The sequence below is a fragment of the Xenopus laevis genome, chromosome 7L (genome assembly GCF_017654675.1).
Source record: "Xenopus laevis strain J_2021 chromosome 7L, Xenopus_laevis_v10.1, whole genome shotgun sequence".
Classification (NCBI taxonomy): domain Eukaryota; kingdom Metazoa; phylum Chordata; class Amphibia; order Anura; family Pipidae; genus Xenopus; species Xenopus laevis.
Window position 1 is genome coordinate 76,079,107 of NC_054383.1, and position 288,358 is coordinate 76,367,464.

A 288,358-nucleotide genomic window follows, 5' to 3' on the forward strand; every position below is an offset into this window, starting at 1 on the left:
ATTTCTTAGCAATAGCAACTTAATCTTGTATTGAGTAATAATGTCTTGAACTGTAACATCTGCTAAGGGCTGTACAGATAAGGAAATATTGAGCATATCTCAGCTTGCTGCTCAACATTTCTTTCTCCCCAACGAAGACAATGAAAAGTTTGGCAGGTTTTATTTTTTTAAAAACCTGCTTAGGGGGGAAAATTATCAGAAGCAAGCCAAGGTATGCAAATGCAGAAACCAAGCTAAGTTTTATTCCCAAAAGATTGAGCCCGGAGGCTCCAGAATTAGTAAACGGACCCCTTAGTGTGACTTTGGCCTTAGGACCGAAGAAGCTGCTGTTGAGAAATACAGAAATACAAACAGCTTATATAACTGTTAAAATAAAATGTTGTTATAATGATACTCTTTAATGGATTTAAAGGATTCCAACTGCCCAACACAAAAGGACCCAAACACATTTCCCCTAACGTTACTGTGCCTCCATAACTGCAGAACTGCGTAGTGGTGCTGGAGCCTGAGTCATTTTTAAAGGACCAGTAACACTAAAAAATTAAAGTGCCTCAAAGGAATGACAATATAGTGTACTGTTGCTTCGCACTGGTAAAACTGGTGAATTTGCTTCAGAAACACAACTATAGTTGCTAAATTATCTTACACTTAACACCAGTTGGCCCTTTGTGTCTATTACTTTGAATAAGGCTCTAGACACAAGACACTAACACAATATCCTAGAGAGGGCACTTTTTTGTTTTTATTGCTTTATTTTTAAAAACACAGTAGTCTTAAAATCCTAAACCATGACACTAACAAGCACTTTAGGAAATTAAGATGACAGATTTCAAAGTGGCATCACCTCCTAAAATATCGGGCTTTCAAAAAAAGGAGCACCATCCCTAGGGGATGGCATATCAGAAGTTTCAAAATAGTGTCAGTATCCCTTTAAAAGTAAATTATTATGATAATGCATACTGGATACATAATGTAACATAACGCTACAAGATTTTACTGCCCTGTCATAACTACGAAAATGTTATGTACAACTTTCTTTAATAAAAATTAAGTTTAAAAAAAAAAGTAAATTAAGTAAATTTTGTTTTGTGAAACTTCCCATTTAACTTGTATAAACATGATGTAAATTTTAGTCAAATCATATCAGACAAAGATAGGACTGGCATGCTGACATCACCTCTGGGGTTCCCTAGGAAATCCCAAGTGTCTTTTGGGCCTGTGCTAGTCTTTTCCAGACTGAAAAAGTGACATCATTGCCAGAAATGATTATTGTTTGGTAACAGGGAATAAAAAAAGGAGTGTATCACTAATAGTTATGTTAATGACCGTATGACAATATTTTCTACACATTATTGGTAGGAGAGTAGTTTGCTATGTCAGATGGAGTGCTTTATTATTGTTACATTTCCAGTATTGACTCTAAATTTTGAAGGTTTAATTCTCTATGGGGGGGAATGTAATATGCTTCGTTATCGCAAACTCCATTTGTAAACTGTAAAAGGTTCGCAATGCGCAATTAAGATTTGCAATTCATTAAAAGCCTAACTAAGAATGTTACATTGCATCACGAGAGTTTCGCAAAGTTTTGCCCCCCTTTGGACGGAATGTAATATTGGTCGCTAACACAAAAATGTTCCCAATTCCTTCACAATGCAAATAAATGTTTGTAAGGTGAAACATTTTGCCTTTGCGAACACTTTGCCCCTCATGCAACAGTAGGATGGTGATTGCGAATTTTATAGTATGCAATATAGTGAGCAGTGTATGCAATAAAATTTCGCAATTGCAAACCATTTTTTGCGACAAAATATTTATGAAACTATAGAGACGGGATTATTCTCTACAATGCATTAGTTTGCTTTTTTATGTGATAATCATTTGGCTTAGGCAACATGTGCTACTTTCTGCTGTAGTCAGTGTAAAGCTATTTCTGGCCTTTTATCAGCACTACCATACCTGAAAAAAATAGCTGTGGTGGTGCACTTTGTATGTCATAGCGCCAGTGCACTGCCATTCAACACATCTTTGATTAGGTTACTAAAACATCAGCTCTTATGTCATTATCTATTCATTTAGTTTCTCTGTACCTTCACAAATCTTCCTGGTCCACTGATATTATCACATTCTAAAATATCCTTATCAAGCGCTGTTTCTGCACAGTTACAGACCCCAAAGGGAATGATGTCAGTTTATTTATTGGAATCAGACCTGTCAACTGCTTTTCATTATCTGAGTCTGTCCTAGGGACTAAGATGCCGTTTCTCTTTTAGAGCCCACACACAGTCTTTGTGCTTTTCTGCTTTTAATTATTCCCCTTTACTAACTTGACTGTAGGGCAATGCGTATTAGTACAGCTAACTTAAATGCGTAGAATTGTTTTCATATTCTAATTTAAAATATCGAATGTAATTAAGCGTCTACATTTTTAACATAACATAGGATATTATATGGCAGCCATTGGCTGAGCTGAATTCTTTTAGGTTTTGTGTAAAGCTGAGCAAAGTAGGGAACTACTACAATGATTTATATTAGATATTTTAGATTACGTGGCAAGTAGGCATCTTAGTTTTGCTAATTAGCTAAGGGGCCGATTCACTAACTTCGAGTGAAGGATTCGAAGGTAAAAAACTTTGAATTTTGAAGTTTTTTTTGGGCTACTTCGACCATCGAATGGGCTACTTCGACCTTCGACTACGACTACGACTTCGAATCGAAGGATTCTAAGTAAAAATCATTCGACTATTCGACCATTCGATAGTCGAAGTACTGTCTCTTTAAAAAAAACTTCGACCCCCTAGTTCGCCATCTAAAAGCTACCGAAGTCAATGTTAGCCTATGGGGAAGGTCCCCATAGGCTTGGCTAACTTTTTTTGATCAAAGGATATTCCTTTGATCGTTGGATTAAAATCCTTCGAATCGTTTGATTCAAAGGATTTTATCGTTCTATCGAACTATCTGCTCTAAATCCTTCGACTTCGATATTCGAAGTCGAAGGATTTTAATTCCTAGTCGAATATCGAGGGTTAATTAACCCTCGATATTCGACCCCTAAGAGTATGGTCTATAAAGCATATACATATATAATATATAAGCCATTATATACCCCTATTGTAACATTAAACCTTAGAGCCAAAAATTAAAAACAAAAATTGCTTACATTTTGCCAAGGACAGCTCCCATAAACTTCTATATGAACTCATAAGCTTTTGCCAAAGTATTACATTTGAGTTTTTATATTTTTTTGCACTTAATAAATACTGAACATTCAAGTTTTAGAAACTTGAATTCTAATTTGTGAGATTTAAATGAGAAAAATGACATAGCCTGATGGGGTGCAGCTGGGGCATAGGACATAAATAATTAATTAATTTCCTTCAATCATTACAAGTTGCATTTCTTTATACCTTAACAAGGAACTTCAGAACACACTCTATTCAAATACTGTGTGTGCTCAGGAGAGTAGAAACACTACATCTGCATACCTTGAATGTCAATATTGCAAATGATATGTTAAATGGGAGGTGGAAAAGGATCCACTTAAAGGGGCGGTTCACCTTTCTGTTACTTTTTAGTATGTTATAGAATGGTCAGTTCTAAGCAACTTTCCAATTGTTCTTCAGTATTAATTTCATAGTTTTTTTAATTATTTGCCTTTTCTTCTGACTCTTTCCAACTTTCAAATGGGGGTCACTGACTCCATCTAAAAAACAAATACTCTGTAAAGCTACAAATGTATTGCTATTTTTTGTATTACTCATCTTTCTATCCAGGCCCTCTCCTATTCAAATGCCAGTCTCTTATTCAAATCAGTGCATGATTGCTATGGTGATTTGGACCCTTGGAGAACTGGTAAAAAAAAGCTAAATAACTCAGTAACTACAAATAATAAAATAAAAAAACAATTGCAAATTGTATCTGAATATCACTGTCTATTTCAAACTAAAAGTTTACTCAAAGGTGAACAACCCCTTTAAGAATTGCAACCATTAAGATTAACTGACTTTGCTCAGCTGCTTAGTGGACTGGTACTGCTCCTTGCAGGAAACCTGCTGTTGCTAGACAAGCCAAACCAGAACATTTAGTAAAAGTGAACTCCAACATACAGCAACAATGTTTTTCTAAAGGGTTTAGCCAATCACAAAACTGCATTCACACAAGCAAAGACAGGCTTCTGTTCCCTATCAAGCCAGCCTAGCTGCTGATTGTTTCCTATCCTACAGTGCAGAGTGTTGAGTGGTGCTCCTCTGCACAGCCTGGGAAATGAGGCAACAGGAAGTGGAACACTTGTTGGGACTAATGGGATTCTTGCAGAAATTTTTAATAAATCAGCCTGAAACACTACTTTTTTTTAGCACATTCCTTAAAAATTGAATGCACTGGCACTTTCTTGTATTTCACACAGTGTGTCTCCTTTAATGCCAATACATTAAGGTTCTTCACTTGGAGCAACAGATGGTGTTGTATCCCTGGTTTGCCAGCCAAATTCTCGGTCACATCCTGTAGTCAATGTGCTTAGATCCATAAATTCTGTGATGTATGTGATTCATTCCTTTAACTCTACCCAATGAATCATTGGTCGGGCCTGCACATTAATATCTGGACTTAATATTAACTGGACTGTCCTGCATCTTAGTGTACATGACTAACAGGTTCCAAGGTGTGGCTAACAGGCCAATTCCTTTCCTTTGGACATTTAGAAAGTGAGTCATTGTATTTAATAACCTCTGGCACCAGCAAATTAAATAGTAAGCCAGAACAAGATCTCAATAGTTATTTGGTTCAGTCAGTGTACATGCTTGGTTTGTAGGGGCTGGTGTGGTATAACTGGCCTCAACAACTACCTTTTCTTGCTTTAACAACTCAACATAATCTTTATTGCTATTCTTTGCATCGTATTTTAGAATTTGTATTAATATAAATACAGATATAAACAGAAAAAACAGAAATTAAATTCAAAATGATGTCTCTAGATGGTTGTGCTTTAGTTTTCAGCATCTGCCCAAGCATTTTGAATGAAACACAGAAAGAGAGAACGAGGGAATTCTGCATTGCTTGATTATTGCTTGCAAACTTGCTAAAAGACTTAGAAAGGCAAAATATTTCAGCCCACAATTAAGATTCTAATGTTTCATTTTCCTAATTTGCCTCGTTTGTTTGGAAGTGATTTTGCTGAGGATGAATTTCCATTTTTGTGCAGTGCAGATGAAAGGTAAAACTATTGTGCGTGACGGTCATTAATAAATGAACCAACGAAACGTCTCATCTTCCCTTTCTCGTGTTTCCAAACCAGCCTGGATTATTTCAAGCCATAAACAAAAAGTATTTTCACAGAGCCAGTTCAAAATATGTTTTTCGTTTTAAAGTTAGGAAATCCTAAATGATTAAGGACTAAAATTAGATGAATGGGTTTTATATTTGCAATGTCTTTTGTAAAGTCTAAGTTATGAAGTGTTCCTCATGTTTTAATTTGCAATAGAATTAGTTAAAATTCTTAATAGAGATGGAATAGAAATTAAGATATATGCAAGCTAATTTATAAGTAATTGGTTAAATGTGTGCCTGTATGTTAGCCTCCCAATTAGACTTAGATTGTAAACTCTACGGGGCAGGGACCTACTATGTCTCTTACTACATAGCGCTTAAGCTCTTTGTCCTGATATGATTCTGTATATATTTATTATGTGATTTGTCTTCACTGTGTATACATTTATATATATATTGTACTTTTATGCACTGTACAGTGCTGCGGCTCCTTAACAGCGCTTTATAAATAAGGTTATACATACATATCCCCAACCGGGGGGCCTGCTCTATTAGCCTGCACCTCTTGTGGGATAAAAAAAAAAAGGAGTGACCGGTGCCCTTTAATAGTCCTATTTGAGGATACTTTAGAAGTTGTATTCCATACTAGGTTCCATTCATTATGTGAAAGCACTTGCCCTGTTTCTTTTTCCCAGTTCACCATATATTTCAAGGGTGCGTCAAATTTTTGAGATTGCTTATAAAACAAAGACAGGCTCCTCTTATGTTTGCCTGCTTGTTGGCAACAGGTTTCAAGCAGCATAGGTGGTTGGTATTTAAAGGAGGGTTAGGAGCCTTTAAAAAATGACTGGGAATGGCTGGGAATATCTGAAAATTTCCTTTTTTTGCATGTTTCAAGTAAATGACATGTACTGGAGTGATTTGACCAGTGGAGTGGAGTAGTTACCTCCTGTTCCTGGAGAATTTGGTTGGATTTCCACCAGCTAAAAATTTGGGTGGTGTAACTCTGAAAAAAGAGTGGGTCATCATGTAAGGGAATAAGCATGATGTGGGCAGGTTAGGCGGGTGGGGGGGGGGGGTTATGTGGGGTAAGTGCTATTGCATGGTCTGGGAAACATATGCTGCTTGATAGCAGACATTTACATTTTGAAGACCTAGTTTATGGTAAAAAACAGAAATGTCAGCCTGAGCAGATATGAGGTTAAAAGAAATGTGGAGAGAAAAAACAATAAGAGGCAAAATGTGGAGAAGAGAGACAATAGTTGATGATGGTCAATGGTGGACAATTTTGTTCATGAATTGGTATGTGTGAATAGTTGACATGCATGTTTTTGGAGGTTACTTCTGATTGGTTGCCATTGCAAGTGCACCAGTGGAATTTAAGACCTATGTTAGCAAATCAGACCCACATCTTTGGTGCAGCTGTAGGTCAGCGGACTAAGCATACCCCTACAGGGTATTTTTACAAATCCCTTGCCTTTTGGCTATGCAGTGCTTTCCAACCAGCATTACTTTGCCTGCCATACTCTGCCTGCCCTATGTTCCCTGTGTGTGCCATACTTTGCCTACCCAACTCTGCCTGCATGTGCTGCACTCTGACTGCCCTATTCTCCCTGGGTGTGCCATACTATGCCTCTCCTATGCTCCCTATGTGTGCCATGCTCTGACTTCCCTATGCTCCCTGTATGTGCCATACTCTGACTTCCCTCTGCTCCCTGTGTGTGCCATACTCTGACTTCCCTATGCTCTCTGTGTGTGCCATACTATGCCTGTGTATGCGCTGCTCTGCCTGTGGAACATAAGCCTGGCAGGGGTTTGTTCTGGGGGGTTGTTAGCATTTGAAATTTGTTGTTAGGGGCCCCTAACATGTTTAATCATGCTGGAAGGGGTTCTGTGTTATCCACAGGGGAGGAGTAGGTATATGGATTTAAGGGTATGTCTTAATATGACTTTTTTCACATATGAGTGATGCAGTGAGCGCCAACTATTTGTTTTTTTTGGTGTGCTACCACCATTAATGTGGACATGGTGTGGTTTAAAAACATGGAGTGGTTAACACTGGCTTCCATTATCGGCTCTCCACCACGTAGGCCAGAAAAAAAAAAAAGTCCCTCGGTACCACAGAAGTTGGACATCATTCTTTTTATATAGTCCAGCCTACGAACATATAGTATCAGCCAGCTGCATTACTACATGGAAAGAATTGAACACAGATTGAACAAAGAGGAACCACTTTAATTACTTTGCAAGTCTCTTTTGTATGAACTGTATATTCTTGAAATGAATGAATCTTTAAAACTGTAACAATATTTCTTAAAGGAATTTTTCAGTATAAAACTAGGTAACTAGATAGGCTATGCAAAATAAAAAAAAATATTTCTAATATAATTATTTATCCAAAAATATAATGTATAATGGCTGGAGTGACTGGATGTCTAACATAATAGCCAGAACACTACTTCCTACTTTGCAGCTCTCTTGTATTCCACAGGGTCATAACTTATGCATTTGAATCTGAGCTGTATACTAAGCATCAATTGCAAACTCACTGAAGAGTTATGTCCCATGTGCCCCCCCTTTCAAGTCGCTGACTAACTCAGGGTTAGAGTGCTGCAAAGCAGAAAGTTGTGTTCTGTTAGACATCTGCTCAATCCAAACTATATACATTAAAATTTTAGAAATTTTTTTTTTATTTTGCAGAGCCTATTTATCCAGTTTTTATTTCTACACTGAACTGTTCCTTTAAGAACATGCTTAATACATATTAAAAACACTATAAAGATAAAACATCTGAAACATCTTGTTTCGTTTATTCTTGTGACTTTTTCTATAACTTCTCCTTTAGGCATAACCGATCACACACCATGTTAAAAAGTTTCATTTGTCAAGACCTGAACTGAGTGGGGTTTTGTGTCCATATGGATCTATTTTAGATTTGTAAACAAGAATACTTAAGATTTAGACATCTTTTCCGATATTGTGCTTTCATAAATGTGGGACCTTTTCCAGTCACTTACTTATGTTTCATCTCAGTGTAATTAGATGACGTTGTGCATTTCGTTTTTGTCATTGACATGGTCAAATAAAAGATGGTAGGCTGATAATTCAACATTCGGAAACTCATTTTTAAAAGCTAATAGCTGTTACAGCAAAAATAACACCAGACTGTGTTACTGTTCCAAAATTAGTAAGGGTCTGTTCATATTAGGGCAACAGTTTTTATTGAAACTTTTGCTTGGGTTGGTTTACAGAAGAAAAAAAGGGTGTGGGGGGGGGGAGGACCGGTTCCAACATATGCAATGCTATGGCAAATAATCAAATTAGCAGTTCAATTTCAAAGTATCCTTGCTTTGTTTCACTATAGGTACTGGTGGGTACTACACATACTGTATTATATGCATTTCTACCTCTGTCTCAGGAGCATGCCTCATTCCATTTTGTTGTATTTATCTGGGCAGCCCCATGCTAGATAAGTTAGTTGAGTGGTAGGTTTTTGTTTATGAGGCTGAGCCATCTCTTTTTGTAGGGGGGGGTTGCACTCATCCATGTCATTATCAATGTTTTCCTCGCATAGTAGAGTAAGGATCTCCAGAGATCCGTTTGGCATTAGTCCGTGTGTGAGTTCGTCTATTATACCTAGTAGGCAAACTTGTGGGGATAGAATTTTTGGAATTGTCATTTTGTCCTGTATATAACTGTTGACTTTATCCCAGAATTGAACTATTTTGGGGCAGGACCAAACCATATGTATGAAGGAGGCCCTACAGTATGTTCTTTGCATTTAGGACAATATGCCTTATCTATTTCACCCATTTGGCTTAGCTTTAGTTGTGTGATATATAGTTTATGAAGAGTCTTGAACTGAATCAATCTATCCCTTGTTGCAATTAGGAACTGGTATGCTTTTTCTGTTCACTCCACTCAGTCCTCGGTTGTGAGCTATGGTATATCTTGTTGCCAGTTTCAGTAAAATTGTGCAAAAGGCGAGGGAACTGTAGAGATGAGCTTGTTGTATAGTTTAGTGATCATTTTGGTTGGTGTGGGGGTCCATAGGATTGTTTCTAGAGCTGTTAATGATGCTCCGAATTGCTATAGGAAGGCTTGTTGCAGTTGTAAGTATATCAGGTGTGTAAGTGGGGACCCTGGGTTGTTCTAGATAAGTTGGTCCCTGGGGGGGGGGGCAATGAAAAAAACATATAACACAAATGACTTGTATCCATATTTCGGTTTCCACACAAACCTAACAACATCTTTTCTATAAATATATAAAGTAGTAACTGTTGCACATGTATAGCATTGCCATTCTATTAGTGACACTAACTGCTTGTTTGCCAGGACAGCACTTGCTCTTTTCTACTTTATTAGCACAATTACTAGCCCGCAGTTTGTAGAATGTTATTCCCTCTAAAGTACTAATTACAGCTGGATACATACAATGAAGCCTCCATTTTACATACCCTCATTTTATGTTTTTCCATATGTTATACCAGTTTTGTGGTCCCACCAATATATAATGCATAATGCATTTCCCTGACTTTACACAATATTTTTGTGGTCCCCTGAAAAATATAAAATGGGGTTCTACTGTACATAAAGTAGAGTAACAAAAGCAGGAAGAGGATGTGCAAAATAAAATGTCACTAGTATAGAATCTATGTTTATACATTCTCTTTCAGTCTAGGGGAAAGCTGCTTTGTTCCCAGAGTGGCAGAAGGGTTAAAAAATAAGAGTCATCCAAAAAGAAACAATGAGGGGGATACAGGACAGGAGCAGGAGGCGGGGGAGAGGTGCAAAAATGTATATTTTAATATTATAGATATTTCTATCTATACAGATATATAGAGTGAGACAGAGGGTTATTATAGACAGAGAGGTGAGTGTGGGGGTAACTCAGCAGAATGAGAAGAGAAAGGGTAAAAGAGGAGAGTGTATAGAGTGAGGCAATGGATAGGTGGGGGATTCAATGGAGCAGCCGGGCAAGGAGCTGTAGGGGTTAAAGTGCTTTATGGCAAATGCACTGAGAGAATGGTTATAGGCAAACCCATACTGTACACACTGATTGAATAATGAATGCAGTTACACAGCTATACACATGTTCATTATAGTCTCTATAACTCTCACACACAAAGAAAGAATCAAGAACTCAGCAGAAGTAACAAGGGAACAGTCAGGGACAAAGCAGGACAGCTAAATGGCCAAGCCTGCATGAGGCATGCTTATATAGGCTCTTACTAGAGCCTTACACGTAATGTAAAAAAAGTGATTTTCTATTTTTTACATTTAAAGTATGTAGCTCTTGACCTAGCACCTCCAAATAAACTATTTATTGAAAACAAATGTTTTATAAGCTATGTTATATGATAAAAGTTTATCTATAGTTTTGTTGAGAGCCAGGTATATGACATCTGTTTATCTTCCAGTGTAAGAACTAGGCCCATTATTATCTGTTATCTGCTGTGTAACCTTGGTTGGTTTTGTTCTTTTCAGTTTCAATGGCTGCCCCATGGCTACAAATTGTAGTAGTGTTTCTGCAGCAAACGTACACTGTTTTCTAGTGCAAGGTAATGGTACATTATATTTAAGAGTTCCCGTTCCTTTGAACAGCTTCCAACAGATAGCCTAAACATGGAGGTGTATATTAAAAGAATTAGAGCTGATCACAAGGGAAATGTCAAGATCCAGGTGTCTTAATAGGTAAATCCAATGATCAATAACCACAGAAACCATGGTTTGAATACAGAAAAGACATGTGACTATAATTTCTGATCAATTTACAATATTTTTAGCTTGGTGAGTAAAAGTGTGCATTTCTATGAAAAGCATGAACTTTTCTGGTTTATTTTAAATTTTTGAACACCAGTGTACATACAGTAGCATTGGGTTTTAAATCCTTACACACAAGATAATATATATATATATATATATATATATATATATATATATATATATATATATATATATATATATATATAAATATATATATATATATACTATTTTTTCTTTAAATAATCTAGTTATTATAGTAATTCATTCCTCATTCTATAATTTTATTAGATTTATTAGATTTAGGGAGAGACTTTGCTAAAAAAGGGCACAGAAATCTTAAGGTCACTCAGATCTTGAAAGATTTACACTAGTCACAACTTTTTTCCTTTAGAAAAATGATTTGCCATTTCCAACATCAAATGGAAAAAATAGCTAAGCCTAATGCCCCAAACATTATCTCCATAATTAATTCTATAATTTCAGAATAAGCAAACACAGGAAAATTGTAGATATTTTGTGGCGATAGTCCAGAATTTACAAATTGCAAACATATGTGCAGTGCAAGTGATTCATGAGAAAGATACTTTTTATAGCATCTGAAATACTGCTGCCAGCAAGTCTTGATCTGGCACATAGTTACAGCATCAGGAACAACCAGGTTTCTTTTTTTTTTCTTTATGTGCTGTTCTCCTCATTGTTAATTGCTTACATTATTATCAATCCTCTTATCTGTGTTATTTTCTGTGCATTGTTGTACTGCTGCTTTCTGCTGGACAAAATGTGCATGCTGCACACCTCTGTTCTTGTTAGTAAAGTTTTTCCTCTCAGGGGCGTGGTTTTCTGCAGCTCAGTCCTTCTCACTTCCGGCAGCCATTTTCAGTGCCTCATTACTGTGTGACTGGACATTCAGACATTTTGGGCTTGTGAAGGCATCAGTTTTTGACCAGCAGTTAGCCTCAGGAAAGTCATATACAGGACAGTATTGATACCACTACTACAGAACAGTATTGTATCACCGTTTATTGCTGTATTCTGGATCAAATAAACCCAGGCTGATTTCATCCCTGTGTCTACGTTTGAATCCATCCAACCTGAGCGTCTGCCGGTCCGGTCTGCCCCACTGCTTGGATACGAAGGTAGGAAGTCACACAGCTATTGTTAGTTATACCTTCATTCGCCTTCATGTGGGAACAGAACAGTCAAAAACTGCCTTAATGCCCATACCCCAAGCCACAGATTACCTCACAGTTCAGTACCATACTCAGAAATCTCCCTGGCAACAGGCCCATCTGCAGCAAATCTGCCCAGATACAGTGCATGTCACAGAAGCCAAAGAGCAAGCACCACGTGTCTGCGGTATCTATACTCTCACCTGAAAGTCCTCCACAACCCATCAAGCCATTTTCTACATCCTGTATTAACCTTTGCTCGCTTAGTACAAGAACTGTTAATGCACGTGGGGTCCCCCTCCATCCAAACCCCACAATTCACTGAAAACACCTTAGGAACCTTATCAGGGTGCCTCAGTGGAGCCGCACTGCTATTTTCAGCCCCCAATTCAAAAGTTTATTTTCTTAAAGAGACAGCGCACCTTAAATCAAAATGGCCGAAAAGGACCTCGCACAGTTCCCCAGTGATGAAACAATGCTCATGCAACCTGATACTGATCATTATGAAGAACAGGAAGCAGATTCCACACTTCCAGCAGACCAAGTCGTGCGACCAAGACGCTCTCTCAAACCGACAATAAAGGTCAGAGAAAACTATCAAAGCAAGAAAGATGAGCTATGCGATAGCCTGGAAGAGCTATGGGAACGAGTCTCCTCCATCATGTCAGGACTTAAATCCTCAGGTGATGCCACAAGCTTACAAGTTGCTATAGGGCGGCTAAATACAGCTCATGAAAGATATAAGAGACTGTCCACAAGGTATATAACCTTTCTAAAAGATGTTAATAATGATGAAGCCCCATCAGAACTGAGCAAGGCAGAATTAATAGACGGACAAAGAGACGCCATGGTGCAGCGTGCTAAAGATAAAGCGGAACTCCGTATCTCCCATCTGCAAGAAACTAGATCCCACAGATCAAATTCATCTAAACATTCCTCTCGGTCATACAGATCATCGTGCTCAAGAAGCTCAGCCCTAAGCGACCGACTACTAGAGGCCCGCATAAATGCAGAGCAATCCAAGGTGAGACGCTCCTTCACTGAAAAGGAAGCAGATGCAGAGGCTAAGAGGACAGAAGCAGAGGCTCGAATAAAGATTCTTGAATCAGAGATGGAAGAGGAAATTGCATTAGCTAAAGTAAGACTACTTGAGCAAGCATTGAGCCAAGGCCTTGACCCAGTCTGCTTGCCACCACAGGAGATAGACGATCCAGCTGATCGCACCAGTGACTATGTACTGAAACAGTTACCTGCACCACCCCCAGTTTGCAGTACTGTCCAAGCCGACAACACTGAAACCCTCAAGTCAACTCTACCTACAGTGCCAGTGCCACCCACAGCACCTGAGCAACCTGATGATGTTCACCCAGATGTGCCCTCTCAAGGACAGGTGTTACAGCAAAAAGGCTACCCGGCATTTCCCGGCCTACCGCCACAGCTCAAGCAGCAGTCATCACAATCTACAGAGACTAGACCACAGCTCAACCCTGCAGCAACATCATTCTACCCGGAAGCATCTCACCCTTTCACGCCACGCAGCCCACACGCCCAGGGGGCATCACAAGTTGTCATGGCAACAAGCAGTGAGAAATCGGATATGTCCGAGTTTGCCAGGTTTATGGTGAGCAGAGAGCTAATTAACACAAGTCTCTCAAAATTTGATGACCGTGCAGAGAGCTACAGAGCCTGGAAAGCAACCTTCAAAGCCGCCATTGCCAACCTCAACCTGACCGCAGAGCAGGAGCTCGACCTCTTGATCAAATGGCTGGGCCCAGGCTCCACAAGTCGTATTAAGAGCCTCAGAACTGTCTATGTGGGACAAGCAGAAGCAGGTCTCGCTGCCGCCTGGCAGAGACTCGAACGTACATTCGGCAGTGCAGAAGCAATAGAGAAAGCCCTATTCAAGAGACTGCAGAACGTCCCAAAGATCAATCTCAAGGATGTCCATAAGCTTCAGGATTTGAGTGATCTCCTCATGGAATTAGAGCTTGCCAAAAGAGACCCTCGCTTGACCGGCCTGTGCTACCTGGATACAGCCCATGGAGTGAACCCAATCGTCGTGAAGTTACCCTACAGTCTGCAAGAAAAGTGGGCAGCATCAGTCTCAAGGTACAAAAGAGTGCATGACGTCACCTTTCCCCCATTTATTCATTTCTGCAGATTCATCGATGAACAGTCCCAGATGAGGAATGACCCCAGCCTCGACTTCCTGGAGTTCAACACTGCAGCTTCAGCGACACCATCTTCAAGGTATGAAAGTGTCTTGCATAAAAACAGAGACTTTAAGAGCAGCGTGAGTGTCAGAAAGACTAACCTGCCATCACCTGCAGCACCCACGGGTAAACAGTACAATACCTCATCAGGAGACAAGTCCTTCAATCGTGAATGTCCCATTCATAAAAAACCACACTCACTGAACAAATGCAGAGGGTTTAGATCTAAAACCATACAGGAGCGGAAGAAAGTCCTCAGCGAGCTTGGGGTATGTTTCAGATGCTGCGCTTCATTGGAGCACATGGCTAAGGACTGTAAATCCATCATCAAGTGTGAGGAGTGTCATAGTGAAAGACATGCCTCAGCTATGCACCCAATTCCACTCACCAGAGACTCACCAGCTGTCTTCACCACCAGTCCTGCTCCAAGTCATGGCGGGGAGCCTCAGAATCACGCTAACTCAGCCACCGCCGTTTCCTGCTCATGTTTGGAAGTATGTGGCGACAGCCAGAGTGAGAAATGTTGTGCCCGAATATGCCTAATCAAGGTCTATCCAGAGGGACTACCAGAAAAGGCAGTAAAAATGTATGCTATCATTGACGACCAAAGCAACCGGTCCCTAGCAGGACCTAAATTCTTCGATGCCTTTGGAATAGAGGGACCATCAGAACCCTACATCTTAAACACCTGCTCGGGCCGCATAGAGACTAGCGGAAGGAGGGCACAAGGATTCATTGCTTCTCCCATCAATGGGAATACAGAAATACCCCTACCAACACTGATCGAATGCGATCAAATACCTAACCATAGGGATGAGATCCCTACCCCAGAAGCTGCATTTCACCAGCCACACCTAAGGCACCTTGCCAACGTTATCCCACCTATGGACAACAACGCAGAGATTCTACTCCTGCTCGGCAGAGACAATCTAAGAGTGCACAAGGTGCGCCAACAATGTAATGGTCCCGACTACGCGCCATATGCCCAGAGACTGGACTTGGGATGGGTAGTCATAGGAAATGTATGCTTGGATCAACCAAGAATTAACTCCTTCAAAACGTACGTGCGTGGAGATGGACGCACAACTTGCATTAAGCCGTGTCCTCATCACTATGAAGTGAAAGAGAAGTCTCCAGACCTCATACAACCACCTGACATCATTTCTCCCCTCTTTGCTGACAACTTGGGGAGATCGGTCTTTCGCACAACCAAAGATGACGATAAAGTAGCCTTGTCAGTAGAGGACAGAGAGTTTGTCAAGATAATGGACAGTGAGTTCTTTAAAGACAAAACCAATCACTGGGTCTCTCCATTACCCTTCCGAGCCACCAGGGTAAGACTCCCGAACAATCGAGAGCAAGCGCTATCCAGATTTAACTCTCTTCAGCGTACCATGAACAGCAAGCCTGAAATGAGAGAACATATCGTTGCCTTCATGGATAAAATATTCCGTAATAACCACGCAGAACCAGCTCCATCCCTAGGAAAGAACAACGAGTCCTGGTACTTGCCTTCATTTGGAGTGTATCATCCACGGAAACCTAATCAAATTAGGGTTGTTTTCGATTCAAGTGCCAAACACCAAGTTCAATCCCTTAACGATGTCCTTCTTACAGGTCCCAATCTGACAAATAACCTGGTCGGAGTGCTGATGAGGTTCAGGAAAGAGCTTATCGCCATCACTGCTGATATCGAACAGATGTTCCACTGTTTTGTAGTCAGAGAGGACTACCGGGATTTCCTCAGGTTTCTGTGGTATAAGAACAATGACACCAACGCAGAGACGGTGGAGTACCGAATGAGGGTACACGTATTTGGAAATAGCCCTTCACCTGCCGTAGCGACGTACGGCCTTCGGAGAACTGCGTTAGAAGGAGAATCGGAGTACTGCACAGATGCCAGAGACTTTGTGGAAAAAGACTTTTATGTAGATGATGGACTCAAATCACTACCAACTGAGGAAGCGGCTATCGATCTGCTGAAAAGGACCCAAGGCATGTTGTACCAAGCTAAACTTAGACTGCACAAAATAGCTTCAAACAGCCTGGCCGTGATGAGGGCCTTCGAGTCGGGTGATCATGCACCTGGATTCAAGGATATTAACCTGGGACAGGATAGTCCACCCGTGCAAAGGAGCTTGGGCCTCAGATGGGATCTCTCAGCCGACTCCTTCGGTTTTCAAATAAGTTGTGCAGACAAGCCATTCACAAAACGCGGTGTCCTATCCGTGGTGAACAGCCTATTCGATCCACTGGGATTTGTAGCACCCATCACTATACAGGGTAAATCCCTACTGAGACAGCTTTCTGAAACCATCAAGGATTGGGATACCCCTCTTCCTTCTGATAAAGAGCAAAAATGGGAAGCCTGGAAGCAATCATTGTGTGCTTTAGATGAGATCCGCATCCCAAGATGCTATATTAAAACCTCACTTACCTCTAGCGTAAAGAAGGAACTCCATGTGTTCTCGGATGCCTCCACTGAGGCCATAGCAGCGGTGGCCTATCTGAAGGTGACAGACCCCAACAATCAAAATCACGTTGGATTTGTCTTTGGTAAGGCTAAGTTAGCCCCCAAGCCTGATCATACTATTCCTAGACTTGAACTCTGTGGGACCGTGTTAGCAGTGGAAATTGCGGATTTCATACAACAAGAATTGGATGGCGACATAGATGAAGTCCAGTATTACACTGACAGTAAGGTCGTTCTGGGTTACATATACAATCAGAAAAAACGATTTTATGTGTATGTCAGTAACCGCATAGAGAGAATCAGGAGGTCCTCCAAACCTGAACAATGGCACTATGTACCATCCGAACTCAATCCAGCAGATCATGCCACTAGGCCTATGTCTATAGGTTCTTTTACTAACTCTTCTTGGCTTACAGGTCCAGAATTTCTGCTAGGAGAGGCGGATGAACGTGTACAGGAAGATTTCAGCATCCAGGATCCGGATAATGATCCAGAAATCCGCGCTGAAGTTAGTGCATTAGTCACTGAAGCAAGCAAGCCTCCAGCCTCCATTGTCATCGCTTTGAACGTTTCTCCAGTTGGATGAGACTCATCAGAACTATTGCAAGGTTAGTGCACATCGCTAGATGTTATCGCAATGCTCAGGAAGATAAAGATTGTCATGGTTGGCACGTCTGCCATAAACCCTTCTCTGCTGGGGACATTTCTCATAGCGAGTCTCTCATAATACGTCACGTCCAGCAGGGAGAATTTAACGTAGAATGGAAGTGCTTGTACACCAGACAGCAGATTCCTATAAAAAGTCCTCTCGCCAACCTAAATCCATTTATAGACAGTTTTGGCCTGCTCAGAGTTGGTGGTCGCTTGAATCAAGCCCACCTAGGAGTTGCAGAACAAAATCCTCTAATTATTCCCAGCAAACATCATATCACCGTGTTGCTGATCCGACACTACCACAAAAAGGCTGAACACCAGGGCAGACAAATCACCGAAGGCAAGTTAAGGTCTGCAGGTCTTTGGATTATAGGTATGAAAAAACTTGTAGCCCGAATACTGCATGACTGTGTGCACTGTCGCAAAGCAAGAGGGAAACTGCTACACCAACAAATGGCTGATTTGCCGGCAGATAGACTATGTTCAGAACCGCCCTTCACCTATACTGGCCTGGACGTCTTTGGGCCATGGATGGTGTCCGCACGCAGAACCCGAGGCGGTCACGCAAACAGTAAACGTTGGGCTGTGCTATTTACTTGCATGAGTGTGCGAGCCGTTCACATAGAGGTGATAGAATCTATGGACACATCCAGTCTCATTAATGCCTTAAGACGGTTCTTCGCAATCAGAGGACCAGTGAAACAGTTGAGGTCAGACCGAGGAAGTAACTTCATTGGAGCCTGTAGAGAACTGAACATCGACACCAAGCCCATTCAAGATCTGTTGGCGGAGAAAGGTTGCACCTGGATCTTCAATCCTCCTCATAGTTCCCATATGGGGGGTTCCTGGGAGAGAATGATCGGGATCTCACGCAACATCTTAAATTCTATGTTGATGGATGTCAACTCTTCAAGACTCACACATGAGACTCTTGTCACCCTTCTTGCTGAAGTTTCGGCTATTATCAATTCAAGACCCCTTGTGCCAGTGTCTATGGATCCTGAAACACCAGCCATACTGACTCCAGCTACTCTACTTACCCAAAAAACCGAGAATATACTAATGCCTAGTGAAGAATTTACTCACGCGAATATCTACCAAAAACACTGGAAACGTGTACAATACCTGGCGGATTATTTCTGGAACAGATGGCGAAAGGAGTATCTCAATATTCTTCAAGGAAGAAGAAAATGGCAACACCAAAAACCAAACTTGAAAGAAGGAGACCTTGTATTGATGAAGGAGCAACAAACTGAAAGGATTGCCTGGCCTATGGGACTAATTACAAAGGTTTTCCCTAGCAAGGATGGCAAAGTCCGAAAAGTGGAGTTGAAGATCTTCAGGAAGGGCGAGCTTAAAACGTTCGCAAGGCCAATTAACGAACTCACTTTGATATTACCAATCGAGAACGTTCCTGCAGGATGAACAGGACTGAAGTTGAACTATAGACATCTTCTCTATTACAAGCCAAGAAAGCCAACTATATTGTTATGTTTATTGCATTCTAACATGTTTTGTTGCAGGTTTGTGTTATATTTCATGAACATTCGTCATAGTGAAATCTCCAAAGTAAATTTCAGACGGGGAGTGTGCTGTTCTCCTCATTGTTAATTGCTTACATTATTATCAATCCTCTTATCTGTGTTATTTTCTGTGCATTGTTGTACTGCTGCTTTCTGCTGGACAAAATGTGCATGCTGCACACCTCTGTTCTTGTTAGTAAAGTTTTTCCTCTCAGGGGCGTGGTTTTCTGCAGCTCAGTCCTTCTCACTTCCGGCAGCCATTTTCAGTGCCTCATTACTGTGTGACTGGACATTCAGACATTTTGGGCTTGTGAAGGCATCAGTTTTTGACCAGCAGTTAGCCTCAGGAAAGTCATATACAGGACAGTATTGATACCACTACTACAGAACAGTATTGTATCACCGTTTATTGCTGTATTCTGGATCAAATAAACCCAGGCTGATTTCATCCCTGTGTCTACGTTTGAATCCATCCAACCTGAGCGTCTGCCGGTCCGGTCTGCCCCACTGCTTGGATACGAAGGTAGGAAGTCACACAGCTATTGTTAGTTATACCTTCATTCGCCTTCATGTGGGAACAGAACACTTTAGTTACTGTATCATCATTGTTTTCAAGATTCTATAATATAAGGCGTAAAAGGCGTTTATTAAAATCTTATATGAAAACTATAGAGCTATGTAAACTAGTTTACACCAGGAAAAAGGCGATAGAATAGAAACAGAAAATGTGAAAAACAAGTCTTAATACCTGCAGTAAGGTAGAAATAAAAAAGTTAGTGATTCCAAGGTGAATCAAAGCCTCAATTGGACTCCACAACCATCGATCCCCTCTGGTCTCTTCAGGGATAATAGTTCATATAAAAATAAAAACATACAAGGAACCAATCAGACCAAAAATAAATTACAAATGTTCCTGACCCCTTATGCCAGATGTATACCTAGGTACTTCCGATTTGTTAATGACATCTTAATATTATGGCAAGGCCCTTAAAGCATCTTAATAAAATGATTCATTCAACCAACACACTACATTGCACAGTCAAATTCACTATGGATCATTCCACTTCTACCATTAACTATCTAGATGTTAGGATTTCAGTACAACATGGAGGTATTGAAACAGACCTATTTTGTAAACCCATGTATAGGAACAACCTTTTAAAAATAGATAGGTTGTGCTAGAGCAGTGATCCCCTACCAGTGGCTTGTGGTAAGGTGTACGTGGGAGAGACCATTCATCTGGTCAAACACCAAATTAAAGAGCACAAAAACTCCATCAGAACTAGACATTTTGTTGCAGTGGAGTAACTATAGAGGTAGCACATTGGCTTCCTCCTAAGCATAGAGAGCACCCCTCCCCAGACTTTGGTTTGTTGAAAATAAACATTCAATATCACAGCTAAGGTACTTGGATGTAGTGGACCAGGCCATTGGGGGGGAAACAGATAATGGAATTGGAAAAAAAATAAGCCCTTTGGATTAAACATCTAGTTAGTCTACACCCAAATGTTATTTATGAAACATGGAGTATCAAATCTTCTTTTGAAATATTAATAGATATCCTATAGATATGAAATATTGAATTGAACTGACCTGCTGCTGTAAGTTTCCTCTTTTACTATGAAAATGTCAATATAAGAGCCTTAGATAGTTACCTACTGTTTGCACACTTAGTGGCAGAATTATTAAGGATCGAATTGAAAATTTTAATACACATTTTTTTATAGTCAAAACTTTCGAATTCGACTAGGGAGTTATCCAAACTCGAGTTTTTTTAAAAAGTGTCAATTCTATTTTTGAGATTAATCACACTCTGGCCCTTTAAGAATTTGAATTCAACCTAAAAATATTTAAGTTTAAGCTTTTTAAGACAATGGGAGAGGTCCAGGGATCATTTTGGAGATCTTTGCAGCCTTCCTGACATTTGAGTTTTTTTCTGAGAAAAAACTCAAATCGAGTTTGATCGAATTGTATTTGCGTTTTTGGGTTGTTTCAATTTGTCCTAGTTGGAAAAATTTGATTTTTTTAATAAACTTTCGATTTGCCGAATTTCGAATTTATGGGAGTTTTAAAAAACTTGCATTAATTACAAATTTGACCCTTGATAAATGTGCCTCCCCATGCTATACTAACATATTTTAAAAGATTGTAAACAATATAATATGGGACCCTAGATAGGCTCCCTGTGAGCAGTTCTCTTTTGTGATATTTTTGAACTTTTATTGCTTGAACAATTTTTGAATTATTCTATTGGGACCCTAACACTAACTATTAGTGTTAATATTGGTCGCTAACACAAAAAAACATTTGCAATTCGTTCACAATGCGAATAAATGTTAGCAAAATGAATAATTTTGCCTTTGTGAAAACTTTGCCCCTCACGTGAGAGTAGTATAACGATTGTGAATCTTATAGTTTGTATGTAATAAAATGTCTTCATGAAAAAGTTGTTACGTTTGCACCAAAAATTTATGCCACCTTCATGCAGGTGTTAAAGGTTCACAATGTGCAATTAAGATTCCCAATGCAATAAAAGTCTAATGAAGACTATTACATTTTGACATGCAAATTTTTATTCATAAATTTGTTCTCTTTGCAATTTTTATTACATTACCCTCTATATGTCCACACTGGATGGAGGATGTTACACACTTTTGGATGGATTTTTATACCCTGGACTATCATGTCTTTTTTTGTTTTGTCTTTGAACAGTATGTTCCAGTATGGATTGAGGGAAACTGTAGTTCACCAACTTGTATGGCCCTTCATTATGATGTGACTAAAGGGTGGCTTAGGGTATTTAACCCTAAAGTTGTTAAAGGGGTTTGGCTCTGAAACATGTTGTGTAGAAAAATTAAATACATAGATACAAGGGATATATTCACGTGGCTGAGCCTACAAACTTTGTTTCTACAAACTTTATCTGTTTTGCTGTGATAAAGTGCCTTCTGACACAAATTGCATAAGGCAATGTTTTATAAGATTTATTGAATGAACCTTTTTGCTGTGCTTTGATACCCTGTTATTCCATCGCGGACAATGGAATAAACTGCCCTTTGTACACAAATACACAAACAATTAGCTTGTTAGTGGCCAACCTTAAGATTATGTCAGCTTCCACAAATAAGATGTTCAGTGAGCAGAGTAACCTGTTCCTATAATGTCCATTTAAACACACTTTTTTTAGCATCAAGTTCCCGCAAACGCAACTTGTAAATATCTGTTCCCTAATGTTATTACCAGAATTCTAGTTTTATAGCTCATTTACACACATGCATGCTTATGTACAGTACTAAACAAACATACAACAATTAGGTAGTTGGAGTTTCCATTATTGTTACATAAACCACATCACATGAGCAATGATGCTTTCAAGTTGAATGGGTGGACTCATGGCTGGATATTGTATTTCTACAGCCCTGGTTCCTGCATAATAGATTAAGATGAGACAACAGTGTGTAACAGGAACAAAGATTAAAGTAGAAGAGTGAATAATTTACTCTCAGGAATGGTCCTTGTTCTGTAATACGAGCCAAATGAGATACACTTATGTAGATAGGATACTGACAAACCGAATGGTATAGTCTTACATTCCATCAGTAGTGATTGCACAGCACTTGGAGGGATCTGACAGGGAACCTAGATAATTAAGCAATCAGAAAAGTAGTCAAGTCTGGTAACTCTGAAGGCTTCATCTTCCTGCGACATGGAGAAATGGATCATGGATTAATAAGGAGCTATTATTTTAAAACATTTTTAGCACTTCTTTATTTTCTCCCATCAGTTTCTTGGGGTAAGCAACAACTTCAAGCAATGTGTAACATTAAGACTAAGCAGATATTTCTTGTGTCTTTGTGTATCTCTAATATCCTTTGTATATTACACAGCATAGTTTTTAAACATCTTCCCTACCTACAGTAAATAATGATTGGTTAAAAAAAGTTAAAAGGTTGAACTTGAGGGACATGTGTCTTTTTTTTAACCTAACTTACTATGTTACTATGTATAAGTGTTGTCTTTGAAAAATGATGTGCCGGGAAAGAAACTTAGCCCTTGAATATAAAAAGGTTAACATAAAATATCTGTTCACACAGTGTTTAGAAGGGTGTTCTTATTTTGAACATTCAATGTGCAGGTATACGATCGTTTCACAGTATTTCTTTTCCGTTGTGTTTCCTCCACCTCCAAATCAATCTATTTTTATTAGGTATTTATTTTTAGGATTTTCAGCTATAAAAACTATTGTAATAATCTTCTACTGCCTTGACAAGTAATAATGCCGGAAATTGTATTTCAAAGATGTGTTTAAGGTGTATGCTACATACGTAACTACTGTATTTCCACAGTTAAAGCATCCTAGTGATTTTAACCTTAATTATCATGCCAAAAGGGACAAAAAGAACATTAACATCAAAAAATTAAATTCTTGAAGTGCATTTTGGTGTATGTAATTTTGATTTGAATGGCTAAAGAAAGCATCTTTTGCCCTTATATTTTAATATGTTAGAGTGTTAAAGAGTGGAATATCAAGTCAGACAATGGCTTCAGATGTTGCAACCCTGAAGCTGAGATGGAAACAACAGTACTTTTCATTCATATATGGCCACTCAGCTCTGTTCCTGGCTGAACTGATACCTGTAACAGCTATACATTGCAATTTGTACAGTATATACATACTGTGAGATTCAGGTTAGCAGGAATCAAGAGCACAGCACGGTTTAAGCACACAAACATAATTCAAAGGCCAACTTTACAAGTTTTATGCAGCTTGGCTGGCTTTTATTATAAACAAAAAAAATAAAACCGGCTCAGCACACTTGCTTCAATATAGGAATAGCAGTCCCGCTTAAACACCGATGTTGGTGTTTATAGAAACAACAATGTCCAGCACTTACAGCTCTAGCTGTATTTAGTCCCAAAGTCCTCTGTTAAACTTCAATCCACAGTCTCATAGGAGGGTTTTTCCAGTTCTTTCTTTCAGTCACTTGGTGATCCTCCATATACTGTAGTTGCAGCTTATCATGGGAAACCCAGTCTATTTCTCAGCTCCTCACACACACAGTCCCACACTGGGAAAGCTGTTTAAATTAGCCCACCTGACTCCAAGAAAACCTGGACCGGCTGCATGGCCCGGAACCATTCTAACAGAAACCTGGGAAAAATATAAACTTCGTCCAGGACTTTCCCAGGGATTCTGTTAGCCATTCTATTACAATACAGATAATAACACAGTTCTGCTAATAGAAACTGTCAGCTATAAAAACTGTAGTTATCATTAGAAGATATTTTGATTGACTGGCTGCATGATGTGATAAAATTCTGCCTTCTACCTGTAGAGAAATGGATGTGTTTTCATAATTTGATTCCATAAAAAGTGTACTTCACAGTAGTTAAAACATCTCTTACCTTGTTTTTAACCTTTTAACTTTTATGCAGAGAAAAATACTTTACATGAACAACGCCATAATGCACACGGCATAATTTATACAATATTAAAAATAGCATACAATATCAACCACCCTTTAATTATACATGGCAAGCAAGATATCAACAAGGAGCGGATACACCTACCAGTAAAATGAGAATGGCCCCAACGTTTCGGCACCAAGGCCTTTGTCAAGGGGATTCCCCTTGATATAGGTTACCTTTGGTAGGGGTAACATTTGTTCTTGCACCTCTAATTACTTTTTGAAAGTTTTGGTGTGCCCTCCATTCGCTATTAATTTTAACCTTTTAACTGCCAGGAACTTAGGCCCTATACTTCTGGGTTCTATACATTTGAATGTACAAAACATATTGCACCCCAGCAATTAAAGGGTTATGAAGATATATCTTGGAAAAAAAGTTTTGTTTGTATGCCACTACCAATATGGCTTATTAATATTTTCCACTTCTGCCACTTTATTCCAGGTCAGGTAACAAAAGAGTTGACTATAAATGGAGTGGTCATACAATCTGTGGAACTCAAGTGTAACGATGATGATACTCCTTCCATTTACTTCTGGTATTTCATAAAGTATGGAACAGACAAACCTGTATCAATTGCCACTAGTTTTCATGGAGTGCAGAGTGTTGCTGTCCTACTGGGAGATGTCAGTCTGAATGGAAGTAACTTGGTTATAGACAATCTACAGATGGTAGCCGAAGGACGTTACATGTGCCATACAGAAGAAGTCACTACATACATCGACCTCGCAGTATTAGGTAATAATAACTACTGTGCTATTCTTGTTCCATTTCTGTTGTTTTTGTTAGCAAATGCCGTGGGGCTGAGCAAATACTAAATTTGCCATAATGTCAAATCAAGAATCACTACTGGGTTAAGTCTGTAAAATGAATAACAACGTTTGTATATATACATATGCTTACAAGAAAATAAGTTTGTAAGAACATAAGTACTGGGGTTACAAAAAAGTACAGAAGCACAACAATCACAAACAGGATATGTATCATTTCAAGTACATCGGCTTCTGATATGGGTACAGGTTTGGTAGGTAATGTCCTGACTTGTGTAGCACATTAGGTTACATGCAGGCCTGATATACAAGTTGAGCCATACATTAATGCCTCTAGCAATCTGCCATGAACAGTTCAGCATGCCACGCAATCCATAACACTAGTAAGCAGCTTATCTGACACATTGGGTTAATTTCAATTCAATGAGAAAAAGTTTTATCTCATGGATGAGATTCAATTTGAGATGCAATTAAATTCAGAAAAACTTATGCCACTGTTTATCATGTGAACACTCTATTAAAGTCTATGGGAAAAAACTGAATTTGGATAAAAAAAAATTCTCATCGAATTGAATCTTTTCCATGAGTTTTCACATGATAAACTATGAGACAACTTTTTATCACTGAATTGAATCTGGTCCATTGTGTAAAGAAGGAAAGTGCAGAAATAATGTTCATGTCATTTTATAAAGAAAGGAAATAGACGAAATGGTTGATTTACTAATGAAAGGGGCAAGGTTTTCACAAACCAGCATATCTAATAGATTGTGTGAAGAAGGAAAGTGTAGTATATAACATTGTTATATACAATATTGTTACTTTTTATTAAAAGGAAAAGAGACAAAAGGGTTGATTTACTAATGAAAGGCTCAAGGTTTGCACATACACAGAGCAGGTGGACTCTGCATCGTTATGCCAGCTGGGCCTAAAATGACCCGATCCGGTGTAAGGGGCAGAACACATTATAAAGAAGTATGTAATTTAACTCCGCCCTATGGCTTAATAGACTTTGGAGTGTTTTGTGTCTCTTAGCATATCATAGCTTCCTTAGAATATTCCAGGGGAGAGCCACGTCTTATATGTAAATGCTATATGAACAGATTAGTAACAGTTGCCTTTTGGCTTGAGGTTAGAGTCATCCCAAGTACCAGGGCCAGAGCCAAGGGTAGACAGAAGAGGCACCTGCCTGGGGTGCAACTGGGGGGAATTAGTGCTAGGCAGGTACCTCTTGAGGAATCTTCTGCTTCCATGACACCTGGAGATATCTGGAAAAAAAAAGAGTGCGCTCTCATTGAGCAAAAGAAGCCTGTAAGTGCTAATAGTAACTCTTATATCTAGCACCTCTGCAGGCACATTTCTAATTGCATAAAAAGTACAACAAATAGAACTCGATACTGACACGTGAACATATTGATCTTGTTTTGTAGATTGCAGATTAATTGGATTTATTTATCTATAATACATTGAATTATATCCTTACAAAGAGAGCTTGATGATGTCATCAGTTATAATCAGTGCTTAGTGATATCATTTCTGCCACATGAAACTTGTGTATCCGAATAAATGATTACCGATATGAAGATATTAGACGTCACCTCATAGTTCCATGACTTGCATAATGGACTTGGAACTACTTGGTAACTTATAATAGCCTCATATTTTACAATAGGGAGAACATTATTTGCTATATATACAAAAGAACATTGAATATCCTGTAAAATATATCTTTGTAAATGGTGCATAGGTATGTCATCAGTTATTAGCAATTCTTAGTGATGTGCTTTCTGTTACATGCCATGCTGAAACTTGAAATGTAATAAATAATGTAACCCCTTGTTAAATATGAGATTATTAAAACTCACCTTGGAAACTTCTTAGTAGCTTATAATAACCTTTTATTTTACAATAGGGGTTCATTATTCACTATATAATAGGGTGCACCTATGTTCTCTTCTGCAGGCCCCACAAGAAGCCGTTGTCTCAAAACATTGTTATTGTCTTGCAGTGCCTGTTTTGACCCCCACCTTACAAATTAATGTATCAGTACCCCAGGAAGGATCTCCAGTCATGCTAAGCTGCGATGTTAAAAATGGTACAGGTCCAATTGAATATATCTGGCAGAGAACTGTCATCCAGGAGGGAACATTTCCTGTGGAGGGTTCAGGAAGTGTCATTGTCCTGGCAGCAGTGAACAGATCCCACACAGGCTGGTATACCTGCACTGTCAAAAATGCAGTGAATCAGCAGGTTAGCATCAGACATTATCTGGAAGTCATTTGTAAGTAACATTGTCTTTTCTCTTTTTTCCATGTTTGCCATTGCTTATCAATAAAATTATTTAGCCCAACTCATTTATTTCAAAGAGGAAACAAGTTTTCTGCAGATAATAATTAATAATAATAATTTAGCCCTGAGGTGTTTGCGTAACAGAATTTGACAATAAAACATCTATAGCAACTGAATTCTCAGCATGTATGAAAACTACTGAAATATGGAACATTTTATTTATTGCCCAATTATTGTCTCTATAAAAATATATTGCATATGCTCATATGTAAAACCCTGCCGCATGTAAATAAACCATTTTCATAATAGTTTACTTTTTAGTAGTATGTCCGATTGGGTTAAATAGAAATCTGTTCTCCCATCATCTGATCAACAGGTGTTGAGTGCTAGGGAGCACAGAATCAGTGGTTAATATTGTTTAGTTTAGGGTGATACCAGATCATAGTTGTGAGATTAACTAGTGGAAATTTGAAAATCTTCCTCAAATTAGGTATTTTTGAAATAATAAATGGCTTGAAATGTACTTAGCCTGATTTATTTCCCTGCAGAAAACACTTGTTGTTTAGTATTTCAGTCAAATTATGTAACCAGTGCTGTATTCTGTTGTTATCGTTTGACCAAGTGGCTCCCTTAACAGAGCAGTTTTCTCCTGCTACAAGTGATTACTCCAGTGAGTCTGTGACATACAGCATAAGTAAATTGTTTGCAAATGAAAAATAGAAATGTTTAGCTGCAACATTGTTAACCCCATAAAACGAAATAACGACTAAAGCGTATTTATGAAATAATTTGAACCATTTAGCCCCTCTCTGCAGCATTTGCCACTATGGGTTGCCTTTTAGTCCTTAGTGCTGCATGGCACAATCCGTAACCCAGAAACATTATGGGGCAGATTTATCAAGGGTCGAATTTCGAAGTGCAAAAAACGTAGAAATTTGACCATCGAATAGGCTAGTTCGACATTCAAAGTCGAATTTGTAGGATTTTTATGATCGAACGATCGTACTACGATCGTACTACTATCGCACTTTGATCGTACTTCGAATCGAACGATTCAAACTAATTAATCGTATGATTTGACTTTGACTTCTCAAAACTTAGCCAACTGTTGGCTATAGGTTCTAGGAGGTTACCATAGGCTAACATCGCAATTCGGCAGGTTTCAGGTGGCGAAGTGTCGAAGTTGAAGTTTTTTAAAGAGACAGTTTGATAATTGTTTTCTTTTTAACTACAGCCCTCTGTCCTTAATACAGAATGGGTTCATTTTTAAGGGGCAGATTTATAAAAGTTTGAGTTGTGTTTTCTGTGACAAATTTTATTTTATTTTTTTTATTTTTTTTTTAAAAATTGGATTTTTAGAGATTTATTATACCCCTTCCCTGAAAATAGCTCGAAACCGATACACCATCAAAAACCTGTCGAGGACATGTAGAAGTCAATGGCAGAGGTCCCGTGAACTATTTGAAGATGTAAATAGCCTAAATGATTTTCGAGTTTTTTCTGTGGGTTTCATCTGAAAACTCGTTCAATTCAAACTATGTGAGGTTTTTTATTGCCAAAAACTCGATCAATTCGAATTTTTCGGTTGTTAACCCTAAACTCACTGATTTAAGTTTTTTCTAAAGGAAAGGTATTTTTACTTGGGGTGCCAAAAGTTAGGCACCCCAAATGATTGCATGTACTTACCTGAAACCCCGTGCCGGTGCACCTATTAGGAGAAAAATGCACTGGCCCGGGATTCTTCCAGAGTCCCCCACAGATCGCTAGTCTTCTGCTTCATCTTTTCTCTTGCGGCTGTGCATGCACAGTAGTGTAAAAGCCAAACTTTAACGAAAAAGCCAGCTATTTCATTCAACTGCACTAGCGTCTGCCCCGGGAAATTTGAAGATAGAAGAAGCTGATAGACTATCTCTCTGTGATGCTCGCTGTAAGAATCCTGGGCCGGTGTAGTTTTCTCCTAATAGGTGCACCGACCCAGGGTTTCAGATAAGTAAATGCGATCACTTGGAGGTGCCTAACTTTTGGCACCCCCAAGTAAAAAGACCTTTCCTTCTCCTTTAAATTAGAAACCATTCTACTTATGAGTTCATTTGAGGTATAAGAAACTGCCGAGTTCATTTACAAGTCAATGGCAGAGGTCCGTTGAGCCATTTGGAGATAGCCTTCGTGACATTGAAGTTTTTTTCGGGAGAAAAACTTGATTCGGATGAATCGAATACGATTAGAATTTTCGGGTCTAAACCATTCGATCGAATATTGGACATTCAATTTTTTTCTCAAACAATCTCACAGTTGAATTGTGAGTATATTTGAATTAAACAAAATACAAGTGAATTCAAAATTCGACCTTTGATAAATGGGCTTCCCAATGTCTATGTTTGTGTAAGCTGCTCATATTGCTGCTTAATATAATCAATAGTGGTATTTGCTTAAAGAGGTTGTTCACCTTTAAAGTAAATCTTAGTATAGAATGGCTAATTCTAATCAACTTTTAAATAAATAATGGTTTATTTTTCTTTCAGATGGCCCAGATGAACCAGTCATCAGTATCCAGCCATATGCCATTAGTGAGAATGGATTTGCAGCCAATGAGCAGGAAGAGGTCATTCTGAACTGCATAGCCTCTTCCAATCCTCCCTGCCAATATGTCTGGCTTTATAACAATTCTCAGGTCTATGATGGCCAGATGTATATCATTCGAAAGATCTCCCGAAGTCACACTGGCATGTACACTTGCTTGGCAAAGAATGGTCACCTGGACACACACACAACACTTACTGTCAGTCTCACCGTGTACTGTAAGTGAGCCACATGCTTTATATGAACTAATTAGTGTCTATTTATAATCTACCAGATATAAGTACCTATGAAAAAAAGCCCATATAGTGATTAAATGCTGAACTCTTCTCTTATTTCATGTTTTGTTCATCATACTGGCTACAGCACCTCTAAATATTTTATACGCTCATTGTGTAAATTAATTTTATCGAGATGTTGAAATCAGATTTTTTTGCCCACCCCCCATTTTCTCATCAAAAGACCAATATAAGCACCAGTGTGGGCCTGTTCAGGAGCAGAATAGTGAAATCATATGTAATATTCCACTATGGCATTTTAACTGCTATCCGAATCAGGTGGAATTTTAAATACCATTAAAAAAATATTGTAGGACATGGACTGAAAATTAGAATTAGGTGACAAATATTGGAAACTGTTGTTGATTGTTGACACAATTCCAAAAATATCTAGTACAGCTGAGCTTTCAGATGTATTTAGAAGAGCAAACATTATCCTCAAACCTTACTGTAACTGGCATTCAGGCTGAGCCTCCCCTGCTTCAAGCCCTTCCAAGTAAACCAGTTTGGGAACCACTAGCATAGATTATGGAGACACCATGACATCATGCTTTATTTTTCCTATTCCAATGGAAATTTTTCACAAATATATATATATATATATATATATATATATATATATATATATATATATATATATATATATATATATATATATATATATATATATCTTGTATGGCATGAGCACATCTACCACATGCCTTTTGTTATTTCTATACACCATTTTCTTTCATGAAATGTGTCTTAAAGGAGAAGGAAAACTACTGAGGCATTTTATTGCCATTAGATTAGCTGCAATAGTGCAAGCTAGAATGCTATATCTTTTCTGTAGAATGTTTAACCATCCCCCTCTCCACTTGCTAACGCGGGCATGTGTGTCGCTGCGAAAAGTTTGCAGCTGGCACTTGATATTACCTGGAGCAGAGTGACTTTAGAGGAAGCAGACCCCACGGTCCAGGCCCCTTGTTCCTCGGGGGGTCTGCTTCCTCGAAAGTTACACCACTGACCCCTCTTGCAGCAGTTAGGATATGATTTATCTGTTGTTGATTTGGATTCTCAAGTTTAGGGACCCAGTCCCCCACCACAGATATCTCTGGGTCCAGTCTAAACTTTTCAAAGGTCACTCTCTCCACCTATTTTTTTTACTTATGTCAAAAGGGAATACCTTTCGTACCCCAAAATTTATGGATTAAAGAACCCTCTAGTTTCCCACATTTTTAGCATGTAGACTATCTATGTTGGAGATGCGGGGAAAGCTATCCAATCTAAAGCCACTGGCATAAAAGTCACCATACCATCATGAGATATACATACAGTAGATACCTAAGATTTCTTGAACCAAGGGTTTTTTTCAGCTCCCAGTGTGTTGAGTATTGTATTTCTTATTTTTTAAACAGTGTAGATGTGCATGAGTGTGTAGCTTTTCTTTTGATACTTTGCTCTTTACCAACAAAACGTTGACTGTTTTTTCCCATAGAGACATGATTCACTTACTGCACTTAATTTATATCACAGAGTTATGGTTTTCATACATTTTAAAGTGGTTTTGTTTGCTTTTTTTTGCTTTGTTTATGTTAATTTCTGGCCTTTCCATCCTGTGGTGCTGTAAATGAGCCTTTCATCAAAATGATTGTTATTATCTTGATTCTTTTGACATTTACAGGTTGATATTGATGCTTAATTTAGAATTAGAGCCATAAAACAAGACAGGGCCACTGCAATTTTTGTTAGAAAGGAAATACAAAATAGTTATTATAACTTTTAGGTACACACAAACTATTTTGAGATTGGCAGCTCTTAAATGTTGGTGGTGATGGAGGCAACAATGACTTCAGACTACTGCTTGCATTAGCTTACAAGACATCTGTATACACTGCAAATACACTAAAAACTATGCATTAAAATCAACTCTACTACAAATATGTGAAAATTCATTACTATACTCATTCTTTATTTGATCTATTATCAATTTATTCTTGTAACATTCTTTCACATAGTCATATGTAGGGAATGGTTTTACTGGGAGCCTGTTTGCATATCTAAAAAATACATCCTTTGGAAAAGTAGTAGTGCAAAGAGAATAAAGAGTATGTAGGGAATCAAAGATTTTTTTTGTGACCCTGAAAGCCACTGCAGTATTCCATATAAAACATAGACATGGAACAAACCTTGGAATCTATACAGAGTGTGACATGAGAAGTTGTTCCCTGTCTGTCTGTGTCTTACTGATTCATATCACACTTTACAGCACCTTTTTTTAAAAAAAACAAAAAAAAAACAACATTTTCAGACATACACATGCTGATATGCAGGCTTTTATTGCACTTCCTCACACGTCTATCCAATTAATAATTGTGTTGCGTTTCACATTAATTAATGACCTTTGAATGTCTCTGTATTTGTTGTTGTGCTGTGTAATTTGTGCATTTTAAATAAATCACATAATCATATTGCATGTTTCCCAGATTTGGGTTCTTATTTCATTTTGGCTTATGCATAATATTAAATGATTCTAAATTGAAGTGGATATGGTGCATAGTGTAGAATTGTTCTGGCATAGGGAGAACTCAATCTCGCTTTACACTCCTCATAAGTTAATGGTAAATTAAAAAATGATAGAAGTTGAAAACTTGCAGGACCAAAAGTTGACTGTTTGTTGCATTTATTCTTCCCGCTTTGACTAATGGCAGACCTGTGCTTGATAATGCTGTACAAAACTAGCATATATAAGCTCTTTTATACTGTGGACATACCTAAAAATAAACATCCTTATTCCTTGTAGGTATGGGCAAGGGCTGATTTTGCTGGTATCACATAATTCCCATTCAGGACTTTATACTTAAAAGCAGATGTGTCTGTGTTTAATAATCGATGTTGGATTCCTTTATTATGGAATTCCATTCAGAAACCACATTTAAGTGGATCTCCACCCAGTGTATTTTTGGAAGAATGAAAGAAAATATTATTCTAAATGATTTTCCATTATACCTCAATTAAAATGTTTTTTAGAGTAATTTGTACATTGTATTACTATTGAAAGCACACAAGGAATTGTGGGAATTACATGCTTGACTGGAGAAGACCCTAGCATCTGCTACATTGTTTTGAGAGTCAGCAGTGAGGAAAGGGACAAACAAGTACCGCTTTCAAGTACAATATATTTACCTGTACAAACATTATTAAAACGATTGAACATTTTTCATTAACGTATATTGGAAAGTTGCTTAGAAGCTTAGCAATCTATAATATATATGTGCGCACACACTGGGAGGAGGGCAAATCAATTGTATAATCATGTTTCTGGCATGTTGAATTAAATAAAAAACATTATTTGCTATTTTCTGTTGTCTATGAAGGTTTTCATTAATCAAGGTCATGATATACGGCAACTAGTAGTGACCAGTGTAAAGCAACTGCTTAGAAATTTTAACAAAAATCACCACTTATCCAGATTCCACAACAAATTCAAATATATCATGCTACTTTTAACCTTTCATTTTTCTTAAGTGTTCTGTCTGGAAACTGGAGGTTATGTGTTAGCTTTGAGTTAGTTGTTCACAATAAGCCCAGTTTATAGTGTTATATTTTACAGTGATCTTTTTGCATCTGGTAGTTTTTTTCTGTTTGTAGTAAACAGTAAACAATGAGCATGGACTGTTTTGACTATCCCTTGCAACTATATTCAGTAGATATTTTATTTAGAATCACTGTGCCTGACTTACAATTCTCCTCTGTGAGCACCTTCTTGAGTGTTGGGAGGGGGATCTTTCAGTTTCAGAAGCAGAATCACACCCACCCTGGAGCAGAAAATACTGGAGCAGTATAATGTTTTTATCACAGCTGAAAATAAGAATGCTTGCTAAGGGCAGATTTTTGCCCTAGGTAGATGGGTTGTTACCTGTCCGGTATTTTGTTGGCCTGGCCAGTACAATGATGCTTGATGCCAATGCCATTAATAACGCCAAAGTTTGCAACCCTCTTCATAATTACATCAATAGGAAACCATAGAAAAGAGCTTATATTCCCATTTTAGCCTTTACTAAATCGCTTGAAATGGGATTGTGTGCACCAAATAAAACAGAGAATGGATGTGTTGTGAATGCCTTGGATGTTAAAGATGCTGATTTAAAATTAGTATTTCCAATAATTTTGCTTGTATGTAAAGCCACTATTGCTGTTGTGATATATCTTTGCTTTGAGTGACTGTTATACGAATTGAAATTTGTTATTTTATGGATATTTTTTCAACTATTAACCATGTTGATACAGGCAATACTCACAAGCAATACACGTAAGTACCATGCACATTAGGGTGAAAAATATATACAGAATGGACATAGTACAGCTCTGTTTCTCTGCACCTTGGCTTGGACAGCAAATACAGTGCAAGGTGCAGTGTGCAGTATTTTATATGCAAGAAAGTCCTAAACCAGGTGTTAAGTACAGGGCTCTGGATGCTCTTTGCATTCACATGCACTCCAATGGATCTTCTTTCGAATTCACCGAAGGTAAGTTTTGCAATGGGTGCAAAAATAAAAGGAGGGTAAAGTATATAAAAATCATGACAGTATTTTGCATTTGAAGCTGCCTCCCATTTCTAAATGAGCTCTGTCATGGTTTTTGCAGTAAACATTCATTGTTTTTTTTCTTTAGAAAACAAATGTTCTTGTTTTAATATTATTTCTTTATTATAATGTGAATACCCAAATCTCTTTAAGAAATTCAATATATATAAAAGGCTACATGTTCATAGGATAAATTCCGTGCCCTACAATGTGTTATTCCTTGGACCTTTGTGTTAAATATACACATGCTACTCTGCCATTTCAAAGGCTTAATGTGAAATTAAAAAAACAAAAGAATCTTAACAGGAGTAGCTGTTACAATCCAGTTTTAATCTTAGTAAATAGAGTGCTATGGAAAAACAACTGCAAGAAATACGAACTTATAGTACTTTACTATATTATAGTTTGAAAATGGGCTTAAAATGATTTTAACGAGGGAACCCTGTACACCATAGTTTTATAGTTTTATAACAACTATCTATTTTGGATTTCTCAAATTTGAATCTCCATACTTTTAGTCTACTAAAACACATATTAAATTAACTTGATAGAAATGTACTGCCATCAATATCTTTGTTATTACAGAGAAGATATTTCTTAACTTTCTTAACTCTGGACTTTCTGCCACAATTCATTTTAACAGGGAACTAATGTTATCCTTGCTTGTTATATTGTTTGTGGAAGTCTTCTATCTCTTGTGCACAGATTTACCTGAAGGATCCCCCTTATGCACTGCAATGTCACATAACAACTACAAAGAGGTGGCTCTTTGGTGTTCATGGACTGGTGGACTTCCTCTCATGAAGCTTCAGTGGCTGAAAATAAGTGAAGATGATAAAGTCACTGTGTCATACTCAAATGCAACAAAAATAATAAAAGGGGAAGACATAATAAATGGGAGCAGATACACATGCAAGATCTCTCATCCAGCCCTCAAACAAGATATCCTTTGCAGTACAACTGTTTGTAAGTACTTATTCCATTATTTTCCTCCTTTCTTGTAGCTGATACAGCAATATATTACTTGTCCATATTCGCAGCAATTCGCAGCAATAATATGTGTTCATTTTGTTAAAAAAAAGCTTTTCTGCATTTTAAATAATTAAGAAAGAAGGAGTGAAGAGAGAAGTTGTCTTACATTATTCAAGAACAGCAAAATATAGTGCATTTACCATGGGTGATACTAAAAGGCTTTGAACTGATTTTGTAGTCTATCAGGGCAAATGGGCAAGCTCACTTGAGGTCTGCTGCTGTCTCAGGCAGATCTAGCCATGGACCCCATGTTGTCGAGAATGTACCTGGACTCCCTCTAGCTATGTACACTGCATACTACAGGTGAGGAATCTCACTGATGGATTTTTTCAAAACTGTTGGTGGCTCAGTAGCCTTTCAGGTTACGGTAAAGATATAGGCTTAGGCATAGTACAGCATTTGTAAACAGAACATTCTCTGATATGACTTGAGGGTAAGCGGGTCCAAATGACCCATTAGGCACAGCTCCAGACATAGTATATTTGGAAAATCAAATTAGATATGTATAAAGTCCAGGATCTTGATGCAAAAATACTGGATGTAGGAACAGTTCCAGAACACAAGTTATAGGGTCCTCACCTCCACTCCACACACACACAAGTATTGGGGTACCCTGGTATCTTTTAGCCAGTCTGTAGGGGGTCAAATAAGTTCTGTGGAGGAACTTTATTTTGATCACCCTGTCCCTGTTTGATATTGTAAGTTCAGGAACTTGATCAATTATCCAGGTTTCCTCATCTACTGGATATTAGCAGCCCAATTAAGACAAATCCTGTTCAGGTTGAGTTTCTGAGGGTTAGAATTTATCAGGGTGGTAGCCTTCAACAACCAAGGCTGTGTAAGGTAGAACTCAAGTGTACTCTGGGAAATATCTGAGGGCCTAATTGGAAACTGGACCTGGGAAGCATGCAGCTGGATATATCTGTACAGCATACGGGATGGAAGCTCTTGGAATGATTTAAGCTGTCCCTCTTCCACCACTTGCCCTAGATATTTATCTGCCTCCAGGACCAACTCTAGTTGTCGGTAATGATGCATTGAATCCACTATTTTGGATTCAGCCGAACCCCCGAGGCATGAAGTTTGGCATGGCTAAGCCTTTTTGTTGTTGGAGATTGCACAGTGGTAAAGCTGATTTTGGGTGTCTGTCCAGCCCATATAAATGATGTAGTTATTTTATCAGTATGTTTAAACTATTTATGTGGTAGGTACACCAGGCATTATGGAACTTATCTTAAAACTTTGGAAAAAAGATTATTTTAGCTAAATTGGCTTTTCCAACTACAGATAAAAGTAGATTAGCCCAGGTAGCTGTCTTTATTATAAAAAGCCCTGTAGCACAGGGTCTAGCTTATCTGTCATGTAACTGGTTAAGTCTTTTTGCACTATTATCTCTAAATATTAAAAGGAACAGATCCATTGCAGTGAAAGGGAATCTTAGGTGCGTGGAAGGGCCATTCATCAATGGGGAAGATGGAGGACTTTTCCCAGTTCTCCCTAAGAACCAAAAAGCTTCCATAGAGGCCTCTGGGTCCACTAAATAGACTAAAGTGTCGCTGGCATATAAAGATACATTTTTTCCAGTTTTCCCAGCCTCAGACCTATTATATTAGGGTCTCTTCGAATCTTGATGACTACTGGCTCCATTTACTGTTCTCTTTTTCATTTCATAATAGATAACACATTTTTCTTTAGAAGTGCATTTCATTTTACTATTATTTCATTATTTTTCATCTTTATGTTAACAAACTGCTTTTTATATTCTCACATTTTAACAGGAGAGATACCAGGTCAGATGTTTATATAATTAAAGTTGTACTGAAATATCTTGCCTTATTTTAATTAGAAAAAAGTTATAGTAACATATTCTAGCAACATAAGGGAAGACTTTATGTGACTAATTCCTTCTAGCTACTAGATGCATAGCAAAAATAAGTCATGATCAGAAGTCCTCATCTACATCTACCAACCTTAGTTTTTCATTAATTTCAATTAATCTTGCATATACAGTTAAATATCGCTGTGTAATTTTATTTTTTGTCAAATAGATGAAATACTGAAACATTTAGTCTTTAAAGTGCTTATTGTTGCTTTTGTATCCATACATCAGCTATTCCTGAAGAAGGCCCAAATTGCTCAGCAGTAGCAACAAAACTAGATGAGTTTATCATGCTGACATGTGAATGGCAGGGAGGTCTCCCCCTCGTCATGCTCGATTGGAACAATAAACAAATTGGAGACTCCAAGGAATCCTCAAATATATATGTTTTCAAATCCAATACATCATATAATGGGAAATTATTTACCTGCAGAGCTCGTCACCCTCTGAGTAAAGAAACAAAGGAGTGCAATATCAGACTTGGTAAGAAATTACAACATTCAACAGGAAATGTAGAGCACCAATCATAATTCTGCATTCAGAGGTGACATTTATCCTGTGGCATTGAAGTTACACATAAAGGCTCACAAGTCAGTAGAGGCCTTTGACTTAACATGCTAGGGTGACCCATGCATTACTGCCACCTCTAGGCTGGTGGAAATTCCATGGTTCCCTAGTGTATACTTGTACACAGTTTATCAGCGCAGACTGTGCACATGCATTGCAGTTCTAACAACTGATAACTTGTGTAGATTTTAGAGAATCACAAATGAGGCTTATATTGTTCTGATGCTTTAATTGTGTGTGTTAATAGTTTCAAACATTGCAATAATGGTAGGTATTTACCAAGCCAAGTGAACTTTTTAAACATACAAATAAACACCTTTGTAGAACACTGACACATGCCTTTAACCAGGTATCTGTACCATGTGTAACCACTTGTATACTCTTGCTCCATTTGGCCCATGAATTGATGTGTTTGGTACATTGCTTGGACATATAAAAATGTAACAGCTTAAAAGAAAAAACTTTAAATCTGTAACTGCATGTGAGTGTTCATTATTGGAACTATATCCAGACTATCTAAATTGTCCTAAAGCATTGCATACCGGCAGTGTTTATTAAAACATCATTGGTGATCTTGCCCATAGAAACCGATCTGATTGGTTGTTATGGGCAACATCACCGGTGATGTTTGTCTCCACTGTAAATAAATATGTCCCTTTGCTCATGCTTTTTACAAAACTATGTCTGCAATCTGCAGGGCAGTTGGTGGTGCAAGCAAATACATGTATGCATAAAAAATGTTATCTTGGACACTACAATAATTGGTGTGTGCAATAGAATGCTTAGAGGGAACATTGCATACTGGTATAGTAATGTTAGTATTATCATACCCTGATGCAATATGGTGTTTAGTGGTACAAAGTACTGTGTATATGTATGTATGTGTGCATGTACATATATATTGTGATAGACCAAAACCAAAGGAATATGGGGAAAAGTCACCTTTAACTTAACATTTAGTATGATATATAATGGCCAATAATAAGCATCTTGGTATCTACAATTGGTCTTCATTATTTCTGTTTTTACAGTTTTTTTTAATTATTTGTATTTTTCTTCTGACTCTTTCCAGGTTTCAAATGGGGGGGGGTGATTGACCCATATAAAAAAAACAAACGGTCTTTTAATTTACCATTGGTGCTACTTTTAATTACTCATCTTTCTATTCAGACCATCTACTATTCATATTCCAGTCTCTTCTTCAAATCAATGCATGGTTGCTAGCACCCTAGCAACCAGATTGCTGAAGCTGCAAAGTGAAGAGGTGCTGAATAAAAAGCAAAATAACTCAAAAAACACAAATAATAAAAAATTAAAACCAATTGCAAATTGTCGCAGAATATCACTCTCTACATCATACTAAAAGTTAACTCCAAGGTGAACAAGCCCTTTAAATTGTGATTTCAAAAAGCTCTAATACCACTAAATTGCAACCATTAATAAATGAGCCCCCCTGTGTCTAAAAAAACTGGAGGAAAAGCCAGGAGGCTGAGCAATCCCCCAATTAAATATTGTGTATACAGGGGTGGCCCAACTTATGTGTTTTGTTACTGGTAGTCTATAATGGTTCCCATTATAGTGTAAGACTTCACCAAATGTTTAAAGGTAGCGTCAGAGAGCAGGGGTTACTGTTATGATTTGTGTTTTCTATACCGAATTGGGAATCCCCTTTTCAATAAATTGCTTAGTGTGAAGAAAATGTCTGTGGTGGGTCCTGCAAGATTACAATAAATATAAAAAGAATCTTAAAAAAAACTTTAAAGAACACAGATTTTAATAAACACAAAAGTCCAGGATCTTAAGGATGTCACAAAAAATTACAGATCATGCAAAGTTTCAAGGCTTATTCCTCCTTTCAAGAATAAATCAAATATCTGTTATAACAGAATTTAAAGCCCATATGGCTATACATAACCACACTCATAAGGATCAAACGCCTACAAGGTACAATTACACATGTTCCTTATTAACGTATGCATATAGCAGAGGGAAACACTAAAAAGCTTTGGCATACAGGACATTTCATATGTGACACTAAATAGGTAAATTACATGCTCAAATGTCTGTGGTCGATAGGGGGAAATCACTTGCCACATCCACAATAAGAGTAGTCAAAATAAATTGACATTGGCAAAGAAAGCGAGGAGTACCAGCACACTTCCAGGTGACTAGATGTAGCTATTTCCCTGGTGTCTCTTATGTATGCCAGTCTTTATGGACATTTGAGCATTTAAATGACATACTTAGTGTCACATGTGCAATGTAAAGAGGCATATATAGAGGAAGTTGTCATAAGCAATATAGCCATTAACAGGAAGTCATATTCCATAATGACAGGAAGTTCCCGGGTGCTTGCACCAAATATAATCACAAACAGAAATTGTAAATAACAGCCGCCTAAGAAACCAAAACATAGCAGATAGTTCTCAACTCATAGGTAAAAGACCACAAGCAAGTATGATTAACCACCCTTACTGCAACTGGGTGGTTAATTGCAATCGGAGTCATCATGACCTGATTTGTACCCCCCCCTCTATCATATTGAAATTTCAAGCAAAAATACAAATGTGCACAACATCTAAAGAAGACCTAAAGTAAGGTTAAAACATTATGTGGTCATGATACAATGTACATATAAATATATTTACACGTGTATCATGTATACAGCAAAGTAGTCCCCACCAAATTTTTTTTTTGTTCCAACAGGAGTCTATGAGAAAATTCAGTGACATATTACAACGGGTTTTTGAATAATATTGAAGATCCCATAAAGTTTTATCGGTCCTCTAGTTTCTTGTGCAACTGCATCAACATTTTCTTCATTCAGCATGTTTAGCAAAAAAAAAAAAAAATTCCAAACATGAACTTATTAGATGGGTTAGGTTAAATAAACATTTACATTTACAGCCCATGTAAAAATATTCAGACATTGTGTGGCTTTAATTGTAGAGACATTAGAGAAAATAGTAATTTCCAAAAATGGTGTCATATGCAAAAATGTAAAACTGAAAAATAAATGTCACACAAAAGAATCCCTAAACATTTCGTATTTAATAGCAACATACAGTACTTTTGTTTTCTGTTGTAATAACGTTCTTAAAATATGATTATCTGCTTTATACAGAGGCTCCAACACTGGATTCTTCTGAGGACAATACATCCATACTTGAAGGAAATGAAGTCCATCTAATGTGCTATCTGCAACCATCTAGCCTAACATCAGAAATAATTTGGTACAATAACAAGAACATAGAAATAACGTCTGATATGCAGAAGTATGGCATGGTGAAGGATAATGGGTGGTACAATTTAACCATCCATGAAACAGTTTATAAAGTAGACAGTGGGCAGTATCGCTGTTCAGCTTTTAATGCAGTTGGAAACTCCTCAATTGTCATAAAACTTCAAGTAAAACGTAAGTGGACCTATTTAACAATGTTTACATCTCCAATGTAGTGGGTAATGGAAATCTTGCTAAACATGGAAATTTCTAGAAATCGAAGGGTACAATGTATAGCATATGTTCCTCCACTCGTTTCTGTAACACTGAAATATAAAAGAGCATTACAAAAAGTTACTACTATTACTGCAGCCACCCAATCACATATGTAGAAGTTATTTTGAGTAAATGAGTAAACATGGCTTTGTATACAATGAACTCCCTACAATCTCTCCCATATGATCTAACACAGAAAGAGAAAACAAAATGAACAAAATGGTATGGCTTTTCCGAATGTTTTGCTACACATATGTATATGTAAAACTTTACTATCAAAATTGGCACTTTGTTGCATCTTACATTCCACGTGTTCTTTGATATTTTTTTATCTTAAATATTAATACTGGTCTTCTAAATAGTTTTATTCAATTATGATTAGGGAATGATTAAGGAATTTTGTCACTGTTCATTTTTCAAAATGAATGCGTTAATAGTGCTGCTCCAGCAGAATTCTGCACTGAAATCTGTTTTTCAAACAATAAAACTGCTTCTTTTATATTTTTAAATTTTTGTTTTCAAATTTATTTTCATAAAATATTGGTAGCAGGACCCTGCTGCCAACCACAAGGTTTTTTGCATTTTTTACTCATTTACAAATAAATAGACAGACAGATCGATAGATAGATCTCCTCCATAGGTTTAGATAAGATTTATAGTACTCTAAATAAAAAAATAAATAAAAACTCAATAAATGAATAATAATTTGCTGTTTTATTAACAGAATATCCTGCCCCACCCAATGTGACAATCAACAAATTATTGTACACCCGACAGAGGACAGAGGTGGACTTGGAATGGATGACCAAAGGGCTTGGTCAACTAACAAGCTTCATGGTTCAGAGGCAGACCAGCATTCGATCCTTCCCTGGCCCTAAGAGGTTAGCGCAGAGTGCATCCTGGGAAACTGTGGCTAAAGATATAGAACCTGATATTCGTGGACACAAACTAGGAGGATTAGACCCAACTAATGTTTATGCCTTCAGGATACTGGCATTGAACCATAAGACTACAGGATTTCCTTCTGAGGTGAAAACACCAGGTAATTAATTATTAGTAATAACTTTTTTCCTAAATCTTAGATTATATTTCATGAGTCATGTTTAGAAAAGAATGAAGTGTGTTTGAGTCTGATCAATGAGAAAATGAGTGGTGGAAGTTTAATCATGGACCTGAGGAAAGAACTGTCAATTGGATCAATGTATATTGGGAAACCATGCTTGGGATGATACCTGTAACAAAGAGAACTTCATTGTTGCATTCATAATTAGCCTCAGGATGGCCACAATAATACCGATCAAGTAATGCAACCCTACCAATGCTATAAACCATTGTTTATAGCAACTTTTACATACAAACAGGTTAATGCAATTACCTTCAGGTGATTCGATTTTTTAAATTGAAGTAGATATTTTAATTGTGGAACTACTGTACATCATTGGCATACACAAACTGCTGTAGGCTTGAGCCAATCAATTCATTATGTAGGAGAGCAAAGGATTATGTTTCTGTTCTGCCTGCATTCCTTTCAGGCCAAGCAGCTCCTGTGCCTTAGTTTTCTCTGCCTATGACATCAGGCAGAGGAGAGATCCGATTGGCTGGGAAGCAGGACAAGTGCCTGGAATTTGTTGGGAGCACCTGGTACATCTGGGAAAGCAGGAGGGCCCAAAGAAAGCCTGATTGTGGTGCCCAGGCTACTGAGTGGGCCACTAGAGGTTAAGGATTCCCTGATGCAACTCCCAGCCAGAAAGGACTGTCCAGGAGATTAGACCTACATCTGTTGAATTTGGCCAGGAAGTAATTATGGGACTATTAGATTTAAAGGACTAATTTGTATTTCTGCTAGTGAGTCGATTGACCCGACATATACCCATTGTACGGGTGTTTTATTGTAGTAGATGCCTATTGCTTTTTTCTTTTTCTTAAAAGAGATTAAGTATATTATCGCTACAAATCTCTGTTTATTATATTTAGTGATGGGAGAATCTTACCCATTTCGCTTTGACAAAAATTTGTAAAAATGGTGAAAAATTTGCCAAAATGCATTAAAGTCTATGGGCATCAAATTTGTTTGTTGCGCAATGCAATTTTTTTCACCCAATGAAGTCTATGGGCATCATTTTTAAAGAGAAACTCTGTAAACAATTTCGCTCAAGACTAATTATATTTCCTAAATAGAGTTGTGCCCATTAGGTGGATGCACTATGCTTTAAAATCTCAGTTTCCCAGTCTATCCATGTTTGCCAGCATGTTAAAGTGTCAGGTCTATGGGAGTGTGCCAAGAAAGGGTTACATTTTTGGAGGCACTGCTGAGATGTTGATATGGAAGCTATACTGCACTGGAATGTTGCTGTTGGGTCCATGGTCCCCAGAGTGATATGTTGGTGCTTCTGTTTTCTAAAAACTGCACTGGCCTGGGGGATTACTGTAAAGGTCTGTTATCATCATCCTCTCTGGCTTCTTCCATCTTCATTTTGGTCCAGGAAGCACATGTACAGTAGTGTGAAAGCTGAATCTGGACTCTAGTGCAGTTTTCTGCTAACAGGAGGGAGGGTGCCTAACATTTGGCAGATGAGCTAATCTAAGTTCTGGAGGTGGCGATTCACCCTGTAGAGAGTACTAAAGATTTGTCTGCTTATCTTGTGAGATTTGAGCACGGTCTGAGGCTGTTAGTGTGCCATGGTAATTGAGAAGAGGAACTTTGTAGTGACCCTGTTGCAGTGATAAACAGAATACCAGAAAAATATACCTCCTGAACATGTTGCTTTAATGGAGAGAGTTGGGGGAGAAGAGCTTGATGCCTATTTTAGAGTGAGAAGAGTTCCATCCAATGACAGCTAAGGAGTTGGAAAAGAATAAGAAACTTTGGAAAGAGTTGGAGGAATTGAATGCTTAAATGTTTCAAACAGCCAGCACCCCAACTGAAACCAAGTCAGACTTTCCTGCTAATAACGAGGCCAAGACCAGTCTGCACTGGGTAAGGTTTCTCCCAGGCACAGAAAATTCCATAGAACATATTGCAAGTGCCAAGTGGTGGGTCATGGGGCCTGGAGTTATTGAGTCAAGAGAAGACAACTGTGGAAAACCTTGCTGACATGACAGTGTTTGCTGGGACCTCTGGCATTCCTGATACATATAAGAGACTGGGTCTGGACAAGTGCAGGCTCCAGGTAAAGATAATACAGGATATGGGATCCGTTATCCAGAAACCTGTTATCCAGAAAGCTGCAGATTACAGAAAGGCTGTCTGCCATACACTCCCTTTTATCCAAATAACCAGACTCCAACGAGAAGGCAGTGGCCTAGAAGCAGTGGCTATGCCAGAGATAGAGTGGATGTGATAGTTGTAGAGCCTGTGGGTATATCCTAAAGCAGGGACAAGAAAATCTCTATCCAGGCAGAGGGTCTTAGGGGTATATTTATCAAAGAGTGAAGTTAGAGATCACCACAGTCCACTAGAATGAAATTCCGCCACTCTCCATTCGTTTCTATGGGATTTTTAAAGGCGTATTTATAAAAGGGTGAAAGTGAAACTTCGCCATTTAATAAATACGCCTTAAAAATCCCATAGAAATGAATGGGGAGAGGCGGAATTACACTCTAGAGGACTGTGATGATCTCTAACTTCACACTTTGATAAATATCAACCTGGAGGTGGCACATATTGAAATTCCAATCCAGAGTAGGGCAGAGGGGCATAGAGCATACGCCGGACTGCTAGGACTGGAAGGTGGTGCAAGGTCCTGGAAAGGGATGTGTGTCCATGGCAACTGGGGTAGTGGAATGTCAGTAAATGTACTGTACATAACACTGTATGTGACAACCTGAATGTGAGTATCTTGCTGTTGAAGAATAAAGTTATTTGTTTTCCTGTTGCTAGATGTCATGTACCTTTAAGGGTGTTCCACTCCGGGACTGGACTTATGAGGGCACTTACCAGCACCAAAGAATTTGGCAATTTCTCGTTAGGGGGAACCTACTTGCACATTACTCTTTTCCAAAGTATTCAAAAGCACAAATCATGCTGACTATTACAAATATAACAATGTAATGCATATATATTTACACTGAAAACATTATTAATTCTTATTGTACGTGAAACAAGAAAAAGCATGTGACAACTAAAGAACAATTGTTTGTTTTTCAAGGAGGCAGCCATGCCTGGAGTGAAATGTCGTTTAGTCAACTGATCTGTTCATGGGATTGGATAATATCAAAAGTTTCCTTAATTGCAACTCGGTATAACCGACATTTGCCTGCTCAGTTAATGACTTGGGCATACAGTATATGGAAGGGAGATGTGACCTCTGATCATTTTTCAGTGTTGCATCAGGGATTGTCTTTTCACCTGCTTAAAAAATTACAAGCAAAGAAATTAATTTTGATGTATTAAATTAATGTTAAAATACATTCTACTTTCCTAGGTTTACAATTATTTACACTATAACACAAGGGGGTCATTTATAAAGTCCGTGCAGCGCATATTTATTCGCAAATGGTTGTATTGCCCATGCTTTTTCCTGAACACTAATATATTGCACTGCTCTGCCCGTCATTCCGGTTTTTGTGAATTCGCATTGTGAATACATTTTCGCAAATGGCTCGCAAATGAGGTGTGTGTTTGCGTGAGTGTGCCCACTGTGTGAGATTGTTGTGTGTGAAAATAGCATTGACAATAACATAAATTGCCAATTTGCAAAACTGTTTTTCAAATATTTTCTCCGCCACCAAAGCGTGCAGATAAATTTTTACAATTTGCGATTTTTGACATATTTAAAAAGCTCTTAGACATTCGCAATGCGATTTTTTTTTTTATTTAGCTTTAAATTGTAACTATGCTTATGGCAAGTATATTCACTGTGCGAACCAATCTGCCCTGTGCAAAGTTTATAAATGAGCCCCAAGGTATTTAGCCTGTAAATTACCTATAGAACTCAAACTTTATATATGGTATAGTCTTCCTTTCCAACTAACATTTATCTTACATATTCAATATATTCTCTAGTTGGTGCACCTACTCCTTTCCACTACTTTGCTCTTCTAGTGCTCACCCACCCTGTATAGTTTTCCTGGCATAGTTTCCCATGCCATACATCCCTAGATTCCATAACCCCATGATTCATTATCTACAGTTCCCCAGCTAGCTACTGTTCTTATATGTAATCTATATTGCCAGTCAGAGCACAAGTTCAGACTACTTCACTTAAAGCTGCCAGCTTTGCTGCCTGTTGGGCATTCCTGAGGAAGGGAGATGTTTTACCTCTGAAATACTGAATCTATTTTGTCACACCCATGGCTATCAATAAAAATATAAGAGCCATTTTTCAGTATTGGTGTGTGTCCTTCCTATTTTATTCTATTATGGGGCTGTGGGACACCCTCCCAGTCCAGAACCTGTCAGCATACATGGCCTATATTCCCAATTTGTCCGTGTTGAATTTTCTACCATTTAATTATCTTTGCTGTCTCTCAGCACATTACCTCTCTTTAATTAATTCTTTAATTGTTTGTGTTGAACTACCTAAACATTTATGGATCCTATGTGAATGAGATATTCATGTATTCTCTGGAGAAAATAGACACTGATAAGGAGTATATAAGGGTCATTTATGATGGTTTCCTAAAAGTGAGTGCAATTGCTGATGCAATGTTCCATGACTTTACCCAGAATGCTGTGTTTATTTCCCATAATTCCAGTGTAATTGTGACCACAAGGTAGAGATGCTTCTAATGACGTTATGGGCGCTTTCACACAAATCTAATGTAATTGTGCTGCAAAAGTTTAGCAGTCAGAATTGTGTACTTTCCATTGCTCTGTGTCAAAATGACTACTGCACACAATTCTTTAGGCACAAGTAGCCTATGCCCATTTATGCTGGCCACTGGGGGAACCCTGGGGCTACTGCCATGTTCTGGTTATTGTTTGCTATCAGTTACCCCATAAACTGTAGAATGGCAGTTCTCTTAGTTCACCCGTGTCTAGTAACTATTTGGTTGCATGCAGATACCCCAATAATACCCTAACCCTGATAGGTGATAAGTACCTGGTCTTTTTTCCCTTTAAAGCATAATGCTATGCTTTTAACAGCCACACTGTGGAGATTAATATTTCACACTGACATTTGTCCCTATTATTTAACTATTTTTCAGTGGAGTATAATGTTAGAAGGTTGGGTATAGTTCTGTGTGTTTTGTTCTATGAACAAGTTTTTTTTGGTGGGGAGAATGCTGTTGGATATTAAAAACAAGGCTAAACTGTGGTTATATTGTTCATGGGGTTATATAATGTAATAAAAACAGTATTAACATTTCAAATACAGATCTAAGAAATGTGTGCTTCTCCACTGGCACTATTTCCAGTATCTCCCATTTAATGTGCTTTATATTTCATCTCTTGTGAGGGCTGAATCAAGCAGTGTGCTGCATTTACCAATTAACTGATGCCAATTAACACTACAGTGTTGTTAAAATGACACAATATGCTAATGTAAGCTTTCTTCGTGTATGGCATGTGGCTAATCCAGTATGCAGACATTCAGATCTCAGTGGGTTCCAAATCTATAAAAGAGCAAAATACAAAGAAAGGAACATGCCAAGCTCCAAGTATTTTTATTATTCAGAACTGAGAACCAAAGACACTGAGCAAGTTCATGTTTGTAGATGAATGAAGTCTTTGTCATCTAGAGAAGGAGAATGGCAATGCCCTTACTGTGGCAGCTGCTTGGGCAACAGTTCATGGATTCTTAGCTTTGTGTTAACTGGAACAGAAAAAAATTGTATTTGATAGATGCAAACTCATGGTAAATACGTGTCATACCCTTTAAAAACACATTTAGACTTGTCTTTTAAAAAAACAAATATTTACATAAAACAATATGAGAAAATAGTAGTTAAATGCTTACATTACCATGAGCAGTAACAGTATATGCTGCATGCTGATTGGTGAAGTGGAGTAAATATTGAGCCAGTTATTACAAGCAATCCATGCGAGTTCTGAATGTTATGTCTCAAAGGGTGGTCAAATATTATATTTCAAATGCATTTGCAGTGTATTACACTTTTGATCTCATTTTCAAGTTATACTACTAAGGGGTAACTAAAGACCAAGGCACATAGGCCTGAAAGGATTGCTAGATACAAATCTTAATGACTCATGGGTCAGAAATGACTCCTTTACTTCCAGTTTGATTTCTTTATATAGCCTCTTCCTAGAGCAACTGGCCCTGCACAAGCTTATTGAATCAAGGCTGCTTAAGACGTCTGGTGTCTTTATTTCGTCTAAAAAAGCATGGCTCTTGGCCATTGTTAGAACCACTACTATTATTGATTAAGTTTTAGAACAAGCAGGTGAAAACCTTTCCTTTCACTAATAGCTACAGTAATAGAAAATGGTACAACAACCATGACAACAGCCCAGGAGCAGTCTGTTATCCTTACTACTCTGACTAAACAGCAGTGAAACATGTAATTCCATGCTCATAGGCATGTCAGCAATATAAGGTCCACAGTGGCCCTTTAAGGGGTGGTTCACCTTTAAGTTAATCTTTAGGATGTTATAGAATGGCTAATTCTAAGCAACATTTCAAATGACCTTAATTTTTTTTTTATAGTTTTTGAATTATTTGTCTTCTTTTTCTGACTTTTTAGACCTTTTAAATGGGGGTAACTGACACCATCTAAAAACAAATGCCCTGGAAGGCTCCAAATGTGCTGTTATTGCTACATTTTATTACTCATCTTTCTTTTCAAGACCTCTCAAATTCATATTCCAGTCTCTTATTCAAATCAGTGCATGGTTGCTATGGTAATGGAGACCCTTGCAAAACGATTGCTGAAATTGCAAACTGGAGAACTGCTGAATAAAAATCATTAAAAATTAAAATCACTCTCTACATCATACTAAAAGTAAATTTAAAAGGTGAACAACCCGTTTAAAGGAGAACTAAACCCCCCAATAGCCTAGATAGTCCCTGCTCCCTGCTTCCCCCCACATAGTTGATTGCCCCTGAAAGTGCTCCTAACACAGTATGGGTGCAGAGTAAGAGCAACGGAGCTCATGGGCACATCTTCCGGCTCTTCTGTATTCTTCGTGTCCCCTTCCTTCCCTTTAGCTTCAGCAATTACCGCCACTTTTGGCGCATGCTACAAACAGGAAAACTGCACATGTGCCAATACAGCATTCACTTAAAGGAGAAATAAACCTCCCCTATAACAACATCTCCTACTTACTAACCTAAATAGTCCCCCTCCCTGCTTCCACCACCCCGCATATTTTACCCTTGAAAGTGCCCCTAACACAGTACTCACGTATCAGTGCAGCGCAAGGGCAGCGGAGCTCATGGTATTTTTCTTTAAAGGACATGTAAGCCCCCTCCACAGAAATTTAAATAGTGAACAGCCTCTATGAAATATTTAGATAACTGCCACTCTGGTTGTTAAAAGTTTAACAGTAAGGCTGCAGCATCCCCTTAATCACTTAGAAATCCTTCTACTACTCTAACCAACTCTGCCCTCTCCCTCAGGAATTTGCTTTGGCTGTTGGCTTATGAGCATGCTCAGTTTTTCTCAGCTCAGATTACTAAACACACTCTCCAGTCTAACAGCCAATGAATAGATAGCATTGCTGGTTTCCATAGAAACTCTACCTGTCTGATCCTATTTTTTTTCTCCTAACCACCTCTCCTGAGCTCAGCTTAACTGTTACAGTGCTCAAACCCAGCAGAACTTTTCATCAAAGTATCTTGTACCTGTGTAAACCTGCATTCTGAATTACATGAAATTTATAGCATACATGTCTCAATGTTGCTGATGATGTGTCAGAGGGACAATGGCTGACAGGTGAAAGCTGCAATTTATTTTAGGAAAATGTGATGGTGCTGGCTAACGAAGGGGGTATATACAGTACAAATGATGTGACTTGGGTTGGGAAGATATGCCCAACTTATATACAAGGTAGGAAAATCTAGGCTTTACATGTCCTTTAAAAGCCTAGTGGGTTCTGATGGTAACCCTGGTAAAGTTTTATATCTATTTTTAACGATGCACCAAATCCACTATTTTGGATTCGGCCAAACCAACGAATAACGAACCAAATCCTGATTTGCATATGCAAATTAGGGGTGGGAAAGGGAAAACATTGTTTTGTGACAATAAGTCACACAATTTCCCTCCCCGCCCCTAGTTTGCATATGCAAATAAGGATTCGGTTCAGCCTGGCAGAAGGATTTGGCCGAATCCTAATCTTGCTGAAAAAGGCCGACTCCTGGTTGAATCCCGAACCGATCCTGGATCTATTATCTTTAGCAGATCTGATGCAGGTGCATAGAAAAAAGACTGATCATACTTTCCAAAAGAAACATAAATGTACTAAGGCAGAGTTGTGACAAATGGAACATTTTTTTTTATCATTTTCCGTTATACTTAAAATAAAAGATTTATCTTGAACAGGCATGTCAAAATGGTGTCTTGGTACCCTCTGTCCCCAATTGTACACCCATACCACTTCTCTAAAAATTAGTGCGATTTGGCTTTCTTGAACTCTTTCTATTGTGAGGGGTTATATTATTTAGCAGTTAAGTTATCAGTTCTGAGGGTCTTTATATAAACAGGGTTGAATGCAACACTCAGTCACATATGCAGTTATTAATATTCATTTAGTATATACTACAGGATTATAAACCTTAGAAAGCGTATTGCCCTAGCTCAAGAAAATTGAGAAGAGGTGTGTTTACTACTTGAGTATAAGAGTTCATATTTCCCAGTATGCAACTCCCTTAGCATTGATATGATCCTCATTTGTTTCATCATCCTCATTCGTTTCATGCACGTGAAATAAATAGCAGGAAACACAATGGAGGCTTGACAATGCCTGACTTTGAATTATACCATCATGCAGCAATTCTTTCAAACGTATTAGAGTACTGTAAAATAAACTCACAAATCCAAAGGAGAGATTTAGAAAATGTATGGATAGGAAACTCATTAAATACTGTACCATGGAATTGTAAAGATGATATTCCTTTATCCTCCAAATCTCACTTTTTAATGAATAACTGTTTAAATATCTGGCAGAATATTAATAATAAATAAATACTAGCTACATACCATTCTCCTCTAATACCACTTTACAACAATGCAGAATTTATACCAGGAAAGCTAGACAAAGGATATGCTACAGCATTATATATCAGAAACCCTCTGGTTAAACATTTGATACCATCAGACACTAATTCTGCTTCAGCCATAGGACATACTAGACATAATTGGGTTATTAAATGGAGATTCTATCAAACATAAATTTTGATTTTACAATTATTACAATTAAAATGGACCTTAAATAGGCCTCTTACTTACTTTGAACAACTATGTGCAATACAAACACTTATAAGACATAAGATCTCATTATTATATAAAACTCTTATTGAGAAAAAATACCCAACGTTTCCATCTTACACAAAAGCTTGAGAAAAATAACTATTTCATTGAATTAAGAAGAATGGATAAACGTAGTTAAAATTACAAATAAATGCTCTATTAGTAATACAGTAGATTTCAGGAATACTCTTAAAAAATGTAGGATGGTACAGAACTACAGAACTTAAAAAAATGGGACTAATAGACAATGAGTTATGATGGAGATGTGAACAATATTTAGGCACATTGGCACATATATGGAATAAAGTATTTAAGATAAGCTCAAATAAGTGGTTAGAAATTCCCCTGCCATATTATTATTTTATAAATATGAACCAGAAAATCATACTAAAAGGGATCTTTAATTACAACTTTTAATTGTGGCTAAAACACAGATTCCTATGTTATGGAAAAACAGGTCACCTCCAAATAAAGAGAAATGGTTTCATATCATAAATGAGATTTGCCTTAAAGAAGAACTTACTGCATCTTTACATAATAATTATACAAACTTTTTGGCCACTTGGTTACCCTGAAAATAATATATCGCCAATATTACCTAAAAGGTTTTTCAAGGAGTCCAATATGAATTCTCTAATCAAACATCTAATTATTAGAGTAATCAATGAAGACGTTTCACTAATCATCCGAGCAGCTTGGTGTGGGAAGTTCTCTTGTTACTCAACAAGTCCAGTTGTTTTTAGATTGACCTATACTAGATATACCATGACCTGGATGAATGAAAATCTTCATAGTCATATCTAATTATTAGATGATAATTAAATTAACCAATTTATTATCCAAAGTATCATCAAAATTCTCTTTGCACCTAAAAATTAAAAAAGAAAGAAATTCATCACTATTTATCACATTACAAAACAAGAAAAAGAGACAGACCTATTGTTATAGAAAATTCACCTTTAAGAGAGAGGGAGGTATAATTTACTGCTATTGGTTAATTTATTATGAGAAAAAAGTGGTAAAACCCCCCACTTTCATGAATACAATATAAAAAATTTGTAACTTGTAAACACAATTAGTATAAAGTTGATTTGTAATTAGTGAGTTGGTGTACTGAAATGTATTAGTCAGTTAAAGTGCCAGTGCTGAAATAGTACAATTAATACCCGTGACTGTAAAATGAATTACTTGTTTTTAAAAATGAATCAATTAATTTATTTAAAAACTGTACCCTTAATTGTAATATAATGAATTAAATTGGATTAATAAACTTGCTTGAGTGTACCCGCTAGATAATTAGCAATTATATTACCATTATAAACTTGAATTCATTAAACTAAAGTGCTAGTGCAATTATAATAAACTGAAGGTGAATTAATTAAGTATAAAGGTTAAGAAATGTGTCCAAATGATGGTCTTGGACACAAATTTAGTTTTCTAATATTATATTTAGAAAGCATAAGACTTTTCGTAATTACAATTATATGTGTATAACCCACCCCAGCAGCAATGCTGATCCATAGTAACCAATTAAAATGTTGTTTTCATTTTTCTATTTGTAGCCTTAAAGAGCATTTATTTTTAGCTATGGTCAGTGAACCCCATTTGAAATCAAGAAAGAGTCAGAAGAAGAAGGCCATTCATTTGAAAACTATTAAAAAAAATTAAGGCCAATCAAAAAGTTGCTTTGAAGTAGCCATACTATAACATACTAAGGGGCACATTTACTTAGGGTCGAATATAGAGGGTCGAAGTAATTTAAATTTACCGCATTTCCTTCGTTCATACGATCGAAGGAAAAATCATTGAATCAAATGATTAAATCCTTCGAATGGAACGATTCGAAGGATTTTAATCCATCGATCGAAAGATTTTCCTTCGATCAAAAAAAGCTAGGAAAGCCTATGGGGACCTTCCCCATAGGCTAACATTGATGCTCGGTAGGTTTTAGGTGGCGAAGTTGGTGGTCGAAGTTTTTTTTAAAGATCCAGTACTTCGACTATCGAATGGTCGAATAGTCGAACGATTTTTAGTTCGAATCGTTTGATTCAAAGTCGTAGTCGAAGGTTGAAGTAGCCAATTCGATGGTCGAAGTAGCCAAAAAAATACATTGAAATTCGAAAGTATTTTTTATTCTATTCCTTCACTCGAGCTAAGTAAATGTGACCCTAAAAGTTAACTTAAAGGTGAACAACCCCTTTAAGGAAAGGTAGTAAATGTTAATAAAATGAACAACCCCTTTAAGGAAAGGTAGTAAATGTTAATAAAAATTAGAAGAATAAGGTCCATTGTGGTTAGCCATAGTTATAGGGTAAAATACTGCAACATCATTTGTTAAAAAAAAATCTAACCATATCCAAAAATATCAAGTGCAAAGCATTTAAGAAGTATATTATAGAAGAATAATAACAAGTGACATCATAATCACTACTTAATCGCATGGATTTATGGTTCTGTAGCATAAATATCTATTTGGTTTATAGATGCAGCAACTTAGTGGTGATGACTTAATGCCTAAATTGCTGCATCTAGAAACCAAATGGATATTTATGCTACAGACCCATAAACACTTGGGATTAAATAGTGATTATTACATTACTTATTCTCCTAATTGCCTAGCCTCTATATATGCATCTGCTGCTATTTATATGTAATAATGTTCTTGCAATAAATAATTATTGGAGGCAATTAACCTTGTTTTACATATATATATATATATATATATATATATATATATATATTTTTTTTTTTTTTTTTTTATATTATATACTAACTTGTGTTACAGCCAGTCACATTTTGTATATTATATTTTTTTATATTTTTAATTGATTGGTCATAGCACCTTTAAAAGCAAGTGAGCAAGTGAGTTTGCTAGCCTGTGAGCGGGTGCTATATTTTTACTTTTATAATCACTGGCTTACAATATTTTATGAGGTGTCCATATTTCGTATAGTACAGGTATGTGATCCATATGATCTAAAGGATTTGGTAAACGCAGCACTGATTGCCAGTACAGTAACAAAGTATCTTTAGGTGACTGCCTCCAATGCCACAAATATTGCTTTTTGAGCCATGGCAATATGTAGTTTAATATATCGTAATTAAAACACTCACCAGAAATAAACCTGCTATGGCCTAGATCAGGGATCCCCAACCTTTAGAACCCGTGAGCAACATTCAGAAGTAAAATGAGTTGAGGAGCAACACTAGCATGAAAAATGTTACTGGGGTGCCAAATAAGGGATGTGATTGGCCATTTAGTAACCCCTATGTGGATTGTCAACCTACACTGAGACTCTGTTTGGCAGTGCAGTTGGTTTTTATACAACCAAAACTTGCCTCCAAGCCTGGAATTCAAAAATAAGCTCCTGCTTTGAGGCCACTGGGAGCAACATCCAAGGGGTTGGAGAGCAACATGTTGCTCGCGAGCTACTGGTTGGGGATCACTGGCCTAGATATTTCACCACAGTTTAATTTACAGCAGTGCCTTGACATCCATACAGAAGCACAGGTACATCATTCAGTAACAGAATTCAGTAACATCATCTTACCAATCTACTAGAACCACCTCACAAATGCCAGCACCACAGGAACGTGGCAATGGAGTGGGATTTTAGACATGTTGGACATACATGTTTGGGCAAGTAAAGAACATAGTTAGCAAAATGCCCGAATATCTCCCCTTATATTGCTCAGATATTAAATATTTGTATAAACATTGCTCTCTTTTAAAATCAGTGTCAGCTACCATAGGGTTAAATGACTATGCAGGTTGTATATCGTCAGTTAGAGTCATAGAGACCCATTGATCCAAAAGCCTGCTATTAGCTGTTTAAAACTGCTAATATCTCAAAAAGCACCATAAATAAAAAAAATGTATATAACTTGCAAAGAGCTGTAAGGTTACATCAATTCTTTTTTTATCGTTTAGATCCCCTTTACAGTAATGTTCATCCTTAAATTAGGTTATTTTATTCTTTCTTGAAAACATTTTCAATTGGTAAATGTACAGTATAAAAAACACTTCCTTTCATATATAGTGAATAAAGTACACCCTCTTGTAAAATCTAAGGATATTATAAGTTACCGAGGAGTTTCATGACCATATAAAAACACGAGGCCGAAGGCCGAGTGTTTTTATACAGGTCATGGAACTCCGAGGTAACTTCTAATATCCTCATATTTTGCAACTGGGGGTACTTTATTTATTATAATACACAAATTTCAGTGAGTCAAGTGACAGAAATGACATCAGAACTCACCGTTTATAACTGATGACATCAGAACTCACCGTTTATAAGGATATAATTTACAAGATATTCATGGCTTTTGTGTATTATATATATATATATATATATATATATATATATATATATATATATATACACACTGTACATTTAAAATATATTAATGTCTCGCATTTTTTTTCCAGCTGATCCTCCATTCAATTCTTATCCTGCTGTTATAGGGGCTGGTGTAGCTGGCATGATCGTTGCAGGTGTAGCCAGCCTTTTGGTGTTTCAGTACATTGTGAGGAACCGGGAGAATAACCCACGTGAGTACAGAAGCTTTTGATTTGATGCCTGTGCAGCAGAGATCACTTAAAATGTTTACTTATTTATTAAAAGATCCAAATATAAAAAAACCACCAACGAATAAAAACACAAAACAAAGCAATAGTACACAAAGCATGCTTGGTATTAAATTCCACTTTGCACTAGTACTTTGATTAATCATTGTTCAACTTACCCAGACCCTGCACTCTCTATCACAGGCTGCCTCTGGAGTGTAATGCATATAGCAGCACAAGCCATCAACAGTCATTTCTTTGTTCAGCAATGGCCAGCATGCCACACATTTGTGCCCCCGCCGTTTTAGCTATTTCCTCATGTATTTGCCAGTAGTGTTCTGTAGGGAAAATTAGCAAGATTTGTTGGCCTACTTCTATTTTTATGTACTGTGAGCCTAATGCATAGCTGACTCTAGAACTTGCCTGTTCAGTTACTATAAAATGCCAAGCACACTTGCATAATGTCACAAAAGTTGGCAGTCAGACATGACCAGATGTGGCACCTTGTGTGGTCTGCATAAAATGACATTAGCATTAAAAAAAAATATTGAATTAAATTGTGTTCTAGAGATTACAAAAATTGGCTCTTTATATAATAAAATGAGCTGCCAGTTTTTGCTCAGATCGTTACCTCTTGTATGTATCTTTTTATTTTTCTGTTTGGTGACAGGGTTCAGAATGTCTCTTCACATGATTTTGTAGGCCATTAAAATCCTGCAGAGAACCATTAACTTCCAAAGATGAACAAACACACCATATGCATTTGTACATACTGTGCAGATAGTCTGCAGAAACAGCGTTTCTTTACATTAAAAATACAGTTCCTTGCTCTTTATATGGTTCCTTTTCTTCAAGTCAGAATGCTTATGTAAAGCTTCACTGAAAACAAGGAGGAATTATGGTTTTGTGTATACGAAATATTATGAATGGAGTTTGGCCAGAATTAAGTGTGGCAGGAATAAACCTGACAATAAAACAAAATAACTTAGGAGTAATCTAATAAAATGTGCAAAGTTTACTACTGGTTATTCGTGGAGATCAATTAGCAGGGAGTATTACTGATCAAATGCTTGAAAGTTAACAGCTAATTGGTTGCTATAAGTTACTAGACCTAAGAACATTTTGCCATTATTAAGACACATGTATAAGGTCCAACATATTAGACAATGCTGTACAATAAATGAATACACACACACATTGAACAAACATATTTACATACAAAGCAATAAATAACTTATAGAAGAGATAAAGAGGGCCCTGTGGTGTGTTTTACCTCCAGCCACTAGAGGGTTTCAGTAGATATTAACTGTTTCTTAAGAGCTCACATTTTTATTACATTATCCCTAAAACTACTACCTAGAAAGTTCCTTTCATTTTGCACTGGAATGAAGAGCTGAACTTTGATCTTCCATAGTTACATAGTTAGTTAGTTACATAGTTAGTTAGTTACATAGTTAAATTGGGTTGAAAAAAGACAAAGTCCATCAAGTTCAACCCCTCATCCATACATTCACCCCTCCCTACTTTTACATAAATTCTATATACCCATACCTATACTAACTATAGAGCTTAGTATCACAATAGCCTTTGATATTATGTCTGTCCAAAAAATCATCCATAAAGGCATTAACTGAATCAGCCATCACAACATCACCTGGCAGTACATTCCACAACCTCACTGTCCTGACTGTGAAGAACCCCCTATGTTGCTTCAAATGAAAGTTCTTTTCTTCTAGTCTAAAGGGGTGGCCTCTGGTACGGTGATCCACATTATGGGTAAAAAGGTCCCCTGCTATTTGTCTATAATGTCCTCTAATGTACTTGTAAAGTGTAATCATGTCCCCTCTCAAGCGCCTTTTTTCCAGAGAAAACAACCCCTACCTTGACAGTCTACCCTCATAATTTAAGTCTTCCATCCCTCTAACCAATTTAGTTGCACGTCTCTGCACTCTCTCCAGCTCATTTATATCCCTTTTAAGGACTAGAGTCCAAAACTGCACTGCATACTCCAGATGAGGCCTCATCAGGGACCTATAAAGAGGCATAATTATGTTTTCATCCCTTGAGTTGATGCCCTTTTTTATGTTTTTTTTATATTATTTTTGCCAATGTGCATAACCTTGCATTTATCAACATCGAACCTCATTTTCCAGTTTGCTGCCCAGTTTTCCAACTTAGACAAATCACTCTGCAAAGTGGCAGCATCCTGCATGGAACCTATAGTTCTGCACAATTTAGTATCATCTGCAAAAATAGAAACAGTACTTTCAATGCCCACCTCCAGGTCATTAATAAACAAGTTTGAAAGCAAAGGACCTAGTACAGAGCCCTGCGGTACTCCACTAACAACACTGGTCCAATTAGAAAATGTTCCATTTACCTATCTTTTAGCCAGTTCTCTATCCAGGTACAAATTCTATGTTCCAGGCCAACATTCCTTAATTTAACCAGTAAACTTTTGTGTGGCATTGTATCAAATGCTTTAGCAAAGTCTAAGGAAATCACATCCACTGCCATCCCAGAATCGAGGTCTCTACTTACCTTCTCATAAAAAGAAATTAAGTAAGTCTGGCAAGATCTATTACACATAAAACCATGCTGGCACAAACTCATAGTATTATGATTTTCTATGAAGTCCAGTATCTTATCCTATATTAACCCTTCAAAAAGCTTTCCTACCACTGACGTCAGACTAACCGGCCTATAGTTTTGAGGCTGAGAACGGGAACTCAACTTTTGAGAACTTTTTTGAATAGAGGCACCACATTAGCAATTCGCCAGTCTCTCGGCACTATGCCAGATCTCAATGAATTCTGAAAAATTAAGTAATGGGGTTTGGCAATCACAGAGCTAAGCTCGCTAAGTACCCTCGGATGAATACCATCTGGCCCTGGACCTTTGTTAATCTTAACATGTTCCAGTCTCTTTTGAATTTCCTCATGTGTGAACCATGCATCATTAGTTATATTACTAGAATTGGGACTATTAAGAAGGAAACCTTCACTTACTGGTTCCTCATTTGTGTAGACAGAAAAAAAATATGAGTTCAGAATCTGCACTTTTATTTTGTTATCATCAACCAGCTGACCCCCCTCTGATAGTAAGGGTCCCACTCCTTCCTGCTTAATTTTTTTACTATTAAGATATTTAAAAAATAATTTTTGGATTTGGATTTTTTTTACTACTTGCTGCAATATCCTTTTCTATACCAATTTTAGCTTGCCTTATAGCTTTTTTGCATGATTTATTGGCCTCCTTGTACCTTATAAATGATTTGGCTGTCCCAGCTAACTTGAAAGCCTTAAAAGCACGTCTTTTATTACCCACCTCAACACCAACGCTTCTATTGAAATAAAAAGGTTTTGCTTTGCAACGACGTTCCTTGCTTACAAGTGGAATATACTGACAAGTATATTTATTAAGCAGCATTTTAAAGACTTCCCATTTTTGTTCTGTGTTTAACCCTGTGAAAAGCATTTCCCACTTAATATGTTGCAGACATGCCCTTATACTGTCAAAGTTTGCACGTCTGAAATTTAGTGTTTTAGTTACTCCCTTATAGAATTGCTTCTGCTACAGAATCTCAAAGGAGACCATGTTATGATCACTATTCCCTAAATGCTCACCCACACAAATGTTAGAGATGAGTTCAGTATTATTAGTTATTACAAGGTCCAAAAGAGAGTTATTCCTAGTAGGTTCTTGAACGAGCTGGAATAAAAAGTTGTCATTCAGCATATTTACAAACCTACTAGCTTTTTCTGTCTTAGCAACGCCATTACCCCAGTCAATGTCTGGATAATTGAAGTCACCCATAGCAACAACTTGACCCACCCATCCCCAACAAGTCTAAGCCGCTTCTCCTTGAATGTAAACTATTTGGTCATAATGTCGAACAAGTAAGGGCAGCCAAACAACTATAGGGCTAATTTAACAACTGAGGTGCAAGGTGCAAAAAATAGGCACACACGCTGCACCTTTATGGAGTAAGGCAATGTAATTTTAAGTTTAAAGGAGACTGAAAGCTCCAATTTATGGGGTGTGCCAAATGTGTGCCCCCAGGGATTGTAATGTTTTTCCTGATACCCTGGGCTGGTTAGCAGAAAACTGACCTGGCCTGGGGCACTAGCGAGTGAGCAATCCTCTTCCTTCCTCCTTTATTCCCGCGGGTGTGCATGCACAGTAGATTTAAAAGATAGATTTTAACAAAAAAGACAGATTACTGTGCACGCGTCAACCACTGCATTCTGAAGAAAGAAGAAGGGAGGAAGAGAGTCGCTTGCTTACAAGTGCCCCAGGCCGGTGCAGTTTTCTTCTAACAGGAGTACCGACCCAAGGTATCAGGAAAGTCATTACAATCCTCTGAGGGTGCCCTAATATTTGGCACCCCCCATTGATTGGAGTTTTACTTCTCCTTTAGTTGTGATGCAAACAATCATGATTTGCCAGATTCTTTCATACTAATTCCTTTCTCTTTTCTTCATTACACAGGACTTCATGACCTGTTTTTCAGACCGTAAGTAAAGTTTTCTTTATGCCTATCTCTGTGCTTAGATGGAGCATCATTTACTGCAAACACCCATACGATACCATGAGCCTCCCTGCCCGCTCTATCCATAAGAATGGTACAATGCATCCATAGGACACTAGAAATCTAGATTTACACCAGAAGCAGACAGTACATCTGTGGCTGAAATAAAAAGTTTGTGCTACATGAATTGCAAACCTCTTTTTCTGCTGGAAAATTGCTTAGAAATAAAATGACACTTCAATAATCTCACTTTAGCAGAGGCCAGGCTGAAGCTATTGAGAATATCCGAAATCCAGAAGATGCAGAGGCTGCAGCAAATGCTGAAGAAGGATCAGACGGGGCAGGAGTCTCAAATACAGCTGCTGATGTACCAGGAGCCTCTGGTAATATTTTTGTCAAAATCTATAAACTAATGAAACCTATTTGTGGTCAACTCTATGTTTATATTATACATATAGAAAATGGTTTCGAACATGGGATTAGACCTTCTATACTATTTTGTTAATAGTGCAATAGTTGCTATTAGCTAATAGTAACTCCAATACTATTTGCTGAATAGGATTTAAAAGTATGTTCTTTCTGAAATCTTGCCTAGTTAAAGAATGAAACGTGTTAGGCTAAGCTAATGCCTGTGTTTCAATAATAAAATCTTCAATTAGCGTGTTCCCTTTGGAACAATTATTATTTTCCTAGGATATTACTCACAGGATAAGTATGAACTTATATATGGGGTGGGGTAGTTAGACTTTGTAAAGCTTTATTTGTGCTTTTGGTTTTAGAAGTTAAACAGTCAAAATTACCAAATTGGGCAATTTAGTGTATATATTCGGCTTATAAGATCACATGCTCGATACATCCAGAATGTTACACTGAGAGCCATATATGCAGTCAACGTGGTCCTCTGTTGATGGGATTTTCCAGCCCTAATTATATGTAAGTTTGGGTAAGGATCAATAAGGACCCACAGAGAAGACAATAGGCTGCCAGCTTGAATACGAGTGACTACTTTCAAACATTAGCTTTTGATAAATCTATACTTAAATAAAATATCTGATGTCTTTACATCAACTAATCATAAAACCAATTCAGGATATTCTTCATTTTTGAATGCAATGGAAACTTTCAATAACTGATATTTAAAAAATTGTTGTTGCAGCCAGGAAAGGAAATGTGACTCTGAAGTAGCTTATTAAAGGGATCCTGTCATCGGAAAACATGTTTTTTTCAAAATGCATCAGTTAATAGTGCTACTCCAGCAGAATTCTGCACTGAAATCCATTTCTCAAAAGAGCAAACAGATTTTTTTATATTCAATTTTGAAATCTGACATGGGGCTAGACATTTTGTCAATTTCCCAGCTGCCCCTGGTCATGTGACTTGTGCCTGCACTTTAGGAGAGAAATGCTTTCTAGCAGGCTGCTGATTTTCCTTCTCAATGTAACTGAATGTGTCTCAGTGAGACATGGGCTTTTACTATTGAGTGTTGTTCTTAGATCTACCAGGCAGCTGTTATCTTGTGTTAGGGAATTTTATTTAAAATATTCAAAGAATACAATGATAACAAATCAAATTACAACACAGATATTTACAATTCAAATCAAATATCAAACATTAAATTTCAACAAAAAGAAAAATGAATACCATCCCAAATTCTTTTGTTTATATTAGTAAAAGCAATTTCTTTGGTTTTGATATATACAATGTCCTGACAGATTGCATTTGTTACATTTGCTACTGACAGGTGGAGTTGACTGATGGTCAGTCGGCATCTCATGTGCCACAGATGGTACCTCAATAATGCAATTATAATGTACAATGTGAACCTGTCTTTCCCTGCCGCCCTGTTTCTCTCCACCACTCCATACGAAAACTCAAGACTTTTTAATACAGTCAGATCCAAACACCTCGCCACACTTTCCCTCAAAGAGAATGATGTTGGGCATTCTATGAGAAAGTGTCTCCTCCACCCCACACCCCCACGGGCATTCTCTATCAACAATACTGAAATATCTGAGATTACCTCTCACAAAGAGTTTGCCTTGTAGGGACAGCTAAGAAATGTCCCAGAACTTTCTGGGTAACCTTTAAGCGAATACTTTCCTCTAGTATTTTCTCTGGGCAGTCTTTGACACAAATAGGTAAAATAAAATGATAAAAAGATCCAGCACTTTCCAATAAATGATTTTTCTGTGAAGGGACTGCATGTCTCCTGCACTAATATTCCATTTCTTAAAGATTTTAACAGCTTGCCGTAGATAAGATGGGGTGCAGCCTCCTCTTATCCGGACATCTTTCACCCTGCCACCGAGTAGCCAATCTCTAATAAGCCCAGTCTCTAATACTGATTTTCCACAGAGACTCTCTCCTCTGCGTCACCCCTCCAAAGTTAAACTTCAGAAAGATGGTGCAGAAGAAAACCACTGGACATGGCATGTCCAAGCCTCCCTTTTTCTTCTGCAGGAAAGTGATCCCCCTTTTTACCGGATTGAGCCTATTTCCCCAAAGCATTCGGAAGAACAAGCTCTGGATCCGGGCATAGAGAGATTCTGGCAACAAAAAGACATAAGAAAAAGAGGAACTAGAAAAATCTTAATAATGTCAATCCTTTCTCTATAGGTCAGCTTCCATGATTTCCACCGCTGCTTTTTGCTAGACCAGCATTCAGTTTGTCTTCCCAATTTGCCTTAGCGAGGTCTCCCTTACCAAATTTAATGCCCAGAATTCTAACTAAACCTGGGGCCACTGGGAATTTCTCAAGCCTAAAGCTTGGTTCACGATCTAGAGTCGAAAAAGCTTCCGACTTTTCCTGGTTGATCTGAGACCCTGAGGCCTCAGAGTAACTTCCAATGCACTCAAAACCTTTCCCTCCTCCTCAGGTTTTGATATTACCAGAGTGACATTGTCTGCATAGGCTATGGACTGAAAGGATCGACCCAACAAAAGCGAAAACCCCCCCAAGCCCACAATCCTGCAGTCTACTCAAGAATGGGTCTAACGAGAAAACATACAGAAGTGGACTCAGAGGACATCCCTGCCTCACGCCAGCTCTCACCAATAAGTCGTCACCTTTCCAACCATTAATCAATGGGAAGCTCTTTGCCCTGCTGTACAAAATTCTAAGCCATCTAATGAATTCTTCCGGAATGCAGAATCTTTGCAAAGCAGGCCATAGATACTCGTGATTGACTTTATTAAAGGCTTTCGCTTGGTCTAAAGAGAGAAAGTATTTGCCCCACTGCCAAGCCTTGCACCTCTCCATTGCTTCCCTGAGAGAAAGAACAGCACCAAAAATGTCTCTTCCCTCCAGTGAACAGAACTGAGAACTAGAGAGAAGAGACCCAGCCACCTCACCCAGCCTTTGTGAGAGAATCCTAGCCAGAATCTTCCTATCACAATTGAGAAGGGCAATCGGCCTCCAATTCTCAATGTGCCTTGAATCCTTCCCCTTTGATATCAGAAACAGAGAGGATGACTGCATAGATGTAGGAAGGCACCCCTTTGCCAGACAGTCATTAAAGACTTCAGTAAGAACCGGAACCAACTCCTCCTTAAATGTGCTGTAAAACTCTGCAGTGAAACCATCTGGCCCAGGGGCCCTCCTTTTCTGCTGTTTCTCAATCGCTTGCAGGACTTCCTCCTCTGTTATCTTGGACACCATAGGGGAAAAGTCCAAATTGTCAGAGTTTGAAACTGGGGTTGCCTCCAAACCCTTTCTTTGTAAAGGTCAGTGTAGTAGGACCCCACAACCTCCAGTATACCCTCCCTAGAAACTTCCAATTCACCCTGAAGGTTGTAAAGGCCCCCGACCTGCTTCCTCTTAACCGTCTCCTTACAGTTCTGGTAAGGGTCCGGGGAACATGAAGTTCCATAGTCCCTCTCCAGAACAAGGGACTTAAGCCGGTTATACTGACACCGCCTCAACAAGTACTTAAGCCGGTTAACTTTTTCTCCCGTCTCCCCATGCGAAATACAGATTTCAAGTTTCCTTCTTAGAGACCAGCTCTCTTTCTCTTTAGCCCTCTCTTTCTTAAAAGAAGCAGTTCTGAAAAGGGTCCGGAAAGTATCCTTAGCTGCATCCCACCAATCTACAACAGAATCATAAAACTCTATCTTAGATATTTGTATCCTCAAAAAGTCCCTAAAACCTGTCTTCGCATCATCCTCTTCCAACAACTCTTTCCCTAGTCTCCAAAGCCCCTTAACAGAGCTTGTGCTTCCCACTGCACCATAGTGAAAGGATAAACCTAAATGGTCTGAAAATTCTACCTTTCCCTTGTCTGAAAATTCTACCACCACCTCCTTAAAATTGGAAAAAGTCTAATTTTTTTTAACAAGAATTAAGTCAATCCTACTACCTCTGGGACCACATCTATAGGTGTACTGACTCTTCCTCCCACCAAATGTGGCCAAATCCACCAACCCTGCCTCTTCTATGAAGTTCTTAAAAAAAAAAGGCACTCATATTTATTGATTGTCCCTGTTTTGTCCTTATCACATAATACCTGGTTGAAATCACCAGCAAAAATGACTGGCATTGACATGAATAGGAACTGTTTGACATCTAACAAGAGGGACTTCCTTTCTGCGATTGTATGAGGCCCATATATATTAATGAGCTGTAGCATCTGTCCCTCATATAAAACATCTAGTACTATGCATCTACCAAACAGGACATCAACTACTTTCTTTATTGCAAAATGCCTGTTACCCTTGAATAGAACCCTAATACCCCCCACTGGCTCTGTACCCATGGACCAGAAAGAAAGCCCTTCCCTCCATTCCCTTTTTGCCTCTCTAATATCCTGTAAGGATGAGAGCCTTGTCTCCTGGATAAAGATTATATCTGCATCACATTGCTTAAAGTATTCATACGCCAAAAAACGGCACTTTCTACTTTTGATACTACAGGTGTAAACTGTAAGGAAATCAAGGGACAGATCCATTTTTTAGTTTTTTTTCCAGGACAACATGACTCTTATCACCTGTTCTCTTGACCTGCACCCTGGGGCCCAGATTCAAATCCTCCCCTGTTTCCATGGACTCCCCCTCATCTAAAGACTCCCACTCTAAGTCTAAAGATAAGTCATCCACATCTTTTTTACTCTTTTTTCTACTGGTATCTTGTACCTTGCTTTTTCTCTTTTCCCTTTCCTCCTCTATCCTATTCAGATCCTCTGTCTCTTCAACCATCTCACCCCACGATCCACCTCCCAGCACCTTAAATCTATTTTGGTCTTTGAAAACCATTTTGCCCACAATGTTCTTTCTTTTTACAGTTTTCTTCCTGCTCCCCTCTTTCACAGTTTTCCATCCCTCTTCTTACTCTGAGCCACCACCTTCACCTGAAACAGAAGTTTCTTGGGGGGGGGGGTGTCTGTCACTTTCCACCTGAGCACCCCCCTTTTCCTGAATAACTGGCACACTTTCTGTCATCTCTTCCCTCATTTGCTCCTACAAATTAGGACAAGATTTCTTAACATTACACCAGGCTTCGGGGCAATTCCTGTAGGCATGACCTGTTTTTAAACACAAATTGCACCTTATCTGATTGACGCAATCTTTGCTAATATGCCCAGTTTCACCACAAAATGCACATTTCTTCATGCTGCATTTTCCTACTAGGTGAGTTCTGGCTCCACATTTGAAACACAGCCTGGGCTGCCCAATATAGTAGCACACACCCTTATCTTTACCAATAAAGAAAGAGGTTGGCAGGTGTTTCTGTGAGTAGCTCTCTGTGTTTAACTTCACCTGCACCTTATACCCCCCACCCAAAAATCCTCTTCATCGTATATTTTACAAGGGGGGATAACACAGTGCACTGCCTGTGTAACCAGATCAGAATGCGTGCTGGAGGGCTGCTCATTAGTATGCATACCTGAGGGCTGCACAGCAGTACTGGCATGATTAACCTGCTCAGAGAAAGGAGCAGCATTTACACATAAACCTTTTCTTTCTGTAACAGAATGTTCTGATTCTGACCCAACAGAAATATCAGTAGTATTAGGAGCAATAGGAGACCCATCAGACCCCACAGGTGCATTTTCTTTTAGCAGTTGAGAAACTTTAGTGGATCTCAGCACAGCCACATCCCCTCCTCCCCTCTTAATGTCATCAAACTGTTTTTTGTTATCATACAGTTCTTTCCATGGCTCCAACACAGTCAGAACAGATTTAATATGAGCCTCAGTCTCCTTCAATTCCTTATTCAGGTAGGCCAGTTCCCTAATAGTGTCAGTCCTTCTCTGTCCTTTCAGAAGTTTCAGGTCCCTAATGAGCAAATCAATGCCCTCAGCCAGAGTGCAATGCTTAGTCTCTAAACATTTCAGTTCATTTAAAACTTTAATGATGGTATCATATTCAATAGTCAGACTGCCACTGGCCACATCACAGTCTTTAGCTCCAGTCTCTCCAGATACAGGCTTAGCTGAAAGCACAGTCTCTGTATCCACAATCCCTTTATCAGAGGAGGGAAAATCAGATTTAAACATAGCAGGTTTCCCCGCAGTCACATCCTCCCCTAGAGGTACGTCCCCAACATCCCCCTCAGCTGCAAACAAGTCCTCACTCACCACCATGCTGGGCCCCAGCTTTGCATTGGGAGTCTTTGGATCATCACAGCCTTGTAGGGCACATTCAGCCACCCTGCGTGCTACAGCACCTGCAGCACTCTCTGCACCAGCAGCCATTTCCAGGTCACATGACTCCCTGTGACCACTCTCAGCCAGACTCGCTTTCCCTTCCAACTCCATAGCCTCCACAGTAGTGCCACAGCTCCCCGTAGCTCCTCCTGTATCAGCACCTGGATCCGGTCGGCCATCACAGTTCTCCTCTGCTAGAGGAAGCACCACTTACTTTCCTCAAGCGGCTTTTTCCTGCCTTAGACTTGCAGGTTCTCCTTGCTGCACGCTCCTCAGATACTGCCATGCTGGCTTCAGCTGCCCTTCTCCCATAACCCAGCTGGGTTCTCAGCCCACTTGCAGGGGCCACAGCTCCCTTCTTTCTCATCATGAGAAAAGGAGGGAAAAAACAAGGTGGAAAGAAAATAAAATAAAAAAAAGGAGTCAAAAATCAATGAGGGGGATGTGGTAAAAAAAAAAAAAGATAAAGAGGAAAATCTATAGAAAGTAACCCCCCAGACCAGCAAGGGCCTGGGGATAAGCACACTTCACAGACCTCACACAACCTCCGTCCTCACAGTATGAGGGAGGGGGTGATATCACTCCAACTTGCAGTAAAGAGTGATTGAAGTTTATCAGAGCACAAGTCCCATGACTTGGGGCAGCTGGAAAATTGACAATATGTCTAGCCCCATGTCAGATTTCAAAATTGAATATAAAAAAATCTTTTTGCTCTTTTGAGAAATGGATTTCAGTGCAGAATTCTGCTGGAGTAGCACTATTAACTGATTAATTTTGAAAAAACTTTTTTTCCCATGACAGTATCCCTTTAAGAAGAGTCTCTGATTTTTTTTTAACATGATCTGGTTACATTATATCATCTATTAATATAGATCAGCAGCATTACCCAGAGCTTTACAGAGAATGTTCATCATTCATATTAGTCCCTTCCCCAGAGGCGCTTACAATCTAAGGTCCATATCACATTCTCACACATTATGTTCAATTTAATCAAAAGCCAAATAACCTGCCTGTATATTTTTGGAGTGTGGGACAATACCCACACCGACATGGGGAGAGCATACAAATTCTTTGCAGACAGTGCAAAGTGGAATCAATCTGAAGACCCCAGCCCTGCAAGATAAAAGTGCTATCCACTTCCTATGATATTGTTATGATATTGTTAGACTTTAGTGAACTGGCATCTAGCGAGCAAATTATTTTAATAATTCTTTAGTGGGTTTGTGAAGACCCAGTTTTAAACTGGCAAGGTTAATAAAAATCATAAAAGAGGATTGCTCATTCAAATGAAGAAAAAAAATGATTATACAAAAAAAGAACATAGTACAAAAAAGTCCCTACGCGTTTCAACCACTAGGTGGTCTTCATACCAGGTGGTCTCGAGATGTTATCTTTCATGATACTACCGCTCCATGTGTAAAACGGGAAGTGGATATGACACGACAACCCACCGATTTACTGAGCACCCGGACCAGGATTTGTACTATGTTCTGTAATAAATAGAACTCACCCTGGTGGTCCAGTGGTGCGGCAGGGGCGCCCGCCGCTCCGTGTCCGGCGCCATCTTGTTTCCTTAATGCGCGCCTCCGTGTTCTTTAAAGGCGTTGGCGCCAAATTTGAAAGTATAAATGGCCAGTTTAAACCACAGGACCTTGCCCGTGATAGGATTTGTTTCCTGGTGCTGTTAGCTGTTGCTATTCTGTTTGAACCTGATTCTGATTACCTGTTTTGACCCCTGCCTGGTGTTTGACTACTCTGATCTCTGGAATCTGACACTTGCCTGAAACCGACCTTGATTCTGCTTAACCCTCCTGTTTGACGTTCTGGTTTGACCTCTGCCTGTTATTTGACTCCGATTCTGCCTCTACCCATCTGATTGATTACCCGGTTTTGACCCTTTGCCTTCCTGACGATCCTAGTTATCCACCTGCCTCGACCCTGCCTGCCTGACTACGATTCTGCCTTATCCTGTTGTACCGCGACCTTCGGCCTAACTGACTTTAATAACTGTCGTACCCCTTTGCTTGCCAGAACTCCTCGCCTTGCTCCTCTCGAAAAGTCCAGGTGGCATCTGAGTACGCTGAGCGCTCCTCCCGAAGCCAAAGGCGGTCACACTACTGGTGAAGCCGAGCCAAGACCAGGGAGCTTGGCACTAGTTCAGGTTTAGGGTGCCGACCGTGACATGTTCTTTTTTTGTATAATACATTTTTTCCCTCATTTGAGCGTGCAGTCCTCTTTTGTGATTTCCTGACAGGTTTATTGGGTGGTCTTTGCTGGATTTGCACCTCATAATTAATATGGGTGTGTCCTATCTATTACCAATGCTGCACTGGCAAGGTGACATAGTAGCATGAGATGCCCTATGTCATAAGTGACAGCATAGCATATCTCATATAACTGAAAACTGAGTTTATCAGGTTTAGCAGGAATAAATGCTAACTTTGCTGTGTATACAGCCTGTACAAAGAGATGTCATAAGACTGCATCAGCATTGGTATCCCCCTTTTTAAGCACAATTCTTCATGCATTTATATAAAGGCATAGTTCTTATGTCTTTTTTTCCCAATATCCTCAATTATGTCTGTTTTGACAGAAAATCCTGCACATTTACATGTTCCATATATGTGTTATTTTCCAAGTACCTAATCTATGATATATATATATATATATATATATATATATATATATATATATATGTGTGTTTCCAGCTCCATTTATTTTGTTGTACTTGTTTCAGATGCAGCTGTTCCTACTGCTCCAGTCAATGAAGATGTTCCTTTATCCCAACTTTCAGTAGCAGACCTGCCAGCAGATGCCCCAGTCAATGTAACCATCACAGTTACAGCAACACCCTAATTGCCACATGGGGTGATAGCAGAAAATCTGGACAGATTTTAAATGTTTTAGAATAGATGTTAAAGTCTCTATATGACTGCCAAGCACAACTATCCAAAAGAGCTTTAGATGCAGGTTCCTTTAATGAATTACATTTTTTCGAGCAAAACTGTGGCAAGCTTTGCATGGCCACAGCTGCAGGAGAACTACATAGATGATCCGTATGATAAATGTATTCATAATTTATTGTCTGGATTTATTAATATTAACATTACCTGGTCAAAATGATGCACTTACCTGCCTATCCAACATCTCATTTCAAATCTAATTATATGAAGTTGTTCTTCTCTTTGCTGATAATTCAGTCTTTACCCTCTATTCTTCTGGGAACTAGATGTTGAATAATTGTTGGTGGGACTTGCTTCTTATTATGTGATCTTATTACAGGTATGGGATCCATTATCCAGGAACCCATTATCCAGAAAGTTCTGTATTACCGAAAGGCCATCTCCCATAGACTTTATTATAATAAAATAATTCCAATTTTTAAAAATAATTTCCTTTTTCTCTGTAATAATAAAACAGTCGCTTGTACTTGATCCCAACTAAGATATAATGAATCCTTATTGGAAGCAAAACCAGCCTATTGGGCTTATTTAATATTTACATGATTTTCTAGTAGACTTAAGGTATGAAGATCCAAATTATGGAAAGATCCATCATCCAGAAACCCCCAGGTCCCGAGCATTCTGGATAACAGGTCCCATAACTGTATTAGGCTCTGTGCAGGTCAGTCAAGTTCTTCCATTCCCATTTTTGCAAACCAATTATATATGAACCTCACTTTGTAAATATGTCACTGTACGATGCAGTGGCTCCATGATGGGTGTGGGTTAAATAGCCATTTCCAATAGGGACAAACACATATTTTTGGCCATATAGTGTATTCCCTGTCCTTGTACTTTATCTTTACAAACTATAAAGTCTAAATTGAGAACTGACAATTTTACTTCAATGTATTGCTAGTAGTTTTGCTCACTAGTGTCTTATATTAACATATGATAAAACCGTTATCTTTAGAAATATGTAAATACATAAATATACTGTATATATATATATATATATATATATATATATATATAAATATATTTCTGCAGGGCATGCTATGCTTTAAGTTATATAGCCTTTCAGCACTTCAATAAACCAAATATTGATAAGGCACATTCAAAGATGGGTTTATTAGTGCAAATTCAGAATCTTTCAATTCTGTTCTGGAGATGACTGAAATACTGATTACTGTGTTATAAAGCTAAGCAAGCACAGCACTGAGACCAGACATAGTCAATATGTGCAATATGGTCAATATGTGCAATATGGTCAATATGTGCAATATGAAACAACAAGTTGTTGGAGGGTGCACAAAGCCCAAAACCTGTAGCTTCAGGGAGCAGGAAAAATATATGGCAAACCAACGTTTGCACACCAGTCCTATGTGCATGAAATATGTCAGGTGTATTGTTTTTAAATAGATGAATAAAGACTCATATTAAATTGATTTTCCAACTGGTGTGCAGAAGCAGGTTTGCCATATATAATTCCATACTTAATCACAATGAGCCTTTGTCTTTGGGTGTGAGCATCCAAACCTCTCCTTTAACAGAGATAGTCATGCTAATAGTGAATGGACAATACATTTGCTAAATTCTAAATAGCCTGTAGTTGGTACTTGGTACTTTTTCCAGTATCATTTGCTACATAGTGGAACTTTGAGGACTAGGTAGTTGTATTGGCCATTTCTGAAAAAAAAACCACAAAAAAACCTGCACCTAAATGTCACAAGGCATGATCGATCACAATCCAGACCGTTTGGGGGAGGGTAAGAGATTTGTACAATAAAAGGGAAAATTGTAGTCAAAGCATAGTTTGTTATTAACTATAATACTTATAATACAATTTGAATCTCTGAAATCGACTGTGAAATATCATAGAATTATGATTACAGAATATGAACTAATCAATGCAGTCCTGCCAAGCATTATTACTTCAAGAATATTTGTGGTAAAACATTGAATTGCAGAGACTTTATGACAAATTAATCACCTAGTGAGTTCAGATAACAGATTTTTTCTTATTTGCTTCATAGTGTTACGTGAGCACTATAATGGGATTGGGATTGTAATGGGGATTTCCTCTGCCCATAGCAACCAATTTGCAGCCAGTTTAAGATTTAAGGTTTTTGGCAACAGAAAGTTTGAAGGGCAATGTTGCATCATTTTATACCAGAGACCACATAAGCCTCTGACATGCTTTCATGATCTGACATAAAGTATTAAATATAGTGTGATTCTAGGAATACACATCATTTTTGAATTTGGCCCAATACTGTATCCTCAACAAAAGATATGTCCGTACGAACCTTAAACCTCATTTCCTTATTCATATTTGAAAAAAAAATCAGTTGAACAGAAAATATGTTTAGTTTTCCTGATCTTTAAATTTATATAACTTCAAGAAGGACTAAAGCTCGAGAAAGAGCTTGTTGTGTGTCACTGACACTCCTAATAAAATCCAAGATGGGCAGCTCCTGTGACAACTTTGAAGGTCCAGATTATTACTATTAGAGAGATGCTGAATCTTTAGGTCTTTAGGGCTTAGTTTTTCCTTTAAGGGTTTTAAGGATGCAGCCAAATTTGTATCCTACAAACCCTGAATCAAATGCTGCATCCCTATGTTATCCTAATCAGAACAACACTGGAATGGTTACAGCATTCCATAAATGCAATTTATACTTTCAAAAAACCACAGTGTAGATAAGTTTGCTCTGTCATTGTTCCTTGGGACAAAAACACACAATAAAGGAATATCTTTCTCTTTATCATTCTCTCAATGCAAACGCATTCGGAAGGTGTTTAGCCTGAACAATCACTAATATTACAGAAACAAATTAAGTTAAATTAAGGAAAGAAGCTATTTTTTTTTAAATTCCAAGTTGTGGTTTATGTGGCATCTAGTTCCCTCCATCCCTCCTTAAGGAATGCTTGCTCCTCCTTCATATTGGTTACAAGCTCAATTTATTTCTAGACAAGCTGAAACTCTCTATTTAATACATTTTTCTTTATTTGAGATACAAATTACATTCAAATTCTTCTGACTCTTGATTCTTTTGGGGTATTTCTTGTGGGGGCAAAAAAACGAAGTGTGTATATAGTCACAACAATACAATATACACATAATCTTAAACTTCCAGTAATGGAGTTCAAAATGGCCGAGGCCTGGGCATTAACTATAATAAGCCTGTGAGGAGGTGGTAAAGAGTTATCACTGTGCTCCTTAATGAACAAAGGTCTCAACACAGCAATGTAAATGATGGGGTTATTGTTTTCAATACTTTGGGAAACACATTACAAATAGTCCATAGAAATCAATTATTGCACACATTTTTTTCATAAAACAATTTCCTCATTACATTTTAATGACTGAAATCAGTGATGTATGCAACCTACTCTTTCTTTTTTTAATAAATGAATGAACTATACCATCTATGTACTACATTCTATTAAGTCATATGTTGTCAGTTATACAGTATGTGGTGTACAGTAAATGACTAATATGAACCTTTTTAATTTTTTTAAATTCCCTGTTGATATGTACTTTCTGTTTGGAAATATATTTGTAGCTGAAATAAAATTCATGTTAAAGACATAGTCTAATAATAATTTCTTATTTTTATAATGTATTTTAATCAAAATGATCTTGAGGACAGTGTACATTTTAACAAAAAACATAATATTAGAAATTGTATGTGCATATGGGTCAAAAAAAAGAATGGGTCAAAGGCACATTAGCCCGATAGCACTAAGGGCGCAAGATATTATCTTATATTAAAGGGGGTATAGATTCACAATCTTCTATATTACTCACTAGAGCAACATCAGAACACTCCTCTGTGTATCTCTCTGACTGTACAGTCAGAAGAACTTATAAGCAGGCAGCGCTCTTCTTACAAAATTACATAATTGTATTAGCAATTTATAAAAACGTAAGCTCTGAAATGGAAAAAAAATAATGTAAATTGCAAAAGTGCTTAAAAAAGCATGCTGAGGTTTACTTACTGTAACTTTTAACTGTACAGCAATTTATATTCAATATATAATATATAAGCTTATTAATATAAGCTTCATCATACTGAACCAAGAAGCTTTCTAAATACAATTACACATTCTGTACTGTTTCTGAAAAATTACAAATCGACTAATCTCCCTGAAAAACCTTCCCATCGTCTAGAATCTTAATCGCAGGTGGGATGGCACTTGGATCCCTTTGTTTTCCGAAAGGCAACTTCAGACGACTTAGAAAAATGAAGCACTCCGAGTGTCATCTTGCCAGTGATTTAGATACTAGCTGGCGGGAAGGCTTTTCGGGGAGATCAGTCGTCCAAAGAAGAGTCAATTTGTTGCCGGGCGGATAAATCTCCCCGAATCTTAGCGTGTGCCCTTACCCTTAGAACAGGACCAGAAACAATGAAATAGGTTAACATAAGTTTTTTCACATTTAGGGCAATAAAAATGTGATTTAGAGTATTTATCTCTAATAAACATTTTCCCATAACCCAAGTGAACAAGTTTAAATTGTTGAACCCTCCAACTTTCAGAAAGAATCATCTTATTATAAGTTTGAATAGAGCTGAGGGAGACATTTTGTTGTAAATAATCCGACCATTTAAACGATACTCATACTAATGGATGGTTATCTTGTCGAGAAACATCCCACAATTTTCAAGAAAATATAGCAATTTTTATATTATGAGGTTGATCAGCAAATTCTAGAATAGCCTTAGCCAAACAGCGTTGTTACCACAAGGTAGAGATTTGAGGTAGAGATTTTTCTCAATCAATGAAAGATCACAAAGACATGCTAAATAATAATATTTATCAGATTTAAGCATTTTGAGTTTCCCTTAAACTTTGACCATGGAATTGAGGATTTAACAGTAGGATCAAATACATATTTCATTACTATAACTTCTTTATCATCATGGGACAAAAAAAGAGAAGTGGACTTTTGTAAGTATGAGGTTTTCAGTAAAAGTTTTACTAGCTTAAAAGGAATTTGTGAATAATTAAATCCATGACTAGAAAATAAATATTTCCAAAAAAAATAGAATCTCTATTTAAAATCACAGGGAACATTCTCCCATTTACTATGTAATATCAATAGGATATCAGAATTAGGTTAAGTTAATTTCTGGATTTGTAAATGTATAACCTTGAATAATCCATTCAATCAGATACCTAGTTAAAGCAGACAAATGAAATGTTCTGAAACTAGGTACTTTTAATCCTCCTAAATTAAGTGGTGCTCTGTTTGGGGCCCATTTACTAAAGGGCTAATTGTGAATGTTTAGAGAAAATTCGACAAAAAGACAATTCGCCATGACATTACTTATTTACTAAATTGCAAAGAGGACAATTTGCGGAAAAGTTCTCTTCGCCATCTAGTAGGCAATAGGCAATGTCTTTTTGGTGAATTTTTGGTGAATTTTCTCTAAACATCCACAATTTTCCCTTTAGTAAATGTGCCCCCATGTTGAAAGCACCAATTAATTTAGGAGGATTAAAAGTACGTAGTTTCAGAACTTTTAATTTGTCTACTTTAAAGGGAAACTAAACTCTAAAAATAGAATAATGCTAGAAATGCTGTATTTTGTAAACTAAACATAAACATGAATTTACTGCACCACAAGCCTAATTAAACAAATGATTTATGCTTTCAAAGTTGGCCACAGGGGTCACCATCTTGTAACTTTGTTAAACATCTTTGCAAGACCAAGACCATGCACATGCTCAGTGTGATCTGGGCTGCTTACAGATCGTCATAAATTATCAAAACAGCACAAGTCAAATAATATCTGCCAGAAGCCGATACAGCAAGACTGATTAATAATCAGAATAGGCAGACTGCACTGGGTCCTGTGTTGTCATGTAATCTAATGTGGATTTTATAATTTTTGTATTAATACAAACTTTCTCCAACTCTCCAGAACCAGTGGCTGCAGCAAAAAAAAATCCTCCAAACAGAATCCCAGTTTATCTGTTTAAATCTGGTTCCATGATCTTTGTCCCTGCAGCTGGGGTTGGAAACATTACAGGGATCCTGTCATCAGAAAACATGTTTTTTTCGCATCAGTTAATAGTGCTACTCCAGCAGAATTCTGCACTGAAATCCATTTCTCAAAAGAGCAAACAGATTTTTTTATATTCAATTTTGAAGTCTGACATGGGGCTAGACATATTGTCAATTTCCCAGCTGCCCCTGACAATGTGACTTGTGCCTGCACTTTAGGAGAGAAATGCTTTCTGGCAGGCTGCTGTTTTTCCTTCTCAATGTGGGGTGATATCACTCCAACTTGCAGTACAGCAGTAAAGAGTGATTGAAGTTTATCAGAGCACAAGTCACATGACTTGGGGCAGCTGGCTTATGTCTAGCCCCATGTCAGATTTCAAAATTGAATATAAAAAAATCTGTTTGCTTTTTTGAGAAATGGATTTCAGTGCAGAATTCTGCTGGAGCAGCACTATTAACTGTTTCATTTTGAATTTTTTTTCCCATTACAGTATCCCTTTAAAGAGGATGTAAAGGTAAAAATAAAATACAATTTTTACGTTATTAACTGAAAAAGAAACCTATCTCCAGTATACTGTACATACTGACTGTACATATGCAGTGAAATTCCTCTTTCATTTACTTGCTCTGACTGCTGCAGATATGAATCTCTACATGGTCGGCCACTGTTCTACAGGGAAATAAACAAAGCTGCTAGCTGATAGTTTCTCTGCAGAGCAGTTAGGGGCCGTCTTCAGCAGTCAGAGCAAGTAAAATGAAGGGAGAATTTCACTGAATACAGCCAGGTTTCTTATAAAAACGGTACACATTTTTTAATTAAAGTATATTGGAGATAGGTTTCTTTTTCATTAAAGAAAGTAAAATGGGATTTTATTTTTTTGCCTTTACATCCCCTTTAACAAGCAAAAAAGTGAAAAACCTCAGCGCTAGAGAACTTTCTCTAGCGAAAATCCGGTAATTCATCAAAGTGTGAATACTTTCAGCTAACGTATATTTCACCAAGTTTGAGCTGGCGAACTCCCATTATAAAGATAGTGCAGCCACGTTTAAATCCCAATCAACATTGCCCTTTCCATTCTACTTCCATTCCAGTCTCCATGGCAAAATTCTCCAGAATATATTCTGTAAAGAATTTTCCCTACTACTATTGTATGGGGAAATATACTAGACAATTTTCGCCAGGAGAAAATTCACCACAATTCTCTTGAAAAAGTGAACTTACGATTCTTAGTAAATATGGAGACATGTTGTGAAAATACTGTGAGGCGAACTGTGGTGAAGAAAATATTCACTCAAAAATTCATTCAAAAAATGTGCCCCATAGAGTCCCTTCAAGAACTTTTCACACGCCAAATGAACAATGCAAACACAAAGATTTTTTTATATTAGGTATATTTCTCTTTAATAACATTATTTTACAAAATAGCCAACAATGAAATCTTAAAAAAATACTACATCATTTAATGTTATGTACAATAAAAGAATATTACAACTTTTTTATTTTCTTAGGAAAATAAAGTACACTTTTCTATGATGACAGCTGAAAACATGCACTAGTTATTAATGCTTTACCCTGGGAAATGTCACAAGTAATATATGATAAAATACACGCTGGTTTCTGACAGGTTAATGGGTTACGGTTCATAGAGAGTAAGTATATACATATTTAAGTGAGGATTATTACAGTGAAACAATGATAAAGCCAGAGCAAACTAATGCACGTTACAGGCAGCAAGAGTCCTCGGGACCTGACTCACAAGATAGAATTCATGGGAAACACAAAGGATGAATGTACAGTACTCGTGTATCTCATGGTAACCACACAGATACTCTACATACAGGGGATATGATGTCCATGCTGCCATAGCTCAGATCACTGGGAACTGGTGGGGTGAAATGAGAAAGACTAGGGTGTGATGCTGGAATAAGTGAAAATAAATGGAATATAGTGATATTATTCCTACATTATTATTTTAGTAATTGAATTCACAAACCTTCAGTAGTGTCACACTACAGGAATGATTATTCAGACTTAAATAAATCCAAATTCATTTCCATTTTGTTCTGTATGCAGGGTCATGTGACTGTAAATTAGCACCTCTGTATAAAGATAATGGCAGGTAATCTACAGAGCTGCCTTACTACGTGTGGTCCTAAGGCCAAGGCTTAGCAGTGCCAGAATAAGGGGTCACATTAACCATATAAGTGCAAGAGTATTATTTAAAAGCAATGCACATCATAATGTCTGGAAATCTCACTGTTCAGTCTTTGAGTTAAAACGCATTGGTCCAAACCTAAATATTCTCATTACCAAGTAATGATTATCTTCCATCTTTCAGCAAATGGACAGTAAAGCCTAAGCACACTGCATGTTGTATACACATATCACTGTTTCTCCATATATTCATTTATACTGAAAGCACGGAAGAGTGCTGCCATATTGGTTGCTCTGGTCAAAGCAATAACTGAAGTCCCCTGCTTATAAAAGCTGGATTTATGCTCTGCTGCAAAATATGGCAGTTCTCATTGAAACTGTAGATTTGAAAGGAAACAAAAAAAGAAGAAATTTGCAGTGGCCCATACTTTACTCTCTACTCAACAAGATAGAAAATAAATGCTTGTATATTAGGGGGTTATTTATCAAGGTCTGAATTTATCTCAATATCGGCTGCTACAAACTCTCGGGTTTTTAACGCTTATTTATTATTACATTTTCCTGAAAATTTGTTTTGGGGGAAAAGCTCAGATTTTCACGATTTTTTTCGTGAATTTCCCCTAAATTCACCCGAAAGCTCCGAAAACATTGTGAAATTGCCCGAAACCCCCGACACAACCAAAAATCAATGGGACTGTTCCCATTGACTTTTATGCAACTTCGACAGTTTTGAGATGCAAAGTTTTTATATTCAGGCTTTTTTAGCTCTCAGGGTTTAATAAATTCCGAAAAATTTGTGATTTTTTTAAAAGTCTGATTTTATAAAAAAAATCAAAACATTTTTGGATTTCGGGGAAATTCGGGTATTCGGATCTTAGTAAATAACCCCCTTAGAGTATATTTTCCTTTTAAAAAATACTGCAATTTATCCTTCAGGCACTCAGAGATGTAACTTCTCAGAGCTGTACCCTCTTGCTGTCAAGAATTACAATGACATGTTCTCAGAATGAATTAACATGTGGAGTTATATTAGTCTAGAATTTTTTGCACACTTGAACATCCCTTTTAAATGTTTTAGTTTAACAGATATTTGCTATTTTCATCTGCATAACAGCTCCCAGTAATTAATTTCATGTAATGGCTATAGCCTAAAAATCTACCTGGCGGCTTCTAAACATCAAAACTGATGAGCCTGCCGGGCTAATAGAAATTTCTCATATAAATAATAATAGAATAAGAAAACGCAACACTTATAACAGTGCCAATAATATAAAATTACAGAGAGAACCAGACTACATACAACAGGCTGCAGACACCAATCTGTAATGTAATAAATGATCGCGATCCATTGGGGGGGTGTTTAACATAAAGAATACGCCTTCATTTTTGTTTCCTACTTCTCCAGAGCTGGAAATCAATGTATCTCTTTCATATAATGACCAGATCAGTGAAGCAAAGCTAATTTAAAGGAAGAATATTGTTTATAAGTAAAGGTTTATCTTCAAGTACATGAAATAGACTGCTATGTCTGACAGGTTGCAGTGTCCATTGAACATTCTTTCTCAGGATATATACAAATAAGTGGTAGCAATAAAAAGCCAAATCTTACTGATTTGATCATTTGTCCACTATGCCAATAATTGGATCATAATAGGGGAATATGAAGACCCACTGGGAGAGGGCCCCATTAATGACTAAAGTAGTCCTCATCCAATGGGATTTCCTAAACTACATGCTAGTTTATTTTCGTTCAGATATAGGTTGGACAGGCTGTTGTTTTGGCCACTTAGGGCAGTGGCTGCCGGGGAGATTTGCTCCTCCAGAGGCAACTTTGGGTGACATGTTGGTCTTACCGCCAGTTATTTCACTTATTTTCAATGGAGATGCATTATCAGGAGATCAGTCACGCATTAATATTTGCAGGCAACAAATCTGCCCACTACCCTTACACAGGCCAATAAACGATGTACTTAGGGGCAAATTCACTAAGTGCCGAAGCGCAGAACGCTAGTGTTACTTCGCTAGCGTTTGGCATTTTCGTTACTGCGCAAGTTCACTAACGAACGCTGGCGTAGTTTCACTAGTGTTACTTCGCACCCTTATGCCTGGCGAAGTTTCGCTAGCGACGTAACTACGCAAATTCACTAACTTGCGCAGTGTACTGAACGCTACCTTTTACGCTAGACTTCCTTCGCCACCTCAGACCAGGCGAAGCGCAATAGAGTAGATAGGGATTGCTTCAAAAAAAGTCAAAATTTTTTCTAAGTCCCAAAAAATGCTGCCGTGTTTTCTACATTATGGGTGATAGGCTGAAAAAGATCAAAAATTTTTTTGGGGCTCCCCTCCTTCCCCCCTACATTTCCTGACTCATGGCAACTTACCTAGACAGTGGGCACATGTGTAGGGCAAAATAAAATTTTTATTTGATGTTTTGAAACTTTTCTAGCCATTTGTAGTGCTGATACGTATTCCTCCATTGAAATTTGAATTTGGCGCCGTATGCAAATTAGCCTTCGCTAGCGTAACTTCGCTTTACTTAGCGAATCAACGCTAGCGCAACTTCGCAACCTTACGCTACCCGAGCGCAACTTCGGATTTTAGTGAATTTGCGAAGCGCTGGCGAAACTACGCCTGGCGAAGTACGCCTGGCGCAACTACGAATCTTAGTGAATTTGCCCCTACTTAGTCGGAAGGAGCCAGGTAGGCAGTTAATATATGTGTGTGGCCGGCTTTATTTCAGAGAGACAAACAATATAGCAGCTGTGCTGATAATGAGCAATGCGCTCATACTGCCTAGTCAATAGAAAAAACAAGGTTAGATAAACCCTAATTATAAAGAAAATAGCTTTCCCTTTAACATCAAAAAATGTCTGCAAGGTACACATACAAACACATTCATTTCAGCTTACGTTGTGCCCTCTGGGACGTATGTTTTTCCACCATCGATTTTTCAAATGCTCATTTCAGTCAGCAGCATGAAAGCTGGCACCACATTATCCACACATGGGATTCAAATTAATTCCACGGAACCAGAATGAAATGTTGAAACCATTAAACACAGGTGAAAGCCATTTGAGACTGCATTGCTGAGGTGCTAATGAAAGAAGTCCATTTTAGTCTTGGCAGAAGCATCCAGTCTCACTGGCTAATATTATCATCATCATCATTCATTTATTCATATTGTGCCAGCCAGTTAGGCAGCACTTTTGCAGTGATTTTAGAATGGCTGAAATGGTACATAGTGGGCAAAGGATATGGGACAGCATGAGAAGTAGAATTTGCATCTGAATAATAGTCATTGCTACACAGTAATCTACAGCCCAAACCATTTCACAATCAACATGAACTGAAATGAAACCGATAAGGACTGCAAATCAGATGCACAAGTTACAGTATGGATGATCTATGTGTCTACTAGTTGGAAACTGTCCCAGGTCTAGTAAACCAACCAATCAAAATGTAGCTTTTTCTGGTCTGCTGTTTCAAAGCAAAGATGTGATTGGTTACGAAGGACTCCCACACCTAAAGCACATCACCCACTACTGGCTACAAAACTTTGTGTTTGTACATTAAAAAGATGAACATTTTCACGTAATACCTACAAATCTGATTCCAGATGAGCTGCGAAGAATGTGAAGCGTAAGATAATTAACACTTTCCGGTAGAGAGAAAATAAAAAATCCCCTTTTAATAAAAGAAATTATACATCTTTCTGAAAATATATTCCTGCACGATCCCATCCATGAAAACAGAGAAAAAAGTATAAATAATATAAAACGAAAACACGTCTGAATTTTAGTGGAACAGCTTCCTATAATTTTAAGCTATTTAAAAAATAAATAATGGCTTCAGTCCACTGCTTCCTACTCTATTTTTGCTTATATTACCTATTTGAATTGTCTGCTAACAAGTAACACACCCTTACAGGGCGGCAGTGTTATCTAATAACAAAGCCCATGATGAATAGTGCTGTACAATCCATTCTATGAAGTTCTTCAATACATTGTATAGACTCCAAGTTAGAAACCCTTCAGTAGTTTAAGGGACTTTTCTGCAGAGCAATACATGTATTAGCCACACAACTTGTGGCAAATGAAGAAAACAGAGAAGGGCTCTGGTTCTGTGAAAGATCATGGAAACAAGGCTGGAAAAAATCCAACATCTTGAACTCCATTGTCCCAAGTCCAGTCTTTCTCTATGCCTCTTGTGTTTGAAGCTGGGGGTGGTCAACATTAGATTTGTCTAATGTAATGTCTGTAGAAGTCCAAACATGTTTTTCATCACAATCCTTTGAGATGGCAGGTAGTATAAGTGGGGTCCATGTAAGAATGGAGCTATCGTCCTCGGTTTTGGCGCAGTCTTCCCCTACAAAAGAAATATATGTATGAGATATTACTGAAGTCCAACACTAGGGGGGTTATTAATCAACGTCCGATTTTATCCCAACATTTTCTGATGCAAAATCCGATCAAATGTGCTAGTTTTTTTTAAGCTTATTTATTATAAAATTTTCCCGGCAATTTGCTTTGCGGGGAAAAAACCCCAGATTTTCCGGATTTTTCACCCAAAAACTCAAAATTCTTTTGTTTTTTTGCCACAATACTCCGAAAACTTCGGGGTATTGCAAGAAACCCAGCGCACATAAAAAAAAAAAAATCATTGGGACTTGACTTATATGCAACCTCGACAGGTCTGAGATGCTGGATTTTCTGATTCAGACTTTTCCATCCTCAGGGTTCAATAAATTCTAAAAAATACGTGATTTATTTAAAAGTCCAATTCTATAAAAAAAAAACATTTTTTCAAGATTTTTGCATTCAGAGTTTAGTAAATAACCCCCTAGATATAAACAAAAAAACATATTTTTTTATACTGGTCTCAAAAAACAGAAGAAAGCTGCCTGGGGACGCTGGGAATTGGAGTTTAAACAGCTGGATGTCTGCAGGCTGGACAACCTAAAATTAATATGTAGGGAAACTGAAGCCTACAAAGAAAAACTTGAGATGATCACTGTAGAGTGGGCAAGGATAACAGGAAGGTTATAACCGACAATGAAAGACACTGGAACAGGAAAGCCGAGTGTACTTCATGGTAATTATAATTCTGTGTTAATTACATTGCAGTTACACAATGCCTGTGTAATACACAAATTTTTCAGGCAGAACAAGTAAACCACATCCCATCCCATTCTTTCATATTAAAGACAGCTTGCCAAAGATGCACTGAGACATGCCTGAACTCATGTTGCTTCTTCCTTGTAACACGAGCAGTGTTATGTTCTTAGGCAATGGTACATTTATTCATAGCCTTCTAACTAATGATTTTTGTCATTCTCTATTTGTTAATCTTTAGCAACGACAATAAAGGGCATTTCGATTTCATAAGGAACCTGTAGATGAAAACTCTAATATTTGTTAATATAAAGGTCCACTGGCAAGTTAATGTCTATCATTGCTGCTTTCTTAATGTTTTGACTTTGTGGACTTTCTAACTTTCTGATGTCTCCGGTGCCCCTTAGACTTTAAAGTGCATAATGTTTGACGATTGTAAAAAAGGAAAATAAAATGGCGGTATGGTGCTGTACTACATTTTTCCCCAGTGTGGCACATTCATTTCCTAAAATGTAATAACTATACTATTTTTCTATTAAAGCAACATCATTTTTGAGGAGAACGTCCTTCATTGTAAGGCAGCAAAAAAAGGGGTTTATGTAATAAAAGTTGCAAAGGAAAACTTTGTGCCTTTTGTTACGAGGATATGTTTTTAAGGTCTTACCTTCATGTTGCTCTGTGCCAGTCTGTGTGGCTTCCTCTGGGCATACAGAATTTGCTGAAAGTTGTGTCTCTTTTTCATTTTGGTCTTCCTCAATTTCTTCACTACAGTTCTGATCAGGAGATGTTAAACACATAGGAACCATTACATGGTTTAGTGGTTTTGTTTCTCCTTCCTCCTGCTGAGGGGAAAATCCCACTGGCATCACAGCCACACCATTACCACAATAAGATCCATTGGGTTTGGTAAAACACCTGTTTTAAAGAAGATAAACAGTTACCAACTAGGATATATAGTGAATAAAGTACCCCCTCTTGTAAAATATAAGGATATTATAAGGTACTGAGGAGTTTCATGACCATATAAAAACAAGAGGACGCAGGTAACTTCTAATATCCTCATATTTTACAACTGGGGGTACTTTATTTATTATAATACACAAATTTCAGTGAGTCATGTGACAGAAATGACATCAGAACTCACCGTTTATAACTGATGACATCAGAACTCACCATTTATATAAGGATATAATTTACAAGATATTCATGGCTTTTGTGTATTATATAGTGAATAAAGTACCCCCTTTTGTAAAATATAAGGATATTATAAGTAACCGAGGAGTTTCATGACCATATAAAAACACGAGGCCGAAGGCCGAGTGTTTTTATACGGGTCATGGAACTCCGAGGTAACTTCTAATATCCTCATATTTTACAACTGGGGGTACTTTATTTATTATAATACACAAATTTCAGAGTCATGTGACAGAAATGACATCAGAACTCACCGTTTATAACTGATGACATCAGAAGTCACCGTTTATAAGGATATACTTTACAAGATATTCATAGCTTTTGCGTATTATATACACTTAATAGACCGGTAATACATTGGGTCTGTAACCATGCAAATGTTATAGCATAAGCAAAACACCACTTAATACATACATTTTACATCCTGAACCCAAACACTGCAAGTTTTAAATACCTGAATATGAATAATTAAATATTTTGTGCACATAGGAAGTGATGCTGTATATAGTAGAATTGCTAACACAATTATCAATCACAGTTATCAATGTCATTCTTCTCTTTGTGTTTTTGGTTAGATTAGGAACTAACTCAATAGATTATGAGAATTTTTTGTCAGGGCTGATAGAGTACCTTGTTGTAAAGGTGGGGCGGGATAGGAAACTGCTTAATGGCAGCATATACAATTTTTCTTAGGGGAAAGCATGCCACTGGAGACAACTGAATTGCTGCTGAAATCTGTCACTTGTAACTAACTTGTGGTAAATAGATTCTATATATCACTATAGTAATAAATACTCTTGGTCTGCAATTAAAATAATGATTTGTGTTTTTTGGTTAATAGCTGTAGAAGAAAGAAAACAGACTTGGCAAGATAATGGTTGTCTTTTAAGCTTGTTTCAGTTTTTCTGTTGTGTATCCACCTGCATGATGAAATGCATTCTGCAAAATATTACAAGAACCCTGCCAAAGAAACCATTTTAAAGAAATAATGGATGCAACATACCTTACAAATGTAGCTCCCATTTAATATACTATAGCAGAGGTTTGTCTAATGGGATTGTTTTATTTGTGCTTTGTAAACTGACCTGTTATTGTTGCAGCAGTTCCTGCAGTTGATGCACTCAGTAGGATCAGCTTGTGGCAATGCTGTGTACATAACTCTGCCCTGCAGGAGAAAACACGTCATAAGTAACTCAGCAGATATATAAAAAACTTTATCTAAAAAATATTAGAAATGTTTAAACAGTTATAGATTTGACAACTGGATCAAGAAGAACTACTACTTGAGTAGAAGTGAGCACTACTGAGAACCTTGGGCTAATGTATCATCTGAAGTCTTCATAGTAAGCTGGCGTTACCAAGCTCCTGAAGAGGGGTCCAAAGGTATAAACATTCCATCCCAACAAATAAATCAAGAAAAATGTATATTAGATGTTATATTGCACTGAGCAATAATTGAATGTAACAAATATAAGAGATATTTGATTCTTATATATTTAAAAGCTCAATATCCGTAAAAAAAACATAAGCAAGGAAGCTTTTTTTGAAATAGAGAAATCCAGGGCGTACTCCCAAAGAAAGGCACACATGGTTTAAAATATAGGACGAATATAAACCCACCTCTGTGTGCCAGGTGCTGAGAGCACTGCCAGAGCCTTGTAAAGAACAGCAGGAGAGAGCCTAGAATTTTGGAAGAAATAGCTATCGTCTAAGGTGCAATTCAAATGTTCACTTTGGAGCTGATGGCTTTTGAGAACTTATTACATAAGGCATCTGGTTTTACAGACAATAATGGAGCCATTATTTTCCACTGGAAATGGGACAAATATAAAAAAAATATATTTTTCCAGTATGTTTGGTGTTTTACAATCAAAAGTTACAGCTTTAACCCTACAATGAAAGAGCACTAAACCGTTAAACAAACACTTTAACATCGAGCACTAAACATGCTTCTTTTAGTAAAACTGTAAGGTAGATAGCCTATGATCTAGCCAACTCCCTGTTCCTTCACGTCACTGAAAATATGTTGAGACATAAATGGGACTTAAGTTTGTGTGACTTACATCTACACTGTCATCTAGGGATATGTAAATTATTCTATTTTTCTAGCTCTGTTATCTACTGCTACTGCATCCCTAGTCTGAGAATCATCATGAAATGAAACAACAACCAACACAATGGAAGCAAAAAATGTCTTTCCTGGCAAAATGCCTCCGCCTAAGGTATACTTGCGATTACAACAATAAATATAGAAACAAAGAGGCTGAACCTATAGATATAGCAGCTTACAGTGTTTATTGAGAGAGAGTATTTATTGCAATACTACAGTGGTTATTTACTAAAATCCAAATTGATCTCATGATTAAAATAAAAATCTTGGCCAAACTTCCATGCCCGATTTTGCCTTATTTACTAATAAAATAACTAGAATAAATCAGATGGGACACAAAACCTGATAAAATCGAGCGAAAATCCAAATCATGCGTTTTTTCAGACTTTTTCCCAGAATTGTTAATTTTTTTCAGCTTTTTGTCCAAAAAACCCCAGATTTATCAGAATATCTGACCTTGACGGGTCTGAGATGGCGGATTTTCAATTCTGAATTTTGCAGCATTGGGGTATAAAAAATCTCGAAAAATGTTTGGTTTTTTTCATGAAAAATTCGAGTTTTTGTCCCAAAAAGCCTAACCAGATAAATCTCTGAGGTTTATTAAATACATGTTTCAAACCCTTAATTGCCCTTTAGGGCCATTTCAGGCTCAAAATATGAAATTTCGGACACTTTGCTTTTATATTTATTGTAGATTGAGAGTTCACATGTATAAAATTAAACTATCAGATCCTGTAGCATGTGTAATTCTAAATTAAAGAGATTCTGACAAATTTTTAGAATTATTGCAAGGGAGAATGTCTGCAAAAATACATCTAACATGCTGTTCTAAGAATGAGAAAGGCTGAAAAATAAAGGTGCTATTGTGGCACCTTGTAAAAGTAGTCATATTATTATTTTATTCAAAAGCTTATAAACACTGCACATGAATAAAGGGATAGTCTTGGTTATCATAAACAATTACATCTAACAATAAACTTACATTTGAAAGATGGTGTGGAAGACGATCATAGTCAACATATGTTTCCTTCAAAGAGCTATTACATCCGGGATACAGTTCTCCATTCCCTACTTCACTGGCTCTGTTATGAACTTTATGGTGAAGGTGAGGGCAACCATTATTAATATTTCCGTTCCCCATGAAACCTGTATGGACACTGCCATTGATACGGCTTGTTCCTGGTAATGTGGTATATTCAATAATTTGTCCATTTAGGTCTGCTCCCTGGTAGAGGTAACCAGGAGGTTCAAACTCTGGATGAAAAAAACACTTATTTCAGTATACAAGCACATTCTTGTACAAATATATGTAATAAAAATATTAATATGTAGTTTCTTACAGTACATTAAGTTTTAAAAATAAATAAATTCAAGGTGCAACCTTTCCCCATAACTATACAGATGCCGCTTTTTTTCCAGTACATTCCAACTGCTGCCCAACTACTATCTGCCCATTCACCAACGGGTCTCTAAAAATGGCCACACAAGGGCAGAAAAAAAGTGACAAATTTGGCAGCGTATTGCTGGGACCCCCCTGGCAGGCTTCCGTGATCGATATCTTGCCAAAAATTAGCAGATGTCAATCAGGCAAGCTTAAAAGTCCCGTCAGATGGAAGACTGCATTGATTCATAAATGTGGCCCTCTTTCTGACCTCTTGTATTACCAGTATTGTGGGCATATCGGGGAGAGACCTTAAGATGTAGTTAAACTAAAAGACCGTTTTTTTAATCAATCAATGCTAATGAGATAAAAACACAGCTCACCTTCATGTAAACAGACCTATCCTTTATTAGAGTTTAGTTAGTTAGAGAACAGTTGAGTACTACTTACTCTGCATTAGAGTCTGCTGGCGATTCTTCAAGAGACACATAGCAATGAATGCCAGAAGAATGAGTACCATTCCCCCAAGCACACAACCAACTATGACATACAAAAAGTCTCCATTTCTAGTTGGGGAATGTGACGGACTTGAGCTGCGATCAGGGACAGATGGAGTGCTAAGATCCAGCACAGGATACTCCGAGGCCCCTGGGCTTCTCCTTGCTGTTAATAAATACAAAGAGGCATTAGTTCTGCATAAGGGGTAGAAGAATTTCTAAAAACTTTTTTGGGGGAATGTAATAAAAGTCGCAAAGACAAAAAAATTTGCACCAATAAGAATAAAAATTTACATCTCGCAATGTAATATTCTTCCTTAAACTTTTATTGCATTGCAAATTTTAATTGCGCAATCTTAAGAAGTGCTTGAAGGTGTTGTAATCTTTTGGAACAAACATAACTTTTTCAGTAAGAAGTTTTATTACATTGACTGCGCATTGGCGCAAATTATAAAATTCACAAACTTTCTTCCACTGTCGGAAGAGGTCGCTAAACAGTTTCCGGGTTCGCAAAAGCTATATTAAATTTGCGCAAAGGAAAATATTTTAGAGCAAAGGCATAACTTTTCACATTGCGAATAGTTTTTCCATTACCAACTTTTATTACATTCCCCCTTTTATGTATTACATCAGGGGAATTCTGTGGCACTTATTATATATATTTTATAGCAAGAGGGTAACAACTTTTATTCTATTTCCTTTTATTTTTTAAGAAGCCTGGCTATGGAATATATGTAGATAATATAAATCTACTGTTCTACAGGTAACCATGTGTGATATTGCTTGAATGGTTCACATAAATTCGACTCAGACTACATTCCGGAGAAGGGAGTTACTTCACCATAACTTTCTTGACTCAGATTCAGATTCCTTACAGTCTGTAATGCCAGCAACAAATCTACAGGCTTTCAGGACTGAATATTAAGCAATGAATCTGCTCTGCTGGACTCCAGACTCACTAAATGTGGAGCAACCTCGCCCAGTAAGTAGGATTTAGAAAATAAGTTCTGCTTTGAAACAGAGAATTAGAAATATCATTCTGCCAGCCAGCGGATGTGCTGGCTCAGTCAGTAAGAACAGTCAAGTCTGGAAAAATATGTTTTGCAAATATTTTATAATATTTAATAACCAAATCACCCTATCAGGAAAAGTGAAATTAAAACATGGAAGTATGTATCAAGTACTTTCATTCTATATAATGCTAGCAATACTAAAAATAATTCAAACCTTAATACACATATGCAAATTGGCTTAAGGAATTGGGAAAACTAATCCACATTTAGCATTTTCCTTAAAATTCACAACATGATTTTAAGGGTTCAGATTTGGCCTAACCAGACACTTAGGGCAGATTTACTAAGCTTGAGTGAAGGATTCTATGAAAAAGTAGAATAGAATAGAGTAGAATTTCAAAGTATTTTTTTGGGTACTTCGACCATCGAATGGGTCAAATTCGATCGAATCGAATGATTCGAGCGATTTGAACTAAAAATCGTTCAACTATTCGACCATTCGATAGTCAAAGTACTGTCTCTTTAAAAAATACTTGGACTACATACTTCGCCACTTTAAACCTACAGAGGTTCAATGTTAGCCTATGGGGACCTTCCCCAGCACTTTTCTAAGTTTTTTGTGTTCGATCAAAGTATTTGTGGTAAATCCTTCGAATTCGATATTCAAAGGATTTTACTTCGAGGGTCGAATTCGAGGGTTTTTTAACCCTTGAAATTCGACCCTTAGTAAATATGCGCCTTAAGGTGGCCATAGACGTAGAGAGCTCGTTTGGCGATGTGGCCAGAGGAGAGGATCTCTGCCCGATATGCATACATTTAATTATTCAATATCCAGCTGATCCGATCATGGGCCCTAGGGCCCAACAATCGGATCATAATGCAAGAGAACAGGCGGTCGGTTCGCGGGACTGCATACAAGCAGAGACTTTCGGCCAGATATCAATCGTGAAAGTCCATCAGATGGCCCCACACACGGGCCAATAAACTGCCGTCTCGGTCTGTTGGCAGCTTTTATCAGCCCGTGTATGGGGGCCATAGAGTTCATCGAATTTGAATATTGCTGAAAAAGGCTCAGATTTCGCCAAATCTGAAACTGATAAAGAGGTAATCTTCTTCTTTATCACAGCTGCGCCCACATCACAAAGACAGTTATTTTGGCTAACATTAGTTATTTTATAGGTAGGGTAAAGTAGCACTACTACAGGCAAGACAGCACTTGATATAGTGCTGGTTGGACTTACCTAGAACAAACATTTTACCTGAACTCAAGGATATTCCTGTTTTCTCACAGCTTTACCTAAGCATTATAAAAAGCAATAAGTTTGTTTTATTATTACCTTTAGTCTCACACATCATAACATTGCTGTAATCACTGGCCCCGCGTTCATTGAAGCACTGCATTTTGATGTCATAAGATGTTTCAGGCTGCAGATGACTGATTAAATGGCGAAGCTTTGTTCCTAATGAGAAACATTTAAAATCTCAGTTTATCTGTTTTTATTTCAAATGAAATAAGTGAGGTAATAACATTTTCAAATAATAAAAAAAACATCAAACAGAAACATTTTTATATAGAATTTAAGTTGATTGAATATCACAAATACAACCCCGGAATAACCCCGCGGGCCAGTTTTCTGCTGATAGGAGCACCGGGGTTATTCCAGTGATACTCTTCCGACTTCTTTTTCTTTGTGCGGCTGCGCATGCACATTAGAGTGAAAAGCCAAACTTTGATGAAAAAGTTAGCTTTTTCATTCTCCTGCGCATGCGTCTGCCCCGGGAAATTTAAAAAGAGATGAAGCCCGAAGAGGAGCGATCCACGGTGCTCGCTGGAATTATCCCGGGCCGGTGCAGTTTTTTGCTGATAGAAGCACCGGCCTGGGGTTTCAGGTAAGTAAATACATTCACTTGGGGGTGCCTAACATTCGGCACCCCCGAGTGCTAAACGACTTTCCTTCTTCTTTAAAGTACAGTGTATATTTAAATCCACGTTATAAATGCCTGTAATTCCACAGCTCACCTTCAACCATGTCCCTCTTATAATCACTATCATTGTCACTGTCTGTGGGTCGGTAGTAGATGTAAAATCCCTGGATAGGCGTATTGTTGTTGTTTTCAGGGATGTACTAAAAAAAGAGAAACAGAATTTAAGCATCTAACTATATAATGACTTTGATACAATCTTCCAAAACCAAAGAATAAAATAATTATAAAACTATATAAAATAGCAAAAGACGTATTTAATATACTATATATATATATATATATATATATATATATATATATATATATATATATATATGTATATATATATATATATATATATATATATATATATATATATATATATATATATATATATATATATATATATATATATACACATACATACATATATATAGAACAATGCATGCCGGCATTGATCCTATAGTCGGTATATCGTGCCTGGGTGCAAGAATGTAGACAGAGGATCGCACTCACAGGACTAAATGCAAAAATTCTAGTGTTTATTACAGCAGAAAGCTAACGTTTCAGCTACCACTCTTAGCCTTTATCAAAGTGATTAGCTTGTCTATATGTTTTGGAGGAATATATATATATATATATATATATATATATATATATATATATATATATATATATATATATATATATATATTCCTCCAAAACATTCACACAGATTAATTGTTTCCTGATGAAAAAGATCCTAGTATGGAATCTTATGGGGTACTTTATAAAAAAAAAAAAAAAGTCTTAAGCTTGCCCACATCTAGTAACCCATAGCGATAAATAAGATGTTTATAAATCAAACTGTTGAACAATAAGTGCTAATGTTCATTGGTTGTTATGGATAACTCCACTTGAGCAGTGTCTGAAGTGTAAGATAAACAAAGTGTAACCATGTCTGCATTGTATAAAGAATAACAACTAATAATGTAACAGTTAGTAACCATGAAGCAGACTGAAGGCAGTTTATAGGAATGAGTACCCTTATCCTAGATGACAAATAATTGAAAAGACTTACTGTCCACTTTAACAGAATCTGTGTGTCCGTCACGGCCTCAGTCTGGTCAATACGAGGACCGACAATCAAGGGATTTGGTAGACGGATGCTATAACCAGCCACTTGATACGGCCGGGATACTGTGCTACGGCGGCTCTCTCCATAATTGTTTATTGCGATGACTCGAAATTTGTACAATCCACCTGAATGAAAACAACAGTACGGTCAGTGGAATTCTGGGTTGAATTAAGCTAATATGCAGGTATAGAGCGTAATATAAATAGAAACCTACAGAATCAAATCAACTCGTAGACTTTACGAGTAGGCTGAAAGCAGATCAGACAGATCTCAAGCTATGTGTCTGATATTAACATTCAACCTTGTACTTTTTAATAACTGTATCTTCTACTACTACTGTATAATATGCAAAAAAATAAAATGATTCTCTATAAAATAAATAAATATGGTTGCACTCTTACCTACTGTTTTACAAACAAGAAATGTCCTATATAAAGTTATTCTTCAAAATAGACACTTTGGTTATTAAGTGAAGTACCTGAGTATAATATGCATTAGTGTGGGTGCACATGCATTACTTAATACCTGCTTAATCCTATCTTCTAAAAATTAAAGGGAATTTTTTTTTATAAAGGTTATACCTGGCTCTAGGTTGGAAACTTCCACAGAAAGCTTAGAGGGGGGTATATTTTCAGCTGCAGCATTCCAATGTCCTCCTGTACGCTTGTACTCTACTTTAAAAGAGGTAATAGGTGATCCTCCATTGGCCCTTGGGATCCAGGTGACATACACTGATGTCTCAGAAGCAGTGGAAATAGTAGGGCGGTCAGGAGCTTCAGGAACTTAAATGAATGAAAATGAAAAACTTAAATGAATGAAAAATGAGCAAAATAACCTCTCAAATGTAACAACATTTGTACAGTATCTTATAATATACACACCTCTTTATATAAAGCAGAAATAGCTGTATGTTTATTACCATCAAGTCGTAACAAATATGTGTTTTACTAATATCTTTGTTTCTGTAACTGCCTAAAAGCAGGGCAAGTGCAAGGGAAGAGGTTTTTACGTGGCATGCCTGGGAGTTTCTGGACCCTGCTCTATATGTGTAATAAATTGTACTATGTCACATATAAAATATATAAATACATAACATCTCAAACGCTAATGTTACATTGAATATCAAAGCAGTATCAAAGAGTTTAACTTAACTGAATTATAAGAAAAGTTGATTAAAGAGGAACCTGGTGCCCTAGATTCTAAGCAGATAGTTCTAAAAGGGTTTAATATGCCTTAACTCCCTAAGGCAAAATATTGTAATGGATATGCATTTTTTCAGAACCTTAAAAAATACTTACATTATATCACTTAGGAAAGAAAGCAGAGAAATAGAGAGAACAAAGAGAAAAGGTTTAGTATGATTATCAAATTAGTAGATGAATTATGGTTTCATCCTGGCACTGCCTTGAGCTGTGCCATTGGATTAGGTGTTACTGGAAGGAAGTCAGTGTTTCAGATTTTTTCAGTACAGTCATAAAGGGAAGGAAGTTAAGTAAGAAATAGACAAACAACATAAGATGCACTTTATATCCAGTATGTTTTATAAGAAAGATGGCAATTTCAGTTCAAAATATCTAATAATGCAGTATAAAACTGCAAGGCATTATGAAATATCTTATCACAGAAATATACTAATAATATCTAAGTATATAATAAATAATTAAATAATATTAAGTACCCAAAGTTCCTGGCTTGTTTGTGAATTTGATGTGACTTGTTGGTGAATTTGTGAAGTCTGTGCCAATAAGAAAAGAACAAAGTCTTACCTCCACTATGTCGAGATGGATCCACTGGTACTAAGCCATTATTGGTGTTGGAGACTCCATGAATAATTGTTTGTTTGGGGACCCCAATAGGAGGGAATGGAGCTTGTGTGTTTTTCGAAGATGAAGTTCTCTCTGTGTAATAGAATAGGGCGACAAATAAAAATGACATACTTCTGCAGTACCGGGCCTATTCATATCATTGGACTAGCTGCACTAGCATATGGTTAACACCCACTACATGTATGTCTATAATCTGATTGACACCATTTGTGCAGCATAGTACAGATTTTGGAAGAAGAAATAGTGCTTGCTCCCTCACCATCCCTAGATATCTCCGGATATTAGATATCACATAATGACATCTCCCAGGGGGAAAGGGAAAGGTCACATTTGGACTGGTAAAGCAAAACTGAACTCTGAAAGAAAGTTCACGCTGTAGGAAAAAATTATCTTCTTAAATTATAAAATAACAGAGGTTAGGTTTTGATTTAGCTGAAGTGATAGAATGTTTGTTCAAGGAGGCCTATTCATTTGCATAGTGTTTTCTCTTGGGGATAATTTGATTAAACGTATGTTATAAAGATTATTCTGGAAACAAAAACAACACCTTGTAAGAGGTTATTGCACAATGCTGCAAGACCATCCTGCATCCTATAGCAATCAGCTCTCTAACTAATGATCACAGGCATAGTGCTTTTGCCAGGGATATTTCCAAAAATTGCCTCAGTAGAGGCAAGTAATATGGGCAGGCCTGGAAATGCGTATGTTTGTGTATGCATTTACCCAGTGTTATATTTCCCTGCCTTCTTTTCTAAAGGAAATGCAGTGTTGAAGTTGAAAATGTTTTTTTTATTTAATAAACAGAAGGGCAAACATCAATTCAATCCACTTCCTGAGCACAAAGAGCTCACCTTTGCTAGTTCTGAAGGTAAGCATGGCTGGCTGGCCTTCCCCAGCTGCATTTCTTGCCACCATGAGAACTTCATAGAGGCTAGATGGCTCCAGTTCAGTGAGTGGGAATTCATTTTCACTTGCCGGCACTCGGATAGAGTTCCAGTTGCCAACCATGTTGCCATCGTCATCCAACTATAAAACATTTAAAACAATACATATAGATGCTGATCAGTGAATCTTACAAATACAAGTAACAGATCTTCTCATTTGTTCTGTTTTAGAGAAAAACTCACCTTGCGATAACGCACAAAATATGCATTGATGGGAAGCCCACCATCCTTTCCGGATCTCCACATCAAGTTATACATGTCTGGTTTAGTGGTCTGTGGTGGGCTGAGAATGATGGGGGCTTCAGGCAATGAGGCCCCACTATAAGGCTTTTCTGTAACTCGAGGTTCCGGTTTATGCTCATTTATCTGGGAATGATCCGGCACCCTGGTTTCCGAGTCATAGTCTCCCTCATCACTCTGAGTCAGGTCTAGTGGAGTGATGTCTTCAGGTTTGGTGCTCATTTCATAAGGAACTGTGGGATTAGTTAAGACAAAAAAAGAAATCACATATTGCTTTTGTATTGTGTGTGTGTCACTGTGCTGTTAACAAATGGCTGTTCACTTCACCAATCAGAGCAGTATCTAGTATAGGTAAATCTAAAAAAAAATCTTGGCATATAAACTCTTCCACTAATCCAATCACAATGGCACATTGTAACTCTTCAAAGAGTTTATATGCCGAGAACTTCGAACACCAGTCAGTTGAACTGAAGTAGCTGCTCGGATGAGTAGTGAAACGTCTTCATTGATTACTCAGCAAGTCCAATTGTTATAAGATTTACCTATACTAGATATACCATGACCTGGATGAGAAAATCTTCATAGTCAATCAGAGCAGTGTTTTCCAAAGTGCAGGGTTGGAAACTGAGGGATATAACCTAAGGGCTAGTTAAAGCAGCCATACATTGGCCGATCTGGTATGCTCCCGAATTGGCTTACAGGCCCAATAGATAGAGGATGTAGTGTGAGCCACACATTAGATGGCTGCTTTTTAATTTAAATACAAATGACTGCAACAGACGTTGTTCACCTCTTGACCACATTCTATGAACCACGTTCTGTCCTACATGATGCATCAGAAAATTTTCAAACCTGCCCAATTCCCAAATTGACCAATATTAATAGTATATGGATACTGGTTGTGACCACCATTCATGTTCATGGCCAGCTTTTGAATGAAATTTGGCACCTATTTTTGGCCTGGATACTGAGCAGGTTACTATGAGATTTAGGGGTGAATATTGTTGTGAGATAAGGGATATGCCGAGTAAATTTTAGAACTCAAAGCAGGGCTACCCCAAGTTTGGTACTTTTTAAATTCCATTGTGTTCAAAAATTTTAAACAAGTATGGGACCTGTTATCCAGAATGCTTGGGACCTGGGGTTTTCTGGATAACAGATCTTTCCGTAATTTGGGTCTTCATGCCTTAAGTCTACTAGAAAATCATTTAAACATTAAATAAACCCAATAGGCTGGTTTTGCTTCCAATAAGTATTAATTAGATCTTAGTTTGGATCAAGTACAAGCTACTGTTTTATTATTACGGAGAAAAAGGAAAAGGAGTCTATGTGAGACAGCCATTCCGTAATCCGGAGATTTCTGGATATCGGGTTTCCGGATAAGGGATCCTATACCTGTACTTCTAGTATCTAGCAGTTGATAAAAATCCCATGACACGGTATAAATGCAATTGCTCTTGTGCGACTTTCTAAATCAATATAATATAAGGACCATTTACAAAAGCAAATAAACATTGGCCTTACTTCCTCTTTAAAAAAGCAACTGATGATGCAAGTGGATAGTGTTCTTTTGCTGCTGTCAAAAAGCTAACCTCTCTGAATGCACCATTTAAGCCCACAATGTGATTTAGTGAAACTCAACTCTTACATGGAGCCTCACATAATTAATATGAGTACAGAAGGCTCTGCTATCCAAATATCTGGCACCAAATCAACAAGCTGCTCATTCCTATATACCACAGAAGCAAATACAAGTTTTAAGTTACAAAACAGAAGACGCCCCCCCTATTTATTTACATTTCTTTTGGACTGTTAAATGTATTGTGATTACTTTTATTCTATATTAATTTTATATTAATGTTTGGGTGTATTTTAGTTACCAGAACCACCCATATAATTTACAAAAGTAAGAGAAACTTGCTGTTATTTAACCTTTTTTTATATAGTCTACTTTACATGATCAACAAACAAAATAGCTATTTTAAAAAACTTTATGAAAATAGCTTCAGAGAGCGAATAATTAAAGTTTTCCATGGGGGAATGAACTAAAAGCTACAATTGTAAGAGCTGCATGCTACAAATAAATTGATATTTAAAAGCTAAAGTTGTTCACACTCATTTTAGACCTGTAAAAAACAAGTTTGAAAACTATATATTTATACTGTATAAGCAAAAGGAGTTGGGAATGCAGTGAGCTTTAGATGCAAAAATAGCTAATTCCTACAGAACAAAGGTGAAAAGGGGTTAGAGTATTTTTACTTTCTAGTTAAGATAAGAACCAAATATAGAAATAAATGGGTTTTTCTACAATGCTCCTATGTGAAGCCCAGTAGCCCACTAAAGATGACTCTATATGATCCCAAATAATCTGACAATGCATAAACACACCCCCAACATGCACATTACTGAATTTTACAAAAAAAGTTTGACTTTTGTTTTATCTATTATATTTAACATTTATACAATACCAACAGTTTTAAAATTTTCTCTTTATATTTTGGAAATATTAAGAGGTTGATTTATGGTATTGGTCGCAAGATTTCCTTATTTTTAACCATAGATGTGTTATTTCTCATAGCCTTTACAATTCTGTCATTGAAGCTACATCTGCGATAGGTGTCTGCTCATTCAGTTTGGCTTATAAGGAAAAAAATGCATTTTATACACAATACATTTAGAATCATATAACAAAGGGTTCCTTGTATTCATTAATATACACCTGTCTGACTTTGTATGCTGCAGAGATATTTTATATATGGTTTAGTACAAGTGAGAGTACAACAGAGAGTTTCTCTGTGTGTGCTTCAGAGTTTAGCTTTTTCATCATTTATTTAAAAAAAAAAAATATTTATTATTTAATTTTTAAAAAAACCTAATATTTATTTTGAGGCATTTTCCAATATGCTGTAACTGAATATTTTCTGAATCTCTTGTTCAAACACAGTTTGATTAAATATCTGTGAAGGCATGTCATTAATACAAATTGCTCCTAACAAACAAGAGTACATTATTCTGAGATTAACTGTTCTTTTAACAAATGAAACTGCATTTATATTTCTGTTATATTTCTGTTTCTCCGAGGGTTAAGTGTCACAATTGCTAGAAAAACATATCCACCCTTTTGCAACATCCTCACTGGATTTTTGTGAAGCAGTTTGAGGCCAAATTATTCTTCTCTTGAGCGCTGGAAATCTTCCCCTTTGCTAAACTGCAGGAAACTTCTAATGGAGCGTTACAACTCTCGCTGCAGAGATTATGAGAACCAAGCAATCCAAACCAAGAAGTACAACGGAATAGCATCCAAGACTGCAATGAACAAAACTGACCTTTTCGCGGGTACTAAAGTATAGCCAAAATCGACTGGCAAACTGCAGACTTCATGGGAAATATACAGCAAAATGTCACAAATAAAGACTGGAAGAAAGTCTTGTTTACATTCAAAATTGTAATTTCTAGCTAAAGCAACAACGCATAATTAATAGGCTTATATTGGAGAAGAATTCTGCATTTGAAAACATACACTTGTATGAGTTATGATAAATAAATGTCTTGGTAGCTCAGTTGTTAATATCCAAAATAATCGCTTATTGAAAAGGAACACTATATTTTTCAAAAAGCATCTTAAAATTAAATAAATATATGAAAATGGGAGTCTGCTTAATTGTTTGTCTTGGTACCTACCAACTGTCAGGTAAGCATCGGCATGTGCTGAGCCAAATTCATTTGTTGCTTCACATTTATATGTCCCAGCATGCTGCACAGTAATGGCTCTGATGTACAAAGAGCTGGAACCAGCTTGGGACATGGTATAATGTACAGGATCCTGACCCGGGGTTCCAATCTTTGACAATAATGCTTTCCGGGATTTGGAGCGCAGGACCTGGGAAGGGTGACTGCTGATAGGTCCATGGCTGTCATACCAGCGGATGGTTGGTGTAGGAATCCCAGTGGCATTGCAAGTCAGTGTAACTAAGTCGCCATTTGCCACTCTGATGCTAGTGGGTGGTGACACGATTACTGGTTTGGACCAAATTTCTGCAAATTACACAGGCTTTGTTAGATGCTGCCAGCGATCCACGTTATAATAGCAATGGTATTCAAGCATTACACATGGATACAGCAAGCGACTTGGCCAAAATGTAGTAATAATAACAAAATCACCCCCCAGTGATTATACGCCTCTAAAAATTTAATAGGAAAGAATAGAGAATATTAATGTGGTGAGTTCTAATTTCACACTTTGATAAATCTGCCCTTTAGTTTCAGTAACATGCTACATGTGTTGAAAGGCGTTTCCATTGGCAGAAAGTGAGTGCTGAATGGATTTTCTGTGCTTATGTTGACCAATAACATAAAAGATCATTTGGGTGTCACATAGGCAATTTTCTGCTTCTACATTGTATGATGCTTTTCTGAAAGTTAGCAAAATTCAATATCAGTATAAAAATATCTTTGTTAAGGTGTGACCTCAACTGAAAAGTTTTGTGGTTCCAGGAAAAAACACACATGTGGAAAGCAACATAGTTCCTTAAAGGAACAGTTCAGTTTAAAAATCAAAACTGGTTATATAGATAGGCTGTGCAAAATAAAAAAATGTTTTTAATATAGTTAGTTACCCTATAATGTAATGTATAAAGGCTGGAGTGAGCGGATGTCTAACATACAGTAACATAACAGAACACAACTTCCTAGACAACAAATTTAAGGGGACCGCATGGGACATAACTGTTTAGTGAGTTTGCAATTGATCCTTAGCATGTAGGTCAGATTCAAAAGCAACAGTTATGACCCATCTGCCCCCCCCCCACAAATCACTGATTGGTTTCAGACTGGTAACCAATCAGTGGAAACCAAGGGGTATATTTATCAAAGAGTGAAGTTAATAGTGAAGTTCTGCCACTAGAGTGAAATTCTGCCACTCTCTATTCATTTCTATGGGATTTTTATAAGCATATTTATCAAAGGGTGAACTTTCACTTTCACCCATTGATAAATACGCCTTTCAAAATCCCATAGAAATGAATTGAGAGCTGTGGAATTTCACTCTGGTGGTGGAACTTCACTCTTTGATAAATTTACCCCCAAGAGAGCTGCAAAGCAGGAAGGAAGTAGTGTTCTGGCTATTATGTTAGATATCTCCTCACTCCAGCCTTTATAGATGACTTACTTACTATATTGAAAATACTTTTTATTTTGCACAGCCTATCTATTTACCAGTTTTTATTTTTATACTGAACAATTCCTTTATGTACATATGCATACACTACAATACACAGATAGCCATTAGCTGCTCTTACCAGATGTTACAGTTAGCCTTTGTGAGACTTGTGCTGAGCCCGCTTCATTGTTTACAAAACACTGATAAATCCCAGAATCCTGAGCAAAAAGACTGGTGATGCGTATTTTGTTTCCCGATATTTGGTGACGTGTTGATGCATGAATTTGAACAGCGTTGTGAAACCAAGTTATATTTGGAGTAGGGTTACCTCGTGATTCACAGCTAAATCTCACATTGCTGCCTGCTGTTAATGACTGATCCTCAGTTTTTTGGGAAACTGAAGGTGGCTCTGAAAAGTAAATGTGCACAAAGATAGTAAGTAAACTTTGAAATAACAATGTTGAATTTCTGCCAAATACAAATAAAGATTTACAATATAATTACAATTATAATATAATATATCAAATGTTGAGTTCTTTTTTACCCAGAAAATAATGTATTTTATCCCGAAGCTGGAAATAGCTTGAATCAGAAAATACATCATCTAAAACCTGTCGAGGTCACGTATAAGTCAATGGCAGAGGTCCCGTGAACCATTTGAACATGTTAATAGCCTTCGGGTTTAGTTCTGTTTTTTTCGGTGGGTTGCGCTAGAAAACTACATTAATTCAAGCGACGAGTTTTTTTCAGCGGAAAAAAACGATACGTTTTTTTCAATTTGAATTTTTTCTTAAATTAGAAAACATTCGAGTTGTGAGTTTATTCGAGGTATAAAAAAACATCACAAAGCTCTAAAATTTGACCATTGATAAATAACAACTAAATGTTAACTGGAAAGATTCTGTAAAACCTGGTCTCACTCAGGCAAATAAATACTGTAGTTCCCTATCAGGTCAACCTAGATAGAATGAGGATCTGCTATTCTATACTGCAAGGTGCTGAGTGCAGTAAATAATGCACATTATTGCAAAACAGAAATCTCAGCACAATAGTGGCCAAACCCATAAATGCACTGATAAAATACAAATTTTTGCTTATGTTCTTTTTATCAATCAGAATATAGTATATAATCAGAATATAGTGACACAACAGAAACCTACATAAACTAAAATCCCTGAATACTGCAACCTTGTATGCCCTCTATTAAAAATAAATCATAGGGAAGTGTTTAGAGTATACCTCCCCTCAAAGCTAGAAATAAAAGCAGTATGAAAGCTTGTTGATGAAAATGGAGCACCGTGGAAGTAATCACTGGTGCCTCACCAAGTCTACACTGTAAGAAAGCACTGGAGCTGCAGAACCACATCACTAAATCCCATTTTCTTGAAAGAAAGAATAAGGCTTTGCTGATTTATGTGAAACAATCAAACTGTATAGACTTGGCTGCTTTCCATGTAGCCAGATAATAAATCTTTGACTGATTACTAAGGAACAAAAAAGACCTAGCAAATTGAAGCCAAGAGATACATTTGAGGTGACTTATTTAAGCATCCACAATTAAATTCACTTTCATGATAAATAGCTCCATACTCCTCAGAAATCCACAAATCAACTAAAATGTATAGGGAACGAGCGCATGTACCATAAAACACAGTTATTGGCCGGTCCATTTTCCACAAGCAGCGAGATTATACTCTTCCTTATTAATTATCACCAGCACTGGCTTTCCATCAAGCATATCTGATGGCCCATGACAGAAAGAGAGTGATTGATGAAGTAAGGAAATAACATATATAACCACTATGAGTAACTGTCCCCTCATTACTGTTGGACTCAGTTCCAGTACATATGCTGCCAACAGGTCTTTGCTTACTTGATATAAATCAGATATATACATGAAACTGTTATGCTGGAACAAAATCATGCCAGCAGGCATATTTTCTTTTTAGGCTGTCAACTGTTTTGTTATTAAAGGAAATAGTAGGGGCTGCTAACTGTAACATACAGCAATCACTGTATGTTACCATTTTATTACGTGCAGATAAAATAGTAAAGTAAATCGTTAGCCGATTACTTGTTAGTTTAATAAGTCTATGTATGTTGCTAATTATAGGTCTTATAATTATAAGCTTTTTTTTTTTCTGCATGCCCTTGCACATCCTTATACTCTTTCCATATAATGCACAATATATTTTTTCCTGTAAATTCACTCCTGTCACTAGGTTTACACAAGAAACCAGAAAAAGGAAATCCCTTAAAGGGGACCCGTCACCCAAAAAAAAATTCCAAATCCTATTTTATCACATTAGTCAAGCAAAATGAACTTACATTATACTATATAAATTATATGAATCTTGTTTCCTTCAGTCTGGGGATTCATAATTACAGCAAGCAGGAAGCAGCCATTTTGTGGACACTGTTATTAAGACAAGTCTTGTATCAGCTCAGAATCTTGTTTGTGCACCAGAATGGGGGACCTGATGTCCATTTCCTTGCCCTGGCTACACAATTAAACGGTAAAGAGAATGGGGGAATGTGTGGAGAGCAGTGATATCTAGGAAGTGCTGAATGGAAAGTGAAAGTAATTGTCTGCCCCGCCTCTATGCCACTGGCATAGAGGAGGGACAGACAATATTTGATTGACAGCTGAGATTTTTAAATGAGCTTACAACAGCTATGAATGCTTTAATAAAAAATAGAAATTGGATTTCATGTTTAATTTGAAAAGGACTTTTATTATACAGATTTTTGTGTCTGGATGACAGGTCCACTTTAAAACTATATTTCTAGCTGTCATTCTTAATGAAAAAATTTCCTTTTTATGCCACAAAGTGTGGATTTTAATATTAATAAATGGTGTTATAAAAAAGATGTAAGTTACATGCAGTCAGCAATAACAGTATATGAGGGCCTACCACTGAAATATACAAAGTAGGGAACACCTTGGGACATGTAGTTCTGAAAATGCTGGTGGGGGGGTAGTTGCAATTTTATGCTCTCTATAGTACCTGACACTAGAGGGTGGTGTTTACTAACCTCTAGATGCAAGATAACAGGGCAGTGCAAAGGGTAGTGCCCTGTTAGGCTACATTTTTGTGCAAGATTTGCTGTAAAAAAAACACTAATGAAGGAAGAAAAGTACATACTGCCACATCTATACTGAAGATTCTCTAACTACAGGTATCATAAAACTGAATTGAAACTTTACACTATACTATCAAACTAGTTTTTTTCCTGTTGGGAAGAGGAAATTGTCATACTTGTATAGTTTTTTGGCTATTTTCCCAAGGGAAGGAATGCACATATATATTAATAATAATTATAAATTTAACTTTATAATATTCTTTATACAAAAAAAGGATTAGTTAATTGCTCTCGGTTTATCCCTAAAACCAATAATAGTGGTCTTTAATTTCTGAATGGAAGTGTTAAAAATAACTAATATACAGTCCCATTACAACTACCTATCTCTCTTAAAAAATATGAAGCGGTTTGCAACTGTGCAACAAATTCTGTTTTGCTTTGATTACATTTATAAAGTCATCTCACATACATAAAGCTAAGACGCAAAAGGAAATTGAGTAATGTTGAAATTACATTGGTAATTCTTACCCAAAACAATGACTGTGTAATAAACACGTTGGGATATTCCAGATCCATTGCCTAAAACACAGGAATAGTTGCCAGCATCTGATCGTTGAACCTGCTCTATTACTAGGTGAGTATGTAACAGTTTTCTTCTTCCATAAGCCGCAGCCTCTTGCCCACCTTTGTACCAATAGACAGGTGGATGGCTTGGCCCTCCTCCAACCACACATTCAAGAGTTAAAGGGTCATGAATCTGTACCAAAACAGCCTGTGAAGTAACAGGGTGTAGAATGCGAGAGTCAACTCGAGGCGAACCTGCAGAGAAACAGTAACACAATTGTTTATAACCAGTTAAACATCTCAAGCTCATTTGCAAAGTAACATCACAGTAGTTGAGCTATAGAAGCTATAATTGTATAGGTCACTCTATGTATACGTCTATACACAGCTTTTGATTACAACAGATTAGTGAAACATATTGATTTGCAGTGAATAGTGTAGATTCAAATATTCACTGAAATGTGATATACAGTAGACTTCATATGATGTACGAACCTTTCCATTTTAGACTAGATTCACAATGTTTTGATCCATAATTCTTGTTTCATTGAATGCAGTTCTGCAGCAAAAATGTCTGAAGAAACTATAATGGGCTAGAAGGTGAATTGCTTTCATACAAATTGAAATTTTCCTGGAATTTCTCCACATTTTGCTTAGGACATGTGGTGGAAGCGGGGCACATGGCCACTTGTCCGATAGAACAATATGCACATCTGACATCTACATATGATAAATGTTTCTTTAGTTTCTTTAATGTTTCTAAAGTGTTCCTTTTTCTTTAACATAAATAATGTAAATATTCCATATCAAGCTCTGGGTGGAATGGCTTTTTATATGTCAATATAAATTGTGACACTCACAGTTCAGGAATCAATTTTCTTTGGCAACAGACCTGGATGCAGGGCATTCACCTTCCTGCCCAGAGAGAATCTCTTGAAGACTCAAGAGTTTTGTGTAAGGCCCTGGGGTTTTATTAGGCTGCTTACCTCTGATCTAGGTAAGTTCCGTTTGACATGCCATTACTCTTGTGGTGAATGGTTCTAATTAAAGTTTAATATGAAATTTAAATATGATTCATTCAGTCAATGAAATCCAGATTTGAAAAAGGATAGATGTGTCAAACTAAGAAAAATCATTTGTGCAGTGTGGTTCAATTATTTTCTCTGAAAAGGTAAAAAAGGGTGAGGAGCTGCATAGTTCTTTCCAGAAGGGAAGTCTGCCATAAAACATTCTTTTCTCCCCTTATTGCTTATGACTTACTTTTCCTGCCTCTATGGTAACCAGTGCATGATGTCAAATCTTTTTTTTAGCACATACATGTTTAATATTGTATCCATTCATTCTCTAAACAAAGTTCATTGACAAAAATCTTAGTTTATAATTTAAAATCTATATAGGAATGTTATATAAACATATATTAACATATGTCCTTCCAAAGAAGACTATAACAAACAAGGGAAAGTCGTGGTCACCACTTATTTTTAAAACCATTAGGCGGGGGTGCAATGAGGCTGTGACCACAAAATACATATAGTCAAATACAAGAGTCCTCTGAACTCAACCCTTTATCAATATATTGATATATATATCTGTCTTATATATATTGATAATGGGTTGAGTGCAGAGGACTCTTGTATTTGTCTATATGTATTTTGTGGTCACAGCCTCATTGCACCCCTGCCTGGTTTTAAAAATTAGTGGTGAGCACAACGTTCCCTTGTTTGTTATAGTTATACAGGAGCAGTGACCAGCTCCATGTTGTAGCTCCCACCCTTCCCAGCTATAGTCAGGTGATCCCACTGGTGTCTAATAAAAGGGCAGCCAAGTTTGGGAGTTTTACTTTGAAAGCAGCTAGTAAGTTGCAGGTAAAACTTAGTCCCTTTGTAAAATGTATAATGAATCAATAGAATTCTTAATGAATCGGATGAAAATTGAGCGTAGGACTGGCCAGTTTTGGGATGACTTTGATGTAGTTGGCCAGCTTAAATATATTGCAATATATGGACAAACAATCCCTGTTTTGTTTAAAGGGTAAGGCATTTTTCAGTAGCAGTATGCACAAAATGTCTCTGTCTTAAATATATTGATAATGGGTTGAGTGCAGAGGACTCTTGTATTTGTCTTCCAAAGAAGACAACATTAAAAAGAGGTACAGCAGAGGTTTGCAAGCAAAGAGGAGCTCAGAGAGGACATTTCTTTGCTATTAGGGGTGGTAATGTGTGCCCTGTCACATGCATGCTACACCAAGAGCAATGCAAAGGGACTGGTGACTGACATTCCAAGGAAAGAATTGTAGCAAATACCATTAACACACTAATGCTAATGGACAGTTTAAAATCCCCTCTGTTTTGTGGTGTTGACAAATCATTTTAAAGAAAACACACATGCACCAATATAATATAGACTGTACAATACAACCTAATTAGGACAAATTACAAATAAAACCAAAAGTCTAAAACAGGGTACAAGAACTCACGGTTAACAGAGAGTTTGAGCGTGCTGGTACTGAGTTTGAGGTCATGAGTAACTGGGTTGTAGGCAGCACATCTATAGGTCCCTCGATCCTCCACTGACACATTGAGAATATGCAAGTTGCCCGAAGGAAGAATCAAGTACTTGTCTACTTCAACAAAAACAAAAATGGTAACATAATTAAGCCAAAATAGTATTTATAATCTTTCCCTAATGCTGAAAAGCAAGTATGTCTCTACAGGCACTGTTCTAATATTATATGTATACTATATTTCTAATATGTGTATTTATAATACATATAGATAAATTGTATGCAATATATATAAAAAGTACACAAAACACAACATGATCATTTTACTGAAATGGAAGAATCTTTAGAAAAAAATACTAACAGTTTTGTTCCCAGCAGCAACAGCAGAATTTTATATGTTACTAGCTGAATGCATCAAAAGGTGGAGCTGAAATTGGCATACAGAATGTGTTCTGAAGATAATCGGTAAGGAAGTTTGTTTTAAAAAAAATGACATAGAACATTTAAATATAGGTGGTCAAGAACTGTTTAGTTTTATAACTGTTTCAGGCGCCGTAAAAATGTAGTTTTATCACTGGTGTGTGTTAAATTTTAATATTCCCTTTATTATATTTTTAATATACATTTTGCAAGCCTCTGTTCATGAACAGTGTCCTTAACAGATCTGTACACAGTCCTGCTTCCTTACCATAGGTAATTTTCCAACTAATGGAACATAAATATATGTACAGATAAAGGTAATAATAATATTTGGTTTAAATTCCAGGGGTTAATGATTTAAAACACAGCTTGCACAGAAATGCTTTTTATCTCTTTAAGGATCCTTAGATGGCTGAGCCCCGCCACTGGCACATAAATGTTTCCACGCCTGACATTCACTGGATTATGCTCAGCTGCCACATCACAACTAATATTCAGCTGCACTAGTTTTGATGTACAGATTTCCATTACAAAAATAAAAAATAAAATGATGCTGGGAATATAAATGTAAAATAATACGTGGTCACAGGAAATACGTAGTATTTTATAATGTCACATTTTAACATTGGGCATATTTATTAACATTGAAGATAAACATCACCAGTTACAGCATGTCACTTATAGCAACCAATTAGATCTGACTGCTGAAATCTAACAGTTGGTTGCTATGGGCACTATCTCCGGTGATGTTTGTCTCCAGTATTAATAAATACGTCCTAAAATGTATACTTTATACATTTTTCAAAGTTAACGCCAGTGACAGTCACAGATTTTTCTAGCAGTACTGCAAACATGGGGAAGCATACAGCTTAAAGCATCAGGTTTCCCATGGCCAGAGCACTGTACAGTGTTTCCATACTTGGCTTATCAGCTAACTGACACATACCTGAAGATTCTTTCAGCCACTTTCCTCTCACTTTGTACCGAACATGAGCTTTAGGGTTACTCTCTGGTATTTTACACCCAATAAATGCACTGCTTCCTTCTTCTGCTGTCACGCTGTGCCCAGTTGTAGTTTCAAAGTCATTTAGATCTGCGAAAGCAATTCTTTCTTGTTAATATAACATACATGCAAGTGCAAAATACATTTCATAAGTAGCCATAATATAAAATACAAAGTTAGTTAATATGAAGGGTCGTCATGTAACTGATAATAGCAGTTGCAAAAGTGTTTCTAACTAGATTTAGAATACAGAATAAGTGTTGTTTTAATTAAGTGGGGGAAACAGGAAAAGAAGTGGGAAAATGACTGGCTCTGAGAAAAGCTGCAGAATTATCTAGTTAATAGAGGAACAGTTTCTACATAATGAAATCAAAAGGATTTCAGCAAGTATGACACTAGCTTCTAAACACCCATCCAAAATGAATGTAACATCCCTTAACATCATTCTGTGCAATGTGAAGCCTGCTGGGAGCATAGGTTTAACAAGCAGGCAGGAAATACTATTTCAGGCATTGCTATTTACACATGACCCTGACAGAGCAAGAGAGAGGGCAGCCTGTGTATTTTTTGTTCCAGGGTAAAAGACCTTCAAAGGTGATACACCATTTGAAATGGAAAACAGTACGGCTGAATATGTCTGTTTTGTATTTATTATTAAATAGAAATAGTCTGTTCATAGTATAGAAGGTATATACAATATGAATATGAGATAAGGCACTTGACAATAGGCCCATGGGAAGAAAGGTTGTTATGAGAAAGGTTAGTTGATACTTACATGCCACAGATACTGATACAGACTTGCTGAGAATAGCTCCCACAGAGGTGCTGGCAATACACTGATATTGTCCAACGTGGGCAGGGCCCAGGGATGGGATGACTAGGTGCCCTGACTGAATATCAACACCTTGGGATGAAATTCTTTCAAACTGTTCACCATTGAAGAGCCATGATATATGAGCCCAGGGTGGCTCTGCAGAACATAGAAGTGTAACAGGGCCTCCTGGTTTCTGGACAGTAGAGAGCGGCTTAGATGTAAAGCGAGGAGTCACATCTAAATGTAGAATATATAGGAGATTTAATAAGTGTGTAGAAAGGTCTATATGGAACCCACCAAACTTCTATGTTGGGTTTCCTGTATTTATTTCCGCTAAATAAACATAAATAATCTCTGAGAGCAGTATATTCATTTCGAAAGTTTTTGTTTTCATACAGCTTGCTGTGGAAGAAACTCAGACTCAATAAAAGTCTCAAAAAGGTTGGAGAACAAGGCCGATACTAGATGCCAACTTAGCTAGTTACAGACTTCTGACTGACCATTATCTGACCAGGAGACTACCACATATTACCTTTGAAAATCAAGATGGTTTCTTTCCCAACAAGAATGCATAAGCACCTGTTCTAAACTGATAACTGCCATACGAAACAAAGGTTTTCAGACCGTGTGGATTGACATTTTTCGTACCATGGCAAACAGTCGTTTAGTGGATCAGACAGGTTAGATTTCTGTTGGCTAACAATAATCTCTCTTCATGTATTGACTATCTGACGATATCAATGGGTGACTGTTACTATTTGTTGGACATGATTTTTGCGCGATTGCTGTCTGTCAATTAATGGCCTGAGCATTGTGTGATTTGTTATTTTTCCTACTTTATTTAATCTGAATTAGTTGTAGATTGTTACATGGAAATTGCATCATCCTAACTTAGCAAAGATCAGGCATTTCAAACTGGAGGTTTTCATTTAAATAAATACATTAATACAGTTGTGCATCTGGCAATATCCCAAATGTGGCCTAAATGTTTATATAAGTCACTTTCTATGTAAAGGATAATATGTGCAGTAGTGTAAAAATGATGCATTACACAGACAAAGAAAGGTAAATAAAAGCAGCATACATGGCGATGTACCTGAATTAGCAGATGTGGAAAGAGCCAACACCAAGAAGCAAAGCAGTGGATGCCAGGGCCCTGGGTCAGAATGCATAGCTCTGGTTAGACCAGTATGGCACCTTTGTATCCAGGGGAATAGCACGCAGTTGATAAACTCTGAAATATAGCAGAGAGAGAGCAGAAATGTTAAGATATCACTCCCAAAAATTCTAAACACAAAATACTAGGATTTATTTGAAATATTACTAGGCCCTTTCAGAGTCTATATTGCTGGCAGGACAAACAGCATTCCTCTAGAACAGAACAACTAATAAAACTCTTCAATTTGAACTGGTTCATGATGGCTAATGTATATTGTTAGTTTGGGATGTTGCCTGACCCTGTGCACTCAACTGGTAGGGTTTGCAAAGGTTTCATTAACTGTGCTGGGCTGAAAGGATGCTGTTTTTATCCACAGAACTCCTGGCTATATATATATTTATATATATATTTTGGATTAAAGTTTACTGACCTAGTAAAACATATGTACAAAGTTTTCCATAAAGTGTGTCTCATTACTATTGTTCTTTAATTAATATGTTGTATATAATACACAGGAGCTATAACTAGCCTTTACAGCACACCACAATATACAATGTTTAGTGATATCATCAGTTTAATCAATGCTTAGTGATGTCACTTGTGTCACATGTCTAATTGATATTTGGGTATTATATAAAGAATGTGGCTTGCATGTTGTGCGATTAACAGACGTTAAGAACGTGAATCACAGATTTGTGCACGGCATAGTGGGAAATAGAGTCTTGGCTAGAAGGGAGATATATACTGCAACATTGTATCAATGGTACATGTAGCCAGAACCAGCAGTGCAAAAAATGGCAAAAGCCCAGACAGAAACTGCTTGTGTAAAAACACAATATGTTTCAAATCATTACAAATTTGGATTGAATGTATACCTTACAGCTGAATAAAATGATTTGCTTTCAAAATTAGTTTTATACTCATACCCCATAGCACAACTTCATTTTATAGATATCAATGCAAGTATGTAGAGAATTGAAGTTTTGTTTTAAGACTGTCTAAAACCTCCCATTTTTTATAAGCCATTTAAGGGAAAAAAGCATGCTACTAATTCAAACCAATTAAAACAATTATATATATTTTCAAACAGTATTTAAAACTCATTAAAAACTCTTTTGTGCAGTCGGTTTGCATACAAAGTAGTGCTAGTCAACACACTATAGGTTTGTATCATTCCTTGCTTTGATTTTCACTTCCAGGATGTAGCAGTAGTGCGGCCATGACAGACATTCTTTGCCGCAGCCTATTTCTGGGTACCAGCTGCCAGGAGACACCAGCTGTGAAGAGCAGGTTTATTTTAAATTCTATCGGTTCAAGGGCAGCAGCAGCAACAGGCAGCCACCGAGTGTACAGAACAAAATAAACACTCAGAACTTGTTAACACAAAGCACTTCATCAGAGAGGCTGAGGAAAGCACTAGAGCACTGGGAAGGGGGATCGCTTGTGTTACACATTTTTTGCCAAGCTGTTCCACAACTATTTATTTAAAATAAAGAGAGATGAACACCCAATTTCCACGCTAACCTCAACATTTTCAAACTACTGTGCTACACATCAGCTGTCTTAACAAACTTTAAATAAAAAATCCCTTTCTTTTTCTTAGCCACCTCATTCCTTTTGTTTCATGTGATAGCTTCGAAAGAGAAGGTTTTAGTTTTAAATATACTTTTAAAACAATGATCGACAGGAGCTATTCATATGTGAAAGTCACACGCATGGAGAAGAAGCAAGGATTAGCACACATAAATTCAATAAATTCAAATTATAATTGAATTATTAAAATATACCACAGGCAATAGGATTTACTATGGTGCTACGGAAGGACTAAAATGCAAATGTGCATATGATTTTCAGTGTGCATTGCTCTCTTTATAAGTGAAGTTGATGGCTGCTATGGAAAATGGTATTGATCTTTCTTCTGCTTGTTTGTTTTTGTTGTTTTAATCTGCCTAATTCGTTTCACTTGTGTGGTCTTCATGGGAAGCTTGCGCAAACAAAAACACAATCAGCTAATGACTTCACGGCACACATGGAAAAAGCAAGCTTGACACCAGATTACTCTGTTTTTACATGATTTGTACTGAAGCCAGCTCAACATACAGGCTTTTCTACTGTACGTGTATCTGTTTGGCTTCTGTGAATTGCTTAGGGACAATAACAAATGTGTTTGGATTGCCTACTTGTAAAGAAATAACTATTCAACTGACATACAGGATGTGTGTGTATATAATTTAAATGTGATAAAAAAAGAAATAATAATTATATTTGTCATGATGCATAAACAGGGTTGGGATTAATTTCAAATTGCCTTCCCAGCAATAACAACATGGGAGAAAGGCTGGATTCACCGCGCAGAAGTCAGTTTGGAAGCTTCATGCGAGTGCTATTTCTAATACTTTATCAGGAGTGACAGTAGTGATGTGTGCCTTTTCCTCAACCAGCACCCGCCCCCTCCCAACCTGAACCTGGCCCGGTCCATCCCCTCTATACATAGACCCCCACTCGGCAGAAGCTAGTCTATAAATTGACTGGGCAGCAGCATGAGGTTTGCGGGCAAGGAAAGGCTCAACCTGAACCCACAGATTTTTTGCGGTAGCCAGCCTGAACCCGCAAGTTTCAGTCCAGCCCACACATCACTAACATAGAGTGATGTTAAACCAGACATCCAGGTCACTAAGGTACCACTAAAAGGTGGATATCAAGGAATGCAGGTTGCAATCTTATACAGATATGGGATCTGTTATCCAGAATCCGATTATCCAGTAAGCTACAAATTTCAGAATCATTTTCAAAAAGATTTCCTTTTTTTCCTGAAATAATAAAAGAGTACCTTGTACTTAAACCAAACTAAGATATAATTAATCCTTATTGGAAGCAAAACCAGCCTATTGGCTTTATGTAATGTTTACATGATTTCTAGTAGACTTAAAGCATGGAGATCCAAATAATGAAAAGATCCATTATCCAGAAAACCCCAGGTTTAACAGGTCCCATACCAGTATACACTTTACAAAAATATGCCCTTCAGATATCCAGTATATTGCTCTATGGGAAAAGTATTTTGTTCAGATAGAGACAAGGAGAACAACATGCCTGCCTGTATACAGGCCATATTAATTTGTATTTCTTTTCAGAACGGTGTTGTATTTCCCTGTATTGTAACTGTATAATAGATACCATGTGCAACAAGAGTAACTGCATCATCTTGTTTTGTTTCTTCTTAAGAAACACTTAAAGTTGTTTTTTTACAAGAAAATGTGTTTGTGAGTCTTAATTTGTACAAGGATTTCCACTCTTAAATTGTGACTCAGAGGGGTGCAAATGGTAATTACATTCCAGAATTTAGGATCCGCCATAAACAAATAAACAAGAGGAGAGCGCTTACCAATTAATACAGTCATAAAACGGAGAGGAACCTAAACGGAAGTTATAAATGGGAAAGTTAACAACATGATTTTTTTTTTTGTGTAAAAAGAATGAAAGTCAACAAAGACTTTCTTTTTTTGTACCAAACCAGTTTAATGTGAGCAGATTTTTCCTCTAATAATTCTAAAGTATACTGCGACAGGCAGCCTTTGTTCCTTCCTGAGTGAAGCCAGTCCAGCTCCCACAGAGGTACCTTTGAAAAGGTAGTGGAGCTGACAGGTTTCCTATAGAGAGAGTAAACTGACACATTCCTTTGGCCATAGGCTCCTTGGTGATTGAGAAAAACTTTTATCACAAACAGTCTTCATGCTGTTTTCTTGGCTCTCGTTCCCAGATCTACACACCATGAATCCCACAAAGGCCTCGCTGCAATGCTACATGATTTCAGAAGTGACACTTCCCCTCATACCAAAGTGTAAGCAGAGCTGAAGTCCCACTTCCAAGGCACAAGTAGGCTGTTACAATCCAATCCAATCCATTGTAATAAGAATTTGTCCAGAAATGCAGTCACTTACTCTGTAGAATATGGAGTCCAGAGCCATTTCAGAGAAGCAACCTTTACTTAATTTAATAGATGTAAGTTGTGTATTAATGTTGAGCAAAAATTGTCCTGGTCCAATACCCATAGCAACTAACCATCAGTTATCTGCAGAAAACCAAAGCAACCAATAAGATGTTTATTTTTAAACATGTAACTGCTTTCTGTTAACTTGGTATCAGACTTGTGATAAGACCGGTAGCAAGTTTTACAACTTTTATCAGATAACCCTGTAGTGTATTTTGAATAATGCAAGCAAGCATTTAATTGGGTTGCTGAACCAGGGCAAACACTCACCTTTGTTTAAGATAACAGAATAAATGTTGCATAATGTTGACACTGTGGAAATTGCAGAAAATTATTTTACACTATAAAAACCCTCTGGACAAATACATAACATTAAACTTCTCAAACAATTATTTCATTATTATGGCTAATGTCACACATGGCATTGTCTCCACCAGAGAAAATGCCAATACTTATCTGCCGCCTGTTACTGTGCAAATGCAGTGAATTTGGCTTGTTCACCTTCCCAATAATTTTTTTCAGGTCAGTTGTTTTCAGATAGTTCACCAAAAATAAAGACTTTTTTTCAATTAATTTCTATTTTCCGTTTGGGATGATTTTTCTAATATTACAGTTATAACTTTTTTCAATTACTTTCCATCTTTTATGTTTTCATCATTTTTCCAAAAGTTTAAAGTTTTATATTTGTGTCTCTGGTGTTTGAATCTGGCAGCTCAGAGATCCAGGTGCAGATTCTGATCTGTTAAAATTTGCAAAATTAGTTGATACATTTCTCAGCAGCATCTGTGGAATATTAGCAACTACTGTATCAATTCTAACAGCTGCCTTAATGAAACCCCTGCTCAGCAGGGCCAAAGATAAGAAATGTATCAACTAAATGTATCAATTTAGGCCAGTTACAGAGTCGCCGACCCAACTCCCAGAGCTGCTTTAGAAAGACAACGAGTGAAAAACATTAAACTTCAATATTAAAAAAAAGTCTTTATTTCTGGTGAACTATCTGAAAAAAACTGGAAAAGTAAAAATGCACACAAGCATTTTCAGACCAAAAGGCACAGTGGCAGGTAGATGCTATTTAAGTGAAAGGTAAGAGAAAAGATTCTGACAGTGTGACATTAGCCTAAAGATGGCCATTCATGATCTAATAATATCAAACAAATCAAAGTTCATTGGTATGTGTATGGTGCCCTGCCAATCCCAAACATGTGCAATGGATATCAGCTGTTTCTGGAATCAGGCAGAATAGACATGTTCATCTGCCAATGTGCCAGTCGGACAGTTTATGGTGCATCTGAAGATGAGGAAGTGAAGAGCAACCTCTTCTGAACACGAACGAGGGGAGCAGGAAGAGTTAACTTTACTCATTGTTTAATCATGAACTCCTGTGTGACACTACTTTGAGGGTCCCTACAAAGAAGTGACTATTTAATATCTCCAAAATGCTTTTCTGAAGCCATCAAATTAAAGTTAAGTTAGCCTAGCCTACAGCTCAACAAACACTTTGCTGCACTTTTTTACTTTTCTTTAATTGCAGTCAGTTATTTACTATACAAAGCATGCAGAGAAACCCTTAACATTCAGCACTTTTTTGGGAACACTTAACAACGGCAAACTGCATATGATGGTTTAATAAATGGTTTTCATTAAATAAAGTTTTATCTGTATACTTCGCTAATGTGCTAGGGTACTATAGATTCAAGTTTCATTTCAGCACATGCAGAAAGACAGAGAAAAAAACGTTCAGACTTTTCTGAGAAAAAAAAAAAAAAAAAGACATGTCCAGAACATAGAATGAAAATGACAAGTTACGATACCAAGCAACTAACTGGCTAACGTGCCTGGGAAGTAATCAGCGCAGCAGGAGCCCTTTTTGATAAGGGCACAATGTAAGAGCTCACGGCTAAACCCAGGAGAGGTCACAGGGTGCAGAGGGCCAAAGGAAAGAAAGACGGGAGCAACAGTTTAAAAAAAAAAAAGCAACCCAAATCCTGCCAACTGCAATAAGGATCATCAGGCTCCTAATTACACGCAGAAAGTGGGGAGGTGGAAGCGAGACAAGAGAAATGCCGAAGTAAAACAATTAGGATAATTGCCACATTCTTTGCATTAACTCAGCTTTGTCGCCTGGAGGGTGTTTAAATTTAGTGCAGATATAGGAAACATACATCTGATATTATGTAAGAAAATACAGTTTTAGCTTTTTGTGTGTCTGTGTATGTGTGTTTTTTTAATCCCACGGAAACACTGCAGTTATACGGTAAATGACAAGTGTGCAGGCTGCTCACAACCAGTATGTACTATATTTCACATTTGTGGAATTCTTGGTAAAAGTGATATGAATAATAGCTGACATTGCAGACAAATAGGGTTGAAATCATGCTTTTATACCAAAACAATGCACTTAATCATTTCTGCAAGTTAGAGTAAGGAAAAAAAACAAAAGGACAAGTATAATGAATTAGCGTGCAAATATGAGAGCCAGTTTTCCCTATGGAAATGCAAGATTCACAGCGCCCGGTGATTAACCCATACAACTCCCTGTGCAATGCTGTTGTCTATGCCCTCATTACTCTATGCCATTAACTATTCCCTCTGATTACTCTATGCCATTAACTATTCCCTCTGATTACTCTATGCCATTAATTATGCCCTCTGATTAATCTAAGCCACTGTGTCTGTATCATACCCTCTCTTGTGGTCAAATCATTTTTTTCTTATGTACAAATGAACAAATGAAAGACAACAGACACTTTCATCCTTCTGGTTTTGTGGACATATCCTGTAGAATTCCTCTTCTGAAGAAGCAACTGTACTTAACGCTATGTCACGCTACTATTGCAGCAGCTCCAATGCAGAACACTTGCATTTTTTTCAGTCAAAAACCTGGTTCGGTCTAAATGTACTTTTAATGTGACTTCAATTATTTGCCTTCTTCTTCTGACTTTTTCCAGCTTTCAAATTGGGGTCACTAAAAAACAAATGATCTGTAAGGCTACAAATTTATTTTTATTTATATTTTTATTACTCATCTTTCTATTCAGGCACTCTCCCATGAATATTCCAGTCTCTTATTCTAGCATAGTTTCTAGGGTTATTTGGACTCTAGCAACCAGACTGCTAAAATTGCAAACTGGAGAGCTGCTGAATAAAAAGCTAAATAACACAAAAACCACAAATAATTAAAAAATGAAACCCAATTGCAAATTGTCTCATAATATCACTCTCTACATCATACTAAAAGTTAATTTAAAGTTGAACAACCCCTTTAAATATTATAACAAAATTTGGAGTCAAGGGCATTAGTAAATCTGCTGATGGAAAAATACAACTGCTGTTGAGAGTCTAAACTGTGCTTTATTTTTTCACACAGGAAATGACTGCCACAAAATTGCACAAAATGTCAAACCACTTGCAACTTTAAAGGGGTTGTTCACCTTTGCGTTACCTTTTAGTATGATATAGAAAGTGATATTTTGAGACAATAAGCTGTGGATTTTCATTTTATATTATTTGTGGTTTTTGAGTTATTTCACTTTTAAATCAGCACTTCTGTTTGCAATTTTTCAGCAATCTGGTTGCTAGGGTTCAAATTGAATAAGAGACTGGAAAATGAATAGGAGAGTGTCTGAATAAAGAGATGAGTAATACGAAGTAGCAATAACAAGAAATGTGTAGCCTTACAGAGCATTTGTTTTTTAGATGGGGGTCAGTGACCCCCATTCGAAAGCTGGAAAGAGTAAGAAGAAAAAAAGGCAAAAAATTTAAAAAAATTAAGACCTATTAAAAAGTTACTTAGAATCAGCCATTCTATAACATATTAAAAGTTAACTTAAAGGTGAACCACCCCTTTAACACTGTAAGCTGTCCCAGTGACAATAATGTTAACTATCTATAGTAAGCATATGTAATAATTATTGAGATGCAGAAAGATCACAGGTATAAAGCAACCTAATGTTGATACATCACCAGCAACTTATAATTTTAACCTATGGAATTTTCTCTTAACAGAACTGTAAAACATCATAATAAACACATGGTTACTAGGGAACCAGCCTCTGGTGACTATGGGAAATCATCATGATAGCTTTTTACCCCCTCTATAAAGATTCATCTGGACTGGCAAGATTAGACATTAAGGGGCCTATCTATCATGCTGTGTAAATAGTGGAGTGAAGCATTACTGTTGATGTTGCTTAAAGCAACCAATCAGCAATTAGATTTCAACAAAAAACAAAAGCAAAGATCTGATTGGTTGCTACGCATAACATCATCAGTAATGTTTCACTCCCCTTTTTACACAGCATGATAAATAGACTCTTAAATATTGTTTTATCTTGTTCTTTCTCTAACACTATTTGCCTATAACAAGCATAATAGTGGATTAAAGGGATCATTTTACAAAATTAATATTTTAAATATATACATAACAATTTATTATTACATAATAACTTTCCCTGAGTGTATTATTTTTCCATATTATGAACTAAATGAGTAAGATACTACAGTTATAAAGGCAATGGCATATCTCATTGGGAGGTTCTCACTAATACATACAATATACAAGCTGTTTTCAGGGAGACAATGTAAAGATTCAAATTGAAATAAAGATGTTAGATATTAGGTACGCTTTCTTCCTTAACATAACTACAAACAGCCAAATGTTACTCAGTTTGCCAAACAAAAGAATGAATTATACTTGCATATACAGTGATATAGTTTTAAATCGGTCTCCTTTTTCCCAGCAGTTTCCTGCTCTCTGGATTTCCTCACAGTTTGGGTATCATATAACATCAATTACACATTCCTTGGCTGGGACAGTAAGCAGCATGTGGCGAGATGGATAGGCTGCATAAAGAAGCAGTCCCTTGAGTATGCAGGGCATATGTTTGAAGAAAGAAGTGGAGTGATTCTGGGGTAAAACATCTGCACAGTGTATGCATCATAAAAAATGCAGAACTTCAATGGGATTATTATGTTTAAAGCATGGTAAAAACTGTTTTCCCCCCAAATAGCCTCACTTTATCATGAAAGGAAGAAGAACTGACCAGTAACCAGTCTGCATAAACAGTATTATGAGTAGCACATTTATAATGTTCCAACAAATGTACAATGTTCCTATCAAATTTACAAAGGCTGAGCAATAGAGGTCCAAAGAGGACCCTGCCCTTTTGAGTTTATAATCTAAAAGTACTGGCAATGAGATGTATGGTATATATATATATATATATATATATATATATATATATATATATATATATATATATATATATATATATATATATATATATATATATATATATATATATATATATATGGGATATGTTATTTACCCAGATGAACATCTTCCTTAGCAGTGGAAGGATACTTCAACTTCTGTAGTTTAGGCAATTGGCTGTTTGAGTGTTTCTAGCTAACAGACCCCCTTTCTGATTATTTTTTTTCTCAGTCTATTGACATAACCTTGTCTAAGTAGCATTTTGGGCAAGGGCACACAAAACCATCCGCTGTTATGTGCACCTTCCTGTAGCTCCATTACCAGGCATGGTGTCGGTCTGTGTAGCCATCATCAGCTGCTATTTCATTGGAGACTATGGATGACTTTGCTCTATACATAACTATAGAGAACAAGCCGTGTTGCACAAAATATTTATAGAAAAATACAGTTTATTTTAAGCCTACATAGAGACCATATATCATCCCTTAAATAATGTTTTTAACCATCCTCCAGGCATCTTTTAACCACCCTTTGACCTGTTTCTAGCACTTTGTCTCTATGAGTGAAGGCTCTTTCAGCTTGATTTGTCCCACCACCTAGGGGAACGCACAAGACAAAGATCTGCTTGTTTGGTGACTTTGCCAAAGGAGCTGATATAAGCATTGCTAACAGCAATCTTTGCTCCCTACCCATGAATTTCTTTGAATCACAGTAGGAGAAGGTAAATGAGCAACCACCACTCTACCTCCCAGTGTAAGAATTGATCTATATATATTAAGTTGCCTCCTTCCCAGTGCTGTCAGCTCTGTCCAATATAAAAAATAAGGGAGCTGGGGGATGAACTATGAAGAGGACTACTCTCTTTTTATGCAGAGTTTCTTGAGAGAAAAGCAGGAAGATGTTGGATTGCAGATGACTGCAGCATAAATACTGCCCATAAAAATAAAAATGGCCAACACACAAACAAACTCATCCAAAATATATTTTAATTTCACTAAATTAGACCAAAAAAAGGCCAAAACATGTATAAAACATTAGCAGAAGTTCACCACTGCCATGTTTAAAGCCATTGAAGAGCACTATTGTGACAATTGTGGTTAGACTGACTTTGTTTCTGGCTGCCTGTGTGGCTCTGTGTCTTCATATTCCACTTTGGGAAATTTTTGAAAACATCAATAAAGCATTCCTGTGTTACAGCAGGGGATTCACAGTCAGCTCTCATAAACTTGCACCAGACTCTGAATGGTGTTATGTTTTCCATATCCGTAACCACAGTTATTTCAGGCTCATGAAATTGAATGTGCTTTATTCTGCTCATCTACTGACCTTCTTGCTCTTTGCAGAAGGAAACCATAAGATTGTGGTTTTCTAGCCGTGGCGTCATAAATCCTTTTAAAGACGTGCTGGTTATAACTCATTGTCAAAATACATTTTCAAATAGGTGCTAAATATCAACCTCTGGTGCCTAATTGTCACACAAACAGAGGATCTTAGAAATGAAACAAACCACATAATGGTGGTAGCAAAAGAAAGGTAGACATGCAAAGGGAGCACCATAGAAATAGAATAATTAAAGTGTCTGCTACTAGTGTCTACTGTGTAGCCCTTAATCTATAGATTAAGAACAAGCATACTCAGAGTGTATTGTAGTTTAACTGCAGAAGAGTAACATTTGGCCATTTTTGGGCAGGGCGCACCCTTGTCAAGGAACAAAAATAGCACAGGGTGAGAATATTAGGCAGGAAGAGCCTAACTGCAATGCAAATCATTAAAATATGTACAAGTAAGCTAAACATTTCATCCACTATATAAATGAAGAATATTTTAATAAATAAGTGGGCAAAAAGAAATATGATTCTACATGCTGTCTTTAAGCACTGCTATTTCTTTTAATAGTACCTCTATTCCCAAGAGCAGCTTTTATGGTTTTGTCTCAAAGGGTATTTTTAGCTTCTGTGTGTATCTAGCTACAATTAGTCATCATTTTTTTGTAGGTGGTACTCAGAGACTAACTTTGTTTTCTCACTCCTCTTGTGCTGGTACTGTATTCAAATTTATGTGGCCAAGAGGGTGGATAGAAGGTTCTCCCTATTGGGTGGCCAGTGGAAGGCTTCCTGTCTTCAGCACGTGGGGGAAAAAACATCCAACCCTATAGATGAAAACGGAGGAATAGTCCCTGTGTATGACTGTTAGTGCCACGAAGTTAGATGAATTAACAACAAACAGTGTTCTTAAAATAATTTAACAAACAAGAGTTACACAATCACAAAAGGATTAGAAGGCCCTGTTTAGGGTGGTGGCACACGTGCAGATTAGGGGAGATTAGTCGCCCAGCGACAAATCTCCTCTTCTTCGGGCAACTAATCTCCCCAAAATACCTTCCCGCCGGCAAGAATGTAAATCGCCTTCGGGATGACATACAGATCGCTTCGCCCAAAGTTTCCTTGTAAGGCAACAAGCAATCCGAATGCCGTCCCGCTGGCAATTCACATTCTTGCCAGCGGGAAGGCATTTAGGGAGATTAGTCGCCCGAATAAGAGAAGATTTGTTGCTGGGCAACTATTATGCCAATGAATCTTCATGTGTGCCCCCACCCTAACAAAAGTGTACAACCCTTCGCAATCAACAAATAGATTTTCAAACAAATCAAAATATTCTGAATCCCAGATCTGCAGCAGCAATTAAAATCAGTGCAAAGAAACCAAAGTGGCTGACCAAAAAGTACCGTGCATGGTTTTTGGAATGATTTATTACAAACCAGCAAATGCTGCTTTGTCTACACAGAGAAATGTACAGCTACCTACAGCAAACTATGGTTAAATACAATTACTGGGATTTATAGTTATTTAAACTTTGCATGGGCAGGACACAACTGTTACTCATCTGTCAACAAGTACTATGCAGACAACCATGCAAAATACTACCTCATGCAATGGTAATGGTTGCTCAGTAGTGCTATGTTTTGCAATTACATTTCTTCAGGGTAGAAATAGCTCTTGTTTAATAACAATAATGCATTGCTGTTTTTTCCTTAAAATGCTAATTATGAAATCATGTATCCACTTTTTTAAAGGGGTACTTTTACCCAAAGCAATCAATTAAATCAATGCATTTATTTTCAAATGTATTAAACTGATCAAAACAATTGCCCCTTAGTGAGTTGCTGGTGCAGTTTACAACCTTTATTTGAAAATCAGTTCCTGTTTTTATTTCTTTAAAGGAATTATTCAGGGTAAAAATAAAAACTGGGCAAATAGATATGCTGTTCAAAATAAAAAAATGTTTTTAATATATAAAGGCTGGAGTGACTGAATGTGTAACATAATAGCCAGAACACTACTTCCTGCTTTGAAGCTCTCTTGGTTTCCACTGATTGATTACCAGGCATTAACCAATCAATGACTTGAGGGGGGGGGGGGGCACATGGGTCATAACTGTTTGCTTTTGAATCTGAACTGCATGCTGAGGATCAATTGCAAACTAACTGAACAGTTATGTCCCATGTGACCCCCCTTCAAGTTGCTGACTAACTCAGAGTTAGAGAACTGCAAAGCAGGAAGTAGTGTTCTGTTCTGTTATGTTAGATATCCAGTCACTACAGCTTTTATAGATTACATTTTTGGCTAACTAACTATATTATAAACATTTTTTATTTTGTACATACTATCTATTTAGCCAGGTTATTAAAAAAACCTATTGCAGTACAGAGGCAATCAATTCACAATACTAAAAGTTAACATTATTATGCTCACATGACTATTGCTAGACTAATGGAAAGTATTACCTGCTCAGTAGCCTCTGTGATGCTTCTGACTCCCCTAGAAAATCTATCCTAAAGTAAGCAGCAAGAGCAATTAAGCCTGCTAAAGGTACTTCTATGAGTTGCTCCAGTAAACACCTGTGCAAGGTATTCTATTTTCTCTTTAGGGCTTTTTACTCATCTGGCCTATCTTATATCTCATCTCTGATTTCTCAGTATGTTCCTGCATGCCCCTTCGTTTATTTATGATTTCACTCCAACCTTTCCATATCCCTAGCTTAAAGGCAAAGAAATCTCTTGATTCCTAAAAACAAACATAATAACTCATTCAATATTCTTCTATACACATATGCAATAAAGTTAGGGAACTCAGTAACAGGATATTCCCTCCCTCAGCCATATAGATTCATGAGAAATGCTGAGTGCTTTACAAATAAATCAAAACAATAAAAATGATAAAAGTGGAACTAAAATTCCATTTGGTTACTTTCCAAATATCCCTGATGAAGTCAGACAACACTGGAATCTTGTTGGGTTTCAGCAATCATGATTAGTGACCACTGTGTATGTGTCTATTCCCTATTCAAAAAAAAGAATACTTTTTAATAAACTTAAATGGAAAAGAACATCAAAAATCAGAAAGTGCTTTATATTCATTTAAACACAATAAGTGTTACTCTGCAGTGGTAAAAAGTGTGACTTTGCTTCAGAAACAATACAGTTATATATAATTAAAGGGATACTATACACAGAGCATTTTTTTCAGAGCTCATTATCTTCCTTTAAACAAACAACCCTCTCCCTTGTCAGCCTTTGGACATCATATTATCGGGGACTTCTCAGAGGACCGGTAATTTGTTTTATTAGCTCCTCTGAATTTCTTTGGTACCAGAAGTGACAGAAAGTACTAAAGTGAAATTGGCTTCATATTCTTGTTTAATGTCAGAAATAACAGAAGCCATAGATATTCCTTAATTTAACCAACAGGCAAAATGTATGGTGAGCAAAATGTTCGATAGGGGTGTATACTGTCCCTTTAAGCTGCTATGTAGCCATGGGGGCAGCCATTCAAGCTGAATAGGACAAAAAGTCACAGGTTACACAGAGACCAGATAAGTTGTATAGAATACAATGTGTTCAGTTCTAACACAGGAAGATAAAGAGAAGTTGAATGCCATGCATGGTTCTCTGCAGAACTACAGAATAAAACCTCTCTTATAAAAAGTAGGATGTTTGTTGCCAAGTTATAGTTTATATGTAGGTGCTGGGTCAACAAATGCACATTTTAAATTTTATAAATATTGGAACTTTTTGACATTACTGTTCCTTTAATGCAGTTTTACACTATGAGAGCACTCCCCTTCTGTTCTGCTCATTATGAGACGTAATCAGCCCCCCTACATGTAAAAAGTGCTGCTATAGAGAAACAGAAGGTGATACTCTACTGGCTGAACTATTTCACAAGTACCAACAAAACTATACACAACAGCATGCAACTGGAAAACCATTTACAAAAGGAAGGATATGAAGCGTGTCTACGTTTATATTTAAACATCTTTAGGCACAAATATTTTCTGCAGACTGAACAAGGCTAAATACAACATTTGTGTTTCAAACGTCTAAAAAAAGGCACAGTTTACTACTGTCCAAATTTTCAAGGCAAATGAATAACAGATGATGAGCATTACAGGAAGGAGGGAGAAGGAGTAAGAATGGAAAGAGCAATGTTTGCTTATGTACACAGATGAAAAACACTTCACTGTATTTCACATAAACAAAGCAAGGCCTCCCAATCCACAGCTACCAGAAGTGAAGTACTGAAAGCAATATTAAATATACACTATATAAATCACTGTTTCTGATTGTTTACTTTGCAGGACAAATGTTTACTTTTTAAGAGTCGGTCTGACAGTTTTCTTGTTTGCATATTGACACCTCCTGACAAGGGTCACAACCTGGCTGTTATGGCTAATATTCTACTAGTTTGGCCAGTAGAAATTGCACTTGATAAAAAAATATTATTGGCATATAAAATAACAGATATGGGAAAGTAATTATTTTTGCATAAACTATGGGGTATATTTATCATAGAGTGAAATTCCACCACTCTCCTTTCAATTCTATGGGATTTTTAAAAGAGTATTCATCAATGAGTGAAAGTGAAAGTTCACCCTTTGATAAATATGCCTTACAAAATCCCATAGAAATGAATGTAGAGTGGCAGAATTTCACTCTAGAGGTCTGTGGCGATCTCTAACGTCACTCTTTGATGAATATGCCCCCAAATGTCAACCCAACTTAGCCTTGACAGTTTTGGGACCAAATTCTTCATTTCCATGGTACATTGTTTGCATAAATTGCCAACTGACTGCATCAGATTGAAGTAATATTACTATAAATGGGGTAAATTTGCCTCTTAATGATTTTTTGGTATAATCTAGAAAGTGATATTCTAAGACATTTCGTAATTGGCCTACATTTTTATTTTTTGTAGTTTATGAATAACATATTTTCAACGGCTCCCCACTTTGGCATTTCAGTAGCTACCTGGTAGCTAGAGTTTAATTTACCATAGCTACCAGGCACTAGTTTGAATGAGACATTGCAAAACAAAATAGAAGGCCTAAAGATTAAGCTGAGTAATATAAAGTAACTAGTGATGTGCGGGTCGAGTAAAACCTGATCCGCCCTCCCTCCACCGGCGCCCCACTTCCGGGTTCCTTTTATAGACCCGTGCTGACCCGCCCAGCCAATGACGTCACAAAAGGGGCAGGGTGAGCAGGCGCACGGCTATAAAACCGGAAGCTGGTAGTGTAAAGTGGCAAATGGGGTTGAGATGTAGGGCCCGACCGACCGGCAGGTCCCGGGCCAGCCCGCACATCACTAATAATAATATTTCAGTCTTACAGAGCTATAGTTTTTTGGCTGCCAGGGTCAATTAACCAAATTTGAAAGCTGTAAAGCTGCTCACTGGGCAGGCACACGTACAGCATAGTACTTTTGGCAAGATATCAATACTGCATATGCAACTGCTTTTGGTCGCAGAGGATGCAGGTGGTGCTCTCAGGAAAGTATCAAGGTGCAAATATGGAAGGAACGCCCTGGACAAAGCCACAAGATTAGCAATTTCACTAAATAAGGGGTGCCCAACATATTGCCATCTTAAGTTTTACTTCTCCTTTAAGCTTGGGTAGGTCCAAATTAGGATTCATAATAGGCCCTGGCATTCTAAGTACACAGAGTACAAAGCAGCCTCCACAAGCCCAATAAATAGTCACTGTCTATGGCAACTTACAGCAGCCCCTCTGGCATTAGCCCATTAGTAATGAGTGATGAGTGAATCTGAATCTGACTTGAATGCATTTACGAGAATCTCACTGTTTCGTGAACTTTCGGCGAAATGAAACGTGGAAAATTCTCGCAAATGCATTGAATCAATGGGTGACAATTTTTTTTTTGACTTGCAACAATTGTTTTCACCCATTGGAATCTATGGCCGTCATTTTCGCAGCGAAACTTGGTGAAAAAATGTGCTCATCACTAGTGCTTGTATTATGCAAACCTTATACTCCCAGCATGCCCTTGTCTCTTTACTAAATGGAAGATGCTGCTGGAGACTGCAGTCCAGCAAAAGCTGCGGAACCAAGGTTTATTAACCAGGTTTTATTGAAACATATAGAGCATAGTTTATCTTTCACTGACACACATTTTTGGCTAGCCATTTCCTCATGTTAATTAAAACATTGTTATAATTGGATCATTACACTACAAGGGGTCTACGGGAGTGAAAGGGTGGCTCTATTGTTGTCTGGAAACAAAATAATGCAAAGAGGAAAAAAGTTTGTTTTCTACTTCCACCAAACAAGTACAAAGGGAAAATAAATGCTAACTTAATCTAAAATACTGAATCTTTAATGTATAGCTTTGAATTTTACATATGTATTGTCACACATAGGCAAATGTAAGCACATTGCAAAATGAGCAGGCTGTTCTAAAACTATCCCCAAAAGATTAACAGATTAGAATTGGCTGGGGGAGCCACTTTTCACTGCAGTTCTAATGTATTCTGCCTGAAAGGACTGCACCTGAATAACATCTGAGCAAGCTGAGAGCGTGCTTGGGTTTTGTTACTCACAGAAACTAACATGTTGCCGACAGCTGTCCCAACACGTTCAAATAGGAATTAAGGAAAGGGAGAGAGGTCCTTGAAAAGTCGGCTTGCTGTTGCATTGAATTTCACATGATAACAGCTTTACACTTGAGCAGGCTCCACTTCCTGGTCCTCAGTGACATTTAAAAGAAAATACCAAATAGGTTTTGCTGCCACCTATAAATATTGGATGTACACCACAAAACACTGATATCTTCGACTACAGTAATTATAACCATGTTAGGCCACTGTCTGAAAGGAGTTTGCATGTTCCCTATGTGTCTTTGTGGATGCCTGGGTACTCCAGTTTCCTCCCAGACTCCAAAAGAGTAAAAAAACGGATCAATTATGTTTTTTTTGTATCTGTAAAATATCAGCTGTAGCAGAAGGGCCTGAGGCCAAAAATGTTCACTGGATCATGAAAGTGAATTGCAGATGGGACTGGCGTTTTTGGGCCCTTCTCCGTCAGCTAAAATATGCTGGTGTCGAATAGCCACAATAAGATGAGTGGATTGTGATTCGGGTATATGAGACTGTTTTCTTTGAATTGATTTATAATGGAAGCACAGATTAAAGATGGCAAAACACAGGATGATATTTGGCTGTTTACTTGGCCACTCTTTATTATGTCAGCAGCTTATTAGCCTGTGTTTGGTGTCAAAACAATGGGCACCTTAACTGATATATGCTTAACTATGAGATATTTTTTATGAAGTCAGAATAATTTTGTTGGGTGAACCATGTTGGGGTCTACAATTATCACTGGCACAGGGGCTGAATAACCAGACTGTGCACCTACAATAATTTTTTTAAAAAAAGCTCTTCCATTTCAGACATTAGTTATTTTATATGTAGCACAAATTATGTCCAGCAAAAATAAAAAGCCGAAAAGAAGTACTAAAAGTGACATAAAGTGCCTTGAACTAGACTTGAATAGTACAGTAACTGTTTTAGGTGATGGGGCACATGATGCTTTGTCATCTGTGGAGAAAATGGTGCCCCCCATCTGAAAATACCTTTTCACTGGGGGGAATTGTGGATAAAACGTTTGATTCACAAACTGTAATTGTGTGAAAATACATTTTTGCCCATGTTGTCATAAGTAGGGAGCAGAATTTCTAGTGAGCAACAAAGCGCCCCATATAACATTATGTTCAAGGCACCATTGAAACTGGACATATCTCCCTAATCTTAGCCAACAGAATGATTCTACTGTATTTACTGGTAAATCAGAATTGTCATTCCTCCCATCCCAAATGTGTAACTATATGTCAATGAATTATAGGTCTTGGTTCCCCTCTACTGACTGAACAAACTGATGCATGGCTCACTACCCACTCAGGCCACAAGCATCAGTGTGTTCATACCTTGATCTATTCTTTTGCAGTCATTCCAATTGTGTGTGTATACTTCCCTCTACTACCATAAACCAATGAACATGTTTACTAAGCTGTCCAAGATACAGTTCTCCTTTTAGCAAGAGGCACAGCAATTTTTTAAAAGGGCAGTATTTGCCCCTCTTTACCACAAGTTCAATCAATAGGGCTTGGGCTGAACATATTTTATGCCGATTTTATTAATCACAAAAAGATATTGTTTGATATTTCTGAAATGCAAAACACTCACAACAATGGAGAAAGGTTGAATGGAGAAAGGTTGATTATACATAACCCCTTTAAAGGTCCCACCAACTGCACCCTGCAACCACATTACTGAAATATATAACATGAATGTTGTGTCAACAATACTTTTTGAAAAGTAAAAAAAAATCTACACTGTTAAAGTTCAAAGCACAGTTAATGGAAAGAAGTTATGCTTTGTGGATAGTGGCATCTAGTATATGTGTAGGCATCCTAGGAATGTTATGGATCTTTGGGACACACAGCTGTAGTGCATTATTTTATTTGCATTTAAGTTACAGCTTGGTTAAACATCATTAGGGAGTATCATGAATAGTGTGAGGATGATAAAATGTCTCCATGGGATTTTAGACACTGTTTAAAGTACATATAGGTCACCAGAATATGTGCATTCAACCAACTATCAAAACAATCAGGGTCAACCCTTCCAGTTTATTTCACTTTATTGATGAGTGACCTTCAGGAACAAGCAAGCATTTATGAAATATCATTACCTTTTACCCATCATTTAATAAAATGTACTTATATATCACAAGGGATGTTAGAAAATTGCATGAAATTATTGAACTCTCCATAGAAGCTGATACGCATGAGAAAAATACATTCTGTATCTCAGGATCGTCCAACTACCACTGCTATGCTAATCACAGTGAAGGTCTAAATGTGCGTCATGCAATTGTAACTGCAAGAAATCTCGGCACTACAGGACTAAAAAACACAATTATAAAAGGAAATGAGATAATAAAGAAAACTTTAAAAGAGCAGATTTTAGTTTATACGAGTACTAACAACTACTTTCGATTACTTTATGTTTTCTTTAAATGAGAGAAACAAGCAATAAAGTGCCAAAACATTCTTGTGTGGAATAAGCAAGTGAACAGAACTGTGCTTATTACAGGTGTTCTTACCCCTCTATGCTACTGATACTGCACATGTCTAGTTCAGCAGGTGCTTTCCATACTGCAAAGCAGCTCTATAAATAGGCATATTAACAAATAATAATCTGTGACAATATAAAAACCAAGCTAGGTCTTTCTGCTTAAGCAAACATAAAATAGGAACACCAATTCCCATTGAAAATAATGCAATCTGCCAGTGTAGAGTTGTCATTGGGGGTATTGTGTCTAGTATAATACTAAAGATATTAATAATAATACAATAAATATTATAAAGGTAACATAATAAGCTGAATAAATAGGCATAAGTATAATTTTTGTACTTTTGTTTGAGTGACTATGAAACACACTTTAATAAAGCAACCCTGACTCTCAAAGGGAAAAAGAAGGAAGAGTTGAAGACACAGCTTCATCTATAGAGTCTGCAGTTGTTACTTTCCTTTTAGAATCCTGCCCCTTGCTTTGCCCTGATAAGAAGCAGAAATACTTGCCCTGGGGACACAAACAGCAGATGCAGGTGGGGGGATGATGTTTGTTAGTTTTAAACCTTATATGGGTATAAGGAAAGAGGTTTAGCATGGGATGGTTTGTGAGCTGAAATAACACAGTCATCTGACATTCTCCAGATCTGGACATTAATCGAAAAATGTGAAAGCCTACTTTATACACTTGTACCAAATAGCCACTATGTTAGTGTCGTCCTGGATCCATTGCAAGAGGCTCACTTGCATATTTTCACCTAAAGCTGCTCAGAAATGATAGAATATCTCCTGTGGAATTTTTTGTAGCTCCGATGTTCTGCTCCAGTTGTTGATAAACTACAGTGCACTGTGTGCTCCAACAGCTGTTTATTGTTGAAGAATGCTGGGAGTTGTAGTTTATAGGCAGCTGTAGGATAATATGCCACAAATCTCAACCCCTGTACACAGATAAGTCTGTTCTGTTTAAAAATGTGAAAGACGTCGCTGGGCTGCAACAGCCTAATGATGCATTTCTAAGCATCACAATCGACCCTTTCTGCATACTTCTCCCTCCCATCCACCCCAAACCATGTAGGTGTTTAAGTGCTGAAAAAGTACTTTATGGGCAATTAACTGTCACAGCCCAGGCAAAAGTCAAGTTTCAAAGTATGCAGTCGTTTTACTTGTTAAGGTTCAAATGAGGACTAAAATACAGATTCCCCACTTAGCACAGGAACGTTTTTCCGTACAGTGTATATGCAGGCATAATATATCACATACAACAAAGGCTTCAGGGCAGCATGTTCCAACTAAAAGCAGCCTGGGCAGCAGCAGGATCCCAAGAAGGGCAAGGGCTGAATTGCAAATGTGTAATGCATTTTTCTTTTTGCATTTGTCTGCCAGTGCCCTGCAGAGATACAGTCTAGACCTGAAAGACTGCAAACAATACATAAATGGCTAGTGGGAGGGAAGAGGCTAGGTCCATGTTGTGCTTCATTTGAATCCCTTCGGCCTTTCGGATACAATGGTCATTGACATTGATGAACTAAGGTATGCCCTCAGCCAAGGATAAATGTTATTGTAACCACCAACACATACAGGCAAATTTTGGAAATACTTCTTTAAAATAACAGCAACTTCAATCAATATAAAATTGTGTTCCTTGAATTATTACATTACTGCTGTCATACTGATAAATAGAATAAAGTATTCTGCACTGTTCTCATCAGTGTTGTCAATAGCCATTCTAGATTTAGTTAAATCTGTCAATGTTCATATTAATATCCACTAATATTCTTCCCTATAGGGACATCAATCCACTAGTTATATAATAACTGCAATGACAACAGTGCTGTGTTAATCATTGAGTTTAATACAGGGGTTGGGTCCCTAGACATGAAGTTTTTCTATTGTTACTTTGGCATGTCGGTTTGATAAGGTGTAATCATGGGGAGGTGCTAGAGGGAAGATGCAGGAGGCAGAGGGATGAACAGAATAAGGCGCAGGGTACAGGGTTGGGGGCAGCGAGGTACAATACACCTACAATACCTGTGATACGGCCACTCTCTGCCCATGGGACCCGGAGCAAATCCCCGCGTACATTCCTCGCTTACAGCTCAAGAGTGTCAAGAGTTTGGTCAGTCACCAAATCCAGCTGCAGGGGAAATCCTCACGCCTCGTCCTCTTCAGAAAGATCCAAAGGAACACAGGGAAATGTCACACAGGGTTGAACCGGGCAGCAAGTCCAACAGGTGGCAGATGCCCCACTACTGCCTCTACTGTGGCCCCATCAGCCGCCGGGTATAAGAGGGGTCTCCGGCTGTAGCAGACACACGGACCTCCTGCACATACAGCCCAAAAGTTTTCCCCCAAGGTCCCCCCGTCCTTCAGTTGAATCAGTTCCCTTCTCCCAGTGGCTCAGGTGCCCCCAGCGGACGCTACACAGCCGAGAGCTTATGTCCCTTTCTTCCTCCTCTGCTGCTTTCTCTGTCCGATTTCTCTTAGATCTCCTTTCCGCACACTCCGATCCCCTTTCAGGCACGATTGCTGCACTCAGATCCCCCTCCCGTGTGTTTTTTTCGGATCCCAGTTCAGTTCCAGGGTATAAAGTCCGATCGCAGACACCTGGTCGGCTCCACGTGTCCCCCCGGTAAGTGCTCCCTTCCTCCTGTCTCCCCTCAGTCGTGAATGTTCCCAGCTCCCGGGAAGAGAGGCGCAGGCAGTGCGAGCCCAGAAGGTGGCCGAGGAGGGGGAGGAAGAGAACACAGGGGAGGGGAGATGGCGGGGAGGAGGAATGAATGAGGGCTGGATCTGTGGGTGAGAAAGACCCTCACACAGGACACCAGTCTTTAGTAACGTCCTCCCCTTCGCTCAAGGCCCCTTCAATAAGAGAAGCAGTTTGCTGGCGAAATGGTCAAGCAAAGCCCTGTGTGCTGCACTTCCCAATTCCCTCCCATGATCCCTACCAGGCTGCCTCCCCTTATCCCAGTCCCTCCCCGCTGTTCCGCATTCCTCCTAGGTAAAGGGTCGCCCTGGATTGACCTTATGCTTTGCAACATGACAGCTCCAGGCACAAGTGACATTATTATTCTCAGGATTCACATTCCAAGATCAGCAGCAGGAGAATACCTAGCCCCCGGCATAGTCTCACCACTCTACCTTGCACCTTCCCTTCCTCCCCAAACCTTCCACATTCCTACACCAAGTGTTACACCTACTGCCCTGCTTTCTGCAGACAATCTTTCTAACCCATGCTCCCCTTTTTCTGACAAACACAAGTACATAGCCCAGATATAACAATCATGCTAAAACAGCTTGCTAAATAAACAAAATATATACAGTATGTGTGTATAATGTACACTTTGTATTCCCAATCCTGCTATTGCAGAAAACTTTACACCCAACCACTCTCCAAGTTTATAACCTTCCATGAGACAAAGAAAATGTGTGGGATAAATAATTGTGGCCTGTCAGATGATGCTGGGAACTGTGGTTCACTTATGGCCAATATAATTGAATACATTCCTATTAGATTTTGAATTAGGGTAAGGCCACACGAGGAGATTCGGGGAGATTTTGTCGCCTGGCGACTAATCGCCTCATCTTTTGCGTGACTATCTCCCCGAACTGCCTCAGCGTTTTTCCCCATAGGCTAGAATGAAAAATCGCCTGCGCTAATGCACACGCGGCGATGCGTTTTCAATAGTCGCCCAAAGTTGCCTCATTGTGAGAAAATCTCCCCGAATCTCCTCGTGTGGCCTTACCCTTAACCTTTTTAGCACCCAGTTTGGAATTTTAGAAAATAACTGGCTGTCAGGCCCCAATGTCAGTGGTCCTCCAACAATCAGATAGAAAGCACGGAAATCATAGAAAAACTATAAACAAATAAGAAATGAAAGCAAACTGAAAAGCGGCACATTTTTCATTCTTTAATAATATATTAAAGGTTAACTTAAATGTGAACAACCCTTTAATGAAAAAGTCAAATGATGTGAATAATTTTACTTCTAAGAATTGCAGTAATATTAAACAGTGTGCATTATGGCCTGTGCATGCCACAGAAATGAACTTAAAGTCTCTGATTCAGTCAATTTGAATCAGTATGGTAATAAAAATCATTAATGTACGAGGCCTGGGAATCCAGGGTTAAGCATTATCACTTAGTTGTTTTATACAACTCAGAACACTGTGTATTATACAATGTGGATTATATATGGACTAAATTGTACTTTAAAAGGGTGGTTCACCTTGCTTTTACAATGATGTATACTTTCATTTCTATGTTTATTTGCAATTGGTTTTTCCTTTTTGCACTTTTTGAATTTTTTTTTGTTCAGCAGCTCCCCAAGTGTGGACATTCAGCAGCTAGCTGGTTGCTAGTATACAATTTACTAAAGCAACCAGGCAGTGGTTTGAACTAGAGATTGATTATGAATAGGAGGTGGCCTGAAGACAAAGATAAGTAATAAAAAGTAACAATAATAATAACACTGTAGCTGCACAGAGGAATAATTCCTTAGCTGCTGGGGTCATCTGACAGCTGAAAAGAGGCAGAAGTGGATTTTATATCTAAAAATATAAAAAATATAAAAACAAATAATAAAATTGAAGACAAATTAAACATTGGCTACAAATAGAGCATTCTATAACAGTGAGCAACCCCTTTTACAAAAGCCTCGTCACATTCAAATGCCTAATTTTTGTTAAAAAAAAATATGCAAAATAATAATATGGACCAATTACAAAAGGAACCCTTTCAACCATTCCATTCTTAGTTTATGTTATTTCAATAACTCTGAAAAAAATAGTTTTAATTAGCTGCTTTTAGAGCTAGGAGTTTTTCTATGTCATATTCAGGCACTAGTCTGAGTTACTGTATGTCTGTGCTACTTCTGTATGTTTTGAAGCATGTTTCCCCTTCAAAATGTATCCACTCCCAGATTCCACAATCATCTGCTCACTGTAGCATAAACCAAGTCTTTGTGGGGGGAACACAAGCATTTACTGAATTCTCATGGGCGACTCTAACAAAACAACCCCCCCAAAACTGCAATAAGGATCATGAACCCTGTGGAAACCATGACATTTGTTACTTTTTATAAATTGCTCATACAGTAGTCCAGTCACATTGGACTGCGCAGTCTAGCCTATAATCACTCACTTTACGTGGCATACTGCACTGGTGTCTAGGGACACATCTACATTTATTTATATAGGGTCATTGGTTATACAGTGGTTTACACAGTAACTGGAATTCAACCCAGGTAATAGATATACTATACAGGCAAAACAAGTATTCAAGATTCAAGTAGAAGAGTAAGAAAACACAAGGAGCTTCTATTTACCTGAGAATTAGTGTAAAGTAAACATTCTTTGAGTGTGGTTACCACAACAATATTTTATATAACCTATTTTACTCTATAACAGTTTAAATTTGGGATCCAGGATTCAGTTCGGGATGCAGCCAAACCCCATACGTTTTTGCCAGATTTGGCTAAATCCAAGCCCTAAAGAAAATCATTTAACATTTGTGTTGCTGTGCGGTGGAACACATAAAATTGCATTACAGGGCAAACATTTTTAACTCGTTTAATGCCAGCTTGTCCACATGTTGCAAGTAAACATGGTAGATAGAGCAAAATAAAACCATGAAACATGGAATCAACAGTGTTGCTACTATGGTACTTTTATGTCAACCTACAATATTCTACACAGGCTTCACCAAAAGGGTGAAAGAGGCACCCATATTCAACATGTAAACTTACATTTTTGTTATGCTAAATAGTGCAAAAAGGGAGACTGAAGCTATTCCATGTTTGTAGATAGTTGAAAATACCCCCTATAGATCATAGTCATAGTAATTGTGCTGACCCGGCCAGGGCAATAGTGGGTCAGGGCAGGGCATTGGTGCTCAAAAATGAGGCAGTGAGCATAAAACCCCTGACCCCCCGTCTACTCTGGAAGGGTCAGTGTGAATGCCATGATAATTTATGGAAGGGTATATGCTGTTTCGTCTTGTACTACTAAGTGTATACCCGTGGAAAAGTGGCCACTGGATAACTTGCACCACAAGAAAGAAAAAGCCAGGAGGCTGTGCTGACTACCTTGTATATACCATTGGTTTCCACGTAAGTCGTGCATAGCTGGCAAAATGACTTTTGTTTATTCAGATGCGGACATTACTCGTATTACTGGCATGATCAAACAGACTGACAATTTTCTTAATATGCCAGATGCTGCTACCGAATTTAAGGAACTAGAGAAATTGAAACGTAAATGCATAGCATATGAATTGCACCAACAAACACTTGCAGAATATGTGAAATGCAACCGTATTCCTCGGGGACTCCGGTCACACCTGAGACCCACTATGTTCAGCAACAAAGAGAGCTTTTGCCAGAAATGGGAAGCTATTCTAAATAAATGCTCATTAGATCTAATGGTCGCCATTGTGGAAGAAATCCAAATTGAAACACCTACCCTGACACGCGCTAGTGAGGAACTGGAAAACAAACTCCGGAACCATGCTACTCCGGCGCTGTTTGCAGAGGGGGAAAGAAAATTGGCGGACCAGCTGCAGCGCTTCCGTGGAGAGGTGCAAGCGCGTAAGAGAAGTAAATTCCAGCGTGATGCTGCCGACTATATGAATGGAGCGGTCTATACCTGGGCCCCGATGTCGGGTGAATGGAGGGCCAAAGGAGTCCGGAATCCAAGGGATTGGACCCGCAGAGGTGTCACTCCAGCAAAGACACGCACCTCAACCGAGCGCTCTGATTCACATGACACGTCCCTTTCTTTTTTAAGTGGATCGCAAGGATCGCTAGCCCCAGACGAAGGAAACGAGGAGGGCACAAACATCGCAAGAAACAAAACGCAGAAGCAATCCAAACGACGCCGGATGCGGTGGTGAATATTTCAAGCCTTGAATTAACCGATATAGAACTGCAGGTATTACAAAAAGGTCTCTCATTTAGTATAGTTAACCAACCTGATTTTTTTCTTCTAGATTTGGAATTATTCAGACTGTTCAGGACTTTAAGGTTAAAAACTCAATTTCATAATGTTGTTAACATAGAACAAAATGTGCCATGTAACACTTTCTGTGGGGATACACTGGGTTTGAAACCAGTTAGTGATTTTATGCCTAAATGTGACAATATGTTCGTAGAAGCTTATATTGGGCATGTGCTAAGAGAAGTCAAGGCACTTGAGGAGAAATATAAAAAAGGTGATATACATCTGCTGCCATGTAACATGTCGAAAATAGAGTTAAAAACATTGGATAATCTGACAAAAAAAACTGAGATTATAATCAAGGCGGCTGACAAGGGAGGGGCAGTGGTTGTAATGAACAAGGTGGATTACGTTAGCGAAGTAAAACGCCAATTAGCTGATTCATCTACTTACCAAAAACTTAATAGTAGGGATGTAGCGAACCGCCGAGTATGTGTTCGCGAACGCCGTTCGCGAACACCGGCAAAAAATGCGAACAGTTTGCGAACTGTTCGCGAACTTCGAACATCCGAAAATCGTTCGATTCGAACGATCGAAGGATTTTAATCGTTCGATCGAAGGATTTTCGTTCGAATCGAACGAAAATCGTTCGATTTTAGCGATCGAATGGTCGAATGGTCGAACGATTTTGACGCGAACGCCTATTGGCGAACGTCGCGCGACGTTCGCGAACTTGCAGCGGACGCGAACAGTCGAAGTTCGCGCGAACTAGTTCGCCGGCGAACAGTTCGCTACATCCCTACTTAATAGTAATCCTGTTGGTGGGATTCAAGCGAAAATCAAGGCACTATTAGATGAGGCCTTAAATTTACAGGTTATTGATAGCAAATTGGCGTTTTATCTACAACAACCGTATCCACTGACCCCTCTCTTGTATATTTTACCTAAAATACACAAGAGGCTTGAACATCCACCTGGGAGGCCTATTGTCTCCAGTGTGGATTCTGTTTTCTCCCCCATTGCAATTTTTGTGGATAAGATAATTAGACCTTATGTAAAGGAACATCAATCGTATATCCAAGATACCAGTGGATTTCTAAAAAAAGTAGAACAAATAACCGAAGATGTGAGTGAGTGGTTTTTGGTCACCCTGGATGTAGAGAGCCTCTACACCTCCATCCCACATGATGGGGGTGTAGAGGCTGTCACAGTTGAACTTCTGGGGGACCAATCCATGGATGGTGCTCAAAAAAAGTTTGTAATTCAATGTTTATCCTTATTGCTGCATAATAACTATTTTTCATTTGAGGAGGAATTCTTTATGCAAATCAAAGGTACAGCAATGGGGTCCAATGTGGCCCCCTCCTACGCAAACATATTCATGAATCAATTTGAGAAAAGATTCTTATATACGAATAATTTATATAAAAATTACTGTACGATGTGGATTCGGTACATCGATGATGTGTTTGCGCTATGGACGGGGCCCCATTGGACCCTTGAGGCATTTGTTTCGGAAATTAATAATGCTCTTGGTCAAATCAGATTTACACTGAACTCTAGTCAAACTGAGATCCCCTTTCTAGACACGCTCGTGTATAAACAAAACAACAGATTACTCACTGATTTATATGTAAAACCAACAGATCGTAACCTTTTACTACATTTCAACTCTTTTCACCCGCCGCAGCTGAAAAAGGCTCTACCCAAATCACAGTTGGCAAGGGTCAAACGGATAGTTACGGCGGATGATAAAGTAGAAGTGAGACTATCAGAAATGTGCCAGAAATTTCAAGTAAGGGGATATCCAAAAGACCTCTTGAAAAAACAATGTGCTGATATGAAAACAAAAAGTAGGGTGGATATGTTTGAAAAGAAAGAGAAAAAAACTGGCAATCATGTAGCATTTGTGACACGCTACAATGTCTTAAGTAGACATATAGCAAAAATTTTAAGAGGCCATTGGTCTCTTTTAAAAGACAATTTTCCTCAAATTGAAGCCTTTAAGAGACCCCCAGTTATTGCCTATAAGAAAGGGAGGAATCTAGGTTCAGTATTAGTTAAATCTGACTTGAGCACGAAAATGTAGATTTGAAATATGGGAATAAAAAAGGAACTTTTCCATGTCTTGACTGCAACTGCTGCTCCAATGTCCAAAAAGGCGAATTTTTATACCATCCAAGGAAGGGTAATCCAATTCAGATTCCCGGGCGGTTCACTTGTAGTTCCACCTACGCTGTGTATGTTATCAAATGCCCATGTGGGCTTGCGTATGTGGGCCAGACAACTAGAACCGTCCGGGAACGTATTCGTGAACATAAGTCGGCGATTAGGACTGGCAAAAAGGAGCAGGCAGTTGCAGGTCATTTTAATGCATTGGGACATAATGTGAACCAATTGCGGTTTCAGATCATTGAGGTAGTAGAACCAAAACGTAGAGGGGGTGATAGACTCAAAGAGTTACTATTCACGGAGGCTTCCTGGATTAGGAAACTCGAAACATTAGCCCCTCTAGGTTTAAACAAAGAATATGATCTGAAACCTATTTTTAGATAAAACTATCTTTATATAAAATATTTTAATAATTTTTATGTCTCTACTTTGTATTTTTTTCACAGATTTGCTACACATGAATCGTGTTATCTTTTGCATTATTGGAAACAGTGTTGGATATTTAAAAAGGTTAATATGTTGGAAACATTGTTAGATATTTAAAAGGTTAATATGTTACCTATCACATGCTATGTATCAACCACTAGGTGGAGAGGTGGGGGTATAAATTGGTGTGTTGTAAAATGTCAGTTAAGCTTGACAAAGGGTCAGGTGTGACCCGAAACGTTGCTGTAATGCCCTAAAGGGTTCCAATAAAGGCGTTTTATCTCTAAAAAGAAGGTGGTGCTGTTTCGTCTTGTACTACTAAGGGTATATTACAGCATTTTGCCACCTGTGTGAAATCACGCAGGGGCATAAAGCAATGTGTGCCATTGACATAAGATGACTTTGTAGGGCAGACTGCAAAGCTGTATGGAGATTTCATCTGAGGGAATGTAGCCCATCCTAAAATATATATTATTATAGTTTATCTATAGAGTACTGACATATTCTTCAGCACTTTACAGAGATTACACATCATTCACATCAGTTCCTGCCCCATTGGAGCAGTGCAGAGATATTATCATTAGCAGATAGAAATCTTCTAACCTGTTCAATCAACTAAATGACCGATTGGCATGGTATGAAAAATGTCAGGAGAATTCACACATATATGGGGAAAATTTGCCACACTTCGCCAGGCGTAGTTTCGCCAGAGCTCCGCAAATTCACTAAAATCCGAAGTTGCGCACAGGGGTAGCGTAAGGTTGCAAAGTTGCGCTAGCGATGATTCGCTAAGCGAAGCGAAGTTACGCTAGCGATGGTTAATTTGCATACGGCGCCAAATTCAAATTTCAATGGAGGAATACGTAGAATCACTACAAATGCCTGGGAAACCTTCAAAACATCAAATAAAATTTTTTTTTTGCCCTACACATGTGCCCACTGTACAGTTAACTTGCCATGAGTTAGGAAATGTAGGGGGGCAGGAGGGGAGCCCCAAAATTTTTTTCGATCTTTTTCAGCCTATCACCCATAATATAGAAAAAACATCAACGTTTTTTGGGACTTAGAAAAAATGTGACCTTTTTTTGAAGCAATCACTATCTACTCCTGGTCTGAGGAGGCGAAGGAAGTCTATCGTAAAAGGTAGCGTTCAGTACACTGCGCGCGTTAGTGAATTTGTGTAGTTACGTCCGTAGCGAAAATTCGCCAGGCGTAAGGGCGCGAAGTAACACTAGCGAATTTACGCCAGCATTCATTAGTGAATTTGCGAAGTAACGAAAATGCCCAACGCTAGCGAATTGACGCTAGCGTTAGGCGCTTCAGCGCTTAGTGAATTTGGGTCATAGTCTGAAAATTGTATGAACCTTTGTTTCATACGACTTTATCTTTGCGTCTATGGCCAGCTTTAACTTTAGGTTCCTCTCACATACCTTCTATTGTAAATTTTATCAAAAGCCAATAAACCTTCCTGTATGTGGGCAGAGCCTACAGACCTCTTGCAGATAATGCTCTTGCTATGATGCTATACGAAGTACAATTCTAATTTAGGATAATATTATTGAAAGTGGAAAGCCTGGTTACTACTCTGATAGTAAATCTTTTTTATCTTTATCTTTTTTAATGATTGATAATCTAGCATTGCTAAATATGTAAAGCTGTCATTTTAGTTTTTTAAGCTGTTGAGGAACAACAACCCACAGTGTTAACAGTAGTTGTTTCCAGACCTCTTTTATCTAGTCTTTATTCATGTCCCAGTGTACACATAGTTATAGGCATCAAAGTTTCTTATTTTTACAGCTTCTAATTTGATACCATCTTAACACGACTCACAGAGTCAGGAATTGCTGTGAGCATTGCAGCCTAAATCTCTTAATGAACAATAATTGTGGCCATGGAACTACAAGCTGATCGTGACTTGCTGCAATTTACTTTTCAAACTTATATTTTAAAATCAAATTATTACCTGAGGGCCCAGACTGAATTATCTGTTTTACTTACGATACTAGGAAACGGTTGCAAACAGCAAAGTTTCTAAAAATATTATTTTTGGTTACTATATCTGGGAGTACTGCCAGTAAGAGCACTTTATATATTTGGAAGCACAATAAGCAGGGATGCATTCCGGATAGTCTGTTAGTAGCTCTTAGTATTTCTCCCCATTTATAGAGAAGAACACATTCCAAAAATAATAAACAGAGAACACATTGCTTTTCATTGATGCTTCCTGCTGTACACAAATCCCTTTCATATACATTGTAAGGAATATAGGCATGGCTTGTTGTGAGCATTACTTCAGCATTCCATGACTTGCCCTGTGGGTGTGTTTAGGCAGCGGAAACCAATGGTTCTTAGACTCTACGTGGTGCATTTGTGCTTTATCCTAGAGACCTCTTTGAAGTCACCAAGAGGAAGATGAAAAAAAAACTTGCCCTCTGGGCACATGAATAGCTCTTGCTATCTCCATAGTTTCTGCATTAGCTAAATAACAGGATTACATGGCACTATTAATGTTTGGGTGATTTGGAATACTATCCCATTGCATATTAGGCTCCCTAGATAGAGTCAATAGAGTAATGTATAACATTACAGCCTGTTATTTAACATTTCAGTTGCTTTCATTTAGACCCAAAGTATTAAAGGATATAAACTATGACTGATTATGGATTTATACATATATATATATATATATATATATAGCAGAGTAAATAAGGATACTTACTTTTAAAACAATGTAGCCATTGATATGTTAATTGGCTGGCTTGCAACACTGTTTCAGGAGTCAGAAAGACTGGTAGCACTTATGCTTGTGGTGCTGGTCCTGAGTTTAAATCCAGCCTATCTTTAAAGAATTTGTGTGTTTCGTACATTCTCCAGAAACAAAAAGGCAGGTACATGTGTGTATATGGTAGGGACCTTTGATTGTTAGCTGGGGCATGGACAGGTACAAATGTGTCAGTACTGTATAAATAACAGCTCATAATAAACAGCTAGATACTGCTATTAATAGCAATTACATTACAAATAACTTCAAAACCATTGACATTTTGTAATGAATGTATTATGGAAAGCTGCATAAAATTACTTTCACTATGCAAAAATCAGTTTCTGAGCAAAGGACCCCTATAATAGGGAAAATATCTGGAAGACACATCAGACTAATAAAAAAAGCATAGTGGCATTTATGAAGTCTGCTTCAATGTAACTAGATGTATTTTATACTGTGTGCAGACTTTTATGTCTGCTTGACAGTCCTGTCTTCTGGGACTACTTCTAAACACTTCTAGTTGAAATTCCTTGAACCCACATATACAAAAAGCTGAAAAACAGAACTGCGTTCTATGGTTCCTGGATTTTACATAATGAATGCTGGCCTGTCCAGTATATAAAAGTTACACATGAAATAATTATCCATTATTACACTTTTTAAAATCATATCAAAAGATCATAAGATTAAAAATGGTAATGCGCATAATAGTAGCTTAGCAGAACCAAGGCTACATGATCTTGCAGAAATACTAAAGAAGCCATTTGAGTTTGTACATGAGTTTTACACATTAACTGAGTACATTTTTTAAATGTGAAGATTAAAAATTGTCTTCCTTTTTCTCTGGACCAGTTGTCATAGAAAATGTTTCTAATGTGAGGTATAGATTCTCATATTTCCCCCTACAGTATGTTTCTACATCAATTAATCAAGCTTGGATTAATTATAACCCAAAGCCCAAGTTTCACATCGCTCTGTAGAAATGATTAAAACAATTACAGACACCAGTAAGAGCACAAACAAGTCTGCAGTTTGTATGTAGCAATTATTTTTTTTTATTTTTATTGTGTTACTTTTATATGCTGGACTGTACATAGAAATGTATACACATATTATACCATATCTATATATGCATAATTTGCTTTATTTATAAGAAGAATTTACCTTCTGTACCTTTTTCTTTTCATTCATATTGTTAGCCCATCTAAGGATTTCTCTACAGACAATTAAGACAAAAACATGTTTAATATATATCTATTAGGGATGATATCGCCATCATTTCTTTTAATATACTTTAAGCTCACGTCTACTAAAGCACTAATACATTTTCAACACCCGCCCTATGTACAGTAGGACAAATGAACAATGGCACAGTCTAATTGTAGAACTCGTGTTCTCATATTGTGCTGTCTGAAAACTAAAGAGACGATAAAATGAAACCGACGTTTACTGTAAATAATTTCCCCCTTAAGCAATCTTTAAATATAATCTTTCCCATACTGTATAGTTGTCTGCATATGAAAACATAATGCATATGTCTTTTCAGTTGTTAACAATGGGTATACCAAAGGGTTAAAGTGGTTTCATTTTCCAGAAGGGCTGAAGATCTTGGGAAATCTAAGACATAGTTCAAGAAATAAACCAGAGACAACATGTGCTCTCTGCTTCACATTTCACTTATGATCTGGCTGACCTCCTCCTCCTTTCTGCAAAGATCAAACCTGCTGAGAACAGCCAAGCCTGGAGAAAATGGTAATCTATTTCCCTGCCAGAGCAAAAAAAGGCTCTTTTACCCCCAGCATGATGTCTATACTTCTTTTCACATTCTACTCCCAAGTGGGAGCAGCCATGCCCAAGACAAATGCTGTAATGCTTTGCTCATGCTTTTCTCAGACACCAAGCATAATTTAGTATGATTTTCATAATGCATATATTTTAAATTGAAGCAAATTAGTCTCCATCCCAAGGTTTCTCAAAAGGGAAACATTTTCTCAAACTGGAAGATGGATCTCCGGGGTGACATAGAGATCCTATACAGTTTACAAGTCTTGGTCTTGTCTTGTCAGTTCATTTTTTGTTACTTTTGTTAAAATTGAATAAACTGTTAAAAAAAGATGTAATTTATTCTGTCTGTGAAAATTGCAAAGGAAATTATATAGCAACTCAGAGCAGAGGGGCAGCTCAGGTATGGTCAGCATAATAGCTCACAGAACAATACCATCTCTTTTGGCTGTTTTGCTAATAAAGTATGGAAAGCACATGTGAAGAAGATACTGTGTACTTTTCATAACTGGAAGTAATTGCAAAGCTATGTACTGTATGTTATTTCCTCTGCATGAGCTAAAGAACGTGTTTAGGTGTAATAGGTGCCTATAAAAACACTTAACATTTATCTAAATTAAAAATCTTTATTGGTAAAGCAGTAAGCGAATAAATATGCCACAATTAAATCAGATAGATTACAATCTTATTTTATTGCAGAGCATTCTTGAGTTAATAGTGTAGATATGTGCAGATTTAAAGATGTGCAAGAAATTTATTATAAAACGAAGTGGCTAGCATCTGAAGCTCATCAGATGATTGGCTACTTTATTCATATGGCACTCTTAAGTAGACTTATTTGTCTCCATTTTTGCAGCTGGTGGAGAAGAGCAAAATACATCTGTATCTCTTGTCATTGACAGGACCACCTGTCCCAAGCAGACCCTTGAATAATATATGTAATATTAATATTTGCAGACACTTATCTCCCTAATTGTAATTTTTGTAGAGATGTTTGTAAATGATCAGGTATGTGGCTGTCTAGAATAAGCATATGCGGCCTAGTGACTGAGAATGCTTGCATGATAGATGTTTTGTAGAATGTTTTGTAACGCATGGCTAACACATGGCCAATTAACTAAGGGAACAAAATAAAAACCATAGTAGAGCAGCAAGATTGGCTGACACCATTGAGCTTCACTTTTTTGTCCCATTTCTAGCATGTGGAAAGTTGATCTTGATCAATTGAAAACTACATTAAGTTGCCCAAGATGGTGCTGCTATTTTGTTTTTCATTAACAGATACATCAATTGGGGCAGTATTGGAGATTTGCTGTGGTGTGATTTTTGAGAGGAAGGGATGCCTCTGGGGGGGGGGGGGCTAGGGTTTTTAAAAGGCTTTACTTCTCCTTTAAATTAGTGTATCTAAAATGCATGTGATGTATTGTTATATTACATGAGTGCCAGATCCAGCAGAGAATGGATAAGCAAAATGACAAAATTGTCAGCTTATTCTCTTCCAAAATTTCTTTCAAATCTCAGGAGTGCAATATCTTGCGAAATATTTGTGTGTGTGTGTGTTTATACAAATATAATAACCCTGAATGTGACATGGGTGTGCTGACTACTTTTTATTCATTTGTAATTTATAGCCCCCAACCGAAACGTTCTAGACTTATTTTTCCATGATATCATTATTGGAATAAATGCAGCCCACAAATCCTTAAGAAAACATAGTCAAACCACTTGGGAAAAATGTTAGATCACAAACCTATGGTAATAAATAAATACTGTAATCATTTTAAACTGATGACATCGCTAAGCACAAATTATATAGCTATATTTTACTGGTTATTTAAATCTTTATTGTTTTGGTAAAGTGAAGTTATTCATATTCTGTAACTTGCTAACAGCAGCTCATGCCCATTATAAATGTGTGTTTTAGGAATATTCTACTATGTCTGGATATTATATTTATGCAAAATCTGTGAATTTAGATGACAGTGTCTGCCTTCTTTCATTGACTGATTGCCAGAGACAGTGCTGACTGATACATTCATATTGAAAATGTTTATGAGCTTTTAAAAAACCCTTAGGGATAATGGCTGCTTACTTATTAGTCAGTATAATCATGTTTGATTGCATTATTTGATTTTTAATAATGAGTGCTATTTGCCATACAAAATAAGTAAAAGGGAGAAGAGAATTACAGAGTAGTTAATTCCTCCACCTCCTCGTCTTTGATGCAATCTTCTGTCAAAATGTGCCTTGGGGCTGAACTGATGGCTTCCATTTTCAATGTCGTTCAAGTCTTAAACATACTATTTGCCTTGATTTAAAGCAAGCTCAGCAAACTTCTCACTCACTCCTTGTGAGATGTGTTCAAAGCAGTGATGTATTATGAAGAAGTATTACCATTTTATTGAATTGTTCTATGGGAAGTTACTGTAAACAAAATCTATATTACCTATTTATGCCAGAATCCTGAATATTTTTTGCAGTAGCACTGCATGCCCATTGTGTTTGGGCTGTCTTGCTTTTGGAGTATGAAGGTTTGTATATGGGATATCTTGGCATCTGTTTTGGGCCTGGGAAGTTGAACAGTGAAATGAATGGACCAATAGTGTTATTTACAACGTTTTCCACACATTGATGGGTTAGCTTTTTTCAGTACTGGAAGCAGGCCGTGAAGTCAATCTTCCAAGACAGTCAATAGCTTAAAATGTATGCATGAAGCTTTGATCAGATGACTTAGCATGCAGCATGAGGAACTAAAGCCAAATTGCTGTACATGGATACTTATGTGAAATAGTAATCATCTGCAGCCATTTTAAAATACATGGTGAAAGTGTTGGCCTATGGTATATGCTTGAATTTGATGGTCCAGACTAATGCCAGCCTGCAAACTCTGAAGTTTCTGCAACCTCCCCAAAGCTGAAAGTCTGTGGCCTTTGTAACTGGGACCCTACGTACTTTGGTGAGTTTACCCCATTGAGCACTATTAGATTTCCATTATGTTTCATTTCCTGTTATATGAAGACCATAGCCCTAGTCTCATTTAAAAATCATTGTCTGCTATCCAGAATTTTTGTATACTTTGTAATCTCTGCACCTGTCTTACAAAATAACATTTATTTATTATCTGACAAGTGAAATATTTTTTATTACATGGAGAGATCTATAAGTAAATGTTTCCACAATTAAAGGATTTTAAGGAATGTTTAAAATGTTTTTTTCTTTTTCATAATATTTAAACTCCTTCTCAGCAGACAACAAATGCTGCACATTCAGAGTTTGTAATAAATTGCCTGTAATTAAAAAAAAACTGGGGCCTGCACAATGGAGTAACAGAAACAACATAAGTTGGAGGTTAAATGTAAAACACCATTAAAAAAGCTGATGTATGTAATTGCAGCCAGTCATTGGAACAGCCTAAGGGTCATGTGCACAATTTTTTTTATTTGCAGTGTAATGAATTGTAAGCATTCCACCACATTGTAAGTCAAACCACAGATAAAATTGGGCATGTCTGAAAGTTTCCGAGAGACGATTGCCCATCCTGGGGGTGCACCCTTTTGTCCAGGTCACTTACTCTGCTCTTATACTTGCTTGTCAGTATAAAAAACAATGAAATCACAACCACACTTTATTAAAAAGAACATTAGTTGTACATATTTCTGCACTTCAGGAATAACAAATGTCTAACAGCAGACAATCTATTTCACATGGTAAATTTACAAAGCTCACACCTACAATGGAATCTAGAGGAATATGGCATTGGCAGCTCTCACCTTTAATATGAAACTGTATAGAACGTATGCTGATATAGTTTTATTTTCCCTGTATATGAATATAATATGAATGCAAGTCCTATATAAACATTTGCTCTGTATTTTCCTATGAAGTGGCCAATGGCCACACATGTAGTGATAGGGATAGCCGATTGCTCAAACCACCACTCTTGACCAAACCTTGTTAATAACAATGTGTGATTAGATAACTGTCTGCCACATAATGCAGTGTGAAAACTCACACGGTTAGAGTTATCAGTTAGACAAGAACTGGCAGAAACAACACTACAGCTTGTGGCCTGATTGTTTAGCAGGGGGGGTCAACTGATTAGATCAGAATAATTTGCATCTGTGTGTGTGGCCAAATTACTTATAATCACACTGCACAGGAATTAGTGCATGTACTGCAAGTTTACAGGAGGAAGTTTACAGGAGGACAATTCCTCTAATTTTCAAGACAATTCAAGGGTCACTAAATGCAGCATGACAGTGAGTGATTCTGCACAAGTAATCATATTTACACTTCAACTCATCTTCAAACCACTGTTTCCCAAAATGTTTCATGCTGCCAAATTTAAATCATGATTTACAGTGCAGCTGTCCAATCAAATGTCTCCTACATACATGAATAGTACATGTATATAGAATTGCTGGTACAGGTGTTTGTACTCTGACATGGCTATACCCAAGAATACAAGACTGCATGAGTTTAGCAGTGCTGTATTAATTCAGATGTTGAAGATAAGGTGGCCATATACCATAAGATCCGCACGTTTGTCAAGGTCGGCAATGCAGGACAGGGTAATATCGGGTTAATGCGATCGTTCAGCCTAGGGCCAAATGATCGGATTACAACAAAGGAATGGGCGCCAACAGGACGAGGACCACATCAACTAGCCGAAGCGGTCCTCGATCAAACCTGCCTGATCAATATCTGGCTGATTTTTGGCCTGATATTGATTGGGAGACCCGTCGGAGTGCTTCATACATGGTCAGATAAACTGCTGAATTAGTCTAAAGGGCTGATATCGGCAGCTTTAATCTGCCCGTGTATGCCGACCTTTAGGGCCCACCTCCAAGATGGTGAGCTAACATCAGTGAAAACTTCAAAGAACAATTGTTTCTGAGTAGCCCCTCTAAGAGCATATAAAAAAAATGTGTTTCAAAAGTGTTAACTACCTTTCAAATATGTTAAAATAATTTTAGATGATATCCAATGTTTGTACAACTATGGCAGGTTAAATAAATTTGTGGTAATGGAATACAGCTGCAAAAAAGCACAGTGGAATAGTGCTCAGCCCCTCTTGATACAGATATGGCTTCATACATTTGGCTCTGTCCAAGTCAATGCAAAAGTATGCCCTTTCATGACATCTGCAAGTAGTATAGGGCTTTCAGGGCCAAGAGTCAGGAGAAAAAACATATGTTGTAGATCTACAAAAGCAAGTCAATATTTTGAATAAATCAGGGCAGCTGATCTGGAGTAATAGGAAACAGTTTTTCATATATATATATATATATAAAAAGGCTTTAGCATTGGTGAGCAAAATACAAATTGTTGAGTCCTATACCTTTTCCTCTACTCTGTTGCTTTGCAAAAGGACTCTGGCTTTATAGAGTACAAACGCAACAGTGTGGAATCACAGCTGCTTTTGTCCCATGTCAGGAGGACTATTTCTTTTATTACTTAGCAAAGTTCAACAACCATTCTTAAGGTCTAGACACAGATGGCTCTGATAAGCGTTAGTATGGTAAACACTGTTTCCATAGAAACAGGAAGTGGCAAAATTCCTGAGAAAAATGGCTGCCATGTTGTGAATGAGGACAATTCAGTCTGTGAGTGTTTGTCTGTCTGTCTGTGTGTCTGTGTATACTCTCTGCTCCACTATATAAATAGCTACTGCTGTTTAAGGTTTTTCATGTCAAAGGATTCCACAGCCTAAGAATAAAATAAACAGAGACCTGGCCACAAATAGCTAGTTTGCTTTCCCAAAAGCTGCAGATAAATATGCTGGCTCACACTTGTTTTGGTTAAGATCCAGCAATAGAAAATATCCATTAGCATAATGTAACAAAACTAATGATTTCATATAGGCTCCTCTAGTCGCTTCACCATGAAATAAATATTGAGAGTTTGGAGAGAATATTAAAGGGATCCTGTTATCGGAAAACATGTTTTTTTTTAAAATGCATCAGTTAATAATGCTACTCCAGCAGAATTCTGCTCTGAAATCCATTTCTCAAAAGAGCAAACAGATTTTTTTATATTCAATTTCGAAATCTGACATGGGGCTAGACATATTGTCAATTTCCCAGCTGCCCCTGGTCATGTGACTTGTGCCTGCACTTTAGGAGAGAAATGCTTTCTGGCAGGCTGCTGTTTTTCGTTCTCAATGTAACTGAATGTGTCTCAGTGAGACATGGGTTTTTACTATTGAGTGTTGTTCTTTAGATCTACCAGGCAGCTGTTATCTTGTGTTAGGGAGCTGCTATCTGGTTACCTTCCCATTGTTCTTTTGTTTGGCTGCTGGGGGGGAAAGGGAGGGGGTGATATCACTCCAACTTGCAGTACAGCAGTAAAGAGTGATTGAAGTTTATCAGAGCACAAGTCACATGACTTGGGGCAGCTGGGAAATTGACAATATGTCTAGCCCCATGTCAGATTTCAAAATTGAATATAAAAAAACATGTTTGCTCTTTTGAGAAATGGATTTCAGTGCAGAATTCTGCTGGAGTAGCACTATTAACTGATTCATTTGAAAAAAAAACATTTTTCCCATGACAGTATCCCTTTAAGGCAAGCTTCATTAAGACTTTGAAGTTATCTCAAACTATTGATTTATGTTAGCCTCATTCCATATATTTTCTTAATATCTGAAGATGAAGGAGATAGCCAAAATGGCTGCGTTCTCAACCACACAGTAACACATGAGGAGAACATATGGCTGTATCTGGTTTAACTCAAGCTCTGCACAGGGTATATCACATTTCTCACACTGGAAAACATGACATGAAACAAATGAATATATGCTTGCAACTGTTGGCCAAAGAGTCCAATGTCCTCATTGACTTTTTACATATATCATGTAGAAAACAAAAGGAAAAGCGGGTTGCTGGAATGAGGCAATAGACATTTGAACTGTACACACACACACACACATTTTAAAGAAGATGCATATTTTCCTATTTTTTGGCCATCATAAAGAACTAATTTGAAAGTTGGGCTATGTTCACTGACATCACCCCGCCCCCTTTCTTTATAAGGGGTGATGAGCTGGGGAAGGGAGTTGAACCATGTCTCTCAGCCTGCAGAAAAATGGAACCAACACTCCGTGTGCCCTCAGCCTGAAACAAATAAACCTCTGCCTTATTTAAGCAGCAGTCACTGATCAGCTCATCATTAGGGGCTTCTCAGTGGACTGGTAATTCATTTTATCAGCTCCTTATTTTGGACCAAAAGGGACAGGAAGTACTAAAGTGAAATTGACTTTATATTTTTGTTTAGTGCCAGCAATAACAGAAACCATATATATTTCTTAATTAAAACAATAGGGAAAAAAGTATGCTTAGCAGAAGCCCTATTCATGAAGATCATTTTGAAAAGGCATGTATGCTGTCCTTTTAAATTACTTTAATTACCTTATTTATGAATAGATATAAAGCTGATTTTTTAGGAGAATATTTACCTGAAAAAAACCCTAATTTTAAACATCAGTTATGGATAAAGGGTTTCTTTGTTCTCTTGCTTTTTAAGAGAACAACTGACAGCTGTCTGAAACACATGAGTGGAACTGCCTGCTATAAAATTCAAAAATATGCTACTGGATTTATGATTAAGATGGATAGATAAATAGATAGACAGGCAGTATGTGTGCCCTTGGGTTGCATGTGAAAACAGTGAATCATATGATTCCGGCCTTTAGTTCCTAAAATAGCAGTTTTTCTATTTGAGAATATCCAATGGCACTAGTGGAAAAGTAAATTTTTATGAAAATGCTGTATTTAGATAAAGAAAAATTGAACATATGGCCTGCAGTGATCATGAGTATAATTTAACATCAAGTAAATAAATGTATTTGGTTGACAACTGCAAAAGGCAGTTAACTTGTTATTCTAAATCCCACTTACATAAACTAATTTATAATCTCATTAAAGGCACATTAATGGGATAAAAAGAATTCAGTTCTGAATTCATGTTTCTGATTGACTCTCCATCTCCCTAACAAAGCTCTGGCAAGGATTGTAGTTCTGTCACCCTAGCCAGAAAAATGAAGACTTACTACACAATTTTAGCACTTACAGCATCTTACTAACAATGAAATCACTGGGGATTAGCATCTCCATATACTCTTGTGAAACTGGGCTACTGGCAACCGAGTGCTAGATTTAGCAGAGAGCTCCATATTTGCATGATAAAGCCTACATTGCTCGAGAGAAAGGAGAGGAATCGCTGCTTAATTAAAGAACAGCCGTCACTTTAATTAGCATGTTTGCATGCTCTTTGGTACTTTGCATGGATTTAAATGAGTTCCTCATTAACCAGTGGCAAAGTGGAAAATAAACCTTTAACCCCTGTGTGGCCAGTTGCTGGTTGTGATTTATTACAGTTTGGGAACTTGCCAAACTTTTGCATTTAAAACAACTTAATCATGAAAATGTTTTCACTCTGTCTGTTTCTCTCTCTCTTAATGGTCAGAGGGTTGAGAAAAACCCCATAACCTGTATCTAACCCCTTTTAAACCCACAACCAGTCAGATCCTGAATCCATGCACCAGTGACACAATCCTACTGATGGTGAAGGACCAAAAGAGGCACAATTGCATTCCCCTTCATACAGTCTAATTTGTTCAGTTCCATTTTTGTTTGTGATACAACCTACATATCATCAATATGTCTTCTCATCAAGTTGCATTCTAAACTGTCTTTAGTGTTTGCATGTGCCTGAATAAGTACAGGATAATTTAGAAGGATAGGCTGCATTTTTTCCTGTGTATCTCTGTGGTGGAATGCTCTACAAGGGAGCAATACACTGAAATCCAATTTCTGCTAAAGCAAGTCATCCCCAACCCTTTGGATGTTGTTCCCAGTGGCTTCAAAGCAGGTGCTTATTTCTGAATTCCAGGCTTGGAGGCAAACTTGCATAGTTGCATAAAAACAGGTGCTCTGGAGACAACTAGAGCCTCCTGTAGGATCCCAGTCCACAAAGGGGATACAAAAATAGCCAATCACAGCCCTTATTTTGCATCCCCAAATACTTTTCTTATGTTTGTGTTGCTCCCCAAATCTTTTTACATTTTATTGTGGCTCACGAGTAAAAAAGGTAGGGAAACCCTGGCTTATGACAATAAGCTTCCTTTCTTGTAAGAGGTTTTTGATTAGATGAATGTCATTCACAACCTATATTCATGTAGGCATTGAGTTAGCCTTTTTTTATCACACAGTTGTCTGTACACAGCTGCACAAACAGAAGTTTGTAATTTTCAAGGGACAATAGCTCTTCCCCCAACTGAGCAAGTGGACTATAGATACAATAACCTACTAGCTGCTGATTCTGAGATTAGTATAAGCAGCATTTCAGGAAGGGATGATCATGTTTATTTAGGGCAATGACACAATGGGTGTTTGTCACAACTACCTGTTGCAACAATAAAAACCTGCTACTAGATGCAAAGACACTGATGCAACCATACATTTAATTTCGTTTCCCTGTAGTAGATTGGTGAAAACAAATTGCTAATTGCTTATTTAGCATTTTATCTGTTAATCAGCCTTTTTATTTCAATTTAATGTTTGCTGCTTGTTTTAATTAAATAAATAGAAAAGAATGTATAGCAGCATAGATATACATATTAGTAGAAGTTGTCATATTACTTGATAGAGACATTACATAGACTGCATTACTTGTAGTGTCTCTAGTGCTTTTTTTGTTTATAAGGTAATCAGTAAAATACACTACATTATCTCCCCATCACCTACTCTGGTTGCAGGTAGTCAGAGCTGTTATGATCTGGACCTACAGGGCATAACTAAACGTTAGTGAATATTATAAAAGCCTATCACTAGATTTGTCAGATATTACAGCAACCTATGCTGTGAATAAGATTAACTGTCCTCTGAAATTACATGTTTAGGATCCATTATCTGGAAACCCGTTATCCAGAAAGCTCCACATTACTAGAAGGCCATTTCCCATAGACTCCATTTTATACAAATAATTAAAAAAAGTTATTTCTTTGTACTTGATCCAAACTAAGATATTATTAATCCTTGGAATTGGAAGCAAAACCAGCCTATTGGGTTATTTAATGTTTAAATCAGGGGTGTCCAAAAGGTAGATCAGGATCCAGCAGTAGGTGCAGGGCCGGAACTAGGGGTAGGCAGAAGAGGCATTTGCCTAGGGCGCAATGATAGGGGGGGCGCTAGGCAGCTACTTTTACAATTGTCTTCTGCCTACCCCTAGTCCAAACCCCTCAGTCTCCCATCCCTCCTGTCACCCTCCCCTCCATTGCTGTCCCCTCCCTCCTATCCATCGTACACCCCTTCCCTCCTCTCCGTTCCCTCCCTTGGTCCTCTCCGTCGCTAACCCCACCCCTCTCAGTTGCGCCCGTCCAGAGACATGCACATGCGGAGGAGGGGTTGTTGGCCGGCCGGGTTGCCTAGGGCGCTCGACTGGCCTGCTCCGGCCCTGGACTGGTGATCAGATCTCAAGACACTGTCAACAAACAGCTGGACTAAATTACCCTTCTGTTTTATTCAGATATTTATTCTGTTCCAAATTATGGAAAGATCCATTAAGTTTATCAGAGCACAAGTTGCATGACTGGGGGCACCTGAGAAAAAATTTATTGTAAAAAAATCTGTTTGCTCTTTTGAAAAACAGATGCCAGTGCAAGATTCTGCTGGAGCAGCACTATTCACTGATGTGTTTTTTAAAAAAAACATGTTTTCACATGACAGAATCCCTTTAATGAAAGTTGTTAGTTTTGCATTTGTGCAACTTGTGGGTTTTTAGTAATTTATTTGGTTTTTCATTGACTTGGGGCTATTAACTTTGATCCACACTCAGCTTAAGTTATTATTCTTAATTGTTTAAAAAAAATCACATTATTTTGGTTTTAATGGCTGGACAAACATTTTAAAGCTAATCCTGGTCATTAATTTCCCCTCTTCTGTGTCTCTATGTCTCTATGACATCATTCCACCGTTTTCTTCTCTCACATGTCCATACACTCTATAAAGGCAAATAGAAACATCTGCCTTTATGGGGGGGGGGGGTGAAATTGCCCCAGTACAATTACTCATAGCAACCAATCAGGTCTTTGTTTTCATCTATTAATTTAAGTTACAATAAGCAAAGCTAATTGTTGATTGTTGCTATAGTTAACTTTACTGATGCAGTTTAAAAGGAATCTAAACAACAAAACATTAATTTATGTAAAATACTCAGAGTGGTCATCTGAGCACTTTTGCAATTTACAATAATTTTCTATTTTAAGTGGTATCTGAGATGTGCAGTTTTAGACTGCTATTAACAGTGTACAAATTCAAATATTCTAGAAACCGCTAGCATTTTAAAAGAAATATAAATGAATATAAATTGCAACATGCTCAGAGAAGCACCTTGAGTGAGTTTACATCATGTAATTTTTGGGTTTAGATTACCTTTAACACTTATTTTAGTATATAAGCCAAGAGTTTTAAACATAAAGCACTGAAATATTGGTCCAGATTCAAATTAATGAGAAAATATTATTATATGGATTATCATGTGAAAACAACTTTTATTGTTAATTGAGTTTTAGTTTTTTTACATAGGCTTCCATAGAGTTTTGATGTGATAAAGAGAGAGAGATAAGATTTTCTTGTTGAATTCTGAAATTGAATAAGGAGATAAGCATTTGTCATCTAACTGAGTCTGGTCATTTGTCTGTACAGCCACACTTCTCAGACCTCTCGTGATTGGTGGACTGCACATCTATCCTGTCCAGCTTGGGTAGTTTCACAGGGACCTCTAGGGTACAGGGGCCCTCAGCAGTCCTTACAAATGATTTTTTAAACCAAATATTATGCTTGTTCACAGTGTCAAACAGGGCTGGTGAGACACTGGAAAAAACCTGGTGGGTCCAGGCACGCTCCGTGCTGGAAACTGCTGTCGTTCCTTCCGAACCTCACCCGATTGTGGCAACAAGTGCAAGGGAAAGGAGGAGTTTTGGGTTTTGTCCTAGACATGACTGGGATTGAGGCCCCTGAGGGGGTGTTGGATCCCCGAGTTGGTATCCCTTTTGGGGCCTAGCCTCCCCATTGACATTTCTTAAAGGGCCATACTATAACTCACCAGTAGTGATAAGCAGGCATGGTTTGTGCCAAAAGGTTTTGTGAAACTGCATCAAATCTCTAATTGAAAAAATGTGGTGATAAAAGGCTCATTGGCCCCAATGTATAGTGCATTAAAGGGATCCTGTCATCAGAAAACATGTTTTTTTCAAATCGCATCAGTTAAAAGTGCTACTCCAGCAGAATTCTGCACTGAAATCCATTTCTCAAAAGAGCAAACAGATTTTTTATATTCAATTTTGAAATCTGACATGGGGCTAGATATTTTGTCAATTTCCCAGCTGCCCCAAGTCATGTGACTTGTGCTCTGATAAACTTCAATCACTCTTTACTGCTGTACTGTGTGACTGTGTGACTTCAGCCTGCACTTTAGGAGAGAAATGCTTTCTGGCAGGCTGCTGTTTTTCCTTCTCAATGTAACTGAATGTGTCTCAGTGGGACATGGGTTTTTACTATTGAGTGTTGTTCTTAGATCTACCAGGCAGCTGTTATCCTGTGTTAGGGAGCTGTTATCTGGTTACCCTCCCATTGTTCTTTTGTTTGGCTGCTGGGGGGAAAAGGGAGGGGGGTGATATCACTCTAAAGCTGGCCATAGATGCAAAGATCCGATCGTACGAATCATCGTACTATCGGACTTTCCCATCTCCCAACCCGCCACTAACCATTCAGGTCAAAGTCTTACCAGTCAGATTAGTTAAAGAACAGATCAGCAATGTTCTGCCCCTGACAGCAATCGTACGATATCTATGTCCAACCAAAGCTAGTAACAGTCTCCCACTGAAAATCGTACGATCGGCAATACACGCAGAGATATTATCGGCAGCTGACAGAAATTTTCTAACCTATCCGATCGACCAAACGACCGAACTCTGCCGGACAAAAAATGTCGGGACTCTCCACACACGTTCCGAAAATCGCACGAATCCTCGATTCGTACGATCAGATCTTTGCGTCTATGGCCAGCTTAACTTGCAGTACAGCAGTTAAGAGTGATTGAAGTTTATCAGAGCACAAGTCACATGACTTGGGGTAGCTGGGAAATTGACAATATGTCTAGAACCATGTCAGATTTCAAAATTGAATAAAAAAAATCTGTTTGCTCTTTTGAGAAATGGATTTCAGTGCAGAATTCTGCTGAAGCAGCACTATTAACTGATTCATTTTGAAAAAAATGTTTTTTCCCATGACAGTATCCCTTTAAGAAAGTCACCATTGCTCCAATGCCCATTGATTTTACTGTATTTTGCATAGAAAAATTACTGAAAAAAACAACCATTGAAAAAATGATTGAAAAAAGTTGCCATGAAAAATATGTTTGCCAGATTCTCTCATCACCACTCACCAGTGATGGGTAACATACAGTAGAACCCACATTTTATGTTTTTTCAGGGACCCAGAAAAAATGGTGTAAAATCTGGGAAAATTTTAAATTATTTAAAAGAAATGCAAAAAATGTTGTGTAAAATTAAGGAAAACTTAAAATTAGTGTATGCAACTGAGGTTTCACAGACTGATCCTTAACATATACAGAAAAAACTTCTTTTATAAGTTTATTTGAAAATTTCCTGCCTACAAAACATGGAACTGTAAGTCATATAATTCATCTAAAAATATATTATTTATAAACACCACTGAAAGTAAGTAAAGGCTGTTTTGTTTACTTACCAGTCCAAGTGAGATCACCTTAGCTTTCAGACATAAATAATAGTATTTCACTGTATTCACGTGATGCAAAGCTTTCTGTGGGCAGAAAAGAGGAAATTAATTCATAGCGGACTAATCTAATATAAACACTGTTTGTGTTCCTTTAAAGCACAATCGTACTGCTACATGCTAGCTGATGTAACATGTCACTAGCCTCTTGGTTGGTAGGGAATCCAATTACTGATGCATTGTCCTTCACATAATAGCATGGATGAATCTAGTTTTTATATGGATCCAACAGTACAAAATGAACACAATTCACTTTTTTCACCTTAGGTAGTAATTGCTAGAGGAGAATCCACATTTTTAAAAAGAATTTTCTTTTTCTCTGTAGTAACAAAATAGTACCTTGTACCTGATCTCAACTAAGATATAATTAATACTGATTAGAGGCAAAACAATCATATTGGGTTTCATTTAATGTTGAAATGATTTTCTAGTAGACTTAAGGTATAAAGATCCAAATTACAGAAATATCCTTTATCCGGAAAACCCCAGGTCCCGAGTATTCTGGTTAACAGGTCCCGAGCATTCTGGTTAACAGGTCCCATACCTGTACTATATTTGCATAAGGAAAGCAATAAAATCATAAATATGTTACAATAATATTCAAATTCTCATGGTAAAGTTAACGGTCATGGAATTGTAATCAGAAATTTATTATCTTTCATAAAATTAACAAATGTGCATCTGAAAAACTTTTACCTTTTGTTTTTTTTTTTAAATTCTACCACTAAAAGAAACATGATTCTCTTCTTTTCCTACCATATTCTCCTGGGAGTCTTAATTACTAGTTATAGTACCAGGCAAGTACATCCACAAACTGTAACCCCATATTCAGTGACCCATGATCAAGTCAAAGTGTAGATCAGAGATAGGGGCAAATTATCCTTGTCTGCTGTGTAAATATAATGCTTTAACAGTTGAGAGAATTAAGGGAATATTTTAGTACAAGTGTTCAAAAAGCAAATGTTACATTTCCAGACATTAAACCTTAAATCACACAAATTTTAATATTTACTATATAAAAATATAACTACAACAAACTCGCACAAACACGCACAAACACGCACAAACACGCGCACACACACTGCAACCACAAAATAGTTATTACTTAACGTGTATAAAAAATAGTGTATAATTAAGCACACACCCCCCTCCAGTATGAGTCACATATAGCTTCCCTAGTGAGTTGTTATTTTTTTCTACAAGAATTATTTAATCTGCCCTTTATTCTGTGTGGGATCCAATGGGCACCAATCTCTTGTTTTGCAATATGATTGTTCTATTACTTCCCTCAGCTGAACATTTAAAAGTTGATTTATTGAACTAGAAAATGGAGAGTCACAGAATTACATAATTTATAGAAGAGATCCTCCTAATTCAGTTCCAGTTATTTTCCCATAGACTTCAATAGAGTTTTCATGTGATAAACAAAGTTTTTCTCATTTAATTATATCCAGCTCTATGGGAAAATGTGGAATTGAATTAGGAGATAAGCTTTTCTCATCAAATTTAATCTGGCCCATTGTATGAAAACATGCACATTCCATTATTCAATAAATAGAAAGGGTGGTGCTGAGGCAGAGAATTACTAAATCCGCCCTTTTAGAGTCTGACTTGTACATTGCTGCAGATTGTAGCCACGGGAACAACTGAAACATTCCACTAAGCACCAGTTTTGGGGTCCACCACATGTGCTAATTAATGTCATACATTGTCATTGTCGTTTAATGCACTTCTATATTTTAAAGACTTTTTTTTTTATATGCATTGGAATCTTAAAGAAAACTATTATAGACTCAAGTCCTCGAAAGGATAATATACACTATTTATAAGTTTGGTCTACATTCACGTTTAAAATAATTAAAACAAATAATTAAAACCTGTGGCCTGATTGGCCAGACACTGACTAGCTAAGTGAAACATCCAGATCTGAGTATTTACTTTCAGCTTAATGTGTGGATTGGAACTGATATATGTACTTTGGCCTAATTTAGGTAATAGCAAGAGTAGCAGAATGGACAGCGTTGAAGGTTAAATGTTTAACTTCTATGTGCAAAATAAAACACATTTGGGGGTCATTTATCAACACTGGGCAAATTTGCCCATGGGCAGTAACCCATGGCAACCAATCAGATTGCTGAATTCATTGTTCTACTTGCAGCTGGCGTCAAAAAGCTAAGCACTGATTGGTTGCTATAGGTAACTGCCCATGGGCAAATTTGCCCAGTGTTGATAAATGAGCCCCTTTAAAGTATGATATTGAAACTACAAACAGTATATCAAAGCTTCTAATAAAAACAACATATTCATCTTCAATAGATGAATAATCAGGCAAAGTACCAGCTTTATTAGAGCACTAACTAATCCTACAGGGGAAATTAGTTGCTCAGTTGGTTAGTAGGTGAGTGCAGATATAGAGTAATGGACATGTGCAAATACACAAGAATTAACAAGGGCCTGAATTCAATAATTTCCAAAATCAAAGTACTATTTTTTTTTTATACTTTGAACATCATTAAGTACTCATAGCTTCAGATTTGAAGAGTAACATAGGAAAAAAAGCCCAACAGGCTTCAAATAAAGTAAAAAGAACTGCAAAGGAATTTAAAATGCCTTGTATAGACCTAGGTCTATCCAGATTATACTACTGTATCTGTTTATATATGTAGTGCCGACACATTTACACAGCTCTTTATAGTTATACATCAGTCTCTGGCCCCGTTGAGCTTAAAATGTAAGGCCCCTATTACAATTAACCTGCCTGTATGTTATTGGAGTGTGTGTGTGTGTGTGTGTGGGGGGGGGGGGGCTAGATAGTGAGCAGGCTGGAATCAAACCCAGGACCTCACAGCTGAAAGGCAGAAGTGCTACCAACTTAGTTTGGCAGACTTTATGGGATTATTGGCCATTCTATCCAGTCACTAACTAGGTTATTATTATTATTAGCATTGTAAAAATAGAATGTCATCTATGGATGTCTCAGTTAATATAAATGGCAAAAATTTTACCAATCTCATTGGTATGTTTTCCCTGTGTCTAGGCAGCTTTCTTCCAATTTCCTCCCACACGGCAAAAACATGCAGGCGGTTAATTGTATCCTGACCCTAGTGTCTTGTGTGAAAGAGATGCTAGACTTTAAGGTCCAATAGAGCAGGGGTGAGTGTCAATGATGTATAATCTTAATAAAGTGCTGTGAAATATGGCAACACTTTATAAGTAAAGCATAACCGTAATCAGAACCAGTTTTATAAGAATCATATTTTTGAGGACCTTTACAGTTTCCCCGTTATGGATTGTAAGTAACACCAACGTGAAAATCCCAATTATGTAACTATGAAAGCTGTTCTTTTAGCAGAAAATGCAGAGAACACTGGGCTTATAACAACTTTCTTTTAATTATATTTTTCCATTGCGCAATGCAGGTCCCATACTTTTAAAATAGGTAATAATGATCTCACCACTGGGGCCCTGTGTGTGGGATATGAATGGCGTTATTCTTACCAAGCTAGCCCTTCTATATGGAGTCTCCTAATAGTTTTCAAAATAATAAGCATGATTTTCCCACATAGACCGTGTTTTAAGTGACTGCATCAACCTCTTTTAAGATGTTTCTACTTAATAGTGCAGCTTACAGTTTTCAGGCATATGTTATTCTTCTGGGTTGAAATACACAGGAAAGGTTTCTAGAATATTAGTAACTCAAACTTTGTTGCTTTACCTTTATCTTAGAACAATACAAAATAAGGCACTGAATGACAAAAGTGACATTTCAGGGATTTTATAGATACGGAGTATTTTAAAAATTGTAGAGGACATGTAGCTGTAACTAAAATGTGTGTAAAATGTAAAAGCTCCACAATGAATTAGGAATATTTAACTTCAATCATGATAATGGATTTGCAATAAATCCTATATGAAACTAAACAACCAACCAAAAGCACTTATGCTATGTTACATATTTGCTTATTCTATAAATGTACCTCTGATTCTATTTTTATATTGTAACCCATGTTTGCTAAATTATTGGAAGACCTGTGTTTGTTATAAATGATTAAAAAATTAAATTAAATCCATGCTATACTAATTAATATAGATAACCACTTTCCAAAACTTTCAATACTAGTAGCTATAAACTTTACCAAAACAAAATTTGGTTTTGTTTTTAATCCAGGAAAAATCCTCACCCCATTAAAAATGAGGGATGCACCAAATCCAGGATTCGGTTTAGTATTCAGTAACCGAATCCGAATCTTTAAAATCATGGGACTTTTTGTATCAAAACAAAGTAGTGGATTTGGTGCATCCCTATTAAAAATAAACAATTATTGAATTTTTAAGTACATTGTTTATAGACAAATTGTTTTCCTTATAAGTGAGTTAAAATAACATTGACCTTATATTTTAAGATACAACATTGAGAACCTGTTAAAGCACCCCATAAAACTTTTAAACCATTCCTATCAATTATTAGATTATACTAAACTATCAGTAATCTCTCCCTGCTAGTTCATATAAACAAGCAGGGACTTAGTGCTGCCATTAGATACCAATTTTTAAAAAATGCGCCACTGCAAACCCTATAGCTGAAATACACAGCCATACCAATGGCTACAGAGAGATATTAGTACAAATTGCACACTGCCATGTATATGTAAAAAGAACTAAAAAAAAAATGCACACATTCATAATATAAATAATAAAGGAACTCATTTAAAAAGTTGCAGATTCATTATCTAAAAATATTATGATAACTTTGGAGACATTTGTGCAAACCTTTGGAGGAATATTTGCAGTGTCAAATATAGGATGGTTTGGGAGAAGAGAACTCGTGATGTCTGAATTTGTCTGATGTTTTTAGTTATACTTATAGATTAAAGACTGCCTTTGAAACATAACTCTGTGTTCGCACTAAAGTATTCTGCCTGACTGTTGTTTGTTGGATTGTAAAATTGTGACCTCTGACCAATGTTCCTGCATAAAAGTGTGCATTCTTCGAGGTTAGAGTAGTCTATATATCAAGAAAAGTGGAAATGTGTTTTTCTGATGTTATGAAATCTTGGATAAAAGTCAGGGTCCCAACCTAAATGTGACCTATCTAACTAGAAGAACCTAAGAAGAATGAATAGTTGTTTGATATTAGGGACCACTGCAAACAACAAGCAGATTTAATCATTGCTTTTGCTCTAAGCAATTTTTTGTGAAGAAAGAAAAGTAAATTCTTAGGCGGAAATGTAATATGTTTAGTGCAAAAAATGTTTGCAAAGACCACTGTGAATGTTAGCGACCAAGATTTTCATTGTTTGCATCCTTTTCGGCCAAGTACAGACCTTAACAAATGACTAAACTGTTTTTGGGAACATGTGTAGTGTATGTAAATTATAATAATAATTATAGTAATAATGCAATATATTTGTTTTCCGAAGTCGCCCGAAGTTTCCTTGTGAGGCAATTACGGGCGACTTAGGAAAACGAAACGCTCCGTGTGCCTGCCCCCAGGCGATTTTTATTTTAGCCGGTGGAAGGCAGGGGAAGGCAGATTGGGGAGATTAGTCGCCGTGAAGAAGAGGAGATTTGTGTGGCCAGACCCTTACAACAGTTGTATCACAAAATGTACCCAGGTATAAAGACATAAACAGCAATCATTCACCACAATCATTTTATAGAAACTGCAGACTGACATAGAAGTGAATAACAGAAACAACAGTATCTATGACCAATTCTGTGCATAATTTCTGACTTGCCTCTAACTGATGAGATGACAAACTTTATTACAAGTCATTATAGACTAGTTGGCCCATGTCTAGCATTGCATATGGAGAATACATCAAAACCTAATGTTCAAAGGAAATACATGGTAGACACATTGAGTCAAAGCTATGTTGAACACCACGTGGTGCTTTCTGCCCTATGGTCAGTGTGTAGTAGGATATTTGTAATTACCTTGCACATTCTAGAGCACATCTGTTATCAGCTACAGTTTCCAAGAACCAAAAGGACATACCATTTGGGTATTCTCTTTGCTGTACATCTGATTACATTTACAGCAGAGACAGTTTTCTTTTCCAATGCAATATAATGTTTTTTTTCCAATTACAAGACAATTCATCATTGCAATATTTACTAATCATGTGTGCAACATAATTTCATACAGCTCAACAACACCTATAGAGCCTTTCTGTAGACATTTTGCACTCCTATTTTGAATCATTTACATTTCACCTGCAAACAAAAAGGTGCTTTATAACTGTGCAGAGAAGTGACATAGGAAAAGCTGGGTGCTTAATGCACCCCTTAACAGTTTTATAAAATCAATATAGAGCTGTCAAATTTCCCTCTGGTGGGTAAGTGTCACGGTCAGCACCCAACACCAGAACAAATGGCAAGCACCCTGGTCTCGGCTCGTGCTTCACCTGTAGTGTGACCGCCATTGGCCTCGGGAGGAGCCCTCAGCTACTTGGATGCCACCAGGACTTAAACGAGAGGTGCAAGGCTAGAGGTTGTGTATAAGCAGAGGGGCACGACTGTTAACAAAGTCTTTGGTCAGAAGGTCGTGGTACAAGGCGTAAGACAGAATCGTAGTTGGAACTGGCCGGGTCGAGGCAGGCAGAAAGTGTACGTAAACAAATCAGGCCGGGTCTGGGCAGGCATCGTTCAAAGCGAGGTCAGGTAGGCAAGGGTCAAAACGGGGAGATCAATCAGAAGGGTATAGCAGAAGAGGTAGTCGAAATTCAGGCAATGGGTCAGGATACATAGGTACATAGGTCAGAATCGTCAGGAACAGGCAAGGGTCATAACAGAGAATCAGAGCTCAGGATCCAGAATAGCAAATGCTAAAAGGCACCAGGAACAAACCTATAACGGGCAATGAAAACAGGAAGCGGCGCGCCACGCGTGCCCTAACAGAATCCTATTGTGGCCCCGATGAGCGGCGGGGAGGCGGGCGTCCCCACCGAGGAGGCTGCAGGCGTCCCTGCAGACCTCCTCCCACTAGACCACCAGGGTAAGTCCTCACAGTAAGGTGGTATTTTACCCTGTGATACATTTCAGCCACCAAAGACACCAGACTAGAAAAATAAATTATCAGCAATGTGTTCCTGCTAAACTAAATAACTGTATATATATATTTAAGTATTGCTGAGCTGGATTTAATGTATAATTCGCACTAAAAGCCACATAAAATGTAATCTGAAACTGTTTTGGTACTTGATTTACTTTTTCCTGGCCCAGTAGATGCAAGTGACTTCATTGTGTTATGCACACATATGACACAACGGGTGTGTCATAATGTAAATATGTGCTATGTGATATAATGCTGTTTGTGAAACAATTATTCTTTAGAAATGTTATAAAGAGAAAGGAAATTACTGTATAGTTGAGAATCATCTTGCAAAAATGTGTCAGTGTTTTACATGGGTGTTTTTCATGAAAAAAATTTAGCACCAAGATAAAGATGATTACCTATCCCAATCAAAAACTTTGATTATAATGCACACTATATGCCCTTTTCACAGTTTAAACAGATTTAATAAAATTGCAGTTATGGGTACATCTACCATACACACAGTATATTGTTTCCAGTGATTAAAGTGCTACAGATTATAAGGGCCATTTGCGACATGCATGTCACCTGGCATTATTTGATATGATGATATGATTGCACGCCATTTGATATGTTAATTAAATGCCTATGTAGAATCCTGTTCCTCCTTATTTTTTGCTATGGCAAGTTTGATTCATGGAAATAGGAAACATTTATTAAGCTTTTTGTTAGCCCTGTGCTACCCTGACTAATGACCTGCTGTGAATCACTTTAATATAAACACATAGCTGAGTGTAGAAGAGATTTATTATATATGGTCTTTCCTTTAAGTTTTAAAAATTGTCCAAATCACTTTTTCACTGGTCTCATTTAATAGTTGAATTGCTTTTTTGTCCTTTTCTGAAACATGCCATGTAAGCCAATGACTGCCATGCTTCTTTACCTGCGGCCATTTCAGCATGTATTACTTATGTTAATTTAAAGACCCTGAATTAGGATGCTGCAGTTAATATGAATTACTTTAGTACTCTATCTGACAATAGCATGGAAAAAGGTTATTTTTTCTCATTGGCTAACTTTGATCCCATAATTAGTTTTGCCAAAGAATCTTAAAAATAATTTACATCCCAGAGAAACCTGTTCACCTGTTCAGGAAATAGAATCCTTGGAGAAAAAAGGGACCTGTTGAGTTGTATTCATTCAGAGACCCCAATTACAATACTCAACTGAGGCACATTCTTCTCCTTATCCTGCACCTGAAAAGGTTGAGTTAGGTATCTGTCATCTCCATGTCTACCTCCACAATGCATTGTTTTAAAAGTCTAAGGAGAGCATTGTTAGAATGCTGACAACTCCTCATAAACCATTTTCAGCACAGCTCTCGTTATCTAATCATTCTCGTTGTCTCTCTGGGTTACATTTTATTCTACTTTGTGCATTGTAAATTATGTCGGTTTTCTCCAAGGACCACAAAATTGCTTACCAAGAACACTGATATCAGTGTACCAAGCATTTTAAGTAAACAATGGAATTTCATATAGCTGCCCATGATTCAGATCTGAATGATGAATGATGCAGATGACTTTTGAAGCAGAATTGAATCCCAAAAAGAAGAACCTCTGTCTGGAAGCAATGAAAAACAGAAGTCATCTGCCATCAGGAAAGGTTTGTAAATGACCTCAGATGCCAAATTATGTAAAAGGGTGCTATCTACAAAAGTCACTCAAATTCAGTGGTTAACAAAACTCATGTTTTTTAAGCTTTTCCTTTATAATAAAAATACTAAGAATATTATTTTAGGGCTAGGTAGGTCATGGTAGTTGCTTACATGACTAATATTTTGTTTGATTTTAATGATGTGAAAAAAGGCTTGTCCTTTATTGAATCTTTATTGTATCTTTAAGCATTAAATGCAGTTACTGATTGTTGTTTGTTATAACTGTACAGTATATGGATAAAGTGATTCTCATACACTGAAACATTTAATATGATCACATTGGTTGGTCTCTCTATGAGTTATACTCTCGATGCTTTATTTATATATGACTAACATGCTATGTGTCACTTTATAGAGGTCATCACCTACGTGGAGCTTGCTATCTAATTGATTATCACATAAAATCCATGCACTAGGGTCAAGTTCATCAGAAGCCCATTCTGCTGTTTGTATGTTTTTTAAATGCGGAAGGAAATTGTGGCATCTGGAGAAAATCTTTAACAGACAGGGGGAAATATGCAGATTCCATGCAGACAGTGCCCTGGTCAAAAATCAGGATCTGAGCACTGGAAGGCAGCAGTGCTTGGTACTATGCCAGCATCCTGATAGCATTTGTTACCATCTGTACTCATTAATCAAACAAACTGTTGTATATAATTTAGATTTAGTTATTAAGGAAACAATAACATATAACTCATTCTCTCTCTTTCTCTTTTATTTGAATGAGGGAATCACACTACAATGTTAAAATTAATTTAATATGATTGAAAATTGAAACTATAGTTTTATTTGAACAATAGATGGAGTACATTTGTAGCACAAACACTGTTTCCTGCACTTAAGTAGTACACATGATGTATACTGTTGTTTGCAGTACAAGATTTTATAATTACATCTATGAATCCATTCACCTAAGGCTCACTTTATATTTAACTTCAGATTGTTACAAAGTTTCTAGCATGTCGTAAAGGAAGATAGGATTGCATTTTCCGAGACGCCAGGCTATTTGTTACCAGCTTGGGTGGACAGAATATAAAGGAATTGTCCATAAACACAATGAGAGTAGTATGTGCAACAAAACAGGATGAAAGCCAAAGGGGCAATCTAGGAGAACCTGTTTTTGATTTCAGGCTTCAAGTCTAATGTATTCTGACCTGAGCTTTCCTCTCCTACATCACCTTTTTCAAGCTTCAAAAGAAAGAACAGATCCTGTAGTCAGAACGTCAGTCTAAGTGAGTTACCACGGAGACAGCGCCCAGAGGGAGCGTCTCGTAAGGCACCAGAACCTTCAGATCTGCAATGTTAAGGGCAAAAAACACAGGAAATTAAAACAATGTGGCCAAAAATGTTCAGCTCTTTGTTCCTTTTCATTAAGAAATACCAAATAAATATTTCTTCCAAAAATGTAGAGTATGTGTTTTTAATAACAAAAAATGTCAGCCAAGATAAAAAGTGGCCCCAGACAATTTTTCATCAGCATGCACAGCTATTTTATCATATTACAATGTCTGCTTTTTCCATTTGGAAAAACATAGGGGCACACAATTAATTCATATTTGTAGTGCATTGTATCATGCTATTCAGTTGTTTATAAACTTCCTTTAATAAGTAAAGTTTTTTCATAAAAATGATTTCAAAGTTATTTACACATATTTACATTTCAACACAAAACTGTTTTTGCTTCAATTTTTTTTATCTCATTTAATATGTATGTTTTCTTATGAAATATCTTGTAATTAAATGTGCAAACTGATGGACCAGTAGCAGCACAAATAATTATTAATAGTATTTAGTATGGACATTTTTGAAGCAGAAGTTCTGTTTTTATATTGCTTTGTGTTTGCTACCTTGTACTTGTGTATTCAGCCATTTTACATCTATTTATTTTTTCTACTGGAAAAAAATGAATAAAGGATGTTTATTATAAAAACCTTAGACAAGACTTTTTTGGTGTCCCATGCAGGGCTTAATTGTAATGTTCTGCTCACTTGTTTACAAGTTAAATAGGTTTGTGGTCTGCTTCCTCTACCTGGTGCAGTTATTGAAGATTAGGGCAAGGTCACATATGACGTTTTTACGTTGCTTTTTTAAAAACGTGCTGTCCAGCATAAATATGCACAAAATGAAGCCCTACTGAAAATAATGGATTACTCACCCAAGTGTCTGGGGCATGGCACTTGTGCTAATATTTTACAAGTGCTTAGAAATGCAATCTTGCCCACTCCCACACCATGTGTATTACTCCCTTCCCTTTAGAGTGTATGCTCTTTTGCATAGGGCCTTCCTCACCTTTTTTACCGGTAACTCCATATGTTCTATGTATAGAATTCATGTGATTTAAGCTGGCCATAGACGCAAAGATCCGATCGTACGAATCGTGGATTCGTACGATTTTCGGACCATGTGTGGAGAGTCCCGACATTTTTCGTCCGTCGGAGATCGGTCGTTTGGTCGATTGGACAGGTTAGAAAATTTCTGTCGCCTGCCGATAATATCTCTGCGTGTATTGCCGATCGTACGATTTTCAGAGGGAGACTGTCACTAGTGTTGTCAGACATAAGTATCGTACGATTGCTGTCAGGGGCAGAACATTGGGTGATCTGTTCTTATTTGATCGGAATGGTAAAGACTTTGATCTGAATGGTTAGTGGAGGGTCGGGAGATGGGAAAGTCCGATCGTACGTTGATTCGTACGATTGGATCTTTGCGTCTATGGCCAGCTTTAGTTGTATAATCACATTTACTTTTCAGTGCTACGCAATATGTTGGTGCTATCTAAATACATGTTAATAATATAGCAATTCCCACGGGGCACCTGTGAGCTAACATCCGCCATGCAACGCCAAAAGTTTTTCAACAGAAACACCAATACTCCAAGAAAACGCTATATTATTGAACTCTATGAGATCCACAGGTTTGCTGAAATACACTGCTTATTTTCAATATGGCGGCCAAACTCAAACTGCAAGATACCTATTTACATATAAGACACACTGTAAGAATTCCACGTGTGACCTCGCCCTAAGGGCAAGAGCACATAAAGCATATGGAATGATTCTCTCTGCCTGTGCATTCTCTCTGCAGGGAGAAGCGGATCAGCTCAAATAAACAGCTTCCTCTGTCTGCACTGAAAAGTACTGCATGCAGCTACACAGAGAAGATTAGTGGCCACAACATTATTATTATATAAAAGCTATATAAAATTCCTATAATAGTGAAGTGTAGTCCAGCAGTACCAAAGATAACACAAGGCACAAGCTATAAACAAGAAACCTTGATTGAGCAAGGGCAAAATTTTCTATCATAAACTGTTTTATAATCAGGAGTCCAAGAGCGAGGGCAGAGCCAGAGGGACATACCCTGGTTCAAAAGGCAATCAACCCACAAAAATTTATATCAAAAGATATATGTCCCAAGGCTCATCTTCAGTAAAAATACCTATGACTAAGCGCCGGAGAGTGCGAAACACGTAAGGTGGGCCATGTGGGGTCAGTATGTATCACAATACTTTTTAAAAATGTGAAAAATAAATATTTATTTTTACTGAAGATGAGCCTTGGGACATATACCTTTTGATATAAATTTTTGTGGCAAAATGTTCAGCCTCAAACATTTAAGAATATTGGAGGCTGGGGGAGTTGAAAAGATCAATAAATAATAATAGGATTCCCTGGCAGACAGTCTTAATATACACAAATTTGAGTGTGCCTGAAAGGGATACAGGAACACCTAAAAATCATGCCTATGTAATCTGCAGGAATCTTGTATCCTCAGTTTTGTTGTTTTCAAAACTGAGGATTGTGGTGGTACAGCTGCATAAAAGTTCAAGCCTAATTCACTTTGATTCTCCTATACAAGAGTTACCTGATCTCATACGCATCCTTGAAGCCTAACTGTATAATGAGGAACTCTTAAATTTGCCCCAAAAAAATGTTGTCCCTAGGATATTGTGTCCTGGGTATGTCATATGTATGAATTATTATCTACTGTTAGTGTCCATTCACAGGGACACTATCAGCAAAAAAAGCCATGTATTTACGAGTTGTTTGCCAAAAGTCACTCACTCCAACTATCCATATGTTCCAAAACACAATATCTACCATGTTACCTGATTCTAGAGGGCCCAAATCAGTAGAGGTGGAGCGCAAGCACTAAGGCCAATTAGGGTGAAATCTGAAAATGCTTTATTTATATGAAACAGTGTTTTACATATGGGCTCTTATATGTGATATATTTTTAATAGAGACCTGCAATGTTCAGGGGTATAGATTCCCTTTAAGCCCATAATACTAAAGCAAAACTGATGTGCAAAACAGAAAAATCTTACTTAATATGCCAGAAAGAAGGAAACCCAAATCATTGTTGAATAAAACATCAGGATATGGGAGTAATGTGAACAGTCAGCCAGAAAACAGAACACCTTTGGGATTATTTAATAGCTTGATTTGCCTAAAATCCTACAAAGGGTCGTGGGAGGAATTCATGATTCTTGGCCCAGTGTATTCTTCCCATATCCTTCAACGAAACCTAATAAATATGCACAGGTTGTTGCAATATCCAGAGACAATAAGATTAGATCATTACAAAACAAGATTATATAGTGCAGGCTGCCCCTTCCAAAAGCACGCTGCTTTAACCCTCTTATTGGTGTTTATTAATATCATCTGTTAAGGGGTATTTGGGTATTTTGATATTTTTTATAATGCATTTAAAATACACATTTGTTTTACACTAGAAAGTGAATTTTTCAGTCTTCCAGTGGGTTTTGTAAATGGCACTTAATACAAATTGTCATCTTTTTCCATATTCTGTATGTACTAAATTAGCAGTCTCTGGAAATGTTTCAGTCATATAATTTGAAGGTGTCACATAGTATAACTGTAACAATGATGGGAAAACCATACCTAGATATTCAACAAACTATATAAAGTGAGTTTCAAGGGATATCCAACCAAAAATGAAAACATTTCTCTTTTTTGCTTAATAAAAGAAAATGTCAGTTTAAACCACTTTCCAATATCTATCTATTACAACTTTTGAATTATTTTAGTTATTATTATTTTAATTATTGCGTTTGAACAGTCTATCCTTTGCTAGTCCCACTTTGCCAGACTACAGAAACAAGGAGTCAGAAATTGTTTCTTCCAGTCAAGACTCTATTTCCCATAGTGCCCTTAACACATTTATAATTCTTTTCCTTTTCCCCAATGTTTAATATAATGAAAGCACTCATAAGATAAAGCTGTTGTGTACTTCCAACTGTACATAAGATCCATTTCTGTATTGCTACATACTATAACCTCTGACGCGCAATCTATACACACAACATTCAGACATAAAGACAAACATAAATCTGTGCACCACCCACTATGTAAAGCAGAGGGACTTCAAATACCAAAATCCATCAATTCACAATGGAACAAGGCGAGGGAGGGATTATATTACACTGTGAGCCTAAGGGGGAAGACTTGTCCTAGCAAATGCAGGCAGACTCTTATAGCTTCCTTTCAACCTATGGAATCAGGTATGTCCATGTAAATAAAATACACTTTATTTATATTTGGAAATCCAGATGGTGTACAACATGCTCCAACTGAACGGGCTCATGTCTAATTCCCTTTAATCTGCCATATAGCAAGACAGTGCTTAACCTCAGAGAAATTGAATCTTTACCAGAAACAATCAAGCAAAGAGGTTTGTCACAAATTGCCCTGCAGTTTTTAAATTATTGAGAAGTGTTGAGTTATCAAGGGATTTTTTGACATTTTGATGTATAAGCTTGCTAATAGTATTCTGTCCCCACTGGCACTTTAACATACTGTATGTGATTGCCAATATTATTAGTGATTGTACTGTTGTACAGGTATTGGATCCGTTATTCGGAAACCTTTTATCCAGAAAGTTCCAAATTATGGAAAGACCATCTCCCATAGACTCCATTTTTTCCAAATATAACATATTTTTAGAAAATATTTCCTTTTTCTCTGTATTGATTAAACAGTACATTGTACTTGGTCCAAACTGAGATATAATTAATCCTTATTGGAAGCAAACCCAGTCTATTGGGTTTATTTAATGTTTACATCATTTTCTAATAGACTTAGGGTGTGATGACCCAAATTACGGAAAGATCCATTATCCGGAAAAACCCAGGTCTCAAACATTCTGGATAACAGGTCCCATACCCATACCCATACCAGAAATGATGCGTGTTTTAGAGAAAACATAAATCCTATTGCTTTTGGGTTTGTTTTTTTTCCTTTGAAGCTTTTATTTTGAGCCCTCTGTCTCTGAAAATTCTTATAGTTTGTTATTGCCTAATTCACACATTCGCAAGAAAGACAGTGGTTTTTACTTATTTTGCGCTCCTGCGCATGCCCGACACATGTGCAAATTGGCGCGAACATGCGTTCGCGCGCATGCGTTCGCGCGCATGCGCAGGAGTTCAGGAAGACGTAAAAACCACAGAGAGTCGGGCACCGGACTGGGGGGTAGGCAATAGAGGAGGTACGTGCCTGGTGCCCCCCCCAGCTTTGCACCCCAGACACGTGCCTACTCGGCCTACCTCTTGGCTCAGCCCTGTCTCCATCTTTCATTGAATGACCTCTGTCTGTCCGTCTCACTATTTTACATAACCCCTGTGCTCTCCACTAAATAGATGGACTGTCATGATTTAAGCTGTAATTTTGGAATGACAAAATAAAAGTCCCAGCATCCAGCCACTGCAGCTGCAAAAAGAGGGTAGGAAGGGGGATACAGAGTGTGACCAATCAGGAATGAGTCTAATGCTGTTTACACAGGGGGTCTTCCATGGGAGTGATGCAGACAAAGAAAGGAAAAGCTGGTGTGTCCCCCCCCCCTTGTTTTTGCGCCTTTGATATCTCACACCCAGTAATGGGATAATCTCACCCAAGGAACTGGGGGCTTGCAGGTCTCTCTCTCTCTGTATCCCTGTATAACAAAGCATTTCCTATGTGGCCATTACAACAGCTGTAAACCCATGTTGCTTTTATACTTATGAAGTGTGTAGATTCTGTATATATGTAAATTAGAAACAGCTCTTATATAGTTTAAATTGCTTTATGGATATTTAATCAAATTACAGTCTCTAATTCAAATCAATGCATGGCTGCTAGGATAATTTGGCTCTTATCAACCAGACTGCTGAAACTGTAAACTGGAGAGATATTGAATAAAACGCTTAATAACCGAAATATGACAAATAATAAAAAACAGTTGCAAATTGTCCCAGAATATCACTCTCTACATCATACTAAAAGTTAATTCAAAGGTGAACAACACCCAATCCCCAACAAAATCCTCTATAACTTGGAAAGTGGATTATGAATAAATGAATAACTTTTGTTTGTAGTGTATGTCTATACTATAGTGTACTATGGGCTACAGAGGACCAAAGGCATTCTGGGATTCTGGCTAATGCCTCAAAGGAATGTATGCCTGCCAGTGCAGTTTAGAAAATGTGGTGTGATGTCAAGTCATATGATATGCCTATGCCTGATACCCAGAGGCTGGAAGTTGTATATATTCCCTTCTGGCTATGGGGGTTATTTACTAAAACTTGAATTCATCAAATTTTTTATTAAAATAGAGCCAACCGAACTCCCATCCATGAATTGAACTCTTGTATTAGTAATTTTTCTCCAAAAAGCTGGAGCAAAAAAATTCACAAATTCTTGACTTAATTTGAATCGTATGATTGCTGTTCCGAAAAAAAAAAATCTACTTTATTGAATAGTTGCCATGAAAACTCGACTTTATCTATTTTTAGCAGCTTCGGGGTATAATAACTGTCTATAAATTTAAATTGAAAGCTTCCTGTAGAAATTCAGTTTAAGACTGGGTCATACAGTCGAGAAATAGAAGCTGCGAGGCATAGCATATTTACAAAATACTATGTAAATATGGGATTAGGAGTGATGGTTTGAAATGATGTGTTTTCTTTCTATACCCTGGTGAGAAACGCTTAAGAAGATTTTTTCCCCGAAAACTTCACACTTGCTGAACCAATTTGCTGAAAGCCTGTAACAGCCCTCCTTCTTTTTGTTTCTTGTTTATCCTTTCTTAAAAATAGGCTGCAAGCTAAGAAAATCACTCCGTGGGTGCAACGGGAAACTGTGATCATATCCTGCTGCTTTCATTATTAGTTCCATAGACTTGGGGCATTGAGAAACTTTGCCTGGGAACTCTCTGGGCAAACATCAAATCCCCAACACCTTTAGTCTCTTTTCCAGGACAGTAGGTTGTTTTTTTACACTTGCATGCCAAATTTCTTATGATAAAAATATCTGACAAATTAAAGGCTCATTAAGTTTGCTGAAGGTTTATCTCAGTAATGGGATAGAGTAGGAAAGAACCACTAAATATCATACAAGTAAATTAAATTCTTCATCTCTGTTAGTGTAATTTCACTGCCCTGCTATATATTTTGCAAGTGGTCTATGGTATATGAGCAGAAAGTGGGTTAAACCAAACTACTTTAACCCAAATTAAAAGTCAGATGGAAAAGTCCGAATTAGAAAATCCAGCATCTCAGACCTGTCGAGGTTGCATATAAGTCAATGGCAGAAGTCCCAATAATTTTTTGATGTGACTGGGTTTTTTGCAATACCCCGAAGTTTTTGGGCAAAAAAGCATAAGAAATCGTGAGTTTTTGGTGAAAAAAAATCGAAAAAATTGTGAAAATCAGATTTTTTCTCGCAAAGCAAATTTTCGGGTAAATGTAGTAATAAATAAGCATAAAAAACCTGAGCGGATTTGATCGGAATTTGTAGCAGAAAATGTTGAGATAAAATCAGAATTTGATAAATAACCCCCCTTAGGGGGTCCTTATAAGTCAATGGGGAAGGTCCCAGTGTCTGCACTGATGTCAGTACCAATATCCGATGAGTTTGTGGTTTCTGTGCAAAGAAACTATGAAAACTAAGATTTTTTCGTAGATTTCGGAGTTTTTTGAGCAGAAACCACGAACAATTCAGAGTTTTCGGGGAAAGCTCTGAAGTTTGCCCGAACCTATTTTTTCGAAAATTTTTCTTCATAAATCGGAGCAACTTAGAAATACTCTGATAAATTCGGACCTTGATAACTAACCCCCTTAGTGTCAGTATCGCTTTGAAAAGAAATGATAATGTAATATAGGACAGGATATCGCTCAGGTCTATTTCTAAATTTCTGCTGCATTATAATATTCTTTAGATGGTGACTATATTACTGTGGTTCTGTTACCTACTTATCAATTTCAGGAGTATAATTAAACTCAAATAATCAGTTAGTGACCCTACTGCTATTTTTTCATTTTTTTTCTTGAAATAGAACATTCTATTTAAACAAGAGCTATGTAAAACAACTCTCACTGTTTATTCTGAAAAACATATCTACAGAAATATCTTCTTGTAAGCAGATTTGTCTTACTTACATTGGTCTATTGCCAGATGCCCTGAACACACCATAAAAGCAGTTAATAAAAGTCACTGCTGTACACCCATGGCACTATGCTAGATTTTACTTTGTTCTGCTGGAGGGAAAATAGAAAAACATTAGTATGTGTTTTCTCATTTGAGTGTAATCTTTAAAACCAATTGTTGACAATTTCTTTATCTGTCAGGCATAGTGTGGGGATATCTCCTACAGGGCCATTTGCTTTCCTAGATATTCTTTTAATTGTATCAGGGTGAATGTTGTTTCAGCAGTTTCCTATATATCTGTGAGCAAAAAGGGATACAACCAAAATTTGTCTGGCAGTGGGGCAAGAAAGCAGAAGTTCTAAAAGCCATTTCATTAAGGTAACACAAAACATACTGCTGAATTCTTGAGATAAACAAATCTATATTAAATCAGGTGTAGCTAGCCCCCTTCTCTGCAGATATTTCTAATTACTCATAAATGTCTATGTATGGAACACTGGTTGACAGGACAGTAAACACGAGTGGTGCTCTAACATGACATTTAAAACTGCAGTTCCAATGGTTAAGGAAGGAATAAAATTTAGATTAATAAAGGAATTCTATATCTTCAGTGAATGCTCAGTACATGCCATTTAACATTTCTCTATTCTTATAAGATGTAATTCAACAGTATTGGTGAGAATACTAGAATATTGTGGAAAACCCCAAAGAGCAGATAAAGAGAAGAACAGAGTTGTGTGAAACCTAATGCAGGAAATGCCATGGTGCTGATTTGAGCCCATTTATCATCCCTGTCAGATGTTGTAGAATAAAGCTCATAAGTGAAACTGACCCTTATAGTTTAAGTATTGTAGACTGCTACTAAGTTTGCTTTACTGTGTCTTGTTATAATACATGTGAAATACAGTATGGACTATAAAAGTAATGTGATTAATGAAGGAGACTTCTGAACTGAACAAAAGGATGCAGAAATTTTCTAAAATACAATTTATTGCAGAATCTCAATTTTACGTGTTTCAGGAGATGAGAAAAAATGTTGTAAAATCAGACAAAATGTAAATTTGTGAAATTTATTATGCATTAAATATTGGTAGGATCACAGGAAACTGTATAAAATGCAGGGAAACTTTAAATCAGGTTATGTAAAATTGAGGATTTACTGTACCTCTTTAAATGGTACTTTGGTATCTGATACATGGACCTGATCTACAGGGACTTTCTATAATATGAGAAAAAAATATATCATAACAACTGAACATTTCAACCACTGCACTTTTATCCCAAGGCAGGATCATACTAGAGCTAAGAAATGAAAATGCCCTACAGCACTGAGCAATAAGTCAGTGCTATCCTGTATAAATAAATAATATGTTTTTATAATAATAACTTTAATATAATAGTAATTTTTTGTGAGCCTTCCTCACAATTTTCAGAAAGTATTATATTTGGGGTGGCTCTTGAAAATGTATTAAACACATTTCAATATGTTTTAGTTGAACACTATAGATCAAGTGGGGCTTTGTTTAGACAAAATACAAAATATGACTGCATACTGCCAAGATAAGAGAAAATACACACACATACAATAAAAAAAATGCATGCCAAGTGATATAAATTATTTTTATTTTTGGTGTTACTGGTCCATTAAAGAAATTGTTCCATATAAAAATAAAAACTGGTTAAAAAGATAGGTTGTGCAAAATGAAAAATGTTTCTAATATTATTTAGCCAAAAATGTAATGTGTAAAGGCTGGAGTGACTGGATGTCTGTTTAACAGAACAGAACATTACTCTCTTCTTTCAACTGATTGGTTACCAGGCAGTAACCAATCAGCGACTTGAGGGAAGGCCACATGGGTCATAACTATTGCTTTTGAATCTGAGCTGCATGCTAAGGATCAATTGTAAAGTCACTGAACAATTATGTCCTATGTGGGTCCCCTTAAAGTTGCTGACTAACTCAGCGTTAGAGAGCTGAAAAGCAGGAAGTTGTGTAACCCGATATCCAGGAAGCTACAAATTATGGGAAGGCCATGTTCAATTTAAGCAAATCCAATTAAAATGTTTAATATGATTTCCTTTTTCTCTGTAATAATAAAACAGTACATTTAACATGATAATAACTAAGTTGCATAAATCCATATTGGTAGAATAACTGGGTTTATTTCATCCAGAAAACCCCAGGTCCCGAGCATTATGGATAACAGGTCCCATACCTGTATTAAAATGTGCGCTCAAGTGTACTACTTCAGTTGTCAACAATCAACAGTCAACAACTAGCTGTGGTCAGAATACTATAAGCAAGAAAATTAAAACTAAGATCTGATTAGTTGCAATGGGAAACTGAATAAATCACTTATCTCTTGTACTCCCATTCAGAAATGCATTTGTGCTTCCATGACCTGCACCCTGTACTGTATAGGGCAGCCATGACTCCGCTACTCAAATAGCTTCTTCTGTCATTTTCAAATGTATTTATTTATATTCTTTACCCTGTAATCAGCCAGAAGGCAAACAAGCAACATATAATTTACTACAATTTTTATAATGTACAGTTTTAGGAAATGTGTTTAAAAAATAAATAAATTTGTTCCCCGTTGCCTTATTTTCTCTTAGGGATACAGATACTTTTATAACTGCAAACTGAAGTCAAAGTGGTTATATCTGCACCTTGTATGAAGCATTGCACGAAGCCACTTAAACCTTCTTTTACAAAATTTCATTTACAGTGTCCCATAGGGCATGTATCTTCTACACACATGTACATATTGCATTTGGTGCAATTTTCTAAAATTATAAAACTGAACCTGTGTCTATTTGATTGGGCCATCTGATTTCAAGCTCATGTTTTTTGGAAGTTTAAATAAAAGTCTTTATATGTGAACTGATTTCATAGCTGTCAGTCTTTGTGTCTTTTGTGTAATACATATATCACCTGTATTTCCTTTTAGGCACAGCTGCATACACTGGTTTATCTGCATGAAAGCAGGACTGGACACTGCATCTGGAGTGTGACCATTAGTAAATCAGTGCACATTCCCTGGATATGTTTTCTCACAAGAGGAATGTAGTTTGGGAGGGGGGTAAGCAAAGACCTTAGAGCAATACAGAGTCAACTTAAAATTCTCAGGATGATTCCTTCGCCAGCAGACAAAATAATATGGTTTTCTGTAGCACCTCAGGGGAGGGTGTCAGGTTTTCAAGAGGTTAAAAAATGCTGGCTCCCAGCCACCTGGGCTGCCTTAGAATTAGATCACTGACAGTGACAAGTTTTCACTGGGACAGAAGGGTTGGCTCAGTAACCAGATCTATCATTACAAGGAAATACGCTTTTTCCCGTGTAATGATCTAAAGACTAATTTTAATGCAAACACAGCCATGACCTGCAATAAAATTTGCCATAAAAGCCAACAGCTTTAATGATATGGTTAGGAGTCAGTCGTTGAGTCTGCACTGTATGTGATTAAAGCAATACATTAAAAAGGAATTTGTTTTAACAGGTAAGGTGATGTGTAGGCTGGGACAACAATTTCCATTGCCTAAGGGGACAAAGAGTAAATATTTTGTTATGCTTGTCTTGCTGAACAATGCTTTAGATATCTGTTTTGCTTCATCTAAAAGCTATGTAGGAAGAATTTAAGAAAGGAGTTTAAACTTAGTTTTCTTTTTTCAACCTCAGATACTGCATTCTTTCTGAACATAGCTCTGTATATTGTTCCTCATGCATTTTGTACACAAATGTTTGTGCTTGATGAACAGTATTGGAAAAATGCCATAACATGGCACAGATGCAAAGTTTTTTCTTCCAGTCCAAAAACCTATAACAACCAAATCAGATGAGTCCTTTTGCATTCTAACTGTACTAAGCTAGTAAATTGTGCTTACACAGTGACTTTATTTACCATGCCCATAGCATACTTTCCCTTGTTAAAGCAAGTCCTCCCATAGTAACTAATCCATGCTCCAAATTCCCATAATCATTTTCAGCTTCTCCAGTGCTGTTGCGTGGAGGCCTATTTATGATAGCTCGGATTTGAGTGGTTTTAGAGGTTTTTGAAACAACAACTTACAAACTCTTTAACTATGAATGTCATGACATTTATTAAAATATCCGAATACAGGTATAGGATCTGTTATCTGGAAACCCTTTATCCAGAAATCTCTGAATTACAGAAAGGCTGTCTCCCATAGACTCCATTTTATCCAAATAATCCACATTTTAAAAGTGATTTCCTTTTCCTCTGTAATAACAAAACAGTCCCTTGTATTTGATTTAAACTAAGATATAATTAATCCTTATTGAAAGCAAAACCAGACTATTGGGGTTATTTAAAGGAGAAGTAAAGCTACAAAGGCATTTTATTGCCAATAGATTAGCTGCAATAGTGCAAGCTAGAATGCCATATTTATTCTGTAGAATATTTTACCATACCTGAGTAAAAAGCTCTAGAAACTCTCTGTTTGTTTAGAATAGGAGCTGCAGTATTAATGTGGTGTGACATCACTTCCTGCCTGAGTCTCTCCCTGCTCTGGGCTCAGATTACAGTAGAGAAGGGAGGGGTGGGGTGAGAGAAGCAAACTGGGCATGCTCTTGCCCAGGGCCATGAGGTTTAAGCTGAAGGCAGGAAGTCTGATACAGAAGCCCATGAGTACACAATAGAAGGAAAGAAATGCAGTGTTTCTTTTAACAGGGGACTCAGAGCAGCACTACTTTGGGGGTTTACTGGTATATTTAGATGGACCTTTCTGATAAGGCTTACTTAGTTTTAACCTTTCCTTCTCCTTTAATGATAACATGATTTTCTAGTAGACTTAAGGTATGAAGATCAAAATTACATAAAGATCTGTTATCCGGAAAACCCCAGGTTCCAAGCATTCTGCATAACAGGCCCCATACCTGTACAAAAAGTATGAATAGAAAATACCACCATGTGTAATAAAAGGCACTAAGTTTGTCCAGGAGCAGTAACCCATAGCAGCCAATAAGTTGCTTGCTTTTAAACATGTGACAGGTAAATTGTACCTCCTGATTGGTTGTTATTACATAACCCCCAAAATACAAATACCTCGAAAACCTCTAAAAATTAGAGTTTCTCGGACAATTCCTAGCGGAAAAAAAAAATCCTTGAAACTACATCCTACCAACATGTTAACCTAAATATGTTTCTTGAAATATTAAAGATTTGATGTGCAATATCTAAAAAGAGCAATTTAATTCAATTAAATTGAATTAACTCTTTAAACAAGAGGCTATGATACATTTCTATTATTGTGTGATGATGTAAGTTGCCTCTCTGATTCATCATTTACTCCCCTGCAGAGGGGTAATATTGCAATAGCTTCTCTAATACACTACAATGCAAAATTTCAGTTAAACTAAATTCAGTATTGAAATGATGAAAGAATTAATGTATCTGAGCACAGCTCTGCTATTTTAAAATTAAGCACACAGTTACTCTTTTTTTGTGAAATATGCTGATATCACTCAGATGTGGATTGTCATTAACTGCACTCACTGAAAACTTAAAGGGGAAGTATCACGAAAATGAAAATGTATATATATATATTAGCTTCATCTTACTGAAATAAGAAACTTTTTAAATACAATCAGTTGAAAATGATGTGCCATTTCTGGAATTATCTTCACTATTCCTCTCTCAGCATCTGTTTCTCCTCATTCTGTCTTCATTCAGGAGTTGGGTGTCAGATGAATGATCCAATATATCTTATAGGGGGGGGCTAATTTTACCTAGAAGATGTATTAGAGCAATTACAAATAAATAAATAAATAAATAAATATATATATATATATATATATTATATATATATATATATGTATTAAAATCACCAGAAAACCTGTCTCTCTACATGCAGAATTTAAGCAAAAGGCAGTTATTTTGTTAGATTTTGTTTGTACTGTTATTGAAATGAACTATGACCTATAATACATCTGCTAGGAAAGGAAGCCCCCCTATAATATATATTAGATCATTCATCTGACACCCAACTGCTGCAAGAATGAAGAGAAACAGATGCTGAGAGAGGAATAGTAAGATAAACTTGATTATTTCAGAAACAATGCAGAACTTCTAATTGATTGTATTTAAAAAGTTTCTTACTTATGAGGAGGCTTATGTTAAATTTTCATTTTCTCGATAGTTCCCCTTTAAAGAAGAACACCCAGTTTGATGTAGAAACTCCATTACAGCAGTATCTTTGGAAGCATGAGCTTTGTGTCCATTTTCAACCCAATCATGAAGTATTAAAGGATGAAACATTTCTTTAAAAACACATACTTATATTTAGGAGAATATACTGGATTGAATCAAATTAGAATTTTCTTTAAAAATGACATCTTGTAATAGTTTGTACAGTTTAAAAAACTAATCACACAATATTGCACTAGAGACCTACAAAAAATGCAGCAAAATGCTCCAGGTGTACATGATACTTCATGTAAACTATTCTGTAATCAGAACTAATACACAGGTATGGAAAATATTATTTGGAATTCTTGATACCCCAAATCTTGGTTTTTACTGTACTAATTTAATATTTACAGCAGTACTGACTGATGGTGCTGTTGGGCATACAACCCTGCAACTGTGCTTCTTCAGCCTTTTCTGACCCTTCTTGCATTAGATATGGGTTAGAAAGGAAGGAAAAATATGAGAAGTGTTGGGGTGGTGGTAGCCAGATTCAGGGTGGTATTCTGCAGAGTAGTTGGCTGCTCCCAACAAGTGCTACTTTTGAGTGGATAATGGTATGAAAGATTATGAATCCCATACTCGTAGTTTTAATTACCTTTTATAAAAGCTTGATTGCTTGTAGACTGTCTTTCTGGGTATTTCTTGGTACCAAATTTCTATAAGGCAAAACAAAGACTAAGTCAAATATGATGATTTAAATGATTTAAAATGATTGCATTCTTTAATAACTTTACTTGGAAAGACGTTATCATATTCACTGCTGCTGGCTGCAGCGGTGCACACAAAATCCCTATATATTACATTTTTTTTCTGCAAGAAATTCATGAACTACATAACACATAGACAGAGATGCTACTGTGTCCATACAACCTCTACATTTCAACATTAAAACTTTATATAACTTTATAAAACATTAGCTCCTGATCTTGCCTAAACCCAGGGCCGTTCCTGCCATGAGGCAAGGTGAGCCCCTTGCCTCAGGCGGCAGAGAACGGCCAGTTACAAGGGGCAGCAAAAAGCCGCCTCCTGTAACTTTAATAGCCGAATTTCCATTTTTTAAACCGGAAATTCGGCTCTGCTAGTGCAGAAAGCGCAGTACTCGCTCGTTGCGCTAGCGCTGCAGCACCTTTTGACCTGCTCCGACGCTAAACTTTAAAGTGCGGAGCAGGAGAGGGGGGCGGCATCGGGGTTGTTGCCTCAGGCAGCAGCAGCAGTCGCCCATGGATCACCCCTGCCTAACCCCACTTCATGCCTTATAACCCTTCCTAACCAATAGCTAGATTGTAACTCTAATGAGCAGGGCCCATTTTAAAGTTTGTATGTCCTTTATATATTTAACTTTAACTAATAATTGAATTATATTGTTGCTGCTGTATAAATTCATATACAGTGCATAGTTAAACCACATCTATATGAACCTTGTTGCACCTTCCTGAGGGAGACGGTCAGAGGTTGCACTCTGACTAAACAGATTGGGTGCTGCTGGGTGCTCTTTTTGTAATTATCTCCATTAAAAGAAAAACACTGGACACTTTTGTAAGAATAGCAAGTATCACTTGGAAATTCTGAAATATTTTGCCTACCATAGATGGTGTATTGACTATATTAGTTGTTCAATTTTCTTTATAGAAGCTTTACACTTATAGGAATAAGAATTCCTAGATATACATACACACATTTTAAAATACACTCTGTGGGTGGGACTGAGCGGAATGTGCTTCTGGACTTTCTTTCATTAGGAGAAATATGTTACTGGCAATTGTAACAAGAGTGCTTCTTTTGTCTTGATGGAAGGAAGAAACAGACACTACTGAAACTGACACATTTATAATTTTTATATATATTTCATCTCTTTGTCCTGTACGTCATACATAAGTGTATATAACTCTAAGAAAACACACCGACATAGCTTATCTTGGGAATTTTACTATGAAGGGCCTGCAGCCAAGACCACCAGTTGAGAACAAATATTACACTTTGACAGACATATAGATGCAAGCAATAATTGCAAAGAAAAAGTTACGTCATTAAATAGACTACAACTATTGTCTTGAACAACCACCTCTAGTCAGAGATCTCTAACATAAACCAGTGTGTGTGGGATTTATAAACTGCAATATAAAATGAGCACACATATTTTGTCCTTTTACAAAATGCAATAGATTTCTGGAATTGTGCATTCTCAAGGGCCATAAATCTATATGTCTGTCTGTTATTTTTCTTTATAAATATTACTATAATTTACCTTTAAAGGAAAACTATACCCCCAAAATGAATACTTAAGCAACAGATAGTGTATATCAAATTGAATGACATATTAAAGAATCTTACCAAACTGGAATATATATTTACATAAATATTGCCCTTTTACATCTCTTGCCTTGAACCACCATTTCGTGACTCTATCTGTGCTGCCTCAGAGATCACCTGACCAGAAATACTACAACACTAACTGTAACAGGAAGAAGTGAGGAAGCAAAAGGCAGAACTCTGTCTGTTAATTGGCTCATGTGACCTTTCATGTGGTTTGTATGTGTGCACAGTGAATCTTACGATCTCAGGGGGCGGCCCTTATTTTTTAAAATGGCAATTTTCTTTTATGATTACCCAATGGCACATAATACTAAAAAAGTATATTATTATGATAATGGTTCATGAAGCAGGGTTTTACACATGAGCTGTTTTGCTCAGTATCTTTTAATAGAGACCTACATTGTTTGGGGGGTATAGTTTTCCTTTAAGACTGATTTGTGCTTGGGGGTTTTTACTAAAACGTAACGTTCTCACTCTGATAAAAAAACAAAACAAATCCCCTTAATTTACCAATAATTCTTCTTGAAAAGTTGTTTTAAAAAAAATGTTGAGACAAAATCATACGGCAATTTGAATCAAGTGAATTTTCTGAATTGATGCTCTGAAAACTCGACTTTATCGAATTGTCTCTGCGACGACTCAAATTTATCAGATTATGGAACAAAAACAGCACAGATCTCAATGTTAAGAAACATCTTCAGGGACATCTGCCACATTGACTTCTAAATGACCTCAACAGGTTTGAGATGAAGTATTTTCGTATTCAGATATTTAGCAGCTTTGGGGTATAATAAATCTCTAAAAATGTGAGGTTTCCCCTTTAAAAACTCGACCAGAAATAATTGAGGTTTAATAAATAGGCCCCATAGTGTAAACATGCTCTGATTTCAACTGAAGTCTTTCTTTAGAGAGATATGGAAACCTTTCCATTAAAATAAAATATCATGTATTATATATCCTCTAACATGCTCTTCTGATATAACACACCACACCTTTGTGTAATCCTTTGCAGTTGCATTCCTCTGATGTCAGATTATTTAAGATCAAAGGCTGAACATCCCTCATCACAATTATTTCAACTTTTTCAATGTTTAACATTTTCCAGGGGAAGTAAGAAGAACTTAGAGCTGCAAAATGATATGATCCCCTTCTTCTTTATCCTTCTCTTTTAGCTGTTGATGTCTTTCTCACTCCCCACTCTACATATCTGCTCTCTGGGAACTAAGTTCAATTTAGTAGTAGGAACATGCTAACTATCCCTGTGCAGTCACTAGATACATGGATCCTCTGGAATTCCCTGAAAACAAAGAGAGAACTTATATGTCCTTCAATTGTAATGTAATTTTAAATTTTATTTGTATTATGAAATAAAAAAAGGTTTCAGTGGCTGAAGATTGATCCAGTTATCTTCAGTTTTGCTGTAGCATGTTTGTGAGGCAGAAGAACTAAATGTATGAAATATGAGTAGTCCAAAGTCCTTATTACATGGGTCATGCATGCTACTGGTCACCCTTGTTTTTTTAGAGAGATGAGCGCTAATAGAGCCCACACTCCATTTGGGGATACATGTTGACTTCAGGAGACCACGTGGTGATCACTCTCCACTGTACATTGATGGATCTCCGGTGGAAATCGTCAAGAGTACTAAATTCCTTGGAGTACACCTGGCGGAGAACCTCTCTTGGACCCTTAACACCAGCTCTATAGTGAAGAAGGCACAGCAATGTCGCTTCTTTCTGCGAAAGCTGAAAAAAGCCCAACTTCCACCATCTATCCTCACTATCTTTTACAGAGGATCTATTGAAAGCATCTTATACAACTGCATCACTACCTGGTACAGAAACTGTTCTGTATCGGATCGTAAGATCCTGCAGCAGGAAAGCGGAAAAGATCACTGGGGTCTCACTTCCCGCCATCATGGTTATTTACCACACTGCTGTTTCCAGAAGGCCACCAGCATTGTCAGGGATGGCACCCACCCTGCACGCAATCTCTTTTCCCGCCTGCCATCCAGTAAAAGATACCGCAGTATTAGTGCACGAACTTCCAGAATGTGCAACAGTTTTCTTCCACAAGCCATCAGGCATCTCAACTCCCAAGGACTGAACTGAATATATTCACAAGGAACTGCATAAAAAAACCTCACAAATGTATGTTCACCTCAAGAAAAAAAAAAATGAACACACTTGAAGAGGAATAGAAATATACACACTTGATAAAACCTCTTATAGCCTTATGTGTAGCACCATGGGTTCTGGAGAAACGTTATTTCGTTTCTACTGTGTCCTGTATTACTGTATATGGCTGAAATGACAATAAAATCCACTTGACTTGACTTGACTTGAAGTTGTGAGACTCACTTGTTATGCCCATGCATGCTATGCAAGATGGCACCTTGCTCCTGGAGCTCCCTCCTAGGACTATTGTATTCCCCAACCAGAGTGTGAGCTCTATGAGCCTGCATCTCTGCAGGATTAAAAAAGGGGGCGACCAGTGCTGTTTAAACTCCTCTTTCACATAGAAACAAATTTCTGAATTGTGTAATGGTCACTTTAGTTACCCAGACAGTAGGCTTATACCTAATTTATAGATTGCTCTCAATGATGGATAAGTAGCAGTACAGAAAATACTGAAACTCTTTCTTTCTATGTAGAATGTACATACTGTTCCCTGTATCTATGTCCTGACTTGTTACATGTTGCAAAGTGAAATTAGCATTTATGCTCAGGTTTTAGGGTGCACTTTTGAGGAAGAAGATTTTATTATCATATACTGTGTGTGTGTGTGTTATATAAAACATAAATTGTACATAATATAGAAGCAGATCACTAATGAGAGGGAGGAGTCTACCATAATTGTGGTTTACAGGATTCATAATAATTGCAGATGAAAAATCAGTAAAACTATTTTTGTCAGGTATCTTTATTTTTTTCTGTCAGTCTTTTAGATAGAGCTAAAAAATGTTTTTGTTTTAATGTTGTTTTGCTTCATGTTTACTTGACACAGCGCGGCATGAAGTCAATTTCAGCTTTACTGGCATGGGTGATTGCAGGTAAAAGTTTTAATTTTCTCTAAATGCTTAGCTCCAAAACAGGACTTTATGTGGAAAGTATGACACAGCTGTGATATTGTTAGGGGGAAAAGGAGCACCATAAAATGTCCTTTCCCCCAGCTGGCTCTGGCAACATTACTATGGTTTAATTAAAAGACATACTATTTTTCACCTAATTTTTTTGCAATGTAGTAAAGCATATATTATCAGACAGTTGGAGGGTCACTGGGGAGTGAGTGAAGATTAGCCAGAGATGTTCACAGGGTAGGAAGATCACTCAGAAGGGAGTGTAGTTTACATTGTTACAAAGAATGGAATCTGAAAGCAGGATGTGGTAATACTCAGTAAGAAGACACTGTGCAAAGCACATTCTCCATCCCATAAATCACTTAACTACAAATGATTCACACATCAGAAGCCTGCTTCTAGCAAGTACTGTGTATTTATGATGTTTCTGTGTTGTTTAAAAGTATGTCCATTACTCACAGGATCAAACTCATACATCATTAGCTACAACTTCCATATGTAAGATATATTGTCCTTATAGAAAAATGATAATGGAATATAAGAGTGTACTTTTAAAAACAAAACAAAAATATGTGTCTGGGTGCTAGTAAAAACTATGCATTTTGACAAATGACCTCATACTTCACAGGCTGTTTTATATCAATAGAAAATATTTATTCTGTTATGGGATCCATTATCCAGAAAAAGTTTATTGAGATAGCTAAAAATTATGGAAAGGCCGTGTCCATAGAGTCCACGTTAATCAAATAATTCACATTTTAAAAATGATTTCCTTTTTTCTCTACAATAATAAAACTGTAATTTGTACTTGATCTCAACTAAGATATAATTAATTTGTATTCAAGGCAAAATAATCCTATTGGGTTTTATTCATTCTGAATAACCTGTACCTGTGCAAAGAAAATTCTTGCATAATTGCATGTAGTTATATGGTTGACGTGAGCATCAATTTTTATACACCCAATTATTTTATCCAAATGCAATAAAGTCAATGGGGCAAATTCACTAACATTCGTAGTTGCGCCAGGCGCAACTTCGCCGCACTTCGCCAGGCGTAGTTTCGCCAGCGCTCCGCAAATTCACTAAAATCCGAAGTTGCGCACAGGGGTAGCGTAAGATTGCGAAGTTGCGCTAGCGTTGATTCGCTAAGTGAAGCGAAGTTACGCTAGCGAAGGAAAATTTGCATACGGTGCCAAATTCAAATTTCAATGGAGGAATAAGTATCAGCACTACAAATGGCTAGAAAACCTTCAAAACATCAAATAAAAATTTCATTTTGCCCTACACATGTGCCCACTGTCTAGGTAAGTTGCCATGAGTCAGGAAATGTAGGGGGGAAGGAGGGGAGCCCCAAAAAAAATTTCTATCTTTTTCAGCCTATCACCCATAATGTAGAAAACACGCCAGCGTTTTTTGGGACTTAGAAAAAATTTTGACTTTTTTTGAAGCAATCCCTATCTACTCGATTGCGCTTCGCCTGGTCTGAGGTGGCGAAGGAAGTCTAGCGTAAAAGGTAGCGTTCAGTACACTGCGCGCGTTAGTGAATTTGCGTAGTTACGTCAGTAGCGAAAATTCGCCAGGCGTAAGGGTGCGAAGTAACACTAGTGAAACTACACCAGCGTTCGTTAGTGAATTTGCGCAGTAACGGAAATGCCAAACGCTAGCGAATTAACGCTAGCGTTCGGCGCTTCGGCGCTTAGTGAATTTGCCCCAATGGGTGTCCAAATAATTTTGACGTGTGCCAGTTTTTTGGTGAGGCAGATTTTTCGCCACTGAATTTATGCCGCAGTTTCAAGAATTTTTTCGCGGGTGGCAAACGCGGAAATTCTGATTTATTCGCCCATCACTGCTCACATTGGCTCATGCATTCTGCATATGTTATACATCGGCTGAGGCATGTTGTTCATCACTAAAGGAGCTGTGTACTAATATATCTCAGTTTAAGCAAATATGGAGTCTCCTTCGTTTGTATAAATTAATATACAGCATGAAGAGAAGGATTGCTCTGTGCTTTAAATACACAGTACCCATAACTGTATTTGACCCAAAACAAAGTTACAATATCACTATTCATGTATATCCTACAGCTTCCCTGGATATCTCCTTTCCACAAATATCCTGGATCCGTTTAACAAGGATATTGTTTCAGCTTCATGAGAAAAACACAGAACTGCATTTTCTTCCACCTCAAAGGCTGCAAAATCAGTTTGGGAAAAAAAAACATTAAAATGAGACATAGCATAACTAAAAATCTGTCCTAATATTTTAGGCAAAATTTCATAAAATATGGTGCTGGTTTAACCAGACACCGAGTAGGAGGGGGTAGCCAATCACAGGCTTGCATTCACACACACAAAGAAAGGCTTAAGTTCCCTATCTGGTCAGCTTGGTTTCTGATTGGTTCCTGTCCTACAGTGCAGTGTGCTGGGAGCCGCTGCCCCCCTCCCTTGCACAGCCTGGTAAAGGAGACAGCAGGAAGTGGAACAGATAGGTAGGACTAGTAGGGCCTTTCCAGAAATTTTCAGTAAATCAACCAGAAACACTTTTTAAGGACATTCCTTCTATATTTAAAAGAATATAATGCACTGGCACATTCTTGTTTTCTACATAATATATCTCCTTTAAAAAATAGAATATTCAAAAATAAATATAATTATTGGATCTATTATTTGGAAACTTACTAGAATACCACAAAAAACAGCAATACCACTCCTCCTCTTGGTGCTTTGCTTAAATACTGTGAATGTCTTGGAACTGTTAAGACAATAGGGATAGTTTACAATAGTGGAAGTCACACTAAGGTACTGGCATCAACTTGGGGTCCTTGCACTTCTATATAGGTGCTCCTAACACCCCTTCCTTCCACCAACCCCATGTTTTGAATGGAGTGCAGTTCAGCCTATTTACTGTTTTTAATTATGTTTACAAATCACTTTAACATAAATAGAAAAATAATTGTATTGATAAAAACACAACCATATTTTGCAGCACTGTACAATAAAATGGCTTTCTAAATGAATACAGAATTACATACAAAGCAACCAATAACCTATAAAAGAGGCAAAGAGGGCCCTGCCCAAAAACGAGTACAATTTATAATCGAATATTGCTTAGAATTACAATTCCCTCAACAATATAATTTTTCCATATACATCCATTTACGTTCCTATCATTGCAGATAACAGGTCAGTGCCTTTGCAAAGAATATATATACTTTTAGACTTATTTTGCTAGTATAGGAGAAAGACATATGTCCACGATTTTAATTGCAAAATATTTTCTTCAGTTTAAAGACCTGTCAGAATATTTTGTTTTCATTTCAGTAGATGGTAATAAAATACAAGTCCTACCCATCTAAACCACTGCAATGAATTAGCTACACAAGAACCCCTGTGTAAGGAAATGTATAGAATGCCATGTAATCTGCAAAGGAATACCTTTTCTAATTACACTCACTGTTTGCAAAGGAGATGTGCCTGTCTTACATTAACATATTTCACAATTCTGCAATTTCCCGCTGTACTCTAAAAAGCACAGTATGATTTTGTAACAGGTGGCTTCTAGCATTTACCATTTGCATCAGCACTTTTCCCTCTCTAGAGATTTTCCGGACGCCTAACTACTTTTAAATGGACTAGCTTAAGACAACAAGACTTCTCATGGGTCAGACGTAGATAAAGTTACACTCCAAAACTACTCCATTAGACCAAAAAAAAACATCAAGCTTTCCCAGTGTTTAGCAGTTGTCACAGTTCCTAATGTTGCAATTAATTGAAGTCAGATATACCTTGGCTCAGAATTATCAGATGACATTACTTACAGTTAACCTTTAGTTTTTGCACTTAAAAATGTATGTGTATAATATTCAAAGTTGCATACAAGAATTGTTTTTTTTATACTTTTTACTCCTTATGTCAAAAATTGTTGCTGCTTATATTCTCAATCATTCTTTTGTCTCATAAGAGCTGAACAAAGACAGAATTCTTCAGAAATGAAATGAAGTGAAGTGAAATGAAATATTAGTTTTCCTTTATGAGTTACTACAATATTTCAAACTATTTAGTTTGTCCAGTGGATAACTATAAAAATGAGTTGGTTGTGTCTATTGTATAATTTGTATTAATTCTACATACATATGGGGGAATGTAGTATAGTTATTGGAAAAAATTGTTCGCAATGCATATAAATGTTTGCATTGTTAACAATTTTGCCTTTGCAAACCCTTTGCCCCTCACGTGTCAGTACTGATTTTATAGTTTGCGATGTGTGCAGTGTATGTAATAAAACTTCTTACTGAAAAAGTTGTTACATTTGCTTCAAAAGTTTATGACACCTTCAAGCAGGTCTTAAAGGTTTGCAATGCAATAAAACCCTAATGAAGAATATTACATTGTGACATGCAAATTGTTATTTTGTAATTTTATTGCATTTTTCCCATAATATGTCTGCAGATTAACTAATCGATCAACATATAAAATATAGTAACCCTACAGACAATCATGGTTTCCTTTCAAACTATAGAATCAAATGTGTCTGTGCAAACAAAAAAAACATACATCTATATTTCAGATAATGTTTATGGGCCCTTTTTCCATAAACAAAAGCCCAACTAAATGAACCCATGCCAAAAAGGAAAGTGTATATATTGTATAAGGGAGGTGGCTAATTGTAATTTTAAGATCAAACTTGCTCAGCAGTTCTGGTGCTGGGTTCTAGGTACAAGCTAAGATGATTATATGAAAATGTGGGGATTTGCACTGTGTACCAGTATAGGTGCAAAGTTATATTATGTCAGCAAACATGTCAACCCTCCCGTCCTTTTTGGGAGTTTGCTAGATTTATACAAAGCGTGTAGGAAGTGGGAGTAATTGGTTGAATCCAGGGTGTAACATGGAGTGGTTGCTATAATTTGGGGGCATTGCTGAAAAATCTTGGAAAAGGGAGAGGAACAGTTGGGTCAGTCTTGTACTACATAGAGTATTGCCACACTGGCACTGACATGTGCTACAACAATTGCTTATTTGTTGCTGTGGGTCCACAGGCCAGAGGAAATGATCACACTTGCAGAATTGCATTGAGGAGGTTTAACCCACGACACTTACACTTTTTTTCTTTCTGCAGACGTATAGTTGATAGGATATCCAGGAAATGTCTCTTTACATAATCAGGAATCCTGTTTAGAACTCACAAACTACAATTGAATATCTTTCAAATACTGTTCTGATGATTGGCATGTTATGGCTCATAAGAATTCACTTTTCTCAACAACATACAGTATGTATATGGTCTCGTAGTTCCTTAAGTGTCATGTTGGCTTTCATTTGAAGACCTTAGCATAAGGAAAGTGAAGCAGGCACAGTGAGTAGTGCACTTTGTTCTAAATACTTCTGCCTGATATAAAGGGATGATGCTCACAATATTCTGGTGGGCTAATTATTCACAATGTCCACTTAAATTAAATTAATAATGACCTACAGAGATATCAGTGGAGTGATTGGGCAGACTATGAAACTATGAAAACATATTTTTTCTCTAGTTGGACAGGTCTGATATTAAGTAGTATTGTTCACTGTACAACTTTAGATAGAGACCTGAATAGTTGGGACACCGTTAATAAAACAAAGCAAACAATATGAAAAACCCCAATAATGTATAAACCAGGCATGATTAGTTAAAATCAAATTTTACACCTATATTGGAGAATCCTAAACTATTCTGCTTGCATTTTGCCTTACGGCACAGATCTCTACCACCTTGAAAAAATTGTAACAGTTCAATTTCCTACTGCACTAACAGTAATTGCTGTCCTGAAACATACGTAATAAAGCCAACGAGGCAGGTTTGTTTCTTGAAATAAGGTCTTCTTGGTTCCCCAATGTATACGATACTTGTAACCTTCCAAACGTTTACATTCCCTTTCACAAACCAAAGACCTACATTGCCTTTTATAGGCCGGAGCCTCACACGGATATCATAAACAATCCTGGGTTACTCTTGGCACTGGGTACTATCTAAGACCACAGCTGCTTAACCCTCTCTCTGTTGGACAAACCTTTAGTAAACTGCAGTGCATAGACTTTTTAGATCATGTTATTAAATCACAAGTAATGATATACATAATATCTATATCAATCTACATTCTGTTTATTTACTACACTTTTTTTTTAAAAACGGATCCTATATATACAGTATATAACTTTGACATGTGAATTATAGGCATGTAAGAAGCAGAGTTTTCTTTTATAAGGTAATAGTTTGACAAAGGACAGACTGTTGTACTGTATGGAACTGGGTTTACTACACCAGGCCAGTTGTACAATACTTGCATTCAAACATGCAGTTACATTATGTACAACTGATATGGCTAGCCTCTCTTTGATTTTATACTTAGTAATTTTTTTCTATAATGACGTCAATTTATGGTCCCATTTTATACAGTGTAATTCCCCCAGCTGCATAAAACATACCCTACTTGCTGAAGTAATGCAATCTGGCCAAGATAAAAGAGCCTCTCCCAAACATTCAGTGATATACCAGGCATCTGCCTTTTCTCTTGCCTAATCTCTGTATTGTGCTGTTTTCTCTAAAGATCCAGGTTCATCAGGACTACTTATTCTTGACATGAACTGGAGCATGTATTTTCATACTTTCTGAAGCTAATTATTTGCAGGATTTTGTATCTGTGGTAAACTGCATATGTCAACAAATATCAACAAATAAGCACAACAGCACCATAGAGCAGTTTGTCATAGTATTGTTGCCCCCTACCATTACTTTTGACAGTCAAAATATACAAATAGGACCAATAATACCAAAAAGAAAAACAAATGTAGCTTCTTGCTTACAACTGTTACATTTTTGTCAGTTTGATTGCTGTGTTTAGGTATCTATTGTCTAAAAATGGAACACATGGTCTATTGTGTTGAAAAGAACTTTCTGTAGCTCAGATACTGCCCTGGCAGAATTTTTACAGGTATTCTGATATAAAGATTAGTTATTAGCTTAACGGCTCTGTTTCACTTTGCTAAAAAACAAAACTGCAGAAAAATTCACAAAATGCTATAGCACATTTTTTTCTTGCACCAAATCATTGGAGTCAATGGACATTTTTTCTTGTGCCAAACTGTAGTCAAACTGTGTTTTTTGCTCATGCTTTCTTGAGTGAAATGTATGGCATTTTTTGGTCCAAATACAATTTTTCTTCAGCACACCACTTACTTCTTTCTGGGTGCATCCACTCCCAAGCTGCCTCCAAGTCAGCCAAATTCCTTATCTTGAATAAGAGGATATGACAGGATATGGCATTTTTCAGTGCCTTTTATTGCATTGTACATCTCAAATACATTTTTTTTGTCTAAAATAACAAATCAATGAAGGCTGGTACAATGCTAAATATCGCTTTTGATTGAATCAAGTTAAAAGGCTACTTTGACCAATTTTGAAAAAATTCAGAAGAACAGGGAATGTTGCAGGAACCTGGCTCTTGGTGAACATTATTTGAAAAAAAAAAATGAGGGTTCTTTGATTTGCTGATGTTACTCTCCCATTAAGGTATATCTACAGAAATAGGGCATTGAATTAAAAAAGTTCAGGTATAGACCTGTTATCCAGAATTTTTGGGCCTGAGGTTTTCTGGATAAAGGATCTTTCCGTAATTTTAATATCCATACTTTAAGGGGGTTATTTACTAAAACTCTTTTTCCATATTTTATGAGAAACAAGCTCGAACTTCCATGAATTTGGCTAATTTACCAATAATTAAACTTGAAAAAATCGAGTTTTTATGAATACCTCAAATTCTTCGGGTTTATAGGCTTAAAAAACTGAAGTTTATCGACTTTTCAAACAAAAACCAGCACTAAACACCGGAAAAAGGGACTTCTGCCATTGACTTTTACATGAATTCAACAGGTTTTAGTATTTTTGGATTCAGATTTTCTGCTGCTTTGGGGTATAAAACATCACTAAAAAGTTTAGTTTTTTAGTGTAAACATTTTTTTTAGAGAAAACAAAACTTGACATTTAATAAATAGACTACTAAGTCTACTAAAAAAAATATTTAAAAGTAATTAAACCCAGTAGGATTGTTTTGCCTCAAATAACGATTAATTATATCTAGGTTAGTGAAAAGTACAAAGGTACTTTTTTATTCATTTTTAAAAATGTGAATTATTTTATTAAAATCAAGTCTATGAAAGATGACCTTCCTGTAATCAGGATCTTTTTGGATACCATATTTCCGAATAATGACTGCCATACTTGCATAACTGTTGCTGATGTCATTGTGTGTATTTAATGAGACGAATGTCTCTTTAACTAAAAAAAAAAGAGATAATTGAGACTTAACAATTAGCCATGTATTAGGAGCAACTATGTCATGGACACCTAAGCAATAAGATTAGACAAATTTGGAAGTACTTACTCTGCCCAGAAATGCAATAAAACGTTGTTTTCGTTATTTTAATATCTAAACTGAAATCTCGAAAGGGAGTGTTTGAAAAATGTATAACAGGCGTGGGATGATATTCATCTTTACTGTCAGAACTTTTCCAGCACAGATTTGGAAAGCTGATCATTTGCTTAGGTCCCTCTTGCTTTTACTTAAAAAGGGGGAAGTTAAGGTCATAGAGTTTATAAAGAGAACAGGCGAGTTTATATACTTCTAGCCTGAATAAAGTCACTAGCTAGATACCAAGTTGAAACAGAGGTGCCATGTAATTTAACAATCATAGTAGCATAGAAGCAAAATAAAATAAAATCAGCAGAAAATGTAGAATTACTGCATATTTACTGACCAATGCTGGTAGGATGTGTAATTGTACCACTTTAGGTTGCACTTTGTATGTCAGATTCAGCTTCGTCCATTGTGACACAACAATAAGTGCTATAATATCAGCCCCCCAGGCTATCATCTTCTATATTATTATGTTTTACATATGCTTTCCCAGTGCTACTTTCTGTCCAAACTGAGTCAGTTTTACTAAAATGACATATTTTAAAAGAAATATCATTTTGCTTAATCTGCCATAATTTAGCTTTTACTACAGTATATCTCTTCCTACTTTACCACTCTAGAACAATCATTCTAAGGGCTTTAGGGTCAATATAATTATCCTCTAAGGAAATCTCAGTGACCCAGTGCGCTTCCAGCTGCCAAGCACTGGCCAAACGTACAAGCCATGAATTGAGGCATTTCCAATGATAACAATGGAAAATTATTTGCAGTGGTTCAGTCTGTGCTACAGCTACTATTCTCTGCATACTGGGTATTTCAGATATCTAGATGCATAACATAAAATGAGAAAGAATATGCATTCAGTTTTTACCAGAAATAAGGGCTCATTTAAGAGCAACTGCAGTTGCAGTCATGACAACACAAATCGTCGCCATTTAGTAAAGGTATTTGACTTTGGATTTTCTGGTCCTTTAAAATCATGAACGTAAAGAAGAAAACACATGGTGACTCAATTTTTACTTTAACTCTCTAGTTTGTACAATCTGTTGATTTCATCAAGGCCAGGTGATAATTTTAGCATGTGCAAAGAACATTAAATTGTCAGTACAAAGCATTTGCACCTGGAATACCATAGATATAACCACCAGAATAAATATGAAGTACAGACCAGCCGGCACTGAATTAAACTATATCAGCCATAACTACAACCCTTGGCATTATAACAGTTTTATCACCCCTCGGAAAGTAGGTTGTCACCTGTTAGAAAGCAAACATAGAATTGTTACTGTATATTAATGGAACTGGTGCAAATGTTGCAACTTATATTACCTTGTTTCTTTAAATGTGAAAATATTTTTAAGCCTTTTGTTTTGGCAGTTACATAGCAGAAGCAGGTAAAAATAGTCCACTAAATTATTTACATTTGTCAAACATGTATAAACATAAATACAAACATGTATAAGGAGATCTGTAGTTGAACTATTTGTATTAAATACATTTGGGGAAATGGTCCGATATGTAGAGCTTAACAGGTCAAATATCCAAGGCAATTTTTAACTTAAATCAGTGCAGTCATATGCTTAGACATATGCCTAATGACATGGTTCCCCTATAATTGTTCTCCCTAGATGGTAAGGCAGTGGAACCTACTTACTTGCCATGATGAACAGTTCCCCAAGGCAGAAGATGGTAAGAGAGATTATGTTATCCCATGTCATTTGATAAATATTCTGCCTTATGTATATGGAATTCGATTTGAGTTTTCAGGTTGTTTAGATTTGAGTTTTCAGGAGTTGGAAAAATTTGATTTTATTAATAAATTTCGATTAGTCGAATTTCGAATTTATGGGAGTTTTAAAAAACTCATGTGAATTCGAAATTCAACTCTTGATAAATGTGCCTCCCAAAGTGTGGTACAATGTAACCCAATAGTGCTTAGTGGATTCAGAGCAAAAGGCCAATTTGACAATAAGTACAGATAGGAGTAAAGTGTAATTGCATTTCTATATGGGCACTTACCTGAAAGGCAAGACTTTCAACAATAGCTCCTGCTGTGTCCAAAAAAATGCATAATTTTTTGTCTATCTAAGCAACCAAAAAATAAATAAAGATTTATTACTTAATGTTTAAGTCTCACACAGAGACCTTCATCTCTGTGTTTTTCACAATACAAGAGACCTGCGGCACAACTGATGCAATTGATGCAAGTGATCAGCATTTAGTCAGCTCACAAACAAAACGGCAACGTTTCGGGCCTCTACTGGGCCCTTTATCAAGTCCAGTAGAGGCCCGAAACGTTGCCGTTTTGTTTGTGAGCTGACTAAATGCTGATCACTTAATCAATTGCATCAGTTGTGCCGCAGGTCTCTTGTATTGTGATACACATTTTTGGGCTTTGGGCAGTATTGGGCCCGATACCTGGGATTTGTGTTTTTCACAATGGCATGTGATTACGTGCAAGTCAGTTATGCCTGTAGGTACACCCCACAAAGGGAACATTTCTTCAAGGTGGGCCCTAATTCCATAGCTTGCTTATATCTGTTCACCCCATACATAATAAAGCAAACTGGTAATTTAATGCACCGTGCAAGTATAGAGGAAAATGTATAGGTGCAAGTATCTTTGGAAAAGCAGTTGAATGGACCCAACTTTGAATCATCTCTTTGCACATTGCACTGCACTTAGGGATGGGCCAAGGGGAATTTGTTGCTGGCATCTTGAAAACTTGTTGAAATCCTCATAATTTTGATAATCATGGAATGCAGAATTGCAAAATATATCAATTGCCCAACAATAGAGAAAAGTGCTTGCAGATGTCATCTGTTTCCCCATAACATGAAAACCCTTACACAGCATCCTTCCAACATATCTTGCCAATATGGTAATTGCCCCATGTAGTGAGGCATGTCTGGTTTGCTTTAGTTGTACTTGTTCTTTATGAGCTATTTATCTGAGGCTCCTGACAGCAGGACTCTTACAATATCTTATTGAACAAGAACACAAAGTCTTTATACAGTGTTTTAGTTGGCAAAATAATTTTAATCCTACTGTACATTATTTTAACCAGAGGTACCTGCCTTGCTTCAAGGTTATATATATATATATATATATATATATATATATATATATATATATATATATATATATATATATATATATATATATATATATATATATATATATATATATATGCAAGAAACAAAGATACAGAAGGTGAAGAGCAAAAACCAGCAGCGATGCATAATATGGGCACAAGGAAAACAGAGAAAAATAACCATGTCAATAAGACCTAAATAGCTAAAGGCATAGCTCTTGACATACAACATTATAGTTTATATTTTATCCCTCTTAAACACCATTTCTCTCTTATTGTGGTTGGTTGTTTTTTTGGTGTTATGGCAGTGCTAATTGTGCCGCATTGGGGAGAATTCTTATTAATTTAAGAGGTTCAAGAGAAATTCTGGAGACAAATATTATTTCTAGATAGTCCTTGCATTAATGAGCTGGTACAGCAATTTATGAGTAAACTATTATGTACACCCAACTGCCATATGTGAAAATCTTGTACCAAATTGATGGGGATATAAATACACATTCATTACCCACCAATAACCTATTTTTGTTGTAGATGCTATTGCACTTATGTTCATTTATTTTCACGGAGCCTCATTTAATAAAGAAGCTGAATGTCTCACGTATGTTCCATGCTAATGACTTGTCCTGGGATTTTCAAACATATGTTTTTCTCCTTTAAGCCCTTGCTCATAAATAATTAAATGAATATATGCTGTTTTTTTGCTAAATTAGTACATAGGTGACAATGTTAAAAAGGGGCACAATTTGCTCTAGGTTCTGTAAGCCATTGCAACCAATCAGATAAGTGCTTCTGAACAGCAGACAAGTTAATTCTGCCATTACATGACAAATGGCAGTTCTGCTTCTGTAGAAACCAACGTTGCTTCAAAAGACCTTTTAGGGTCCTTTTGAATTTGATCAGAGTAACGTAAAATAATGTATTTAAAACACGTTACTCAGTAGCACAAAACATTCACCTACAATACTGTATGTTGAACTTCATTCTGCAAAATAAGATTCTTGGTCATCTGACCAACTGGATTGTGTCATTCCATTACGGTAAAGCTTAGAACTACTCAACAGAACACTGTGGAAAGGATAAACATGTACCTAGTTGTTTTCAAATGTGCTGAGCTTCAACCTGTCATCTATGTACCTCCAAATCACATGCCTTCCATCTGACCAATGAGATCCACTCCATGGTCTGTGAGAACTACTCAGCAGAAGAAAACTTTCACCTAGAGGTCTGCCGTTAAAATCACATTCCTGTCCATCTAACCAATGAAATTGAGCCAATCCGTTGAAGCTGAGAACAACCAAGCAATGTACTTTTAATAATGAGAAACCATATATTTAGAGGTAGGTACTGGCCTACCTACCTGACAAATGACCTTGTGGCATTCCATAACACCAAAAATACAAAAAACTTCTCAGCAGGACATGTTTTGCAAGGCAAAGTGCTTTTTCTTAAAAACAAAAATTATGTTTTATTAAAGATGTTACATCAGATATTCTGGGCAGCTCAGCTAATGGGAAATAAAATAGTCTTTTTGGTGAATATTTGAATTAATGGCTTTAGTCGGTGAATTAATAATATTCCTTTGGTGCAAACCCATCTGAAAACTTGTATAAGCAAGTATACCATCAAGTATACCATCTATGCCACACTGTTTTTGACACATTACTGGACTTTGTACGATAACATGCCACCCAGTTTGAGTTAGGTGAGTTTATGGCATTTGCTGTTTTGAGCCTTTTTCTATGAGTCATCCCCCCCTTTTTTAAACTTTACTTATCAAGAGCTTGGTATTATTCAGTTATATTTGAACAGACAGATATGCATAACGGAGCTAAGCACTGCACTCACTGTTTATTTTATACTGTCAGAGAGAATTATCATACTCATGGTTAATCCTTTCACACTACTACTCTGCTCTAAATTGGGGGAAAATGATTGCACTGGTTTGTTTATTAAAGTGCAACAGTGGCCATAAACTCTGACAAACTGAGAGCAACCTGCTGATGCTTGCCATATAGATTCAATAGGACGCATTCACAATGCCCCAAGCAGTGTGCAAAGTGCAAAAAAGGCCAAAATTGGCCATTATTTTTCTTGCACCCCTCAGTGCACTTGCTCTCAGGAACTTGGAAACATGTATCATTCTTCATATAAGAAAAGTTACTTAAAGGAACAGTTCAGTGTAAAAATAAAAACTGGGTAAATAGATAGCCTGTGCAAATTAAAAATTTTTGCAAAAATGTAATGTATAAAGGCTGGAGTGACTGGATAATAGCTAGAATCCAACTTCCTGCTTTTCAGCTCTCTAACTCTGAGTTAGTCAGTGACTTTGACTGTTCAGCTCCGATTCAAAAGCAACAGTTATGACCCCTGTGCCCCTCCCTCAAGTCACTGATTGGTTACTGCATGGCTGAACATAATGTAGGGCTAGGTATTTTTTTGTGTATACTCACCCTTGAGTTTTTCTTTTACATATAATAATCATTGATATTGTTTAACTGGAATCAGAGCCTGGATATAGCAAGGGGCACCTTAGAAGCACTGAAGGCTTATCAGTTAACTGCAGTTGTTTTGATTGCACGAGTATGAACTTAAACAAGAATGTGACTTTAGTTTCAGTTTTAGATTTTTCTGTTTAGTGTAAGAATAATACAAAAAAAATCTGTAAATTCTAATTGAAAAATATTGCAATATACAGCCCTATAGTTACTATGAGCATATAGAAAAGCTCCTAGTAATAGGTAGTCCCATTTATAATTTAATATAAAAGAGTTTTAGGTGCTTTTCATAATTTACGAGTATTACAGCAAGGCTAATTTACGTCTGCAAGTACAGTGAGTTCTTTGCTTTGCAGCGAGTTGCTCTTTGCTCTGCAGTGAGTTGCTCTTGCCCCGCAGTGAGTTGTTATTAAAATTATTTTCATTAAGGTGCTTGGGTCAAATCACATTTCCTTATAGTTGGGTTCAGCACTGCTCAGTCCTTTCTGCCTTCCCATTCAGATTTGGGCAGTATATGCCTATTGACACAAGGGAATCCTGAAGTTGCCACAACCACCAGGTGGTTCCCTTTATTATGCTCTGCATCAATAGGCACAACACATTTGACATAACTTGCATAGTGAACATACTAGAAATATTTAGTGCAACGACACCTGATTTGTGATGTGGCACATGTAAAATACATCCATTTTGGCAAATTGTATGCAATTGGGATAGGTGCAGTGCAATTACTTCAACAGAATTTGCCGTCCCAATGACTCCAGAATTCTTGGAATAAATGCTGCACTGTGGGGAAAAATATGACAATTTGGCTGAGAATTTAACTTTGCTCTCTGTGCTTAGGTAAATAAATGCACCCTAGTATGTCCGAGGTAAGAATCTGATCCCTTGCAGTGGATATCTATTTTTCAGTTTCCTGAAAAATAAATGTGTTTTAGATCTGTCCCTAGTTCTTATTATTCTTATATTATTGTTATATTCTTATTTCCCATGCCATCATGTGATGTACACAATGGAATGAGGGGGATCTGGAATTGGATCTGTAAAAAAAAAAAAACTACCCTGTGTTGCATAGTTGGTACTACAGCTGTGGTCTGTAGAGGCCAACAATATGGCATGTGGTTTCCAGAATATCCTGCATACATTCCTGCATCCATCATTAGGGCATATTTGGAGCTCAAGTATCTCTGTTCATTAATTCTGTGACTACAATATGCATACAATGGAAGAGAATAATGTGCATTGTAATTGGGAATCGCATATATGCTGTTAACACTTACACAGAAAAAAAAAGAAAATGCTCTTGAATTAGTTGTTATGTAATTGATTCATACAGCTGTATTATTTCTGCAGCTTTCTCACGTATGTAAGGGAGTTTTTCCTAAGCTTCTTAAGTTAGAGTCTATGTTGAAGACTTGCAAGCTCATGCTCTTAGAAAATGTATTATTAGGAATATGCAGTTCCAGCCCAATGTCAGCTGTACAACTGGAGAATCCATGTTAACCAGCCAGTTTGATGGAAATGTTATAGATGGGGATTAAACTGGGTCCAGGCTCCACTGCAAAGTTTTTTCAAGGATTTATCATGCTTCCCTGTTTTTAAGGGAACTACATTTTTGTGGTGTTGGATGAGGATTTGGGGGCTGTGTGGGTGTGGCAAGGATGTAACTAGGCAGCAAAAACAGCTTGATAACATCTATGTAAAGCTTTGTAACATGTAAATTGCTGATGCTATATAAATTATATTGCTAGGCTTATTGGTCCTTCAGTGAGACAACAGGAAAGATACTAGGTCACTCTGTAGGACGTGGCCAGTGCTATTAATGTCTAAAATTTCTTTAGTAAGGGGAAAAAAAGGTTCAAGTAGAAGAAGTCAGAAGTGGCCGTTAAAGGTGTGTATGGGTATGTGTGCATCTGTGTGTGTGTGTTTATGGTTAAGAATTACACTGCTTCATACGTCTCTCTTCAGTCTTAAAAGGAAAATGTAGACATGAGCTCATTCAGTTGGACATATGTAAGAAAGGTGAGTAAACACTATCTTAATTCCAAAAATAAATATAAATGTATTTTTTTTACACAGGCATACCTGCTTCCATAGACTGAAAGGAGACCATGACAGTCTACTCCTGTGCTTTTTCAGACCAATTCCCTATGCCCATTAGGCTCCCAGTATAATGCAATCCCTTTATCGCTTGTGTCATTGTGAAGTGATGTATTTTGACATTTAACATCTTCTGCTTTCTATAGTGGGTGGTGCACATTTTAGGGCTCATTCACTTACCAAATTGCCATGTGTTTTACACAATAAAAATATGTTTCCCAGAATTCATGCATCATTGCATGCACAGTCGGGGCATTGAATCGGCCCAATTGTGCTGCATATGACTCTTGTGTGCTGCATCTGGCACAATTACAACCATAAATCAGATGCAGTTGTGTCTGTGATTGGCACAGGGCTCTGTGGGAATTCTGAACCTGGTCACGAGATGATGGTAGCTCCAGTGTTTGCACAGCGCCATGCATCAAAAGGCACATTTGGAATGGAAGGCAGGAAGGCCTGATCGCCACTAAGTGCAACTATACAAGAACGCAACACATTGTGGGAAAAACCACAAGTTGCCCACTGCATCTACAGACATAAATAAGCCCTATTATGTAGAAAGTAAAGGGACTTCATGTCCCAAGGGGGTGGGGAATTGATCTCAAGCAGTAGAGAGGCAAATCATAATGGTTTCCTTTCTATCAGGGAATCAGGCATGTTTGCGTGAATAATCTGATAATAAAACACATATAGCATTTTATAACTGAATGAGCTTGTGTCATAAGAGGGTTATATTTTATTAGGGCAGCAAACTGGGCAATAATTTCTTCATTTTTATAAAATTACATACTGTATCTCCATACTTTATCTCCATATTTCTCTGTATAAAGTTTTAACAAGCTATTGTGCTTTCTATAACTGATGATACAGCATTTTTGGAATTGCTTAGTACATTATCGTTTCGGGCATATCTTCTTACTATTTAATAATGTATTTCAGGTAACCGCTGGAAGTTAAAGGATTTGTCCTTGATTAAACAAAGACTGTATCTTGAGCCTAATGATTTACGTCATCTTTAAAAAAATATGATCCTAATTAACAAAAATAGTTCAGATGAGTTTGCAACAAAATTTAGAAAAGAAAATATTGTTGCTGGTTGTTGATTGCTATAGCAGAATGCTATTTTTTTTTTGTTGCTGATTATTTGTTGATCAGCTGCTGATTATGCTTTTGCATCTAGATTACATACTGTCTGGCCACCATTCACTAGGAATAATAGGGGATGGGACAAATGTAATAATACAACCACAAGACTAAGTTCCCGAACTTGTTTTTTTGTATGATTATACGTATATACATATGCTGAAATTGCTTTCTGACCCTTTATCTTTCTTAATTGCTTTCTTATAGAATGTTTAATCTCTAACATAATTACAATTAGCAATTGCTCAGTCTCCAAACACTGTCTATAAAAAGACATGTCCACCAACAACTACTACTGCTTTCAGCAGCGTCACACAAACAGGTTTTGCCAGAATGTGGTGTTATATCCATAGAAAGACAGATAGATGGATTTTAATTTTAGAATTGCTCTATATACAGTCTCTTGATTGATACATTACCCCATAAAACTTTGCCCAAACTAAAAACAATACGCTTTCTAAAAGATTGCCCTGTGGGGTAGGGATTTACCTAGAATGTACATATTTTCCTCTAGAAAAAAAGCCAGATACAATAGAATGTATGAATGTTACAAGAGCCTCTAAAGTCTAGCCTATGGTATTTACTGGGGGAGCTGTGATTCTAAACCTGCACGTTTTTCAAACTGGGATACAAATGGGGAGTGGCAGAGCAAACATTGCATTGATTATTTGCTGAAGTCTCCTAGCTGCAAAACTAGAGCAAAACAAGTGTGAGCAAATACCAGTCATTTGACAAGGAAAAAAGACCCCCACTGCTTTCAATGGCATTCCTCTGCTATGATAAATCTGGTTTAGGTTTTGCATGCCTCACTTTTGCATCTTGAACACTTTAGTAAATATACACCAGGGATCCCTGCATGAAAGTCTGCCAGGTATGACTTAGTTCCACTCATATGAAAGTTAGAAAAACGAGTTGCTAACTGAACAGGGGATATTGAAAGAAGTCAAGTCAGGGAGTCTAATTTCAGTATTAAAGTATTAAGATAAAGGGAAGGATTTGCAGTAATTAAGTCTACAGGAGCAATTAGTATGGTTTTTTATACATTGTTTAGTATCTGCTTCAAAATGAAAATTGTGTTTCCTAATTTCTTTTTTATGGATTTTGGGTCAAGACTGAAACCATACCATATTAATTTTATAATTTAAACATATGTTTATATTATCATCTGGAAAGAACAATTTATATATGTATATATCATATATACTGTATATATATCAGAGCAGTAGAAACAGAACAACTTAGTACACCATTTTGGCACATCATGATTGGCACAGACCTCTCACTAAAGCTTCGATAGACTTGTACTAAGAATTTCAGCACACATTTCCACAAACACTTGATTAAAGTATATGGAGGGTTAAAGCAAATATCATAAATATAATAGAAGAATAATGTCTGCACTGACAGAACTTAATTAATTAAAAAAACAGATTTAAAAACAGATTTATCAAAATCATTAATCTGCAAAATACATTAGTCAGTCTTATTTCTTAAATTATACATTGTGTATCTGGCTCCCAGGTATTCTGCTTTTATTTTAGAGACTTAACTTTCAGGACAATGTTTATATATGTGTATGTGATCTTTAGTATAATATGCCTCACTATAACTATTAAAAAGGCAAGACCTCATATTTTGTTTAGCATTATGTTTTGCCGCATGAGGAAAAATAACATTTCTTTTCCATGAATACATTTAGTTAGAGTGGGTATTGCCTAAAATGCAGAACTCTCAGCACCTGGGGTTGTTCTGTGCTTTAGCAACAGCTGGAGGGCTGCAAATCTGACATCCCTCAGTTGCCACTGCATCTGCTCTCAATACAAGGCGCACATAGAGCACAATTTTCAGGGTAAAGAAGAAAATAATGTTTTTTTTTAAAGTTTAAATGATATCAAGGCAATATATCTGATGAAAACCGACATAGAGAGTGCACAAATGTTATTCTATGCAATACACTGCTAGTAAGAAACACAGAACTGACAACAATGCCACTCTTGTAGTGTCATTGTACCTCACTTTTCTCTGCTTCTGTATACAACAGCATTGGCAGCTAGATGGTTTTTTTCACCAGCTACAAAATTGCGGCAGACTTTTATGCCTCCTCTCTATGGGATACTGGTTATAGAATGCAGGACTTTCAGGTTGTCAGGAGTCACAGATTTTGTAGACTGGACTATAGTGACTGCTGCAATGAATAATAACTGATGGCAGCTAAGCTTTACTACTCAGACTTAAATATTTTTATACAGGAAAAATTAATTTAAATAGTGATCGATAGAAAGATGCATTAATGAAGATAGATGATATATAGATAGATGATATATAGATAAATAGATAATATACAGATGATAATAGATAGATGATAGATAGATGATGATAGATAGATAGATAGATAGATGATGATAGATAGATAGATAGATAGATAGATAGATAGATAGATAGATAGATAGATATATCTGTTAAGTGATAGGAAAGCTGAGAGTGAAACATTATCATTTGACTAGTGACCTTTGAATTTTTTCTTCTATAAGAAATAGTGATGCAAATTTAAATATGAAGACATAATTAATCAGCATTGCTTAGGTTGACATTTAATTAAATATTAACCCATACATATGCACAGGACTGTCGATTTTGCAAAATATTTTTATAAGCATAGTTTGAATCTGTTTGTGGAAATAGAAGGCGGCTAATTATTCGCTCTGATCTTTTGGTGTTGCACTTTCATTGGCTCCCACTAATGACTGACCACAATCAGCAGAGGCTCACAAATGGTTTTATCTTTCACTTACCTCCTACCAGCTCTGAAAGCTTCTCTCCGTCACTGCTTCACCAGTCTAATGTTCCTCTCAGGCACCAGACACTTTTCTCATCGTTTCCTTCATAGTTAAGCCCCTCCGCTGTGGCTCTCTGCCCAGTGACTCTTGCTCAGCAGCCAAGAAAACTTTCTCTGAAGGGGGAAAAAAATCAGTACTGCTTTGAAACGAAGAGACGGAGGAAGAGAGCGGAAGGGATGGTTCTTGTCTTCGTTTGTTCTGCAAAAGAGAACGATTGCAGAAAAAAAATTGCTTTTTTTATTAAATTGACAACATATGCCTGTTTTATGTCCTAAAGGCCTAGTAAATAGGCCATCCTAACTGAGGCCATTTCCATGACAACAAGAATGCAGGAAATATCCAAGATAACAAGAATAGTGGCAAAAACATATGTTTCAGATGGAAAGTGCCCCCCCCCTATTTTCTGCAACTACTGATTACTTCTGAAGGCTGCACTTCGTGCAAACACCTTGAAACTTTTTAATAAAGTTCCCCAGTTCCAGTTCTGAGCAAAATGAAGTAAACGTTTATGACATTACTTACTAATCCCTGTTACTTATGGAATGGAGTTGTCATTTTTTTCAGGCTGGTAACAATGAATGTATTTTTAAAGAAAGTTTGGATATCAGGTAATATCATTACATACACATTGTTCATTTCTGTGGAAACCATCAGGCTTTTTGTGTGTATATAAAGCCGGTGCCGTCATTTTGGTATATATTTTATTCTGTTCCCCGTGTGGTAAATAATACAAAGCCATTTAGGTTTAGGGATTAGTGAAACAATAGAATAATTTCTGGAAACAGATGAGAAGTAGACATTGTAGTATAGGCCTGTTATAAACTATCTATTATGCTGGGATGTATGCTTTGTAATGCAGCCCTGTATAAATGGTTTCAAAGGCTCTTTTTTAGGTATGTGACATGCTCTACTCTTGATATAAATAGATATAGTTTCATGTTAATCTTTATATTTGGAATTGCTATCATTTAAGAAATTAAATGTGTTTGAGAAGATTTCACAAGATTTCCCAATGTGGTTGAAACATTGGATACAAAATGAAAACATACTACAATTTTAATTACTTTTAACGAAGGGTCTATTCTCACATACAGAGCAAGTGTGGAACATCCACTCAATAAGGCAATCTTCCAACCTGGTGAATAAAATCAAGTAGAAACTTTACTTAAGCATTTTGTGTTGAAATCACTTTGGGGGGTATTTACTAAATTATCTAATTTTATTATTAAAACAAAGTCGACCTTACTCCCATCCATGAATTTAACTAATTTATCAAAAAATCAGCTAAAAAAAGTTGGTGCTGTAAAGGTGTCAACAAAATCTTATGAGAATTCGAATCGTATGAATTTTTACAGTTTTGATTCCAGCTCCATTTTTTCAAGTTGTCACCCAAAAACCCTTTCTTTTTTGGATTATCATATAAAAAAAAGGGCAGATCATGATGTCAAGAAACATCTTCAAGGACCTCTGCCATTGACGTCTACATGACCTTGACAGGTTTTAGCTGGAGTATTCTGATTTTTAGCAGCTTTGGGGTATAATGAATCTCTAAAAAAAAATTTCCTGTAAAAATTTGTGTTTTCCCCCAGAAAAAAATCTAGGTTTAATAAATAGGCCCCTAAGTCATAGGTTGCGCCCTTGCCGAAGGCTCAGGGTGGTTCCCCTGGGCCTCTTCCATTATGTGGCAAGTTATTTCACTTCATGGACCCACTTATTGTTTCTATTCTCACATACAGTATACTGCATTGGTGGCCCCTGATCATTTGAGATGCTGGATTTTTGGCCTACTATATAATAAATAGTGCACAACACTGGTTTAACATATCTAATGAAATCTGTGTGACTGATTTATGCTATAGCAACCAAACAGGAGTGTACCTTTAATAACTTATAGAATATTGTTTATAACAAATTACTGATTGGTTGCTTTTTGCAACTGCACTGGTACACGTTAGCCTTATGTTATTACTAAGTCCCTATATATATATATATATATATATATATATATATATATATATATATATATGTATATATATATATATATATATATATATATATATATATATATATATATATATATATATATATATATATATATTTGGTTTTTTTTTGGTTTTTTTAAAGTGTTGTTTTATTGTTGGCTATATATTGCAAATAAAAGGAAAAAATACAGATCTATTGGCTTGTTGGCTTGAATGCTTAAGACCTGGAATTTTCCAGATAAGGGATCTTTCCTTAATTTCGATCTCCATACCATGAGTCTGTCATTTAAATCATTTAAACGTTAAACAAACCTAATAGGATTGTTTTGCCACCGATATGGATTTTTGCAGCTTACCGTCAAGTACAAGTTACTGTTACAGAGTAACAGAAACAAAGGAAATATTTTTAATATGTTAGAATTATTTGCTCAAAATGGACTCTATGGGAAGTGGCATTCCGTAATTCAGAGGATTATGGATAACAGGTTTGCATACCTGTATGACTCCATTGCGTTGTATAGCAGACTAGTATAGCAATCATCTGTATATACATGGCTACCATTACTGTTCCACATTATGTAAGTACATTGAATCTGTTCATATCGTATGGATAATGCATCTGCATATTATAGACATGAGAACAGTTTCAAATGTAACCTGACCTTTGATGCAATGTATCTCTAATAATGCATTAGAGAGTTTTCAGCTAGCACATGCCATATATGGCTACTCCTGTTGTAGCATATCTCCCTACATAAATAAACGTAGGATAAAATTTGCCATATTCCTATCACCAGCCATCCATGCCCAAACAATCCAACCAAACCTGCCAATTTCCTGTAAACCCTACAACTTTTGTGTCTTTGATTCTGGATTTATTAGCCAAAACTGGAACAATTAGGAGGTATGCTCTAGGCCCAAGTGCAGCAGTGTATGACAAGAAGATCTTTTATTGCTGTAAACCAGGTTTGCCAGCAGAATGCTCTCATGTATCCTGATCTGATCATCAAAAAAAGATCCTGAAATCAGTACAGTTGAAATACAAAAATATCATGAATATTAAAGCTCTAGAAATATTATAAGAGAACCTGTACAAGTTTCCAGCTACTGAGACCTCAGTCTTCCAAGTTCCACAATCTTCCACCAAATGCCAACAGAAACTTAGAAGCACTAATCTATTTTTTATGAATTAATTGAATTTATTAGCCCAATTATTGTCTCTAAATCTGATTAAAAACCTACAGCTTCCAACCCACTACAGACCAATGGTTCCAAGTAATTATTTGGTGTTGGTGGCCTTAACTTACATATTATATCCCTCTCACTGACTACCAATAAAACCCCAACATTTTCTTTCAGTAATACAGACCACACTTTTTTTTTTTTTTTGGATAATAATGGTTGCAGCATTATTATTATGTATTTTTATCGCACCAACATATTCTGCAGAGCTGATGATTTATTAATAGATACTATTCTTAAAACATTAAACTACTACTAATTTTCATTTTGGGCATTATCATTTTAAAAATAACAATAATGTTAAATATATTAACAGTAACCATTCTGAACCCTAGCCTACTGCCACAAGGAAAGTGGTCCTGGGATTACAATGCTTCTTTGCGATATCCTTCAATAGCCAATGTATTTCATTACTCATCAGCTACATACCCCGACTCAATGTTATTCTGACAACTGTGGTCCCCATGCTGGAGTTGACTTACTACATCATCCAGCTATCTACAGCCAATTAAAATTATACCCTTTATTCCACAGCTTTCCAGGACCACCATTACCATTTTGCAATTGCACCATTTATCTTCACCTCTAAACTATCCCCTAGTCTGAACTAACCCCTACACCCCAATGGACCACTCCCCATACCATTTTTTACCAGGGTATGTGGGCAAGCTGCCTATACTGCTGCCGTCCACAACCCGGATGAATGAAAGACTTTCTTTCATTCCTGTGCTACAATGTACTCCATACCACATAGATCTGATCTCCTATGCCACCCAAATTATGATCCTTTTGCCCAGAGAGGCTCCTGGAGTTTTTTTTCCCCTTGACAAGTACAGATAAAAGAGTTAAAAATTATTGAGGAAGAAGAACATAAAGAATACAGAGGACAAAGTTAAAAATGAGGACAGTAAAATTGTGTTTTGATAACAATTATGACTACTTAGATATGAAGAAAAGTTTTTATAGGAAGGATACAACAGGTATCCATAGATAAAGCAATAGGTTTAGGAAGTGTGGTTGTTTCACTAAATTGCAATATTCATGCCAAAGTTTGGGGAAACAGGGAAACTGGTCTGTACTTACTGTTTTAGTCAATAATATCCATAATAATGAGTGAGAGGTCAAAGCAATTTGATGACTACACAGAATCATATGGTCAGCTAAGCCACTGAAATGTATGGCCAAACAACTCTATTGCATAGCTTGGCCCAGGGGTAAGCAACTAATTTACATAGTAATCATTCCATGTGCCACGAGCTTCAGAGCTTTTGTGTGACAATATGTTTGCACATAATCATTTCTGCTTTTTTTATTGGAAACATTATGTAAATGTAAATATTGTAGACCTATTTTATCATTAGGTTGCCTGACCTTAATGCCACTTTGTTGACATCTGATCTTGTACAGGTCAATATTTCTATATACCCTGTATTGTCTATGTATATTTAATCAATAATAAGCATGTATATGTAGACCTACCACCCAATTTTTCACAATAATTTAGAAAACCTTTGTATTTTAAATACATGTATTTTGTACAGAATAAAATAAATAAAAAAAAAACCTTTGATGTCTGTCATCAGTAATCAGTTTCCATATGGCTACTGAAATCAAAAATAGTCCTGACTGCCTTATAACGAGAAACGTGTGCTCAAAGTGATAAAGACTTGACAAGTCTTTGAATTACAGGCCTCATTTTAATGCGGGTAATATATTCAATAAAACATAATGGCAGGAGATTATTCATGGAAGCATGGTTGTAAATCAGATCTCAATAGTTAAATGATGTAAAATTGTAGACACTTTGTGCCAGTTATAAAGTTAAACATACAGGGAATGAAGGCATATATTTATTATTCCACATAAGTCACATTTAATAACACCTTAATGAAAAAAATTACTCTAATGGAAAAAAGAAATTGCCAATTTTATGATGACAAAATCAGCCAGAACACCTGCTTTATTTTCACCTGTTTCCATGCTGAAAGTTTGGCAGCTCCCCAACGTTTTACTTGGGCTAAAAACGAAGGAATGTAATCTGTGTGGGTGTTTAAGAACACAACAGGGATATGCTTCAAACGGATTTTTCCAAAGTGCGTAAAAACTTGTAGACTGCTAAATGTGCAACAGCTTTTCTTATATTTTACAACATTTTAATCTAATAATAGTCAGATAAATTGCTTCAAAATAATTATGGACAGGTTAGGCAATTTTTTTTACTTAAATTACTGTACTTTCTACAAATAATGTAAACCAGTTAGGTGGGACAGGTGAGACTTCGAAGACACAAGGGCAGCATGACAAAGAATCCAGTTCAGACTGGCTATATTTAAAAAGGGAATTTAGCCATGAATCAAAGGCTGGGATGCTAAAGTTAAAGGGATTCTGTCGTGATTTTTATGATATAATTTTTATTTCTAAATTACACTGTTTACACTGCAAATAATTCACTCTACAATATAACATTTCCTTCCTGAACCAGCAAGTGTATTATTTTTAGTTGTAATATTGGTGTGTAGGCAGCTATATCGGGTTATTGTGCCTGGTCATGTGCTTTCAGAAAGAGCCAGCACTTTAGAATGGAACTGTTTTCTGGCAGGATATTGTTTCTCCTACTCAATGTAACTGAAAGTGTTGCAATGGGACCTGGATTTTACTATTGAGTGCTGTTCTTTTATCTACCAGGGAGCTGTTATCTTGTGTTAGGGAGCTGCTATCTCGTTCCTTCCCATTGTTCTGTTGAAGGGCTGCTGGGGGGAAAGGGAGGCGGTGATATCACTCCAACTTGTAGCACAGCAGTAAAGAGTGACTGAAGTTTATCAGAGCACAAGTCACATGACTGGGGGCAGCTGGGAAACATATGTCTAGCAATATGTCTAGCCCTGTGTCAGATTTCAAAATTAAATATAAAAAAATCTGTTAGCTCTTTTGAGAAATGGCTTTCAGTGCAGAATTCTGATGGAGCAGCACTATTAACTGACGTGTTTTGATATATATTTTTTCCCATGACAGTACCCCTTTAAAGAATTTGTAGGTGACTGGTCTGGTATTGTAGAAAATACTGTAAAAGTATGAAGGTGAAGATAAATCAGCATGGACGGTTTATAATATTCCATCCAGACTCCAATTGTTTTGGCAAGTCGATAACATTTTTATAAAAGTAGCCTTGCTCCATGTGTTGATTCATCAGCTGCTCCAAAGGAGAAGACCTTTGTCTGAAAACAAAACGTGTATTTCTTATAAAACTTTGAAAATTGAACAAATGGTTATTTTAAATACATTACTCCTATTTTACACAAGAGAATCACTGTAAAGAACAACTTAGGAAACAATAGAGGATGCTTAAGAAGGAATCTTTCTTCCTCCTGACAACTTTCTTGACTATTTGGTGGTCAGACTGGTGGGGCTGTTGTAGCAAAATTCATTCATATTAACAGTACATATATCCCTTAATATCTTGGACTGAAAAAAATATATATAATGAATGTACAGTGCAAAAGTGCTTAGAATAGCACCCTCATCAATTTTACATTCACTTATTTTTAACGTTTACTTATCCTTTAATTATGAGACAAGTTGACAAGTGCTATGTCACTTGGTCACCGGTCGCTGGTCAGAAATGAGTTTGTTTCTTATTTGGCGACGTTATAGTTGTCTCATGGGTTATTGCAAAACTGTTGGAGAAACGGTTCCTGGGGTAACAGTCAGTATTACTGAGCTTCTGTAGTTTATTTCCCAAACAAGAAATGGGGCAGAAAGTGCTGAAAACACACAGCATCTGACCCATCTTCAAGCAAAATTGATTATTTTGGCAGGCCCGTGTTTGTGGCGAGGCCTCGTAGGCCCAGGCCTAGGGTGGCAAAATTTTAGGGGTGGCATGTTGCCCGGCCGCATCTAGAGGAGCACTGGGGAGCCGCATGTGCACTCGTGCGTTCGCAGGTGGGCTCTAGGACTTGATGGCCTAGGGGCGCAAAAAAAAAAAAATTCAGCCCTGTACTTTGGATTTTTGCATGTATTAATATGATTCCTTTCTTATCTTGTATTGTTGTCTGATCAAATGTCTTTGGCACTCCAGCTGTTTGTTGCTTAGAATCCTGCAGCAGGAGTGCAACATACAGTGACGGGAAGAGTAAGTTTACTGGGCTAGTAAAGCCAGGATGATTTATGGTTTTATTTGCCATGTGCCTTCCCACGGCTTCCCAACCTACCATTTGTCTTGCTGGTACCACCAAAACACACTTTCTTGAGCAAGTCCATAGTGTTGCACATGCACACCTGCACTCTGTATTATGTGGCACTGTACTGTCTTGCAGTCTTGGAAGACCATCAAAACCCTAAGGGGCAAATTTACTAAAAGGCAAAGTGACTAACGCTTGGGCAAAGTGACGTCTTTTGGAACTTTAACGATTTACTAACGGGCACAGGTGTAACTTCGTTAGCGAAAGGAGATAGAATCTAGCGGTACTATGCTCCATAACGCCAGACAAATTTGCGCTCTGGCGAATGGATGTATACGCAAATTCACTAAGATGCGGATTTTACTGAATGTAACCTCTTGCGCCAGACTTGCCTTCGCAACCTCAGACCAGGCGAAGTGCAATAGAGTAGATAGGACTTCCTCAAAAAATAGTTTACATTTTTTCCCAAAAAACGCTGGCGTCTTTTACTTTTTTCAGGGTGATAGGCTGCAAAAGAGCATAAATTTTTTTGGGGGTAACCGGCTTCCCCCTACATTTCCCAACATATGGCACATAAACTATACAGTGGGCACATGTGTAGGGCAATATAACAACTCTATTTTCTTTTATTAAGGTTTCCTGGTTTGTGTAGTGTAATGTATTTGCTGCAACATATACGTCCATTGAACGTTAACTTCCTGCCATATGCAAATTAGGCAACGCTGGCGTTACTTTGCTTAGTTTGGCGCAGTAACGCTAGCGCAACTTCGCCAGCATTCAGCTCCCTGGACGCAACTTCGGATTTTAGTGAATTAGCGCTGTCCTGGCGAATCTACGCCTGGTGAAGTGTTGCGCTGTGTGAGCAAGCTGTTGCTGGTGATTTTTCGGAGGTTAATGAATTTACTCCTAAATGTCAGTGGGGAAGGAATAATGCATCTGTAACCCAATTGTCTTTGGGATGATTGTCTAAATTACTTCATAGCATTTTCAAAGGGTGTTTGATCAGTTACTACTGTAAGATTTTAGGATTAGTAAATTGTAATACTTAATATTTAACAGCTGGAATTTCTTAAGTATGGCACTCATCCCCAGCATGAAATTTCTATCACCATGGGCTAATTGCTGTCACTTTCTTTTCACGTCAGTTGATCTATTTTGTTGTGCATAACATGAGAGGAAGCAGATCCAGCAGCTGTATACCCTTGAAGTACTGTATATCGTGCCAAGTGCCAATTTACTGGAATTTAAATCAGGAGTGGAACAATAAAAGAAAAAAGACCCTGAAGTTGCTGGGGCCCTGGAATGCAGAAGGTGAAGGGGGGCCCTAAACAATGAACAAATTAAATATATATTTAGGAAAAGGGTCCAAAGTTTTGTGGAGCCTTAAATGGTTTTGGCATGTAGCCTATATTTAAGCCATTTATTTAAAATGAAATATTTTTTAAACATTTTATCAAAATAATTCTTATTTTTGCAGTTAACAGTCCTGCCCACTTCAGTGAGTTCTGATGATGGGGTTTAACGGTAAAAGATCACCTATACTTAGAAGTAAGATGTGACATGAATTAACACTAGTCTTGCTTCCATTACATATGTAACAGGTGGATAGGTCAGGGTCTGCCTAAAACCTCCCTTGGGTTACTATCCACTGCTTTCGGTACCCGGGCAAGGGGTCCAACTCCCAGCAGCTCCTGGTAGGCACAATATAATTAGACTCTTTATCCTCAGGTGGGGCAGCCACTTATGGTATGAAGGAAGGAATTACTACGCTGGTATAAGCACACACTGTATTCACTCTTGATCAAATAAACATTGGGCACCAGTGGTTCTTTAAAACAGCAGAACATTTATTGAACTGATGGTACATTTCTCAATACATATTCAAGATGTGTACTCAGATGGTTTCACTTCATGAGTAGTGGCAGCAGGTCATTTACATACAATATAATACTCATGGGTACTGTCTGATCCTTTGTTAGTCAGCTATGTCAACTGAGCCACCTTTCCTGCCTTTGGCGCTCATTCCCCATTGAAGGTGAATCTTACAGTTGGTCTATGCTCCAAGGATCTCTCTATCCCTGAGCCTAACCACTTGAGTCCCTAACCTGGTGGACTTGTCACCACAGGGTGCTAACCCTTCACTATACTCCTCGTTGGAGCCTTAGCTGCTCACTATCTTTCCTGAACTTTTTCAGTCACTCCTATAGTGACCTATTACAGTTTCTGACCTGACACTTACTTGTTCCTATACTGAGGCCTATCTTCATATCAGGCACTAGCAGCAACGCCCCACTTCCAATGGGTGCACTTGACAGAGACAGAACACATGGCAACATCCCTTTTTATAACCTCTGGGGAAATACTCCCCTCCCCTATGGGAAAAAGGACCCAGCCTAGCCTAGGTATAGGAAAACCTTACACTCCTACACATATAAAAGGGATCATCTATCTATTTCTAGCATAAAACAATATTTTTAGATAAAATAAAAATAAATATTTGAACTTCTATATTTTACCTTCCTATTAACATGCATACATAATCCTTACATATATTAAAATTGTGCAAAATAAAGGCACAGATGCAACATTACTTGACAACACCATTGCCTAACAAGTACTGGCTTTGCTAGAAAAAAATACTATCATTATCTCTATTACATTGAGACAGGGGTGACAAATATTGCAAATATAGCAAAGTCCATATGGCAGTAAGAAGTGATTATAAAATGCTAAGTAAAGTGTACTCAGTGACATTTGAAATGGAACTTAATGGTGAAGCTATCAGGTCCAGTAGTGTGTCACTGTTTCTTACAGTGCAAGGATTTTTTTTTATTTAATAGCTTTTAAACTGTATTCAGCTAGAGGGAAATGGAGCCAAAGTATTAGTAAGTAGGGCTGCCATTACTGTGTGTGATCAAAGGGCTGCATAAAGGGAATGACATCAGAGATCAGAATATTTATTAACATCTGTTCATTAGTTCCAGGTCCTGGCTTGCTATTACTCACATCTGTATACTGATATGTTCAGCAGGGGTTGGCAAGAAAGCCTTGATTTGGCACACAGTTAAAGATTTTACTTTGTCATTAAATTCAAAGATAAAAATGGGTAATAAAGTTGTGTTTCTTTTCTCCAGTTCTGTGCATTAGTCTTGGTATTTGCCCAAATTACCCTTGTTATCCAAACCAGCAGGACCATACATAGCAGGTTTGACGGTTAAAGAATTCCCCTGTTTTAGTCTTGCCATATGATTCTTTGCAACCAAATTGGCTGTTAATTACAGTTAAGGCATTTCTTATCTGGAAACTTGTTATCCAGAATGCTCTGAACTATGCAAAGGACATCTCCCATAGGCTCCATTTTAATTAAATAATTGAAGTAAACCACCTTGTGCTTGATCCCAACTAAGATATAATCAGAGTGAATGTTGCAAACCTTAATCTTGTTTCTTTTGCTACATTGCTACAAAAAAAGGTTTCTAGCACTGCTAATCTTGGCTGTACAGTAAAGCTTTGATGAACCTGTTTCATGTATTTTCAGTTGTGTATACGGAAAATAACCCTTAATCCTATGTTTATGAAGTAATGAGAGATTCCTCAATTTCTTTTGTCAGTCTCCAGAGACTTGTTAACTTTATCTTACAGAAGTATCTGCCTAATAGCTGGACGTAAGTTCTTAATTAAGGGGGACAGGAAGTACACCTGTACTGGCCCCATTTCTCTGGGGTTCTGACTTACCCTCACCTCAGCTGGACTCTTCTGGGCTGCATGAAAAAGAATCATTCTCTCACTAAACCAGTCTCAGTTGTCTCACATACCGGCATGTAACACTGTAATGAAAAACTAAAGACACATTTTCTGCTAGGAGTAGCAAAGATTAATGGAAAAGCCCTCTTAGTACATGAGTGTAAGTATGTATACTGTATATATATATATATCTTTCTATCTATCTATCTATCTATCTATCTATCTATCTATATATCTATATATATATATATATATATATATATATATATATAAATTACAAACAACCATAACTGTGTAGATGAAATAAATGTGTGTACCTGTAGATATATATATATATATATATATATATATATATATATATATATATATATATATATATATATATATATATATATATATATATATATATATATATATACAAGGAATGGTTTTACTATTAAAGAGAAAAAATAAATAATAAAATGGATTCTATGGGAGATGGACATTCGGAGCTTTCTAACTGGGAATTATATATATATATATATATATATATATATATATATATATATATATATATATATATATATATATATATATATATATATATATATATATATCCAAGGAGTTGTATTGGCACTCACAACAAAAGATAATTAGTAGCCTGGGTGCAAGTACTGTAGCATATTTGAACATTCAATTTATCAAAAATACCGTACTCACAGGAAAAGGTTATAGTAAATTTAAAAAAAAACGGATTGGCGTTTCGGCTGAGAAAGGCTGTTGTTACAGCCGAAACGTCAGTCCGTTTTTTAAAAATAAATTATAACCTTTTTTTAAGTCCTGTGAGTGCGTTTTTTTTGACAAATATAAAAAAAAGGAACTAAAACTTAGTAGTTAAAACAAATTAGTTTGTTTTTTTTCCCTGAAAAAAACGAACTAGTTAGTTTTAACTAATACGTTTTTTTCCCCCGAGGAAGATCACTAAGATGTGATCGAAACATTGGAATTTCTTTTGCTTATTAAAATCAGTTACTCTAACACTTTGAACTGATAGAAAAATATAGGTATGAGATACATTATCTGGAATCTAATTATCCAAAATTAAGGAAGACCATCTCCCATAGACTTCAATTTCAATCAGATAATTAAATTTTTTTAAAATGCTTGCCTTTTTCCCTGTAATAATAAAACAGCACCTTGTACTTGATCCCAACTTAGATTTGACTAATCCTCACTGGAGGAAAAACAATCCTATTGGGTTTAATTAATATTTAAACATTTTTTAGTAGACAAGGTATGGAGATTCAAATTCTGGAAAGCCCCCTTATCCAGAAAACCCTCAGTTTCCAAACATTCTGAATAACGGGTCCCTGCATATATTACTTTCCTAAGTTTCAGAACCCAGATACCTAAAGCTATGTAAAGTTATAAAGTATGTTAAGCCACTGCATTAAAATAAGTGTTATTCTTTTAGCTCTGTCTTTATAGCCTGTCAATCAGATATTTCAAAGTTTGGTAAGAGAGTAATGACAGAGTTCGGGGCTCTTATTTCAGTATGTAACAAACAATCTCTGGAAATCCTCTGTTTGCTAAGAAGGCAGATCTCCCACTTCAGTTTAAGTTCTGGAAAACATCTTGTGTTATCACATGGAATGTAAAAAGCTTGGCAGACTGGGCATTAACTTTCCATCAAAAGTAATACTTGTACAGGGAGGGATGCATTCCCTGTTCTCTAACAAAAAAGATTTATTCTCTATTTATTTGTACAACAGCAAGTCAAAAAAGCAATCCCTTACATTTCTGTGCCAAGGAGCTTTTGTGATGTTCCAAACCAGTCTTCCAATTTCAATAAAGAAGAAAGTAGTGGAGAAATGTCCTTTCTCTGATCATTTGTAGCAAGGACAAAAATCATTGGTTAATGTCACTTTCCCTAAATGAGTGACTTCTCAGAACTTAATTGGCTCCCCTAGCTTGCTTTATTCCTTATGGACTCACAACACACCACTTTTAATTTTATATTATAAATATGTGTTTTTGCAGTACAGAAGCCTTTATAAGGTTTGCTGTTTAGGAAACCTCTGGACGACTTCTAACAATCATGATGAGTATCACTACAAATGAACTTGTTTTTTCACCATGAGGTATGTCTTTGCCATAGTTTTCTAAAAGACCTCTATTCTCTCTGTTGTTTGTTGCCTCAAAGGTAACCGGAATTTTGCCTTCAAGAGTATGTTTGTATGCCTTCTTTTCTAAGGTCCTCTCTTCACTAAGCTCTGAATTCTTTCTATTTGCTTCTATAAGACAATAAGGGGCCGATGCATCAAGGTTGAATATCGAGGGTTAATTAACCCTCGATATTCGACTGGGAATGAAAATCCTTCGACTTCGAATATCGAAGTCGAAGGATTTTGCGCAAAAAAGTTCGATCGAGGGGGGCGTGGCTATGTAGGGCGAGCGGGAAGACGTGTTCGGCTAGAGCTCTGTGTGGAACCCATCCTGATTGCATACCCTGCCACATCCTAGAGCTGCATCTCACCCTCCAGACCCTGGGGGATACTATCAGGACAGTCATATGAGTGCCCGCAGCCGCAACCGACGCTCAAGGTCCCTCCATACTGCCCCTAAACAACACCGCCGGGGCGAGGGCGACGCCATCTTGTCGAGGCCCGCGGCCTGCACCAGCACAGACACGCGCACAGGTATGTCTGATCCCTCCGGCACTGACCCGGAACGGCCGGCCGATATCTCCCCTGAATCCAGCATGCTGCTGGGGGCCATTAAAGAGTCCCAGACAGCGATATCGGCCAAGATGGATGATCTGCGTGTTGAGATCCAAACGGAGATCGCTCTGTTCCGGGCCGACTTGGCGAAAATTCGCGGCCGGGTGACGGAGACGGAACATCGCATCAGCGAGGCGGAGGACACGCTGCGCCAACAACAGCCGGCTATAGCGGAGCTGCAGCGCCAAGTCAAGCTTTTATCGCAGAGAGCAGAGGACGCTGAAAACAGAACGCGTCGCAACAACGTGCGCATCATAGGCCTGCCAGAAGGCTCCGAAGGCCTAAGCCCGGCTGACTTTATTGAACAACTGATTAAAGACCTCCTGGCACCGCTTGCCCTGTCTACGGCCTACACGGTGGAACGGGCCCATAGGATCCCAACGAGGCAAGTTCCAGGGGCTCCACCTAGGCCTTTCATCCTCCGTCTACTGAATTACCGCGACAGAGACGCCATCCTGCTGGCAGCGCGGAAGAAAGGGGAAGTTAAATACCTCAACGCTACTCTACAATTTTATCCCGACTTCTCTGCAGAAGTCCAACGGCAACGCCGCACGTTCCAGGATGTCAAGAAGCGGCTCCGTGACAAAGGCATCAAATACGGTATGCTGTACCCTAGCAGGCTCCGGGTCGTTGATGGCCAGCAGGTCCGATTTTTCACAGACCCTGAAGAAGTGGGGCTGTGGCTTGACAAGCGCTGAGACAGTTATCATGGTGGGGCACGGCAAAGTCCCTGGATGCAGGCATCGGCCTGGGCGGCCCTCGCCAGGCAATCCAAGCGCCTACGACACTTCTTTCCAGAAGGGTAAAATTGCTTATTTGGCTCTAGCCGTTCACTGTTATTAAGTTACGAACTACCTTTCCAGATAGTTACGGGGTGCCTCCCGCTTAGGCAGTCAGTTTAGGGTATCGGGACTCTTCGTGTTCCAGAAGGGTCAGGGTGGGGGGATTCTTGGTAGCAGCCAAGAACATTGGGACTCACAGGACACGGGATAATCTCGACTGTTTCGATACGTGTACCTGTAATATTTTATGTGCTTTGAAATGTCTATCACTGTCACTACATGTTTCTTCTTCTACTCTTTTCCCTTTCTTTTTCAATTCTCTTCTTTCTATGCTCTCTTGAGGGGGGGACCGAACTCCAGGCAGGGGAATGGCACTGTGCGGCTCCAACCATATATTCATCACACACATGGCGGACCTACGGATCATTAGCTGGAACGTTAGGGGGTTAGGTGACAAATTGAAACGTACCCTTGTTTTTGATTTTGTCAAGAGGTATAAACCTGACGTACTCCTCTTGCAGGAGACCCACTTAACTGGGCAGAAAATTTTGGCACTAAAACGGGCATGGGTAGGCAGAACCTTTCAGTCCACATACTCGTCCTACTCAAGGGGGGTGGCTATCCTAGTGCACAAAAAACTTAACTTCCAGGTAAGGCAAGTCAAACAGGACCCCAACGGACGCTATGTCATAGTGCAAGCACAGATTAATGGGCTCCTCCTTACGTTAGCCTCCATTTATCTTCCCCCTGCAGCTGATGACCAGCTACTGACACTAATCACTACTTCCTTAGCGAGTTTCACCCCTGCTCCAACTCTGCTCTTTGGGGACTTCAATGCGGTGCTGCAACCGGCAACCGATACACTGACGGGTACTCACTATAGCAAGCTTCCCTTGGGCACCTGGGCCTGCACTAACAGCCTCACGGAGCTTTGGAGGTGGAAACACCCCCTAAAAAGAGAGTTTTCATGTTACTCGGCCTCTCATAAAACCCACTCCCGCATTGATTTGGTCTTTGCCCTACCTGAGTCCTTGCCGCTCATACAAGAGATAGAATACCTGCCGAGAGGCATATCGGACCATGCCCCGCTTACGCTAACACTTAGATTGCACCCTGATCCGCCCGATAGGATATGGAGGCTTCCCCCTCACTGGGTGGGACACACAACAGTGGAAGCCATAGTACACCCCGCAGTCTCTCACTACTGGCAAATAAACCCCCACACAGCAGATCTTTTCACTGTATGGGATGCCTTCAAGGCCACAACACGGGGAGCCTATATTTCGGGGATTAGCAAGGCCAAACAATCTCTTGCTCAAAAGATTGATTCACTAGAGGCAGAGACCGCCGAAAAAGAACAGGCTTACCTAGGGGACCCCACGGACGAGATGAGGAATGAGTGGCTCCAGGCAGCCCGTCTCCTTTCATTAGCCTCCATAGAACGTGCACAGGCACACATACTCAGACAGCAATACACGATTTTTGAGTCTGGGGACAAGGCGGGGAAACTCCTAGCAATGTTAGCCAGGGAAGACAGACCCACGGCCACGATCCCCCTTATCAGAGATGCCACTGACACCCTGGTCACGCACCCCCGCCGTGTCTTAGATGCCTTCAAACAGTTTTACCAGGATTTATATTCTGCCAAATCAGTGCAAACTGATGAGGACATTCTCACATATTTGGGAGCCGCTCAGCTGCCATACCTCTCTGACAACAGCCAGATACTCTTGGAAGCGCCCATAACACTTGAGGAGGTGGAAGAGGCAGTGAAAGCTTCCCCCACAGGCAAGGCCCCGGGCCCAGACGGGCTCCCAGCCGAGTTCTACAAACACCACTTACAATTGCTGGGACCCCACCTAACTGGTCTAATGAACGAAATAGCCAGCAGGGGTACCACACCTCTGTCCATGTCGCAGGCCTTCATATCCTTAATACCCAAAAAAGGGAAGGACGCACTTCAGTGCTCCGCTTATCGCCCGATATCCCTTATAAATTTTGACGCCAAATTGCTAGCTAAGATCCTGGCGAACAGGCTCAAGCCTTTTATGAAAGATCTAGTACACTCTGATCAGACTGGGTTCATACCCACTAGAGCTACTGATGTGAACATCAGGAGGCTCTTTACTCACCTCCAACTGCAACATGATAACATGGGTACTCGGGCGATAGCGGCTCTGGATGCGGAGAAGGCCTTCGACTCGGTCGAATGGCCCTTCCTCTGGCAGACCCTAAAGCGCTTCGGCTTTGGTCCCCGGTACCTCTGCTGGCTTCAGGCACTGTATAATTCTCCCACGGCCCAAATTAGAGCGAATAATATGCTATCCCCCACCTTTGCACTACAGAGGGGCACCAGGCAAGGCTGCCCGCTTTCACCCTTCCTGTTTTGCCTAGCTATGGAACCCTTGGCCGAGATAATCAGAAATAAGCCGGACATTGGCGGTTTAATTAGGGGTAACCTAGTGGAAAAAATTGCCCTTTACGCAGACGATTTACTTCTATTCCTAGACAGCCCCAACCGCTCCTTGACCAATCTCCTTAGTGTTATTGATGAGAACGGTAAGTTCTCGGGCTTGAAAGTGAACTGGGGAAAATCCACCCTATTCGCGATAGATGTTGAGGCCAAAAACCACCTACCCCCCGACTCCCCACTCCAATGGGTGGACAAATTCACATATCTTGGGATCCAGGTTACACGAGATGTCACTCAGTATAGGAAACTCAATATTGACCCCATCCTCACTGACATGAAAACTAAATTTTCACTTTGGGCTTCGCTTCCTCTTTCGCTGTATGGCAGACTCAACCTGGTCAAAATGAAATTTCTCCCTAAATTTTTGTATGTTTTCAGAAATACACCGATCTGCTTGCCTAAATGTTTTTTTTCTCATGTGGACTCACAACTCCGCTCTTTCATTTGGGACAACAAAAACCCGAGGATAAGCTTCTCCACTTTACAACGCTCAAATCAGGCAGGTGGCCTGGCATTGCCCAACCTATACCACTATTACTTGGCGGCAATTCTGGTGACAAGTAGATGGTGGTTTGAGTCAGACTGCTCGAACTCGGCAGTGACCCTGGAAGCTGCCGTTTTGGGGTCAAGGGAGGCCCTGCGGCTCTTGGTATACAGGGGAAGGGAGGCACACCCAATGGTCACCAGGTCCATGATCACCACTATCACAGCCTGGAAAGTCACACAATCTATTTTCACCCCCAAGGGCCTGACTGTGTACTCCCCTCATGCTCCACTATGGCGCAATGTGAATCTCCCTCTTATGCTGGACATCCCCGACTATCATATTTGGGCAACAGCCGGCCTGAGATTTGTGAAAGATTTGTTCCCCCAGGACCAATTCCTCAGTAGAGACCAACTGCAAACCTCGTTTCCAGTTACCCAGGCGGCATATTTTCGGAGCTGCCTACTCCATCATGCAGCAAAAAAGCAACTCGTTGGTCCTCTGACACTTATCCAAGCTTCCGAATTGGAAACCAAACTACAACTGCAGGATGTACCCAAACCTCTCTCCACTATCTACCAAACCATTCAATCATGGCAAGACAGACAGCAGCTCCGCACTTATGACAAATGGCTTTTAGACATAGTGGACTTAGATCCCGATAAGTGGTCGGAAATTCTCCGGTTACTGACTCAACCCTTGATTGCCAGCAGAGACAAGCTGATTCAGGTGAAATTCCTACATCGCTCCTACTTAACTCCTGAGCGCCTCCACCACATTACTCCCACCAGAGACGCCAATTGTACTCGAGGGTGTGGCCACCCGGGGACTTGGCTACATATGATATGGGCTTGCCCCAAACTAGTGACCTACTGGACACAATTAACCGCCTTTATATCTAAAATAATGGTCCTCGAGTTACCTCTGGACCCAGCACTGGCGCTCTTGGGTTTGACGAAGGGATTTGTTGACAAGGGTTCCGACAGAATATTGCTTCAATTGTTAATGTACTATGCACGTAAACAGATAATTTTGAAATGGAACAGGCCTGATCCTCCAACACTTGCTACCTGGAAAGAATTAGTTAATAAGGCACTGCCATGCTACAAAGCTGCCTATTTTGCTAGAGGCTGTATGGACAAGTTCATAGACATTTGGATGATCTGGGTGCTTAACCCTGCAACTAACAGCCCACATGTTTTTTGAGGTCTAGAATGTTGGCATTGTGTTATTGTGTATGATTACTCTGTACGTTCGACCCCCCCCTCCGCCCTCCTCTACTTTACTTTCCTTTTCCTCTACCTTTCCTTTCTCTTTTTCTTTTTTCCTTTTTTTTTTTTTTTTTTTTTTCTGTGATTTGTATCTCTTCGTGTGGATGCATTGTTGTTAAAATCAATAAAAAGAAGTTTAAAAAAAAAAAAAAGTTCGATCGAATGAACGAAGGAATAATCCTTCAATCGAACGATTAAATCCTTGGAATCGAACGATTAAATCCTTCGAATCGAACGATTAAATCCTTCGAATCGAACGATTCGAAGGATTTTAATCCAACGATCGAAGGATTATCCTTCGACCAAAAAAATTTAGCCAAGCCTATGGGGACCTTCCCCATAGGGTAACATTCGGTTCAGTAGCTTTTAGGTGGTGAACTAAGGGGTCGAAGTTTTTTCTTAAAGAGACAGTACTTCGACTATCGAATGGTCGAATAGTCGAACAATTTTTAGTTAGAATCCTTCGATACAAAGTCGTAGTCGAAGGTCGAAGTAGCCCATTCGATGGTCGAAGTAGCCCAAAAAACACTTCGAAATTTGAAGTTTTTTTACTTCGAATCCTTCACTCGAAGTTAATGAATTGGCCCCTAAATGTACCATTATATCTATCAATAGCAATCAGACAGATTTGATGGCCCTGTGGCAGATGAAGAGACGTTTAACCTTACCTTTTACTGGATTATCCCTCTGATTTGAAGTTAGTCTCATTTCATTCTGTAGGAGGTCAAGGTGTATTCAGTTTAACTAAAAAGGTGAAATGACAATTAAAAGTCCTACTAGCGATCCTAAATATGTCCAAAAATGTTTATAAAAGTTCTGCAAAATTTTCACTATGTAAAAGTGAAATGAAGCTGTAGATGCAATCTGTTCAATGTTTAAAAACCATAGGTAGAGCATACATAGTATTTTCTTCATAGGAAATAATGATGCTAAATGGAATTTCAGGTGAAAGATGTAACATGACCTCTAAATAGTAATAATTCCCTTTGCATGCTTATTTCATACACGAGTTTCTAATCAGAAAAATAACAAAAACAAAACAATACGTTTGAAAGGTTTTAGGTGCTAAGTTTTTTTTGTATACCCATTAGAGGAAAAAAACTGATTGGCAGCAAGCTGAGATATTTGGATGCGGAAACCATGCGGAGGCCCAAGCATTAGTAAATTGGCCCCAATTGTCTTAATCAAAAGGTGGACTGCTGAACTATAGTTCCCTGAATGTGGCTTTTCAGAAGAAGTAAGAATCAGCTCAATGTTTCAACCAGGGGATACTATACTGTATAAAAGGCCAAATAGAGAAATCTGTTATGATTTTTAAGTTTTAATTTTTAACTGATCTTTAATTTTGTATTCTTTGATGATGGTTCTTAGATTTAAGAGATTTTAAGAGCTGGTTACTGGAAGCAATCTTTTTTTATTTTCTTATTTTTTCATATCTCAGTCTTGATTTATACAAAAATTAACCAAGCTAATGTTACCTATTGCACCTTATTTACCTAGGTACCCTTTTAAAAAAACGGTACCATATAAATTGCAAGTCAGGTGTCTGCAAGAGACAAACCCTGACTATCATTGCTTTCCTCTATTTCCTCTATTTTTCTTCCCACCCATAGTCTTCCTTTTCCCCTTTTCCTCCCCCTCCCCCTTTTCGCTTAATAATGAGACATTGGACACAGAAATTGTCAGAATAAATGTATGCTTTATTGCTGTTTTTACACACAGTTGTGGAAGATTATACCTTTGTTATGTAATCTGTTATTGCTTATTAAAAACCTTAAAAAACAACGTGCCATTGGTTCTAGTGCTGCCCTCCTACATTGCCAACTTAATTATAGAACAAAAGATATAAAATAAACATTTTCTGCCTAATGATACAGCACAGTGTAAATTTCTTTCATTTATACTGGAGGATATGTTTACCAGGACAGGAATTTAAAATTTTATACAACTACTTATTCTAAATAATTTTTAAAACATTAGAATGTAACAATGCTATAAATAAAGCATAATAATGAAAATGCCTGCTGCAAGATAAATTCTCTTGGACTGGACCATATATATTGTGGTGCTGATTTGTTGTAAAACTGTCATTGGATTTAAGACATTGAATTGAAAACCAACTGAATTTGTGCAGAGCAAGTGATATAGTTTGGGATACCTCCTGTAAGAATTGAGTTTCAATTGACAACGTCTACATGATTCATAGTTAAAATGAGGTAAATAACACTAGCAATATTTTATATCCAGAATAGAAACATATTATGGCTTAAATTAAAGCCACAGTAGTATTATTTTTATCAGGAGCTGAACTGTACAGAACTCACTTATAGGGGAAGATTACCTTCAGGTTAACTTTTAGTTATGTTATAGAATGTCCTGTCCTTAGCAATTTTTACATTGGTCTTCATTTTTTAAAGTCTTTACCTTCCTCTTCTGCCTCTTCCAACTTTCATATGAGGGTCTCTGCCCTTAGCAGCCAAATACTCTCTGTGAGTCTACACTTTTATTGTTCATTATTATTTGGGACTGCTCCGATTTATATTTCTCTCATTCCAATCACTGCCTGGTTGCTAGAGTAAATTAGACACTAACAAAAAGTTAAAAAATCGCTAAATTTTAAAAACTGAAGACACTGCAATTTGCAAACTACATATTTACATTCATGATGTCTGAGTGGTTAACATTGTTGCCTTGCAGTGCAATTCTATGTTCCCCTAGTTTATGCAAGTTTTCTACAAGTACCTTGTTTTCCTCCATACACTAAAAAATGTTTGGTTAACTGTCTCCTGATAGTATTGACCGATGTCAAAATAGATAGAAATGATATAGCATCTCTGTAAAAGAGCTGCAGATTATGTCAGTGTTTTATAAATAAAGGATAGTAACACAAATAAAAATCAAATTAATTTGGCCCTAAAGGCTTAAAAATGAAATCATGGAAAACTCCAGGATTATTTTCAAACTGGCTGCAAAAGCCAATTCATGCACAGTAAGTTGTGCCTGATTGACAGCCTGTGTAGTCAGTTCATAAATAAGGCCCACTGTGTTACTAATCTGTTTACGAATAAAGGATTATTTGAGGTCTTGTGATAGGTAGACATAGTTTAAATATATTACCACATATCCTTTTGATAAACAAACATTACAAAATCTGCCAGTTAAATGCCAACTTTATAACCGTGCAGAAGAGGAAAAAGTGGCATTTGCAAAACAGGTAGAAGAAGCCAGCAAGAAGGACAGCAAATATAAAAAAAACGGTGGAAAAATAGATCTGGAATAAAAAAAAAGTAATATTTGTTGATCATTTTTAGGGCTATGGCACACATTGAGTTTTCATCACTTATAATTTGTGTGCGTCACTTCCCACTGGCATGAATGGCAGGCAGCCTTGTTTAACTTGGCAAAGGAGATTGAAGCCTGAAATAAGAAATTGACAAAAGCATCTGAAGATCAAAAGATTCCAATCATATTGACACGTGTGATAACTTTCATTAATTTCCATGCCAATATAAAGAGATATTTATCAACTGTTTATCAACTGTTTGCCTACCCTTCATCTATTGACATAGAATATTATATAGATAATATAGATAATACTGATATTGTCCTGGACAGATACTATTAAACTGTAAGGACACGCGTTGTTGGTATTTCTTTTAGATTGCTATGGATTTTATTAGATTATGTGTATTAGATTGCTGTTGACCTGGCTTTCTAGTTCTGGGAAAGTTTTTTTTTTGTGATGATGATATTCCTTTTGGGAGGAATCAATTACCATATTCCTCATAAAACCAGGGACTTCTATAAAATGCTCCATTAGCAATAACAATGTATACAGTATATAAATATATATATACTAAACAAGTTAGCCCCAGCACTCTCAAATATAACCCCCATAACCCCCTAAAAAAATATTCTTGCACAACTGAACTTTAACTTTCTTAAAAAAATACACTTTTAGTTACAAAGTTTGTACAAAGCATGCATAAGCTGACGCGCCCCGTCAAGGCAGTGTCCATGTGTCAGTCCTATCCTAAGTGAAAAAAAAGAAAGTGTGAAAGTGTTACCTTTGGGGGGAGACAGACCATACCTGCTTTTCTCTTTATTTAGCATGATCTCTTCCAAAGACACCATTAGACGGGTTGGGAGAGCGAGCATTTAATATATTATATATAAATGTGTATGTGTGTGTATGTGAATACAATATAGCATTAATACCACACTTTTTAAAGTGAACTATGATCTATAAATTTGTGATATTATTGAGCATATAATAGCAATTTCAATTTCATTGTGGAACATTATTATTCTGAGTTTATAATTTATCTAGCATTAAAGAAGTTAAACTAGTCCAGTCATTTTATTATGTTATTCTTGTAAAATGCTTCATTTAGAAAGTTTTCTGTTGAGATTTCTACAGCACTTTTTCTTTACTGAAGAAAACCAGGGTTCTATTATTACTCTTCCATGCACATGATGGTTGGGCTATGTGAGTCACTTTACATGTGCATGCACTGCTTACACTACACTGGGAGGCTTATTTATTATGCTGTGTAAAACAAAAACAAATTTGACACTGCTTTTTATGCCATTTTTTACACTGTGAAGCCTGCCAATATGTGGTGTATTATCCCGCTGTGTTTTATACAGCATAATAAATATGTCCCTGGGAATTTATTCCTACTGGTTGTGTAGGTCAATTTCAGTACAGCGACTGGTTATTGTGTCGGTTGGTTATAGTGACTGGTTGTTGTGTTGGTCATTTATAGAGATTGATTGTTGAGCTAAATATCACATATGACATCATAATTTCTTTGGGCGCCTACTTCCACATCCCAAAGACTGTTCAATAGAGATGGCCCCATTTAAAGGAGTGGTTCACCTTCAAGTTTACTTTTAGTATGTTACAGAATGGCTAGTTCTAAGCAACTTTTCAATTGGTCTTCATTATATATCTTTACAGCCTTTGAATTATATTCTTTTTTCTTCTCACTCAAATGTATTGTTAATGCAACTTTTTATTGTTCATCTTATTATTCATGCCCTCTCCTATTAATATTCTAGCCTTTTAAGCAAATCAATGCATGGTTGCTAGGGTAATTTAAACCCTAACAACCAGATTGCTGACTTTGTAAACTAGAGAGCTGATGAATACAAAGGTAATTAACAAATTATTAAAAGAGAAAACCAGTTGAAAATTGTCTTAAATATCACTATCTACAATATCATGCTAAAAGTTAAAGGGATACTGTCATGGGAAAAAAAATTTTTTCTCAAAATGAATCAGTTAATAGTGCTGTTCCAACAGAATTGCACTGAAATCCATTTCTCAAAAGAACAAACAGATTTTTTTATATTCAATTTTGAATTCTGACATGGGGCTAGACATACAGGTATATCAATTTCCCAGCTGCCCCTGGTCATGTGACTTGTGCCTGCACTTTAGGAGAGAAATGCTTTCTGGCAGGCTTTTTTTTTTTTTCCTTCTCAATGTAACTGAATGTGTCTCAGTGGGACATGGGTTTTTACTATTGAGTGTTGTTCTTAGATCTACCAGGCAGCTGTTATCTTGTGTTAGGGAGCTCTCTGGTTACCTTCCCATTGTTCTTTTGTTTGGCTGCTGGGGGGGGGGAAAGGGAGGGGGTGATATCACTCCAACTTGCTGTACAGCAGTAAAGAGTGATTGAAGTTTATCAGAGCAAAAGTCACATGACTTGGGGCAGCTGGGAAATTGACAATATGTCTAGCCCCATGTCAGAATTCAAAATTGAATATAAAAAAATCTGTTTGCTCTTTTGAGAAATGGATTTCAGTGCAGAATTCTGCTGGAGCAGCACTATTCATTTTGAAATTTTTTTTTTTTCCCATGACAGTATCCCTTTAACTTAAAGGTAAACAACCCCTTTATTTTTCCCTCTAAAAATCTGACATTTCTAGGAAGTGCAAGCAGGTGAATATACAATGCAGCTAAATCCTGAAACAGAAATGTTTCTCTGTGTTAATGTAAGGGTGTTGATTCAATTTGCTCTGAACAGCACCTCTATAAACAAAAGATGTTCCTTCAACAGATACAGACGTGCCCAATGTGCAATTGCAAATGACAAATCATACACATGCTTCAAGCTACCAGAATTCAAAGGCACCAAATACAGAGCACAGCCTAGGCACGGAAACTCGTATGGAGAGGACATTTTGCATTGAATGGGGAAAAGTGCTGTACGTGAAGCACAGTATAGCAGCTCAAACCATTAGAAGGAAAAAAGAGGCACAAAAGCTCTGACAAAGCGGTTAATGCATCTGATTAAAGCAACACAAAGTGGAATGAACAGAATGCATTAAAGAGGATACAAACAGTGTATCTGATTAAGCTGCACTAAAATAATACAACTGCAAGTCATGTCAAGTGCCATGATATATATGCCAGTAGTGTAATTTAATAAACTGAATTATTCAAAAATGTTTTATGTTTTTCTTCATGATGAACATTGTAATGGAAATAAAAACATGAAGGGAAAAAAGGTAGTGAATTCAGTAGGTGTAGGTACGTCTGAGATGCACAAAGAAGATGATTCTTGGCAGTTGTTTACTGTAGAGTAGATGGCCCATATAATACGTATATACCAGCTCTGGAAAAAAGGTGGTGATGAAAAACATCTGCCCTGTTCAGTTCGATCTTGGTGATGGTAAACAAGTGGAGCTAGACAGATGGTTCTCATCATCACAACTTTCTTGAAGTTCTGACCCAATTTATAAACCGTGAACGTTAAACAATACCCTTCTGTTTAGCCTCGCTGTAGCCAATGTATTGAGATGTGTCATGCTGGGTGTACAGGTACACTGGAATCTAATCATGTCATCAAAATGAGATACTTATGCATGCAATAATGTTGGTAAAATATGCCTTCCACATGGCTTGGGCTTAGACTACTACTGATAAAACTCTTCTACAAACTACAAACATTACTACTAATACAGTAAAAGTCAAGAGTGAAGACTTGTTATGTAGAAAATGATTTCTTGGTCCAAAAGTAATGGATAAGCAATTACACCTACAAAATAACATTTGCGAAGGCCTTGCAAATCACTTCTGGTGTTCAAATGCACTCATTTAGGCATAACATCATTTTCCACATCAAATGCACATTGGGAATGTTTGTCTAAAGTCTGATTTGCCAACGCAACTGTAGCAGGGATCTGAAGTAATCAAGTAGCAATTAGCGGCAGCTGCACTTTCTGGTTCAAGACACAAACTGGCTACATGAAACTTGTGGAACTTTAAGGTTCAATGAAATGTCGAAATGCTGCTGTTTCATAACTAAATCATTTAACCCGTTACCAACTATATGTATATGTTTTTCATAACTGGCCCTTTAAAGGACACGCTCTCCTTTCAATTAACTTTTAACATGATGTAGATAGCAATATTCAGCAGTTAGTCTTCATTTTTTTATTTCTTTTTTTGTGGTTTATTTAATTAGCACTCTGTCTAACAGATTTCCAGTTTGCCATTTCAGCAGCTATCTTAACGTTAGGGTTCAATTTACCCTTAACAACCAGCCATTGGTATGAACAAGAGACTGGAATATGAATAGACCAGAATTCTACTTGAAAGTTGGAATGAAGGCAAATACAAAAATCAAAAACGAAGACCAATTGAAAAGTTGCAAAGAAAAGTCAAAAGGGTTGTTTACTTATGCCCAGGTAGAAGTGCTAGAGCACCCCTTAGTGCTTTTCTATGGAGCAGGGAATGACTGTAAGTTACACAGTGCAGTGTTGGGGGTGGGGGCGGGCCGGCCCTGCAATATTCTATTTATTGGTGCAGTCATACAGTAGTTGTACACTGTCTTGTAAATAACCCCTAATATCTTCAAGATGTTAAATGCTTACTCGTAGGAGTTCCAACAACAATATTCTATGGGCTCCAACATGAACTACAGAGGACTATCCACTACTATCAACACATTTCAGTCCCTACAAACACTATCGTTGAACATGCTAAAAGTTCTAACACTGTACCCTCCTCCATGATGAATACATCGCTATAGAATTTGGAGTATGCACGTACATTGCCATGAGCACAAAACCTTAGAGGGACATTGGTCCTACCTCCTGTAGCTGTTACTTTACCCACCCCAGCTCCTGCACCCTCATAATCATTCAGAAACCTACAGGGGCATATTTATGATCCTTCAAAGATCACAATTGGTTAAAACAAAAGCAGAAAACACAAGTACATTTCTGAATACACTGCAATCAATTGCTTTTGTTTTTTTCTGCAAAACATTTTTAAAAAATTGACTGGTTTTAGGTGGTAAGTTCAGGAGCTCATTTGTATTTCCTGAATTTGTTGAAATTGATTCAAAGTTAATCATTGCAGTCACTCACAGTCCAAAATAACTCACAGTCCAAAATTCAGGCAGCCCTTGAAATAAAGCTCCTACTAAACCAACAGTTTGCTATTGCACACCTAAAACTAAACTGGGCATAATTCAAAAAAACTGTGAAAGCTAGCAAAATATTGATGGCTAAATATCGTTAAATGCCTTTTAAGCCCACACATACTGTAGACACTGTATGGGCATGTGATTGGTTGTCATTAATAGTGAATTTTAAATTTAGAGAATAATTTTGAACTTCCTTTTTCATTGTGCTGTGCTTTAAATTTAGATCTGTCTTTTCTTACTAGTATGTTTATAGCCTGGATATTTTTTCAGCTTTTCAGTTAGTAATATTTTCAATTAGTGATATTAATTAGGGGTATCAAGTTTATCTAATTCAACAATAAAAGATTTACTTGTATCAACTTTGCATCTTTCAGAAAGAGTAGTCTTTAATAAACCTGGAACATGATGCTCATGTAATAAAATGAACAACGCATTTTCTGTGGAGTAGTGGTCTACTGCATCTGCCTTGGCTTGGCAGTGATAGAACTGACAGCTTTCAGGACCATACATGGAGACTGTAGCTTCTAATTAATTGTTATTTTGGAGTAAGAACTGGAACCTGTATTTACTGTATGTACATCAGCGGTATCGTTCTACAGGAAAGGGAGCTATTAGCAAGAATGCTCAGGACCTGGGGTTGTCTGGATAATGGATCTTTTTGTAATTTGGACCTTCATACCTTAAGTCTACTAGAAAATGATGTTAACATTAAATAAACCCAATATGCTGGTTTTGCTTCCAATAACGATTAATTATATATTGGATCAAGTACAAGGTATTGTTTTATTATTACAGAGAAAAGAAAATAATTGTTAAACATTTGGATTGTTTAGATAAAATTAAGTCTATGGGAGATGGCCTTTCTGCAATTCATAAACTTTCTGGAAAATGGGTTTCCGTACTAATAAGGTACCAGTTCTATATATCTTAATAGAATCAGAAACATGAATTCTAGTCAAATGAGGCCACCCATAATTAGAATTTACAAGCTTCAGCAAAGCCCAACACTGGTGGTCAGACAGTGATCACTTAATAAAAGCAATTTACTGTACAGAAAACATCTTGAATTAAACAGGGTTGGTAGAAAGATGAGAATGTGTTAATGCTTTCAATGTTATTGCTGTGGGAGGAGAATGGTGAGAAAATTCCAATTAGTTCCAGATAACAAGGAGCTGTAATTGAAAAGGAGCAATGCCTGGATGATAATTGTCATTTTCATTGCTGAGCGAAACAAGGATGTTGCATCCTCTTGTGGATCTAATGTCTACGAATTTGCTCGGTGATATAAGCAATTGTTTAGCAGTGCTATGGAGTTCTGTATGAACCTGAATAATATTATATTTAGTGCATATAAGTAAGAATGTAGCATTTTGCTCTATAATTGATATAATGCTAATTTGGCTAAGCAGACCAAAAGTATTTAATGTTCAGATAGTGATAGGAGCATGGGTTACATTGCGACTCAACACTTCAGGTCAGGGCTTCACTAAGTGGAAGATTCCAATAAGGGTGTAGTGCAAATACAACTCTCAAGCTACTGTGCATGTAAAAATAGGAAATGATGGACGCCAGGAGATTCTAATGGTGAAACAAAAGAGGGGTAGTTTATTTGTTTGAGACAAATGACCACAGGTTTACTTATATATGATGTGGTATAGGCAGATGTAGCATCACATGCTAGAGCAGGTTGGATGACACAGCTGAGGAATGTGACTCGCATGAGGCATTGTAGTCAAGCAGTACATCTATTTCGTAGATATACCTCTAAGTGGTCCGGATCCCACCCAGTGGAGTGGTCAGGGAGAAGGAGTCTAAACCTGACGCCCTATCCACTGTGGTCCCTTCATTGAAGGCAATCTAGGAGCCTTGGGAAGCTACTTCCTGCTACAGATCCTCGATGGAGCGCAAAGCTGCTCTTGCTATCTATCTCACTCTCCTAGAGAGTCTATAACAGATGTAACCTGAATTTTGCTAAACCTCGTTCACAGGGTTCCCTGGTCAGGGCCGTTTTAAGGCCTTGGTGAGCCCTGGGCAAAAAGCTAACTGGTGGGCCCTAAAAAGCTGGGTGCGCGCAGTGCGCCAAAAATTTCTGTAAAACCACGCCCACTTTGGCCACATCCCCAAATACCACACCCATTTAACAAAACATAATTCGGTCATGCCAGTATTAAATGAATAATCAGAATATTAAACGCAGATCTGTCGGTATACCACAGAAAAAATGGATAATAAGCATATTAACCCTAGCTGTGCCAGTATAATAACTGTAGAAACTATGAAAACTGAAGGATGAACACAGTAGCAGTTCCATGTATACATACCCACAAAATTAATAGTAGGATGGCACAGGGACAATTCCATGTATAAATGCCCCCAGAATTCATAGTAGGGTGGCACAGGCGCAATTCCATGTATAAATACCCCCAGAATTCATAGTAAGATGGCACAGGGGCAATTCAATGTATAAATGCCCCCAGAATTCATAGTAGGATGGCATATGGGCAATTCCATGTATAAATGCCCCCAGAATTCATAGTAGGTTGGCACAGGGGCAATTACATGTATAAACACCCCCCAGAACCCACAGCAGGATGGCAAGGAGCAATTCAATGTATAAACACCCCCCTCCAGAACCCATGGCAGGATGGCAAGGGGCAATTCCATGTATAATTACCCCCCAGAACCCACCGCAGGATGGCAAGGGGCAATTCCATGTATAAATACCCCCCAAGGCCAGAACCCATAGCAGGAAAAGAGACAAGTAGATGAGCACATAATTGACTCACAGATTCAGTGAAGGTGCCTGGTGTCGGCTGGGCGGCGTCATGGTGTGCGAGTGTAATAGTCGGTTGGGAAGTGCTACACATCAGGAGGATTTGTTAAGTCAAGTGCTGAAGGGCCAGGGTGGCACCGCATGTAGCACGCCAACCCGATGCTCCAATGCGCAGCTCCTCTTCCGCTCCCTCTTTGCAGACTGTGGCAGGTGGGGCTTGGCTTCCTTTCCTTCGTGGCCATTTCCACTTCACCAGTTTGGGCGTTTGTGTGAAATGTAAGTTGATCGGCATGGGGGAGGGAGCAAGCCCTGACACACACAGCACCATGTACTGATTTTTTTTTTTTAAAAAAGGCCAACAAAAAAATTGTAAAAAAAAAATCAATTTACGACTTAGCAGTGGGCCCCCAAAATAAGTGGGCCCTGGGCAGATGCCCACTTTGCCTGGTCCTCGACTTAAACAATAAAGGTGATGTCCCTTTAAGGCATTGTCTTTACTGGGCCTTTGTTGTACCCAGGCTCAATGGGAACATCCAGTAGGTAAGGACACCAGCAGCCAAAGAGGAAGATCCACCCCTTTCCACACACTATATGAAAGTGTGGTAGGAAGTGGTCATTACACCTCTTGGCCAATAACACTGGTTATGTAAATATAAACTAGATACATGGGCTTTTGCCCAGCAACTAGGGAAAAATGAGGAAGGGTAGGGCTTTAAAGCTGTAGGAGAATATTAATCCTATAGGTCCCTACATTTAGATGTACAAAAATAAGCCCAGCCACAGAGACTGCCAAACAGAGCCTCATGTAGGCTACCAGTCCACATAAGCACTACCAATAGGAAATCACAGCCCATATATAGCACCTACAGGAACTTTTTGCATGCTTATGTTGCTCTCCAACCTTTTTTTTTACATTTGAATGTGGCTCATCGGTAAAAAAGGTTCTAGAGGGTGGTGGGAATCAAACAGCAAATACTGATCAGTATGAGTGGTTTTCCTGCATACTTTAATTTTCAGGTTTAACCTTATCATTGAAAAATGTCGCACTCTTGTTCACTGGATCCTAAACTGTCTCCTAGTTTTATTCTTGTGTACAGTGATCATACATACAGTGTGCAAATGCAGCGCACGTTACAGCAAATCATTTCACAATCCAAAGTTTCATTTGTTTCAGTGCCACGTTTATAACATGGTGGAAATATCTATTAACTGCAGTTAGTGTTACATTGTGTGCTTTTCCCATAGAATACTCAGTTTACCACATTGCTGGTTGTCAGAGTATTAGCACCATGCATTGTAGAATAGTTTAACAATTGAATCACATTTGAAAAAAAAAAAATTCTTTATAGCTTTACAGATGCGTGTTCATTTCAAGCACTAATCTAAGTTTGCGTAACATACTGGCAACTGACCAAAATAAACTCCTAAAACCATATCTAAAAGTGTAAAAATGTTAAACTACAATCAGCTTGGCATCTATTCAACTTAAGACATGTCTCAAAATCTTGTGTTGCAAGGTTAGGTAGCATCTGAGATAAGCCAATACAATATCCAGCAAAGTGTTCAAAATTGTATGAGATTCTGCATTCATTCTGTCATGCCATGGTCAGCATTACACCATGTGAGGATAATTCTGTTTTAGTCTTTATGTCTATGTTAACATACTGTAAATACTCTTCCCCATCATATTTTTGTACTTGCAACAGTTGTTCAATATAGTAGGAGGGGGTTATTTATTAAAGCCAGAATACCAAAAACTCAAAAAAACTCAAAAAAAAAAACTTTTTTACTATAAAATCAGAGCTTTTAGTAGAAAAAAAAAACCTAGATTTTTTTTGAATTTCTTAAACCCCGAGGGTGTTAAAAGTACAAATAAAAAAGTACTCCAACTCACCTGCCGAGTTCATGTAGACGTCAATGGGAATGGGAGAAGTCCCAAAGATATTCTGATCTGCGCTGCGTTTCGCTCAATAATGCAAAGATTTAGTGGTTTTCGGGCAAAAATCTAAAAAATTCATACGATTCAATTCAAAGTTTTTTCCCTGCATAGGAAATTTTAGGAAAAATGTATTGATAAATAAGGGGGAAAACCTGTGCGGATTTGGTCGGAGTAGCTTTCAGAAAATAATGAGATATTTTCGGATATTTTTGGAGTGTCTTTCTTGGGCAAACACAGTTATGGCAGGTATCTAGAAATAGTAATACATATTCTATTAAATTTGTTAACAACTATTACTGTCCAGTTCAACGAACATGGCAAACAATTCACAGATAATATATCATAATACAGAAGGAAGAATTGCACATTGTTAGTACCATTAAATTGTCTTTGCAATCTTGCCAGCAGGAGCAGCGCCATAACAAATGTACTTTCACTTATATATAAGAGGATGTAATGAAGAGCTAATGAGCTATTATCAAGCAAGTAGCATGTGTGTATACATTTTAAGGCTTGTTGGCATAGCAGCACAGTCAGAGATTATTTAAAACATGTTTCAGATACATATAGTTACTGAAAGCACCTCATTCTTGGTGCTTTATATCTACAGCTTTGCATTAGGGATATGTGAGCTGACTGAAGGTGGCAAATGAAAACATTTGGCTGATCATATAACAAGAGATGATGAAGTAAGACACAGTAAATTGTTTAAGATTTAAGTATTTCATTTCCAGTTTGGAACATTTTACTGTACATTTCATCAGTGCAGTAATAAAAATGCTGATAAGGATTCTTTTTAAAGCTGTTGATGTGGCCTTGGTTTCAGTATTCTATACTGGACATTTATGTAGTACATGCATTTATTGTACTTAATAACATAATAGAAGCACTCTAAAGAGGCCACTCAATGAATAGGGTTTGCTTTAATCACACAAAATCTATTGTTTTGGTAAAATGGGGCAAGCAGATATGGTACAGATGTGGGGCCTGTTATCCAGAATGCTTGGGACCCAGAGTTTTACAGATAATGGATTTCTACTTAATTTGGATCTTCCTACCTTGTCTACTACAAAATCACATACACATTACCCAATAAGGGTGTTTTGCTTCCAAAAAGGATTAATTATATCTTAGTTTGGATCACGTACAAGGTATTGTCTTATTATTACAGAGAAAAGGTAAAACATTTTTAAAAAAAAAAAATTATTTGGATAAATTGAGTATATCGGAGCCTTTCCGTAATTTGGAGCTTTCTGGATAACGGGTTCCTGGATAATGGATCCTACACCTGTAATTGGATTACCAGTATACATCCACCTCCCTTCCACCTCTGGTGAGTCCATTATGCAGGTGGATTATCTGTGCATTGATTATTTAATTCATTTAATTATTTATTGATCCACCTCACAAGGATCAAACATGGATTACCTTTAGTGTCCCCTTTCACCTTTAGGGTCAGGGCACACTCTCAGATTTGGGAAGATTAGTCGCCCGGCAACCCTTTTAGCATTTGTAAGAATATTGTCAGCACAGAGAGTTTTGTGAAGACATTTTTATTCACCTATTGATTCTCTTCCCCTAGGTGTAACTCCTATACAAGTCTGCACCTTTTATCTTTACTAACACCAAAAGAACTGAACACTACCCTAACCAACAGTAATAAATAAAACACACAATTTGTCCAGTCTGCTGAAGCCCCTGTTTTCCAAGCCCACAAGCAACAAGTCAATGACTTCAGCGATAATGAAGATCCTCTGCTCATCTCACTAGACTTGTACCTTTGACATCATCCTTCCTTACTGGACTATGTCATTAACATTTTCCGAAAATTTTAACTTTCAGTTTGCTGTTTTAGTGTAGTAAATAAATCTTGCTGCTTTCGCACTTTTTATAAAAGAGTTTATATCTATTGTTTTTCAACAGTTTATACTATAGCAATTTCATTCAAAAATCTATCTCTTATAAATTTTCTAAATTAGCTCCAGCACTTTTAACCCTTATCCATCCAAATCACAGGCCTTTAAATGTTTTGTAATTTTATATTGGTGAGATTATTTCTCCATAATCCAAGGCCACAATAGGCCCGGGCCTGGGACGGTAGAATTAGAGGGCATGTCGCCCAGCGGCATCTACAGTAACATTGTGAGTCGCTTGCGCTAGTGCACCCGTGCGCTCGCTGGGGAAGGATTTGAGCGCGTTCGCCGGCAGGCACTAGGACCTGCCCGGCGCATGTGCTCGCAGGGGGGTGGGCGCTAGGACCCAGGTGGCCTAGGGGCGGCAAAAGAGGAGATCCGGCCCTGCACATATATTGTATATGTAGTAATGTCATAATGTGAGCAAGATGTAATGAAACCCAGAGACTTTTCATTCATTCTTTCCTTTCTAAATATATAATTTATATTTGTGTATATCTGTTAAATATACTTTATAGTGATCAAATGGATAAAAACCATTTAACAATCTTTTTATTTACATAAACAAGGAAACAAAGCTCAACGAAAGAAAACCTTCCACACTGAGTTTTAGTTGGAATTGAAAATTAAAATTTCCAAAATTATAGCGCAAGGCGCATTTTTAAAACAATATTATGCTTATTTTTTTGCATCATATTGCAGAAAGTATGTTACTTAGTTGCCAACAAATTCAACAAGGCTGCAAACCATGTGTTTGCTTAGTGGAGTGGAGGTGCATTTTTCCCTGTAACATAATCTACTTGTGGCTTCCTCCTGTTGTTACAATTAATCCACTAGCTTTTCTCCTCTGCCTTTTACCACAGTTAATACTAAGCTCTGCTACATGTTTTCATAATCTTATTTTATCTAGGTTGGTGTACTGGCTTTAGCACTTACTTCCCAGGTGGGTAAAATTGCTAGCTAGACTATTAAAACAAATCTGTCAATTTTAAAGCAAATCAAAATGTAAAATATAGCAAAAGATCAAAGTAGATGACTCCTGAATTTATTTAGAATTTTATATATATATATATATATATATATATATATATATCTCTATCTATCTATCTATCTATATATATATGTACAATTTTATATAATTAAAAAATAAAAATCATTTCATCAAATACACCCCACAAATTGATTGTAGCTCAGTCAAATAATAATAAATATATAGCAATGTACCAGTAGCTTTGTTAACAGAAATTAAACAGACAATTCACAAGCACCTTTTCTTCAGAGAAAACGACAGACAATTCACAAGCACCTTTTCTCCAGATAAAACAACCCCAACCTCGATAATCTTTCCTAGTTTAAGGGACATATTTATCAAAGGTCGAGTGATAGAGTTTTTATTACCTCATAGGAACTCGAATAACCTCGAAACTCCAATAGTATCTTATTTAAGAAAAAACTAGAACGTCTAAAACTCGAATGAATACTACCGCCCCGAAAACTCAAATCGAATTCAACGAAACTCGAATCGAGTTTTTTCTCCGAAAAAAACTTGAATGTCAAGAAGCCTATTAACATCTTCAAATGGGTCACTGGACGTTTGCCATTGACTACTACATGAACTCGGTAGGTTTTTTGGTGGCAAACTATCACAATCGAGTTGTTCCCAGGGGTATGATAAATCTCGACTTCGACAAATTCGACTTTTGAACTCCAATTTGTGAGTTTTGACCAAAAATCGAACTCGAAAATTTGTATTAACCATTCAAACTTTAATAAATCTGTCCCTAATTGTTTCAGTCCTTTACCTTTTACAGCTATATGTATTTATTCAGTGTTTTTATTAGTGCGCGCATTTTATATTTTATAATAAATCCAACATAATATATATATATATATACTGTATATATAAATAAATATGCACTATTTTTATACAGTCCTAAAAATGGTAAAAATGGATAATTGTTGGTCATAGTCAGTCATTCTCATGTTAGATTGGCCAATAGTTGGATTATAAGGGTTGTCAAACAGTGCTGTTTTGGTAGAATGAACCTGGAAAAAAATGTTACATTTTCCATTTGTGTCACTTGTTCCTGTGAGTTTTATTGCTACGTGTAAGTTTGTTCCCACTTGGCAGAGATATGGAACGTGACATGTATCAAAGAAACGACACAGTGTATTTGCCTGGCAACTTCATGGGCCAAAGGTGTCATAAACTTCACCTATCGACAAGCCAAATGAAAACGTTTCTTGGCAAACCAAGAATAATCCTATATGTATCTCACTGTACTGAATTTTAAAAAGAGAAACTTCAAGAGAAGGCAATTTGAAGGCTTTAGAAATTACTTTCTCTTTAAAGGAACAGTAACACCAAACTGTTTTAAAGTAATGAAAATATCATGTAGTGTTGCCCTGCACTGGTAACACTGATGTATTTGCTTCAGAAACACTAGTATAGTTTATATAAACAAGCCGCTTAATAGAAATGGCGGAAATTGAAAAAAAGGCTATATGGTACAGGATAAATAGTGGATAACAGATAACATTATATTCTACAGAGCTTATCTGTTATCTGCTCTGTAACCTGAGCCTTTTATCCTTTGAATAGCTGCCCCCATGGCTACACAGCATCTTATTTATACAAACAATAGTAGTGTTTCTGAAGCAAACGCAGCAGTTTTACTAGTGCAGGGCAACACTGCATTATATATTTATTACTTTAAAACAATTTCATTTTTTGATGTTACTGTTACTTTTATATATCATATGCCAAGGAATAGATTCAAGGAATAGATTGACTCCTGACAAGGTTTTGCAATCTGAAAAATTGCGGTAAGCTCCCCACCTGAAAAAAAAACATGGTGTTTCCAATCTGACACATGCCTTTTTTGCAGAGAGTGTGGTTTAGAATAACATTTCAGCATAACATACAATCAAGTCTAATTATGGTGTAGAAATTACTGTACTGTATGGGGGTTATTTACTAAACTCCAAAAATGCAAAAATCATGAAAAATTTGTGATTTTATTTTATTAAATTGAACTTTTAAAAAAAATCATGAATTTTTCAGAATTTAATAAACCCCGAGGATGGAAAAGGCAGAATCTGAAAAACCGGCATCTCAGACCTGTCGAGTTTGCATATAAGTCAATGGGAGAAGTCCCTATGATTTTTTGATGTCCGCTGGGTTTTTGGCAAAAAAATCAGAAAAATCAGATGAAAAATCATGAAAAATCATGAAAAATCATGAAAAATCATGAAAATCAGATTTTTCACAATTTTTTCGGATTTTTTCCCACAAATGAAATTTTTGGGAAAGTGTATTAATAAATAAGCCTAAAAAACACGTGCGGATTTGGTCTGAGCTTTTTTTCAGAAAATATTGAGCTATTGAGACACCACAGAGCGTCCTGTTCTGGCTTCTTCTTTCTTCAAATTTCCTGGGGCAGACGCATGTGCAGTAGAACGATAAAGCAGCATCTTCCCAGAATTCCAGTGTCATTGTGGTTGCAAGGGGTCAATGCCTGCCTCCTCCTGACCAGTTGGTAGTTTCAGGGTTCTCTTCCATCAATAGGCACAGCAGTGATCCATTCAGAACTTAAAGGAACAGTAACACCAAAAGATTAAAATGTTTCAAAGTAATTAAAATATAATGCAGTGTTGCTCTGCACTGATAAAACTGCTGTGTTTGCTTCAGAAACACTACTATTGTTTATATAAACTTGCTGCTGTGTAGCCATGGGGCAGCAATTCAAAGCTGGAAAAGGAGAAAAGGCACAGGATAAACAGCAGATTACGGATAAGATCTTTAGTATACAATTGGATTCTTCAGAATCTTATCTACTGTGTGTCCTGTGCTTTAATGGCTGCCCCCATGACTACACTGCAGCTTGTTTATAAACTATAGTAGTCTTTCTGAATCAAATACACCAGATTTACCAGTGCAAGCCAATAGTACATTATATTCATTCATTTTAAACACTTTCACTTTTTGGTGTTAATGTTCCTTTAAGGCAGGAAAAACTGAGTGGAACTGAGTGCAACTATAGGGAAGTGCAAGGAGTGCATTTTTACACAGGTACCTTTAATAAAAGGGGGTCAATGCATAACTCATTGCGGGGAAATTTGCCAGTGCAGTTGGGTCTGGAACATATCCCTCTTATGGTCAAAATTACGCTGGAATTATATGGAAAATGCTGCATTGTAGGTAAGAAATATGGAAACGTATCTTTCAAATTGCAATTCCACATTGCACTTGCTTTGTAAATGAGTCATATTATATAATTTATAAAAAGGGCTCTGCTATTTATTCTTGTTTATTCACAAAAATAAGACAGCTTCAAATTACTTAGCGTAAGAGGCACACAAATCTGGAGAATATTATTGCCCAAGCTTGCTAATATATCATTGATCAGCATTGTGTGGTAGATCATAATGACTTCAGGGTTATTTAAATATCACATTTCCATTTGGCTCTGTATGATGCATTAGCGTATTCCAAACATTCATCTGTTTACTAATGGGACCTCCTCTAAGGCAGACCATGGATCAGGTATTTGAATGCGAGTGTCATGAAAAATAGCAAATCATTTTCCTTTCTAAGCATAATCATTTTCTTCATTTCACCACCTCAGTTGTGATTTCAATTATGGGAGTCCACCAAGAACCATGTGAAGTGGGTTAGCTCTAAGTACACTGTACACATTTTAACCAATGAAAAACTGTAATTTTAATAAGTACATAGAAGTCAAAGCTGTATAAACAATGATGTCTCTCTTATGCCTTGGTACTCAGAAGGGAAAACTGAAATTCTGCATTCATGTAGATAATAAACTACTGGGAAAAATATAAAAATATAAATAAAAAAGAGGTGGCATAACTTTGAACTATGCAAAGTGTTGGTCCTATTTAGGAGCTTAAATTAATATTAGATATAAATGCAACTGACAAGTAATGAGGGGACAGGGGTTATAGGGAACATGTAATGGTGGATGCAGGTACTTGCATGAACATTTTCACATCTCTTGTCTTTCACCCAGTTCCCTATATTACTTGAGCTTTATTCTTGTGTGACTAGTCACAATATGTTTAGGAATCCCTATTTTCCCACCAATAGCTTCTAGTGGAAAACATATTAAACAAAAGGAAAAGTTATGTTATTAAAACAAAAAGTACCAAATTATGCAGGCAAAAGTCTGCTTTTTCTAAATGCTAGTAAGTGAATAAAGTTTTCATAGCAGGCTTTTTTTTTTTTGGTGGCCCATACTAAACATGAAAGTTCAAGACACCTGATTTCAGTTTAGGATTATTAATGTGTCTCATTTAAATTACTTTTGATTTCAATTTAATATGTTGTTAATAGTGATGGGCGAATTTATTCGCCAGGCGCGAATTCGCTGCAAATTTGCGCGATTCGTGGCCAGCGAATAAATTCGCGAAACGGCCATGAAAATTCGCGGGAAAAATTCGCCGGCGTCAAAAAATTTTTTTCGAAAAAAGGGGCGCTGGCGTCAAAAACGGGCGCGAATTCGCCCATCACTAGTTGTTAATAAAATTTTCCCTTTTATGTTTAAAAAGGGTATCACGGGAGGATCAAACCAAAAAAATCACAGCCATAGATCTAGAACTCTTTGTCTACCATAGTAAATTGTTGTTCAGGTATAGGATACATTATAAGGAAAACGTTATCCAGAAAGCTCCTAATTACAGAAAGGCTGTCTCCCATAGACTCCATTTTATCCAGATAATCCAAATTTTTAAATGATTTCCTTTTTCTCTGTTATAATAAAACAGTACCTTGTAGCTGATCCAAACTAAGATATAATAAATCCTTATTAAAAGCAACAGCAGCTTATTGGGTCTACTTAATGTTTACATGATTACATGATTTTCTAGTAGGCTTAAGGTATGAATATCCAAATTACAGAAAGATCTGTTATCTGGAAAGCCCCAGGTCACAGGGCTTCTTCTTTCTTCGCGTGGCTGCACATGCGCAGTAGAGCGAAAAGCCAAACTTTAACTAAAAAGTCAGTTTTTTCATTCTACTGCGCATGCGTCTGCCCCGGGAAATTTGAAGTAAGAAGCCGGAAGAGGGTCGCTCTATGGTGCTCATTGGAAGACACCTGGGCCGGTGCAGTTTTCTGCTGATACGAGCACCGGCCCGGGGTTTCAGGTAAGTATATACATTCACTGGGGATGCATAGCATTTGGCACCCCCAAGTGCAAGACGTCTTTCCTTCTCCTTTAATGTACAGAGCTGCATATACAAGTATTGCTATTTAAATAAAATGTACAAATAACAAAATACATGAATCAAATAATGACTGAAAGAAAAGTGGGCCCTGCACATATACTTATAATTTAAAAATGGTGTTTTACTAAAACAAACCTGCCTTTATTCTGCCAAATGGACTACTTTGATCAAAAGCCCCTATATAAAGCCCCTGTATAAAGTACATATTATATACAAGGATACCTTTGCTTACAAGGCCAATGTCCCTGCAATATATGGAAAGTGGTCAAGAAAACACAAAGGCACTTGAAATAGCATTTAAATTAAGGATTTCCTTGACTCATGTTATTGTGATGAAAAAAATGTCTTTATTTTATATATATTTATAGCATGTCAGCTATGACTCAGTGCATTTAAGTCACCACTACTAGTAGTTTGTGAACAATCTATTGATACATAACTTCATTAAGTACTTGAATTCATATTCTGGTCTGAGCAAACAGTGCAGTTACATTTCCCATTGGCATACTATAATAGCTAGCCTTTTAACAAAAGGGAACATTACTTAAGTAGATATAGAGTGACTTCTGTTTTGGGAGGAGGGGCTCTACTAATTGTGCAAGTACAATTCATAATTAGTAATGAGCACATTTTATCACCAGCAATTGATTTGTGGAAAAATTCCTCATTTCGCCTTCTGCAAATGTTTTCTCAAAACTGCAGCAAAAATTTTCTGCAGAAAAATTTTCCGCGAAAAAAGAGTCGCTGGGACAAAAAAGTCAGCCTAAGAAAAAACACCCATTGACTTGAATGCATTTGGACAAAACATTTGCAGAGACAAAAAAAGTTGCCACAAGAAAAAACTTCCATTGACTTTAATGCATTTTGAGCGAGAAAAATTGTTGCGCGTGTAAAAGATTGCTGCACGTAAAAACATTTTTGACACCCATTGACTTCAATGTGTTTCGTCAATTTTCGCAGTTTCGCTCATTACTGTTTGTAATATATTAATAATAATGCAATTCAAATTTTTACTATCGTTGATTCACATATAGGGATTTTTTCTGATATTTTGTAACCTGCACTGGAGGAGATTACATGCAGGTGGCAAGACGTATCATTACTCTAGAAGGCTGAAATTTTTGTCATGTAAGATGTTGTGATGATGAGTATATCTATCTATCTATCTATCTATCTGTCTGTCTGTCTGTCTGTCTGTCTGTCTGTCTGTCTATCATTTATCTATCATCTATCTATCTATCTATCTATCTATCTATCTATCTATCAATCATCAACTATCTATCTATCTATCTATCTATCTATCTATCTATCTATCTATCTATCTATCTATCAATCTATCTATCTATCTATCTATCTATCTATCTATCTATCTATCTATCTATCTATCTATCTATCTATCTATCTATCTATCATCTATATATTATCTATCTATCTATCTATCTATCTATCTATCTATCTATCTATCTATCTATCTATCTATCTATCTATCTATCTATCTATCTTGTTGAGCCAACATTGTTAAGCCAACAAGTTAATGTGACTCAGTTAATCTATACCCAGTTGAAAGGGTTAACTTTTTCTCTGAGAAATGTGACCGTTTTCTTTTCAGTGGAAGGAGCATGGTCTAATTCCTGTTCTGCTGAGCCTTGCCAATAAGAAGAGAGCAGCAAAATGTATTATTTATAATGTATATTAAATATACTCACTGTAGTATACCATGCTGCACTGATGTCTAAATTTACAAATGATTTTATTTAACTACAAAGCTGTATAATTAAACAATAATAACTCTACATAGGATCATTTCAGTTCACAACACACATGCACTTTCTAAGTTAAGAAGTGCTAATATGAACAATTGTACTGTGAAAACAAAAGCACCAAGAAATCCATATGAATATACATTCCCATATCAAGTAGCACCAAGGCTACACAAAGTAATGTATTTAATTACAGCGTATGTAAGCAGTGAATGGATTAAATCAATTTAACAAACTAACATCATTTCCTCTTCTAAATGAAATCATTCACTTGCAAACAACTGAATGCTTTAAACAAATACCAGTTATAATGACACTATAATTTACCAAGGAATAATCCAGAGTGCTTTTTAAAATGATTTGACTTGGTTCTAAGGAAGTATGTAATAGATCCACGTGGAGTATGGAACAATATACAGTTTACATATAATATATTTGTTTCACTGCATTAAATGAGTAGGATGGGGCCAGGGCCAAGAAAACTTTCTCAAGGTCACTAAAAGGAAAAGATCATTTCTGTATGTCATGATCTTTATTACTAAAGGCCATACATAGGCCAACTTGTATGTTTTTATTCAGCAACATACCTTGGTTGCTTGTGTAATTAGGAATTCAGGGACAAATTTCTCAACACTGGGAAAATTTACAACTGGGCAGTATACCATTGCAACCAATCAGTAATAAGCTTTTTTCAGCCAGCTGCATGTAGAACAGTGAAAGCAAAAATGTTATTGGTTGCCATGGGTTACTACCCAGATACAAATTTACCCATTAATAAGCAATGAGCCACATTAAATTTGCTTTATTTATTTGTATAGAAAGTTATGCGGTTTTTATAATAACATAAAAAAGCAATTGGTGAATTGACAAACACAGAATAAAACAGGATTAATCTATGAATAATATCCCCCCTCCATACCATCAGTTACCAGACACTGCTATAGTAAATAAGAAAGACAAAACAACAGAGGAAATATGTTATTCTTGAGAGAAATAAGAGTAGTAAATATGTTGATGTTGATATGACTATCTGTTCATAGAGATGAGTAACCCTGCCCAAAACATTCTGGGCTAATTTTGCAGTTGCCCAAGTCTACAGCACCACTATTTCATTTGCAAAACAGGTGTTTATGTAAAAATAAGAAGTACACCGTGGTAGCTGTTAGTGCTCTTGCAAGATTCAGGGGCTTTGTAAATGACCCCAAATATTTAAATTTTTTTGCTGCATATCCATGGAAAAGCCTATTTTGATTTAAGAACACATATGTACCTGCATCTCATTAGAGGTCTAAGCAATGCAGAAATAACTGTGCTTTGCATAAATGTGGCTTCTCACGTGTAATACCAGCTTCAAATCCACATTAGTAGTTATTTGGAAAGGTGAAGAATAACTATACTTATAGATATCTACACAGTACGCAGCCCCAAGCTCTTCATTATTCATGTGATAGCAGATGGCTAAGATAACACACACTGACCATACGTTTTACATAAACAAGGCTTAAAGTATTATTGCTAAAATAATAGACAGCAGGAATTCCCCACTTCCTCCGAATGAAATCGCCTGTATAACTAAGAGCTCCTGAGACAGCTGTGGCTGGAGTGTGAGTTATACAGAAGAATAACATCTATAGTTAAAGGTTTAACAAAGTTTTGATAGAAAGAAAAATAATTTGCCTGGATTTATATTGCACTTTTTTATTTTTACTATTAAGATACTTCTGCAGTTTCATTTGTCTTTATTCATTTATTTTCTTAATTACTTGATATATGGCACCCATATTCTTAAGATATTTAAAAAAAATATGTATACATGTTTAATTGTATTAATATAGCACTACACACTGTTAGCAATGATGTACATATATTATTATTATTATTAATAATAAGAATAATAATAGGCAATGCAGTCTTCTTCACATTAATAGATGCACAGCATTGCTAACACAAGGGATGTCATACTATTACAACTAACTACAGCTAATAGAACTTGTGTAGCACCCATAATATACACATGCAAACAATGTTATTAAATCTCTACATGCCAAAACAATTCCCTACTCATGCAGTGAGTCACTTTTTGTAATTTTTCAGTCCATCAATTTTTAAAAACATTAGGGCTTAAGCCAGTACAAAAGTGAATTCACAGGGATGTTTCCAACTTGGTCCAGACATCAACGCCACAAAACCATCAGGCCCTGACATCAAGCAACTGACATAAACAAAATGCCACTATTAATGCTGCATATTTGTGCACTGGAAGTAATGTCAACCTGACTCTAAAACCGTGTGCCCCAATTTGCCTCTAATTTCTAAAAATGGACAGTAATTTGCACCAGTGTTGGAGCACATGCTTGAATTCTGGCAAGAACACTGCATTTTGAGTAAATACATGGCAGTGTGTGTCTGATTGCTCTACTTTACTTATTTCATAAATTAACCCTATTAACACTTAAAGGCGATATATATGAGAAAGAACGCTAGTGCTACTTCAATACTTACTTCTGTATGGGTCTTTGTAATTTATAGTTGTTTCTCCTGTCACCTTAAGTTTGTTGTTTGTTTTCTTCTAGTAAAAATGGCAAGCGTGCTTTATGTAATAATTCTCTGTCAATACAAGGCTATAGTTACCAATAGTTTAATGATATAAATCATTAAAGGGATATTTTCAATTTTCTCCACTAGAATTGTGAGCTAATAGACACAAGTTGGAAAAAACAATGTTTTTGTTGCCCATAAAATGCTCCCTTCCAGTGTGGGTGGCATAATGGGTATAATGGGATCCTAAGCATTAGAGTCCCATTCGAGTCCCAGCTTGCTTATTGATATGAATTTGTATTATTATGTGTATGTGTGTCCTATTTCAGGCAGCACACTGTAGCTCTCTCTGCAAGCATTTTTTGGGCAAAATAGTATTGTTCCCCCATCTGGAGTATTGTCTCTTTTATCCAACACTTCCAGTGGAAAAAACTATTTGCCTATGATAAGTGATAGAAGTGATAACAGTAATACATACAGACTTTAAAAGACAAACAATGAAGAGACTATGTAAATATACACATACAGATACAGGCTGGTTGATGACACAGAACTGCATGCTAGTGGGATGTTTATGTGCAGATAGGTAGCAGCTCTTGGTTTGATTAATGACTTTCTGCAAGTTCTATGCTCAGGTATTTAGGTGAAAACTTTAGAATGGTAAAGGAGTATATACAACTATTCACAAGTACAAACAGGTTGAAGCCATACAGCTGTGCACATTCAAACATATTTTCTGGGATATTTTCTATATAATTTGGGACAAAAGTGAGCCAGGCTTGTTCTTGATTACATGTTAATATATGTTAGCTTTTATATATCCTCATAAAATGTGTCTATTGCGGATTTCATTTTTGCATATGCCATTTCTGTTGGACATGAATAGAAACGAGAGCAAAATAAGCAAGTTAAGAAATGACAGTATATTATCTTCAGTATTGGAAAATGTGTGTATTTTTCTTTTTACTAAAAATGAGGCTAAAAATTTTTCGGCAATATATGCAATACAATACAGCAAATGGAACTGGAAGTAACATGGCATCAGCCACATTGTAAAAGGCAGTTTCGTGAACAAAATCATATTGTTTTGATAAAAAACCTAAAAGTCCTTAGTTTTTGGGAATGATTATGTTTCTTTGTCTCTTTTTTGGGATTCTACAAAACAAGGGTTGCCAAACAATGAGGATGGCCTTTAAGGTCCATTAGAGTGAGACTTAAATATGTATTATCTGCCTAGAAATTTGTGAATCTATTGATGTATGTAATTTTGCCATGAGCTAAGACAGGGGGTCCAACCAGTTGTGGACCTTAAAGAGCAGTTGCTACCTAATAATTCAAAAACACTGCTATAAAAGTTGTAAAAGCACTGCATTGTTTTTGCTTTAGTATTGTTTAGTGCAAGTATTTTCATGTAGAACTGTGGCAGTTAAAATTAAATACAAGACTGGGGAAGGAGTTCATCTTGATCCCTGAGTTTTCTGGAAAAATAAATGTTTTTCAATGAGCTTTTTTAGCACACTGGTCTACTTCATTCAGTAATATACAGTACTTTATTTCTTATACAAAGACTAAACCTTTTGATCCTGAAGCCTAATATCAGTTTGAACAATTATGGAAACAGTATTGCTATGCTGGCCAATGTAAAAAATTACTTTGGGATGCACCTCACAAAGACCCAGAAAGGATCCTAGATTACCAGAATTTTTATTGTACCTTCCATCGGTCAAGGTCAGAGACAGGTATTTGAATATAACAAGACCCATGGCCAAGTACTCCAGGTGATGTGCATTGCTCTTCATGGCAACCATTTCGATTTTTGTGCCGTTAGTACAGTTGATCTCTCTGTGCATTTTTATGTTAGTAGAAGCTATAGATTGAGTTAATGGTTACAAAGCAAACCTCAAAAAGAAGTTGTTTTTTTAACAAGTATTTATTTTAAATTTCTTGTGCTATAAGGAAAACTAATGTTTTCCTGCAGAGGTGTTAAGAATACTTGTTATTCCAAAGTTTAAGGTGTGAAAGTGTTTATAAAAAAATGTGAATGGGTTCCATGCATAGTGGGTTCTGAATACCCTTTGTTTGGCAATCTACAACTCAATAGCAATTACCTAAAAAAGTGGTGGTCCTCCTCACTAGCTGGCAGGTGTGAAAGAATGAAATTATTTGATTTGGGTTACATGAAACATTAGAAAGCTCTCTCACATGCACACATTTATATAGCCTGACAGTGGAACACTGGATAATACAGAAAGCTGATTCTGAAGAAAACCTGCATAAAACTCCCCCAAAATGAGTAGGTCACCAACATTTTAAAAAGCAACACAATCACAATCAGTAAATGATCACTAAGGGGCCGATTCACAAAGGGTCGAATATCGAGGGTTAATTAACCCTCGATATTCGACTGGGAATTAAAATCCTTCGACTTCGAATATCAAAGTCGAAGAATTTTAGTGCAAATAGTGCGATCAAACGATCAAAGGAATAATCCTTCGATCGAACGATAAAATTCTTCGAATCGAACGATTCGAAGGATTTTAATCCAACGATCGAAGGATTATCCTTCGACCAAAAAAACTTTGAAAAGCCTATGGGGACCTTCCCCATAGGCTAACATTGAATTTGGTAGCTTTTAGATGGCGAACTAGGGGGTCGAAGTTTTTTCTTAAAGAGACAGTACTTCGACTATCGAATGGTCGATTAGTCGAACGATTTGTAGTTCGAATAGTTCGATTCGAAGTCGTAATCGTAGTCGAAGGTCGAAGTAGCCCATTCGATGGTCGAAGTAGCCCAAAAAAGACTTCGAAATTCAAAGTTTTTTTACTTCGAATCCTTCACTCGAAGCTAGTGAATCCTCCCCTAAGACTCAGAACAATGGACAAGAAACAGTTTTTAAAGGATTTAGGAAATGTGGTCCAGGACTAAATTATGGAGAATGCATTGATTACAAAAGATCTTTTAAAGGATCACTCATGTCAAACATTTAGCACTATTTTTGCACTATTTTTGATTCATACTGTAAATATCTACCCCATGCAAAAGCACCTGGAACCACAAAAGTTTAGCAGTGTGATTAAAACCCTGCATCCCATATCATTCATTTATTAACCCAGAAGAAAGCATTCAATAATTAAAACCAAACATTTAATTAATTGTTGTTGGTTACTAGACCTACTTCAAAGGTTTAAGCTTTTATTACATAACACCATTGTTTCAAATGATGAGACTAGAAGACAGAGAAAGGCACTGCACTTGCCACATTCCACTTCTGAAATGTCCAGTTCATCTGTTGTCATCTCCAGCTGCAAGTTGCTGTTCTGATTGCTGAATCTGTTGTTTACTTTCATGTTCTAACTTCAATAGGCTGATCAAAACAACTACTGATTGGTTGCTATTTGTAACTGCACGGGGGCAATATAGCATCTAACTTAGTAAACCAACCCTTCTTTCTGTACATTTATAACTGTATTTATGCTGTTAAACTAAAAGTTCTTGATACACAGTTGACAATTAATTAAATTCAACATTATTTGCCTGTCTCCTCCTGCCATTTGGTAGTGAGGGATAGTCTATATTTTCTGGTTTTCTAAAACAAATTGTATAGTAACAGGCTATACTTTCCTTTTAAAGAGGTCTTTGACTTTGTTTTACCGTGAAATACTTTTTTCAGCCTGACAATAACCTTACTAGTTGCATTATTTGAATATACAAATGTAAAAATTTAATTTGTAACGGTAGTGTACCAATCTCAAAGCAGGTGGCACCTTATTTGACATTGTTATGATATCAAGCAGTTGATGATGTTACTTCCCGCACAACGTGATTAACACTTTTTAAACAAACATATACTCATCATAGATATGCATGCATCTACTTTAGCAATGAGTGAATCCAGATGTTCTTTTCCTTCAACTATTTTCTTTACAGCTCTTGCCATACATTCACATTTGCGTAGATACTTGAAGGTGCAAAACTAGAAGTCAGTGTGCACATATACAGTATATATATAACAGTATATATATATATATATATATATATATATATATATATATATATATATATATATATATATATACTGTATACATTTCATCTGAAAATAAAGCACAGGTTTTAAAATTCTAAAAACTAAACTTCAATTAGTCCTTAATGCCAGACTAGATTAAATACTTAGGTGTACCTATAGCTAACAAGTACTGTAGAAGACAAGATAACTTACATTTATTCCGCAGATTAGGAAAGATCTAATGTGGTGGAATCATGATTCATTCTGATGGTTAGGAAAAAGATCAGTATAAAAATAATGTTTCCCATTCTCATTTCTCAGTTTTTTTTTTAACTCGAAAATTTGATTTTTGACCAATAAAATATCCTCGAAAACTCAAATTTTCTTTGAAAAAAAGTACTCGAACCTTAATAAATAAAATGAACCTGAAAATTTGATTTTCAAAAAAATAACCTTGAAAACTAGAATTTTTATGGAAAACACAACTCGATCCTTAATAAATCTGCCCCAAAATTGAATAACCAGATGACTCATGTATACTGTGCTTTTGCTGACTAACTCCATGTAATATTTTTTCTTTACATATTTATATAGTTATTATTTAATTTCATTGCTTATTACTTTTTGTCTAATTTCATTAGCAATGACTAATGCACATTAATGATAGGAGAAATGAATACAACTGAACCATACTGTGTTTTATGCATACTTCAGGTTTGCTCATGGGGCCTGAACCAATCTTAGCCCATAAGAAGCAATGTTTTCTCATCGTTTCATAGGGTCAGTACTAAGGTCAGAGTGAACTTGCTGTGAACCAAGAAGTTTACAAACCACTTTACCAATGGTATATTCAAACCTGCCTGATTCTTCTTATTCTATGCCACTGCGCAGCGTTTGCATAATTGTAACATTATATATATTAATGAACAAAATGTACATTTGATAAACAAAATGTAAAATATTAATTGTAAGAAAAATAAATAAAAAAGACTTTAAGAAAAAGTTTAAAAAAATAAAAATTTTGCTTGATAAAAAATAAAGCCAAAAATGTTAATCTGATGAAGTGGTTTTTAATCCAATCGTGTCCTATTAGGCTGGCATTCTGCAAAGCTATGCAACAATCTCAGCTCTCAAGATTGTATTTAACAGCTGCAACGCAGATGGTTAGCTAAAAACATTATTCATAATACTGTATTCAGTGCACAGGGCTGGTTTCTTAGCAAGCCGTCTACAAGCTGTATCATGGTTATTGCAAGGGCTTTAGAAAAATAAACACAATGTGTCTTGTCTATAACTGTTTTTTAAAGAACTCGAAAAGGAATTGAAACCGCTCACCTCCCCAGTTTGAAAAGGAAAGAATAACAGAGCAGTGAAAGTGTAGCCTTGGCGGTTACCAGTCAAAACAACTCATTTATCTTTCCTAGAAAAATCTAACTTTATAAAATCATATTTTATATTTATGGAATTTTGCGGCTTGTCAAGAACCTGATATATAAAATAATGAGAGAACTTGACTTTTAGAGAAATACTCTATTCCAATAAGTCATAAAATTAAGGCAAAATTGCTTAGGGCTTGCTACATTATTTTTGAGTTAAAGTGGTCACTTGCTGGATGTCCAACAAGATACTGCCAACAACAATAGTTAGCCCAGAGCCAAGCAAACGTGATTTATTAGAGGAATACTGTGACTCTATTATTATATAATTTTTACTAATCAAATACCTTTGGGAAAGGTCATTATAAATGTGTTATAAGGAAGGATTACATTATATACAAAGTAATTTTATTTTCCAAATAAAAAAAGATATTATTCCAAAAGGCATTTGATTTAGTCCTGATATTTAATACAATTTAATACATTTTAAACAAGGTCAGTTTTTTAAAAGTAAAATAAAAGGAATACTATTATTTCTATATGAAAATTTTCCACTATGCTTCAAACTAAAGTAGGTCAGATAATTGGGGCTGCTTTTGCATCAGGGTTTGCACTGAGGGTTATAATACATATGTTGGATAAAACGACACATGTAAAATATAAGTAAGAAAAAAAAAACATGTGCAGCAATAGCGCCCTATTAAGGTACAGGGCAAAGCTCTTATAAGTGGGCTCCCAATGCAAAGATCAGAATAGTGTGCTCCCACAGTCCCCCACCAACAAATGTGGAATTTTTAATATCATCCTGCTAAAAAGTATCTAAAAATCACAGATATGTTTTTTTCTACATAACAGAATATGTGGCAATAATATTGCAATACCCCAAGGTTTTCAGGGGTTTTTGGGCAAAAAAGCATAAGAAATCTGAGTTTTCGGGTGAAAAATCCGAAAAAATTTTGAAAATTGGATTTTTTTTCCACAAAGCAAATTATGGGGAAAATGTAATAATAAATTGTAATAATAAATAAGCGTAAAAAACCTGAGCGCATATGATCAGAGTTTGTAGCAGAAAATGTTGAGATAACTTTGACTTTGATAAATAACCACCCTTAGACTACCATTTCCTGCAATTTATTAAAATGCTAAATTTGCAGGGAAACTACCACTCTATGGGGGTTATTTATCAAAGTCCGATTTTATCTCAACATTTTCTGCTACAAATTCCGATCAAATCCGCTCAGGTTTTTTACGCTTATTCTTATTGCATTTTCCCCTTTTTTTGCCCGAAAACTCAGCGCACATCAAAAAATCATTGGGACTTCTCCCATTGACATATGCAACCTCGCCAGGTCTGAGATGCTGGATTTTCTGATTCGGACTTCCTCTGATTTTAATAAATTCCAAAAAATCGGGGTTTTTTAAAAGTCAGATTCAATGTCATATTCTCTTTTATAATTTTCTTTGTAGAATCCACCTTGAAAGATGAATATTCAATGTTTGCATCACAGAACCTCTTATGTCTTGCATCTTAACACTTTTTGCACTTAATAAATTTGCAGATGCTAAAAGCTGAGAGATAAGGGCAAATATACCATAAACACGGATTGTGATAGACAATGGCACAAGAAGGATGAACAAGATAAAAATGGAGGTGGAAGAGAAGAGCAATGACATACAATGGATGTAGAAGGTCAAAGATAAAAACCTTAGTGAGATTGAGAGAATGACCTGTGAAGGGTGCAAAATTGAGAAGGACATAAGTATGACATATAAGATGATCAATATAAACAGTGGAGAAAATAGTAGAGGTGGAATAGTGGAAGGGAGTTAAGAGTAGAAAATATTATTAGTTTAGCAATGGCTAAACTAATGTGATTGTGTTCTGAAATAATGTGCAATGGGTGTCTGAAAATATTCGCGTCACATGCTGATTGACCATTCTGTGGGAGGGGACATAAACATTAGGTTGTATTGGGTCCGAAGGTTTCTGGTGTGGCCCTGCTGGTTATATGCATTCCACACATGTAATCACAGTCACTTCTCTTATTCATATAGTTTGTCAATAGTACTCAAATATCGAAGAGCCAGTCAGAAACATGCATTCCAGAGCCAGCTATACAACCAGATATACAACCAGCTATACAACCAGCTATGAGGGTTAAGCGATTAGTCTTGAGTTAGATTTGATCCCGTCAATCTATGAAAACTGAATTAAAGATATAAACCCTGAAAATGTCCATTTATTATGTTTGACATCTAAATATTTTATACTTAAAATAATATATATTCGTTCTGACATTTTTAGAATGAACTAATAAAATATGGAAGCATTACATAGCAATCCCAGCTAACCACAGACTAACAGGTTGCAGACGGCTTGGATTTGGCACTGCTGCTTTAAATTATGAACTTTGCAAGATCAATTATAGCAGACTAACATATACACACCAAACAGCAAAAGAGAATCTGCACCAGAAAGTTAGTGTTTACATGTACCAATGAACAATTTACAACAATATGATAGCTCGTCACAGTTATATAGAAAGCATCTTAAAAACAAGATTTTCAGTTGCAAATTCCTATGAATATTAAGAGAAAACACTAGAGCAAAATGGTAAATAACTGCACAGAAGAAAACCTCCAAATTAGTCTGTGTACCTTCAGTTCTATATACCGTAAATGATTACGTTATGTCTAGTTGCAAAAACTTCATAATTAAAATGTAGTGTCCAGGATAAAAAGACCACTTCAACCTAATACTTGTTACATTGGGCATGGCATGTATAGAGTATACTTTATCCGTATGTTCTCACACTCACAACAAACACAATTTAGAAGATAAGAGTGGTTTCAAAAAAATATTTACTTTAAGCAGAATTTTTTTTTTTTACATGAACAACGCCATAAAACACATGGCATAATTTATACAGCATTAAAAAATAGTATACAATATCAACCACCCATTGAATCCCCTTGACAAAGGCCTTGGTGCCGAAACGTTGGGGCCATTCTCATTTTGCTGGTAGGTATATCCGCTCCTTGTTGATATCTTGCTTGCCATATATAATCAATGGGTGGTTGATATTGTATACTCTTTTTTAATGCTGTATAAATTATGCCATGTGTTTTATGGCATTGTTCATGTAAAAAATATTTTTTTGAAACCACTCTTTTCTTCTAAATTGTGTTTGTTGTGAGTGTGTGAACATACGGATACAGTATATTGTTATAGGTTACCTTAAGTAGGGGTAACACTTGTTTCTGCACCTCTGATCATTTTCTGAAAGATTTGGTGTGCCCTCCATTCACTATTTGTATAGAGTATACCTTCAAATGCCAAGAGTTTTGTGATTTATGTCTGTGCAGACTGAGAATATGTAGGAAATCGTCTTCAATGAAAATCAGAAGTTAGAAATCAAAGTGCAACGTTTTGGGGTAAACCCCTTTGTCAAGCATGTTACATTGTTGTTGGTTAACCACATCCATGGAGCATTAGTGTACACCCATTTTAAGCTTTATGTATGGGCATTATAATATAAAAGAAGGCTTGTGGATGGTTTTGGCCAGCCATCTTAAAAAAGTCTACATGACATTAAGGAACAACTCAAAAAGATAAAATCAAAAAAGTTATCCATTGGCAAGCTACTAATTCTATACTTAAAAGCATAGTGGCGGTTACCCAAAAGTATTGCAATGCAATACATAGGAACTTAAGCATGCGCTTTTTTCCTGTGTTGAGACACAGGTTTCAAAGCACCAAAGTACATGAGTTAATGCATGTTCAAATAACATTCAAATATAATATATGCATTTTATGTGTACACATTCATTGCAGTAGACACACATTAAGGGCCTTATTTATTAAAATCCAAAATATTCTGACTATTTAAATAAAAAAAAGTCCGACCAAACTAGAATCCACAATTGGACCTTATTTATTATTAAAAAAGGACAATTTAATTGGATCGGGGACAAACATGAAAAAATCCGAATCATACGACCCCATCAGTGGTCAAACACATACAGACAAACACATGGACCCGGGGATATTCGTGTGGGAGATCAGGGACCGGCTGCAGGCTGACTGAGTGTGCGACAAGACCAATGTGCCCTCAGTCAGCTCCATCAGTCCCATCCTACGGAATAAGATTGGAAACTTGGATCCAAAGTTTTAAAGAAAAACCAGCGCTCACAGCACGAGGTCAGGCTCACGGAGAAGAGAAAAAGAGAATAAAAAAGAAGAGAGAAATTTTCGCCAATATGGTGTAGTATTTTCACACACCTTTTGTGATTAACTTATATAATGAATAAAGTGTCCCTTGTATCCACTCCAGTGTATTTTTGTGCTTTATTATCCACTATCTCAAGCTTTGTCACGTGCGGATTTATATAGAGGGGTACTCACAAACGTTTAAGGGATACTGCACATTAAAGAAGCATAGCTATCAGCAGCGGATTTTACATGCGGCTCCAAAACTTCATCCCACTATAAGAATTCACTAACATAGTGTAAAATTGTAGACATCAATAAAAATACACTCACAATGTTCCAGTGATAAGTTCACATATAGTATTATGTTCCCCACAGTCACCGCTTCAGCATTCCCAAGAGTCTCCAAACTGTTGGTGTATGTGCGAAAAGTCGCCGGCGTCTTTTCCCACCCCGTGTAGACCTCAGGCGCTAAGCGATGGCGTATTAGCCTTGACGCGTTTCGTCCTTCAACTTTCACAAAAGGCTTCAAATTGTAATTTGCGCATGCGTTTTAAATCCTGGCGATAATTCCAATGGCGTGTTTTCTCCTTCCTTCCTCTTCACCCTGTCTAGTTGCTGGGTTGTCATAGTTACTCATCTCTATTGTTTTTAACTCCTTATGGTCTTTATGGCTGCCCCCTCCGGACTCCCCTATAATCACCTGTACTCGCCTTACCCCAACCCCATAGTCAAGGGCCCCACTCCTCCTCTAGGAGCAAATAGAAGTAGAACAGGCACCGCTAACTGACTGTAGCGAAGGACGAATAATGTACTGGCAGCGCAGGAAGAGGTATCGGCACAGAGAGCTGGAGAAAAGATGTCCTCATTTAAGAAGTGATTAGCTACCTTACAGTGCTGTGCAATATGTTGGCGCTCTAAAAATATGTTAATAATAATAATCTATCTATGTACCTTTATTCCTCTGTTCACTTATCTATCTTATGTACAGTTTTGACATGCACCAACAATAATTGTGTTTCAGAGTTTGCAACACATCTATGAAATGGCAATTTTCCTCTTTTTGACTATGTGACTATATTTTGCAGGTACGTGACATAATAACTAATTGTTTCCTGCACTGTGCAGTATTCATCAACCTATCATCACCATAAGACACCCTGGCACCATAACTGTATAAATGTATAAGGCACCCTATTCATTTCTCTGTTCTTACCTTATTCTGAACCTGGTACGAATACGCAGCTACTAATAAAGAGCATAAATTTTCTCCTATGGAATTTGGAATGCCTGACAAATAACCTGGCAGGGAAAAGTGAAACACATTATCATTCTCATTACTCTCAGAAATGTACAGGCAGGCCAGATTTCACCCAAAATCTGCAATATCTGTCAACTGGACTTCAGGGCGGGATGCATTCCTGAGAAGATAACTTTAGTCAGGAATGTTAAGATTTAGGTTGCCATGTCTGAGGTAAACAGCCTCCAGTGGTGCTGAGCTATACAAAGCTTGGATACCTTGTGGTACAGAGAGATCATTAAAATGTGTTTCTCATTTTTTAAGAATGTCAGATATGACTCCCACAGCAACCTTCTGTGAACTGTTTTTCTTCACAATCTAGACAAGAGGGTACTGTAAGATGCTGAAATTGTATCAAACAATGCAGTTCAGAAAATTTGGTTAATTCTTCTTAGCTCCCATCATTTTTTGTTGTATATTTTTTTCTAACCATTACCCATGGCATTCTATATTCCAACTTCTGATCTTAGCTATATTGGAGTAGTTTATAAACATGGCTCAAAATGATTATTTGCACAAACACTGTGTTGTGATTCTATTAGTTGATACTGTAGATATCCAAAGAAAACTCACTTTGTTTACATCCTCCCTCTTAATTTTTCCCCTCCCCATTTGACTCCCTAACTTTTTGGTCCTTCCTTTTTCTTCTCTTCTTTTTCACGATCTTTCCATGAACATCTCTTTATGTTCTTTATACCTTTGCCTTCATTCTCTCTACCCCTTATCTTATAGATGCATGAAATGTATGTCAACATCGATGCCCTTATTTTCCAGAAAGTGGGAAACATTGTGCTTTATGTCTCTAGTTTAGAGGCAGCTAACAGAGAATCATGGTTATTGTTTTCAATAAGAATAATAGTGAAAGTATTTTAAATGTATGGTAAGAACTAATAAAGAAATTGGTTGCAGTTACACATACCCTAGACCTTCAGCATAAGGAACATATGCTTCATTTTCAGCTTTTGAGTGGGAATATACTTTAAACATGTAGAAAATTTGAGTGAAGGAAGAGACCATCCACTAGTAAAGCAGTAGCCAAAGTGTTTTATAAAATTAAAAAAGTCTTTATTAGGACATATGCAAGCCTAATCTGTTTCGTGGGCACTTACTCATAGGCTGGTGGTCTCCCCTTGGTACAATCCTTTTAAAGGGGTGTTGGCCAATTAAAAATTAACATACATTACATCATACAGGTCCTTAGCGAATCAAACAGAACCTCGTTACAGAAACAGGGACCAATAGGAGTGTATTGCTAGTACTACAACACTGCTACTGATTAACTATAAAGTACTTGGATTCCTCTGCTACAAACACAGTTGATTATGTAGCAGCAGGATGAATGCTGAGATAACAACAAAAGTGATCTCTATCACCACTTGGAAAGTTAATTGGGCCATAGTGTGTGTAAGGTAATTACGAGGTTCAAGTTGCTTTAAATAAAATATTTTTTTTCAGGAAATTTACAACATGTTTCAAAGAACTAGAAGAGATGTTTGGCTGAAGGAATATGTGCAGCTGGTTGTGACACACAAGGCAAAAAATGTGTGTCCCAAAGGATGTTTTTGACTAGGATTTAGGTATTTGTTTGGCAATAATTGTCTTTGTCACGGGATGTTTATTTCAATACAAGAAACATTCTTGGTAGAAAGAAGATGCTCTGTGGTATGTACACCATGTAAGACACTTGCCTATTAGTGGCCAGACAAAATATAAGTTTCTTAGGCGGTTATGTAATAAAAGGCTCTAAGTTTGCCCAAGAGCAGTAACCCATTTGCAACCAATCAGCAGGTAGCATTTACTGCTCACCTGTTTAAAAGCAAACATCGCATTGGCTGCTATGGGTTACTGCTCCTGGGCAAACTTAGTGACTTTTATTACATACAGGGGTTAGTGTTTTTACAGAAAAATGCTGAGGCATACTACATTTAGGGGGGTATTTACTAATATCTGAATTTTTCTAATTAATAAAAAAAATCGGACCAAACTAGAATACACAATTTGCCCTTATTTATCATTAAAAACCATGAAAATATTGGATTAACAAAAACCGCAACTTTTTTGGATTGTTGCACGAAAAACGAAACTTATAATAATATCTTCCAATTGCAAGAAGGACCTCTGCCATTGACTTCTACAAGACCTTGACAGGTTGAAGATGGAATATTTTCAGATTATGACATTTTGCAGCCTCGGGGTATAATAATAAAAAAATTATTTCAGTTTTTACAATTCGGGCTTGGGGGTTAATAAATAACTATGATGCAGTGTGGAAGAAATATATACATAGATAATTCATTCATTCAAAAGTCTACAAACTACAAATTCTGCAAATTCATAAAAAAAACAAATGCACTTCCACGTTCACCAAACAATTAGGATTTTTTTTTTGTAGGATGCCATTCTTAGCACTCTTCTAGGTCACTGGAACCCTTGCTTTAATTTTCCAGAAAAGTAAAGATTATGCTATATTGCAATATACAAGGGGAATAAAGAACTGGTATTTATCATGTACAATGGACACAATTCAATTATTTTTGGCCTTCTTGGAAGCCATGCAAAACACCCCAACTGAATCAATATTTTAAAATTTATGGTTAAAGTAACAAACCAAGCTAACTTCCAACTACCAAGACAAAGTAGTGCTGTTTGCCCTCTGCAATATAATATTGTTCATAGTCCAGAGAAGAAAAAAATGAAGTGAATTGAATTCTATTGAATGTCTGTTCAATTTGCTGTTTAAGAGATGAATCGTGAAAATTTCCATTTAAACCCATTATATTAGAACAGACAGGGCAAGCCCAAGAAAAGAAGCTCTATTCAGTCAAAGAAATCGGAAACATATGTTTTAAAACTGCTGCACCCATCTTAAGAATCATATCTGAGCTAAGTGTTAAATGGGAAAAGAAAAACGAAGCCACGCTGACCACAATGGTGCATTTTTCTGGGAAGATACAGAAGGGACCTGAGATTAAATTGATGGAAATTGGATAGGAGAGGAAATGGTAAAATGGTGTGTTTGCTTTTACAACCATATGCTTGAAACACCATGGAAGTTCTTAGCACCTTCAGAAGTACTGTACTGTATTGTAACTGGAATATATGGCTGCAGTAAATGATATGTCACTGATCCAATTCATATAGTTTTCCTACCGGAAGCAGTTGCAGATCTAATTATTTACCAAGTTTTCTTTCTCATGCTTAAAAATGTGAATTTCTATGGAACCTATACTACTATTCATGAAATGCCAATTGAGCAATCAACCTTAAATACTATTCAGTCCAAAGGTTGTTTTAACAACCTTTTTTTTTTCTTATATCTTTAATTTGCTTTCTCCGGTTCCCTAACAGGGAATGAAATATTGGACCAGATTCAAATCAATGAGAAAACATTATGGATTATCACATGTTTGAGAAGAAAAAAAAATCTCCTTATTCAGTTCCATTTTTTCCCACAGATTTTAATAAGGTATTCACATGACAGACAGTAAGATAAGTCTTTCTCATCTAATTGAATGTGGCCCACATTACAATAAGCTACAGTACAGTTAGCATGGATCCAAAAGTACAAATTCACTACCTGTTTATTTAAACTCCATTAGATTATAGAGTTATTAGTTTACTATCCCATACAGTCCCATTTTGAGTTTCAGATTCAGTTTGATAAAGGGATAAAAACTTATCTCCAAATTCAAATTTCTCCATGGACTGAGAGAAGTTTTTCTCAATAAGTTAAATCTACCCCTTTACATCATAATAAAAATGATGTAGCAGAATATTAGTCAGTTCACAAAAACTTTTTAAACAACCAAAACAGTACTTTGTTGTTATTTTACTCTTTCAAGAAAGAGAAAGTTACTGTATCAGAAATGAACTCTCTGTTCTACTCATTGCTGGAAAAATCAAAACTTGCTTTGTCCTGGTTGTCAGCTTAGCTTTGTGTTGGAGACTAAAATGAAGAGAACATTTCCTACCTGTAGCCCGGAAGCTTGTTTCTCATTTTGTAAGCATATATCAGAAAACACAACATAAATAGAGATCTTAATCTTGCTCATGCCTGATGACCTTTTTTTTATCCAATTGTGCAAAGTAAATTCTTCCAAAAAAACCCAAACAATGGATAAAAAGCAATTAACGAAAAACATGAGTTAATATTGTTGTGTATGAATGGTGGTGCAATGTTAGCACTGCTGCTTTACAGCACTAAAAACCTAGGTTCAATTCCAGTCTGGTGCTTTATGCATTCCTCCAACAACATATAGGGAGACTTACTTATAAAATTTACCATATTGTGTGTGTGTGGAAAAACGTTTTATCAAAACGCATCAGTTAATAGACTTTTACACTGAAATCCATTTTTCAATGGATTTGTCATTTTGACATCAGTCATGAGACTTGTGCTCTGATAAACTTCAGTCACACTTTACTGCTTTACTGCAAGTTGGAGTGATGTCAACCCCTCCCTTCCTTCACCCCCAGCAACAGAACAATGGGAAGGTAACCAGATAACAGCTCCCTGACACAAGATAACAGCTCTCTGATAGATATGAGAGTAACACTCAATAGTAAAAAATCAAGTCCCATTGTGATTTCTTCATTTACATTGAGTAGGAGAAACAATAGTTCTATCATGAAGAACTGAACTGAAAGCACAGGATCAGGCACAATGACCTGAGATGGCTGCTTACATACCAATATTACAACAAAAAAATACATTTGCTGTTTCAGGAATGAAATTTTATATGATAGAGTGAATTATTTGTAGTGAAATAAAAACAGTGAAATAAAAAACACACAAAAAAAATCATGACAGAATCCCTTTAAGGGCCATGGCACTGGGAGATTTGTCATCCGCTGCTAAATCTTTACAAAAAAACCCTTTGTATTGAATAACATTACAATTGCCACAACTTAAATGTAGTACTTGCAGCATCCCAGATTAATCACAGGAAAATGCAAAGGGAAGCAATTTTCCACAGTTAATTCAGAACCTGGTGAGTACTAAGTTTAACTTGCGACATTTGTAATATTATTCAATGGAAAGTTTTTTATAGATTTGTTGTCCTCTCAGTAGTAAAGATTTGGCAAATCACCCTAAATTGTGAACTCCACTTGGGCTTGTTGATATTGGTCCAAGGAGAAGCACGTTGTGATGGGTGAATTTTACCCATTTCGCTTCACTAAAAATATGCAAAATGTCGAAAATTCACAGAAATGCATTGAAGTCTGTAAGTGCCAAAAATATTTTTTGAAGCTTGACAAATTGCGTGACAAATTTTTTACGCACAACAACATTTTTCATCTATGGATGTCATTTTCACTGTGAAACTTGGCGAAAAATTTGCTCATCACTAGTTGCGATTTGATGATGATGGTGTTGATCAAATTCTACACGTGTCATAGCTTTTAATCATATTATGTGCAGAGAAGTGGTAGCAGTAAATGTTTATTTCAGTGATCTAGAATATCTGCCCACTGATTAATGGATTAGATTCCCCAAATGCCAAGCCTCAGAAGGTGTCAGAAGAATGTTCCTTAGAAGCCTACCCATCAGTTTGCTCCTTTGCTCATGGTGGGACTAAATGATGCCTTGAGTAAAATATTTTATCATTTACCGCCCATTACAGGTCGTCCTTACTCCCCCCCCCCCAACATATACAAATAAACAGCAGGCCCCAGGATTTTTATTTTTGTATATTTCTTAAATTGTCAAATTGATTTCCCCAAGATTAGCTTTACAGTATTCACACACCAAATTATGGCTGGAATTGTGTTGAAATAGGAAGTAGAAACACTATATAGTTGACATACACATGGTTTATTTACAATACCCCAGATCTGAAAACTTTTTTCAGGGTGGAGCTAATCTTCTAAATGCTTGCTAGCTCTACTTTAACATAACAACAAGCTGTTTACTTACTGAAATTGTAAAATTAAAACTATTATGTTGCAATGTTGTTGCCCTTTTCATTGGATGCATTTAGCTATTTTCATTCCATTAAATGATAACCATATTTTGTTTTGCTTTGTTTTCTCCGGAAAGTGGAAAGTACTTTTATGCTAAAAAATCATTTATTTTCCTTTGTGCTTAGTTAATTAGTAAAGTTAAAACAGCACAAAATATAACCATAGCTTCCTTAATTACGCATTAAATTTAAGTTCTGTACAAATCTAAAACATTTGTAATTACAAAAAGAAAGGAACATTACTGGCCTTTTGTTCACATACACCCTACCTTCCCATGAAATAAGATTGGGAGTGGACTACATGATAGCCTTCAATGTTGTCAACTCAAGCTGTAATTCTCAGCATTCCAGCAATGGATACGGGTGTGCCACCTACAATCCTCTAGATGTGGGCTAAGGGACTTTTTTCTTGCAGCCTGCTAGATGTAGCTTTAGTTCAAAAAGATCTTCAGATCTACACAGAACACCAGAAAGTGTAATTCAGATGCTGCTAATCTATCATAAATGTTGCTATCCTATTATAAATATTTATCTTTCTGAGCAGCTTTTCTCCGAGACATGTAGGATAACAGTAGCCAACACTGGTAAAAGTCTTTCCTTCATTCTGAATCATAAATGTCAGGCACAAAAAAAACCTGACATTTTTTGTTATTTTGCTTTATATCCATGAAAGGTATAATGGCCTAAGAGTGTTTGTATTTATCTACAAGATCTGGCATGAGTTATGGCTCTGTATATGAATATGTTCTGGGTATTTATGCAGGGGAGATGGACACTTAATTTGTTAGTCATGGCTTAACAAGAAAAATAGGCTCATTTAAACTTTTTTTTTCATGCTTTAGCAAAGGTATGTAGAAAAAGGCAGTGTCCAAGTACAATGACATCTTAATGACTGAGTGTACATAAGCCAGGCTTGTGTTACAGATGGTCCCCAAGAAATCAGACAAAATATGTGTAAATGTTGCTTTACTGTACATGTGGTCTGCAGGGAATGCATATCAATGCATCATTGTGTAAAACAGATACACTTCACTGCTCAGTCATAACAACCCACTCTATATTTTTCTTTAGCATGTCAAACAAAATTTATATATTTATAAATGTTTGTGGCTGTGTTATATAATTACTGTATTAGCTGTGAGTTTTGGTTAACAGTTCTTAAAATAACTCATAATTTAGCAATGTTGCACTCTAAATAATAATAATTATAATATATACTATAATTTATATGTATGCATATATTTGTGTATATTAGGGTTTTGTCTCAATATAAAATCTTCCACAAAGCATTTAGCCAGTTCCTGAATTCTAATCCTAATTTGCGTTTACAAAAACCCCCCAAACATACAGCTATTTCTGCAATTGTGTAATGTAAAGTAAATTAATTATAAGGGTTTAGATTAAATTCTGCTGAATCCTAACCCTGCTGAAAAAGGCTCAGATTTAGCTGTATCCTGAACAGAGTCCAGGAGGAGCACTTCCTTAACAAAGTCAAGAACCTTGGTGAAAAATATATATATAGAGATCCCTTATTCAGAAACCCTATATAAAGCTCTAAATTATGGAAAGGCCATAGCCCATAGAATACATTTTATACAAAAATTCTACTTTTTTTCTGTGATAATAAAACAGTACCTTTTACTTTTTTTTTCTCTGTAATAATAAAACAGTACCATTAACTTGATCCTAACTAAGCTGTATGAAACCACATTGATAGCAAAACAAATCAGTTTGGCTTATTTAGCGGGTTATTTACTATACCTCGATTTCTTTCTGGTTAAGGTTTTTGGAGAGAAAACTCAAACTTTTAGTGGAAAAAAACTCAAATTTTTCAAGATTTATTATACCACCGAAGCAGCTAATAGTCAAAAAATCGCCATCTCAAACCTGCTGAGGTCATGTAGAAGTCAATAGCAGATGTCACAATTCAAAGATGTTATGGTCTGCACTGGGTTTCGTCCGATAATGGTTTTCAGGCCATAACCTGAAAAAAGTGAGCAATTCGGTTGTCAAATCTGAAAAATTCATACGATTCAAGTTTTCAGATGATTTTATCGAGTCTTTTCCTGCACAAAATCTTTCGAGTTATTTTATTAATTAATAAGTTAAAATTATGGATTGGAGTTTGGTCGTGCTTTAATACAAAGGTGAGATAAATTAAAGTTTTAGTAAATAACCCCCCAAGACTTATCTTTTTGTTCATTAGTCACTTGCATGCAAATGTTCAGGATGCCTGGCAAATAAGGTTTTCAAGATAATGGCTTTTTCTGTAATTTTAATCACCCTACCTTACAGTTCAGTGTAAAAACAGGGTAAATAAATAGGCTGTGCAAAATAAAAAATGTTTCTAATATAGTTATTTAGCCAAAAATATAATCTATAAAGGCTGGAGTAATCTAATAAGGGCATCTGTCTTTGACTTATACATGACCTTGACAGGTTTGAGATGGCGGATTTTCAGATTAGGGCTTTTTGCAGTATAATACATCTCGAAAAATTTGAGGGTTTTTTTTCCCACTAAAATAAGAGTTTTTGCTCCAAAATGCCCGACCAGAGGAAAATAGAGTTTTGTAAATAACCCCCTTAAAGTCAAGATATGAGGTTATTAGAAGTCACAGGTTTTTGGCAGTGTGTATTTATCAGGACATGGACTGTGGCTTCTAATAATTTTATATTTTACATTAGGGTAAATTATTATTATAATTAATATATTTATAAAGTGCTAACATATTTTGTACTAACATATTTGCAAACTTACAAATTACACACCCCTACTGACCTATAGAAAAGGTAAAGAGAGGCCCAAAAGGTAATACAAAAGGTAAAGAGAGGCAGGATTGTTACCACAACCCGTAAAGTAAAATTTTTCAAGCTGGAAAGTTGTATGATTAAAAATATCATAAATATTTTTTACTGACAAAGAGAACTTATTGAGCTAAGGGGCTTATCTACTGTAAGCATTGATATTTAATTTTCCTACTGTTACACAATAGAGAAAACTTCAATCTACAGTAAAATAATAAGGATATTATGCTTTAGCATCTGATTATTCCAGAGAATTATGGCAGTTTGCTGTTTTCAAGCAAACAGAAGTAGCAGTAAATCTTCCCTTAAATAAAAATAAGGATTATAAATCATCCATGAAACGGGAAGAGATAAAGAAGCTGTAACAGAAATTTTACAGACTATTGGATCGGGTGTAAGATAAAGAGACTGCAATAGAGTCTTCACAGACACATTAGATAGTTTTGAAGAAATACAGACTCCCTCAGCATTCTTGTTGCTTCATTTATCTACACATTACAGATTTGAAACAGAGCTACCTCTGCTCCAACACCCCCAAGTAATTGCATAAGGAATATTTCATAGCTGATTGGCCATGACCTTACAAAAAAAAAATGTGCAGACTAAAAGTTTCATTTTCAGTTTTTTAGAGTAAGCCTAAAACAATCAAGGCAAATACACAAATGGTCGTGAACTTGTTCTTCTGCAAGTCATTTATTGACTACAATGTTTAATAAATAATTTGTGTAGTGAAATCTAAATATTTGGGGTGGCATTAACAGCACCATTAAAGACTACAGGGTTCATTTATGTCAGCAAGCGCAGTGGAATTGCATGTAAAGCCACTTCACTTCTGTACTGTTGTACCGGCGTCGCTCAGTCCTTCCTTCCTTACTGCTGCACCAATTGACACGGGGTACGCCTGGAGTTACCGCTACCTTCTGACCGCACAGTAGCTACTAGGTTCCCTTCACTCCCAGTGAAAATCGTCCGTATTCATCCACAAAGACACCAATTTTTGGGAAATAACAGTGCATTGAGGAAAATAACATAGTTATGGTGCTCAAAATTACTCACTGTGCATCAGTAAGTGAACGCACCCATGTTATAAACTGAATGCAGATTTCATTGCATTGGTTTTACAAGTATCATTAACATGGCATCCACTAGGTTTTTCACACAATCAAATCACATTATTAAAGGAGAATTAAACCCCCATTCTCCACCCTCAACTAGCCCCCCTCCCTGCTTCTACTAGGAAAAGTGTCCCATCCAGCAAAACTTATCTATAAGTGCAGAGTGGCACAGCGGAGATCAGGGACGCCATGTTAGGTAGTTTTAGTATCTTCCTGAGTGCCAACACTTGAGCTTTTGTTGTATGTGCAAATAGAGCTGGAAAGCTCCATCAATTACTAAAAAAGAAAGAAGAGAATCCAGAAGATACCAAAGCTACTGAACATGGTGCCCCTGAGCTCTGCTGTGCCACTCTGCCTATATATAGGGCAGTGTTGCTGAATGGGACACTTAGGGGGTTATTTACTAAGCTCCGAATACCCGAAATTCCCCGAAATCTGAAAAATTCATCATTTTTTTTATCAAATTGGACTTTTAAAAAAATCACGAATTTTTAGGAATTTATTAAACCCAGAGGGCTAAAAATCCAGAATATAAAAACACGGCATCTCAAACCTGTCAAGGTTGCATAAAAGTGAATGGGAACAGTCCCATTGATATTTGGTTGTGTCGGGGGTTTCGGGCAATTTCACTATGTTTTCGGAGCTTTCAGGTGAAAACTCTGAAAAATTTGGAGATTTTGGGGAAAATTCACGAAAAAAATTGTGAAAATCTGAGCTTTTCCCGCAAAGAGCCGCAAAGCAAATTTTCGGGAAAATGTAATAATAAATAAGCTTTAAAAACCCAGAGCGGGTTAGATCGGAGTTTGTAGCAGCTGATATTGAGATAAATTTGGACCTTGATAAATAACTCCCTAATTCTAGTAGAGCACTATGCAGGGAGAAAACAAGGAGGTGGCCAGTGGAGGGTGGCGAATGGGGGCTTTTAGCTGTAAGGGGGGTTACTTCTCCTTTAAGGCATCCCTATGTACCATTATCCTTATGCCTTCCCTAAACAGTGTGAAGTAGTGAAGAATCAGTCAACACAAATGATAAGACAGCACCTTTTACTTGATTAACTAAGCTAGCATAGATCCATTATGATGACAAAACATGCCTATGTTTAATCCTTTAACTGCTGGCAAAGTTAAAATGTACAGCGCCAGCATAAAAGTACAATCTTGCTGGCGCCATAGATTGCCATGTGCTTTGAAAACATTATGAAACAGAAGACAGTTCAGAAAACATTGAGTACATTAATTAAGGGAATTTAATGAGAATAATTGATAATCTAACAAAACAGACTTCCCAAGTTGGCATTGCTATATGGAATTTGGCACATCTGTTTTACCAGGCCCATGGTGATCCAATCTTCCCAATAACTTAAACAAAATGTATGCCAAACTATTTTTATTTCATTTAGTTTAACTGTGTTTTTATTTTAACTGTAATTACCCTAGAACAAAACCTTCTAATTTGTAGACATATTTTATAAAAGGCCCCTTTTATAAATTGGTGTTAAAAAGTGGAGCAGAAATACAATTTCCTGCCATAGTTTAGTTTTACACAAAACTTCACAGTGTAATAGCTGATGATAATATGAAACGACTTGACAGAATTTTAGAAAATTTGTGTCCAAAGAAAAAAGCAATTAAACACTTCACATGTAAATACCAATAATCAAAATGTTGCCATGTATTGCAGCTTTTTAAGTTCCTTAGCAAATGTTAGTTAGTTGTCCTTAAAATAGTAGTATGTAACTATAATGCATTTTATGGTATATTATATATTCTAACATTAAATCACATTGCAAATTGCTGCATACAATACTTGCAGTATGTGGATCAACATTTTTGCATCACATTTTGAGCTTTACAACCCGTCTTAAATAAGATCCCTGTTTTACTATGCCTGCAACAGGCATTACATCTTCAAATTAATTAGTCTGCTGCATATAAAAGACTTTCATCTTGGCCTAGAGTACATTTTTATGAATGTTGGTTTAAGAGAACACACCACAATCCTATGCTGATAAGATCTTACCAAGCAATCGTTTTACTTCATTCATACAATTTGCACATGCAGATTTATCACTGTTTCAACATAGTCTTGATTGCTCCCAATAAAGCATTTTAACACTTTACTTGAAATCCATCCCAGTTATGGTCTCACATTACACAAAGGGATCAGCTGAAGCCAAGTTGAGGCTAAAGTGTAAATCCGTCCATCTGCCACTGCATGGCAGAAACCTGTTCCTCCAACAGCTGTTCCCAGCCGCAGATCACAAATGCAATAAGCCCTTCGAAGTGTCCTGTAATAGAGAAGGGGATTTGTTATAAAATCATACACTTAGATCTTGCCCCATCTGTGCTTTTTTTAGTTGCACTTTAATTTTCTAAACTAACAAGATCAAAAGAAACATATTAGAAGGAGCTGAGAAGGTAGAGGAAGGAATTGAGCCCAGATGAGAATCTATGTAAGAGCCAGATGGGTGCCAGTTGTTGAAGTTTGCCTAAGGGTACGACTGCATTGCGAATGGAAAGGAATTTGGGGCATGGAAAATTTCCTGGCATGACACAAAAAACAACTTTTTTTTTTAAAGCAGAAAAAGATACTTTCTGTCTCAAAGGGTAGAAACAAAGAAAGGGAAAGAGAGGAAGTCAAAATCGCAAATGTTTAGCAAAGCAAGAACATGAATGTACAGTATGTTCAACAATAGTACAATGTAAGCCATATACAGTGCCACATTTTAGTTAGTGACATAGATATAGTTACTGTATTATAGAACCTACAAATGAAAACATGTAAAATTGTTGTATGTGCACATGCCAGCTACAATACTGTTCATATAAAATGTAACATACTAAATTAAACAGAAAGTTTACTTTAACCAACTGAATATTTCATATTCCGACAAGTTCATGCTACAATTCATTTGTCATCAATCTGGAAACATGATGTAGTGGGTGGATTGATGTTAAAAAAATGTGATCCTGATGCTTGTTAGCCACACCCAATATAATTACTCCCTTGTTGTCTTTCACAACTTCCCATGTACTACAAGTGGGACCCTATTGGTTCTTCCTGGTCGCAGCACTGTGACGCCAGCTCCTTCTCGCCAGCCGATTGGAAGCCAGTGCCGGAATGGACGCCAGCGTCAACGTCATCACGTCATCACGTCCAATTTTGGCACCAAAGGAGGCCTATTTAAAGGAGCCTGAAGACTGCAACATTGCCCAATATAGGTTTCACTTTGTGCATTCCTGGGTGTGATTCTAGTATTGTTATATTGATTCCTGTGTACCGACCTTTGCCTGTTTAACTGTTTGACCCTATTCTGCCTGGATTGACCTCTTTGTCTGGACTCTGACCATTCTATTGCCAAACCCTTTTGTACCTTCAACTTTGTTAGTTGAACTGCCTCCTCCTTAGTCCGCACTCCATACTGAGCCTTCGGGCCCTTACAGTTTCTCAGTAACATTTGAGGCAGAGACTGGGACTGGGACCAGGATATAGGAGGCAGAAGTAAATCCTTCAACTGAAATGGAGACTTCAGGGAACTCCAAATGCGCTCTTTGGTTCCCTTGCAGACAAACATGAAGCGATCAACCAAACTTTGTCTTAAAATTAGCCAGACTTTATTCAGTATCTTCAAAAATCATAATCAGTGCTGTTACTGGTACTGCTCCACTGTATTGGTGAACAGTCCTTCTACCTTTTGCCTATAAATGTTTACTTTCTGACTGAGCAGAATTTAGGGAAAGATCCATGAATCTGCTGATTCTGGTGTTAGATTATATCAGTTATAGACATTTAATTTGCTTGAAATGCTCATCTTATGCCTTACTTGCAACTGCCTATAGCAATGGGTACTCATATCATTCATATCATTCTATGGTAAGATTTGAGACACCCAGGCCTCTAAAGTAGATTACCCTGGTACATCATCCTCTTGGGAAATGGCTCTCCCCAAGTGGGATAAACCAAGGAAAACAAGGTACTGACACAGGTAAATGCAAAGGTGGTACCTTCATTTTCTTTGCCTTTAACATCACTCATATATAGAGAAGAAAGAAAACATTTTATTAATACTCCTTTGTATATGATCACCTCTTCTGCATAACATTGCATGTACAGGTTGAAGCCATTGCCCTGCAAACTCTTCAGAAAGCCTTTTACTAAATAATTTACAATATTCTTTGTGTAAATACTTTAAATCTAGTTAAATTCATACAGAAAATTTGTGGAAAACGCACTCTGTAAGAACTATTGTCCCATTTTTTTTCCATAAGAACCTTGATGAACCTTCTTTCACCCTAAATTTCTTATAAAGACAGAAAAACAAGACAGTCATACACTGGTTTATTGCAGCTATTTTTTTTACAGCTGATTTCCTACAACTATTTGTCAGAATTGTACTCAATAATGATAAATACATATAAGCAGAACTTGCCACATAATTATACAAATACTGGCTCAGATTATGTATTACTTTATTTTCCAGTTATGGCCAGGAAGGCTGCAGAATATATAATAGTCTTTCGATATCGCAACTTTGACTTATTGTTTTTCTGAGTGAAAGTGATTTGGACTGAATAAATGAAACAACGTCTATTCAAGCAACTGTCATGGGACATTCATATGGGTTTTTGTGAGAATAAAATGTTCCCTGTGTTTTCACTTCATGCAATCCCCTGCAAACTGACTGTGCTCTGTAAAAATAAGAACATTATGTTAGTTAATCTGATTTTCGAGTCAGTTGGCACACACAACAATTCTCCTTCTTCCTCATGGAGGTTAATATTACAAGTTTCCACTAATTTGCTGTGAGATATGTAATATTCAGCATGTATCAAGTTGCATTGTTAGCACAACAAGCTGCTGACTTAACCATGTTTATGCATTGTTTTGGCTGCATAATACTTTGGAAAAATATAAGCCAGAAAGCAAAAGGGAAACATACTCAGACCCAACGCTATAATGAGACAGTGTGAAAGGTTGATACAATTTAGCTGAAACAAGTTAGTTAAATGGCTCCATATGGGTGCAAGGTAATTTCATACAGTTGGGCGAATTAAACAATGGTGAGTTCATGTAAAAACTTCCACTCTACTCAAAATTAAATAAATGTTATAATCTGTAATAGTGTCCTTTTCCCTATCTGTGCCTGCTTTCTATAATGGTATTCAGGTTTGATTTATAGACAAAAATTATCAACTCACATGGGTCACCAGTAATGTTGCCATCTTTTCCCGAAAAAAATACCGGCCTTCCATTATATTTATCTTTTTTCCCTATTAAATACATTGGGATCAACCATCATTTTTTCCGGCCAGGCCGGTAAAAAAACCAGCCAGGTGGCAACCCTAGTCACCAGTGGCTAAACACACAACAGCATCACTTAAACCAATTAATTCTACAAAAAAGGCCAAAATTGATTTAATCCATCAAATGGTCCTAAATTTAATATATACTTCTCCCACCTCTCAAAAATAGCAATGATGAATTTAAAGATTCACAGTCAGGTACACAGTGTTAGATGTGCGTGTGAGAGAAGAGTAAAGGGGTAGGGAGGTGGCCAAATTGCTTTGGGTTTAGATTATAGGCTTAAATGAAAAGGTGGGTTTAAATGACCTTTGTAAGCATGGAGGCTCTGAGAGTGGCTACTGGTACAGAGAGTTGAAGAGGATAGGTGCAGCATGAGAAAGGTTTTGGATGCAGCAGTGAGAAGAAGTAATGAGTATGGAGGAGAGGTGGAGTTCATGTGCATACCAAAGGTCACATCTGTGGGTGTACTTGGTAACTATAGAGTTGATATATGATGGTTGTATTAAATGTGCCAAAAATCATGAAGTGAATTCTGTGTATGCCAAGCAGCCAGTACAAGAACTTGCAGAGGGAGTGGCACTTTTGGAAAGGAAGGAGCTGTGTATGAGTCTGGCAGAGGTATTATTGATGGATTGGAGTGTGCTTAGTTCAGGCAGGTATAGTCCACAGAGCAGTGGGTTACAGTGGTCTATACGGTATATAATAAGGGCATGGATGAGCATTTTGGCAATCTCTTTTGTGAGGAAGGGTTGAATGAGAAAAAATATTGTAGAAGTCAACGTGTCCTCTCAAAGGAATACTTGTAAAGTTGCAATGTAACAGGAAGTTCAGATGCGCATAGGACTGTTTTAATGCAGATTCGATTGAGACTATACGCATGTTTAATTTCAAGAAAAGCTAGATAAGACACAGAGATCAGAGAAAGATAACAGTTGGTGGCAGTGACAGTTGAAAGTCAGGGGAATATGTTACAGAATACACTGTGATATTCACTTTTGTTTTGTTTAAGAAAAACCCAATAAAAATGATTGAAAAAAAGACATTTGTGGTCAACGATAACAGACCTTATTAAGGAAAAAGTGCACAAATTGCACATAATGGAGCATTCTTCCCAAGAATTCCAGTGTGATCATGCCCAACGTATACCAAGACTACATTTTTTTGTCAAAAACAATTAGGGTTCAAAATCTTTCACCATTTAAAAAATTTCAATTGCATCAAAATGAAAGGGGTGACATGACCATACATGCCATCCCAATTTTACATGGGCAAATCAGATTTTATTTTCTTCTGACTGTCAGCAGTGATTTTCAGTAAATCTGGTAAAGGACTGGCTGAGCTGTTAAACCCTATGACTCCATGTATGGCAGCTTTAGACCTGATCTGTGATGCAAAGAAATATCATTTTCGACTGTGTAATTCTTGCCTTGTGAATAGGGGTTTGATTTGAAACATGTAACATGTGCTGTTCTGCACTCCAACAGTATTTCTGCAGAAACGGGTTTGTTTTGTATGCCAGAAATGCTTGTGGATATTTGGTTTACCTTGGAATGTGGAATTAACTTTTTTGTCTAGTGCTTATCTGATGCAAAACTGCAAAGAGCAATGAGTTATTAAACTAAAAAATCATGGGCAAGAATAACACAGTGACCATACAATCCCTTTTGAAAGTGATACTAATATGTCTGTGGAGGTAAATGTAAACTCACATTACAGGCATTGTAACATCATGTAACTGTGATGAAGTCACTAAAGAGAAATGTACATTGTATGAATTAGATTATATACAGTTTGCAAAGAGCACAGGTATAGGAGCCGTTATCCGGAAACCTGTTATCCAAAAAGCTCCAAAGTGATCTTCTTTTTCTCTTTAATAATACAACAGTACCTTGTACTTGACCCAAACTAAGATATGAGTAACGGTCACAAAAAAAGGAATTATTTTATGCTAAATCATAGTGTAATGCTGATTAACAAGGAACCCAAGGAGACCGCTAGGGAGCACCTTTCAGTGAACAAGATGACCCCTGACGACCCTGGTATTCACCGACACCCATTTGGGCCCCTGGGCTTTCTTCTGCAGAATCAACAGGGAACCTGAACAAATCTAGGATGCTCGAAATACAGACAAGGAGAAGGCAGAATCAAAGTCAATAGCCGGGAAAGGTTCGGGACAGGTAGCACAGATCTGAATCAGAGGCCAGAAGGGAGTCAAAACCAGAATAACAAAACACGGACAAGGCCTAGGCAGGATCGGAGTTGGAAGGCAGGCAGGAGTCAAAACCAGAATATTGAACACAGACAAGGCTTAGGCAGGATCGGAGTCAAAAGGCAGGCAAGAATCAAAACCAAACTAGTAATCACGATAGAAGCTTTAGCAGGAACTGAACAAACAGAAGCCAGCTTGGGCAAAACCTATTTAAGGCAAAACCGATCCATGGGAAAGAGGAAGTAGAGATGCACACTAAGGAGGACAAATGACAGGGGAATGAAACAATCAGCGTCCGATTTGGACGCAGGCACCCATAATTCAAGCAGAAGGGACCAGGTGCTCATTCATTGAATAAGAACGCACTGGGCGCTTATTCCCCTGGTGCAAATCCGCCAAACTTAGAAGCGCAGAGCATGTATTAGCTGGGCGCCCGAGCGCCGGAAGCTCATCCCGAACCCACCCGTCCCCATGTCTCGAGGTAAGAGCAGATGTGCGACCGGCAGGGCGGGTTTCACATAGCTACTTGTTTTCTTTTTTAGTGGATGAAGAACTTAGAAAAATGTACCAGGGTTGTAACTACAGAGGAAGCAGACCATGCAATTGCAGGGGTGCCCAGAAAGGCACTAAATAATGAGCAATTTTAATATATCATTGTGAAATTGGTAAATAAATGTTTTGGGCCCCGAAACTGAATTTGCTGCAGGGCCCAGTAACATCTAGTTACCCACTGAATAATATAATAAATATTGCACATTTTGGGGGTGGTGTTGCTTTTGTAACTGTGTCACACAAAAAGGTGAGATGAGATGACTAGAGATCAAAAATAGAGACTGGATTAGAAAAGTCATGCAAGCAAAGTAAATTCCAGAGCTATTTAGAATAACGTTATGAATTCATAATCATATATTTCTGAATTAATTTGATTATATATTGATACTGTAGTTAATATTGAAAATAATACCTTCAGGCCCTGATTTGTGGCGAGGCCACAAAGGCCTGGGCATAGGATGGCAAGATTTTAGGGGAACCCAGCCAAAATCCAAGGAGCATTGGGGAGCTAGTACACAGCCACCTAGGGTCGCCCAAGCCTGAGATTCAGGCCTGAATGCCTTACATGTACAGGGTGTTGACTTGAAAATGTTTATAGGCCAGAACAATATCTGAACAGTAAAAGTTGGGAATCACACGACATGGCAGGAAAACTGCTATTTAGATTTTTTTTTTATCACACTTGAGAAAGGGCCCTTGATGGCTGAAACACATTGTATGGAAAAACAATAAAAATCTAAATAGTCATTATTCTGCCTTGCTGTGTGATTCCCAGCTTCTACTATTTTTGCCCTTGATGCCAGAAACATGTAGTGTGGACACACAATAAAAATATAAAATAGCTTTTATTCTGCCTTGGCCTTTGATTCCCAATGTCTACTACTTGTAAGGATATACTTTATTGGATGTCAGTAATGGAACATCTAGACTATTACAACACTGAGACCTCTCAAAAAAGCACCAGCTATTAAGTGCTTAATGTCTGAACAGTGTACTGGTCAATTAATAGGTCCCATTTGCAAGAGGAAAGGCATTTATGAATATTAAAATTAAATTAATTTCATTTTTCGATTTAAGCGTCACCCAGTGTCAGGAATCTTAACGAAAATTAAAACTTCTTGTGTGTGGCACAGAACTGTGATAAAACTATGCATTAGGTAGAGGTCATGCCTTGTAGAATTGGAAGTGTTATACTGTATACTGCAGCAATGAACTGGGTGTCTAGAGTCCACTGGGTCTGCAGCCACAAGGCCCCCCTTGCAACATCAAGGTAATTTCTGAGCACACCCATTTTATGCTCACACCCCCTAATTACCATGTTCATTTTACAAACTTTGAACACATTTCTGTGGTTTTTATGCATTATTACAGTTTTGCTAATGAAGGTGAATCATCCTTTAAGTTGCAAGTCACAGTATCCCCAAGAGACCTGCTTATCTTAAATTGTTTGTTTACACTTATTCTGGGCTCTCTGCCAAATGCCAATTAAGTTTTAGAAACATTGTATCTTTTTCTGGTTGTTCAGTGTAGGAGATCAAAGAGAAAGCCGGGACATTTCAGTAACAATCCAGAACTGTAGGTTGAGCTGTCAAAATCAGGAGGTAAGTGACCATCAACACACTACCAACACTATTTTTTTTGTCACACACATTTTTTTTTTTAAATGATGTTGGTCTTTTAAGGTTGGATTGTTATTCCAACTCCATTCACTCCTATAGCACCTGGATTCCATACTAATAGTCATCTTACACTCAACTCCTAAAATGTCATTCTTTCAGTCCCCACACTATTATTTTTTTTCTGTCAGATCCCAGCATGCCCAGTGCTTGTTGTCGGCTTTAGCCCCCAGCAACCCAGCAGATTTATATCTCTTGCACATCAACCCCAAACTATCATTCCATATTAACCCATACAGCCCCAAAGAATCTTGATCCCGGACTTTTTACTCTTTAGCTCCATGGCTCTGCTTGTTTATAAGCTCAGTATTAGGCCTTGCAAACATTCCTTCAGCTCCCATATACCATAAAAATCATATCTGTAGCATGGTAGCTAAGTTAAATAAATGAATGTATGTGTGCTCATTATAAGTTATACTTAGGTATGCCACCTTTCCCCCCAACAAACTCTGTGACTGTGGGCTGTGACACAGTGGGGGGCAGGACGTATTGGGGCGGGGCCGTGATAAGGTGGGGCAGGACTGTGACATTGGAGGTGGGCTTATGACATGGCGATTGGCCAATCATCTCGTCAATCTAAGGAAATCCTGCCCGGCAGCCAGTTTTGACCTAAACAGCCTTTCAAAAACAATGGTCAAAACCCAGACAGGTGGCAACCCTAGTTATACTACACACCTTCTCCACCTTTCAACACAAGTTTCCCAGTTCAGTCATTTCTCTGTATAGCCCTTCCCCCTGCTGGCTGGTCTAAACTTACACTGGGAAGCAGGGTAGGCAACAGAGTCTGAGTCTAAGGATTTAACTCCTCTACTAGCAAGGTGGAGTACAACGTGGATGGATTATTACAGTCTTCCACTTACATCCCTTCACATCTTTATACTCCCCATAGAATGCTGACAGTGCCACGCTAATATACGTTTGTTCACCTGCTGCTCCCTCACATTTACCAGTTAGATCCTTGTGTAGCATAATGCTGCATGCTACTTAGGCTAAATTCACTTAGGTTTGGGCCTTGTTAAAATCTGCCTATGTCACTATATTATTACATACAAGGAAAGATTTATTTCCCTTAATATTGGAGTCCACTCTATCACATCCATTTTCTTCACCCGTAGGGAGGTGGTAGAGGATAGGGGAATGCATATAATATTCCTGAGTCAATCACCATAATCCCCTGTCCCATTTCTGAAAAATATGCACCCCCCTAGTCCTGACCTCCTGGTGTGGAATAAAGATATTTAAATTAGTGCCTTGTCTTGTAAAATAATATTTCAGGTAGGCATCAATAATAATAGTGAACAGATATATTAAGGTAATAGGCCCTCCTAACACCTGACTGAGGGTGGGGAAACTAAACTTACGTGAACAAATTTACATACATAATTATAGTGCAAGTGCTGTAGGTGAAAAAGTCTGACAATCCATAAAAAGTTAATACATACAGTCTATCTTCTATTGACTCCATTTTAATGAAATAACTATTATTTTATTCTTTTTAATAATGATACAATACCTTGTACTTATTCACAACTAAGATTAAATGAGTTAATTAATCCTTACTGGAGGCAAAACAATTATATTGGGTTTAACTAATGGTCAAATATTTTCTAGTAGACTTACTAGTAGACTAATACTAATTATAAAAAAAAACCTTATCCGGAAAACTCCAGGTCCTGAGCATACTGGATAGCAGGCCCCATATCTGTATTACATATAAATGAGTTAACTATGGCTCATTCATCAGCACTGTGCACACTGCATGGGACATTGTAAATGCCCCCTTATGTTTTTTTTTTATAAAAATGTTTAGCTATATATGACTTGATCACTGTTTCATACTTGCTTTTCTGTTTTTTCTTCCTTAGCTGGTTTGAAATTTCTGATAACACTTTTATGTTTATAGAGAGATAGTCGGAGCCAACTAAGTTAAATGTAGCCTTTAGCCCGCAGGTTGGTAATAATCTCAATGAACAAAAAAGGCACAGAACAGCTACACTGAATAGTCAGTACCTGCTCAATAGGGATATTCCTCAGTATTACAAAAATAGTGCTGGTTCCCACCCTTCCACCCTTCCCCCAGCACGCCTTCTACCTAGCTACGTTGGGAAGAGTGGGAGCTATTCACACCACCTTCCACCTACGCCGCTCTACGCGTTTCGCTGACAAGCAGCTTCGTCAGGGGCATAAGTGCTGCTCGCGCTCCTTTCTCCCCTTTAAATAGGCCTCTAGTGCTAGTCTCAGCGTTCCGCATGTCCGTGACGTCACTTCCGGTTTCACGTGTTCGCGTGACGTCACTTCCGGTATTTCCCCCTGTCTTACTAGGGGGTGAAGTAACAAGACACGCACTTCCGCCATTACATAGTGGTGACACGGGCGCTAGAGGCCTATTTAAAGGGGAGAAAGGAGCGCGACTAGCACTTATGCCCCTGACGAAGCTGCTTGTCAGCTAAACGCGTAGGGCGGCGTAGGTGGAAGGTGGTGTGAATAGCTCCCACTCTTCCCAACGTAGCTAGGTAGAAGGCGTGCTGGGGGAAGGGTGGAAGGGTGGGAACCAGCACTATTTTTGTAATACTGAGGAATATCCCTATTGAGCAGGTACTGACAATGGGTATTTAAACCCGCTACTAAATACTTTGCATATACCCACCACCATTCCAGCCTACGCTCTGGGTTTTTAATTGTGTGTTATTTTAGGGACATGGTCCCACACGGCGTAGAGTTTTTTCACCCTGTGAGTGTGTAAGCTGGTGTGGCCAAATGAGTAATTCTTTTAAAACAGTCTGAATTAAAAGTTATATTTTAATACATTGTAGCAACCTTGGCCTGAACTGGTTGGTTGGCTGCAGTTGAATTGGATGGGTGTGTCACTCTCCATTATTCAGTGTAGCTGTTCTGTGCGTTTTTTGTTCAACACTTTTATGTTCATGAAGTCTGATCCAAAACTGTCTAGAGGTTTGACCCACATAAACTAATCACACGGGCACTTAATCAGATAAACAACTTTGTTAGACTTACAGGTGGCAAAAGATTTGAACTGGAACTTGGGGCTGTTGTGTGGATGCAAACAATCTCCCTTAATTTTAGCACTATAATAGGTACAGCTCATGCATGGGAAAAGTCCAATTTTTGAGAATATTAGACATGTCTTGCATCCAAGGTCAAGTGGGTTAGTTATATCTCCCCAATTAAACCTATACTGTGTATGAGTATACCATACTAGGCATCCTGGACTCCTTTTACCTCTGCTTTACTGCTTCCTGGATTAGGTGAATCTGAGGTTGGATCCACAAGTCCATAACATTCCAGGTGACGTGTTGAATCACAGGCTAGTCCTTGCTCATTATAGAGGTGTTTATATTGCATTAGTAACACAAGGAAGTACAGGTATGGGATCTGCTAGCCAAAAAACATGTTATTCAAAAATTAGGGGAAGACCTTCACCCATTTAATCAAATAACTTGCATTTTTAAAAATTATTTCCTTTTTCACTGTACTTGTACACTGTTCTTGTACTTGATTCTAACTAAGATATAATTAATCCTTAGTGGTGGCAATAAAGTCCAATTGGGTTTAATTAATGTCTGATTTATTTTTAGTAGAAAAATTATGGTGATCCAAATTACAGAAAGACCTCTTATTCGGAATCCCAAAGCATTCTGGATAACAGGTCCCATATCTGAATTTTGTTTTTTAGAATTATAGAATGGCTAGCAATACTCCCTTAAACATATTTGTCCATGCCAACATTTACCACTGAAGATATTTGAGGACCATACAAGGGATATGTTTTCTGCTGGTTCTGAACAGTTTCATATACAGTACCTGCTTAGGTCTAATTAAATAAAATGTAATTAAATATAATTTTGGTTTTGAAGACAGCAAAAGTGCAGCCTATCAGAAAAAAGAAAAGATGGAAGCAGATTTTGAGCAAAATGAAGAGTGTAAGACACAGTGTGTTTTATTTCAGAAAATATATCTTGGGGATTAGAAAGAGAGCTTTTGCATGGGGACCTTCACTCCATAAATGTGTAGTTCTCCAAGTCTATTGAGCAAAATGTTCATTCAACAGTTGGTTACTATAATATTACGATGTTGCCTTGGATCACAACCAAGAAAAGCACTGGGCTCTCCAGCCTTGCTTACTTAGTCATAAATCATTATAACAAAATGAAAACATGTAATTTTCTTGCCACTATTATACTAAATGCTCTGTGAACAGTTGATAGTACTTTACTGTCTTTAGGGTTTTAACAAAATGGGGTTATTTAGCCATGGTGTCTGGAATAAAGAGTCAGACCACAGCATGGGTTTGGCTGGGGAAGTCAATGTTTCAGATGCAATCAGTGTGCACAATCATCTCTTTTATGGCTCAGTGCCAGCAGTCACAAAAAAATGTCAACGTAAAAGACAACTTTAAAAGTGTCCAGAATTATGGTGTAAACCAATTATGTTTTGGTGTACAGTATAGTTTAGCAAAATGTAAAGAGGAAAAATCAGAAAATTGGTTACAGTAAAAATCTTCTCATATTATCTGTTCCCTACATTCTTACTACATTTGGTTGTATGGTGGAATGTGAA

At 37.1% G+C, this 288,358-nt stretch overlaps 2 protein-coding genes across 9 annotated transcripts; one reads left to right on the top strand and one right to left on the bottom strand.

Annotated features, from left to right (window-relative positions):
- Window positions 1-20,110: 20,110 nt before the first annotated feature.
- On the top strand, window positions 20,111-56,997 carry LOC108695821 (V-set and immunoglobulin domain-containing protein 10-like 2). Its single transcript, XM_041569035.1, has 9 exons — window positions 20,111-20,171; window positions 24,971-25,264; window positions 27,302-27,574; window positions 30,105-30,380; window positions 35,708-35,968; window positions 38,145-38,396; window positions 41,605-41,895; window positions 42,701-43,018; window positions 56,783-56,997. Exons 1-9 carry the CDS (start codon window positions 20,111-20,113, stop codon window positions 56,923-56,925), a joined length of 2,169 nt encoding a protein of 722 aa, XP_041424969.1. The 3' UTR covers window positions 56,926-56,997.
- A 25,870-nt stretch (window positions 56,998-82,867) lies between these two features.
- On the bottom strand, window positions 82,868-208,808 carry cdon.L (cell adhesion associated, oncogene regulated L homeolog). Of its 8 annotated transcripts, none has more exons than XM_018224244.2 (22): window positions 208,694-208,808; window positions 183,815-183,875; window positions 158,788-158,862; window positions 111,234-111,383; window positions 110,111-110,386; window positions 109,279-109,425; window positions 107,886-108,032; window positions 105,374-105,664; window positions 101,901-102,170; window positions 100,285-100,638; window positions 96,547-96,836; window positions 96,271-96,445; window positions 95,360-95,491; window positions 94,175-94,375; window positions 93,537-93,718; window positions 92,532-92,637; window positions 91,849-91,971; window positions 89,452-89,664; window positions 88,603-88,874; window positions 86,596-86,675; window positions 84,981-85,231; window positions 82,868-83,570 (listed from the first exon to the last, which is right to left on the bottom strand). In XM_018224244.2, exons 4-22 carry the CDS (start codon window positions 111,319-111,321, stop codon window positions 83,401-83,403), a joined length of 3,768 nt encoding a protein of 1,255 aa, XP_018079733.1. In that variant the 5' UTR covers window positions 111,322-111,383; window positions 158,788-158,862; window positions 183,815-183,875; window positions 208,694-208,808; the 3' UTR covers window positions 82,868-83,400.
- Between the last annotated feature and the right edge of the window lie 79,550 nt (window positions 208,809-288,358).

What these genes read in the sequence shown, in the direction of transcription:
- cdon.L (XM_018224244.2), bottom strand. Translation starts at nt 111,321, where the DNA reads ATGCATTCTGACCCAGGGCCCTGGCATCCACTGCTTTGCTTCTTGGTG. An exon ending in CCAGCAGACTCTAATGCAGA is followed by an intron (nt 88,875 to 89,451) that starts GTAAGTAGTACT and finishes TTTTTCATCCAG; the next exon opens with AGTTTGAACCTCCTGGTTAC. An exon ending in AACTGCTGCAACAATAACAG is followed by an intron (nt 85,232 to 86,595) that starts GTCAGTTTACAA and finishes TCTTTAAAACAG; the next exon opens with GTGTTTTACCAAACCCAATG.
- LOC108695821 (XM_041569035.1), top strand. Translation starts at nt 20,111, where the DNA reads ATGGATCATTCCACTTCTACCATTAACTATCTAGATGTTAGGATTTCA. An exon ending in ACATTATCTGGAAGTCATTT is followed by an intron (nt 27,575 to 30,104) that starts GTAAGTAACATT and finishes TTTTTCTTTCAG; the next exon opens with ATGGCCCAGATGAACCAGTC. An exon ending in TGTCAGTCTCACCGTGTACT is followed by an intron (nt 30,381 to 35,707) that starts GTAAGTGAGCCA and finishes TCTTGTGCACAG; the next exon opens with ATTTACCTGAAGGATCCCCC.